This window comes from Diospyros lotus, chromosome 9 (genome assembly GCF_014633365.1).
Source record: "Diospyros lotus cultivar Yz01 chromosome 9, ASM1463336v1, whole genome shotgun sequence".
Classification (NCBI taxonomy): domain Eukaryota; kingdom Viridiplantae; phylum Streptophyta; class Magnoliopsida; order Ericales; family Ebenaceae; genus Diospyros; species Diospyros lotus.
In genome coordinates this window covers 305,674-567,780 of record NC_068346.1, presented here as the reverse complement: position 1 = coordinate 567,780, position 262,107 = coordinate 305,674, and the positions used below count along the sequence as shown (strand labels likewise).

At 36.9% G+C, this 262,107-nt stretch overlaps 15 protein-coding genes, 1 long non-coding RNA gene and 1 pseudogene across 36 annotated transcripts; 10 read left to right on the top strand and 7 right to left on the bottom strand.

Annotated features, from left to right (window-relative positions):
* Positions 1–6,400: 6,400 nt before the first annotated feature.
* Positions 6,401–8,238, bottom strand: LOC127810097 (cyclin-dependent kinase inhibitor 7-like). The gene is made up of 4 exons (XM_052349352.1): positions 7,613–8,238; positions 7,419–7,471; positions 6,980–7,159; positions 6,401–6,879 (listed from the first exon to the last, which is right to left on the bottom strand). The coding sequence occupies exons 1-4, from the start codon at positions 7,976–7,978 to the stop codon at positions 6,810–6,812; spliced, it is 669 nt and encodes a 222-aa protein (XP_052205312.1). The 5' UTR covers positions 7,979–8,238; the 3' UTR covers positions 6,401–6,809.
* Positions 8,239–16,086: 7,848 nt separating this feature from the next.
* LOC127810309 (methionine aminopeptidase 1D, chloroplastic/mitochondrial) lies at positions 16,087–25,536 on the top strand. The gene is made up of 10 exons (XM_052349702.1): positions 16,087–16,304; positions 17,756–17,825; positions 18,269–18,497; positions 19,082–19,243; positions 19,327–19,368; positions 20,078–20,149; positions 23,832–23,911; positions 24,362–24,459; positions 24,553–24,600; positions 25,046–25,536. Exons 1-10 carry the CDS (start codon positions 16,196–16,198, stop codon positions 25,189–25,191), a joined length of 1,056 nt encoding a protein of 351 aa, XP_052205662.1. The 5' UTR covers positions 16,087–16,195; the 3' UTR covers positions 25,192–25,536.
* Positions 25,537–25,684: 148 nt separating this feature from the next.
* Positions 25,685–28,038, top strand: LOC127810308 (pentatricopeptide repeat-containing protein At3g09040, mitochondrial-like). The gene has a single exon (XM_052349700.1). It carries the CDS (start codon positions 25,885–25,887, stop codon positions 27,805–27,807), a length of 1,923 nt encoding a protein of 640 aa, XP_052205660.1. The 5' UTR covers positions 25,685–25,884; the 3' UTR covers positions 27,808–28,038.
* Positions 28,039–35,330: 7,292 nt separating this feature from the next.
* On the top strand, positions 35,331–35,690 carry LOC127809976 (precursor of CEP6-like). Its single transcript, XM_052349186.1, has one exon. It carries the CDS (start codon positions 35,331–35,333, stop codon positions 35,688–35,690), a length of 360 nt encoding a protein of 119 aa, XP_052205146.1.
* Positions 35,691–67,975: 32,285 nt separating this feature from the next.
* On the top strand, positions 67,976–70,971 carry LOC127809617 (LOB domain-containing protein 36-like). 2 transcript variants are annotated; one of them, XR_008025156.1, is made up of 3 exons: positions 67,976–68,197; positions 68,790–69,651; positions 70,339–70,971. XR_008025156.1 is itself a non-coding variant. In XM_052348556.1 (2 exons), the coding sequence occupies exon 2, from the start codon at positions 68,806–68,808 to the stop codon at positions 69,565–69,567; it is 762 nt and encodes a 253-aa protein (XP_052204516.1). In that variant the 5' UTR covers positions 67,976–68,197; positions 68,790–68,805; the 3' UTR covers positions 69,568–69,910. The 2 variants fall into 2 exon arrangements, 1 of the variants encoding a protein (XP_052204516.1); XM_052348556.1 differs by lacking the exon at positions 70,339–70,971 and having other exon boundaries at positions 68,790–69,910.
* Positions 70,972–72,225: 1,254 nt separating this feature from the next.
* LOC127809616 (serine/threonine-protein kinase SRK2I-like) lies at positions 72,226–103,066 on the top strand. 4 transcript variants are annotated; one of them, XM_052348551.1, is made up of 9 exons: positions 72,228–72,676; positions 94,374–94,448; positions 94,543–94,644; positions 94,753–94,806; positions 94,912–95,004; positions 95,759–95,851; positions 100,168–100,272; positions 100,353–100,451; positions 102,431–103,066. In XM_052348551.1, the coding sequence occupies exons 1-9, from the start codon at positions 72,500–72,502 to the stop codon at positions 102,695–102,697; spliced, it is 1,065 nt and encodes a 354-aa protein (XP_052204511.1). In that variant the 5' UTR covers positions 72,228–72,499; the 3' UTR covers positions 102,698–103,066. The 4 variants fall into 4 exon arrangements, with proteins under 4 accessions (XP_052204512.1, XP_052204515.1, XP_052204511.1 ...); XM_052348552.1 differs by lacking the exon at positions 94,753–94,806 and having other exon boundaries at positions 72,226–72,676; XM_052348553.1 differs by lacking the exon at positions 94,374–94,448.
* A 377-nt stretch (positions 103,067–103,443) lies between these two features.
* Positions 103,444–157,443, bottom strand: LOC127809971 (probable disease resistance protein At5g66900). The gene is made up of 6 exons (XM_052349180.1): positions 156,668–157,443; positions 155,780–156,180; positions 154,827–155,188; positions 151,172–151,365; positions 150,773–150,903; positions 103,444–103,956 (listed from the first exon to the last, which is right to left on the bottom strand). The coding sequence occupies exons 1-6, from the start codon at positions 157,287–157,289 to the stop codon at positions 103,444–103,446; spliced, it is 2,223 nt and encodes a 740-aa protein (XP_052205140.1). The 5' UTR covers positions 157,290–157,443.
* Positions 104,548–183,675, bottom strand: LOC127809613 (probable disease resistance protein At5g66900). 13 transcript variants are annotated; one of them, XR_008025148.1, is made up of 4 exons: positions 182,877–183,673; positions 181,989–182,395; positions 181,027–181,389; positions 104,548–104,696 (listed from the first exon to the last, which is right to left on the bottom strand). XR_008025148.1 is itself a non-coding variant. In XM_052348548.1 (4 exons), the coding sequence occupies exons 1-4, from the start codon at positions 183,496–183,498 to the stop codon at positions 181,222–181,224; spliced, it is 1,113 nt and encodes a 370-aa protein (XP_052204508.1). In that variant the 5' UTR covers positions 183,499–183,675; the 3' UTR covers positions 180,655–181,221. The 13 variants fall into 13 exon arrangements, 3 of the variants coding, with proteins under 3 accessions (XP_052204508.1, XP_052204507.1, XP_052204509.1); XR_008025155.1 differs by having other exon boundaries at positions 104,566–104,691; XR_008025154.1 differs by lacking the exon at positions 104,548–104,696 and adding an exon at positions 151,213–151,360.
* On the bottom strand, positions 104,703–116,130 carry LOC127809615 (uncharacterized). The gene is made up of 2 exons (XM_052348550.1): positions 105,521–116,130; positions 104,703–105,488 (listed from the first exon to the last, which is right to left on the bottom strand). Exon 1 carries the CDS (start codon positions 112,056–112,058, stop codon positions 110,952–110,954), a length of 1,107 nt encoding a protein of 368 aa, XP_052204510.1. The 5' UTR covers positions 112,059–116,130; the 3' UTR covers positions 104,703–105,488; positions 105,521–110,951.
* A 10,470-nt stretch (positions 183,676–194,145) lies between the features above and the next one.
* On the bottom strand, positions 194,146–202,405 carry LOC127810589 (uncharacterized). 2 transcript variants are annotated; one of them, XR_008025498.1, is made up of 4 exons: positions 202,277–202,405; positions 201,957–202,146; positions 201,407–201,602; positions 194,146–194,689 (listed from the first exon to the last, which is right to left on the bottom strand). It is a non-coding gene; the product is annotated as an uncharacterized LOC127810589 (long non-coding RNA). The 2 variants fall into 2 exon arrangements; XR_008025497.1 differs by lacking the exon at positions 194,146–194,689 and adding an exon at positions 200,246–200,842.
* Positions 202,406–204,080: 1,675 nt separating this feature from the next.
* On the top strand, positions 204,081–208,858 carry LOC127810588 (L-ascorbate oxidase homolog). Of its 3 annotated transcripts, none has more exons than XM_052350133.1 (9): positions 204,081–204,355; positions 204,644–204,842; positions 204,984–205,093; positions 205,850–206,120; positions 206,543–206,639; positions 206,732–207,077; positions 207,684–208,049; positions 208,131–208,209; positions 208,354–208,858. In XM_052350133.1, the coding sequence occupies exons 2-9, from the start codon at positions 204,693–204,695 to the stop codon at positions 208,555–208,557; spliced, it is 1,623 nt and encodes a 540-aa protein (XP_052206093.1). In that variant the 5' UTR covers positions 204,081–204,355; positions 204,644–204,692; the 3' UTR covers positions 208,558–208,858. The 3 variants fall into 3 exon arrangements, with proteins under 3 accessions (XP_052206093.1, XP_052206094.1, XP_052206095.1); XM_052350134.1 differs by lacking the exon at positions 204,081–204,355 and adding an exon at positions 204,362–204,420; XM_052350135.1 differs by lacking the exon at positions 204,081–204,355 and adding an exon at positions 204,365–204,494.
* A 905-nt stretch (positions 208,859–209,763) lies between these two features.
* LOC127809966 (geraniol 8-hydroxylase-like) lies at positions 209,764–212,870 on the bottom strand (annotated as a pseudogene).
* Positions 212,871–230,072: 17,202 nt separating this feature from the next.
* On the bottom strand, positions 230,073–231,790 carry LOC127810112 (GDSL esterase/lipase At2g23540-like). Its single transcript, XM_052349378.1, has 5 exons — positions 231,443–231,790; positions 231,205–231,335; positions 230,842–231,090; positions 230,518–230,773; positions 230,073–230,395 (listed from the first exon to the last, which is right to left on the bottom strand). The coding sequence occupies exons 1-5, from the start codon at positions 231,711–231,713 to the stop codon at positions 230,172–230,174; spliced, it is 1,131 nt and encodes a 376-aa protein (XP_052205338.1). The 5' UTR covers positions 231,714–231,790; the 3' UTR covers positions 230,073–230,171.
* Positions 231,791–236,581: 4,791 nt separating this feature from the next.
* LOC127810072 (uncharacterized) lies at positions 236,582–240,949 on the top strand. Of its 2 annotated transcripts, XM_052349312.1 has the most exons (3): positions 236,582–236,916; positions 237,260–237,431; positions 237,590–240,949. In XM_052349312.1, exon 3 carries the CDS (start codon positions 237,600–237,602, stop codon positions 240,426–240,428), a length of 2,829 nt encoding a protein of 942 aa, XP_052205272.1. In that variant the 5' UTR covers positions 236,582–236,916; positions 237,260–237,431; positions 237,590–237,599; the 3' UTR covers positions 240,429–240,949. The 2 variants fall into 2 exon arrangements, with proteins under 2 accessions (XP_052205272.1, XP_052205271.1); XM_052349311.1 differs by lacking the exon at positions 237,260–237,431 and having other exon boundaries at positions 237,472–240,949.
* A 1,599-nt stretch (positions 240,950–242,548) lies between these two features.
* Positions 242,549–243,930, top strand: LOC127810663 (B3 domain-containing protein Os01g0723500-like). The gene is made up of 2 exons (XM_052350245.1): positions 242,549–242,701; positions 242,872–243,930. Exons 1-2 carry the CDS (start codon positions 242,636–242,638, stop codon positions 243,316–243,318), a joined length of 513 nt encoding a protein of 170 aa, XP_052206205.1. The 5' UTR covers positions 242,549–242,635; the 3' UTR covers positions 243,319–243,930.
* An 8,449-nt stretch (positions 243,931–252,379) lies between these two features.
* On the top strand, positions 252,380–254,191 carry LOC127809964 (putative B3 domain-containing protein At5g66980). The gene is made up of 2 exons (XM_052349169.1): positions 252,380–252,400; positions 253,649–254,191. Exons 1-2 carry the CDS (start codon positions 252,380–252,382, stop codon positions 254,189–254,191), a joined length of 564 nt encoding a protein of 187 aa, XP_052205129.1.
* Positions 254,192–256,023: 1,832 nt separating this feature from the next.
* On the top strand, positions 256,024–258,635 carry LOC127809963 (B3 domain-containing transcription factor VRN1-like; the record flags this gene model as incomplete). Its single annotated transcript, XM_052349168.1, has 4 exons — positions 256,024–256,363; positions 256,625–256,800; positions 256,935–257,221; positions 258,317–258,635. Coding segments are annotated over 4 exons (1,122 nt in total), but the record flags the coding sequence as incomplete, so codon positions are not given.
* Between the last annotated feature and the right edge of the window lie 3,472 nt (positions 258,636–262,107).

Below are 262,107 nucleotides of genomic sequence, written 5' to 3'. Positions count from 1 at the left end.
ATGGAATGGGTCGCGCGATTCGGCTCAGATCTTTCGGACTCCGTACAAGATTGTTGACTTGCCACGTGTCAGTCTCTCGGGCAATCCACGTGGCGAGCGATGCCACTAGCGCGTAGGGGTATTATTGTAATTTTAGGTAGGGGCACTTCACTTGCCCCCCACTCCTTGAGTTGAGCTGAGAATCACGCTAGGTCGAGGAGCAGCTTACTTTTTGAGGTTATCTGACTGTAGATTTTTCCCAAGGTGCATAAAAATATTTTTAACTTGGCAAATGATGATGATGATCTGTGAGACCAGCCACCATGCGCCGCCTCGACAAATGGACCTCGGGAGTGGAAGTTTCGGACTTAGGTATTCCTGGCCTCGGATCTATAGCCTGCACTTTGGACTTGGTTATACCTGGCGTTGTTTGTGGGGATGTAGCCTGTAAGACAATGGAGCAATAAGGCTAATCAGGTTGGGATTCCCTGGTTAGGTTGGTCTGGCTGGGATCCCCTGGTTAGACTGTGATTCCCTGGTCTGGTTGGGATTTCCCCTGGTCAGGTTGGGATCCCTTGATTTGGCTAATCAGGTTGGGATATACTCTAGTCAGGTTGGGATTTCCCCTAGTCAGGCTGGGATCCTTTAGTCTGGCTGATCAGGTTGAGATATCCTTTGGTCAGGTTGGGATTTCCCCTGGTCAGGCTGGGATCCTTTGGTTTGGCTGATCAGGTTGGGATATCCTCTAGTCATGTTGGGATTTCCCCTGATCAGGTTGGGATTTCCCTTGGTCAGGCTAGGATTTCTTGGTCTGGCTGATCAGGTTGGGATTTCTCCTGGTCAAGCTGGGATCCCTTGGTCTGGCTTATCAGGTTGGGATATCCTCTGGTCAGGTTAGGATTTCCCCTGGTCAGGCTGGGATTCTTTGGTCTGGCTGATCAGGTTGGGATTTCCCCTGATCAGGCTGGGATCCCTTGATCTGAGTGATCAAATTGGGATATCCTCTGGTTAGGTTGGGATTTTCCCTGGTCAAGCTTGTGGATAGCCTAGGGCATTTGACCCTTGAATTTTTGCCACTCCCACGGGAAGGAAAATGTTGGGCTCTAAATTTTTTCTGGCCGTTAGTCCACCCTCGACTTGTGGACGACCTAGGGCACTTGACCCTTGGATTGTTGCCACTCTCACGCGAAGGAGAGTGTTGAGTTTCTTCCGGCCATTAGTCTATCTTCGGCTTGTGGATGACCTAGAGCTCATGACCCTTGGATTTTAACCACTCCTTCACGGAAGAGGGTGTTGGGCTCTGAATTTTTTCTGGCCATTAGTCCACCTTCGGCTTGTGGACGGCCCAGGGCACTTAACCCTAGGATTTTTGTCACTACCACGCGAATGAGGGTGTTGAGTTTCTTCCGGCCATTAGTCCATCTTCGGTTTGTGGATGGCCTAAGGCTCGTGACCCTTGGATTTTAGCCACTCCCTCGCGGAGGAGGGTGTTGGGCTAGAGTTTTTCCTTGGCCATTAGTTCACTTTTGGGGACGGCTTAGGGCACTTGACCCTTGGATTGTTGTCACTCCCACGCGAATTAGAGTGTTGAGTTTCTTTTGGCCATTTGCCCATCTTCGACTTGTGGATAGCTTGGGGCTCGTGACCCTTGAATTTTAGCCACTTTCTCGTGGAGGAGAGTGTTGGGCTAAAGTTTTTACCTTAGCCATTAGTCTATCTTTGGGGATGGCCTAGGGCACTTGACCCTTGAATTGTTGTCACTCCCACGTTTCCATCTTCAGACTGTGGATGGCCTAGGGCATGTGACCCCACTACAAAAAAATCAGTATTTAGCGGCGATTTTTTTTGCATTTTGCGACGATTTTTTTGCATTTTGCGGCGGTTAACATAATTTAGCGGCGATTTTCAAAACTGCCGCTAAATCAAGCGTCGTGAAGCATTTAGCGACGATTTTCAGCAACCGCTGGAATAACCGCAGCTAAATGCTATTTTTTGAGGCGATTTTTTAAACAGCCGCAATCTAAGTATTTAGCGGCGGTTTCGAAACCGCTGCAAAAAAGTTGCAGAATATTGAATTTTCAAAAAAAATCAAAATATTTGAATTTTAGCGACGATTTTGGAACCAACACAAAAAATTCAAAAATTTTGAATTTAAAACCGTCGCTATTTACCGCACCAGTGCGGTAAAGCAAGGCTGGGTGCCCAGCTGCTCGCGGGCGCGGGCTCGCACGCCTGTGCCTGGCCCTCACCACGCGCACCACGTGGCCATGCTGAAAATTTAATTTCTAGCCTCTCATTTCCTTTTATTCGAACCCACAACCTCCCGTACGCGCGTGCGCACACGAGACCAACTTATCTATGAAGCCTCCTTAGTTATTATTCCCACATATAATTTATATACTAAATCAATCTCATTTTCTAAAATTATATTCTATATTTTTTTAAAATAAATTGAAAAACATAAATTGATGGATTATTTTTTAAAAGGATAATAGAATAAATTTTAAATAAATTAATTAGATTAAATTAAATAAATTAATTGATTAAAAAATAAAATAAAGATTTTATATATTTTTAAAATTATTAAAATTTTGCTGCATGTTTTTTTATTTTTTTAAATTAAAATTTTTAATTATTTTTATTTAATTATTTTTTAAATAAAAAATTTAATTTTTATTTATTTATTTAATATTTTTAAATATTTTCGATGGTTTTGAATTAAATTTTATTTAATTATTTTTATTTTTTAAATAAAAAAATTAATTTTAATATAATTATTTAATATTTTTAAATTATTTAATTATTTAATATTTTTTAAATATTTGTGGCGGTTTTGAATTTTATTTAATTATTTAATTTTATTTGAATTTAGTGGCGATTTTTGAAAAATCGTTACAAAATTTAATTTAATTTTTTAATTAATTAATTATTTTTTAAATTTAGCGGCGATTTTTTGAAAACCGCCACTAAATGTTAAAAAAATCATTGCAAAAAACGTATTTAACACCGTGTTTTGCGCTGGTTTTAGAAACCGCCGCAAAAAAAACAACCGCAAAAAATCAATTTTTTTGTAGTGCCCTTGGATGAGTTTTTCTGTGGCCATTATTCTACCTTTGGGGTTGCCCTAGGGCTCATGACTCCTGGATGAGTTTTTTCGTGACCATTAGTCCACCTTTGGGGATGGCTTAGGGATCGTGACCCTTGAATTTTTCTTTGGCGAAATATTGGCCTTTGTGAGATTACTATTAGATGGAGAGAATCTGAAGTCTTGCCATTAGTCGTAAAAAGAGTACAAAGAGGTTTGGGAAATTTCCATGCTCATTGATAAAACTTCTTTAAGTTTTGAACATTCTAGGTATGCTTCAAGGGCTTGTTTTCCATGTCTTCTAGTCGATATGCCCCCGATCTTAAGGATTCCACCACCTGGTACGGTCTTTCCCAATTTGGAGTTAGTTTATTCACGTCCTGAGGATGACTCACGTCGAACCGTCGCAGTACAAGATCTCCTAGCATGAAACTCCTAGCGTGGACTCGTCGATTGTAGTATCTAACAATGCACTGATTATACGCAGCTTGTCGAATTCGCACTAGGTCTCGGAGCTCATCCATCAAATCCAAGTTGCACCTTAATGCTTGCTCAGGGGTTGGTTAGAGCTGAGATGAGATAGCTCTTCCTTTCCCCTCTTGAGTTCTTGGACTTGCCTCTCCAGGAAACACAATCGCCTCTCCTACGAAGTCTCTTCTTCTCGTGAGGGGAAAGAAGTAGATCCTGCCACCTCAGAGGGATGGATTTCTTGGCCCGACTGGCTGGATTGACAAGGCTCCCGAGTAAGAGGAGGTGATTGGTGCTCCTCTCGCTAAGAGGGCACATGCGGACGATGTTGTTAATTCTGGTTTAGATAACTGGTCAACAACTCAGTTAACTATTGGACCTGATTTTCCATCCTGGTGAGTTGGTCCTCTAGCATTGGATTGGCCGGAGGTGGTGGATTCTCCCCCTGTGGCGGGGCTTCTAGATTGGCACTAGCTTGGCTACGAGTCACGTCTCTTCGGGGAACCATGTAATTAGTTATGACGAGGAGCGAAAGTCGTTTGACACTTGTGGAAAGACCGAGGTCCGAGGTGAGGAGTGGAAGTCCGAAGCGTGAGGTAGGGAAAGAAGAGGCTGGTGAGTTTGGACGTTGGTCTCACGGTGGGCGCCAAATGATGATGGTTTTAGGGACCGACCACCACGTGCCACCTCCCCCGCTGGACCTCGGGAATAGGATCTCGGACTTAATGATGTCGAACTTCTATAATAGAACCTGCAAGACAACGGAATGACGTGGCTAGGATCTCCCGGGGTGGATTTTGACGCTCAAATCAGTAAAATAAATGCAAGTCGTAATAAATGTAAGAGCTGTAGAGCGTTTTATACCTGATGAGGACCTCGATTAAGATGGAACGGGTCTCGCGATCCGACCCAAATCTTTCGAACTCCGCACTAGATTGTTGACTTGTTGTCTTTCAGGCAATTTATGTGACAAGCGAGGCTACTAACACGTAAGGATATTATTATAATTTTAGGTAAGGATATTATTATAATTTTAGGCAGTACCACGTCATTTTGCAACTCTCTTAGTCTCCGCATTACTTTTTCATATGCATTCGATAGAAACTATCTATCTTTTTACCAGTGTTGTTGTTACACACTTTGTCGTTTAGGAAAACTGCCCTTTTTGGTTGGTGCCACTAAGCTAAGCTATTATTGGCGGCAGTAAAAACTTGTTGCATTGGGAAATTCTCGCTTCTTAGGCAAAAGGCAAAGCAGGGAATTGGGCCGCCCAACCTCCTCCCCTTCCTCTGCACTGCAGTTTCCCAACTGATGCCCTTCGCCACAACCGTTGATCTGGAATCATTATATTTGTGGTGGGCCCCCACAAGATCGCTCAAATCTCTCCTTCACTGCCCTGCCCTGCCCTATCCTACCCTACTTAGAGTTTGAAAATTAGTAATGATAGGCAAACGATGATCTCCCTTCTCCTCCCGACGGATATCATTATCAATTTCTAAAATGAAATGCCACTTTTGTACTCTTTTTTTTTTTTGCAGTTTATTTTTGTTGTTATTCTAAGAATTAAATAGCCATTTTAGGGGCTAGAAATAAAGGTTTTTAACACCCGCGTGAATATTGTATTTTCTTCATTAATTAAATTTAGCCACACAAAAAGACTAATTATTGATCAGACAATGTAATAATTCTTATGACGTTCAAAGGCAAATTAAGTTTCATATTGCCTAAACGGTTAGTACGTTTAAAGGGTTCTTAATAGATTTTTTTTTCCCCTCAAATGTCTCGGATAAATACTATTCTATGTGTAGGGAATTAGAAACTTTGCAAGCGTACACTGTGGGGGGGCTGGGGCTTAATTAAATTAGTGAAATAGCAGTATATATATGAGGATATATAATGAAGGGAATAGAATCATGAAGCATCTTGGTTCGGGGGTGGTCGTGGAAGAATATTATTGACATCCATCCATCCATCCATCCATCCATCCAGACGGCCTAATTAAAGAGGAGTGCCGGAGATGGCGAATCAGCAGCTGTTGGAGCATGTGCATGTGCTTCTCCCCCCCCCCCCCCCCCCCCCCCCTTTGCCTCTCTTTCTGTTACGATTCTCTCCCATTTATCATTATATCATCAGGTGCCAACCTCCTCATCCCCTGGTGCTATATATTTCCAGACTAACCACTGACCGACTGTCAAGAGTAAAAAAAACTACTACAGCCGCCATGCAACATTAATTATTGCCTTTTTCTCGATCGGTAATAATTAATAATTCTTATTAACAGAAAAATCTATCAAAAATATGATGTGAGAGCTAGCTATCTAGCTTTTTCATGTGATTAATTAATATTCTATATATTCTTTTATGAGTTATATTGAACGGATGATTTTATATAAAAATTAGGGGGGAAAATGGGTTAATTACTTACCTTGTATTATATATATGTGGCACTGTCACAGTTTGGGCACTTACTTTCAACCGTTTGTGCTAAACCCGGAGGGAGCCAAATTCCGAGTTGTCGACGTACTTGACAGCCAGCTTGTGTTGTGTAAGCAAAAAGGAGGGCCTAACAATTGCTCTTCCACCATCATTCGCAAGTACCGGACTTCGTGTATTCCCCAAAAAATAAGAGACAGAAACCAAACGAAGAAGCTCTTTTTTTCCCAATCATATTCCGCAAAATTAATTTCACGCCAAGGCATATACGTACCCACGCAGATCTCGGAACAATCTCAGCCCTTCAGCATCAGAGGAAGATGAAGGGAACAAAATTCATAGATTATTATTATTTATTTATTAGGAAAAGGACTGGTATGGTAGCAACAAAAAGAGCTTTTCACTGATAAAATAATCATACAAATTAATTGGAAGAATATATATATATAATTAACTGCGAAACAAAAAGCTAAAATAGCTGACTCATGTGATGCATTTGGGATTCGTACAAGAGGAAGAACAAAGATGCAGCCATGGAATTTTTTGGGGATGAAGACTAATTAACTGGACTTCTTAATTATTTGGATTTTGCAGAAACTTCTCCGCATACTCATCGGAACGAGAGCCAACAGAGAGCTTCTTCTTCCGGAAAAAGAGAGAGACATCTCTGTACATTAATTACCCGAAAAACAAACGACGACCTACAGAAAAACAGCTTGAAGATTTACTTTAAGTGGGATCGAGTAGCAAGCAGTAGTAGTCTAGCTACTAGAAGATTTTCATTCGAGAGAAGAAGCCAATTGAGGTTGAGGCCTTCTTCAATACCCTTTGTGCTTCTCTCTTCTCATGGTTTTAGCCGAACCCACTCGTAACGACCTTCCAACGGCACGTCCTTCGCAATGTCATAGTTATACCTACAACAACGATCGAATTAATTTGGATCAATTCAATGTGGTATTACGTACGTACGGTGCGGTGCGGGCTGAATGAATGAGCTAAGTTTATGTGACTTACTTCTCTCTAAATCTTTTCTGGAGGTCTTTTTCTGCAGCAGCAAAGAATTCTTCAAGTTCGATTTCGGAAGGCATCTTCGCCGCCGACGATCTGCGGCGAGAATTAGCCTCCGATGGCCTAGCTGTTGACTCCAGGTCGCCTGATTCGACTTGAACCTCGCTCGAAGCCGTTGTTTCTCTCCTGAGAATGTTAACAACCAAGGATTAATCGTAACTTTAGAAGATAAATATATACAGGAGAGATAGAGAGAGAGTTACAGTAGGAAGGAGAGAGAAAAGGGAGAGTTACTGCAGGAATGAGAACTGAAGAGAGGGAATTTAATGTCCGGCCGTTCCGGATAACTAACTCCGTTTGAATTTCGAATTCAAGAGACGTCGGGTCGAGAATCGCATTAATACTAAAAGTAAATAAATAAATAAATTATATATATGTGAAATACCTCTCGTCGGAGTTGAAACTACACGTCGATGTTTGAATTGGAACATTTTCTTCCTGCAAAAAACGAGTTGAAATTTAAAAACTGAAATCCAAAGCATTTAAGGCACAGTAACCGGAAGTTATTTACTCAGAGAGAAAGGAAGTAAATTAAAATTCGGGAGACAAGTATGAATCGATCTCTGGACACTCAAATACCTCCAGATCTACTACATTAAACATGTTATTCGCGACGTCGCTTGACGCACTACTGGAGCAACACGAATGTGGAAGACCATCCGAGCCAGCGCTCGAGCAGTGGCTGTTGGAAATCGTCTGCCGTCGAGAATTTCCCGAGGCCGCCGGCGACACCGACGTTTTCTGAGGGGTAACCACCACTCGGCCTCGACTTCTCAGCTGAATGAGAGGGGAAGAGAAGTTCAATTCTCCACTACCGCCGACCTTTCTCCTCCTGGCAGCGCTGGTTCTCGCCGCCGCAGCCAAAACTCGAGCTCTTGTCCTGACGCCGACATGAGCCATCTTCGTCACCGCAGTCTCTCCGCCAATTCCCTTACACTTCCCCATCCCTCTCTCTCTCTGCACTAGCTAGCTAGCTAAGCCTACACACACGAGAATTCTTCCATGGAATTAAGCACCGGGAATCTGGTGTTATTCTCCTGCGTCGTTTTCACTGTTGTGGTTGGTTTTGTTTTAGAGAGAGAAAATGCGGAGACGATGATGATGAGGAGGAGGAGGATGACGACGCGGATGGCAGGGATTCCGTTGAACGGTTCGGATTGGGTTTTTATCAATTGGAGACCCGCACGTGCCACGAGTGTGCCGTCTGCCTGCAGGCGTAGAATAGAAGAGAGAGTATATATATATATATATATATATATAAATACCAGCAGCCCAGTCCGACGTCCAACTCCAGATCTGTTGTAATTGCCGAGAGATATATAATTAGAAATTAATTGATACCTATTTTTTTTTTCTCAATATATATATTAAATGGTTACGAAACTTATTAGACTAATGTATTGCATATATAGATTAATATTAATCATCGGTGGCTAGCTAGATCGATAGCTATTAATTACAACGTTACCATGATCATGACCATGTTGATCATATATATATATATATATAGTTTATTCACATATAAATTAATTATGATAGAATTGTACTTACCCTGATCAAAAGGGCAATTAATATTGAAGGAGTACTGATCATTGGGAAACCCAGGTACGTTTGTGTTGTTTTGTCTTTCATTAAGGTAAAGGATGGCCTGGCCTGGCCCGACCCGGCCCTATATATCGCCAGTGCATGCAATTTTCACGGAAACTTATATAATTCAATCATCCTTTTGATGAATTGAATTGAACTGTTAAAGAGAGAGAGAGAGAGAGAGAGCTGGGGCTAGCTGTGCCTTGGGATGTGCATGCAAATGCAATATTGGAACAATATGATTGATCGATCCATGCAAATTGGATTAATTAAAAAGTGATCAATCATTGCGCCATATATATATATATATATATTCACAGTTTTGGTTTGGAGGTCTTCTTCAGTACTACTCTTTTGCTTGCTTTTTTCCAAATCCCAGTTCCAAGTTGGAAGAATTTTCCCGCTTAATTTGGTTCCCTTCCATGCCCATATACATACATACATACATATACCCTATATATGTATATATATCTATATATCTTCTTCCTAGCTTGTCCTGAAATTAAGGAAACTGTACGTACGTACGATGCCCATCTTCCAGACACCATTTCCAAAAGATTTCCATCCTCTCTGCAGCATGCATTCTTATTAGTGACTTTGTACAGATCGATCGAAAGAAAACAATTATATATATATATATGTGTGAAAGTATGTATATATGATGACACTCTACTATTGCTGGAGGGGGGCTGTTATCTATCTATCTATCTACGTACCATTCACCGCTGGCCAGCTCCTTAAACGGAGAGCTGAGACGATGCCATATCTGACTGCCTCACCAAACCACCCCATATATAATATATATGATCATGAGAAGCTTTAAATAAATTAATGCCTCTTCCTTCCTTGGCAACAATATGTGCATGCATGCATGCAATGAGCATGCCAGTACTCTACCATCTCATGTATGTGTTCTAAGTAACGTTATGTTACCATCGATCGGATCAACCCCAATTATTGACACGGCTACATTATTATTATTGAACTACTATATTATATATGATTTCAATCTCTATATATCGATCTCTCTGATCTATATATTGCATATTCAACATCCTATATATATAATTAAATATAAATTTCTGTATAAGTTTTGAATTAATTTGAAAGGTTTGTCTGCCCAATTAAGTACATGTACTTCCACTCACCTTGACAGTGGTCTGTCTAATCCCTTCGCAACCCCCAAACTGATCATTAACACCAGTACGTACGTACGTACGTACGTACTAGCTAGTGGGATTTGTGACTCTACGTACATACATACATATATACAAATATGAATATGTTATTTAACTATGTATTCTCTGTTCCTGGCTTCATGATAAATATATAGTAAGTTTTTTTTTTTTTTTTTTCTGATAAATTAAAATTATGTAATCATCGGATCACTGTACAATGATAAAATACATAGTTGAAATGATTCAGATGATCAATCACCATCAATTGGGTATTTTTATAATTAAGGAGCTTAATTAATTAGAGTGCTGATGGATGCCCCCACGCACACAACTCATGATGATGCCTTCTTCCGACAATATTCTGATCAAGCTTTGTTTGCATTGTACATGGCGAAGAAGTTCACGCCAATTTTAGAACTAATCACAGGATTCATAATGCCTTGCATCATATACAGCAGGATGATGCCATAAAGTACATATATAAATTAAAAGTATATTGGGTTTTCACAGTTGTAATAGTATCCCAGTCACGGGTACCTTCATACTTTTGCAACATAGAATTAATTGCCCATTTAAAAAGAATAACGTCACACCTTAGGAACAAAAAAAAAAAAAAAAACAATATATATCACTATACCAAATACATTTTTTCCTTCCTTAGTTACATAATAATATACATGTCAGCTGCTTATCATTCTTATATTAAATAAATAAAAACACATCATTCTATATTTTATTTCAAAATTAATTAATAAGAATCTGGACCCTTGCACTTGTCTACCCCAAATTGCATTTCTATTTCACTTAACATATATATAGGCCAGGTTATTGCAAAAAAGAAAAAAAAAAAAAAAAAAGAGAGAGAGAGAGAGAGATAAATTTTCAAAAATATTATTAGATAACACGATATTTCATTGTAACTAGGCCAAATTAGATCGAGGGGATTGAGTGTAGTTTACCCTTCAAGGTTTTAAATTGCAAGCATCGCCGTCATTGTTATTATTGTTATAGTCTAGCAGGAGAAATCAAGTTGGAAAGTGAATTAAAAATCTAAAGTTCAAGTGTTATGATTTGTATGAGACTTAAATAGTCATATCCAATATCATATCTAACCAGATATAAGGACAAATGAATTAATAATATTCTATAACTAAAGACTCATTTAAGTTTATATCCTCAACTCATTCCGACATTACAAATAATAATAATAAATATAAACCTATAAAAGCCAGCCTTAGAGCACTAACCCTTTTTAACAAGCAGAAATAAAGGCATGCAAGAGGGAGTAGGGGTCTAAAATGTAGCCAAGTAGAAGTGAAACAAAAGACACTCAAATCAATTACCTTTAAGTACTATCAAAAGCAAGTAAAGAATGCTACACAAAAGTCTAAATTTAGGTGGTGGTTTCAAATTAAAGGGTATCCACCAACCATTGCCTCCAGGTCAAAGTATTGATAGATAGATAGGGGAGAATGAAATTAAAGCAAGATTCCTTTGAAAACATTCATATGATAGTTAATAGCAATTAAAAGTGAGACGGGGCAAAGGCACATGCCCCTTTGTGTAGGGTTGGGGCACAGAAAACTAGAGCACCTAATTAAATTGATAACTACAAAGGGTGGGTGATGCGCCCATGATTAAAGCTAATCATCAAGCCCCCTGCTTGCTTTATTCTATTAGTCACTCTTTCTCACAATCATTAATTAATTTGTTTAGTGTTTGTCAGGGCCTAATGATGATACTAATTAACTTGCATTGGGTCGACTTTGATGAAAACTCAGTTAGTTAGATAAAATTGAATTAGAGTTAAGTCAAGCTTGAACTTAAATTTCAAGCAGAACTGTGTAATCAGAGCCAATTAATTTTTAACTCTTGTATCACAAGATCATTATGTGAAATCATATGTGGCCACAAGGAATGGACAGCTTCATTATGACAATATCATACCAACCCAACATGATGATTGAAGGCCATCAATTTTATGAGCCCCCCATATAGAAGTCGAAGGGTAACAGTGACCCACTTGGGGTGTGTGGTTTCAAAATTAAAGGGTGGTGGTGGATCCAAGAGAGAGGGGGGGAAAGGATAAGAAAGACCATAATTGACATGCTTTAAGAGACCACGGATACAAGCCTATGGGCCAAAGAGGCTCAGGTTTTTTCATCTCTTTATACGACTTTAACAGTAGAAAGATGCAACCAAAAGAAAGAGAAAGGCTAGCTAAAGAAAGAAGTGGGAAAGAAAAGCAAAGATGATGAGGAATCTAAATGAATTCAGGCGCATAGGAAATGAGGCCGTGAAGAGCTTTAGGTTTTTATTTTTTTTCCTTAAATTTCTTTTCCTACCGAAATAGAAAGAGTAAATTTGAATTCTAAGAGACGTATGTGTGATGAATGAACTCAACCCGTTTAATCGGAGATAGTTGATAGAGGAAGACTACTGGAAGAGACATTCAATCTTTTTCGAATTACTTCAACTCTCGCGTTACTCGAACTACCATCTTAATGATAAAAAGCCCTTAATATCTCTCAATTTCAAAAGGCTTTTCCTCCTTTTTCTTTCTAAAGTCGCCCTTTGGGAGAGTCAATTTTGGACCCAGTTGTTTGATGAAAGGAAAAGGTGTCTTTCCTTCCTTCTGAAGCCATGGAAAATCAATTAGCTACGCTTCATGGCCCATTCTCTTCAGTCCAGTCCTTGTCATGCGTGCAATATGTTTGTGCCAACACATTAATTATTGGTTAAACCTCATATACGCACTGATCCAATTAAAGTACAAGTTAATATATATTGCCATACAAGTCTTCATTTCTGCAGGTTACAAAGGTACGTTTCCCAAATGCGTAGAAAGTGATGCTTCTGACTGGTACGTCGTCATTGCCTAACAAGACGACACTAGCCAGCTAAGTATAACTATAGTCTAGCTACCACCTAGCTGCATGCTAAGTTTAGAAGAAAGTTAAAAATTATTCACTAGGCTAAGACATTTCTACAAAATCATCAAGGCGTAGTTAGGTGCTTATGTTACTGGAGAAAGGGTTTTAAGTTTAAGTACTATTCGATCATCATATGAACAATAACTTACTGTTAAAGAGATCCCTAATAAGAATTTTATCCAATGTCCGTTGATAGTGTAGTGAATTGTCCCTAGCTAGGATCGAGCAGTTCATAGGCACAGACATTAAGAAAAGACTCAAATATAACGGGTGTTTTAAGTCCACTGATGTCTCGTTAGTTTACAAATGACTTTTTGATCCTTAACTCGAATATCAAAGCTGCTCTAGACCCAACTTTTCTTTTGCAAAATTTTGAACTGTTTGTATAAGAAAGGGCTCTACACAGAAAACCTTAATCCCATCAATTAAAGTGAAAATGGGGTTTGTAACTGTGCCGAACCAAAATGGCCCACAAGCCCTTAAATTGGACTTACGATATTATATAAAGTTTTGAACTTTTGTCTGTACAGAAACAGTAACACCGTGTGCGTTGATAACTCTCATCGTTCTAATCATATTTTGGTTATAAAAACTTGCATATGCATATTACATTAACTCATGAAAATGGGGCAAAAGAACATAGAGGGCTCGTGCCTTTGACCTGGGAAAGTGAAGGGCACATGTCTGCATAAATATAAATTTTGGAGGAGTGGTCCGTCCATGGACCCATATACATTAGGAGGTACAAAGGAACACCCATTTTGGCTGAAAATGGTGAAAGAGGCCACCACGCATTACCCTTATTAAGGGCCATGTGCCCCTCCCGCGGGCGGAGGGCTTTGCCTTGTTGTTTCTGCCGAAAAGGTAAGAGGCAAGCAGTGGTTCATTTTAGAACCATCTGGTCAGTAGCGTAAGGATGGGGGAAACATGGCTTTGTCCTTTTTTGCTGTCCATGGCTAATCCTCAGCAGTAGCACAACCACAAATGCAGTTTCAATCATTTTCTTCTCTTTCAGAAGAATATTTCTAGCTGAGTTGGTTTCGATTGGTCGGTTTAGTTTTGGGCTTATGGGCTTGTGTATATTTGGACCTGGCCTTCCACGGGGGCCTAAACTTCTAGGCTGGCCCACGTTTCCACAAGTTCTTTTATATACGCAGTGTTGTCTTTATTTTTATTTTGAAAACACACTGTGGTTCACTATATATAGTTGGAGTTGTGACATTTTTAAAATAAAAAGATAACCTTGCCTAAAATGAACCATTCAAAAGTAAATTATCCATTCATTGATCCCACAGACAAATGAATCCATTCAAAAGTAACATGTGGGCAAATCTCAAAAGGCTGAAGCAGAAGATATCCGAAAACATTCGGATCCACGATATGGCAGCATCCCATACTTTGACCCATCAAGGTGCATGACCTTTTAGGATGGCACAATAAGCTTGGGCACGAAACCATGTACGAATCCTATCTTGAGGTCACGTTTTAACAAGGTTCTTGATAGATAAGGTTTCAAATGACTCGAATCATTCGTGTGCGGTTTAGTATTCGGCTCGTTAAAAGTTTATTCGTTAAGATAAATAAATTAATTTTGAATCTAACGTTAAAACTCAATTTGTAAACGATTTGAGTTTTGAGTTTGAGTTGAGTAAAACTCATTTAATTAAAACTCAAGAGTTAATTTTAATAAAGTTTCACAAGTTGCTTCGATTATATGCTCGTAAATAAAAAATAGTTAAAAAATAAAATAAATAGAGATGTACGAGAAAAAACTGAAAGTGTAAGAGTTGGAATGAAATTAGTTTATTTGTTACCATATATAATAATATAATTTATATGATATAAATAGTCAACTTGTAAAATCTTAGTTCATTTGAATTTCAGTTGCATTCTTTATAGGAAAGAAACAAAGAGAAGACTAGAAACTCACTTGTTGTTACCCTTTATTGTCAAAAGTGTCCACTGCTTTCAGTGTTGTCTCACCACTCTCGTTGATTGCCGTTGCATCCTTTTTTTTCGTCGTAGCTGCACACTCTTCCTCTTACTGCCATTGCAATTGCATTCTCTCCGGACTTTTCTTCCTAGTGCCATTATAGTTGCATCCTCCCTTTTCGTTATCGCTGCACACCTTTCTCTTTATTGGTGCAGTAGCTGCATTCTTCTTTATTGTCATTGCCACTGCATTCTCCTTTTTTGTTGCCACTACATACCTTTTCCTCTGTCGTCGTCGTTGCTGTATCTTCTCTCTTTGCCACCTCTAACAGTCATTACACACCCTTCCTTTTGTTACTATCACTACTGCATTCTTCCTCTTCGCCACGCTTTGGTGAGCTTGAGTTCAAGTTTGCAAAGCTAAGCAGTGCTTAGTGAAGGTCAATTTGATTCAACCCTATTTACAGATTTGGACCATCCCTAATGAAATTTCTAGATGAAAGTAAGCATTTATTCCTTACCCTTTGCTTAACTTGCTCGTTCTCTTCTCACCATACACACTAAACTGAGTGTTGAAATTTACCTCAAGAATAAAAGTTTGGAGTTTACAGAAGTTTGATAGGTGGCCTATTGGATCTCAACTTCCTAACAACATTATTAATATATAATAGATTAGCATGCTTCTAACTAAAATTTGTCATGATATCTATTTTTTATTAAACTTTGTTATGATGTTACAAAAACATATTTAAAATTGAAATATCAAAAGACAAAAAAAAAAAAAAAAAAGGTTGACACTTCATGTGTAAAGAAAAGGATTAGGGAAAGTTATTTGAAAAATCTAAAAAAAATTCGACAAGTCTTAATTATGATTTTAGTAGTCTTAATAAAAATCGATCAAATATATATTTTTGTCTCTTTATTTTTATGTTTTTCTCATGTGATTATTTAAATTTTTCATTATTTTGATCAAGTTCTTATATTTGTATTTTTTAGTTAATTTAATCTTTGTATTTTGACATTTTTTTTTATGACAATATGAACTTTTCATTATTTCAATTATATTATTAGATTTATATTTTTGATTCAATTTAATTTTTATACTTTAATGTAAATAGAGTGTGACGTATATTTTTTTATTTTTTTTTCTTTTACACATGAAGGTAACAAAATTGAATTAAATTGACTCAAAAAATTTGAGTTATTATAAAAAAAAATTAAAGTATAAGAGTCAAATTAATTTAAAAATTAAATTTAAAATAATAATTAAATTAACACAAAAAATTGAATAAATGTGCAAATAAAAACTCAAAAGGGAGAGATAAAAATATGTATTTGGCGAATAATTTATGAGGAGAAGGGCGGAGGATGAACACAAGTTTTCATAATTAATCCACTCTATTAAGTTGGTAACCTTGGATTATCTCACTGATTTGCCCAGGAAAACTAAAATCGTCAGCTCAGCCTCGGGCAACGGATAAGGCAAGGGCGGGAGAGGGAGAGGTGAAGAAACAGAGATTGATTGCTCGATAATGGCGGCCGGTTCGTGTCTTCAGCCCCGCTTTGTGTCTTCGTTTGTCGCAAACAACCGGTTCAATTTAGCAGCGAGCCCTCTTCACCGCCTCTTCCGCTTGAATCCAGGTTCCTCCATCTCCTTCCTTCATTTCCTTTCCCGCAACAGCTGTCATCATTGTTGTTTCTAGTAGAGTTCCAAAAAATTTGTGCCGGATTTAGGTCTCTGGGATTTTTAGCATATGAATTGAACGAATTAAGAGCTGGATCTAGAAAATTTGAGTTTCTGAGAAACCATTAGGGTTTTGTTAAGAGTTGGTGGTGGTTGTAAGGGTTTTGCTTGCTAGTTTTGTTGGTTTCGATCAGCTTCAGGAAGAGTGAAGTTGTTACAGGAATGGATAGTTCAGTTTTTTGGATTTCCCCCTTCTTTTTTACTGGGGCGTTGACGACGCAATAACGACTAATCATCCGCTTTAATTAAGCGCACAAAAACTGTGTGGCTTGCCGAGGGAGGTTGGATCAGGCGATTATAACCCTTTAAAATGTCAGGGTTTTAATTTATTCTTTCTCCTTATGTACTTGAAAACCATTCCGGAAAACTGAAATCCTCTTTTTCGGTACAGGTGTGCCCCTTTTTAAGGCCATTTTTTTTTTTTTGGTTTGCTGCACGTTGTGATTATCCAAAAAAAAGAAAAATAACAAGAGAATAGAATCCTCTGCACAATGCACAATGTTACTTGCTACTCATTGGAGTGAGCAAACAGCCGAGTCGTTGGTCATAAACACATTTAGTCTTAGATATAGTTGGATGCGTTTTATTCTAAAGCATACACTAGTCAACAGACATTTTAACCATCAATTGAAGAGTTCAAAAAATTAGCTCAATCCTACATACTTAATAAGGAAGACTTTTTTTCTTTTTGAGATTGTGGCACTTAGGACCTTAAATTAGATATTTCCCAATAAGTTAAAATACGAGGCAATAATTTATCATTTGGCTCATCAAGCTTTGCTTTTTAGTTTTTTTTTTTTTTTTTTTTTGGGGGGGGGGGGGGGGGGGGGGGGGGTGTAGGGTTGGGGCTATAGAGCTAAGTCTAACAGAGTAAACCTAGAATTGCATTACTAAGTTTGTTTACTCTTTTGTACTTTCAGATAAAATTTGTAATATAGCAGGAGGGCAAGTACATTGATGCTAGATGACCTTACTATTAAGTTCCGCATGAGGTCTTTATCTCCTCATCATATGGAAATTTCTATGTACGAGCTTGGCAAAAGAGCACATACTATTGAGATCTATAAACTCTTTATGAGCTTAGAATCTTTGACATTATTGAGAGCAATTAATTTTTATGTGATTCTCATAGTCTAGTCTTTTCATAGAACTTGGAAGAATACGAAAATAAAATGAACTCATCTGTGGATTGTTGAGACATACATATCATCCTCTAGCTTATCCTTATGCATTATTATAGAGATGGCATTTGTAACTTAGAACCTCATTTCTTAATGAAATCTGTGTAGTACTTTTCTGATTTAGATGTTGATAATTTTATCTAATACTTTCTAACTTTTGCACGCAGGAAACAAACATGCATCAATGCAATTGTCAAGAACATTTTCTGGCTTGACCAATCTTTTATTCAATAGAAGGTAGGTAGTTAACCTCCTTGTGTGATTTGAGATGAAGTCTTCTTGTATTATGGATCATGCTTTTCTCAGTTATCTTATCGTGATTATGCTGTTTGCTACAAACTGTTAGTATTGCTTCATTCTTCTTGTACTGCTGAGCAACTTGAAATTGTTTGAAATTTATATAACTTCTGAAAATTTTGAACCACCATTTGGAGGAATTGCTGTAGTCTGAAAAAGAATTTTGCTGAATAACAGAAAGTTGGAATGCTGAGAGTGAATTAAAATTGTATGGAGGTATTCATATTTGTAAAGAATAATATACATCTATAATACAATATAATTAGTATAAATGGGAGTATCTTATTGGTTGATGTTTCTTTAGTTTTTGACTGGGTGCTTAATCAGCCTATTTCCAGGACTTTATGGACTTTGATTTTCTGGTTTTCAATTGAAATTAGCAGAAATCTTGATGAATTGCCAGGCAGCAATCGTAAATGTCTCAGACCAGGAAAAATTTCTCCTCGTCGACCTGTTCCAGATCACATACCAAGGCCTCCTTATGTCAAATCTCGGAAGCCACCTGGAATTGCCAGTGGACCTGAAGTGAATGATCAGAAGGGGATAGATTGCATGAGAGCTTCTGGGAAGCTTGCGGCACAAGTTCTTGAATATGCTGGGACATTAGTAAAGGTGACATTTTGATCTTTTTTCCTTTAAAAGATTGCTTTTTGTCAGTTACTCCTTTAAGATCATGGTATGGACATGGCTTGGTGCAACATTAAAAGCTTGTGCTGCCAAGCCTGAGAATGTGGTTTTAAGTTTGTTAACAACCTGATCATGTGAAATAGTTAAAATTTTAATCTAGCAAAAAAAAAAAAAAAAAAAAAGAAAAAGAAAAAGAAATAGTTTAGGTCTGTCTCTGGTCATAGGTGGCCATTCGTCTAGGCTTTGCATTTATTTGAACTTTTGGGGTTAGTGTCCTGGTCTTGAGTTAGTTGACTTCTTTTTTATTATTTTTATTTTGTGATCAGATCTGCCTACCTTTTTTTAGGTTCACAGCACTTGGGTCTGGTGAAAACTAAGGGCTATTCAGAAAATTGAACCAAACTATTCCTTGAATGTCTTCTTAGTTATCCTTCTGGGCCACCTGTCAAGTTGCTTTTAGGATACTACTATACCATTGCATTCTAGTATCAAGTTGGGCAGTGAAGGAATGAGAATTAGACTTACAGTCCATGCTCACCTGAAGATTTGATTATTTCTTCTATTGGCAGCCAGGCATAACGACAGACGAGATTGATCAAGCAGTGCACCAAATGATTATTGACAATGGAGCATATCCTTCACCCCTTGGCTATGGTGGATTTCCAAAGAGCGTTTGCACATCGGTGAATGAGTGCATTTGCCATGGAATTCCAGATTCTCGGGCGCTCGAGGTTTGTCTTAGTGAAATTTATCCTTTTATTTTGGGTTTTATCATATTTATATAAAAAATCTTACTTAGAGTTGTTGTTTGCAGGATGGTGATATTATCAATATTGATGTGACCGTTTTTTTAAATGTAAGCTGTTTTCTTCATCCTTCTACTGATGGGCTCATCTTGCTACCTGTCAAATTAGTTTTTCTAGCACAGTAGAATTTCTTTTGTGGGTTGGGAGAGGTTTCAATCCAGGGATCAAATTCTTCCCTTGATCTTATTGAAAACATGTAAGAGGTGATAATGTCACTTCCTGTACGTACAAATTGATAAGGGATTTCCCTCTGGCAGGGAGGGAGGGACTCTGACATTCCACTCCCCTAGAATTAGCAGTCGGAAAACAAAGAGCAACTAAACCCCAATGAGAAGAGAGGAGGATTCTGTGTCTGTCATTTTGTTGTGTGACTCTACCTTTTGGTCTGCTTTTGTAAACATTAACCTTGAGTGGCTTGTGACAGTTCTTATTTTTATTATTTTTTTGTCATAATTTTTGGATGACCCATGATGCTAATCCTAAGTAGCTGCTAACCTGTATTGAATCTCACATCATATTTGTATACTATCAATTATCCTTTAGATAACTTCTGAGTAATCTTAACCAGCTGCTAACCTGCTTCTTCTTTAATTTCCATTTTACATGAGAAATTTGGTGTTGTATGATGCCCTGAGCTCGTTGGAGTTTTTCTTGTATATATATATTTGTGTTCAGTTAGAAGTGTTAAATAAGTATCACACTTGGTTCCATGGCTAAGCTTTAGAGTGTCCATTCATGTCACCTCATTGTTATACACAGGGTTATCATGGTGATACATCAGCAACTTTCTTTTGTGGATGTATTGATGAGGAGGCCAAAAACTTGGTCCAGGTATGATCTTCTTGATTGATACCTGGCTTCCTACTTGTGGTGATTCTACTTGTCATTTTCTTCACCTTTTCATTTTTGACAGGACTGGGCTCTTTAGTCTTTCCACAGATAGATAAGCTAATGAGCTCATCAGGATTACTATAAGGATCAAGGGCCTATAAGAATAATTGATGATGTGTTGATGAAATCAAAATTGTCAACCTTGGTACAATAGACTAATAGAGAGAAATATTATTACCATCAGGAGTATTTTAAATAGGCCGAGTGATGTGGAACAACAAAAAGTTGCAGAAGATTGAAGAGAAAGAGGAGATTAAGAAGTTGAGAACAGGAGAATTAAAAAGCTGAGAGAGAGAGAGAGAAATTATGAGTCATTTGGATTCAATATCATCAAAAGGGGTTATTTTTTATTGCATCATAAGCCTATTTATAGGCTACAATCCAATCCTAACTAAAATATAATTAACCTAATCTACAATTATTTTCACGAAATAAATAAAAAATCAACCTAACTAAAAGATTAACAGTTTAACAATATAAGACCTAAAGAAAATATCACTGTAAAACCTAAACAAAATATGATAAATAACTAATATATAAATAAAAGTCATAAAAATCTCAAATCTAAATCTAAAATATAAAAGGGCTATTAGCACCAAAAAGCCAAACGATTTCGGGTTTTGACGATTTTATCCAATGCAAAATTTTTTGGCAAGAGCCTAATTTCTGAAATTAGTTACAATTTTAGCCAATGTCGAAATCAATTTTGACCGGCATGTGGCTTTGCTTAGGTGGCATGCCACTTGGCATTTAATTTATTTTTTAATTTTTTTATTATTTTTTGAAAAAAAATGCTCTCTCTTCTTTTCTCTGCCATGACCGCCTCCTCTCTCCTTTGCCATGACCACTTCTCGCCTTGCCTCATTGTCGCCCAGGGCCACTGCTTCTCGCTTTGCCTCGTTGCCGCCTAATTACCTCATCGTCTCCTCTTTACTTTGCACGAATTAGTTAACACACACACACATAACAACATATATTTATATACACACACACAACAACATATATATACACACACATACAAAAATGCTTACACATAGCAACATTTATATATATAAACGTATACACACACAACAACATATATGTACACACACAAACAACATATATATACACACATCAATATATATACACACACACAAAATATACAGTGGCCGACGATTGGAGGGGGGGGCGACGGACGATTGATTGAGCGGCAGCGGGGGGTGATTGCGGCGCTGGTGAGAGGGAGAGAGAGGGTGAAAGAGAGAGATCGATGATGAAGTCCGACAGCCTTTCATCGGAGAAGTCTGATCTTACTTCTCCAATCATGATCGAAACCAATCATTATCAGACTTTTCTGATCGAACTTCTACAGCCTTCATTATTGGACTTCTACGGCCTTCATTATCGGACTTCTCTGATCAAACTTCTACAACCTCATTATTGGACTTCTACGACCTTCATTATCAGTCTTCTTCGATTAGACTTCTACGGCCTTCATTATCGGATTTCTCCGATCAGACTTTTTCGATCGGACTTTTCTAGCCTTCATCAGTTTGATCTTCGATGAAGTCCAATCGGACTTTAGATCAAACTTCATTGTCTCTTTCATCCTCTCACACACTCTCTCTCTCTCTTGGCAACGTCCCCGTCACCCCCTACTGCCTCTCGATCTGCCGTCCGTCACCCCTTGTTACCGCCAACCACTGTATATTTTGCTGTGTGTGTGTGTATATATATATATATATATATTGCTCTGTGTGTGTATATGTTTCTATGTGTGTGTGCTCTATGTGTGTATATGTTTCTATGTGTGTGTATGTTGTTGTGTGTGTATTAACTAATTCGTGCAAAGTAGAGAAGAGGCGACGAGGTAAGGTGGCGCTGGGCGGCTACGAGGCAAGGCGAAAAACGGCCATGGTAGAGGAGAGAGGAGGCGACTATGGCAGAGGAGAGAAAAGAGAGCATTTTTCTTCAAAAAATAATCAAACAAAATTAAAAAATAAATTAAATGCCAAGTGGCATGCCACCTAGGCAAAGCCACATGCCAGTCAAAATTGATTTCAGCATTGACTAAAATTGTAACTAATTTCAGGAATTGAGCTATTCTTGCCAAAATTGAAAGTATTGGATAAAATTGTCAAAACTTAAAAGGTTTGGCTTTTTGGTGCTAATAGCCTAATAAAAAAATTCCAAAATTCAAATAAACCTAAATTCTTGCATCAAACATTAAAATTTAATGATTCTAATTCCATCATCGAGGGTGGTCTTTAATAAGCTTGGGTTGTCACAAGGCTTAGGCATAGACTTTGCAAGCACAAACTTGAGTGCACTTCTCATACAATCCGGCTCTGCTTCTGAAAATGCAGAAACCTGTCTAATGGTGACATCTGAGATGGTGTTATAAATACTTGAATTATATTCAGGATGCTAGTAAAGTTGTTTAAGATACTGCTGAAAGAAGTAAATAGATAAAAAATTGTCTTAGCAGCTTATTTTTCAGAGGCTGTTGTATCCCTCAAAATTATTAATTGTATTTTCATCTTAATTATGGTGTTTCTGATCGTATCTTGCTAAAGAATTATTTATGATTGGTAGTGTTTGCATTTGCAACTTTCAAGTAGCAAATGACTTTTGATCAAGGAGACAAACATGTGAATTTTTCCTGCAGAATTATGTGGAAAGTTGGAAGTGAGTAGGTTGTTGGGGAATTACCATAGACTGGTGGGTGAGAGTTAGGGCAGTTTGGGGAGAGGGAGAGATTGAGTCAACCAGTTGTGGAGGTCCATTGCAGAGCTACTTGTGTAATAACATTATGTGGAAGGTTGGAAGTGAGTAAGCTGGTGGGGGAATTACGAGAGAATGGTGGGCTGAGTTAAGGCAGTCTGGAGGGAGGGAGAGAGCCAATAGTTCTGGAGTCCAGACCTTCATATGTGCGATGTGCCAAAGTGTGGGGGCTAACTCGGGTTCACATGATCCTAGTGCCATCTTCATTGGAGGTTTCTTGGCCTTTGTTCTAGGCCTAGAAGGATGTTGGGGAACCTATGTATATCTTTGCCAATAATTCACTTGAGGGAAGATTTGCTTGGGCATATAATTCACTCACCAGACGGGAGCTAACTTGGACCTAATTCTGAAATGGAGATTGATGTTGCTCAGCTGGAGGCTGCATTTGGAGGACTGGGCACAACTAGTTGAGCCCTCATCAAGTTTTTCTGGTTTTTCCTCAGTTTAAGGCCAGAAGAGGAACATGCGTAAGTCTCATTCAACAAGTCTATTTACAGAGGGAGATCAAAATTTGTTGAATTCCCAATGGTCAAAATCTTATTTCACTAGGCTGATACATAGATCTGGAAGGAAGTGACGCAGGGCCAAGGTGCCCTGCCATTCAGTCAAGTGCAACCATCTGCTAACACATTACATCAATAAGAAGTGATTGGGCTTGCTTAGATATTGATGCTGAAGAGTTAGTCAAAATCTTAGTTGAGAACTGAACTCATTCTGTTAATCTTATAATCTGCTTCACTAGTTATATTATTATTGCCATATATGTATCACCTTTTCTTAGCCTTTGTTTCATTTGTCCTCTCGCTAATCATGCTTGTGTAACTTATTTATGCACCGTGTTTTGTTTTTAATTCTTTAGGTAACAAAAGAATCCTTATACAAGGCAATATCAATCTGTGCACCAGGAATGGAGTACAGGAAAATTGGCAAAACCATACAGTAAGGCATCAGCTGCATTCTTTTCATTTGTTCTGTACTACTTGTTTGTTCCATTTGTTGGCAGACAATGCTACCGCATTTATTACTCAAACCTAATGTTTTATGAATAAGAACTGTCCTTTATCAGGTAATCAATGACTAATGACCTTGAGTACTTTGTGAAGTGGGTTTCTAGTGCTAGTGAGTTTTAATCTTAGCCTTAAATACAATTGTTGTTCTGCTGTTTCAAAGTCAATGTGCTGCATATTGACTGTCGTATTTCTATCACAGTCTATGCACTTCTGACTGCTAAGAGATTGTGTCTCCGTGTTTGAATATCTTTGGTTGGTTCATTGCAGCATCTTAGTATTAGTTTTTTCTTTTTCTTTTTCTTCTCGATTTTTTGTTGGTTGTTAATTAACTTTCTAAATGTCGAATTATAATTGTTCTAATTAATTCTATCTTTCTTAGGGATCTTGCAGATAAGCATCAATATGGTGTTGTGCAACAGTTTGTTGGTCATGGAGTGGGACGTGTTTTCCATGCTGAGCCAGTTATCTTACACTACCGTAATTCTTTCTGAGCTACCAGCATTCTTCATAACCTCTGCGCTTGAAAGTTTAACTGCTTCTATTTGACCTTGCTTCTTTTGTGCTGTCCAGGAAACAATGACCGTGGTCGCATGATTTTGAATCAGACCTTCACAATTGGTAATATTATCTACATACTTACCAAATTACCTTACATGCATCACCAACTGCCATGCTAAATGTGTGCATTAGCTTAATACATAGGTGGGAGTAGTTACTGGGTGAGTCTCAGACTCTCACTCTCTCTATATGAAGTTGGGAACTTTCTTTACAGTCAAGTATGGTTTTTTTGCTTCCTCTTAACAAATTGCAAAACTATACAACATGCATGGGTCCGACAAATCCAGGAGGTACCCTTATGTCCCCTTTGATCGATGTAAAATTGCTTCACTGTCATCTCCACTCTCCCCTCCTGTCTTCTTGTGCAACTTTAGTCAATATCCCTTACTTAAATAAAGCAATTGTTTTTGTTTTTTTAATCCTTAAAACATAGGGAAACTGATTGTCAATTTTTGCTTTATGCTTTTTGGTTTTTTGTTTTCTGATGATGTTTGTACTTGTGCAGAGCCAATGCTGACAATAGGCAGCATAAATCCCATAATGTGGGATGATAATTGGACGGTTGTGACAGAGGATGGAAGCTTATCGGCACAATTTGAGCATACCATTTTAATCACAGAGAATGGGGCAGAAATTCTAACCCAGTGTTAAACATGCCAATACTAGTTAAGAAGAAGAGATTAGATTCTTGCAGATCCTCCATGCCCCCCCCACAATTCACAAATATTTTTTCTCCCCTCTGTTGTTTATTGTTATCATTATCATTAATTATTTTTTGGGGGTGGGGGGTTGTCGTTTTTATGCCCTTTGGACCTTGACTCTGTGCCTCTTTAATTTGGACGAGGCGGTGTATTTTTCATTACTGGTATAAAGTGCTCTTGCAATTAAGTTTGGTTCATGATGTTCTTCAGTAACTCACCTTCAGGCTTCTGCCGTTGCTATTATTGTCTCCATATTTTAGAGCTTGGAAATGGGAAAGTTTCATATTTTGCTTGATATGGGAATGTGAACAACATGCATGCAAGCTATATATGCATATACAGAGGCCAGATTTTTGTTTTCCACGAGTAGTTTGCCATTAATATCGGACAAGTAACCAGTTCTGGACGGGCCCAAAGTAATAGATTCTAAGCTTCGACCACAGATCCAACCGTTTCGGCTGACGGTTTGCCATGAGAGAGAACCGGCGCGGTTCAAATCGAAGAATATGCTTGGGTGCATGCATGAGCATGAGCAGCCTTTTATTTTAGTACTCTCGTCTTTTCTCGTCCCTCCAACGCCTGAAGGCCAAAAGTTCTCCATTCTCAATTCTTCGTCTGAATTTGTGGACGATTTTCAATTCGGATGAGAATATGGCAGCCTCACAGGGGAATCCCATCTTTGTCTGCCACCAGTTTGGCATTATCGTCTTCATTAGAACTCAACCATTTGCTTCAACTTTGCAGCAAGTCGAAAGCACTTGACCCAGGACGACAACTCCATCAGCAAATAATTATGTGTGGACTAGGGCATGATTCCTTCATGACCACCAAATTAGTCCAGATGTATGCAGATTGCAGGGATCTCGAATCTGCCCACCAACTGTTCGAGAGATTGTCCCAACCAAATGTTTTTGCTTGCACTTCTATCCTGTGGTTTTATTCGCAGAATGGGATGTCAAGTGAGTGCGTGGACTTCTATGGTGAAACGAAATTGAGAGGCGTTGTTCCTGATGGGTATGTTTTTCCCAAGGTCTTAAGGGCGTGTGCACAATCAGGGAACTTTCAAGTTGGTGTTTTGGTCCACAAAGATGTGATTACTTTTGGCGCTGAGTTGAACTTACAGGTTTGCAATTCTTTGATTGATATGTATTCAAAGTGTGGGGATGTTGAGAGTGCTAGGCGGGTTTTCGACCAAATGGTGGAAAGAGACTTGCTGTCATGGAATTCGATGATTTCAGGGTACGTGCATAATGAGTTCCTTAAATCAGCTGTGGATTTGTTGGATTCCATGAGGTTGAAGGGTTTTGTGCCCGATTTAGTCACTTGGAACACTGTGATGGATGCTTATTGTAGAATGGGGCAATGTGACGAGGCTTGGAAGATTTTTGAAGGGATTAAAGAGCCTAATGTCGTCTCATGGACCACTTTGATCTCAGGTTACTCGAGGATTGGGAAACACCAAGTGACACTGACAATCTTCCGGAATATGGTGAGTAAAGGTGAAGTTCTCTCTGATTTGGCTTGTATTTCCAATGTCATTGTCTCCTGCCGGCATCTGGGTGCGTTAACATGGGGACGAGAAATTCATGCGTATGGAACTAAAAGAGAAACTTGGTTTGCATTTTACAAGTCAGCTGGACCAGCTTTGCTGACTATGTATGCTAGGTGCAAGAGGTTACGAGATGCCACAAATGTATTCAACTTGATGGACAAATTTGATGTCGTTTCATGGAATGCCATGATTTCTAGTCTTTCTGATCTCAGAATGGAGAACAGGGCACTTGAGTGTTTCAGAAGAATGCAGAATATGGGACTGGGGAACAATGAAACCACCATATCTGCTGCTCTACCCGCGTGCGATCTGGAATCTGGGAAACAAATGCACGCCTACATTCTGAGAAGCAGTTTCAGTCCAGTCATTGCAGTTTGGAATGCTTTGATCCATATGTACTCCCGGTGTGGACACATCGAAGCTGCATATTCGGTGTTCTCAAACATGGCCAGTAGGGATTTTGTGTCGTGGAACACAATGATTGGAGGGTTTGGAATGCATGGGTCCGGCCGAGCTGCTCTTCAACTTCTGCAGCAGATGAGCCATTCTGGCCTTTGCCCCGATTCTACCACCTTCACTTCAGTGCTGTCGGCTTGTAGTCACTCGGGCCTTCTGCACGAGGGTCTTCAAGTCTTCCGCAGAATGACAAAGGAATTGGGCATCAATCCCGGGGCAGAGCATTATGCTTGCGTGGTTGATCTGTTGGCGCGGGCGGGTTGTCTCGAGGATGCTGTTGGGTTCATCAAGGCAATGCCTGTAGAGGCTGATGGGCGGGTTTGGGGTGCTGTGCTTGCTGCTGCTCAGGCCCACCAAAATGTTCGGGTTGCAATGCTAGCTTCACAGAGGTTAGTCCATCTGGAACCTGGACATGCTGGGCATTATGTGACATTGGCGAATATGTATGCTAGGGTGGGCAGATGGGACGATGCTGTTCGAGTGAGAAAGGGAATGGAGAGCAGGGGATTGGTGAAACCTTCAGGGTATAGCTGGGTTGAAACCGGCAATTTGCATTAATTTCCCCGTTAGTGGGCTTGGCATTTCCTTCTAGCCCAATATCAGTTTAGTTTCACACACTGGTCGTCAGCTCCTTACGGTCCAATAAATACTCATCCAGTATATGGCCTCTTCTTAAATAATGTTTCGTTGACAGACTAGAAAACTTGGATTCCAAAATGATTTGAAATATGTATATTCCCTATATATTTTAGAACTTAATTTGTAACTCATTATAACAATCTTTAACAAATTTAATAAAAAATATAAATAAATTGACACTTAACCCGTCTATCATTTTTGTGAGAAATACATGAGTGCCTTTTACCATAAACATTTTATAAATTAAAACTTTTTCATTTTTGTAAGATGAGCAATATATTAACTTAGACTAAGTGATGAAGGTTAGAGGGCTGATTATCTCCCAATCTGCGATATAATCATATTCTCTTTTAAGTATTCTATGATTATGAGGTTATTTAAATAATTCTTAGAATTAAGTGTGTTTTGAATTGACTCTTAGTATGAAAAAGAAGAGGGGGTCTCGTCTTCTAATAGATTTTTCGATGCTCAAATTAGTTATTCTACTTGAGAATGATATAGTAGTGATGTAATAAATGTTGTATTTGAACTTATAGACATTGTGCTTTTATATAAGTGAAGTATGCAGTCAATATGGCTAAGATGATATCAAGTGAACAATCAGAAGTGATCCTTTGGATGAATCAGTTATGGATGTAACCATAGGCCTTGGCTTGCCTTGATGCTAGTTGGGTTGTATGGTGGTGGGGCTTCTACTGTATGCCCAACCTTTTGGGCCTTCTAAATTTAACATGGGACGCAATCTCAAATTTGGAATTTTTTGAGTTTTTTTTTTGGAGTGTTCATTATCATTAAAGATATATTTTTAATATAAAATACAAGATAAAAAGCAATAATAAAAAGTTACCCCCAAATCATATTGGGCAAATTTCAAGAAAAAAAAGTCACTTGCCATTGAAGGGCGCCATGTAATATAGTCAAGCATGTAACATTGGGTAGGAGCATAACTTTCATTAATTAGATGATATTCTCATAAAATGCCATCATGATGATGTGGCATATGGCAACTGGACTCTTGCAAGAGCTGGATTGCTGCTTCTTTGGGCTCTTGATGGGGCCGGGCAACGATCCAAAAACTTGAATGAAAGAATGAATGAACTGTAAAACCTCCTTTAATTTAAGGCCAACTTCACAATCCCAAAATTCAGGGGCAATGCAAGTTTAACTTTTCAATTCAAGACAGCTGCTACATAAAATATACAATTTTTCAAGGGGGTATTTGTTAATCAAGATAAAGGGGAAAAAATATCAGATATAGGAAATATTTCGGATGTTTAGTTTTTCTAACGTGTTTGTTAAGTCATTTATAAAAAAGTCCTCACATGACCTCTTATCTTCTCATTTCAAGATAATATTTTAAAATAAAACTCAATTACTTATCTGTCCCTTGTAAGATAGTTAATGCCCTTTAATGCATTTTAAAGATTTAAATTTATTAAAAAAACTTATTTATTTAACTCTTATAATTAATATTATTTAATATATTTTTAAATTATTATATGTTTTGATAATTTTTAAAATTTAAATGACATTATTCATTTCATGGATTTTTAAAATTTAAATTTCTCTCTGTCTCTCTATATATTTTATTAACTAATATAATTCCTTTCATCAATTTTTAAATTATATTATTTAATTTTATATTTTATTATCTATTATGAAAATATGTTTTGGCCATTTTTAATTATCTAGTGGAATTATTGTAATTCTAACAATTATTATTTATACTTTTCAACTCTTTTTAAATTTATTTTTGAATATGAATTTAGAAAATAAAATATTATTTTTAATTTTAATCTTAATTTTTTGACAATTCATATTAATCACAAAATATTATTTTAATCATAAATTTGGTAATAGAGATATTTTGATAAAAAAAACCCTTATTTTGGTGCTTATCATATGTATTAACAAACATATAGAAAAAAAAAGTACAGTTATCAATGAATTCTAAAAAATTTAACAAACAGTCTATTAGAAATCTTGGAATGCTTTCTGGTCTTATCTTAATTATTTTATATCTTGATTTGAAAAACATCTCAATCTTATCTTAATATCACTTTATTTTATTTGTTTTAACAAACATATGGTAAAAGAAAAAAAAAAAAAAAAAGGAGTTAAAAGACAAACCCATGCCACAACTAAAGGTGAATTGACTTTTATAATTAGAAAAGGCGGCAGAAACACGAAGTGGAGTTAAACGGCAGACTCTCTGCTAGCTAGGCCGAAAGTACTTGTTGCACACAAGAATAATCAGGATTCATGGCTGGCTTATGAGCTCTTAGAATACAAAATTTTTCTACCTGGATACCTAATAGATTGCTCCATACAATGAAGATTCTAACAGCTTAATTTAGCACATCCGTATTAAAATATATCAACGATAAGGTTCCAACTACCCCTTGCTCCAATGCTAGAGCTACTTTCCTGCCTGCAATCTAACTGATATTCTAAACAGCATGAGCGGCTGTACTTGCAGATAGTGTGGCATTACATGTCTGTTTCTCACCAGAACTTTTGTACATAGTTTGTAGAGGGCCATAAGGAGAGGAAATGGCTGGATGGGGCATGATAAAAATAATTAAAAAAAAAAAAAAACTAAAAGGAACATATACAACATATTTATCAAGTCTTACTAGGTTAAATTAGGTCGAGTATATGAATTCTAACTCAATAGATTCAGCATATCAAGTCAAAAGAACTGGTAAATAATACTTACTAACCATTCCCATAGAGACTATATAAACTGCCCACAAGAAAGAATATTATTGGGAAACAGAAAGTACTTACACTATTCCAATATCTATGCAAATTAAATCAGAAGGAATCTCTAACTATGCTTTTTCAGATATATAAAAAGCTGAAGAGTTGGGAGAGTAAGACATGAAAGAAAAACAACTTGAATGTAGAATCTTTCTTAGATCGGAAGTTCAAGTTCTACAATGATTTAAATAGTAAAAGATAACAACTACTTCCTCCTAATCAGCAGAAAAATAGGAAGATAAAAAGCAACCAATCTGATCCCTAATATATCTCTAACTATGTAACAACCATAGCTAGACTTATTCAACAAGAGATAAAAACAAACTTTCTTAACAACTAGCCTTAATAATCTAACACTCCTCCTTAAGGTAGTTGTTGGTCACTCCCAGCTTCTTCCTCATATCTTCAAATTGATCACGTGAGAGTGCCTTTGTGAGAATATCAGCTAGTTGCTCTTCTGCTGGACAATATATCATTTCAATCTCCTCTGCCTTGACTGCCTCTCGAATGGCATGAAACTTGACAGAAATGTGTTTGGTTCTTCCATGCTGAACTGGATTCATTGTGATAGCAATAGCTGACTTGTTATCCACATGCATCCTAGTAGGAGAATTTTGAACCATTCCAAGGTCTGCAAGCATCTTCCTTAGCCATAAAGCATGATTGCTAGCTGATGCAGCTGAGATATATTCTGCTTCAGCTGTAGATTGAGCTACAACATCTTGTTTTTTTGAGTTCCAAGAAAACACTCCATTTCCAAAAGAAAAAACATATCCTGAGGTGCTTTTGAAATCATCCACACTACCAGCCCAGTCACTGTCACAGAAGCCTTCCAACTCTGGGTTTTCAAGCCTTGTGTATGTAATACCAAGGCTAGCAGTGCCTTTAATGTACCTTAGGACCCTTTTTGCTGCTGCAAGATGAGTTTTCCTTGGAGCATGCATAAATCTCGAGAGCAAACTAGCTGCAAACATTATTTCTGGCCTTGAGGCTGTTAAGTACAATAAAGAACCAACAATGCTCCTAAAAACTTTGGCATCAACATCCTCACTTTCATCCTCCTTAGATAGTTTAGCATTAACTACTAAGGGTGTAGGTACTTGCTTTGCTTCACTCACCTTGAACTTCTTCAATAGGTCCATGGCATACTTCTTTTGTGTTAAGAAGATGCCTTTTGATTCTTGATATACTTCTAGGCCTAGGAAATATTTCATCAGTCCCAAATCTGACATTTCAAATTCCTTGGCCATCATCAGCTTGAACTCTTTTGCAGCCCATACATCTCCTCCTGTAATCAACAAGTCATCTACATACAAAGACAGAATTAGTTGAACCTTGCCATCAACTATTTTGACATATAGTGTGGCTTCATTTTCACTCCTTTTGAATCCTTGTTGCATTAGAAAAGTATCTATTTTGCTGTACCAAGCACGTGGTGCTTGCTTCAATCCATAGAGTGCTTTATGCAATCTATAAACTTTATCCTCTTTTCCTGGAATACTAAAACCTTCTGGTTGATCTACATAAATGCATTCTTCCAGAACACCATTGAGGAACGCTGACTTTACATCCAAATGCCATATTTGCCAACCAAGTGCTGCTGCTAGTGCTATTAACATCCTGATAGTGTCATATCTTGCCACAGGAGCAAAAGTCTCATTAAAGTCTACTCCTGGCTGCTGAGAGTAGCCTTTAACCACCAATCTAGCTTTAAGTTTGTTCACAGAACCATCAGGATTTATTTTGGTTCTATAAACCCACTTAACTCCAATTACTTGTTTATCTGTTGGCCTTTCTATGAGTTCCCAGGTACTGTTTTTATAGATCATCCTTAGCTCTTCCTTCATTGCTTCAATCCATGCTAACTCAGCAGCTGCTTCTTCATAGGTTGTTGGATCTTTGATAGAGAGGCAGCACCTTTGATACACATCTTGCAAGGATCTAGTGCCTCTAACAGGAGCAACATCAAATTCAGCAACTTCTGATGCAGGCAACTCAGATAGATTAGGAAAGTTCTCCTCCTGAACAACAGGATCATTCCTCCATTCCCATTCTGCTCCTTCATCAAATGTCAAATCCCTACAGACAAAAAACCTATTTGCAGTAGGGTTATAAATCCTATACCCCTTAACATTGGAGGCATAACCAAGAAATATACATTTCTCAGCCCTATAGTCCAACTTATCCCTCAGCTGCTCATGCACATGGGTGTAACAAATACAACCAAACACCCTCAAATGATGAACTGAAGGTTTGAAGCCAAACCAGATTTCGGATGGTGTCTTTTCTGCCAGAACCCTTGTTGGCAATAAATTAAGCAAGTAGACTGCTGTATTGGCAGCTTCAGCCCAAAAGCTTTTTGGTAGATGCTTCTCAAACATTAAACACCTTGCCATTTCCATTACTGTCCTATTTTTCCTCTCACTGACCCCATTTTGTTGAGGAGACCTAGGAACAGTGAACTGTTGCAAAATTCCAGCTTGCTCACAGAAGCTCTTGAAGGGACTGGATGTAAATTCTCCTCCATTGTCAGTCCTCAGTACCTTAATTTTGTACCCTGACTGATTTTCCACTAGTTGCTTAAACTTAACAAAAGAGCCGAACACTTCAGACTTCTTCTTTAAAAAATAAATCCAGTTGTATCTTGAGTAGTCATCTATGAACAGCAGGAAGTATTTTCTGCCACTCAGTGATTCAGTGGACATTGGTCCACATAAATCAGAGTGCACAAGCTGTAACTTCTGAGTAGGCCTCCAGCTTCTTTCCCCAAAAGGCAACCTTGTTTGCTTCCCAAATTCACAAACAGCACAGATACCTGGGTTTGTTACAGTAATAGGGAAATCCTCAACTAGACAGTTTTCATGCATCCTTTTGAGTGTGCCATAACGGAAGTGTCCAAACCTTTTATGCCAAAGGTTAGACTGATTGATACTAGCAGCAAAAGACCTCAGTTTAGACTTCAACTCTATTGGAAAACACTTTTCTCTCATAGGTACTTCTAGAATCAAAAATCCACCAGCATCACTTACTAGGCATTTCTTATTCTCAAAATGCACAACATAATTTTGTTCAAGTAATTGTCCCAAACTAAGCAGATTTTGACAAATGTCCGGTACTAAAAGAACATCAGCAATAAACTTGGTACCTGAAGAGGTGTCTATTGCAACCAACCCTTTTCCTTTGGTTTTCAGAAAGCTTCCATCTCCGATCTTCACTTGGGTTGAATGTAACTCATCCAACTGAGTGAAAAGCTTCTCATTTGGAGTCATATGTTGAGAACAAGCACTGTCAATGAGCCAAATATTTGACTCAAAGTCAGTACCACTTTTTGTGGCAGAGAACAATCTCTCCTCTTGACAATGATTTGCCTCAGTCACCTGAGCCTGCTGGTTGGCTTCTCCCTTTCTCTTACAGAATTTCTCACTATGTCCAGGCAGGTTACAAAGAGAACATTTGTATCCTGGCCTAAACCAGCAAAATGCTTCTGCATGAGTGTTTTTACTGCAATGAGAGCAGGGAGGATATTCCTTCTTTTGCTTGTAACTTTTCTTTTTTAACTTGCCCTTCTTCTCTCCATCTCCTTTCGTATATTCCTTCTGCTTCCCCTTGCTTTTAAAGCTAGAGAAAAATGCACCTTCCACCTGTTCTTCATGTCTAATAGCCCTCCTTTGTTCCAGTGCTTGGAGTGAACTCACCAACTCATCAAGTTTGAGCGTGGTTAAGTCCTTTGAGTCCTCCAAAGAGGAGATTTTAGATTCAAATCTCTCTGGAACACTCACAAGGACTTTTTCCACTATTCTTCTATCAGGGAGATCCTCTTGAAGCAACCTAATCTGATTGACCACCTTCATAAGTCGATCAACATAGTCCTTGATGCTTTCAGAGTCCTTCATCCTTGACAAATCGAACTCTCTCCATAGATTGAGAAGCCTCATCCTCTTGTTTGCTTCACTGCCCTGGAACATTTCTTTGAGCCTATCCCATGCCTCTTTTCCAGTTTGACAAGTTAAGATTCTAGCCAAAATTCCTTCTGAGACTGATGCATGAATAGCTGACAAGGCCTTATACGGCTTGACAGATTCTTCACTTTGTTGCCTCAGCTGGTTGATGGTGGGATTAGCCGGTAATGCTCTCTGCACATAGCCTTCCTCTACACAAGACCATAAATCCTGTGACTGCAAAAAGACTTTCATTTTGACAGCCCAAATTTGGTAGTTTTCACCATTGAAGAGCTGTGGTGATGGGACGATGAAGCTACTGTTGAATGATGACATTTAGGTTGGCTTTTGAGGGTTATTTTTCTGAGGTTGAAAAGGTAGGCAGATGGCAAGAAAAATGGAGATTTGTTTTTTGTTGAAGTTTTCACAGACCCTTAAGATCAAAAAAGGGCTCTGATACCATGAAAGAAAAACAACTTGAATGTAGAATCTTTCTTAGATCGGAAGTTCAAGTTCTACAATGATTTAAATAGTAAAAGATAACAACTACTTCCTCCTAATCAGCAGAAAAATAGGAAGATAAAAAGCAACCAATCTGATCCCTAATATATCTCTAACTATGTAACAACCATAGCTAGACTTATTCAACAAGAGATAAAAACAAACTTTCTTAACAACTAGCCTTAATAATCTAACAAGACATCCCTATTCATCTCTCTCTCTCTCTCTCTCTCTCTCTCCATGGCCGAACTTAAGTTAGTATTTGCTTGTGTTTTACTTGCATTGTTTCTGTTCCAACGTATTCAATCTAGTGAAGGAAGGAACTTAGGAAGAACTGACTCCCCCAAGCTCAGTACATTTAGCAGTGCAATTGTCAAAAGAGGAATGCAAAAGATTGCAGACCAGAAAAGCAATCTGCATGGTGAGAGCACAAAGGAACTAGCATATATGAAAGAGTCCGTACCTGCAGCTCCAATGTCAGCTGTGGCACCAAGCCAAGTTTCAGAAGAATCTCGACCACCACCTCCAGCTCATGTTGACAACTTCAGGCCCACAAATCCAGGTCACAGCCCTGGTATAGGCCATTCTGTTAAGAACTAGGCAGCTGGGCTAGGCCTACTGTGTTTGTTACTCACGTGTATGAGTATGTCCTCTAGAGTGTGTGCGCGCGTGTTTTTTTTTTTTTTTTTAAATGGGAAATTGAGGGGTGCCACAATCAGCTTTTGGCTTTGAACGTCCCGCCCTCTATAAATTCATGGTTGGCTTGCTTCTCGGTTTGTGTGAACAAACAGGTTAGTCGTGGAACGCATCTTGAGCTTTGATCCTTGGATAGACACAATTAATGTATAATTTCACACAAAGATAGAATTAAACCCACAACCACACGTTTTCCCAAGCTCCCTAATTTATGTGGCGGACTAACTGAACTATTCCAAAGGGTTTATTGTGTGTTCATGGTAGAATGAAATGAAAGACGTGGGCAGAAACTCATTTTTTGTTCTTGAATTTATTTTTGTCCATTATACTGTGGCACATACTAGTTTCCTAGTTACACTTGCTTATAAGTAGGCATTATGGCAGATAAACGGCTCCAGTTAATCCTCAGTAATGAACATCTGAGGCCAGGTAGCATTCTGTATCAACCCCTAGATGTAACAAAATCTGTCACAAGCAGTAATGGAGACTGGTTTGAAAACCGACTTCCACTACCAACTACAACAACAATCACAACTTTTTATCCCACTAGATGGAGAAATTAACTCGATCCCCATTAGACTGCAAAAAAGGGAAGAGAGATTTAGAAATTACAACTCAGAATCTGAACTATTTTAGTGCAAATATGAAAGCCTAACTTCATGTTTAAAATAGAAAATCTTTATATGGTAATGAAGATATGAGCACTCTAAATTTGCGCAGCTATAGTGACATAGGTTTCAAAGATACTAAATTACCTTCAATTCAGGATTACAATTTTGAATGGTTTGGGAAGGACTGTTCTTTAGTTTTGAAAATGAAAATTATGGAACATTTTTGTTGGAATGAAATAAATGTATCCCCAACATTAACTCAAGCTAACATGAAATAGACCAAGGGCGGGCACAGGATGGAATGTTGGGGGTGTTGAAATATGGCTTAATCTCTAAATTTGATCAGTTTACTAGCTATTAGAATTTGATCTGACTTGAATAATTTGAATGGAAACCCAAATACAAATTTTTTTGAAGAGTTAATAATGATAGCGAAGGACTTGACTCCATGCCGCATGAGGTTTTTGTTTTGCATTCAATCACGATCATGTTAATTGGTCACCTCTAGTTATCTGGAGCTCCCCCCCCCCCCCCCCCCAATGATTCCATCTTTTCCACTACGAACCACACCATCTGGAGATTTTACATTGGTATGGCTCTAATTGCTCAAACTCCATATCCAACAGAATCATATATATTCCTATTGCTTAATGCAACACTAGAAGTCTATACTATAAACAACGAAACATAATTTCAAGTCTGAAAGCAACACTTCTTCTGCAAGTAGTGCCCAAGATCAACATGTATCGAATCTTTCAAATACCACACGGGTTGGGTTAACAAAATCATACCACTGTTACTGGGTAAACTGCATGAAGAATACGGGGAAATTTCAACACCAAATGCCCTTGAACACTGTGACAGTCAGACTAAACCTTCCTTCTTGTAGAGATCATGTGGTTAAACCATCTTTACCTATCCCGCTTATTATTAGGTACATGCCAAGCTTTGGACTTAAGAATTATAACTTCCAGTAAACTGATGTAAATTACCTGTGCACGTGAGGGCTATGGGTGACCTTAGCAGATGCTGGCTTGTGATGGTGAGCTTCTCATAACTTTTCCTATCGAACAGCAAGTCTGATCTGTAAATCCATACTTGAGACCACATCAACATTTTTTAAGTTTGTTTTATCAACCAAGAGCTCTAGCAGCCTAACCCTTGCCAATACAAAAATACAACGGAAGTTTTAGTTGGAAAGAAAACCGTCTTGAATAATGGAAAATATTACATCTTATACATGCGTGAAGATTCTCACCAGAGACTCAAAAAACCCTAGTTTTATTAACTCAAAACTCTGGATCTTAGAAAACCCAGTTTTTCTTCCCGCACACCTGATCTACTCCAACAGAGTAAGTTTTTTTCAGCTACAAAGCATCATATAGCATGACTTCATAAAAAATACTACTTGCACCATGTTCAAATGTTACAACTTTCCATGTTACAGCCTTCCTATCTAAAAGTCTTAACAGCTTGGAAGTGCAAGTGAACTAAAATGGCGTTGCCTCCGTTTCTTACTGCCCCTTTGCTATATGGTCTTATGGAAGCCAAAAACAAAGGAGCTGAAGCAATGGATGCGTAAGCAGGAGAAGAAACTATGTACAATTAATTACTGCAATCTTAGGCTCTTTATAAAATAGGCTAAATAGCATAAATAATTACTGAATTTTATACTAAAATACAAAATATTTACTAAACTTCAATTTATAACCAAAATGTCACTAAAATTCAATTTACTATATAGTTTCATAACTACGGTTAATTATCATTAAAAAAAAACTAATAAAATATTGATATTTTTATTCTTTAGTATTAAGTTTATTAATATTTTTTTACTTTAGTGTAAAGTTTAGTAATCTTCTTGTGCTTTTGTGCAAAGTTTAATGACTATTTATGTTGTTTAACCATCCAAATTGTTAGCTATGTTAACATTTTGTTAGTTTTTTTAACGGTAATTGACAGTAATTATGAAATTGTATACTAAATTAAAGTTTAATAACATTTTGACTATAAATTAAAGTTTAATAATCTTTTTGTATTTTGTATGTTAGTACAAATTTCAACAAACTTACAACATATATTATTGTACAAGACAGAAAGGTGTTGCACCGTCCTAATTTTTCTGTACTGTATCATAAAGAATGTCCAACTGGTGAGAGTTTAATGCCCCACACCACTCTTTCAGCTCTATAAATACTCAAAGAAATGGAGGTGTGGTGCATCCCTTTCTCTCTCTCTTTCTCTCCATGACTGAAATTAAATTGGTATTTGCTAGTATTTTACTAGCAGTAATTTTGTTCCATTGTATTCAGTCTACTGAAGGAAGGAAATTGAAAGTGTTAGGAGGCAACGCATTCACTGCCTTCTCATCTCATGATATAATCTTCAAAGAAAAAACTAAGAAGATTGCCGAACAGAATAGCAAATTGGGTGGAGCCATACGTAGAACAGTCTATACAAATGACTCTGCACCTAAGGATCCAGTGTCATCAACAACACCAACCCACAGTGTAGGTGAGTCACAGCCACCGCCCCCAGCTCAACCTGATGACTTCAGACCTACCGCCCCAGGTCACAGCCCTGGCATTGGCCATCAAACCTAGGGCTAGGGTAACTATCATGGTATTGATGCCTGAGTATGTAATCTGGTGTCCACTCATAATGGTAAGGTTAGCCTTCTTTGTGGTAGGAACAGTCTCTCTATCTAATTGTATTATCTGTCCTGATCTAAAAACAGCAGTCAACGTGGGCCTTTTTTTTTTTTTTTCTTAATTTGCCGAGTAATGTGGGTTCCAATTAATATGGAGTATGTAGCTTGCATGGATCAGCATGTAAAAGAAATACTGCAATTAATGAAACTGTGCATTTATCCTCCAATTTATTTCCTTTTTTCCGATACATATATATGTGCATGGCAAAGCAAGCACACGGACACACACCCAAATACTAAAGGTTGTACAGTATATAAAGAAATCTCTCCATGAAGTCTGAAAGCCCAGTAAATGTTTTCTCTTTGACCCTAAGATACCCTAACTCTGGGTAGAATAACGAAATGAGGAGAAGATGAACATGTTGGGCATTGGTTTAGAATCAATACAGTAGCACACCAATTGGGAAAAAGAACACATGGAAAATGGTGTTGATGCAGCAAGCAATTCAAGATCCCCATACTTATCTGCCTCATATAGAATTAAATTAATTATCTTTTTTACTAATTTTATTTTGAGAGACAAATCAAAATTAAATCCTAACGCAACTTATCTGCCTCATGTTGCTTATAAGGAATGCATCAACATAAACTTGATCAAACTTTGAAAAAACTTGGTTCCAAAGGAGTATAATCAATTCATAATTTCATATGGAGTGAAAACTGTCCCCCATGCCAGATAAAGATAAAAGTGAAACTTTAGGAAACTTAAGGAAAAATTGATTCTTACTGACTCTTTGATGTCAGTCAAACTTAAATTCCATTAATTTTAGCACGGTCCTAAGAGTCTAAACAGGTATTCTCTAGCCCAATTATGAATTAGCCTAATTGAAGTCCAATGTGAATTGTCTCTACTTCTCTATGGGCTTTGCCCAAGACAGACAATTACCAAGAATTCCCTTTTGCTGAAAGCTTTTGTTGGCCGTTCTTTGTGAATCAACAAGAAGTAGCCCTTATTTACCTAGAAAAAAAAAATATAGGCCTTATCTAGCATTTTGCATGTAAATCAACCACTTTGTGACAACCGACCCCAATTCCTTCAGCATTCTGCTGCATCAGTAGCTTTCAAAATTGTATTAGCTTGCTGTATCAAATGGCTAGACACATATATATAGTTTCATCCCTTTGGATCAACTTTTTATTCAGGCTAAAACTTTGTACACTTATCATGCCATTTCATCGTAATCAATTGCACTTTCTTCTAACTTTGATAAGATTGGCAACATGACATTTATAATGTCAATTAATTTTTAAAAGTCATATTGATAATACAAAAAATAATGTGAAAAAATGTTATGATAAATGCATTTCTTGATATAATCCTCTAGCAAAGGAAAGATGAGATAAAATTCTAACACCACCTTCCTATAAAACATGAGATAGGCCATGGATGAATAGTTGATATGGTCATGTATAAATATGATATGAAATCAACCTCTAAAACTCAGAAGCATGACAGATCATGAGAGTCTTTCCAAGCAAATCAAAGGAGATTTTACTACTATGCAAACCAGTTAGAGTTATTCCTTGTAACACTTGAAAACTATTTTACAGTCTCCATCACATCATTGTTCAAGATTCCTCATAGTATACAGAAGTCATCACTATACACTGAAATGAATCTAAAGCTTTAGTTACTAGACCACCAAAAATCTAGATATTTTCAAATACTAAAGTAAATAAGTACATCATTGAACAGCAGTTCAATTAATATCCTGTCATGCGCGCAGACAGAACCTTAATCACAGTGCACTTGGAAAGAATCAAGACAGTCAAAATAATAATAATCTTGAACCACTGAGATTCTAAAGCAGGGGAAGATCCTTTTTTTTTTTTCTGCACAGATCACTGTCACTAGAGTACTGGTTACATGTGGTGTTATTAGAATAACCATTAATAACTAACTGTGCTCCAATGGTTACGCACTACAGCCTAGCATAAAACAAAATCAGATACTCCCATGCCAATAATATTGGGTTTTTAATGTTTAGTGGGTGGAGGCTAGGCTCCTGAAGTCAGGGAGCTTAGCACACAAGTCGTTTTAGAAGAATCTAAACTTCCACTCTGGATGGTGGGAGTGGGAGCAGTTGAAGGCTGGGCTGCTGATCTCGGACTCTTGGCGCTTTCAAGCCCGTCATTTGCTTCAATTAATTTAATAGTAACTAGATTATTGACTTCATTTCTGTGACAAGGAGGAGTGGTAGGACCCCTCAGAGTGCGGTGGATTTGGCGTGCTTGACTTAAACTTTTTGACTCTGGCAAGAGGTTAACTGAAAAGATACGCAAATGATATGAGCTTCACATATCCAGTGATTGTGGTATTAGATCGGTTTATAAAAGCTAAACCTTTCAATTAGTCCAAATGTAAAGTGGAGTTCTGTATAATTGATGGAAGACCTAGAAATAAAGTACCAAAATAAGAAAAGGAACCGTGTCTGAATTAAATTTGTCCTGGGTTCAATGAGTACTAATTTAGAACTGATTGATGCCATGTACGCTGGATCACCAGACTCCACTTTGGTAATGCTGCCTTCAAATTTGTCAAAAGGTACTCTAACAAGTAATTAACAGCCAATGGTTATAAAGTTGTACGAGTAGGAGGTCTTTGAAATGACGAATGCCATTCGTGATATAGCAGGCAGAGAGTGTTGAACCAGAGGACCTGAATAGACGAAGGCACATGTGACTACTTACTTACTGATACTTGCAAGCCCTCCATTACTATCTAAACTTCTTTCACTGTGGTAGGTGATCTAATAACTAACAAAATTTTCCTTCAAGGCACATGTGCATTATGCCAATGTTGCTTTCGCATCACTTCATCATTCTGGGACACCTAGCTTGGATTTAAAACCAAAAAAAAAAAACATAAATATCATCTTAGGGCATCTTAGGAAATCTTCAATATTGAGATGCCTAAATCACGTCAGGAACAAAATCAACTGGAAGAGGCATCCGGATGCAGAAGAAATGAATTCATCAGGTATGTTTCTATATCCCAAACAAAGAGAAAGACAAACAGTATCAGGAAACAATAATATGGTCTAGAATGTGATTTTCAAAGTGCTGGATCGTGATGTTTTTCACAAGACTTGTAACAGCTAGCGCAAGATAGTTTGGGGTCCATAAAATGCACGAAAAACTAATTAAGACCATTGAAGAACTCAATATCTGTTATGGCAGACGTATCGCATAATATATATATTAGCCAATATATAATGTGGGCTACGGTTTAAGGTGGTTAGCAACAAACAATGTAGAATTTGCTTTATTCGCTATTTTACAAATATAATAGCTAGAGAAAAAGCAGGGACTGTATGTCATATTGCCGAAAGTGGTATCATGCGAATCACTAAATGGGCTGCAAATGGAACATCGACTAACACAAGGACAGATGTATTTTGCTTTAAATGGTGGACACAAGAGCATAAAGCACATAATACATTCACATAAAAAGTATAAATCTGTAAGTGGAAAGTGGAGTTAATCGGCAGTAGTAGTATGGCCAAATCAGCTCATACTTGTTATTTTGGTCTATTACACTTTGAGATCTTCATCTGACTTTTGTCAAAATCAATTCACTTGCAACATATAAACATTAAATCAACATTTTTGCACAATGAATGGTCATTACACAGTGAGGATCAAGCTTGTTAAACCTTCCACTGTTTTTAAAGGCTCTGAGCAGAAAGGTCTTCTAGAGCTTAATTAAGCGCAAAGTGCAAGCAACAAAAAATTAAATAATTATAAATTAACTGCAAATAAGTTACTAGAAAATATTGTCAAGACAAAAAGTCAAGCTAAAAGAGAATAAAAGAGTCTTTTTAAATTCATTTTCAGTGATTTAGTCGAGATTAAGAAAGTCATCTTCTTCATTAGAGTTTATTTCTTATCGTCTTCCTCATCAATGCCATCTAATTGACTTCTTCAACTAAAAACTGGTTGTGAACTATAGACTCTTCAACTCTAGCCATATAACAACAGCGCACCCATGTCAAAAAGTATGACCAAATACTAATGAATCATTCTCTTATATGTATAGCATTGCAAGATATTTATATAATAGATGAATGTGTATTGGTGTATTAAGGTACATAGTAACACCTCTTTTTTTTTTGTAAAATAATATAAACAAATCAATAATTAAGCTTGCACTGTAGCTCCATTTGAGCTTCCCTTGGACAAAAAAAAAAAAAAGCACTAGAACTGGGCCCATATCTTGGTGCCTGATATCCTATGTATTTCCAGGTTCCAAACAAGGTTGACTCCCTTTGATTATAAATACCAAGCGAAATGCCAGGTTGTGAATATAGTATTTCCATCTCTCTCTCTCTCTCCCTCTCTCTCTCGGAGAGTTCGGAACCATTCTGTTAATCTCAGTATATGCAATAACAGAATCAGCCAAACACACTCCTTCTCTAGTCATGGCCTCTATTCTCCAACCTATCTATACCCATGCCATCCTTCTCATGATAATCGCACACAATGAAATTTTATTTACAGAGGGAAGATGGCTAGGAGCAATGGAGAGGGATAGTCCGATGCAATACAAGAAGGAAACAAGAAGACTTGGAAGCCGAGCTGTGAACTTACACCAAAACCCTGGCGGACATGGTCATGCATATGATCTTCCAGTCCCACACACAAGACATGCTCCTATCGTTGACCATTCTGTCATGATCAGAAAGAAAGATATTCCTCCAACCGTCACACTTGGTCAAAATCATGGATTTCATGTTTCAGCTGCAGTATATAAGCATGATCTTACACCTACCACGACAGGCAACAGCCCCGGAAACAGCCCTGGTGTTGGTCATAGCTTGGTAGGTCAGAAAGATGATGTTGGAGGAAACCCGCAAAGTAACGGTACCACAGTACAAGGTCACAGCCCTGGAGTTGGTCATTCTTTTCATGATAACAACGGAGTGTGAAATCCTTATACACAAATAGGAGTTCCTATGCAGTAAATGACCTCTCTTTGTCTATCTGATTGTCTCCATGCATGTCCATTTTTATTAAATCTGTTGTGACCTGTCTGTCGCTGAATGCGGCATACACCAGGCATTGTATTTCAATCATCCATGCATAGCCTCTTGTTTAAAATCGCTGAATGCGGCATTCATCTGGCATTGTATTTCAATCATCCACGCATAGCCTCTTTAAAATAAAGCTCAGCAACTTTCTCTATCTCTCTCTCTCTCTCTCTCTACACACACACACACACACACACACTCACATATGTATACACACCCATACAGACACATGAGTGGCGTAACTACTGAAGCAAACAAAGAACATGCATAATGCAGGAGAGGAACGACCATATTAGATATGAAGACCAAGGAATGATTAATTCTTAAACATCCAACTGTGGAAGCACACAGCACTACATTGGCTGCCTCGATGGGAGTGTTAAAGTGCTACTTGATTTGTCTTCTCTTTTCAATATGAAGAATATGGACCGACATTAATATGGCTTGATGATCGCAACAAATTAAAAAGCTAGATTAATGATTTTGTTTGCCAAGAAAGGAGGAGTGCAAGGAGAAAATGGACCTAACGTTGTATAGAGGATTTTTGGCTCAATCTTAAGGTATGCCATAGAACAACCAATTTTAAAAAATTTAACCATACCTAGCTAGGACCATAAAGAAATGGAAAAGATCTCAATTCTGATTAAAGATTAAACGGTGCAAAAAGAACCATTAATTTCAGTTTTTAATATTTTTCATCAACCAAATGAAAAAAAAAAAGATTTTATAAAATAGGCTTCCTAAATGTCCTCATATATACACACCAATCCCATTATGAGAAAATTAATCATTTCTCTATATAACATCTGTTTGGCGGATATTCTCGGTTCTATCAATTCTACTATCTAATATAACACGAGGATGGTACTAAAACATATAGCATCATCACCAATACATTGAAACATTCAATATTTAATAACTAACACTAATCCCTTACTTGTAGTTCAACAAGAACAAATCAAGTTTTAATCCCACATTTCTTATACTGTAAAAAGAAGAAGAAGAAGAAGAAAGAAAGAGAAAAAGAAAGCTTAAAAGAACAGTTCCTGATACTTATATTTTCCTGTAAATTAATTGCTTAAGATCTTGACCTAGTTTAAGATGTGCCCAATTGTATTTTCTTTCGTTTTTGACTTTCCTTACGAAGAGAACGGAGGATAAGCCACTAGATCAATTCAAAGTGGAATAGCATGAAGCACTACTTGACAAGCAAACTGAATATATCAGCAGCAGGAGAAAAGGAAGCTCATTTAGGAGTTATTACTTTAAAAATTGGGTATGTTTTCAGTTGGAAAGGCGTGAGGATAAAAATCTTCTCTTGGAATGTTGTTCTTGATCATGAAACTGATTACAGTTGCAGGATCTACCCACATTTTTTTTTAAATTTTTTAAAAAGGAGAGCTTGATATATTGTTATATAGGTGCTTCTGTGGAAATTTAGGATGACTCATTAATGAAAGGAAAAAGAGGTGTAGGTTCTGTAGATGGCTCATAAAATCATGTACCAGATCACATAATGATTGATTACCAATTACAGCTTTAATTCCTCCTGGACCTTCTCCAAATCATAAAATTTTCTCAGAAATACCCATTTGAGAAATGCAAGAAAAATAGAAAATAAATGAAAAAATAAGAGAAAGATAAGAGCAATAGTCATACCGTGATCAAAGTCCCAAATTACAATTTTCAGTTACTATGAAATATCTTCAATAATTTCTACTTTACGGCATAAACTTTTAGGTGACACAGAGAATGTAATAAGCCGTAAAGTTGAAAAGGTCGAATCAAAAACAGAATCTCCCATGGCAGGTTAGCTGGTTGACTGAGATCCCTTGAAGAATATGCTTAAGCAATTTCCTTCCATTATGTCCTAAGACAAATTTTCTAGTTAGTATCATAGTTAAGCCCCACGTTAGTATACATTTCAATGCAAATTAATGGGATTAGTACTGAAAAGGTCATTGCGGCTGATTAAAGTTAGATCCATGCCATCATGTGCAACCCAGCCATTATTAACATTTTATGATTGTCAATGGGACACTCATGCTATCAACCGTTGGTATATCTTTTGTTTATTGCATAACGCTACTGGCAGTCAAGATTGGCAGCTAGACATAAAAATACATACTTTTAGTGAACTAAAGAAGACCGCTCAGTTAATATATTGTTTAAATTTGCCGGCTGGTGCTTCAGGAAGAAAGGCCCCCAGAAGGCCTGTCACCACATTAATTCTTGGGGCATGTGCAGAAGGCCTGTCAGCACATTAATTCTTGGGGCATGTGTGTGATTTGGGGCAAGAACCATCTTGCTCTTTAATTTTTAGACATTTAAAGTGAAAAGGCACTTCTCATTGTTCTAGGAAAACAACACTATGAAAATTGTTGGAAAACTTCAGATCTCTGATCAGCGTCAGTTGGCTTGAAATGCATGTCATGTGTACTTCAATTGGCAATTCCCAAGATTGAGCGTGCCTAGGTATGCTAGCACGTGAAGAGAACACACTGCAATAAAGTTACCATAACTACCAAAAAGGGGCCAAAAGCAAAAGATCATAAAACAATAACAAATGGTATTAGAGCAAAGCAAAAGGCATAATTAATGCAAGTAAAGAGAAAACACAACTATGAGTAAACCAAGATTAACAAACATAGAAGAGAAAGAAAACTTTAGTTTTTTTTTTTTTTTGTTGAGTCTACACAATTCATTCAATTTTATTTATCATTAGAATTCTCATCACTTGCTCAAAATTTGCAAGAGTAAGGGTGTACGTACTAGAATATTGCCTTCCTCTTTACTCTTTTTGTAAAAAGGTTGTTGTGGCTAGAATTTTCATAGTTCACTTAAATTTTGAAACATCCCCTAATTTACATTAATATATTTGGGAGAACAAACAGCATTATAATTTAATAATTTTTTTATTCTAGATTCTCTTTATTAGTTATAGTCATTAAAAACTAATGAAATCCACCACTTCCTTCCAAATATACTACTCATTAATTTAGATTCCAGTTTAAACCTAAATTTGGTCAATTAGATATCAGATAATACCTCTTTATTTCATCAATTTCAGATGTAATCTCTTCAAATAATTCCAAAGCCTTCATGTAAAAATAGCAACTAAGTACTACCAAGAGGGAATGGGGGAGAAAAAGAAATAAAAGAAACAGAAAAGGCAGCCCATTACACCTAGAATAATATATGATAATGATGGCAATGGCAGTACCGTTGTACCGAAAGAGGAGGAGACAATCATCTTAATAAGTAAACTAAAGAAAATAAAGATTCGTATATAAAACAAAAGGCTTTCCAAATGGGACAAGGTGCAAACCCCAACCTTACCTTTTAGTGAATAAAATTGAGAGCACTTACACATAAACCGCACTTCTAGGCTTAGACCCCCCATGAAGCAGTTCTTTTAACTTCCCAATTTAGAAAAAAAGTGCAAGATAAAGAGGAGGAGAACACTACTCAAACAAGTAGACTGAAGGCAACACCTCGTGACTATTTTTTTATTCTACTTCTTCAGCATTACACTTTGACACAAATTTTTGGCTAACAAATTAAATCTATTTGGTGTTAGAAACAATAACCCAAAAAGAGTTGAAATGGGGTTCAAATCAACCATAATCTGCCAATTAAGGTACCCAGCATAGCTGTTTGGCTGCTACTACTAGCTAGAAGATTAATGTGCAGAAGTGGTTGCCCTTTTGTTTTGTCCTAATTAAACATATTTCTAGCGAGTATCATAGTCAATCCATGTTTACTCCAGATGGTGAATTATTGGAAAGGTAATTGCGGGTGATTAAAGCCAGATCATTCCACGTGAAATCCCAGAAACTGAAACTTTGTGACAGTTATTGGGACACACATGCTAACAGCCATTATCATCATATTTTCTGTTCATTGCAATTGCAAAGAATCTAATAATGCTGTCCGCAGCCAGAATAAAATAGGTCACAGATGGTTAGTCACAGGATTATATATTTAACAGTACAAGTAGTTACAAGAAGGAAGAAGAAAATTGGAGAGTGTTCGAACCTATTGCTTGAATTGGCATCGTGTATTTTAGCATACCAAGAGGCCAGAGTGGGCGCGTGAGCCAAGATGCCTAGGATAAGGATATCCTGCTCATTTTATGGCCCTCTCCATCCTTAACTGATAGCAGTAGTACTTACCTTGGATTAACAATTTGATCTAGGCATATTAATTAAATGGGTCAAACAGATCGTTTAGATCTTGTTTAGTCTAACTCGACTCATTAGTGGAACGGGGGAAGCTTGGACCTAATCCATTAACCAAACTAAGCACCTAACTCGACCAATGAGCTTGCCTAGAGCTGGGATGGGCCTGAATTTGTTAGGTTTAACGGGCAAATTCAACAAAAACCCGTATTAAATTAAAGAATAATTTAGTTAATTAATATATAAGATTTAAAAAAATATTTTTAAGAATGCAAATACCACTTAGTTTGAAATTGAAATTTTTAATAGTTTCCATTTTAAATTTAAAAGCTGTATTAAAATTTATAAATATATTTAAAAATTATAAAAATTACTTGATATTTTGAATTTAAAATCTAACTTTCGTGTACGAGAGATATATATTTATTTATATATTTAAAATGTCTTTTAAAGTGATTATGACTTTTGTGTAAGTGATATTAGTTTTCTAATAAAAAGATTATTGTTTTTTGTTTCTCAACGAGGCCTAAGGGTATGACGAAGATTTGGGTTTATCTTCATAGGGTTCGGCCCAAGATTGAAGTATAGTCCAAATATACCATCGATTGACAGCCCATTAAAAAGTCAAGCCATAAGCCTTTAATTAAGTTTTTGGAGGAGAAATGAGCTGAGCCCATTTGCTCAAGGCTTAAGGAAGCCCAAGCCCAAGCCAAATGGCTCCCCAATCATGCCCTAGCACCGTCATATAAAAGGCAATTTTCTACTTTTTTTTGCCTTTATTTGACGGTCGAACTCTCTCTCTCTTTCTCTCTTTGCTCTCCCGATATTTTCCTTTTGATGTCCAATCTCCATGAATCGATTCTTCCCTTTTCAGCCATATCTCCTTTTCCATGGCAGTGGTATTCTTTTCCTTTGGAAGCCCTTGGTCGATCGGTGAGTAGCTATTATTTATTCGGTTCGGCAAATCCTTTAGAGGTAAGCTTTCTGGTACTGCTTTTCGTCCCATATCTTCGTGATTGTTCTTGTTCCTTTGTGGATCTTGCTGTGAACATAACCTGTGTGGTTTTTGGGGAGAAGATTTGGTTTTCTGGTCGAGAGGGTTTGGACTCCGATTTAGGGGTTTTCGTGGCTTGGTTCTTGTGTGCTTTCGTGAGGCTTGGTGTCCCTATTTTTTGGAGTTACCTGGATGGTACACACTGAACGGATCTAGATTTGAGCCTTGATGAGATATTGTTACAGGGAGTTCTCTTTTGTTTACTCTTTTGTGATCTTGGTTGTTTCGATATCTGTTTTGGTTTTACATATATTTTGTTCTAACCTTCTGTTTTGATAAGTTCTTCCGCAACAAAGATACAATTGATTATTTATAAAGTATTAGATATTACATTAAATATCAAATTTTAAATTCAAAATTTAACTGGGCCCGAGCACCCGAACCAGCCTGAAAATGTTAAGCTGAACTCTGTAAATAAAAAAGAATGCAAGTTAAGCCAATTTGAGCAGATTTGTAAGGTGACACTTTTATTGGACAGATTGTATGGCTGCTGGCAACATGGAGCCTGGGAGGCCCATTGCGCCTCTTAAATTGCTCTACATCCCTTAGTTTTTTGGATTTGAAATCACTCCTTCAGCGTTTCCAATTATATTCTACTCACTCACTCGTTCCACTACATTTTGTGATAGAAACACAGAGAGAGAGAGAGAGAGAAGAAAAGAAAAAGGAAAACCCAGTAAGTCCCTAAAGCTGAGGAAAAGCACGACCTTTTAAGTGCAAAGGAATATTTTGTACATTTGGAGGCTAACAAATGATCATATTGTATATTTTTTAATCCATGCTGCGACCATTGAGTTGTTTCAAGGTCAAAAGAGATCGACCATGAAGATCCACAAGTCACTTTGAAGAGATCTCTCATGGTATTTGTAATGGGTCTTGCAGGAATATCCGAAAAAAAAACAAAGAGAATAAAGAATTAGTAACCTAACAAGTAATCTGGACAGATCGATTGATGGCCAAGTATCCAACAGAACAGAATATAAAGCTAGGCCAACTAGTAATGGCTGAGATGTTTTGAAGCCTTTTATATTCATGGAAGGCCGGCCGAGGGGTTTAAACTGTTAGAAATAAATGGTTCTCTTAGTATATTAAATGCACATATCATATAAAATACTGACATTGTTTAACAGAAAAATAACTCTTATATCCATAAGTGATGATGAAAGAAACTTGATTGAAATGACAAGGACAAATATGACAAATGCACCGGACCAATTCTTTCTCTTCTTCTCTTCTATTATGCCTTAACCCTTTTTCTTAATGGGAAGAAAATGCTCTAATAGATTGTGTAAGAAAGAAGAGGGGACCAAGCCATATATATACAATATCAATAGGTTTTACCCATCACAAAATGTTATTAAGCCTACATTTATTTCACAAATCATATATATACAAATGGGCTTAAACCCATTAAAGTGCACCAAATCCAATATCCAATTATGATTACATCGCATTATTAATTTATAGTCCAACTGACTTTTATTAAAACAAGATCTAATTAAGATTGCACACATTAATAAAAAATTCTAACATAAATCCCTAAACATAGCCGTCCAATTCCACGTACCTTTTGCTTTCTTTTCTATATCTTCCACTCTCTCCCACGACTGAGGACCCCTCCTTGCATGGCTTTATGTGTGTGTGGGTAATGAATGCTACAGTGTAGTGTAGAAGAACAAGTACAATAGTTAACCTCTTTCTCTCTTAGCTTATGATATTGATCGATCATGGAAAAATCTAGAGTACTACCATGGTGTGGACTACTAGAGCTTTTCTTCTTATTGTTCTGGTTCTATGTGCCGAATTAGTTTTGTGTGCTGATGGCAGGCATTTGAAGCGGAGGCCATGCAGCAGGCAAAGTAGCTGGAGGGATCATGAAGAGAAGATGAATTTAAAGGAAATTAAAAGTGATAGAAAGCCATCTTCATCCACATCCAGTGGCAATTATAAGAAGGGCGGGCAAAGGCATGAGGAGGAAGATGAGAAGGGTCTTCGACCCACTCCACTAGGTCACAGTCCAGGCGTTGGCCACTCTCTTAACAACTAACTGATGGATCGATCTTCATTAATTAATGGGTGGTTGTTCTAATTAGGGGCGGATGTAGAGGGGGCTGACACCGTAAAAATATATATACTACAGTAATATATATATATATATATATATAAATATATAAAAGTCCAGGCACAGCCCAAGCCCAAGCCCCCTCTGCATCTGCCCCTGGTTCTAATAATTCATATTCCGCTGTGATGCATCCAAATAAATGCCATGTCTCAAACTGTACATATGAAGTTGTTGCTTTTGTTCTCTATTTCTATCTACTTCCCGTTTGATGAAAATAGATCTGAGCATCTTCAAGCCCTTTTTTTTTAACACATACAGGCAGCCCAACCAAGAACATCATAAGTCATAACAAATGGGTTGTGGGTCATTGGGATTGCAAACCCAAGACTTCCCATAAAAGAATCAAAATGACAACAAAAGATCAATTTGCTTTAATTCAAAAATATTAAATTTCTTGTCTTGTTTTCTCATTATAAAATTTCTAATTTAAGCTTCATACACAAAAGCAAATATCTTTAATAATACTATAGTTCTTTCATTTTTTTTGGGTTATCTACCAATGAGGATCTATTAAACTTTTCAAACTCCAAAGCCTTAGTCTTAACTACAAAAGAGTTAAACAAAATAATAATAATAATAATAATAATTATCAAGCTAAGTTGAAGTTAATAAAGTAAAATAACTCATAACAAAAATTACCAACAACTCTCCACTATATATATAATTAACAATTTCAGCACATAAATAATTTTTCATAACTTTCCATACACGGGTAACTTTTCACTTGCAAATAACTTGTCATACATAAAAACAAGAGTTTCTACCGTAACAATTAATTATAAAAATTTTTAACCAGGAAACTTCACGAGAACGCCTTAAAACACACTAGTGAACCAAGGGTGACTATTATATATAACAGTTTAATTCACGGTGATCACATTTTATTATTAATGTCAATTTGTCAGCCCTTAAGGTGTGTACAAGGGTAAGTGCATAGAAATCTGTTTGTGAACTCATCTTTGCAAATGTTCAAACCCTAATTATAGAGAAAAACAACTCTATATATGATACATAATTACCACCAATCCAACCCTTGAGGATTGCTAATAATTTTTTTTTTTTTTACCTATGCCTAATTGTTAGAAATTTCTTCAAATTTAATAAAACTTTAAATTAAAATATCACATAGTGAGGCATGGAATTTACTATATAGCAATCAACCTAGGATTTTTTTTTTTTTTTTTGTGGGTACATAATTAACCAACCTAGTTACTTTGACACTGTTCTTTCTAGGAAATGGAGAGTGTTTGCTAGTCTTTCCCATATACTTAACTGCTCAAATCTTAACGTGTATATCATTGACAGAGAAATAAGAAATTTCCAGTAAGAATCGAGGCAAATGGTGCATCCAACTTGGTGTAATACACACATAAATAAATGTTGATAGTGAAGCCCCAACTCAAGGCTGCTGGACGGAAGGCTAGTGGGCTTGACCCACTTAGCAACCTCCAGCAGTCTCTTAAAGGATGGATGGCAATTGGGCTTGGCCCATTCAGCAACCTCCTGCGATCCGTTAACTCGATGGCCCATCCAATGCTCTCCCATATATAAAGCTCGGTCTTCGTTTGTTACAACAGCATTCGTCCTTAGCCCTAAATCTGCTTATTTTCTCTCAGAACCGATCTTCTCTCTTGGCTATTTAAAACCCTAGCTGCGACTCATGGAGATACGCTGGCGCTCTCAGATCTCTTCCATCTACTGCTGTCAACCTTACCTTTGGTGTTGTTTGAGTCCTACAGATCTTGTGTGTTGGCTCGTTTATGGTTGTAAGCTATTTCTGTCACTGATTCACATATTTATCTTGCTGTATTTTGTATTGAGCGTTGAGGAGTTGAGGGTGTATATCTATCATCATTATTATAGTGCAGTGAGCTCCCTTAAACCGGAACTCAACGTGGATGTAGCCCTATTTTAGGGTGAACCACGGTAAAACCTTGTGCCTCTTCTTTTACTGTTTTTATGCTTGTGTAGCTTCGATTTATCTTGTGGGAACAAACTGTTATTTTTCTTCCTGTGTTAGAGGTGGTTGGGATATTTTGTATGTGTGCATGTGTACGCCCCAGCCCAACAGTGGTATCAGAGCCCTAAATCGATTACCTTGTTTATCTTGCTGTTTGTTTTCTGTTCGTGTTTGGGTAACTGTCCTCTAGGGTTTTTTATGAGAGATTCAGTCAGTGAGGGTTTACTGAGAAAATCTCTAGTAGTGACCAGGGGTTAGGGTATCCGATTGCAAGATGACTACCACTAGGTTTGATATTGGGGTTTTCGATGGTAAAGGGGATTTTGGGAGTAGGAAGAAAAAGATGAGGGTTCTGCTCTCACATCATAAACTGGTAATTGCCTTAGAACCAGATGATAGGAAATGGACTAGGGAACAATTAGCTCAGACAGCTGAGATTAGGGAAGAGGCTTATAACCTTATTTTTCTGCATCTAGGTGACACTGTCATTCGAAAAGTAGATGGAATAACCTCACCTCTTGACCTTTGGAATAAACTAGAATCTTTATATGCTGTTATGGCTGCCCCTAATTTAGTTTATCTCAAAGGTCTGTTATTTAATTTCAAAATGGACACCTCTAAGTCTATGGATGAAAACATAGATGAGTTTACTAGGTTGTCTCTTCTTCTAAGGGGAACTGATCAAGCATTAGGAGACACTAGTGAAGCAATGATCTTACTAAATTCTCTGCCTGATGATTATAATGTGGTAAAACATGCTCTCCAATACACTGGTATAGTCCCTACACTTGAATTAGTTATTTCAGGGCTAAAGGCTAGAGAACTAGAATTAAATGCCTCTAAGAAACATGGTAATGCCCTATTCACAAAAGGGAAATTTCATAAGAAGCAATTTAATTCTGAACCATCTAATGGATTTAACTCTAAGGGCAAGAAAAAGGATAACAAAGGAAAACAAAAACCTAAATGGAAATGTTATCATTGCGGTAAGGAAGGCCATATTAAAAAGTACTGCTATGACTTAAAGAGACAAAATCAAAAGGCAAACCCAACTGATCCTGTAGGAACCTCAAATTGTTTAGCAGAAGTCTTAACTGTTTCTGAAACTTCCTCTAGTGAATGGATTATGGATTCAGGATGTTCCTTTCATATGAGTCCTAACCTAGAATGGTTTCATAACTTTGATGATAATGAAAAGGGAACAGTTTATATGGGAAACAATCATTCATGCAAAGTAGAAGGCATAGGGGACATATCACTTAAACTTCATGACAACAACTTAAGAATTCTCACAGGGGTAAGATATGTGCCAAATTTAAAAAGAAACCTAATATCACTTGGTACTTTAGATGAACAAGGATTATCTTATAAAGCTGAAAGAGGTTCATTGTTTGTATTTAAGAATGATAAGTTAGTTCTTTCTGGTACCAAGAAAAATGGTTTATATGTTTTGAATGGTTGTTGTTCTTCATACTTGCCTGCTGCATGCACTGTTAAATCTGAGGGAACAGATCTATGGCACTTGAGACTTGGTCATATGAGCTTGAAAGGTATGCAGGCTTTATCAAGCCAAGGCTACCTAGGTTCTCTAACACCTGACTCTATAAATTTCTGCGAGTCATGTATCCTTGGCAAGCAACGCAGGTTGAGCTTCCCTAAAGGAACTCACCTTGCGAAGGCATGCCTAGAATACTTACATGCAGATCTTTGGGGTCCATCTCAAACACCTACTCAAGGTGGAAACAGGTATTTTCTCTCTATTATTGATGATTATACTAGGAAGGTCTGGGTTTTCTTACTTAAATCTAAAGATCAGACATTAGACAAATTTAAGTCATGGAAAACTCTAGTAGAAAATCAATTAGAAAGAAAAATTAAAATTTTAAGAACAGATAATGGGTTAGAGTTTTGCAGCAAAGAATTTAACGAATATTGTAGTTCCCAAGGCATACTTAGGCATAGAACAGTAAGATATACACCCCAACAAAATGGGGTAGCTGAGAGGATGAATAGAACTTTATTAGAAAAAGTCAGATGTTTATTACTTACTGCAAACTTGCCTAAATCTTTATGGGGGGAAGCACTAAACACAGCTGCATATATAGTAAATAGGAGTCCTTCAACCACATTAAAACTTGCTTGCCCAGAAGAAAAATGGACCAAGATAAAGCTAAACTACAATCACCTTAAAGTTTTTGGGTGTGAGGCCTTTGCTCACCAGTCTGAGGGTAAGTTGGACCCTAGATCTAAGAAGTGTATATTCTTAGGATACCAAGAAGGGACTAAGGGATACCGGCTATGGGATAGGACTTCAGGTGGAGTAAAAATTATAATAAGTAGGGATGTTGTATTCAATGAAGATAACTTCCCTTGCAAATCCTCAAATAAAATAGAAGAAACTTCAGAACATCATGAACATAGAGGTGGAAATTATATTGAGGTGGAGCACCGAGCTGGTACCCATGACCAGCTGACAGTACCTGATCCTCAGGAGTCTGATCCAGTATTAGACAGTAACTTAGGAGAAAATTTTGAGCACTTAGAAGAAAATCCTGAGCCTAACCATAGTGAAATTGAAGTTGAAGAGGTGGCTGAAGACACCCCTCAATCAGATCTCAGCAACTATCAGCTTGCTAGAGATAGAAGTCGTAGAGAAGTAAGACCACCTGCTAGGTTTGACTATGCTGATTTAATCTACTGTGCTCTTATAGCAGGAGCTGAAATGAAATCTACTGAACCCTCTTGTTATGAAGAGGCCATTAAATCACATGAACACCAAAAATGGAAACAAGCCATGGATGAGGAAATGGCATCTTTAAAATTAAATGGAACATGGAAGCTGGTTGCAAAGCCTAAAAACCATAAGTTGGTAAAGTGTAAGTGGTTATATAAACTGAAAGAGGGAATGAACAAATCTGATCCTATTAGGTATAAGGCTCACCTAGTTGCTAAGGGGTTTACCCAAAGGGAAGGGATAGATTATACTGAAATTTTTTCACCAGTTGTAAGGTTTAAAACAATTCGATTGATGCTAGCTATTGTTGCTCATTTTGACCTAGAACTAGAGCAATTAGATGTTAAAACAGCTTTCTTACATGGGGACCTAGAAGAACTTATATATATGGATCAACCTGTTGGATATGTAGACCCTTCTCATCCAGAACATGTTTGCTTACTTAAAAAATCTCTATATGGATTAAAACAATCCCTACGGCAATGGTATAAAAAGTTTGATGATTTTGCATTGAAAGCTGGTTTCATTAGGAGCAACTATGATGCCTGTTTTTACTTTATAATATCTGATGAATCTGTTTACTTGCTTCTTTATGTTGATGACATTCTATTGATTAGCAAATCTAAGGTTAAAATTAAAAACCTAAAGTCTCAATTGAATGACAATTTTGATATGAAAGACTTAGGTCCTGCAAATAAAATTCTTGGCATGAAAATTGAAAGGAATAGAAGCAAATATTTTATGAAAATTCATCAGCATGATTATTTGGAAAAAACAATAATCAAGTTTGGCATGGCTGGCTGTAAACCTGTAAACACCCCCCTAGCTGGACACTTTATTTTATCAAAATCTCAATGCCCTAAAACTGATGCTGAACATATTAAAATGGAAGATATTCCTTATGCTAATGTAATAGGGACTATCATGTATTCAATGATAAGCACTAGACCTGACCTTGCATATTCTATTTCATTGCTTAGCCGTTTTATGTCTAATCCGGGAAAATTACATTGGGATGCACTGAAATATGTTCTGAGATATATTAAAGGTACAACCGGAGTAGGGTTAAGTTATATGAAGAGAGGTGAAAATCTAGATCTTGTTGGGTATGTAGACTCTGATTTTGCAGGTGATCGTGACACTAGACAGCCTATATGTTTTCTCTTGGAGGTAATTGCATCAGCTAGAAAGCACAGCTGCAGCCATTGGTTGCACTGTCTTCCACTGAGGCTGAATACGTGGCTTTGACTGATGCATTCAAGGAAGCCATTTGGCTTCAAGGTATACTATCTGAAATCCACTTACTAGTAAGAAATGCTAACATATTTTGTGACAATCAGAGTGCTATACACTTGTGTAAAAATCCGGTGTACCATGAACGATCAAAACATATAGACATAAAATACCATTATGTCAGAGATCAGGTTGCAACAAGAAAGGTAAGCATTCAGAAAATTCCTACTGAAGAAAATCCAGCCGACATGGGGACTAAGGTGGTGTCAACAGCAAAATTCAAACACTGTTTGGATTTGCTGCATATTGATGTTGGTTGACCTAAAACCAACTAGAGTGATGAAGGTAAAAGGTTGAAGCATGCTGCACTATTAGACAGGTTTGTGTTGAGTCTTCAAGGTGGAGAATGTTGATAGTGAAGCCCCAACTCAAGGCTGCTGGACGGAAGGCTAGTGGGCTTGACCCACTTAGCAACCTCCAGCAGTCTCTTAAAGGATGGATGGCAATTGGGCTTGGCCCATTCAGCAACCTCCTGCGATCCGTTAACTCGATGGCCCATCCAATGCTCTCCCATATATAAAGCTCGGTCTTCGTTTGTTACAACAGCATTCGTCCTTAGCCCTAAATCTGCCGATTTTCTCTCAGAACCGATCTTCTCTCTTGGCTATTTAAAACCCTAGCTGCGACTCATGGAGATACGCTGGCGCTCTCAGATCTCTTCCATCTACTGCTGTCAACCTTACCTTTGGTGCTGTTTGAGTCCTACAGATCTTGTGTGTTGGCTCGTTTATGGTTGTAAGCTATTTCTGTCACTGATTCACATATTTATCTTGCTGTATTTTGTATTGAGCGTTGAGGAGTTGAGGGTGTATATCTATCATCATTATTATAGTGCAGTGAGCTCCCTTAAACCGGAACTCAACGTGGATGTAACCCTATTTTAGGGTGAACCACGGTAAAACCTTGTGCCTCTTCTTTTACTGTTTTTATGCTTGTGTAGCTTCGATTTATCTTGTGGAAACAAACTGTTATTTTTCTTCCTGTGTTAGAGGTGGTTGGGATATTTTGTATGTGTGCATGTGTACGCCCCAGCCCAACAATAAAAGTGATGACGGTGAAAGCAAGGGGCGTTAGGATGCTGAACTGGAAAGAGATCATGGCAATGCCTCAAGTTGCGTCACGAGAGTTGGAATGCCCGTAATCACAATAGAAACTTATTATAGAATGTCAAGAAAGACTAGCTGATACACAAGTGAAGTGAATGCCTAAACTGAATAAGAGAATACAAAATGAATATATAATGAGCGCGCATGAAGAAGAAAGAGAAAGGAAAAGGAGTGGGTTAATGAGACAGCCCCAAACCCTTTAGGATGAGGGCCACGAGGCCGACTTCTTCGAGGCTAAGGTGAACCCGTCACCATGTACTCTGGTCGCAATGTAGGGGGGAGTGTGTCTACACTTGTGATATGAACAAGGATATATGATTATCCACACATTTAATTAATTTAAGTGCAGTCAAAATAGATATATATATATATAGTGGACATAATACATCTGAGGGCCTGTTACTTATCAAGTGTCCAAAGCACTTATCTCTTTAGCATAAATATCACTGAGGGCTATCTCTTGTGGAGATGATGTCAAACTGTTTTGTTAAGAGTTAAAAAAAAAAAAAACAAAAGAATTAAGTGTTATCAACATCACTAATATATCCCCTCTTGTCCACTTGGCACTTCACCTTTGGACTTCATTTTTATCATGCCAAAAGATTACATTCTCAATGAGCAATAATACACTTTGCTTTGCAAGAAATAAGAAGAGTTCTACTACATCCAGTCTCCCATTTGCTTAAGATTTATTTATTCATTTGTTATAAAAAATCCTTCTTCCAATCATAACATAATACCACTTTCAAATTGAGATATGGAATCTTAAAAAGTATAGGACTGGACAAGACTGACTAAGTCGTTCCGAAAAGAGCATCAATACATTAAAAGTCGCTAAGCCCCCACATGCACTTAATTAGACATAGTGGCCGTTAAGTTAGTTTAAAGCTTAGCATGATCTGCATCGTACCCCACTTTGATGCTTTGTATTCGAATGCTTAATGAACGACAAATGAAAGATACCATTTGCGTAATCAAATCATTGAGCCCTTCAAAGCGGCCTTTTAATTAGTTTAGCTAACTTTTCTCTTTAGTTTAATTTGGGTGTGGTTTGGAGATGAAGATTCGTGGGGTCAAATATCAAACTTGCAAATTGGAGAATTCGATCTATGTGCCCTAGCCTATTCCTAAGTCCTAATGATTTGTTCCCATATTAAGCCAAATTATTTACATTATCTCTAATTATATGGAGGTCCCCACTTTGGCTCACAATTTGGACAAAACTTTCAATTATGCCCACCAAATAATTAAAAGGATCTTCTTGTAGAAAGCTTTATTTGGAAAGCTCATATTAATTAATTTATTATTATATTACTAAAATTAAAGGCGTCAAATGGCATGCCCGTTTTGGCCCCACTTTCTTAGTTGTTTTAGAATAATTACATGACACGTTGAATAAAATTTTGATCATCTTATTGAAAATCAAACCTACAATGATTAACACAAAAGATTATTACATTAAACAATTTCTTGTATTGAATAATATAGTGTCTGGATTAAATACCATTTTATATTTGGTATAATAAATTCTGAATGAGGCATAGATAACCTTTCATGGCAAAATGACTACTTGCGCCAAATCAATCCATAGCCACCGAACCATCACCATGGACAAGATACTGCTAGAATTGCCGCTTGCTAGCGACTTTGGTATTACTACCGAAAGGGTCATGAAGGCCATCATCTACTAAGAGAGATAGAGTTATAATTGAATCGAGGTGAGCTAAGTTTTACTGAGTTTAGACTCGGCTCGTGAGTCAGTTTCTAAAGTTCAGCTCGAACTCAAGGTTAGGCTCATTAGAACTTATTATTTTATTTAAACATAATTAATTTATTATTTTATTTTATTATATATACATATATTATATTATTATGTTAAATAACTAAATTAATATATATAATAATTTAAAGTTTAATAACTTTATATTAAATAATATATTTATAAAATTATAAATAAATGTATTAATGTATTTATAAATGAACTTGTTCATGAACTATTTACGAACTTTTAATCGAATATATTTACAAGTCTTTAATCGAGTTCATTAGTATTCATGAATTTCTAATCGGACATGTTCTTGAATTTTAACAAGTCAAATTTATTGAGTTCAAAATTAGACTCAAATTTAACTTGTTTAGTTTAACAAACAAAGTGAAATGAGTTTTTATCGAGTTTAACATTGAGTCAGAAGAATGATTGAGAAAGAAAGAGAAAGGGAAAGGAAAGGAAGCAAGAAGAAAATAAGAAAAAAAAAAGGCTTTCATATATATTAGGGCTAAAATGGTCTAAGATGTAAGTAATTAGTTCCACCAAAGTGGGATTAATTTAGTTCAAGGGAGAAAGGGGATTCTTTACCCACATCACATGGGAACTAGAAGAGGTATTACAAATGTCAGACAATAATAGTACTTCTCACTAATGTTGTAAGTAATATAAGCTATTTGGGGCTTTTAAGTGTCTATATTGTTCTTAATTTTATTTTTGTTGTTGCTGTACCTTTAGCTTTAGGAATATACTAACCGATAGAGTTCTCTACTTGCTTAAACTATTCCTTAAATAGCTCCGGGCAGGCGTCCCTCACTGGTTCCATTTGTTCACTCATCTAATTGAATTCACCTCATGAAACCCAACATACTACTAGCTCATTAACCTCATGAAACCGGAACATTAATTCTACACCATTTCAACCGAGTTTCCAGGCAGTTGGGTGCAGCAAGGAGCAGGGTATCGCACCAGCTTGCTGTCTCAACCCCTCTGAAAGGCGAAGTAGAAGAAATTAATACTCAATCCTTTAGCGGCTGTTATTTTCATATTTTAGTTTTTAATTTTGATTTTGAATTCATTTTTAATTTTGTGTTTTGAGTGTCTATTTTGAGATTGCTGACAATGCGTTCTTTTTGTGTGTAGCGTTTTTTGCGTTTTAAAAATTTTGAATGTATTTGTGATGAAAACAATCAAAATAATTTTTTGTTATTTGGAGTTTTCTTTATAAATTTTTTTTTTGTTTATAAAAATGCATTTTTAGAAATATGAAAGGAGATATCTTTTCATTGTTTTAGAAAACTAGAAACTGAAATGGCCTTAGTTTCTTTCACATTTCCACTACAAATGCAAGATTTATAAGAGTATTTTACAGTCCATAATTGCATCTATATAAGGAGAATATGCATTTCAGATTTTACTTTCAAAGCCTTCTAAAACAGTGTCTGAACATTGAACTTCTGAATACATTCAGGATAATATAAAACGGAGTGTAATTCTACTTACATGATCAATATCAAAGTCGCAACTAGCTAGGCCACGGCATTTTACATTTTCCTGGTTTCACACGACGGGCAATTTGATTATTTGTGTTTTCATTTAGTTTACCAGTCTAGTCCATAAATCACCAAATAGATGCACTCTACGCAAATTTGGGAATATGGAAAGACTGCAATCAACCAAAGCAAGAACAAGAACAGGGAGCCAATACTAAATGCCCTAATAGATTTTGTATATCCTATACACAATCCAATAACATGTCAATTCAAGGATGAGAACAGATGACAAAAACACAGATAATGGAATTATTATCTATACTAATGAACTCACGATGTTAACATTGTGATGATATGGAATAAAAAAAGAAAAAAACACACCTAAATCACCACTATAAACAAAAAGTTAGACAGAAACAGACTAGCGAATGACATCAAAAATAGAAATATATAAAAATTAGCTTGGTACCTACCTCCGGAGATTGAATGCCTGAGAATTGGTCTATATTCAGCACAGCGTACAATGTGCATGAGAATTGGGCTTAGGGTTTCGAGATTGAGAATTGGGGTTTATAGACTTGAGGTGAAAATTAGGTTTGGGCTTGGGCTTGGGTTTATGCAAATTTTTAACCCAGAAATTGGAAACGAGGCCCGGCCCGGGCATGGGCTCAACATTGATATTGTATGATTGGTTGCTCCACTTGGTCGTTTGGATTGGGAATAGTTAATCAGGAGGGAAATTTTCCTGGCATCATCATTTGGGTTCAACGTGGCCTCCTCCTGATCGATTATGCAAGCCAAGTATGAATAATGTATGATATTGACTCAAACAGAAACAAGCAGCAGCTGACAATGATATGATGTTAAAATAAAGTAATAAATAGCCTTTGTATGTGGCTTTATATGTGGCTTTGATGTAGATGCAGATGCGGTTGCTATTTCACGTGGGGATGGCCACTTTGTGGACATGTGGTTTTCATATCATCATCACTGGTTTCCACTAATGAATCGGAACTCACATTAGGCAGCTACTATTGCATAAGCTAGCATAATTTGATCCACTACTTGCTAGCTAGCTACTTCGACTGTGCATGGTGGTGGAAGTGATATATTGGAAAGATCTCCTCTCCAGTAGTTGTTGATGGCAACAGACACATGTATGCACGCACGCAGATATATAGCTAGCTAGCTCTTACATCATCAGAGATTCCATGTCCCTTCTGATCATCCTTAATTTGCCTCTTCTAATTTATACTCCACCAATCATTCATTCTTCATCCTTACTTTGTTTCTGCTCATTATTACTAGTACTGTAAATTGCCGACTTTTACCTAGCTAATTAATTGATTAATGGCTCCTTTGAAGATGCATGGTGACAGTGTGATGGAGCATCGATGGAGGTGGTGCTTGAGGCATTATTCCCGGCACCATTCTGGCCCATCTCGAATCGATCTAAGCTCCAGCTTAATTAAATATTCTTCTTTTCTTAATGAATGCTAATTATGAATTGTGCATGTTTAATTAACTACTATTTCCTATTCTTTCTTCTGCCGATCAACTTAATTATAGTACTTCATCCATCTGCGCGTTAATTTAATTATAACTAGGAGCTGGATGGGCCAGATGCAAGAATTTCAGACTTCTTCGATGTAATAGCCGGAAGCAGCACCGGCGGGCTGATGACCACCATGTTCGCAGGCCGCAGCTCCAAACAAGGAGAACTGTCCCATGTACGACGCCAAGGCTATCGTCGACTTCTACTTGGAGCATTGTCCCGAGATCTTCCCTGAGAGTAGGTTGGTATACGCACCCATTAATTAGCGCGCGGGTGGGGGGTGGGGGGGGGGGGGGGGGGGGGGGGGGGGAGGAGTTAACAATTTCTTTTCATTCTTCCAATAGTGAGGAATATATAGGAAAATGCAGAGGCAACAATGAAACGCAGAGTTATTAGGTAACCTAACTTCTCATGCACGGAACCTTAATTAGTCCCAGCCCAAAAACAGTAACTTCCCATGCATGGACTAACACTGACTTAAGTAATTTATTTACACTTGGGTAATTCTATAACAATAAAAAACCTTACTAAAATTATCTTACCTAACCCCACCTGGGTACCCAAGGTAAGCGTGTTGATGTGCCCGAAGTAAGAGTTCCAAATTCGAGTTCTCTTTAGTGTTCCAAACTCATCAGTGGCATATTGGCGTCATTCGTGCGTGGGTTTTCCTTTCTATATTAACAACTATCAAAATATAGATCATATATAATTGCATGCATGACACTGACTGACATATATAATTGGCGTCACGTGTGTGTGTGGCTTTGAAGACTGAATTAGCTGTAATGTAATGGGTGTTTGATTGTTTAGCCGGACGACGTTCACAAAGAAGGTGACAAGCTTGTTAGGAGCTTTCAAAGGGCCAAACTAAATAAGCACCGTGCAGAGGCAGCCTCCAAATGGGGTCTCCTCAGTTGGCTCTACGACAATGGCTCCACGCCGCTGAGGACGGACGTCTTCTCCGACGCAAGCTCCGATATATCTCCGCCATCTTCGAAGCCCTCCATTCCGAGAAAACTACGTACCTCCGCACTCGGGTAATTATTTAAAACGCTCCCATTAATTAGTTGCTGTTAATTAATAACTTCAACCGTGACGGTGGTGGGTTGTTGGGAACCGATAACACAAACCTTAGGGTTTTTTACAATTTTCAATCTCAGACTCTCGATAGACAAAATAGGAAGCAAAATATTCATACACAGAACTGAAACGAAAAACGAAAACTGAAAAGGGGCACAAAATTTTTACTGTGGTTCACCCAAATTAGGGCTACGTCCACGTTGAGCTCTGGTGAGAAAAAGCTTACTGAACTATGAATAGAATCAAAGATTACTGATAGTGTCTTTTATATACTTATTTTGGTTTATAAACTTAGCATTTATACATTTAATGAGCATGATTTCTACTTAATTTGATTCCATATATGGTTATGTAGATGTGGAGCATGTGTTGAAGACAATCGGAGCATAAAGTGATGATGATGTTGCATTTTTGGAGCTAAAATGGCAGTAAAGGAAAGATCAAAGGCCCATTCGGGGTCGAGGATGATGATGTCGCAAAGCGCCTGAAGAATGACGTCATTGGTGAAGTGTTGGAAATTAAAGAGAAACGGCTCATGGTGCTGTCACGCAAAGTATTGTGTGGTAGGATCGTGGTAACAATTATTTTCTGTGGCTCACGGCCTTATCGCGGAATGCATTCCGTGATAAAGCCGTGGTTGAAGAAGTATTATGTGGCTCACGACCTTACCGCGGAAAGCATTATGTGGTAAAACCATAACAAGATTTTCATTCTATGGCTCACGACCTTATCGCAGAAAGCATTCTATGGTAAGGCCGCGATAAGGCTTTAAGCTTCGTAAAAAGGCCATTTTGAGCCCGTTTCCTTTCAAATCAAGTGGAGATGGGCTCTCTCAAGGGGCACGACTTTGAAGACCTAAAAAGCATTATATAAAAAAGGATTTTTGAGAGATTTGGCAGCTTTTTGGAGGAGGAGAAGACGAAAGTCGAGGAAGAGGAAGGAGATTGTCTTCAAGATCTTCGGTTTTTGATTTTATTTTTCTGTTTTTTCTTCTCTCCAACATTATGAATTTTGTTTTTATTATTCTTTCATTGGTTGAAACTATGTTAGGCTAAGTATTTTGTGGCTAGGGTGATTGATGAAACCTAGTTCAATGATGGTTTAATATAAAAGTATTTGAGTTTTATTATATTCTTATCTTTCGGGTTGATCGTTTGTTATGCACTAATTCCATTTTGATGCTTGGCCGCCATTAGAACGTATTTGTGATCTATATTGCTTTCGAGAGATTTAATATAGATTAGCACTTGGTAATAAGTGACATAAGGTTCAATAATAGGTAGAGATACCGTTATGCTTTGTGAAATCTTATTTAGATGATCATTGTTGATAAATGCATGCTTGTATACTTGCAGATTAATTAGAGATAATTAATCTCATATGTAAGTATAGATTCGATTGACTATCGAGAGAGACTTTTGATTAACTTAGGATCATCGATTTTCAGCTAAAAGCAAAAATTATAAAATCCGATCATTGAAAGATTAAACCAATTAAAGAACTACGGTAGATTCATGAACCCTAGTGTATTAGATTTCTACATTCAAAAACCTAAAGAATTATTTTGTGTTTTCCATTTAATAAGTTAGTTTTAGTTAATATAAAACTTGCAGTGAGTATTATTTTAATTGTGTGTGGCTATTTAAAGTTAATAGTGGTTAAAGTAGGGATCAAAAGCTAATTCTCATGGGAACGATACTCTATTCATCATTATATTATTTGTTACGATTCCGTTCACTTGCGGGAAAGAATAAGCGAACAATTACACCCACATTCAACCCTCTCAATCACTCTGTACAAACGATGGTTCGAAAAACAAAAACTTGTCCTATATTCACTTAATACAGATTAAAGGTAACACTTATCGAACCATAGAACATAAACTATACAAAACATTTACAGAAAGAGAAATAGAGAGCAAACCAGAGAACCTTAGCCCGAAGATAGGAGCCTTCAACAAATCCCCAGATCTTTCTTTCTCTTTACTTTTCTTCTTCTCACCTTTTTTCGTCTTTCTTCGTCTAATCATTCACATCTCGAGGCGCGAGGTTAAAAGTGATGAGATGAATGGCTGGGATCGAGCGTCATAAAGCACAGATGGATGGCTGAGATCAAATCGTGCAAGCACGATTAATTATTCCAATAGAAATGGCAATAGAGAAGGCAACCAGGCTGGAGAGAAATCAACAAGGACAATCAAGCGCAATCAAGAGGCAGGGGATGGTTGCCACGTGCTGCCATCCGACAGCTACCAAATGGCAGTTGCAGCACGAGCCTTCCAATCTGCTACACCTTACGACGCAGTTTGCAGCTTCACAAACAACATGGGTGGTGGAGGATGACACTGACACGTTAACAGGAGATGCGTCCTGGTTGATACAGCAACGAAGGAGAATCAGCAGAAGCTTGTGGAGATCGGATAGAAGTTGCTTGAAGAGTCGGTTTCGTCCTGCGGAGGGAGAAGGTACTAACAAGGAAGCTCTCAAAGGCTTTGCCAAGCTGCTCTCTCAAGAAAAGAAGCGCCGCCAAACCAATCAATTGATGACATCCATCCCATTACAAATTAAAATTGAAATTAAGAGGCATATACATACACATATATATGTATGTATATACATGGCATCACCACATCCACTCTGCAACTCCTTGTCCCTGACGCCATGCATCTTAATTAACATTAATTATTGCTGGAAGAGGAACAATAATCTTAAATCATTCATAAGAACTTAAAACAAAACATGGATCATGCGAGAGAGAGAGAGAGAGATAAAATTTAAAATCTGTATGATTAATTTACCCTATATATATATTAATCATAATTTAGTAAATATCATTTTTTTACAAAAAATATAATGATCTAATTTCTTTTTTCTTTTCCATTTGTGTTCACCTATTACTTATAAAGTAAGATATTTATTTATAATTACAAACATATTAAAGGGTGTGTTTGATAGCATTTAGGTGGAAAGGAAAACATTCTCCAATTTATATGAAAACAAAAATCATCTCTCTCCTAAATAGAATTTTTTATAGAAAAGAAGTAAAAATATGTTTTAATGATTGTAACATGGAATTTAATTCCATGAAAAATATAATGTATCGAATATCAAAAATAAAATTTAATTATTTAAATATGACATTTTTTTTTATGTATTTTTCATGTTATAAACACACGCCCTAATATTTCTTTATTTACGTGGGTGGGTTAAAATTGGTTGGTTGTTGCTATCATTGAATGAGGGGGGCATATGGGTCAATAGAGGCGAGTAGGGGAGGACAAATGCGCAACTCAGGGCCAGGGATGCATTCCTTTCAATCAGAAGTCCACGGCTTTGATTTCGACAAAGTGCGATCCAACGGTCAACATGGCTCTGATTGTCTCCGCACATGCAACCAAATGACGTAAATGCCATCATCTTTTGCCTAATTGCTTCCCATCATTTTCCGTCCTCATAAATTCCAATTTCTCTCTTGTCTCTCTCTAAATATGTGAAAACAAACACGTACGTACATGGATGGGATAACTATTCCCTACTTTCTTCTTCGTTTCAGGGATGGATCTTGAGACTTGAAGATCGGATCCAGCACACTCCAACCCTAGACCCTCATCTCTCCCTCTCGATCGCTTCTTCGCTTTGTGTGATCATCTGGTTGCGGCGGAGTCATCGGGGATGATATAGACAGAAATAACCGTCGACGACGTCGGACTCGAATTAGGTGACATGCACTTCGATCGTCTGGCTTCTTCTTTTATTTTTTTTTTTTTGTTTTTATTTCCTTCTCTGAGTGGCTTTTGGCTTTTGGTTCCTTGATTTTGTTTTCTTGTTATTATCATCATGAATAATATGGGAGGAGTTTGGTACGAACAAGGAAACTTTTTTAATTTGACGCTTTGGGTCGCTCTGAAAAGAGAAGATTTTTATGATTTGATGCGTTTTCTTTTCTTTAAGATTATTTTGATTTCTTTCACTTGAAAGAGATTTTAATGCCAAACCAATCTGGAGAAATCGCTGTTTAATTAATTTTGCCAGGAGTTTCTTGCATCTCAAGTAGATGATGAAGTTGAGGGAGAGAGAGAGAGAGAGAGAGAGAGGGAGAGATCAGTTAAGTTATGCCTGGTAATTAACAAGAAATGATCTGAATCTGAATTACTAATTCGGATCATTTCTTGGAACCATTTATATATTACTTCGAAGGGTCGATTCTGCAGTTCCTTTTCGCCGTTGTTAAGCCTCCCATTTTTGTATCAGAAACCGCTAAATCTTTGGCGAACGCGTTCATCTCATTTGGCTTGACATTACATTCACAGAGCTGTAGAAACCAGGATGTCGTCGTCGAGCTCTCCGTGCGCCGCCTGCAAGTTGCTCCGGAGAAAATGCACGCAAGAATGCGTTTTAGCTCCCTATTTCCCGCCCGACGAGCCCCAAAAGTTCGCCAACGTCCACAAAGTATTCGGCGCCAGCAACGTAGGGAAGATCCTCAACGAGCTCAAAGCCAGCGACCGCGAAGACGCCGTCAATTCCCTGGCCTACGAAGCAAATGCCCGCATCGAAGACCCAGTCTACGGGTGCGTCGGTCTCATCTCCATCCTCCAGCACCGGCTGAGGCAAGTCCACAACGATCTCTACGCCGCCAAGAAAGAATTGGCCAATTACATCGGACCCTCGGCAATGTTGCCCATCTTCCAGCAGCCGGGCTTCGTTCCACATCATCCAAACAATCCCTCTTCCTCTTCATTTCTTCCTTACAACGTGCCGCCGCAGATGATGGGTCCGAGCACCCAGTTGGTGATCGCCGAGCCGCAGCAGCAAATGCTGGAGGCCCAGCAGCAACAGGAGATGTTGCGGGCTTATCAGCAGCAACAAGAGATTGTGAGATTTAACAGTGAGTATGAACCGGGGGTTTGTGGAAGTGGTGGCTTCAACCAGATGGGCGGTAGTTCATATGAAAACCCTTATCAGATTTCGGAGCAGCCACAGGAGCAAGGTCAGCATCATCTTCACCTTCAATTTCAGTCGCAGCTTGTACTTCAGCAGCATCAGAGGTCCGGGAGCGATGAGGATCGAGGCATTGGGCCTTCCTGTTGAAGTTATTGATTAATTTGGAGCTCTCTCGCGTCAAATGCCTCTGCTTAGCTGCTTAGTCATTCCTTGGACAAAATTCAATTCCGGGTAATTTTCCCTGTAGCCTTTTCTTCGTTTTGGTTTGAACGCTTGCTGCACAGAGAAAGGAAGTGAAGTGGAAGATAGCTGCTTTTGCATTATTTATTGGTATGTTTTAGAGGAAGTTGAAAGCCAAAAATACTCTTTAATACACACAGTAGCAGGAGAGGTTGGATAAGAGAATTATTGTCTTTTCACTGCCAAGAGATGTGACATTCTGTAATCATAACTGCTACCTACCTTCTACAATCCCAATTCAGATTTTTTCCTAGCCCTATTTAATTTGCTAGGCATTTCTGGAGTTCAAACTTTCTTCAGTAAGTGCATGTTCTATACACACACACACACACACACACACACATATATATATATATATATTCTGCCAGAATGATCAAGAGCAATGAATTTAGGGTTTCATTCATCGTGACCCATGAATCGTCCGGCTGACACAAACTTAGTTTAATCAGTACTGTGGCCTTCTCAGGGTGATAAAATCTGCTGTTGTTTTGATTATGGTTTACGTACGCATTCTTATGATGTCTGATCAGCAGCAAATTACAAGGCACGATTTGGGCTCCAATATCATTATTCTTTGCCTGCGCGCGATCGCGCACACACACACATTGGAATCTCACAATTTCCATAAGCACTCTTACTCTTCCACTACAGGTCTGTTAATTAATTTGCCGTGTGCAGCTTATTTGTACCTGCCTTCCACATAACGTACGAACAAAGCCAAGAACAGAGGTGTTCAGTGTTCTTATAATGGTGTAGTTGGAAATTTCCAAGCAATTTTATGTAAATTACATTTTGTTTTGGGGGGCTTGAAGAAGAGACTTAATTTGTCGATGGGGAGGCAGCAAAGATCTGTAGTCTACATCTACCGGACCCTCTTCTGTTCTACTTAATTAGAGATCTAAGCTTCGATGTAAATAAGCATTCAATTAATTATGGACTTTTATTTTAAATTTCCATGTGTGAGCAACCAGCAGCTTCTGTTGAAACATTGCCAGTGCTTCATTATTGCCGTCCCAAGTCACCTACATTTTATGCACCCCAAGGAAGGCCAATGGATCATCACTCTGGCTGTAGCGCACTTTGCCATTTTGGGTTAGGACTTGTTCATCCGTAGATGAAATGATTTATAATGTTGTCATTTTGGCAAAGGAACTGAGTCTTTGTTTTTCTTTTTTTCTAAAGAAGATGAGTAATCAATAAAGTAGTACTGTGGAGGGGGGCTTAGCAATTGCGACATAAAACTATTGATGACTTCACACTGCTCAGTGGTTTATCCTTGTTTGCCCGCAATAAACTGCATACTATTCATGAAAACCAATAATTTTGCACCCCACCTCGTCTAATAAGGATCGATCTTCACCGATCTGGCTTTTGGCCTCTTGCAAGGTTTGCTATTCACCTTTTGGAGTTTTGTCCCCAATCATATTCCAAGGGTCACAGGAAATGGCTTTGATGACCATGTGCATATTTCTAATTAATTTGTTGTACACTTGCTAGATCCTGCCGTCCACTTCCATTGTAAACTATGAGAGCCGGAGCTGGCACTAGAGACGTACTATTCTCATCTTTCGTACTAGCTTTGTCTACATCATCAAGCTTGTTTAAAGCTTTGACCTTTCCTTTCCTTCTTTTTGGTACAATTCAACTGGTCTAATCATATCCTTTTCTGCTCCATTACAAGTGTTATCTTGCAAGCAACTAAATATGACTCTCTTGATATATATACAGTCTAGAGATACAGATCGATTCATCAAGCCTGAGGGGGGCCGGGTTTCCATCTTGATTAATATGGTTAATAGGTAGCATAATTGATAATTTTCCTTCTTAAACTTGTATATCATATGCCTTCTTCCCTCAAATATTTGCTTCCGTATGCATATCCATGTCTTTTGACTTTGATGGTTAAAAAATGATACAGAGAACACACACACACACACACACATATCCTCTGAATTGGAGAGGGCATATATATTTGCAGCTTGTCTTTATTTTGTACCAGCCATGGTGACATGGTCCATGGATGGATGCAGAGTTTGAATGTAGCAGTTGTACCACTGCCCATTTACAGTGTGTACGACTCTTATTATGTATAAATAGTGATTGCCAGACAGCATCGATCCCCACTCCCAATATTTTCTGTTGATAAATTAATTGAACGGAACAGGACCCCACCCCACTATATATCCTATTCAGATAAAAAAAATGCATTTCTTTTTTAATAAGAAAAGAAAAGAACCAAGAAGGGTAACGTGTGATGACCAAGCAGGCCAGGTCCGGCCCACGACAACGAGGATGGCTTTCGGCCCAAAATTATTCAAAAAGGAGTCATAATAATAATAATAATAAACATTGCAGACAGCAGAACAGAAGAAGCCAACAAAAACTAAACCTGCAAGGCAGTGAGCGGTGTCTCTATCAACCGTACGAAGAACGTCGTCGTTTCATGTGGGCAGAGGTCATGAACGACGCCGTTCCGCCCGGCGCCTCATCCTGCTTTCGAACAAAACAACAAGCTGCTGCTGGCTGCTGCCTTGTCTAAATCGCCTTCCCCTCTTCTCTGCTCAGCCGCTTACCCAACCCCCAGGTTTCAACTTTCAAATCCGTTGCCGATAACAGAAATCTCTCTCTCTCTCTGTGGCTCCCAAAACTACAAATTCAGACGAATATTAAGGAAATCAAGCACAAGTACAACCGCCTTTCATCTCTATTCGGCTCTGATCGGGTCACCGCCGATTCAGCGGCGTCATATGATATGATCCGTTCCTACGACGACTGCCGCTGAGACGAGGTGGTTTGGCGAATTTGCTGTGATGTGAATTGACGCAGGAGAGCCGCCAGAATGGATCGATCGACGATTGCCGTTGGAACCAGCATGGAGATGCCGATCATGCACGACAGCGACCGCTACGACTTCGTCCGGGACATCGGCGCCGGAAACTTCGGCGTCGCCAGGCTCATGAGGGACAAGCACACCCAAGAGCTCGTCGCCGTCAAGTATATCGAGCGAGGCGACAAGGTGAGTCGCTTGTTTTGTCTGTGCTTCTTTATAGCTGCTTTTCACTGTCTTGCCCAACTTAGTGGTGGGTGATTTTGGGAATTTCTGCTTTCTTGGGTTGTTGCTTACATTCGATGCGGTTGTGAGTTCGAGGTGCCTTTGAAAATTTGGAAAGTTTGTGTCTTGGGGATTTTTGCCAGATATGGCAGCGCTTTTGACTTTTTTTTTAGATATTTTACTGAAATTACCGGTTTCCGCCCGTAATTTCCATGAGAATTTGATTTTTCCGCTGACGTAGGATGTTAGAAACTGAACTACTCTACTGTACTCTATTTGGTTGATGCATCGCATCAAAACTCAGAGTAAATAATAGGGGTGGCCTTGGACTCTCTCTCTGCTTGGTTGTGAGAAATACTTGATTTGAATTGACTATCCACAGAACAACTCGAAGTTTATTGGTTTTTCAGAATAAGAAACAAGTGGAAGACTGCGAGTTCCACTTTGCAGCACTCCAGCTTTTCCTTGTTGAAATATAAATACAATCACACACAACTTCTGGTTGAATCTTGTTCTTATATATTTCAAACATGATTACTCGGGATTAACTGTTTACTGATAATTTGGTACTAGATAAAATTTAATGCACACTTATTTTATCAAAGGGTCAGCTATATTTGCTAGCCTACAAGCAATTAAACTTCAGAGGAGAGTTGACACAATCAGACGTAGGATGACTATATTGGGCCTGTTTGTTGCAACTTAAAAGCTGTAACTTTTAACTTCTAGCTTCAAAAAAGTGGATATGTAGTGTTTGTTTTAACTTTTAGAATTCTAGCTTATAATTTTTACTAGTTTTTAGAAGGGGTAGAAGCTGGCTTTTTCAAAGCTGGGGTACCCCAACTTTTACAACTTCTAATTAAACAGTTATATTTTTTTGATAATTTTGCCCCTGTTTTTGATAAAGAATTACTCTTATGTCCACGCAATCAAGGGTCTCTCTTCTCTACCGCCATCTCTATTTTCAAATCTCTTATTCTCTCTCACCATCTCCCTTTCTCTCTATACACTAATTAATTTTTTTATAACACTTGGAACTTATATATATACACTAATTAATTTTTAAATTATCATTTTATAACTATTAAGGGTATTATAGACAATTATACAAAAATAAGTTATTTTACAGCTTATGATATCAAACACCACAACTGTTTAACTACAACTTCTGAAAAATTGTAACAAACAAGTTCACAACTTATTCTAAGTTTTAGAAACTATAATCTAAGAAGTTAGAAGTTATAAATTCTTTAATTAAGGTACAACAAACGGGGCCATTATGCATTCTTAGTATGTGTTTGAGTGTTTCAAGAAATTTGGCAACCTTATTAGTAATTCATCTAGCATTTTGAGTGGCAATGTAGTGTCTTTAGTAGAATATTGGTGTTAGTTTTCAAACATATGAATTAAAAGTCTATAATCTTATCATTTCAAGGAAACCTATACTACCGCATCCCAGTGGCTATCACAAGGAAACTGTAAAAATTGACTAAGAAATAAATGTCAGGCCGAGTGATAGTGAGATAATTAAGTTTTCCGACTAGCCTGCGGTATCTCCCATGATCTACAAGAGGCTCCCCCTGTCCTAGTAAGAGCTTTACATTAGGGTCCATAAGACAATCTATAGGTTTACAATTAAGCATCCCAGTTTCTTCCAGAATATCTAACACATGCTTTCGCTGAGAGATAATAACACCAGAACTGGACTGAGCAACTTTTATGCTAATAAAGTACTTAAGTAACTCCAAGTCCGTAGTCTGAAAATGATGGAAAAGATATTTCTTCAATTGAACAATACCATTCTGATCATCACCTGCAATAATAATATCATCCACATAGACAACCAAGTATATACATTTCTTCTGTGATGTGTGTTTGTAAAAAACCAAAGGATTAGACTCACTATGAGTTATACCAAAGTCCTGAATGACAGCATTAAAGCGACCAAACCAGACTCGAGGAGACTGTTTCAACCCATATAGTGAGCGACAGAGTTTGCAAACCAGTCTAGACTCCCTTTGAGCAACAAACCCGGGAGGTTGCTCCATATAAATCTCCTCCTGAAGCTCACCATGTAAGAAGACATTCTTAATGTCTAGCTGATACAACCGCCAGTGGCGCATAACTGCTATAGAGAGAAACAAACACATAGAGGACATCTTAGCAATAGGGGAAAAAGTGTCACCATAGTCAAGACCATAAACCTGAGCATACCCTTTGGCAACCAAATAGGCCTTAAGGCGACATATCCATCAGGACCCACCTTGACAGTATAGATCAACCGACATCCGACAAGAGATTTCCTTGGGGGTAAAGGAATCAAATCCCAAGCACCATTGGAATGCAAAGCAGTCATCTCATCGACCATTGCTTGTCGCCACGCCGGATCAGAAAATACCTCACTAACGGAATTCCAAGAATTCTTGTTATACGTTCGTTCCAACCCTCAACCCTCTTTTCTAGATTCATCGATATTGAATCAAGCAAATGCACTTCTAACACTTGTTCCACTTTTGGAAGACCTTACGTTATCACCAGATCTTGATTTTTCATATATAAATGTAACTAATGTATCTCCTTCGTAAAAGATTTCCTCATAATGACCATGAACGGTTGCTCCTGGAGTGGCTAAATAGGGCTTAGCTGATCTTATTACTACAGAGTCAACTTAAACAATTAGAACTTGACCCGATTTTAGATGGGGCCCGTTTTTGGCTATACATACATTTTCACAAATAAACTGTCCAAGACTTAGAGGATAAGGAAGATACAAAAGCACAAAAAGGAGACGAGAGACGGTGATAGCTAAGAAAATTATAAATGGAGTGAGGATTGCAAGAAGAACGGGTACCTTTCCGAAGGGCAATAGGAAGCGGATCCTCAGAAGGCAGGGTCGCAGCAGGTGGAGAGACTGTAGCAGGATGTGAGGCAGTAATAGGAGTCGCTGAAGTTGTAGGAGACACTGGAGAAGGCTCAATAGCAACATCTCCACCAGGATGAGATCGAGACTGATGATACCGATGATAAACCTACAATGGGGTAGGAGAAGTAACAGGGAGAATAGGAGTAGGAGGACTCGAGGGAATAGGGATTGCCTCAAAAATGGGTTCACACTCGGAATAAAGCAAAAAGTAGAAAGGATATGACTTAAAGAAGGTAACATCAGCCAAAAGAAAATAGCGGTGGGTGTCAAGAGAATAATACCGATAACCCTTCTTAAGGCGAGAGGAACCAAGAAAAATACACTTGATGGACTGAGCAAACAATTTATCTTGACCAGGAGACAGGTTATGGACAAAGCAGGTGCAACCAAAGACACGGGGAGGAAGAAGATATAATGGTTGATCATGAAACAAGAGAAAGTAAGGAATTTGGTGCTATAGAATCGAGGAGGGCATCCTATTAATGAGATAGCAAGCAGTGAGGACAACATTAGCCCAAAAACGAAAGGAGACATGATGATGTAGAAGAAGAGTGCAAGCAATTTCAATCAAATGTCTATTTTTACGCTCAGCAATCCCATTCTGTTATGGTGTATAGGCATAAGACAACTAATGCAAGATCCCCTGAGAAGGCATAAAGGTAGTAAAGGGAATAGAAAAATACTCAGGAGCATTATTACTGCGCAATACTTGAACAGATGTATGAAATTGCGTTTTAATTTCAATACAAAAGGATTCAAAAATTGAGAATAACTCAGAACGATTTTTTATTAAATATAACAATGTGAAATGAGAATAATCGTCGATGAACGTTACAAAATATTGAAAACTCAAAATAGACACAACACGACTAGGACCCTAGACTTCAGAATGAACTAAAGCAAATGGGGACACAGCCTGATTATTGACATGCTTTGGAAAAGAAGTGCGAGACTGTTTCCCAAGTTGACAAGATTCACAATGAAAAGACGACAAACTGGACAAACTGGGGACCATATTTTGAAACTTAGCCAAACTAGGATGTCCCAAACGATTGTGGAGAAGAGCAGGACACTCAGTCACTGAGCAAGCAACGGGAGATGCTGGAAGGTTGAGATGATAACGACCCTGTCACCCTACGACTCACATCCAACGGTAATCATCTATCCCATACCGCGATCCTGGATAGTAATAGAATGGTTATCAAAGGTGATAGAACAATTTAAGGCACGCATAAGTTTACTGATAGAGAAAAGATTAAAGGGACAATGAGGAAGATAAAGGACATAATCTAAAGGCAGAAAAGGTAAGGGTTTGGCAGTGCCAACAGCTTTAGCAACCGCTTTAGACCCATTGGCTAATGTTATAGAAGGTAAAGAAATAGAATTAGTAAAATGACAGAACAAATGGGGATTATCAGAGATATGGTTAGAAGCACCTGAGTCTAAGACCCACGGTCCTAAAGAGGATAACTGAACGAGACAGGCAGTGGAGTCACCAGAGTAGGCGATAGAAGCAACTGTGGATAAAGATTGCTGGGACGTCTTATACTTGAGATACTCATCATAGTCAGCCCTAGTGAGAAGGATAGATTGCGGTGGATGACCATCAAATAACTCAGATCGAGGACCATCAACATGAGCAACATTAACACGAGGAGGGTGGCCATGCAACTTATAACACTGTTCCTTAGTATGCCCCCACTTGTGACAGTAGTTACGCTTGGGGCGTTTGCCCCGATTACCACAATCTCCTCCCTGTTCTCCACTACTTTGAACCTGTGAAGCCATAACTGAATGATAACTTGTGGAAGAGGTAGGCTGTAACGCCCCACTTTCCGAGTGCGTTATAACTTAAGACAATTCTGGGATAATTTTTATTTTTTTATTTTTTTTATACTACTAAAATTAAGACTAAACCATATCATTGCTCTTATCCATCTCAAAATTTCCATTCATTTATCTCCAATGAGAATTATCATAAACATTAAATGCGGAAGCTAGAATCGAACCTAATATCATAACATTAATAAAAAATCAGCTCTTACATCACGGGAATATAAATTTCTCAACATGACTTAATACATAACATAAGTTGTCAACTAACATTAACCCTAAATAGGGTTTTACATCATCATTTCTCAAACGTTCAGAATTCGAAGTAGCAGAACTTAAATACATTAGCTACATAACATACATTCAACTGATCATACAACTCATCATGCACTTTGCTAAGTGCCATTACATGCCTCATTCATCCTCGTTTCTGCTACAATCTTCATTTGAAACGTTTGAATATTTCAGGGGCAAATGCCAAGTTAGATGATGAATCATCTAGGGGAACAAAACATTTAATGCTCATGTATGTATGCAATACACATAACATCATAACTCTTACGTTTGAGTCGACTGTACCTTAAGATTACCTACAATTTTTTCAGTCTCCTTGCTAGACCGGGGTGTATGGGTGCACCCTTGGCAAAGTAACGGAGCCAGTACCTAATCCCAAACCCATGCAACGTATGACCGTGAATCTCATCATGCTCATATGCATATTTCATAAATCAAACATATAAATGTAATCTACATGACATAGTCACATCAAGGCATGACAACATGATAAAATCATTTATGTAAAATTAGGTTTTGGATCAAACCACTTACAAACCAAGTATTTTTATAAAACTAAATTTAGTTGGGAAGTACCACTTAGCTTGTAAAAAGACAATTTTCCCCTAGCGTAATTTTGCTTCAAAATTCACGTCGGACTTCCAATTGTACTCAATTATGAACCTTGACATACCCTGATATCATAATTACTTAAGAAAATCAAATTTCTAATTTTTTTAATTTCTCCAATTTCCTCCTATTATTTCCTCAAGATTATGAAATAAATACTTTCTCATAAAATTTTCTCAATTTCTCTTTACAATAATTCCTAAAACAATATTCCTAAACCTCAGAAATTTTCTCATAATTTTCAGAATCCATGTTCTATTTATTTCTCATTTTCTCTTTGATTTTCAAATATCTATTGCCTCAAAAATCCATAATAAATACCAATCATGCATTTCTCTTCCAATTTCATCATCAAAAATCCTAAAATATCATTCTCATATTTCTAAAATTTTTTAAGAAATTTTTGAAGATAACTCACCTTCCCGCCGAGCGATTCGGTTTTCTTCAATATTGCAATGAAATCTTGATTTGCGTATCCAACAACGCCTTCTGCCACAAATTTTCACACAAACTACTAAACACAGCCTATAGAATTTTTCTAGAAATTTCTTGGTATTTTTCTCTCTATTTTTTTTTTTTTCTTTTTCAAATCTCTCTCTCACTCTCAAATCTTTTTTTTTTACAACCTTTCTCTTTTTAATTTAAGTTCTCAAACCTTTCAAGTTTTCTCTATTTATAGAAGGTTGAGTTAAGCTTAACATAATTGTAGTGACCCACTATCTTTAATTATTTTGTCACATTTCTTAATTATTTTTCACTAAATCTCACTCATAATCTTTAATTATTTATTTACACCCTACTTTGTCTCCCACATTTCTCAATTATTTCACCCATTATCTTTGATTATTTGTCTACACCTTACTTTGTCTCCCACATTTCTCAATTATTTCACCCATCATTTTTAATTATTTTGTCATCTTTCTTAATTATTTTCCACTAAATCTCACTCATAATCTTTAATTATTTATCCACACCCTACTTTGTCTCCCACATTTCTTAATTATTTCACCCATTATTTTTTATTATTTGTCCACACCCTATTTTGTTTCCCACATTTCTCAATTATTTCACCCATTATCCTTAATTATTTTGTTACATTTCTTAATTATTTCCTACTAAATCTCACCCATAATCTTTAATTATTTCTCCACACCCTACTTTGTCTCCCACATTTCTCAATCATTTCATCCACTATCTTTAATTATTTTGTCACCTTAATTATTTTTTCACTAAATCTTCTTTTAAATAGATTATTATTTAGTTCATTAATTTTAAGCCCACTTTCTTAGCCTACTAACTCTAAGCCCATTTACTTAGCCTAACCCATTAACTCTAAGCCCATTTACTTAGCCTTTATTTTTCAACTTAGCCCACTAACTCTTAACCCCATTAGTTTTCTCAATTATAATCTCTAATTGATGTCAAAAATATTTTAAATACAAAATTAATCATTATTATTCACAAAATCCTAGGATATTACATAGGCATTGTAGGAATAGATGAAACTCGAAGAATATGAGAATACACTTCATCCATAGTAGGTAATAATTCACAGCACGTGGTATGGTTAGTATAGATCAAATGAAGGGAATGATCAATTGACTGCCACAGGAGACTGCACAATAGAGCATCAACTCTCTGCCATTCAGTTTTGTTTGTGATCACATGTCTCAGCCTTGGTAGTTAGATGATCCTATAAATCTTGACTCATTCACCATAGTTCAACTGCCTTGGACCAGGAGATATAATTGGAACTGCCCATTAACTTCTTAGTAGCAATGGTTGGAGAAGGAGACTGGATACCAAAAAAGGAGCCAGATTTGCTTGTTCCAACCATGTTGGATGAAAGGGAGCCCTACAAGATCAACAGATCTGTGGCAAAAGAGATTAAATAAGCCAAAAAGAAAGGCTAGATGATCCAGAAATAGCATAGAGAATGAAGCGGTGGAGGCGCACTAGAGCGACGGCGAACAGCAGAGGCCGGCGATAGGCGAATGGCAGCGGATCGTGACGAAACCACCAGGACTAGGATAGACTGAAGGAGGCGAGTCCAGTAGTGAAGACGATGTTGCGATTGGAGCACTGGAGAGAGAGATTAGAGCAAAAACGTCTCCGTGAATAGTGTGAGAAAGGTGGCGCGTGGCGGTGGCAATGGCGACGGGCCTTCAGGGGTTGACAGATCAGAGGCCAGCGAACACAACGGCAGCAGTTGTGCGCATGATCGATGGCCAGACAGTGAAGAACTGCTACAAACCAGTAGCTCGAGCAGTGGGAACGCGGTGGGCAATGGGGCGGCGATGCGACCGACAATGGTCGTCTTGATGTGGGCAGCGGCGGCGGCGGCGGCTAGGGTTTGTATTTTGGCTCTGATATCATGTGAAACTTAGAGAGAAAGAGAACCCTAGCTGTGGGTATATTCAATTAATTAAAATTTAGACTATACTCCTACATATATACAAAATACTAAACGGGCCATATTAGTCCAGCATGTAACCATCTCAAAAAGGTATTTGAAATCCTTAAAAGCCATCAACTCTATGTGAAAAAGTTTAAGTGCACCTTTGCAGAGCCAAGAGTGGAATACTTAGGCTACATTATAATTGGTCAAGGAGTAAGTACAGACCCCCAGAAAGTGACAACTATGAAACACTAGCCTAAACCTAAAACATTAAAAGAGTTGCGGGGCCTTTTAGGTCTCACCGGCTACTACCGGTAGTTCATCAAAGGCTATGGTGTATTGGGCAAGCCTTTGACAACCTTGTTAAAAAATAATAACTTCCACTAGGGTATCGAGGCAGATAAAGCTTTTGAAGAAACGGACGCCCGTGATGTGGGAATAGGGGTTGTGTTAAGTCAGGAGGGCAGACCAGTGCCCTACTTGAGCCAAGCCCTAGCACCAAGGCACTTGGGCCTTAGCATATATGATAAGGAATTATTGGTTGTATTGGTGGCTGTGGACAAATGGAGGTATTACCTGGAAGGCAAGAGGTTCATCATACGCACAAACCATGAAAGCTTGAAGTTCTTATCCTAACAAAGGGCACACAAACAATTGCAACGGAAGGGGATTACCAAATTGATGGGGTATGACTATATCATTCAGTACAAAAGGGGTAAAGAAAACTTAGTGGTGGATGCACTATTAAGAAAGGAGGACACAGTTAGTTACCACGCCATCTCAGCCTTGGTATCGGATTGGGTACAGGAGATAACTAATAGCTACGAGCACACGGCATGGATCAAGGAGAGGATAACTAGGCTGACAGTACACCCTCAAGGGGAGGCTGGATATTCCTTCCAAGGTGGCTTGCTGAGATACCAGGGTTGGGTGGTTTTAGGGGAAGATGATCAACTGAGAGGAAGAATCCTGCAAGCACTACATGACTCGCCCACAGGGGGGGCACTCAGGGCTAAATGTAACATGTCACCGGGTAAGGTAGCTATTTTATTGGCCAGGCCTAAAGAAGGACATCACTAAATATGTGCTGCAATGCACCACTTGCCACAGATGCAAACATGAGCAGGTACCCTACCCCGGCCTACTACAACCACTGGAAATTCCCTCCCAAGCTTGGGAGCAGATCTCCATGGACTTCATTGAGGTCTTACCTAAGTCTGAGGGGTTTAACACCATCTTGGTGGTGGTAGATAGGCTGACCAAGTTTAGTCACTTCATTCTCCTTGTGCACCCCTTTACAGCCACAGAAGTAGCAGGGAAGCTTATGGATGGAGTTTTTAAGGTACATGGGCTATCGAAGGCTGTGGTTTCAGATCGGGATGAAATATTCACAAGCCAATTTTGGAAAACTTTGTGCCAAGGGTTGGGTATAGGACTGATCATCCTACCATTCGGAAACTGATGGACAGACCGTATGTAACACCCCGCCTCGCTAGGCGTGTCACTATAAGGGAATTCCCGAGAATCTTTTTTTTTTTCAAGTTCATCACGCGCGGTGTATCAAGAACAATCTTCACATGCACACAAGATCCCAAAAACCCCAGTCTTGCCTGTTTAACTAACAAGATCAATAGTCTTAAACTAAATGAGACATAATGTTACACAGTGGATATAATAACATCAAAATATTGTGGCCTACCACGAGGTTCATACATAGTGTTTCCATACCAAAATAAGTATTACAACGTTACAAAATGATAACAACACTATCACGCTAAACACCGTCGGCCCTCAACTGGCCACGTCCTCGCCTTCGCAGTAGTCCCTGGCTGGAACATTGAATGTTCCAGGGGCATAACCCTTATTGGATGATAAAACATCTAAGTGATGGCATGATATAGCTTACTGAATGCATGAAACACACACAAGCATGGCATATACAAACAACGGCAACATGCAACACGTCTAACTTGAGAAATTTCCCTAGCATACTCAAACCTCCCGTGGAAAATCCATTCCACACACATTTGGGGTTGACCTTGTCGCGACATATTTAATCCCGAGTGCCCTACCGTGTCACTCGATCACTAGGATTAACCTTACCCCATTCTCAAGAAGACCCCATCCCGTCCCCCACGGACATAACCATGACACGAAAATCAATATCCCGATTATATGAAAAACCACATGTTATGCACCGACTCTTTTACAAGTAAAAACAGTTGATGCAATATACCACATGCTCAATATGCATATGATGCCACAAGTACATAAGTAAAATGCCTACATGACATAACCCAAATTCTGGAGGGTATAACTGCTCGCGAGAACTTGTTCAAATACATGCAACCTAAGCTCGGGAGGGTAGAACCGCTCACCTAAACCCATTACACACACACCAAACCATATTCAAGACAAAGGGTAAGACTGGAATCGAATCACTCACCTTATTTGAGAAGTCGATTTGCACCTCATAATGCGTGCTAAGCCTCAAAATGCACGTCTAAATAATTTACTGGTTTTGGCATGCTCCTCTAGCCTCAAATTAATCCTCAGAATTTTCTGGGATTTTTCAGAAGCTTTCCCCTAATTTTTTCAATTTTCTTCCTATTTTCCTTTTTCTTTTTCCTTTTTTCTTTTTTTCTTCTTTCTTTCTTCTTCCTCCCCTGCTCTTCCTCTGCGCGCGAACCAGCCCCCTCGGTTGCCCCACCCGCGCGCCATCCACCAGTCGTTGCTGCCCTCGCCAGCTGCCGCCTCTTGCAGCCTGCTCCGGCCGCCTCTGGCCATCCTCGCGATTGCCTCCGATCTCTTGCATCACCTCCCAGCTACTCCCTTGACCTCTTTAAGCTTTCAGCCATTCTTTCTTGCTGCCTTCGCTGCCCCCGCTTGCATTCGGCTTCCATCTTTGTTCTCTTTCTTCCATTTTCCATTTTGCTCTCACTCTCCCTCTATTTATAGGCTACCCACCGACTTAAGCGCCTTGGCCACCACTCTTTCAGCAAGACTTGGCCACTACTCCAAGCAATTTCGGTCATGAAGCTTCTCAGAAGCGGCCAGCACACACGCACATATGCGTGTATATAAATATATATATAACTATATATTACACTATAATCTAAAGGAAATTGCACACTAAACCCCAATTTCCATCTTAATATCACTTGGGTAATTCCCTTAATGCAATTATAACCTTAAACATCAAATTAATTTGCATTTCAATGTCGAAAACGCAAAATTAATAACCCAAGATTACTCGATAAGGACAATTTCGCCCCAACGTCCTTGCCGGACTATTGATTCGTCCTGAAACCACCTTAGGGTTGATCCTTACGAAAAACCGGAGTCCCTTCAGGGTTCCGTCGATTTCTCGGAGGTTTCCTACAATAGTTCGATAATTTAGGCTGAATCGACGCTATACCAAAAACTGTCTCTGATTTGATTTCTTTCAATGTCATAAATCACACTTTGATATGCTTGATGACTTCATACCCTTTCTTTTAGACATCTAAGTCCCGAGGCATTCCCTGTTGCTGATTTGGCAACTTATTTTGCTATCACAACCATTTTTCAGTATCCCAGACTTATTCAAACAACATGGCAACCAAACGAAACATGGGATATTATATTCATCCACAGCATACTTTTTCTTCCAGAGATACTTATGTTTCGAGGCATTCCCTTCAATCGATTCGGTTGTTTATAACTTTAAGAAATTATACTTAAACCTCAAAACTTCTGATAATTTCATTTTTTGCCCCAAGATAAATTACTTTTGAGCCCTTTGAAAGATTCTGGGTATTACACCGTACGTGTCAATCAGTGCTTGGAGACATACCTCAGGTGCCTCTGCTTTACAAAACCCAGGAGCTGGAGCCGTTGGTTATCGTTAGCTCAATGGTGGTATAACACTTTCTTCCATACAACCCACAAAAGAACCCCATTTGAGGCCCTATTCAGCTACCCTCCCCCTATAATTCCCACAGTAATGCATTACACCCAGGCAGAAACTTTAGCTGACCACTACCTATAGGCAAGACAGGACGCTCTACAAATCATAAAGAAAGAGCTCAGCATGGCCCGACAGAGGATGAAATAGAGGGCAGACCAGCATCGCACTGGACCTTCGAGGAAGGGGAAGAGGTATATCTTAAGGTAAAATGGTTCCAACAACACTTATTTCACGAGGGACCTACCACGAAAATTAGCTTCAAATACTATGGTCCCTTCAGGATAATGGCCAAGGTGGGACCAGTAGCATGCTGGTTGCAACTACCTGAAGGTGTGGGCCTACATCTGGTTTTCCATGTATCTCTTCTAAAGAAGGCAGTGGGGACTACTAACGAAGCTAGCCGTGCGATACCAAAGTTAAAAGAAGATATGGTGATGGAAGTCAAACCTAAGGCAGTGATAGACCGACGAGTCATTTACAAGGATTCCCTGCTGTAGTTCTTAAGACCACCACACACTTACAGCAAACTACCCCTCAAGACTCACTGATTATATCCCCAAACAATATACACATAATCACTCGATAGAAAGAACAAAAATAGGAATAGAACACAGCAAGAAAACACAACAAGGGACACAAGATTTTATCCTGGTTCAGTCTCATAAAAGAGACCTACATCCAGACTACCTTAGGCCCATGAAATCTCCACTATCTTGACAATTTTACAGCAATTATATGAACTAGGAAACCCTCTCTTTTCCCTTAGTCTAAAACCCTAGACTACCAAGAGAAGAAATCCCAAGAGAAATGCAGAATCTCTTGACCTAGTTCACCCACACAATCCTTACAAGATAACCCTGAGATTTTCACCCCCACAACCGAGCCCTCCCAGCCCCTATTTATAAAGCATAGAGGCGGGCAAGGCAGTTACAACTAACTGCCCCTATCCTGACCGGATTTAACCATTTTCCGGGCAGCTTTGAAACAAACTAACTACTACAAATTACAGGATGAAAAATATGCTAACAGACTTCCCAAAGGGAATACTAAGAACAAAAACTAATCTAAAAAACAAATGACTTCACAATTCTCCACCCATTTGAATTAGATTCACTGCACTTTAGCTTCCTGCACACCTGCTTCATCTTCAATTCTGATCTGGAATAAAATTCAACTGCTTGATATGTTGCTGAAGCTTTGAAACTGGAACAGCTTTAGTAAATATATCTGCAGCATTATTTTCTCCTGCAACTTTGATTAGATCAACAAGATTATTTTCAATGATATCCCTAATGAAATGATACCTAATATCTATGTGTTTTGTCCTCTCATGGTGAGCCTGGTTCTTTGATAAGTGTATAGCACTTTGACTATCACACATCAAGGTGACTTTAACCTCTAAACCTAGAAGCTCTCCCACTAACCCCTTAAGCCATATAGCCTCTTTAATTGCATCAGCAACAGCTATATATTCTGCCTCGGTAGTGGATAAAGCTACCACATGTTGGAGGCTGGACTTCCAACTAATAGAGGAATTCCACAACTTAAAAATGTAACCGGTTGTGGACCTACGTTTATCAAGGTCTGCAGCGTAATCTGCATCTGAGAAGCCTAGAATACTAGGTTTTTCTCCTATTTTGGCTCCACCATAGGATAACACATTTTTGCTGGTGCCTCTTAGGTATCTAAGCATCCATTTTACTGCCATCCAATGGGATCTACCTGGGTTTGCCATGAAGCGGCTAACTACACTCATTGCATGAGCTAGGTCAGGCCGGGTGCAAACCATTCCATACATCAGGCTGCCTACAGCATTTGAGTATGGAATCTTCTCCATTTCTCTCCTTTCCTCCTCATTTTTAGGGGACTGTTTTGAGGTTAGTTTGAAATGAGGGGCAAATGGCACACTTACTGGTTTTGAAACAGCCATACCAAACCTAGATAGCAACTTTTCTATATATGATTTTTGAGATAGAAATAATTTTCGATGCTGCCTATCCCTAGAGATTTCCATCCCTAGAATCTTCCTAGCCTCACCTAGCTCCTTCATTTCAAATTCAGCCTTTAATTTCTGCTTTAGATGCTGGATTTCTTTGTGGGATTGACTTGCAATAAGCATGTCATCCACATAGAGTAGTAAGTATATTGAAATGCTAGGGGATATGTGCTTAAGATACACACAACAATCATAGGAACATCTTGAATATCCTTGGCTTATCATAACAGTATCAAATCGGCGATACCACTGTCTAGGAGATTGTTTGAGCCCATAGAGAGACTTTTTGAGCAAACAAACTTTCTCCACCTTATCCTTGACTTCAAAACCTCTAGGTTGGTTCATATATATCTTTTCTTCCAGCTCTCCATGTAGGAAAGCTGTGGTAACATCCATCTGCTCCAATTTCAAGTCTAATTGGGCAGTGATGGCCAGCAAAACCCTAATTGATGTATGCCTTACAACTGGGGAGAAAACTTCATTGTAATCAACCCCTTGGACTTGGGTAAATCCTCTAGCAACTAGCCTAGCTTTGAATCTAGGCTTAGAATTTGCATCCGCTCCTTCTTTTATTTTGTAAAGCCATTTGCAGCTTACAATCCTCTTCCCTTTCGGTTTTTCTACCAGTTCCCAGGTTTGGTTTTTCATAAGAGAAGATATTTCTGATTTCATGGCTTCTATCCATTTTTGGGAATGCTTAGAAGCTATAGCTTGGTCATAGGACTGGGGTTCTTCATCAGAAATTTTGGAGGCACTATATAAAGCATAGGCTACTAAATCTGAGTAACCAAACCTAAGAGGTGGCCTGCGGACTCTAGGTTGCCTATCTCTAGCCACACTATACCTATTTGGGTTTGGCTGATCACCAATGCTGGAATCAGCATCACTGTCAGCTTCTTCTTCCTCATATTGAGATGTTTCAGCACCCTGATCTTCCTCTTGGACCTGATCATTTAGATCCAGAACTGGTTCAGGTTCTGTGTCATTCATTTCAGGCTCTATACCTTGAATGTCTACCTTCATAGAGTCGATCTTCACATCTAGATGCTTCTGGGTTTCATTTGAGCTTAGACTTATGGTAGATGACTCATCAAAAGTTACATCCCTAGAGATTATTGTCCTAGGTCCTTCTTGTTCAAGGTTCCATAGTTTGTATCCCTTCACACCGGTTGGATAACCTATAAAGAGACATTTCCTAGCCCTAGGTTCAAGTTTGCCTTGCTTCACATGAGCATAGGCTAAACACCCAAACACCCTAAGGTGGGCAAGGTTTGGCTTATGGCCTGTCCATTTCTCATAGGGAGTTTGCAAGTCTATGGCTTTAGATGGGGTTCGGTTGAGTATATGGGCTGCAGTAGAAACTGCTTCCCCCCAGAAAGTTTTTGGAAGGAGTGCATGGAATAACATGCATCTTACCCTTTCTAATATTGTCCGATTCATCCTCTCAGCCACCCCGTTTTGCTGGGGGTTTCCAGGGGCTGTTAGGTGCCTAATTATGCCATTTTCTTTGCACATTTCATTAAATTCCTTATTGCAGAATTCCAATCCATTATCTGTCCTAATGGTTTTAATTTTCTTGCCCATTTGAGTTTCTACCATTGTCTTCCAGTTTCTAAAAATCCCATAAGTTTGATCTTTAGATTTTAGCACATAAACCCACAACATTCTAGAATAATCATCTATAATAGAAAGGAAGTATCTAGATCCTCCATGGGTTGAGGTTTGGGCTGGTCCCCACAGATCAGAGTGTATGTAATCTAAGGTGGACTTAGATGAGTGAATGGCAGTCTTATTAAACCTAAGTTTTGCTGCCTTTCCATAGATGCAAGACTCACATTTGGATAAAACTGAGACTTGGTTATTTTCTAAGATCCCTTGTTTAGCTAACTCCTTGAGCCCTTGCTCACTTATATGTGACATCCTTAGATGCCACAATTTAGCCAGATCTTGGGATTTGCTACTTGCTGCTGCAGCCTCACCACTTAAGGTGGAGGCTTGCAGGATATAAATGTCATTCTGCAATTTTGCTTTCATGCAGACCAGTGACCCTTTGGCCACTGTTATGGCTCCTGTCTCTCCTTTAAATTTTAGGCCATTTCTGTCTAATTCTCCAAGGGAAACCAAGTTCCTCTTGAGATCAGGCACATGCCTAACTGCTGAGAGAGTAAAAAACGAGCCATCATTCATCCTTAACCTCACATCTCCCACTCCTATAACCCTGCACTCATGGTCATTGCCCAGCAAGACCTTACCCCCATTAATTTCTCTATAATTTTGCAGCCAATGCCTCCTAGGGGTCATGTGAAATGAACAACCCGAATCCATCACCCAACTGTTACTTCCAGCTATTTCTGTGACAGTCAAGGCCTCTGAACTGTCATATCCAAGGTCAGCTAAATTTGCTCCACCATCGGATGTTTTCTTTTCAGCCATGTCTTTCTTTCTTTTAGGGCAGTATCTCTTGATATGCCCTTCCTCCTGACAGTAGTAACATTTAATAGGACCCTTTCCATTTCTAGACTTTGATCTAGACTTTCCCCTTTTTCCTTTTGAGTCCCTTTTGGTACTCCTAGACCTTACGGTTAGGGCATCACTGGGGGTGGGTTTTATTTCCATTTTTATTCTCAATTCCTTTGAGTTTAGGGATCCTATTACATCTTCTAACGATAGTTTGTCCCTACCGTGTTGCAGGATGTCTACAAAGTTTTCATAAGACTTACGCAGAGAATAAAGAAGAACTAGGGCTCTATCTTCGTCCTCATAGTTTACTCCTATATTCTCTAAGTCAAGACATAGCTTATTGAATTCATCTAGATGCTCTTGAAGTTTCTGATTTTCTTGCATCTTATATGTGAAGAATTTGGCCTTTAAATACAGCCTACTGGATAAAGTCTTCTTTAAATAAAGAGACTCCAATTTCTTCCAGATTTCAGTGGCTGTTTTTAATTTTGAAACTTCTCGGAGAACTTTGTCTCCAAGACTCAAGATAAGCATGCTGTATGCTTTCTTGTTTATTTCCTTATCCTCTAAAGATATGGTTTTAGGATCCTTACCTTCAGAGCTTCCCTCGGTAGTTACCTCTTGTTCGATTGCTTTTTCCAACCCTAGACTGCATAGCAGGGCTTCCATTTTGATCCGCCAGAGGCCAAAATCGTTGCTGCCGTCAAACTTCTCCACATCATATCGATTGGCCGATGAGGGTGCCATGGTCGCCTACCAGAGCTGATTCTGGTTTCTTGAGAATCTTGAAAAATCTTGATAGATTTGCTGAAGATTATCCCTGGAGCTCTGATACCAAATTGTAGTTCTTAAGACCACCACACACTTACAGCAAACTACCCCTCAAGACTCACTGATTATATCCCCAAACAATATACACATAATCACTTGATAGAAAGAACAAAAATAGGAATAGAACACAGCAAGAAAACACAACAAGGGACACAAGATTTTATCCTGGTTCAGTCTCATAAAAGAGACCTACATCCAGACTACCTTAGGCCCATGAAATCTCCACTATCTTGACAATTTTACAGCAATTATATGAACTAGGAAACCCTCTCTTTTCCCTTAGTCTAAAACCCTAGACTACCAAGAGAAGAAATCCCAAGAGAAATGCAGAATCTCTTGACCTAGTTCACCCGCACAATCCTTACAAGATAACCCTGAGATTTTCACCCCCACAACCGAGCCCTCCCAGCCCCTATTTATAAAGCATAGAGGCGGGCAAGGCAGTTACAACTAACTGCCCCTATCCTGACCGGATTTAACCATTTTCCGGGCAGCTTTGAAACAAACTAACTACTACAAATTACAGGATGAAAAATATGCTAACAGACTTCCCAAAGGGAATACTAAGAACAGAAACTAATCTAAAAAACAAATGACTTCACACCTGCCAATCACACAAGTTCTGGTTTAATGGACACACCTGCATCTTGATAACACCACCTGGGAATACTTACCGGAGCTTCTTCAGCGATACCCCAGGTGGCTAGCATTCTTTAATTTCTTGGGGACAAGAAATAATTAAAGGGGTGGGGAGTGTCATACCCCAAGGGCAAGTCTATAATTAGGGAAAGTATAATAGGGTATATGGGGAGAGTGGTGTAACTGTAATTAGCTCCAGTTGGCACATGGTCACTTGGAAGCTCTCGAGAAATAGTTAGAGGAAGTCTCTAGTTTGTAACCACCCCCTATAAATAAGAAACTACTAACGATGATGGAAATATGTGAAGATTATTCCACAAGTCATTTCCCTCCAATTTCCTCTCTCTCTCTCTCTCTCTCTCTCTTTCCCTCTGATTCTTATCTCTCTTCTTCCCGCCTATTCTCTCTTCTTCCTCAATTTTGGAAGAATTTCCTGGTCAGATCCCTTGATCTGACATAAAGTCAGAGAAATCCCTTGTAGCCAGCCATAAACCTTTGTATCTCAGCCTCTATGTGGTTCTTGATTACATTGAAGTCACCCCTTGAATGCCAAGATCTATTTTAACTAGCCTTTATGTTAGACAATTCTATCCAACATAACCTTCAATCATCATCATTATTGTGTCCATAGACTCCCAAAAATTTCAAGAGGAATCATCCTTCACATTACTAAATAATCACAGCACAGGAAAAACAATACAATAATGCCAAAGTTTTTTGAGTAATCTAGAATGCTTAAGTATGAGAAAGCCTCTTGTCAAAACCTAGCTTTGATGGAAGCCAAGTTATCCCTACAACCCAATGCTTTTTACTACTTCTAAGGAAATATTACCAATTTTTCTGAAGGGAAGTGCAGATCTATTTCCATTTTCTAACTAAATTCTTAACCAATATACTTTTACTAGGATCATTTAAACCCCTCACATATCAAGAAATTAGTTTGACCCTAATAAAAATAGAGATGAAGTACTCTTCACTTCCTCGAGCAGTAGTCTTAGCCTTTTCTTAGTTAACCAAAAATCTAAGGGCCTATTCTTTTTGTTGTTTTCAGACCGTTTTGAGCTATCAGTTTTCTTAAACACTGAAAACATATTCACTTTCCTATTTTCAAAAACAAATTTTCGAAAATAAGGAAAAATTTTGTAAAGAAAATTCAAAACAACAAAAAATTGTTTTGAGTGGTTCTAGCCAAAACACTCCCAAAATCTGAAAAGTGGAAAACAACTATCAAACACTCCTCTCCAACTCGAGCATCCTTCTCGCAACCTCTCCATGGCAGCAACCCACTTTTCTCTTCCTTCCCCTTCGTTCTCACACCAAGCCACTGATCGAAGCCCCGATTCCCTCCAAACCTACTTTTCTCTGTCACCGACTGCCACGAAGAAGAAGAAGAAGATGAAGCAAAAATAGAGAAAGAAGAAGACGAAGAAGTCGAAGCAGAAACAGATGAAAAGAAGACGAAGAAGAAGACAAAGCAGAAGGGGTAGAATCAGATCTGGTATCCGAGAATCCCAAATACGAGTCCGAACCGAAGGAGGGCAAGGGGAAGAGTCGTTGCTACCATGGAAGGAAAATGCGTGACTGTCAGAGTAAGAGTCGTTGCCACCATGGAGTTTGCAAAGAGGGGTAGAAAGCTTGGAGCCCTAGGGCTCTCTTTGTGTCACATTGGCTGGGCTCATCTTAGGCCTCTAAAGAGTAAGCATTACCATTGCCACACTCCCTTTGTATGCATTAATGAAATAAGCCACATTAATATACTGTATATTTTGTATTTATTTTTATTTTATTCTTGTAACGGAAAAAAATATTACAAGATTCACAAACTTTAAAATGTATATATTTCTTAATAATATATTAGCATTAAATAGTTCTAATTTACTGAATAATCAAATTCATTGAATAAAATGTTATAAAAAAATTATTCTCAAAATTCCAAACAGAATGCGTTTTCTAGTTTTCTACTTTAAGAAACAATTTTTCAGAATGACAAACCAAACGTGTTTTCAGTTTTTTAAAAACAAACTATCAAAACAAAAAACTAAAAATGAATTCAAAAGTCAAAATTGAAACATAAAGAGAACGGGCCCTAAGTTTTTTAAATTGCTCTTCGTTTCTTTTCATATTGTTTTACTCTCTATTTCTTGAAAATGCTTGAGAACATCCTGTACAAAACCCTCAGTTGACAATTCCAAATCCTTCCTAAATCCTTAGTAGTACTAATACCCTAATTAGAATTAACCGGGTACATCATAATTGCTCAAATCCAGTGGTACCCAAGACTCGCATTCCTACTATCTTCTGGTTCAGTAGTTGCTAGAGGTTTACATGGCAAAATTTCCTCCATACCACCCAGGTTACAGTCTAAATGAAGTTTCCAATAGGAGGATGACCCATAAAAGACCAAGAGATAGAAGGGAAATCCCATCCAAAGTGGCTTACCTGAACAACCTCCTCTGCTCCCACAGAAACTCTGATAATCTGAAGGATGCAGCACTCTTAACACTGTCAGGCTCCATCTGAGAGCACTCAGCCTCCGACTCCAGTTGAGAACTAACAATCTTTGCATTCTTCAAAGTTGTATACTCCTTACCTTGAGGAAGAAATACAAATGAATGCTTTGTTTGTCCTGAAAGAATCTTCCAGGGATAAATTGTTCGCACCAACAGGCTTAAAGGAATTTGGGCCACCATTTATTAGTGAAGATTGATTGAAGGCTGTATATAAGTCATATGTCAAACTCTAATTATTGGGTGTAGCTGTTAGTCAGCTGAAATATATGATGATCTCAAAGAGATTCAATTATTAGGCCCAGCAACCTTCTTGGATCCTTCCAACCCAAATTATAGGAATCAACCCAATTTCTAGTAATTGAGAATTTAAGACCCTATCCAACTCGTATATGAGCTCCCAAATCCTTTAAAAAGGAAGAACATGCCATAAGAAGTCATTGAGACATTAAAGTCTGCACCATGGCCCAAACAACAAAGATATGAATACTAGGTGTATTTGATTGTGTTTGCAAACTAGGGATGACTATACTCTGGAAAGTTTTAAAGTGTATAGTTCAACTTGCTTAACAACTAGAATGCAAATACTGGGACTACATCATCAGGTGTTGATGTAAACATCTAGTTTATACACTTCACAAGTGGCTTATTGGGTGGACACTTCAATGTTATGTCATGAGGCATACTTACCCAACTGCATGCACACACCCTCATGCACAGGGACCAGCAACCAGTACTTTGTCTCTGACATGTAATCTTAGGAAGTAATTTGAAAATAGATTTTGAATATTTGTGGGGGAAAATTTTCTGCTTTTCTCAGTCCTGTTCTTTTTTTTTTTTTTTTTGGTTGCAGATATACTCTGATGTATTTGATTGTGTTTGCAAACTAGGGATGACTATACTCTGGAAAGTTTTAAAGTGTATAGTTCAACTTGCTTAACAACTAGAATGCAAATACTGGGACTACATCATCAGGTGTTGATGTAAACATCTAGTTTATACACTTCACAAGTGGCTTATTGGGTGGACACTTCAATGTTATGTCATGAGGCATACTTACCCAACTGCATGCACACACCCTCATGCACAGGGACCAGCAACCAGTACTTTGTCTCTGACATGTAATCTTAGGAAGTAATTTGAAAATAGATTTTGAATATTTGTGGGGGAAAATTTTCTGCTTTTCTCAGTCCTGTTCTTTTTTTTTTTTTTTTGGTTGCAGATAGATGAAAATGTCCAAAGGGAAATCATAAATCATAGGTCTTTGAGACATCCCAACATTGTTCGGTTTAAGGAGGTTCACTACATTTTCCCCCATTTTCTTATGTGATGTCTGTCAGAGAATGTTTTGCCTTAATTTGATCATTCTTTTGTTAAAATCTCTACTCTAGGTCATACTGACACCAACCCATCTGGCCATTATAATGGAGTATGCAGCTGGAGGAGAGCTTTTTGATCGAATATGCAATGCTGGTCGATTCAATGAGGATGAGGTTATTTATTCACTATTCATACTTGGACATCCTTTTCCACTGACATGTGCATTGTTTGTATTGCCTCCTTTCTCTTAAAAAAAGAAAAAATCCTGGATTCTGCTGCAGGCTCGCTTTTTCTTTCAACAGCTAATATCTGGTGTCAGCTATTGCCATTCCATGGTATATAATGGTGTTTATATATGACAGTTCTATTTCATGTTTTAGATCCGGATATGCAAATGAGATTGTTTATTTTTTTTGGTTACTACTCTTTGGTTGATAAAGCAAGTGTGTCACCGGGATTTGAAGTTGGAAAACACTTTATTGGATGGCAGCCCTGCTCCTCGCCTTAAGATATGTGACTTTGGTTACTCAAAGGTACATTACAGGTTTTCTCATCTCTATTTCTTTTGAATCATGCTAGATGTATATCATTTTTGTACATCTTGGACTATACAAAGGGGTATTATGACCAAAATACCTCTCGCTTCTATGCACCTCACGCGCCTCTATGCACCTCATGAGGGAGTTTTTTTATCATTGGTACACCTTTGTGTAGTCCAAGGTGTACCAATAGCATTTTCCATTTCTTTTTGTTGTTTTTTATATACTTAATTTAAATAGTCCCCTGAATTTCAATCTTAATTGAATATCAATATTTTCTTGCGTCGATATTGAAACAATGAGTTTGTTATTTGGTCTGTGTATGGTTGAGAAGTGTGGACGCTACTGAAGTGATATGTTGTGTGAGATAAAGTTACTTGTTAGACACTTAAATATATTTATTGGGCATTTGTCCAAACATGCCTTATTATTTATTTATTTATTTTTTACCGGACATTTAGGACATATCCTTGTTCCTGATGGGATCTTGCATTGTCTGTCAGTTAAACAAATTAGAATCACATCTTAAGTTTACAAATATAAGTAAAAAAATACAACAACAACATATCTAGCCCCTTCCCCTTCTGTGGGTTTTGATAGTATTAATATCTTCTTGTATTATTTGTGAAGGACTTGTGACTTTTGGTTTCTTTTTGTGACCTCTGAATTTATAATCATGATTCTCTCTTTGTATGCAATCTGGACTAATTATTATATGCTTTTATCTGACTGGCTGGTGTTTTCTTAGAATTCTCTGTTGCACTCACAACCGAAATCGACAGTGGGGACTCCAGCATATATTGCTCCAGAAGTGTTACTAAGGCAGGAATATGATGGCAAGGTAAAATCAATACATTTTTGTATATCTCGATATGCAGATCCATTAAGATTTCTAGCAATGATTAACAAGATCATATTATCTTACTTACCAAAAAAAAGATCATGTCATGATGATAAAAATCAGTTTCTGTTCTCCAGCTAATTTAATAAATCATGTATTTGCTCTTATTTTTAGCTAAATATTTAGATCGTGTTTTCATAGGGAGGCTTATTAGCACAAATAAATAAATAATAAAAAATGGTTTATTTGCTCTTAGAAGCCAGGTTTTCTACTAGACTTAATAGGATGAAATGCTTTTTGTTTGGCTTCCCCCTGCCTGCACGCTGCAAGTCTCCAACTTTCCTGGTGTGCTTTCGCACAGAAATAGGAAGCCAGGCTGATGAACTAGGTACTTGCTGAAGTCACTTTGGCCATGTCTTCTAGCTGAAGGACCTAATTTGCTCGGTTGGACAGTCCAGGTGTTAAAAACCGAGACTATGATCTCTCAAGAATCACTCAAGAACCTCACCGAATTCAATCCAACATTGAATACTGAAAGTAGAAAATAAAAACAGAATTAAAAGTAGAGAAATCAAACCAGATTGCAGCACACAAGATATACCCTGGTTCATGCCATTTACATGGCACTACATCCAGCAATCCAAGAAGCAATCAATCCACTAGAAACAAATCAGAAACCAGTACAAGAATACCCCTCTTTCACTCCACCTTGCCTCTCGAATACAATACTCTAATGAAAACAACAAGAACTAGAAACACACAACTCTTACTCTCGCCTCTCACTGTATCCGAACCCAAGGAATGAAAGATATGAATGAATCATGAAAACTGGCCTCCGCACCCTTCTATTTATAGACTAGGGGGGGCGGAAATATCTAAGGGGAAATAACTAACTTTATAAAAGTCAAATCTACCCTTAATAAAACAATTAGTTACATTTATGTCCTATTAACTAACTGCTGCCAAATCATCTTTATTTCTTCCTGATTTCTTCAATAAATCCAGCATTCAATTACTTTAGGCAAAACAGTAACACCAGGATTACCAGGGACCTCTTATCCACTCATGTTAGCTAACTGACTAATTTATGAGATTTCTTCCTTTGAGAGATGCTTGACAGTGCGCTTGCACCTGTGCATGGGCAAACCTGCAATCTTCCATATTCTTGCAATACTCAAAGCTCTTCACTGGTCCGCCCCATCTCTGACCAGTATAATAGCAGGCTCATAGTCCAATTGCTCTTCTGGAATAGCGCTGCCTTAGAAATTCCATCTGTGTTTGCCAGCAACTTCATTGCTAAACCGATCCACTCACTTCTTTTACTTTGTGGTTTGTTGGCTGACTTTGTAACCTGCAGTGTTCCTCTCTATTGAAGGATTTGAGTCTTCCATTTGACCCAGATCATGGATGCTTCATTCTATGGGGCTCTGTCGAGAAACTAAAACTTGAACGGGCTTAGGACATCTCCTGAGTAGATGAGACATAGATAAGACATGCTTTCCATGCAGTATCTTTGTGGAGGATTGGTATTATCAGCATCTACTTCTTGCTGCCTTTTATAAGGTTACTTAGCAGGCTACCATGTTAAGTTTTGCATAGGAAGTCTATATGATATAGGTTAATATCCAATTTTTGACCCACCTCCAGTCTGTGTGGCCATCAACATGATGGGGTTAAAGTAGGCAAGTAACTTAGGCATTGATTACAAGTGAGGATCGAACTGTATTTGGCTCTCCAGGTTTGACAGATCAGCATGGGGTCTACATACAAGTGAAGTCATCTGGGCATGCAGTGTCCTGTGTATGAGCATTTTCATGATTTTGGGTCCTCATTAGAAAGGTATAGATAATGATAGATAAGTTATAATGCTTGAATCACCTTGTGGAACTATGAAGTCGGCAGTGCCTGGCAAATAATGGTTCATTGGTTAAAATTTGTTATGAAGATGACTTCACTGAAAAAAGAAAGAAAAAAAATAAAAAAAGTGTCGGTCTCTCTTTTTCTTAACTTTCTTTGAAGGCATTTTTTTTAGACGTAGAAACAGCTATTACAGTTCCACTGAAAATTTTTGGAAACTAATAGAAATCTTTATTCATTTGTTTTAGATGTTAGTTGAGATGGTTGTTAGTATCATTCTGTGTCTACCAGTTTGTACTGTGCCATACATCCAGTACAAAATCTGTCATGCTGTTTCATTCAAGATACCAAGCTGTATTAGTGTGGTACCCACATACTGCCAGCCCCATCACACCATTTTTTTTTTTTGGTAATTTTTTGCACCTAGAACAGAGAGAGAATAGAGAAGTCTTTTCTCTTTTGTGAAGAGAAAAAATACTTCTCAGTTTTCTCTCTTGAGCATATCAATTGTTTATCTGTGTATATAATATAATATAAAAGGGGTATCTTCAATGCACTTGATTCCTTGCTATGCAAGGGTTAAGGGAGAGTCATATTTGCATGCAATCTTTCCTTCCTCTGCCCCCCTTTTGGCTGCAAAGAGGCTCTTTCTGTGACCTTTTGTTCACAAAAGGAACAATCTTACTGTGTTACCAAGGTTCACTCTCATAAAAGTAATAGCATGTAGTGCCAAATAAGCTATTGTATTTTGTCCCTTGGGCCAATTTGGCCATTGTACTTCTTGGAGGGCCAAATAAACCATTATATTCCAAAAAGTACCAAATAAGTCATTGTACTTTTAGAGCCGGGGCCATGTTAACTATTATGGTAGATATTTTTTTCATTTTATTAATAGTGCCCACTCTATCCCCAATCAAAATAACCCCACACAATCACAAATGCCCAAACCGAACCTCAAATTCAAACTCGAAAACCCGACACAGTAGTAGTTTGTCTTTTTAAAGTACAATACCTTATTTGCCTATTTTTAAAGAACAGTGGTCAATTTGGCTTCCAAGCCGAAGTACAGTGGCTTATTTGACACCACCCAAAATAATATAATATAATATATATTGATATCAAAATTTACAGATCATGGACATTTTAATTTAGAATATGTTATTTTATGGACATGATAAATTATTTCATTATTTTTTTATATACCTTGGCATTTTTATATTCCTTTACTTATAACTCATTTTTTATTGATACTTTTTCTATAATTGAAATTTTTAGTTTTCCCAGTGTTTATTTTTTATTCACCTATTCATTGAATCATGCCAATGCCAATGAAAAAATTCTAGTTCTTATCTGGTATGGTATTGACAGCTACAATATATATTAATAATTTATTATAACAATACCTAGGATCATCCAGTTCTAAGTTTGTCAGTACTAGTATTATATCGTACTAATGACAAACTTAGTACCTTATTTGGTATGGTATTGAACTATTGATAGCTATGCTATTGAATGCGTCTTCTCTTCTCTTAAAAGCCTTCATGTGATTATATTTTTCACTTTGCTCATATCATTTGAACATTTAGTGATACCTTATCTTCCCAAACCCTCTCCTTCTCTAAAGTCTGAAACTTACCAGGTTATGCCACACGTTTTAGGTCTATAATTTTGGCTGTAATGAAATTAGGCTGCATGGACATCCCTTACTAATGCTTTTATTGTGTAGATATTTGCATGAAATTTTAAAGCAGTGGTGTACTTATTCCTTTAGCTTAATTATTGAATTGCAAGATTTTATTTGTGACATGTTTAGTCAGATGAAAAAATGAAACACTGGTGGGCAGATACAAGAAGTGGCACTGATAAGGTTTCGCTGGATAGCCTTATTACCCCATTTGACTAGTGACATATATAGATATATATGTGTCTATCTTTGTTTTTGTGTGTCTAAGGAGTTTGGTATATCTGTCTACAGGATGCATATAACCCAGGGTAGCACCTCCAAGCGGCTTAGCAAAATTGGTAGAGAGAATTCAGGGCTTATAATTTAGAAACCTTATTTACAGAAAAAAAAAAAAAATTAGAAAACCTTATCTTGCATCTTACTGAAGCAGGAGTGCAGAATTTTAGTTAGATTCTGAATTTGTAATATTTAGCTCAACATTGTTTTCAAAAACCGATAGGAGTTTCAACAAATTGAATATTCGAAGTCACTCATACAGATATAGCAAGGCTCTTTCCTCAATGTATGTTGGCCTCATTTTTCTTTCTTGTGACTAATTTCAATGTGGTACAGCTGATTCAGCTAGGGTGGCTGTACATATCCATATTAGGGAAGGGATTTTACATGTTTAAGTTGTGTGGTTTTGCTTTAAATTTTTTTTTTTTTTTTTTGATAAATGTCAAATTGTTTCGCTAATTCGTAAACATGTATCTAAAAATTCAGTCTGCATTTTCAGATCGCGGATGTGTGGTCATGTGGTGTGACATTGTATGTGATGCTGGTTGGTGCATATCCTTTTGAAGACCCTGATGAACCAAAGGACTTCCGAAAGACGATAAGCGTACTTCCTTATACCCTTTATGTCACGAGTACTTTTACATGTTTTACTGACAAGGAGAATCTCATTTTACTTTTGTACAGAGGATTCTGCAAGTCCAATATTCAATTCCTGACAATATTCAAATATCTCCTGCATGCCGCCATCTTATCTCAAGGATATTCGTTGCTGACCCTACACAGGTTAGACGAACTTAATTTGTTTCTTACTGGTTCAAATAAGATCCTTTGTTTAACAATACGGGGATTTGTTTAAATATGCAACCTTTTTCCCCAAGACAAAAAAAATTAAATGCAACCTTTTAAATAGTCATGATGTGCACCCCTTATATTGACTAAAAGTTTCAAGTTGATCACTCTATTGCACTCTTCCATTCAATATGAAGAATATTGTCTGATAACAACTCCTGTTGGGTGGACTTATGATGTGCACCCCTTATAGGGTGTTTTCATAGTTTAAAATGCTTGTCATATACCCCTAGGGCCTGGCCTCTGGTCAAGCGGGTGTGCTCCCCAAACTGGCTACCAAGGATCAAACCTCTTTGGGGGCATGTGCCTATCAACCCTTGGTTAGCTTACCTAGTATGCATGGTTTGTGCGCTATTGTGTGCACTCAGGGTTTACCTAGTATGCACCCAGAGGGTAGTGGCTGCAGGTTCCTCATCATCGGGGGCAAAAAATGGCTCTCATATGTGAGTCATCAGATTATCACAAGCCTAGTAGTGAGACTGCAATAAGTAGCAGTTAATGGGCCCCTTCTTGAAACTCTATGCCTGTATCCCCAATAAGGCAATGTCAACCCTGCTTCTGTAGCCCATCTCCAAACCTTATGTATGGGTGACGGTTCTTTTCTCTACCTCCTTTGTCTTTACAGAAGCCTCTAGCGGTTCATAACTGTTTTGGACAAGTAATGGGGGACTGGATAAATCATGAGTGAACAATTTCAAAAAGACTGCTGGGGGCGGGGGGAGTGGGGAGGATTTATTAAGAATGTAACTCACAAAAGCAAGTTGAGATAGTTATAAGTGGAGAAGGGCTTTCAGTATTTTTTTTATTTTCTGGCTGTAATATCTCTTTGAAGTTAACGTAAAATGACCAACAAAAATGTGAAACTTTGGCTTGTTTTGCAAATTAATTTTATTATGTCCTTCCATCAACATTCTGTTAAAAAAATTACAGAACCTTTAAATCTTGACTTAATTAATATTGTTGTTGGGTGTGGCGTTGACTATGGCTGAAGCTGGGTTTGAGTGGATGAGTGTTGGAGGGAAAATCAAATGGGGAAAGTAAGCCAAAACCCTAATTGTTGAGAAATAGAAGGAAAGAACTCTTCTACATTCAACCTGAGACCTCTAGACAAGACTGTTTTAACATTTACCCCAATCTACAATGCTCAATTCCTTGGCTACACTTTGTACCTTCTTTTGCTTCTCTTCTAATAGTTCAACTGTCTTTTATAGTAAATTGAAGAACTGGACAGTCTGATTTCTTCCCCTTATTTTGTAGGCATTCTTCTATTGTTTGATTAATGTATAGGCACCTCTGCCAATAGCTATTCTCAACATAAAAGTAGGTACTTAATATCTTCGTAGTTGAATTTTGGCTCTTTTTTTTTTTTACTTGAGTAGTGTTTATTAAAATGAGTAAGATAAGACTCTATCAAGATAATTTATCAATAAAGTTCAAAATAAGTTTTCCGAAAGGGAGGAAGAGACATTTATCTTGAAAGTTCAAAATAAGAAATCGTGTGACTTCTTTTTAGAAAATTTAACAAATACAATAGAAAATATTTTTGTCCGGTATGCTTTCTATATCTCATATTTTTCGATTTATTTCTTGGTTAACAAAAGCTACCTTGGAAAATTGATTATCTGGCAGCTACTAGACATGAATATCTGGTGTTCTAAAAGAAATGCATGATCAAGTTATGAGATGAAAATATCTGGGCAAAAATGTGCAAGAGTCGAGGTGTAATGTTACATTTTTTGAAATGTTTCTTTTAACTAGGGGAAAATGATTGGGCTCTGACCTGAATTGATTTGTTAAGCTAGCAAGTGGTGGAGGAACTGTAGGGTTTTTTCAGAAGCCCTTTGGGATTTGAGTAATCTTGTTGTCTATTTTAATATTGCACTTTGTCAGCCTCATGTCTCATCTTGTACCAGAGGATTACCATGCCCGAGATAAGGAACCACGAGTGGTTTCTAAAAAACCTCCCAGCTGAGCTCATGGATGAGAAGACGATGAGCAACCAGTATGAAGAGCCTGATCAACCCATGCAGAGCGTTGACACAATCATGCAAATAATTTCCGAGGCCACCGTTCCACCAGTTGGACTATATAACTTGGACATGGATGATGACATGGATGACTTGGAATCTGAATCTGATCTTGATGTTGACAGTAGTGGAGAGATCATCTATGCCGTCTGATTCCAATTCCTGTGTGAAAGGAACTCATGGTCTCTGGAGTTTGTAACGAGATAAAACTGTAATTTTGTACGAGGCAAAAATTTCTGCCAAGATCATCCATCACCACAGGAATCAAAGCTGTCACCTGGTCAAGATACCCAATTATTCAGCATAAGACAGTTGAGTTTATTGCTTGTAGCATACTTCTTGTGCCCCCTTTTCCTGCCCTCCCAAGACGGTTATTTTTGCGCACGGTCATTGCTTTTTGTTCTACCCACGGTCTTGTTTCCAACTTGTTTGCTTTTCTTTTCTTCTTTTTTCACCTCAAAAGTACCAAGTATTGTATAAATTTGTTGTTGTGATAACTGATATATTACATTACATTTTATCTGTTGAGTTGTCAAAACCTTTCTTCTTCCCTTTGCCTAGCGGTTGTGGTTGCAGTTGCGAACAAGATTAGTGGGGGATGAAGTGGGAACTCAATCTTCTGTTATTGTAATTAGTGCCATATTTGGAGCTTGAACTTGTGGAGGCGTAGGGCTATTAACGGAGCATGCTATATGATCTGTTGCATGGTGGAAAACGACGCAAACAATAACAATGTGAATAGGAACATCGTATCCATATTATTATGCCTCACCAACATGAGAAACTAGTTCCTCAATAACAAACATGCTCTGCCCACTTCCTCTTTATTTGTTCTTTTAACTGATTCTCACATTTCTTACGGATGAAAATCGCCTAGCCAGTTTAAGTTGGCATGCTCTTTAAGCACCTTTAACTCCAGATTGGTGATGCTCCCACAGGTAGGAGGTTTCTTCATCGCATATCAGATCCTTTAAGTGAGTAAGATCCTTTACGGACGGTGGCAACTCGGACAATCCCCGGCAACCTCTCATGTGGATCTTTCCTAGGCTGCATAATTCACCCACTCGTTCTGGCACTTCACACAAGCTCATGCAGTCGGTTAAATCAAGAAATTCTAACCTCTTCAGGCTTCCAATTGACTGAGGCAGCTTCATCAGTTTTGTACAGGCCTCAAGTCTCAATACTTCTAAATTTTCCAGCTTCCCTAACACTTCAGGAAGTGCGATAAGCTCATGACAGTTGGTGATACTGAGCTTCCGAAGACTGATGACATTGCAGAGCCATGCTGGAAATTCCACCAAATCACTGCAGTAGTCAATAATGATCTCAGCTAGATTTGGCCATGGATCAGGTATCTGGAAGCCGTAGCTTCGAAAAGCCTCATCAATCCTGCACATAACTAGGGATAATTTCTGCAAATTTTTCAGTTGTAGCACAGAATTACAAAGGGAAGAAAGTGATATATGCTCTAGTCTGATCCTTTTTAGACTAGACAGATGTCCTAGGACGGAGAAATTGCTTATTTCAGCAGAGCAAAAACCATAATTGGTGATTATTAGAACCTTTAGTTGACCCATTTTCTCCACGAACTGAGGCAAGGGGAACTGAGGCAAGGAACCCCTTGCATGGATGTTCAGCACTAACACTTCGGCCTTAGGTAGTTGCAAGTCATAGCAGTTTGAGAAATTTTCACCTGTAAGAATTTTCCATGTCACGGATTCAGTAAAAAGTGAATAAAGGGCATTGCTAGTGTATGAAGCTCCTCACTTTGTTAGGGTCAGGACAGGGATTGTATAGAGAACCTTCCCCTTGCTTTTTCTACAAGACTGTTTTGACAATTCAATCCCGTGACTTTATAGTAACAAAAGAGCAGCCTTAGCCACTGCTACTAAGACTTTGCCCTCTCAGTAAAAAATGCATGGAAAATTCATAATTGAAAGTTTTGCACAAGATATGCACACCTGTGGATATAGATACAAGGCGGGCATGGACAGGATGCTGTCTTTGTTCTATCCGTGAGGCAGGGAGATTGGTTCTCATATCCATTATTAATCTTTCGCTTTGTTCACTCACATAGATGGCTAGTTCTCTAAGGAGATCGTGCTGTGTGACAAAATGCTCATTGTAGTAGCCGGTGTCACTTGCATCTCTCCTTGAATCGGAATAAAGTGGGTTAGAGATGGAGAAAACTAATTTATATGCATACAGTAATAGTAAATTACTAATACTACAAATAGTCCATTAATGAGAAGAAATAAGAAGACAAAGCATTTAGGCATGCATTTGAAGGCAACGACACCAATAAGCCTTTAATCCCACTAGGTTGGATCACCTACATGAATTTTATACCTCAAGCCCTCTCTATTTGTGGCATCCACTGTAAGCCATCATATTCTCTGTCATGTTTAAGGATTACCCATTAAATTTCCTTTGGTTTTTCTCTCCCCCTTTTACTGCAAATTTCCTCCATTCACCTTACAAGTAAATCTATCAATTTTCTTCTTACAAACCCAAGCCATCTTAATTGCATCTTCTTCATCTCATCTTCAACGAGTTTCACTCAAACCTTATTAAATATGATCTCAATTATTACTTTTATTTTTTCTTGTATAACCATACATCTATTATAACATTTTCATCTCATTAAATACTTAATTTCCCAACATGTCGGGCCGTACAACAAAGAACTTCTATGAGTACATCCTTTATAACATCCATCAAAGCACTTCTTGCTGGAAGTCTGGGAGTGCATTCATCCCAAAGGCAAAGAGATAAGCGATCAATGTAGATTGTTGGCGCAATTGAACTGTAATTAGAAAAGCCTCGCTATCTCCTCCACAAAGTCTAACATGTCTTTGCTTGATAATACATAACCTCAATAACCCATATATAAGCAATCCAAACTCCTTTTTCTTAACATCTGCCACAAGACTCTTTTTAGAAACTTTGTCAGGTTTTTTATAAATATATAAGTACCATATGCAAATCTTTTTTGTTTCTCTTGCCATTAGACACCTTCATAAGTAGATAGCTTGCCGCCTTGTCCTATCAACAATAAAACCAAATTGGTTTCCAAAACCCTTGGTTTCTCTTCTTAACATTTTGTCAATTGTCCTTTCTCAAAGTTCTATGGTGTGGCTAACTAGCTTGATCCCCAAATAATTTTCACAATTTTGAACATTTCCTTTATTCTTATAAATAGACGTTGAAGCATTTGGTTTCCATTCATCTAACATTCTTTTCAATTTAAAGATCATAGTAAATAATTTCATTAGTCAATCGTCATTTTTGATTTGTTTCTATCCTTTTGTGGCAATATTATTCGGTCCAACTGCTTTACTATGTTTAGGGAAGATGCAATTTCTATCTTTTTACAGCTATTAAGATCCCCCAACATAACAATTGTTTCTCCACCTTCATTGAATAGCTTTCAAGAAAGACTCCTTTCACTTCTCCTTGATCACTTCTCATTTACTAGTATTCTTTGATTTTCATTTTTTATGCATTTCACTTGGCTCAGATTCCTTATTTTCTCCACTTTCCTTATTTTTCTCTCTTACTTTAGCTATACCTCATATATGTATATAATTCTCATCTTTCGTGTCAAGTCATTGGGACAAATTTTCAAAAACTTTTGATTTTGCTTTACCCACTATCTTTTTTGCATCCTTTTTCGACAAAATATACCTTTTGACTTTCTTCATTACGGCAAGTATGTGAAGTCTTGTAGCAAGCTCTCTTGGTTTTTGGTTTACAGCTTTTGCCTTGGACTCTTCCAGAATTGCTTTTGTTGTATTTCAAATAGTAGTAGCCACCTCAATCCACATCTGGTTAACATTTCCTTCTATAGTCCAATCTCTTTTACCACATGTTTTCCTTGAAAATGGTTTGTTTCCACCTTTCAAATCCCATCATTTCATTCTTGAGCTTTGTTATATATCATTCATCCTCTATTTTTTGATATGGATGTCAAATGCCATAAGCCTGTATTGAGTAGTTAAGTATTCTCTCAATATAACTTTCTGATCCTTACAACATAAGCAGTGTTATCGTTTAACAAAAAGGTAGCCTATTCAGGAGTTGATAAGTCATTGTTATATGTGACCAAGAATTCATCCTGCTTCATGACTTCTTGAACATATTCTATGATGAGCTCATATATCATGACAAAATCCAAAATAGGCAATGAATTTCTTTGTCCAAATCCATAACCTCTATGTAAATGTTTGTACTCATTCACTTCTCTATCTACATGACCATTTAAGTCACCTTTGATAATGAACTTCTCTCCTCTAGGTATTCTTTGTACCAACCCCTCTAAATCCTTCAAAAAAAATTTCTTTATCTTTTCTTCTAACCCAACTTATGGTGCATGTGTACTAACAATGTTTATAACCTTTTCTCCTAGAACAATTTTAGCTATAATAATCATGTCTCCTATTATCTTCACATTAATTACCCATCATCTAAACCCATAATAACACCAACTTCATGCCTTACACAGTCCTTCCTAGAGTACCAAAGTTTTTATCCAGACAATATTAATATTTTAGCCTTCTCTCCAACCCATCTCATCTCTTGGAAGCACAAAATTATCAAATCTTGTTCCCACCACTTCCATCCATTTTGCTGTCAAAGCTCCGACATTTCATGATCTAATCCATAATCTATGTTCTTGAACTAACTTCTTTAGCCACATTCATCCATTATACTGCAACAACCCTTGCAGATTTAACACTACATCTGGGCATCGATGCAACAACCCTAGTTCACAGTTACACTACACTTTAGCAATACAAACATAGCTAAAAAGATTACTTACCAATGATTTTATCATCTGTTCATGTCAAGTCCCTAGAGTTGGGCTTGGACAATTATGGAATTCTGGACATAGAATATAATAGGAAGAGAGAGAGACAAGAGAGGGAGAGAGGCAAAATATTATTTCTGTTATTCCATGCCCTTCTCCTATCACTTTAGGTTACATATATAGCCTCTCATTAACTGTCTAACTGTTATAATAACCGAGTATTACAACAACATAAAACTGACTATTACAATAATTACCATCTAACTAACTGTTACAAATATAACGAACTAATAAATATAATTATTATAACTGTAATTTATTGATATTCCCTTCCTATCCCTAAAATCGTGACAATTCCCCCTCTCCTTAAGAGAGTTCTTATCTCCAAGAACTTGCAACTATTGACCCTGTTCTTCATCCAATTCCAATCAGTGCTCCTTCATTTTCTTCCTTTGTACCTCCCATGTTGAGTAACTGTTTTTGACATCGGTGGCCAGGGCTGAATTTGGCGCCACACTTATAACATGATCCTAACTTCCCTCACTGCTCCATAGTACTTGATTTAGCTACAATAGGGTTAGGGAAATCCTTAGAATGCATGTTCACTTGATCCCCTTCCAAAGGTTGATAGAATGAAGGCTGAATTTCTATTGCCATTGTGTATTTATTGTAGATTGCTTCCAACGTGAGCTCCTGCAATCTTGCCTTCTCAGTCGCTTGCCTCACGGATATCAACATCATCATCTTCACCATTTATCTAAGTTCCTCCCTCAACTTGCTAATGAAACTAGACACCAAATATTGTTCTATCAATCCCAGTTACACAGTATACACAATAGATCTCAATTCTTCAAACTTCACTCGGTACTCCACCACCGTTGCTTCAATTTACTAAATTCCTCAATCACATCAGCCATGCTTCTTTCACCAAATCCCTTACATATAACCCTTACGCAAATTCTGCCCAACTTCCCTGATTTCCTTCATCTTGGATCCAGCCTTGATACCAAGAATCGACTAGATTGTTCAAGTAAGCAGCAGCCATATTGATTTTCTACTCTTCTGGGATCCTATAGAACTGAAAAATTCTTTCACGTCTCTGTTAGGACTCCCATTAAACAAACTTATCAGAAGAGAAAGGAGGGGAAAGGGGTGGGGGACCACAGGGGGCAACCAAGTAAAATGACCCAAGGCTAAAAAAGGCACAAGTTAGTTAGAAGAGAATAATCTAGCATGTGGCTGGAATAAGTGGGAGGAGTAGGTATATAAGGGAGGAAAGAAAGGGAGAGAAGGGTGGAAAAATTCTGTTGGAGAAGTCGTGGGAGAGAGAGGCCCTCTCGAATAAGCCTATTTTGTTTTCTTTCATTGTTTTCGCTACATCCATTGTTGAAGCTACTATAATTGAGCAATTCCTACTGTTTTTGAGTTAAAATTAAATCAATTGAGAAAGAGTTCTATCAGTCTCCTTGTCCACCACCTTGGTTTCATCTCCTCAAACATTGGGATCTCCAATCTTGGCATCGAAGGATGAGTATGAGTCAAAGGCTGGATATTCCTCACCTGTGTCTCTTGATTCGTAGGCTAGTCCTCTACTTCAAGAACCCCCCAGCATTCTTGGACAATTACCCTAGTGTGGCAAGATCGAATCAAAGGTCTGCATGGGCAAAAATTCCGGCAACAACCGGAATAGGGGCAGGGAGGATAGCATGTAGTTAATCCTCTGCCCTTGCTGCTCCATCGTTTCTTAGCACCTCTCAATTGCTTCTTGGTGTTTATCTGACCCTTCACACAGCTTCCCTTAATTCCACCATGTCCTCCCTACTTTGGGTCATCGCTTCCTAGGCTTGTGACAACCCATGCTCCAAAGTGATGTGCCCAAAATAAAAAAGAAATACTAGCACCCCTTGTTTGATAAGAAAATTCACCACAAAAAAGAAAATACTAGTTTCGATTCGCAGTGATAAGAATCAAGTAAATTCGCCACTAAACAAATGAATTGTTTAGATAAGAATTAGGATAAAAATGTTCTCTGCACTTATTTCATAAAAATGTTCATGCCAAAACATTACAAGATCACACATATAAATACTAGTCTTAAAGACAAACCTAATAATTAAAGACAGACAACATCATTGTCTCTTTTGACAAAAGAGGTCTAATGATGATAAAAGACAAACCAAAAGCATAAAGTAAAACATCATCATGCCACTTTTGACAAAGCGAATCATAATTGCCTCTTTTGATAAAATGGGGCTAATGATGATAAAAGACAAACCAAAAACATAAAGAAAAATATCATCATGCCACTTTTGACAAATGGAGTCGTGATGATAAAACACAATGATACAAACAAGACAAAACACTCTCAAACATAAAGGAAAAATAAAGGGTGACATCATTCATAACATCAATTATGAGACTTGGGCTTGTTGGAAAGACTTGGGCCTGGCAAATGAGCTAATTGCTTGGACTTGATCATGGAGTGCCTAGGTTGCATTCTGGTTCTGAGCTTCCAAGCAAACAAGCAATGTGATTAATTTGGGTTTTAACTCCTTCACTTTGAATTCTAACTCTTCCAAATGGGCTGGAGTCTTCCCAATGAATAAATCAAGTCCCGTTTGAAATTCTTTAGCCCTTGAACGAGTAATTGATCTAAGACTTACATGCTCTTGGACAACCCTTGCCTTCGCTTCTTTACTGTTCACATCACAAAGTCTCCATCTGCCCTTCCAATTGCTTCAATCTGGTACCTTCTGCCATCACAATTCACCACTGTTGTCAGTGTACTTCTCTAATCACCAACACAGCCTTCACCAATCACTTCAAAGCCTACCCTTCACTGAGAGACTGCTTGCCGATCACCCCACAACTAGTTAACCTGACTCTGATACAACAATGTCAAGTCCCTAGAGTTGGGCTAGGACAATTATGGAATTCTAGACATAGAATAGAATAGGCAAAAGATTATTTATGTTATTCCATGCTCATATAGTCTCTCCTTAACTGTCTAACTGTTACGATAACTGACTATATAACTACCATATAACTAACTGTTACAAATGTAACTAACTAATAAATATAATTATCACAACTATAATTTATTATTACAAGTGTAATTTATTAATATTTCCTTCATACCCCTAAGATCGTGACAGTTCAAAATCCATAATATTCAATCTAATGAGTTTTATGCCAACTATTTGACTACTTAATGCAGATCTCTTTCTTTATTTAGGCTTGAGACTAGCTGTAAACAGGAGAAAAACATTCAACACTAGAAGTTTTTGTTGAATCAGAGAACTTGAGAGAGAGAAACCCTAGTTGGAGGAAATAAATTCCTCCCTCAAACATATAGATTATACATCTATTTATACTAATACTAAATAAGTCATAACATAAGCATAACATAAATATAAATTTCATTCTCCCCCTCAAGCTGGAACATATATTATATGTTTCAAGCTTGTTACAAATGTAATTTATCCGAGGGCACGTGGAGATATTGCTGTAGATGACGACCGCTTTGGGTAGGCTGCAAACGAGTAACAAAGGTAGCTGACGATTGGAGGTTGCAGAGGTGATGACTAGAGGTAGATCTTAGCGACAGCAACAATGATGGCAGATTGGCGATGCAACGACAACGCGAGATCTATGCGATGCACAAGATTCGGAAAAGAGGCCACGAGATCTGAGAGATGCACTGGAAGGAGAAACATGCACGAGATCTGAAGAACGATGGCCGGATTTGAGTGATTGACGGCCGAATTTGAAGGATTGACAATCAGATCTGAAGGATTGACAGATCTGGCGAGGGATCGGAGAGACAGATCCGACAAGAGACTGGCAAGATAATGATGAGGAAAATCCAGCGAGATCTGAAACGGCAGATCGACGGCGGCAGCAGTTACCTGGGAAACTCAACAGCAGCTCGCAATCATCGACAACAGAAGAGAAGGTGGCGACAGTGAGCAAGAGCCACAGTGAGGGCCGAAAGAAGACAACGATGGAGCTAGCATCGAACGTCGGCGATGTGGAGAAGTAACGGTGGCTAACAATGGCGATCGGATCTAAGCAAGGCACGGGTAGATCTAGGCGAGGCACGACCGGATCTAAGCGATGGTGGCCGGATCTGAAGGTTGCGATAGTTGAAGGCAGATCCAAGGCCGCGAATTGCAGGTAACGACAAATTCGAGGCTGGGAGCCGCTGAATCTGGGTGAGTTAGGGCCGTCGATCGAGAAGGCAAAGGTGACCAAACGACGAAGATGACCAGAGCACAGTGGTCGATGTAGATGAAAGGCTGATCTGAGGCCATCGACCAGGAAGAAGATGAACCAAGAAGAAGAAGAAGATCTGGTGACGACGACAACTGAGATCTGAGAAGGTGTGGTTGTATCTAAGGTCGCAGAAGACAAATGATCGCGAGAGGCCAGCCGACGGCGGAAGGCGATGGCAGTGAAGTGGTTGCCGCTGAAAACCCATTGGAGGTCGGCGATGACAGTAGTGACAAAAGGCAACAGCAGAAGATGCGGAAGCAAGTGGCAGCAGCAGAAGTCGCAAACGCAAGTGACGATGAATGGCGGTAGCTGCAGATCTGGTGGCCAAAGAGGGTGACGTGAGACGACAAATGACAGCAACTGGAGGCGATGACCGTGGTTGGTGGTGGCAATGGCTGCAGCTGCAGCTGGTGACGCGAGAGATGGCATAGCTGGTGGAACAGTCGGGAGATGTTGCTGGAGATGGAAGAGACAACTAGGGCTTGTATGGTGGCTCTGATTCCATGTTGAATCAAAGAACTTGAGAGAGAAACCATAGTTGGAGGAAATAAATTCCTCCCTCAAACATATAGATTACACACCTATTTATACTAATACTAATTAGATAATGACATAAGCATGACATAAATATAAATCTCACAATGTTGAAAGGATTCCTCATTGTATAGCAAGAACCACAAATAGCAGTAGGTTAAGTATACCACCATTCCAAGGTCCTAGGTACTTAACATCTTTTCTACTTCAATTCCTTTCTCTAAGATACTTCAACATTTTTGTTTGAAAATTTACAAAAATGAGCAAGGCTACTCGCATTTGCTTGAATGGATGCGAGTAAAGAAGCTAGTCCAAAATCAAAACCAAAATCAAATTCAAAGTCAAAGCCAAAATCAAAATCATAGATTAAGGATTGGGTCATGGAACATAGAAACATTAACAGGCAAAGCTATGGAAGTGGTAGATGTCATGATTAGGAGAAAGATTAATATTATGTGTCTTCAAGAGACGAGATTGGTAGGGAAAAAAGCAAAAACTTTATCAGAAACTGGATATAAAATATGGTATATAGGAAATAATCGAAGGAAAAATGGAGTGGAGATTATTATGGATAAAAACTTAGTAGATGAGGTAGTGGATGTAAAGAGAATAGGGGATAGGATTATTATGGAAAAGGTTGGTGATTATGAATATCTTTAGTACATATGCACCACAAGCAGAGTTAGGTGAGGAGATAAAAACAAAATTCTGGGAAGACCTAGAGGGACTCATACAAATGATACCAAGAGAAGATAAAGTGACTATAGGATGTGACTTAAATGGTCACGTGGGTAGAGATGGAAACAGCTATAAAGATGTACATAGAGGGTATGGATTCAAGGAAATTAATAATGAGGGTAAGTCTATTTTAGATTTTGTTATGACATATGAGCTCATCATAACTAATATTAGGTTCAAAAAACGAGACGAACACTTAATCATATATAAAAATGGCACATCGAGCACCCAAATGGACAGGGGAGAAGCAATTAATCTTCAAGGAAAAATTAAGGGGTATAAGGGAATGGAATGGAGATGGACAGGAAAACCAAATGTGGAGGGAAATAGCTACTGCCCTGAGAAGCACAGCAAATGTAGTCTTTGGAGAGACAAATGGTAGAATCTCAAACCTTAAGGAGTCTTGGTGGTAGAATGAAGAGATATAATTGAAAATTAGAAATAAAAAAACTTGCTATAAGGCTGTATATTAGTGTAGCAATGAAGAAAACCTAAAAAATTATAAATAAGCGAAAAAGGCAGCAAAAAAAGCTGTTAGTGAAGCAAGGTCAAAAGCATATGAGAATCTATATAAACGACTTGATATAAAAGATGAAGAAAGGGATATATATAATTAGCTAAAGCAAGAGAAAGAAAAACAAAAGATCTAAACCAAGTGAAAAGCATAAAAGATGAAAACCAAAATATATTAGTGAATGAGAGAGTGATTAAGGAGAGATGGAATGAGTATTTCACAAAATTATTCAATGATGGCGGGGATACAAGAGTTAGGTTGGGACATCTTAATAACTCCAAAGGGAACGTGAGTTATACATTTCACCAACATATAAGTTTAAAAGAAATAAGGCAAGCATTAAAAAAGATGAAAAATCATAAGGCGGTGGGATCGGATAATATACCAATAGAAGCATGGAAATGCATGGGAGAAGAGGGCACCTCTTGGCTAACGAAATTATTTAACGCGATCCTTAAATCAAAAAATATGTCAAATGAGTGGAGGAAGAGTAGTTTGGTTCCTATATACAAGAACAAAGGAAATGTTTAAAACTGTGAAAATTATAAAGGAATTAAGTTCATGAGTCATACCACGAAACTCTGAGAGAGAGTAATAGAGTAGAGGCTCAAAAAATAAACAGACGTCTCGGAAAATCAATTTGGTTTCATGCCTGGTAGGTCAACAATGGAAGCTATATATCTACTTAGGCACCTAATAGAAAGGTATTGGGATCATCAGAAGGACCTACATATGGTGTTTATAGATCTAAAAAATGCCTATGATAGGGTCCCTAGAAAAGTATTATGGAGGGTTTTAGAGAAGAAAGGATATACAAACCCTTAAGAACATGTATCATGGTGCAGAAACAAAGGTCAGAATATGCGGAGGGGATACTGAAACGTTTAAAATTACAATGGGACTACATTAAGGTTATGCACTAAGTCCATACTTATTTGCTTTAGTAATGGATGAACTCATTAAACACATTCAAACAGAAGTGTCATGGTGTATGCTATTTGCAGATGACATAGTGTTGGTGGATGAAACAAAAGAAAGAGTGAACACTAAGCTTGAGTTGTGGAAAAACAATTTAGAATCTAAGGGATTTAAATTAAGTAGAAGGAAAACAGAATATATGAAATATAAATTTAGTAAGAATGCAAGAGTGGAGGATGTTATAATAAAATTGGAAGACTAAATCATACAAAGAAAATACCATTTTCGATATTTTGGATCAGTGATTCAAAAAGATGGAGAAATTCACGAGAATGTCATGCATAGAATTAAGGCAAGTTGGCTAAAATAGAGAAATGCATCAAGGGTGTTATGTGATGGTAAAATCCCATTAAAACTGAAAGAAAAATTCTATAGGACAGCTATAAGACCAGTTTTGTTGTATGGCTCAAAATGTTGGGCAGTTAAATACCAGCATGAGCAAAAGACGAGCGTAACGGAGATGAAGATGCTAAGATAGATGTGCGGCCATACAAGAAAAGATAAAATTATAAATGAGGTTATTTGTAATAAGGTATGAGTAGTGCCAATCGAGGAGAAGATGAGAGAGACTAGACTAAGATGGTTTGATCATGTGAGAAGAAGACCAAGAGACGCTCCTGTGAGGAGAGTTGATAAAATTGAACAATTAGTCAAAAAAAGAGATAGAGGCAGACCCAAGAAGACTTTGATAGAGACATTAAAGTTTGTGTTGGCAGATGGATTTATTAGTTGATTTATTTCATTAATGTTTTTGAGTTGTTATAATCTAGTAGGAGTCCTAATTTATAGGAGAGTAATCAACTCCTATACATTAGGAGAATTGTTAGGAGGTTGAATAGTCTTAGAATTATTCAAGGATTAGGAGTGTGTGCTATAAGTAAGATTGTATTCATTAGTTTTTGAGATATGAAAGATTAATTCTTATTCTTTCACATGGTATCAAAACCAGTTGTCTAGGGTTTTATTTTTTACCTTGTTTGGCCTTCATCGTTGTTTGGCCTTCAGCAGCCCAGCCATAGCCGCCTCTTCCCATCATTGCTGATCGGTTGCCGTGCGCCGCCCAGTGCTATCACGTCTCCTGCCACATTTTTCTCCTCTCTCTGTTTCCATCTTCAGCCTTGATTGCTATGCCGTTCTCTTCCACTGCCACCAGATCTGAAGCAGCAACTGCTGCCTCCAGCAATCCTATCTTCAGCCTTGATTTTTTGCTTCTTTGTTCATGCACTCGGCCTTAATTGCCGCCCCTATCTTCAGCCTGGATCGTTGCAAGTTGTCTCTAGCAAAGGAATGGCAGAAAACTCAAATTCCAGCAAGAACGGTGGAGAAGCAGCCACTGAAAATTATGTAGCAGGTGTTAGTTCGAATGCTGGTACCGGTTTTGGGGCAGGAGTAAGTGAGCTTCCTGGAATGCTACTACCCTATCGATTGAATGGTAAAAACTACCTCCAATGGGCGCAGCTGGTTCAAACTTTTCTTAAAGGTAGAGGAAAACTCAGCCATCTTACTTCTCTTCCTCCGGCAGCAACTGATCCCAATTTCCAGGTATGGGATATAGAGGATTCTCTTATTATGCCGTGGCTATGGAATGCCATGCAACCTGATGTAAGTAGGAATTATATGTTTCTAAGTACTGCTAGGGAAATCTGGGAAGTAGCTAAACAAACCTACTCTAAAGTGCAAGATGCATCAGTTATATATGAAGTTAAAACCAAGACAAGTAGTACTAAACAAGGGGGGATGACTGTTACGGAGTACTACAATAGCATGAATGGCTTGTGGTTAGAATTGGATCGATACCAAAAGATTAAGATGGTGTGCAGTGCTGATGCTGCAACCCTCAATAAGATCATGGAAAGGGATAGAATTGTTGAATTTTTGGCTGGCCTTAACTCAGTTTTTGATCAAGTAAGGGTGCAGATTCTTGGCCGAGAGAAATTGCCCTCACTCAATGAGGTATTTGCAATGGTAAGAAGTGAGGAAAACAGGCAGGCAGTGATGCTGCAAGGGGCATTCACTGATGGATCAGCTTTAGTGTCAAACAAAGGAGAAGGATCAAGACAAAGAGGTGGAAAATCAGGGGCACAAGGGCGGCCTAACAACAGAAAGGGACTTTGGTGTACATATTGCAAAAAACCTCGGCATACCCGAGATAATTGCTTCAAGCTCCACGGAAAGGAAGCAGTCCTAAGCAAAATGAGAGGATTCCCAAGCACAGCTACTTGGCCTAACACTCAATCTTATCTATCACACAAGGGACAAGAAGAGGATGGAACTATGGAAAAGCTGGAGGAAAATTTTAGTTCAAATCTCACTCTTCTCGATAGTGAGGAAATCAACAAACTAAAATCTTTTTTGAAGACCATACAAGATGATGGCAGCTGCTCCTTGGCTCATCAAGACTCTTCCGGTAAGCCCTCAAGTAAGTTTGCTTATTCTATAATTTTTCCAGCATCAAACACTGATAAGAATGATACTTAGATCTTGGATTCCGGAACTACAGACCATAAGACACCTAACTCCCATGTGTTTACTACCTATCAACCCCTTAAGACCACAAAACAAATCTGCATTGCTGATGGCAAAACAGTCCCTATAATTGGACATGGCAGTGTTTATCTAAGCCCAAACATAACCTTTAATCATGTTCTTCATGTGCCCCAATTATGAGCCAACCTCCTCTCTATCTCTCAACTTACAAGAAACCTACATTGCTATGCTGTTTTTTCTACTAATGTGTGAGTTTCAGGCAATGAAAACTGGGAGGAGGATTGGGGCTGCTAGGGAAACAAATGGGCTGTATTGCTTGACAAGGAAAGCAACAAGAAACCAACAACCAGTGGCCTGCTCCTCTCAAATTACAGCCAACTATCACCAAATCTGGCTGCATCACTACCAGTTGGGTCACCCACCATTTTTTTTATTGAAATCTATGTTTCCTACTTTATTTCTTTCTTTAGATCCTAGTACTCTTCATTGTGATGTATGTGTTATATCCAAACAACATCGTGTGTCTTACCCAATTAGCAATAAACTCCATTTTATTCCATTTGCATTAATTCATTCTAATGTATGGGGTCCTTGCAAAATTCCTACCTATAATGGGGCACGTTGGTTTATCTCATTTATTAATTATTGTACTCGGATGACGTGGGTTTTTTTGCTAAAAGACAAAGCAGCTATCCAAACAGTCTTACCAAGCTTCTGTAAAATGATAATGACTCAATTTGGAACTCCCATAAAGAAATTTCGAACCGACAATGCTCGAGATTATTTTAACTCTTATATGAACCACTTTTTCCTACAAGAAGGGATTGTCTGTAACATCCCGCATCGAGCGATAGGAAGGACCGGAACAACTTACCCTGATGGGCCTACACGAACTTCCCAGGGGGGTCACCCATCCCTGGATTACCCCAGGTCAAGCACGCTTAACTTGGGAGTTCTTTGCCAACATTCAGCCCAAAAGGTATCCAGCTGGTGTTGTTTCCTTTCTTACACTATCCTCGATATATACTAACTTCTCTGGGCTCTCGGGGTATTACATTGTCCATGAATCTTCCTGTGTGGATATTCCACAACAAAATGGAGTAGCTAAAAGGAAGATGAGACATCTTCTTAATGTAGCTCGAGCATTGCTTCACCATCATACCGTTCCTAAAATCTTTTGGGGGGAGGCTGTCCTTACGGCCACATTTCTTATTAACTGCATGCCTATCAAAGTTCTAAACCAACAAAGTCCTCTTTCTTGCCTCACCACTCACTTTCCTGACTCTAATTTCCACACCACTCTTCCTCTTAGAGTATTTGGGTGTGTTTCCTTCGTTCATACTTCCAAATCCTCTCGGGATAAGCTTGATCCAAGAGCTATGAAGTGTGTCTTTCTTGGATATTCCCCCACACAAAAAGGATATAAATGCTATCATCCTCCCACTCGAAAGCTCTATGTCTCTAAGGATATCACATTTGTCGAGACTACTCCATTCTTTGGCTCTACCCAAGCTGGTCACCAGGGGGAGACTTCCTATGGTGACCCGAGTGACATGTTCTTGCATCTACCATCTTCCCAATCCACTCTTCAACTTAATGTTGATCCTCATTTGGTCTCTAGTCAACCTAGTCATGCCTCTAATCTTGACCCTACAGCCAGTCCATCTCCCCAGCACTCAAACAGCCTTAACCATGGTGATGATCAGGCCAAATTTGATGAGCAAGAAGCCTGTCAGCAGCTGCAAGGAAGATACAAGGGGTCTCCCTATGTATATAAACGAAAACAGCCAAGCCTAGAAGACCAGCAAGCTCCAAACTCCTCTCCCATTCAAAGCCAGGATCACATGCAGACAATACCTCCAGCCTCTATCAACCAAATCCTTGATGATATCGACCTTCCCATAGCTCTTAGGAAGGGAGTTAGAAGCTACACCACCCAACACCCAATAGCCAATTACCTATCCTATCATCGCCTCTCCCAAAACCATAAAAGCTTCCTAACATCTCTAGATTCAATTATCATTCCAAAATCAATAACTGAGGCTCTGAAAAATCAGAATTGGAAGCTTGCTATGCTTGAGGAAAAGAGGGCTTTAAAAAGAAACCATACATGGGATATTGTGGACAGACCTAAAGGGGTTAATCCAGTGGGGTGTAGATGGATTTTTAATGTCAAGTATAAGGCCGATGGGACACTTGAAAGATATAAGGCAAGGCTAGTAGCTAAAGGCTACACTCAATCATATGGGATTGACTACCTAGAGACGTTTGCACCAGTGGCAAAGATGACCACAGTTCGTATTCTCCTATCATTGGCAGCCTCATTTAGGTGGAATCTACAATAACTAGATGTTAAAAATGCGTTTCTCCATGGAGAGTTAGAAGAGGAAGTGTTTATGGATTTACCACCAGGATTTCATGAGAGACTCAGTGGGAAGGTATGTCGACTAAATAAGGCTTTATATGGGCTCAAACAATCCCCTAGGACTTGGTTTGGGCGGTTATCTAAAGCAATGCACACTATCGGTTACAGTCAAAGCAGGGGGGACCATACCTTATTCATCAAACACTCGACAGGAGAAAAGGTCACTGTACTTCTAGTATATGTGGATGACATGATAGTAACTAGCAATAATGAAGGAGAACAAACAAAACTTAAAGAAATGCTAGCTAAGGAATTTGAAATCAAAGACCTAGGTGTGCTCAAGTATTTTTTGGGAATTGAAGTAGCTTATTCTAAGGCAGGTATTTTTCTCTCTCAAAGGAAATATGTGCTTGATTTATTGGCTGAAACAGGATTGATTGGAGAAAAAGGGGCAAAAATTCCTATTGAACCTAACTGCAAGCTATGGAACAACCCTACTAGCAAGTCTATAGACAAATGAAGGTATCAGCGACTAGTTGGAAGATTGATATACCTCTCTCACACAAGACCAGATATTGCCTTTCCTGTCAGCTTAGTAAGTCAATTCATGCACAACCCAACTAAGGAGCATATGCTAGCGGTTAGAAAAATCTTGTGTTATCTCAAGGCTACTCCAGGTAAAGGGATCCTATTCAAAGCAGGAAATAAATTGAACATTCAAGGTTTTTCAGATGCAGATTATGCAGGGTCCATGACTAATAGAAGATCTACAAGTGGCTATTGTGTATTCTTAGGAGGGAATCTGGTATCCTGGAGAAGCAAGAAGCAAAGTGTTGTGGCAAGATCAAGTGTAGAGGCAGAATTTAGAGCTATGTCCCTTGCTCTATGTGAAATTCTATGGCTACGAATTGTTCTTGATGATCTAAGAATTTCAGTCCAAGACACAGTTAAGTTGTGGTGTGATAACCAGTCAGCAATCAGTATAGCACATAATCCGATCCAACATGACCGAATTGAGCATGTTGAGATAGACAGGCACTTCATAAAAGAGAAGTTAGAAGCTGGACTCATTCACCTACCATATGTTCCATCAGAGGAACAAGTTGCTGATATATTAACAAAAGGGTTGCCAGTAAAAAGATTTGAAAATCTAATAAGCAAGCTAGGAATATGGGACATCCATTCTCCAGCTTGAATAGGAGAGTAATCAACTCCTATACATTAGGAGAATTGTTAGGAGGTTGAATAGTCTTAGAATTCTTCAAGGATTAGGAGTGTGTGTTATAAGTAAGATTGTATTCATTAGTTTTTGAGATATGAAAGATTAATTCTTATTCTTTCACAATTTGATATAAAGTGTATGGGCCTAAATGAAGATATGACAAAAGACAGAAATACATAAAAATCTAGAATTCATGTAACCAACCCCAAATAGTGGGATAAATGCTCGATATGTTGTTGTTGTTGTTGTTTAGGTGATAGGTCACAACCCTAATTCATTTTACACAATTCACACTAAAATCTTAATACAACAATTGGATTGTATTTAGACTTGGATCATGCTCATCCCCCCAACAGGATAGTAGATATTCTCCTCTCCACATGAAAATCCATCTTTGGCAATTTCTTATCATCTTGGTGACTTGGTCTGAGGAGGGACCTTATATGTCTCAGATATGCATAAAATTATTCACCCTAGCACTAAGGACATGCATGACTTAACATGAAAGACATCTCCTAAAAAATAGTATTTGTTCAGTAAGCAGAATCTAGAATACCTTGGAAATAAAAGATTCACCATACTCCGATTTGACAGTTCATGGAGGTTGGCCATGGCATTCCGATTTGACAGTTCATAGAGTTCCACCCACATATCTATAAGAGCTGCGACAGAGATTCTCTGATCCTCAGGAAAGGAAGCCAAGTCCTGGTAACAATCCTTTATCTTATACACATTATCCAAGGCATCAAAGCTGGTTTTGAGACGCTTAAGCAGTGTTTCATCAGGATGGAGAGCTGGTTTTTCCTCGGACCACTCCTTCAGTTTACACTCCCAGATCACCTCTGGTTGTTCACAGAGTGATCCGCCAAACACTTCAAGTGCCAAAGGTAAACCCCCACAGCCTCTCACAATCTGCAATTCAATGCAGGCATTCAAATCAGTTTTAGCTTAAGGCAAAGCAATAACAAAATCTGGAAATAACTAGTGTAAAATTGCATATATCTACTTACTGGTGAATTCTTAATAAAATAAAGTTTGACATCTGAGTTTAAATGGCGTAAAAGCTAATCAAAGTTCCAATCATCATCAGACTATTGAAAAAGTCCTGAATTGTTCTAAATTAAGTTTCACACTAGACTTTGAAAATGGATAATTTAGAATTCAGCAACATACATGTAGTAGCTACTTGGTAAATTTTTCAGAACAAATGGCGACTTGATGGTAAGACATCCAAGTGTAATTGCATGAGTGTGAATCATAATATAAACAATAGATGCCAACTGATATCATGCTACGCAATAAGAAACAAAACTATGGGTTGTGTAATCAAGAAAAGACAGCTGGCATATGGTTAAATCAATATTATTGTTTTTCCAGATTTTTTATTTTTTCTGAGTAATCAATATTATAGAATTTGATCAAGTATAATGGCAGATTGATTCTAAACAGTTTGGACAAGTCTTTGAGAACTTGAATAGGCTGGCTAAAGCTCAACAAATTTTTCTTACCTTGTTCACAAGATAATCTGGTATGGAGGAGTTCCCATTTGGAAAGGCAAAGCGATGGAAAAGATCCCAGGCATCTTTATGTTTTAACAATTCCAATCTATACGTAGAAGTAGAAAATACTGGAATTACCGATCTTGAAGTAACCAAAATCTGGTAATTTGGTATTCGGAATTTGAATCTCTTAATATGGTCTTCGGACCCTGGCCACACATCATCCAAGACCAACAGTATGGGATCAGATCCTTTTTCCGTCAGCATGTATTCCAATTGGTTAAAGGCATCTTCCTCAGTTGGAAAGTTGGGCACTTGACCTTCCATGTGTTGAAACAGCTTCCCAACTATAACCTCGAGGTTTGGTTCCTTCGTAAAGGGGAAGAAGAAGATATTGCTCTTGAATTTTTCTGTCGAAAGCCAATTTTGTCAAAAGCAACTTAAGGAACTCAGTAGGCTCCGCTAAAGATTTAAAAGAAGCTTATAGGTAAGAATTCAACATCTAAGTTCTTTGAGAGATCAATTTCATTCATAATCAACACATGACACCATCATGTTGTCACGAATAACACGAAAATCTGTTCCACCTAGACAAAATAATCAACCTAGTACACATAATATAAGATGAATCATGGGGATGTAACCTAGTTCGGCCATAGGGTACAGTCAAAACTTGATAACTTAAAAGGCTTCAAAATTCTTTTCAAACTTTGCTTTTTTTGTAAGAAATGATCATCAAAGCAAGCCATAAGTACGGTTACACACAAACACACACAGTGCTAGGTCACAAAATGAGCAGAATTAATGAGCTTCGCTGTGCGTTCAAACTGCGCACTCTGTTGCATTCACATTAACATCAATGCATTTACTAAAATAATTCCCGAATTATACAAGGTACCTTTACTTTCATCATCGTGGCAGAGCAATTTCGCCAAGGTAGTCTTCCCGCACCCTCCAGGAGCCGAAAGCACCACCAACTGTTCTTCGTCCTTTAGAAGCCGCGCTTTTAACGCCTGAAGTGGCTCTTCGAACCCCACAACAAAATCGGGACCTTGGGGAACCCCACACCTACCGAGAATCGTTCTTGTCCGATCCAATTTCGAGCTTATCTCGCGCAACATCACCAAACTCCTCTTGCCGTCTCTCCACATATCGCCTTGAGCTTCGATCTGAAAGAACTTCACGAGCGAATCTTGCAATTCCATCAGCTTCTGCGTATAGTAAGGCCTCATGCAAAAGTTCCACCACTGTACCTTGCGACATTTACGCACAACCTTTCGGGCTTTAATTAACCGAGAGGTGAACATTTCCGTCTTCTCTTTCGATATGTCCAGTTTTCTGCTCAGGTTCTCGATGTCTTCGATCAATGGGGCTATACGATTCAAGGTTGATTCAAAATTCTTGAGGATGGACTTGAATTTCGCGGCCCTTAGGCAGACATCCGCAACAGTTGTGACGAGTTCTTGAAACGCAACTCCAAGAGCTGCGCCGTCCATTGAAGTGTTTCCGAAACCCTAATTGAACTGACAAACTCCGTGACGGTGACGCAGGGAAGTGAGGAGGTTAGCGAGGAAATATATCGGAGTGGAGGAGTGAGTGATGCCGCGAAGTTGAGTGGATTCCTTCACGGGAACTCCAGTCCAGTCCAATAGGGTAATTAAGCATCGGATTCCTACTACTTTTGCCCAAAGGCTGAAACTTCGCAGTTGGTGCGCCCATTGACTTGACGTTGACGTTGACTGATGTAGTAAAGTAATTAGCTCGGGTTAGAACTGATACTGATAATGTATTTATTTAATCAACCTATTAACTATACAAATAACATTTATGGTAAATAAATTTAGGAAAATGCTATTAATAAATTATTGTATATATTTTAGGCTGTACAATGATATTGTACATAATGATATACTAATATCTAAAATGACTTCACCCAAGGCGGTGAAACATAATGAGTCGAGAGGTATTCATGTCATTTATGTGTATTATGTAGTTTAAAATATACATAAATGATATATAAACAGTATGACCCATAAATTTATTTTTGAAAAACAATTAATAGTAACTTATTTTATGTATGAAAAATGCTATTGGTTTATCATTATATACACCTTGATCTACATAATAATGTATCAATATTTTATACAATGATATAATAATGTCTAAAATGTCATCACCCAAGGTGGTGAGACGCGGTGAGATGGAGAATTTTTGTGTCATTTATATGCATTATGTAACTCAAAATATACATAGATAATGTATAAATAGCATGACATTTTATATATATATTTTTTTTTTATTTATGAACGGGCCATCATCGACGAGACCATTACAGTAATAGAAATGAAAGTCAGCTTAGTAAGGCAGTTTCTATTTTGATTTTTATTATATTATAAATAATTTCTTTTTATTTTAATTTTATGTTAAGAAATTATATTTATTATAACCACACTATTTATTTTATTTTATTTATTTATTAATAAATTTTAATTCTATTTATTTTATTTTATCTATAATTTTTATTACTATAAAAATTTATTATTTATTTTATAATTTAATAATAAATATTATGATATTAAATTTTAATAATATTTAATATATTTTTAAATCAATTTATTAATATTTTTTAAATACAATTATTTAACAAAATTGTTTGAAATAATTTCATAATAATAAATTAAAAATTTTATTATATTAAAATTAAAACTTCAACAATAGTCATATTCTAACGAAGTTATATTTTAATGACTATATTCCAACTTTCATATTCTAATAGTTTATAAATAAATAATCCATTTAATTAAAAAATTATAACCCACAAATCTAAAATATCAACTGACATCACCAATATTTACTAATTTCACATTAGCCACCACTCTCAACAACATCTGTACGTTCCTTTGAATGATCTATGAAAAAATTGGAAATGACAAAAATGAAAAGGTTATTATTACAATTTTAGTTAATCACTATATTCAGTTTACAAATCATAACTCTATTGCGTCATAGTGGATCCATGATGAACTATCATGTTATCAATCGCAATAGAGTTTGTAATGTCCCGCTCTTTTTAAGGGCGTTAAATAATTTAGGAATTTTGAAAATATTTTTTTTTAATATAAATCATTTCTCGATTATTCCGTTGTACCTTCCCAGCATACTAAATAAGAATTAATAAGCTAAGACAAGTAATCATCAAAATTGCGAAAGTTTGAAATCAAAACCTGATATGGTACATAATCAATTTACTTTAGTATAAGAATCCGTATCATTACATCATATCTTCATAAATCTTAACACATAAATACATGGAGACTCATTTCCTGAGATATTAACTAAACACCTCAGGTACAATCTAATGATAGCTCAATCATACATTGTCATTTCTCATCTCATCTGATACATATCCGGATCTTCCTAAACAAACAAAATACCAGATCAACCTGCTAAATCATCGGACACGTCACCTCGTGCTGCAATACCTCAATCACGTTCTTGCTTAACCTGCAAGTTTAAACTGAAACGTTGAATGTTTCAAGAGCATAACCCATTAGAAGATGAAACTTCTAGTGAGGGTCCAAAAACACATATATGGATGCATAATGCAATAACGTGAACAAACATTCACCTTAGTGTAACTTCCCTGGCCTACAAGCCTGGTACGGAATCCTAGAAAGAATCTTGGCACCTCCAGCAAAATAATCCTAACGTTATTCCATTAATTGCCTTTGGGGAATTACGGCTACACTTTTAGGGTAACATCCAATTCCCATGCACAAATATTAATATGACAATAATATCGTGCCATGCAAATATCATGACTTTTCATGTAATATGACAAAATGAATCATATCTTTCATAAATATCATGCATATATAAGCAATCATATATTTCATAAATATCATGCATAATAAATAATCATATCATATAGGATATGGCAACTCACTTTTCGAGATAAACTTGATTTTTCTCGAAAAGCGTGCATCACCTCGATATGCGTGCCAGATCTCGATTTCTGTGCCAATTCTCGAAAATTGCACTAATCATTTTTTCCTCGAGCACATAAATCATAAAAAATATATTTCATCACTAAATATCTCAATATTCTAATTTTTTTCATTTTTCCTGTATTTTCTTCTATTTTTCCTTATAAAAATCCTAATAAATACTCTCGAGACTATTTTCTCAAATTTATTTTCACAACAATTCATAATATCCAATGAACTTCAAAGGAAAATTACTGAACTTACTCAGATCTTGCATTTTCACTCAAAATGAGGCTATTTAGTGCAAAAATCGAGACATTAGAAAACCGAAATTCAAATCTTTTTGCATGGACATCGAGAATATATTTTTCTAGATTTTTGGACATTTTCCCAAAATTTTTGAAGACCACACGCGCCCTCACGCACTAGCGGGTGGTCTGCGCATGATGATCAGCGCGTGCAGGCCACGCACTAGTCATCTTCCCAAGCCATGGCACACTGGAGATTGGAGATCCCTATGCCATCTTGTAGGCCTCTTTGAGTCGATCCAGATGGCTAAGTTTGAGCCCGAAAGAAGCACCGAAGAGCCTCCGACCAGTCGCTTAAAGTCTTGGCCTAGGCAGATTGCCTCTTTCTCTGGCGAAGCTCGAAACCCTACTAAACCTCAACCAAAACTCTTAAAACTTTCCAAAATGGATCTACACCTCATGGGCAACAAAAGCCCCATGGTTTTGACTCTCAATTTATTCAAAAAGGGACTCAATTTGGAGCTTCAATTTGCTCCAGAATCGGTCACCAAGGACGCTTATTTATAGGCGAAATCAAGCATCCAAAAGCCCTTGCTCGGCCAACCCAAGGCCTTAGGAGCATTTACCTACCCTAGATTGACCTCGAGGCAGCGTCACCTGACCACAAAACCATGTTGCAGGTAAGCGACCCTCCAACCGAACTTTCAGTTGCTTTTCTGACCAACCCATTGGCCGTTGTCGGCCAAGCCCTTTACAAAAAATCCTTCCTCGACCATTCCTCGTGCAACCCCATGGTCCATTTCGACGGTGCCCGACCGGCAAGATGCGGGTTGGTTTCCCATTACTGCCATTTTTTGAGCTTTTGCACTTTTAACCCCTCAACTTTCGATTATTACCACTTTGGCCCTTTCCACTTAGCCCCTTAACTTTTCACTATTGCATTTAAGACCCTCAAGTCCTAAAACATCCATTTGACCCCCTAAAGATTCTGAAAAAATATCGTTTTGACATCTCTTTATCAATTTTAGAAAATTACACTTCAGCTCAAATCTTCGTTTTGGCCCTAAACCCTTTCGTTTCTTCTTGAAACCGTTAAAGGGTTGTTTCTTAAGAAAAATTGAAACCCCATCAAGCTTCTGTTGACTTCCTGGAAGTCGCCTTCAATGATTCGATTTTGCAATCTAAATGACAGCTGCATTTTAACTGTACCAAAAATCATTCTCGATCCAATTTCTTTTGGTACCATAAATCATGTGTTGAGATGCTCATTAATGTCACATCAGTTTCCTTTGGCATCTTGGCTTCAGCGCACTCCATGCAGTCGATTTGGTTATTCATACGGTAATAAATTACTCTTATACCCTCAATTTATCTGAAATTTCACTTTTACCCCAAGATAATTTACTCTTGAGCCCTTTTGAAATTCTCAAGTATTACATTCACCCCTTCTTAAACAAATTTGTCTTCAAAATTTTCATCCGATCGTTCAGGTAACTAAGACATTGTTGGGATACTTAGATCTTATCATATGCGCAGCGGAATTAAAATTTAGTTTGTAGGTATCCCGTTTATCAGAAATTATAGTTTAACAAAATTGAAGGCAAAAACAAAAAGGTTACCTCTTAGATGAAATCCGATTTCACCGTTAGGTTTCCCACCGTATAATCCTCCAAGTATAGGATGTCGAGTCGATCCACTCGAAATCATTTCTATCCAAGAATTTCAAAGAGAATGATAAGTAAATAAATTTTTCACAAAAATTTCTAACTTACCTCTTTGGATTCAAGAACACTTCTTCAAAACTCTCTCAACCTTCAAGTGATTCAAGAAGACATCAAGTGAAGTAAATGAAGAGATGGAGAGCTTATATATACATTAAATGGGTTGGGCTTCTCAAGGCTATTTCATTTAATGTAATTGGGCCAACCCCAATCCAATAGTGTTAAATTAAATCCAATAGTGCCATTGGGCTAAGTCTAATGTGCTAGCAAAAGGCCCAACCTAATTAATGATTAAATAATTATATTCAAAATATAATTATTTAATTATTCTTATTTATCCAATAAATAAATGCACTATCATTAGTAATTATAAAATTACTAATTTATCTATTTTCTCTTTGAAAGTAATTTCTTTTGGGTGGGACTTTCTAGGTTCATAAATAAATTGGCAACAAGAATAATCAACAATTAATTCTCGTAAATCACGAGTGACATATAGTAATATGTCATGATTACCCAATTTATTGTGAAGCAGGTATTGTGAATCTTTTACTACGTTACCATGTAATACGGTTCTTTTATCATCTTATATCCCGACAAGATATGAGATCATGATCAGTAGGTCGAATATCTTAATCTCGTCATATGACCAAATCTAAAATCAAACTTAACTAATTATGACATAATCTTTATGGAACAAATTCCATTATCATATTACCTCGGCCAAGGATTTATCGTCAAGTGATTACTAGATCGCATATGATATCTTCCTCATAAATCTCGAGGTGATAGATTCCATGTTTGATGCACACATACCTCATGTATCACTGAATCAGGCACATAAATACGTACGATTATCATTGATTAGAACAACCGCATAATATCGTTGATATCCTAATCCACCAATACACAGATATCTATGTCATCTCAGGTCTAAAGACTAGTTGCAAAATCACAGCTAACATTAAATCATTGACCCGTGAGAAATAACCCATGTGATTTAATGTTAACAGTCCCGTTCAGTGAACTCGTTCTTACAATGAGCACCCACTCATCTTCCTTCTATATCTCATACAGAATGGCACGGGACTCACCAACTTTATCTTTTAGTATCTTATACTGAATAAAGAAGAAGACGATGTATTGGCCTTTACGACTTACTATTATCCATATTAGGAATTCTTCGGCCAGGAACATGTTTATAGTATAACGAATTGTGAATTATCCGTAACTCGTATTCTTAACTCTTAAGAATGGTATCCACTCCTTATTATACTAAAGAATATATGTTTTATAATTTAAATCATATTACAATTTAAATAAAAATATAAACTTGCCATTTAAATAATATTTAAAGAATTACAAGATCGAGTCCTTTTGTGTCACTAGAATTGGTCTTTAGGGCTCATATCTAACAGACATAACATAGCTTGTTACTTGAACACCTCAAATCAAATATCTATTTGATCTGTGACAAACATCTCGGTTTGCATTTCTTACATGTCTAATGCTTACAAGCATGCCGTGTTATTCACAGAATTTCCTATTGTGTCTCTTTTATAAACGACCACACATCTTCCAACATTTTAAGTTCGCATCCTTCTACCCCGAAATTTTTGAGAATGCCTTCTTGCATCTCGAAAATCATAACCCTTGGGCTGACCACAATCATCAATCATAGACAAGTACACTTGTCAACCACGCATGCCTTCTATATCTCGTTCATCAGATCCCACTAAACAACCAGGCTAACGATAAAAATAGACGATCCATTCAGCACTACACTCATAGTCAGCAGGCCAACAAGCCTCCAACATCATCTGACACTCACAACTATCCACCTAGGTCATGCGTCAGCACCTCACGGCCACACCCCGGGTGATACGAAGTAGTGCAGTCATAGTCCTCTAGGAACTCCATCCATAGTCGCTACCTTTCGTTCAGCTCCTTCTGTGAGAACCCATACCTCAGGCTCTTCGTGGTTTGTGAGCACATCAAATGTCCCATTATTTTTGTAGTGTCTCTAGAACCTTAAGAACACATACCCTAGCTGCTAGCTCCAAGTCATATATCGGGTATTTCTCTTTGTGTCTTGGTGTAATCCACACGTAATCATTCGATCTTGTTGCACTAACATGCAACCCAATCCTTTGAGCTATCACAAACTCTCACTGCACCCGGCAGATCATTCTCATTAGACTCTTGTCACGAGTCCTATTATAGACATAACTATTCCAAAGTGTCTCATCACGACCTTCTGACAACAGCTTGCCAAAACATCTTAGCATTCTATTTCAAAACTTGATTCGCAAAAATTTCATCTCAAACCCTACGTTGCTCCATGTTTCGAAATATAGGGTCAGGACTATAAATACTCGAAAAGCCCCGAACTCGACTTTCGAGTGTCCGGATAAATTTTTTTCTTCTTGTCAAAATCTCTGGAATAATAAAACCATTTTTCCATAAAAGAAAAATTCTACACTTCTTTTTTTTTTTGTTTCTCTTTCATTTCTTTTCTTTTTCTTTTTTTTCTTTTTCTTTCTCATTCTTCTTCTTCTTTTTCTTCTTCCTTCCTTCCAGTGTAGACCCTATGCTTGAACAGCCACCGACTACCGTTGCCTTCCAACGTCGCCACCACCTCCGACGCCCACCACCGCCCCCTTTACAACTGCCTCCAATGCATGCTCCGCAATCGATCGTGAGCCACATCGTGGCTTCCCCACGCCCCAGCCACCGATCACACCTCCTCCCAACCATCATCACTGGCCCAATCGGCACTTGCGTCAGCCAAATCCGATCATATCACCATCGCTGCCTGCTCCCTCACGTAGCCATCGGCTACCACCTGGCTTCCCTCGGCCGCCACCGCGACCATCGTCGCCTCTATTGCTACTGCCAAATCTGGGTTGATCCAACCCAATCGACTCGACTTGACCCGCTTTCCGTTCGACTCATCCCTGATTCGACCCATTAGATTTGACCCATATCTAATTTGCTTAGATTTAGCCAGAACCTAGATCTACCATGCTAAGAGTTTGGTCTCGTTATGGGGCCTGCTTAGTCTTAAATAGAGGATGCTCCCCATTATGCATATTTGCCCCTTACTTTCGTCGTAAGGATGGTACTACTCGTTTTGCCACCATCTGTGACGTTTTCGGTGTCAGAAATGCCCTCAACCTCCTAATTCAGCTTCTGGTAAGTGACCGATTTTGGGTTGCCGATACACTCTTCTTTGAAACTCAAGCCCGACTTCAGGATCCTGTCTATGGATGTGTATCTCACATTCTTGCCTTTCAATAGCAGATTAGTGATCTGCGAGCTTATTGAGCTCTATTGCAGGATTTACTCCTTGCAACCTATCCTGCATATTTCCAACCTATCCCAGATTAGTCTCTCCTACAACTTGATCAAAATCCAAACTGGAGCTCCGATCTTCCCATCATCCCAAAGAACATCTCACTCCCTAGTTTCCCCGAGCCTACTTCTCTACCTTACCCTAATGACACTAGTAGTAGCCAGATGCCACTCCCAGATGATATCGATGAGACGGGACCCATCGTGTTTGGCAACCATCGTCATCATTGAGCATCGACATTATTATCAGTTCTATGGTTTGCCTTTTTCTTTTGAGTAATTGTATAGCTTTATCTCCTATAATTGTATTGAACATATGGAATGAATATTATGTTTTGGTACTTTTAACGTCTCATTCCCTTATCTTTCCCTCGATTGCATATTGATCATAAAATATCTCAACCTCTTGCAACTGTTTAATAATTTATCAAATCGAGGTAAAATATAAGCTCTTAATTATCACCTGATAATTCACGTCCTTAATCAAGTCACACATAGCTGAACATCCAAGCTATCATTTCATCATTAAGAAATAATCCCGTTAATTTTTTCAAGAATATATCCTGGTATTCTCTATTTTTCTTACAGCTTTTCACTAACCGCAAGTGCTTATACCTCATCTCAATAAGCTCCTTATTTTTATAACTTGCTGACATCATTTTAATGATTGTCCAACTATACATCTCTCAATTTGCCTACCAGGGCTACCTAGACTAACTGTCTAGCCATATGAGAGTTTCATTCTTCAAAATTGAAAATCTCGGATCTTTAATCGATTTGGGTCTGCAGCTTCTCCTTCTACGACCCGTCATCCTAGCACATCTACCATTACCCGGTTCTCTTAATCACGCTAAAGATTTGCACAATTTTCAAGATGGAAATCCATAACTATACTACCAGCTAGAGCCTGTAGGTACTTACGTCACCTACGGTACTCTAATCCTCGTTGGATTTCTTCCTGAAAATTCTAAAGTTTCATCACGAAACCCTAGATCCTTAATCAATACCTTCAAGAAATTCCTCAACAATCTTGAACTGATTTATCTCCGAAAGTCCAGAATCAGATTACGATATTTGGTTCCAATCATCTTTCGTGAACTCGATTTTTTTGCAACTATGGCTCTCAATCCACCATGTATTTAACCTACCTATTAACTATGACTGTCAATCTATCTATCTACCTACCTACCTCAGGTGAGAACTGATAATGTATTTAACCTACCTATTAACTATGCAAATAGCATGTATAGTAAATTTGTGAAGAACTAGGAACTTATTTTATTTATTTATTTTTTACAGACGGGGCCACTCTCCCTCCAATAATACAGAATACAAGACCACCATCAACTCAGAGAGAAAAACACGAGATCACAACAGTAGTAGAAATGAAAAGTAGTTTAGGTTGACAAAGTAGTTTCCATTTTAGTCTTTATTATGTTATAAATAATTTATTTTTTATTTTAATTTTATGTTAAAAATTATGTTTATTCTAACCACACTTTCTATTTTATTCTCTATTTTGTATTTTATTTATTTTATCTTATCTATAATTTTTACTATTATAAAAATTTATTATTTGTTTTATAATTTAATAATAAATATTATGATATTAAATTTTAATTTATTTTTAAATTAATTTACTATTTTTTTTAAATACAATTCCTTAACAAAATGGTTTGAAATAATTTCATAATAATAAATTAAAAATTTTAATATAATTAAAATTCCAACAGTTATATTCCAACAATCATATTCTAACAATCATATTCCAACAATTTTATAAATAAATGCTCTATTTAGTCAAAAAAAAATTACAACCCATAAATCTAGAACACCAACTGTCATCACCAATCTTTACTAATTTCACATTAGCCACAATGTCCAACAACATCTGTATATTCCTCCGATTGATCCATAAAAATTTGAAGATGAAGAAGTTATTACTACAACATTAGTTGAACTATATTCTGTCTACGAATCATGGCACTGTATCACATTGCAATGGATCTATGATAAACCGCCTTGTCATTAATTGCAATAGAGTTCAAGGTTATCGGAGGCTTTATCATTATTATTTTGCTAATTCCCTAACATATCCACCACATTTATTTCATAAAAGATTTCATATGTGTCGAGTATTATATATTTTTACGAATTCAAGCAGCAATTGAATTACATGATCAATATGCTTTATTCAAAGATTTGATGCCGTAGGAGTTCCTGGATTATCTCCACTCCAACAAATTACAGCTATGGATCACTTGTAGATGTTATGGATAAATATGTTAATATTGGCAAAAGTACAACAATAAAGAGTTTGAAGAGGTTTATGAAAGCAATAGTTAAAATATTTGACAAACAATATTTGAGGTGGCTAAATAGTATTGATATTGCAAGATTGATAACTATGGCTGAGTAGCATGGATTTTTAGGAATGTTGGGTAGCATTGATTGTATGCATTAAAAGTAAAAAAAAATGCAGTTACATGGCATGGAATGTATAGAAGTCATGCCTATAAACCAATCATAATTTTGGAAGCAATAGTTTCTTATGATATGTAGATGTGGCATGTCTTTTTTGGATTACTGAGATCATTAAACGATATTAATGTGTTAAATAGATCTTATGCATTCTTAGAATTGACAGAAGGTCACGGTCCTGAAGTATAATATATTATTAATGGATATAAATATACCATGCGATATTATCTTACACATGGTATATATCTCTTGTGGCCTATTTTTATTAAAACCATTCCATCTCCTTAAGGTAAAGATTGGACAGCTAAATGCTTTGTTTGGCTTGAAAGAATCTATCAGGAAGAAATTGTTCGCACCAACAGAAGGAATTTGGGCCACCGTTTAATGCTATTTAGAGTGAAGATTGATTGAAGAATGTATGTAAGTCAAATGTTAAACTCTAATTATTGGTGTAGCTGTTAAATGATGATCGCAAAGAGATTCAATTATTAGGCCCAACAACCTTCTTGGATCCTTCCAACCCAAATTATAGGAATCAACCCAATTTCTAGTAATTGAGAATTTAAGACCCTGTCCAATGTCCAACTCGTATATGAACTCCCAAATCCTTTAAAAAGGCAGAACATGCCATCAGAAGTCAATGAGACATAAAAGTCTGCACCATAGCCCAAATAACAAAGTTATGAATACTAGGTGCATTTGATTGTGTTTGCAAACTAGGGATGAATATATTCTGGAAAGTTTCAAAGTATATAGTTCAACTTGCTTAATATCTAGAATGCAAATACTAGGACGACATCATCAGGTGTTGATGTGAAGGATGCTTACACCCTGTAAACATCTAGTTTATACACTTCACAAGTGGCTTATTGGGTGGACACTTAAATGTTATGCTATGAGGCATACTTGCACACTTACCCAACTGCACGCACACACCTTCATGCACAGGGACCAGCAACCAGTACTTTGTCTTTGACACATAATCTTGGAAGTGATTTGAAAATAGATTTTGAATATTTGTGAGGGAAATTTTTCTGCTTTTCTCAGTCCTTTTTTTTTTTGGTTGCAGATGGATGAAAATGTTGAAAGAGAAATGATAAATCATATGTATTTGAGACATCCCAACATTATTCGATTTAAGGAGGTTTACTACATTATCCCCCATTTTATTGTGTGATGTTTGTCAGATAATGTTTTGCCTTAATTTGATCATTCTTTTGTTAAAATCTCTACTCTTGGTCATACTGACACCAACCCATCTGGCCTTGTAATGGATTACGTAGCAAGATGAGAGCTTTTTGATTTAATATGCAATGCTGGTCGATTCAATGAGGGACTTTTAAGATGTATTAAGCCTAACTTTTATGGTAGATATTTTTTTAATTTTATTTACTGCGTCAACTCTATCCCCAATCAAAATAATCTCATATAATTATAAATACCTAAATCAAACCTCAAATTCTAATTTCAAAACCCCTCACAAAGTTACAGTTTGTCTTTTTGAAGTACAGTAGCTTATTTGCCTATTTTTAAATAATAGTGGTCAATTTGGCTCTGGAGTCGAAATACAATGACTTCCCAAAATAATATAATATAATATATGTTAGTATCAAAATCTATAAATCATGTATATTTTAATTTAGATTATGTTATTTTATTGACATAATAAATTATTTCATTATTTTTTTCATATAACTTGATATTTTTATATACCTTAGCTTATAACTCATTTTTTATTGATATTTTTTCCATAATAGAAATTTTTAGTTTTCCCAATATTTATTTTTTGTTCACCTATTCATTGAATCATGCTAATGAAAAAAATTCTAATTCTTATCTACTATGGTATTAACAGTTACAATATATATTAATAATTTATTATAACAATACCTAAGATCACACTACAGGAAAAAGGGTTATTGGCGGCGAAGTTTTCCCGGCGGTTTTAATAATCGTCGGGAAAACACCACAATTACCGGCGATTTTTAGAACCGCCGGTGATGGGTTAAAATGACCGGCGGTTTCAAAACCGCCGGTAATGGAATACACATCTCCGGCGGTTTTTAAAAACTGCCGGTGATTTTCGAAGCATAACCAACCTTAAATCAAAACGTCGGTTGTGTTTACCCATTCTCGGCGGTTTTAAAACCGCCGGGGATAGGATTATATAAAGCCCCGCACGCATCCAGCCCCATTCTCCCCCGCGCGCACCCGCCCAATTCTTCCCCTCACCCCCTTCGATCTCTTCCAAAATCCCCTCTTGCAAACCCTAACATTCTCTAGCTCGCGCCTCGCTGCCTCCCTCGATCACCCACGCTCGCTCGCTCACCTCGCCTCGCCCTCCCTCGCTCACTCTCAGTCGCTCTCGCCTTCGGCCTCGCCCTCTCTCGCTCACTCTCAGTCGCTCTCGCCCTCCCTCGCTCACTGATCAGTCGCACATGCAACCAGAGAAGTGTTGATTGGAATTGGGGTAAATTACAGTTCGATTGCTCCGCGATAGTTGTTCTTCCTTGATCAGGTTTGTCTCCAGTTGTTCTATCGTTTATTTATCTGTCTATACGTATGAATCTTGCGTGTTATCCCAGATCCTCTGTTTATCGGTTGAGATTTAGATGATAATTCATTCTATTAGATCATAATTATTGATCAACATTGTTGTTTTTGTGTTGTTTGGTTGGTTGGAAATTGAATTACCCATCCATGTATATAATAAATTAAGCAAATGCAATTGAAGTGTTAAAATGGATTCAACATTAAATCTGATATAACTAATAACAGATTTAAAAAAGAAGTCACGTAATTTTAACCCTCTCTGGTCTGTTTTTTTTTAACTTCGGATGCTTGGATTGGATTTCGCTTTCGTTTGGTTTGGATGGAGGGGCTGAAGAACAAGGAGACTTAAAGAGGCTTTAGGACACAAATTTCTAGCCCTTTTTCCTCAAATTCTTTGAAATGCTCTTTTGGAGTCCCACCTTTTGATGTCTCTTTCTTTTGCAGCTTCTCCCTCAAAAAACATGCTCTTTATTATTGGACAAGGCATGACATCTTTTCTTTCCTTCCTTTTATATATCCAAGGCACATGTATATCATTGAGAAGTGCAAGTAACTAAAGGATAACAGAGGTACAATCGAGAGTCCCAAGTGAAATTAGGTTTTTCTGTGTCCAACATGAATTTCAGACTTTCAGTTATATTGTAACTTAAAGTCTGAAATTCAAACACCAAAAGCAATGGAAATACAAGTGAAATGCTAAACTGTTTGTACCTTTTAGTTATATTGTAACTGAAAGGAGAGAATTTCATATAAATAAGCTAAGAGCAGGTAGAGAATGCATGTTGTGGAATGATATTTGAATTTCAGACTTTCTCTCTCATCAATTGTCCCTCAATTTCCCTCTCTTTCTCTCAGTTCTCCCTAATCTCTCTCTCTGTTTCTGTTCTTCTTGAATTCCTTCCCCAATTCTTCTGATCTGTTTTTCCAGACTCAAGAGTTTCCTTATTAATTCACATTGGCCATGCCAGGTCATAATGTGACTGATACATTAGCTGGGATGATGGCCCCTTTTTATGCACTCTGTGTACATCTTCATAAAGGAAGATTTTGTTTACATGAATTTCTGGAGTATGCAGTTGGAAGGCAAGGAGGAATAAAACCTTTTAGGCACAGGAGGTGTGAGTTTTAAATTGAAATGGAATCTTTTTGAGATCTTTGCTTAATTGTCTGTTGAGAGGAAGTTTACTTTTAAACTTAATAGGAATAGGATTTGCTAGTTTGTCAATTTGTTCATTTTACTTTCCTTTGTACAGGTTATCAATTAATTCTTTTAGCTTTCCCTTGTGTTGAGATTGTCTTGAATTCAGATTTGGACAAACCAACCCACAGTCTGATAGAGATAGGATTTGTATACCAATTTAAATGAATTTTGGATTTAGGACCTTTCTTCTTTTGTCTATAAAAAGAGTTGCATATCTGATTATCAGATTGCTGGGGGGGGGGGCGCACCAATTAGGGTGCAAGTGAGAGTTGTAAGCTTGGATGTATTGTGCTATGGGGTTGAGTGTGAGAGTTTCTCACTTTTGTAACATTGCATGGGTGTGTGACGGAATTTAATTCTGTGTTTAGTTTTTTTCCTAACACCTTGTATTGTGTTGTTCACTTGGGGTTTTCTCCACTTTGGCACTTTGTGAATTTTTTATTTTTCCTGCCTTTTTATACTAATTATTACTGAAAGTTCCTTTAATGGGGTATCATAATGTATTCGGCTTTTTAGCTGGACTTGCTTGTGAGAGAAGGAAGTATTAGGCTGTTTAGTAACAAATATAACCATGAGGTTGGAAAATAGTTTGATTAGTGGACTTTATTATGAAATACTTGCATGTATATCAGAGACCAAGTCATGAGTAGCATGACCTGGCTTGCCAAGGTGGCCAGTCTAGGATTTCAGAGCAATCTTCATGAGAAAAGGGAACAAAGGATGATCAGTGCGATCACATGAAAATCAATTTGAGGATTTTTTGTGGGAAGCATAATTTGAACTGTGTAATTTGATTTAAAACATTTTTAAGAATTCAAAGAATTAACTTTTGACCTGTTTATCAAAAATTGGATGCTTTGGAAGATTTGCTTGAATAATTTTTGTCAAACAAATTTTGTTTACTGCTGTTCTGAGAATAAACAGTTAGCTAAACACAGCTAACTGTTCTGCAGCATGGTCTCTTTGGAGAAGTTTAGACACCCAATGAAAATGTGGTTTTCTATTTGAGTCAATTACTCATCTGTATTTCCACATGAAATAGGTACTAAGGATTTGATGTCTCTTTGTGGCAATTGTGATGCTAGACTTCTTTTATTTGTGATGAAAATTCTTTTTGCTCAGATGATTTATGTTTTATATAATTTGTTATAGATAATGATAAAAGTCATCACCCTCAACTGCACCTTATCCTAACCAAGTTAGGATTGGTGACAATGATGAAGTCAAAGCAACCTTTTTTATTTTCTTTTTGTTCTTTTGGATTTAGCATTGTTTAAATTAGAAGGTGACTGGTAGTGAAGTAAAAGACTATTTAATTACACACTTATGTTCTGCTGGAGCTCTGTTAATTAATAAGGGTTTGTTGTCCCTTATGTTCTGCTGGAGCTCTGGAGCTCTGTCTTTTATGTGGGGTTTGATTGCATTGCATTTGATTAAGCTTATGCAGGCGCATAAGCTGTAAAAATTGTTTTTTAGTATTATCGGCGGTTTAAAACCGCCGGCAAAGGAAAAACTTTGCCGGTAAAATATAATTGCCGGCGGTTTAAAAACCGCCGGTAAAGTAAAAACTTTGTCGGCAGTTTACTAAAACTGCCGGGAATTCTTATTTTTATCGGCGGTTTACTAAAACCGTCGGTAAATTATTTTTCCGGGCGGTTAAAAACCGCCGGTAATATTTTCCGATGGAGGTATTTCCGGCAGAAAAATTACCGCCGGTAAAACTTTTACCGACGGTTTTTTTACTTTTTTCGACAGTTTTTTAACCGCCGGAAAAAATCAAATCTCTTGTTGTGTCATCTAGTACTAAATTTAAGTTTCTCAGTACTAGTATTGTATCGTACTAATGACAAATTTAGTACCTTATTTGGTATGGTATTGAACTATTGAATGTGTCTTTTCTTCTCATAAAAGAACCTTCATGTGATTATATTTTTCACTTTGCTCATATCATTTGAACATTTAGTGATACCTTATCTTCCCAAACCCTCTCATTCTCTAAAGTCACGACTTACCAGGTTATGCCACACGTTTTAGGTCTATAATTTTGGCCGTAATGAAATGAAGCTGCATGGACATCCCTTGCTAATGAACCAAATTGCGGATGTGTGGTCATGTGATTAAAAATTTAGTATGGTATTTTTGGATCTCACACACTATTGCATTTTCAGATTGCGGATGTGTGGTCATGTGGTGTGACATTGTCTGTGATGCTGGTTGGTGCATATCCTTTTGAAGACCTTGATGAACCAAAGGACTTTCGAAAGACGATAAGTGTACTTCCTTATGAGTGTGATTCTGTACATCCTAGGTGACTTTATCTTGCGGGTAAAAATATTATTTTAGTCTCTCTCTCTACCCAGCATCTCGTTTCTCTCTCATTCTTCCTGTCACTAACTTGATGACTATCACCGACTCATCGCCTTCTCGACTCGCCACTCTGCCTCTTCGCCTTGCCATCACCGCCTGATTGACCCACTGCATCGTCGCTATGTAGCGGGTCGGCGAGGCAATAGTTCGGTGATTGCAGGAGAAAAGAAAGAGATGAGAGAGAAATGAGTAGGTAGAGAGGGCAAGGCAATGACGAGGCAATGTAGTGGGTCGGTGGCAGAAGGAAAGAGAGCGATGAAAAAATAATAAAGAAATGTATTGCGAAAATAATAATAAAGTCTCAATGTTATGTTAAACGGAGAAACAAAAAAAAAAAAAAAGAAAATGTGAGAAGAGGAAAACTAGAACTTGAAGAAAGATAACTTCTTATTGAAATTGAAAACTTGCGTTGAAACTCACACTTACACAAAAAACAGAAATGAAATTTTATTTATACAGGATTTAAATACATAACATCCACCAAATAAAACTGAAAAACTATAAATAATACTTTAAATATAGGATGTTTTGCATTCCAAATTTTAATGTCAAACTTCAGTTATAAATGGAGAATATAACAGTGAAGACATAAATAAAAAAAAATTAAATTAACTTTAATTAAAAAAAAATATCACAAATCTCAACATAGAGAGAGAGTGAGAGACGGTGAAGCAACGAGGCAATGGTCAGTGAGTCGACGGCGGGAGGAAAGAGAGTCGATGGCGGGAGGAAATAGAGAAGAGAGAGAAACGAAGTGGTGAATAAAGAAGAAGACCAAAATAACATTTTTACCCCGAGTGAAGTCATCCCAGGTGAAGAAAATCGCACTCCTCCCTTAAACCCTTCGGGGGTGTTTGATATGAGAGAAGTTTTAAATTCTTGCGATTCATGATTCCTAGGAATACTTTTGAAAATCTTTGATTCCCAGGATTTATGCAATTCTATGTTTGGTTAGATTTAAACATTCTGAGAAATGTTGAGTATTCTTTTATGAGAATCTTAGGTGGTGTTCTCTTCGTGTTTCAGTTTTCAATTTTGAGTTTTGAATTCATTTTTAGTTTTGTGTTTTGAGTGTCCATTTTAAAATTTTTGAAAACGTGTTCTTTTTGTTATTTTGAAAAACTATTTCTTAAAACAAAAAACTAGAAAATGCGTTTGCTTTGAAATTTTGAAAAACATCATTTTATAATATTTTATTCAATAAATTTAATTTAAAATAAATTATAAACAATTATTAATAAATTATAAATTAATAAAAAAATTATATTACATATCATATTACATATTCCTATTCAAATAAAACAAAACAAAAAAAAAATCAAATCAAAAAAGAATTCAAAACAAAGAAGACAGAATGGATGGGGTCTCGCACGGAAGGGAGGCGATGATGGTGGACGCAATGCAAGGGGAGCGACGGTGGGCAATAGACGGCGGCTCGCACGGCCGGTGGCGGGCACGGTCGACGGTGGTGGTCGCGGTAGCAGTGGCTGATGCGGTCGACAGCGGTGGCAGAGGCGGTGCTGTGTGTTTTGGGTTTGTGATTTTTGGGTGTTTTGGAAAGAAAATGGGAGAGAAAGAGAATGGATGGGGTATGCCCGATTTGGGGAGAGAGGGGTGGGTCGATGGCGACTTTCGGCGGTGGCGGGCGAGGTCAACGGTGGCTCTAGTAGCGACGGAGATGGCGCGCAAGGTCAACGGCAACTCTGGCAGCAACGGAGATGGCGATGGCGATGTTTAGCCGAGGAGAGAGAGAGAGAGAGAGAGAGAGAGAGAGAGAGAGAGAGAGAAAAGAGAGGAGAGAGAGAGGGGATTCGAGAATGGAGGCTGAAGCTGGGGCCGGGGCTAGGGGGGAGCGTCTGCACTGCGTGAGAAGAAACGCAGTTGTTTTCCGTGTTTTGATCTTTTACGCGTGTTTTGGCTGAAAACAGCCAAAACGAGTTTTTGTTGTTTTGGATTTTCTGTACAAGATTTTTACTTATTTTTAAAAATGCGTTTTTGAAAATAACAAAGAGAACACGTTTTGAGTATTTTGAAAAACTGAAAATAGAAAACGGCCCGAAAACGGGAAAGAGAACAGGCCCTTACATTCCTGTGTTTGATTTAAATGTAACATTCTTGAAAATTTATGTTCTTTTTTTAAAATTATCATTATTTAATTTTTTATTTAAAAATAATAAATTTCTTCTACTATATAAAATATTGGGACCTATAACATCTTTAGAAAGTCAAAAAAATATTATTTTTTTACACATTATGTATATATATGCATGTGTGTATATATATATAATATATATATTTGTATAAATATCCACTTTAATATATATATATATAATATTTTATAATAAATAATATAAATATATTATAATATATATTCTTATATTTAATATATAATATATATATATAATATGTTTGTATAGGATTATAAAAGGATAAGGGGTATTTTAATCTTTTTCTTTGTTAAAAACATTCCCAAATTCATAGAAAACTTTGATTCCCAACCCTCTATAAAAAAAATTTTGTGGAAAAATTACTTAAAAATCATTCTCGGAAATCTTATTTTTCAAAAATTTTTTTATAAAAAAATTATACCAAATATAAATATACAGATTTTCAATTAAATATTTTTAAAATCTTAAAATTTCTCCCCTATCAAACGCACCTATATACAAGTATCTACTTAACCATATTTTACTGACAAGGAGAATCTCATTTTAGTTCTATACAGAGGACTCTGCAAATTCAATATTCAATTCCTGACAATATTCAAATATCTCTTGCATGCCGCCATCTTATCTCGAGGATATTTGTTGCTAACGCTGCACAAGTTAGTAGAAAAACTCAATTTGTTTCTTATTGGTTCAAATAAGATCCTCTGTTTTAACAATATGGAGATTTGTTTAAATATGCAACCATTTTTCCCAACAAAATAAATAAATGCAACCTTTTAAATAGTCCTGATGTGCACCCCTTTTATTGACTAAAAGTTTTAAGTTGATCAATGTATTGCACTCTTCCATTCAATATGAAGAACATTGTCTGATAACAACTCCTGTTGGGTGGAGTCATGATGTGCACCCCTTGTAGAGTGTTTTCACAGTTTAAAATGTTTGTCATATACCCCTAGGGCCTGGCCTCTGGTCAGGCTGGTGTGCTCCCCAAACTGGCTACCAAGATCAAACCTATTTGGGGGGCATGTGCCTATCACCTACCTAGTATACATTTAGAGGGTAGTGGTTGCGGTTCCTCATCATTGAAAAAAAAAAAATGGCTCTCATAGGGGAGTTATCAGATTATCACAAGCCTTCTAGTGAGACTGAAATAAGTAGCAGTTAATGGGTCCCCTCTTGAAGCTCTATGCCTGTATCCCCAATAAGGCAATGTGAACCCTGCTTCTGTAGCCCATCTCCAAACCTGATGCATGGGCGACGGTTCTTTTCTCCACCTCCTTTGTCTTTACAGAAGCCTCTGATGGGTTCAAAACTGTTTTGGACAAGTAATGGCGACTGGATAAATCATGAGAGTGAAGAGTTTCAAAAAGACTGCTGGGGGCGGGGGGGAGTGGGGAGGATTTATGAAGAATGTAACTCACAAAAGTAAGTTAAGATAGTTATAAGCGGAGAAGGGCTTTCAGTATTTTTTTTATTTTCTAGCTGTAATATCTCTTTGAAGTTAAGGTACGTAAAATGACCAACAAAAATGTGAAACTTTGGCTTGTTTTGCAAATTAATTTTATTATATCCTGCCATCAGCATTCTGATAAAAAAATTACGGAACCATTAAATCTTGACTTAATATTGCTGGGTGTGGCGTTGACTATGGCTGAAGCTGAGTTTGAGCGGATGAGCGTTGGAGGGAAAATCAAATGGGGAAAGTAAGCCAAAACCCTAGTTGTTGAGAAATAGAGGGAAAGAACTCTTCACCTAGAGACCTTGGCTACACTTCCTTGGCTACACTTACCACAATCTGCAATGCTCAATTCCTTGGCTACACTTCGTACCCTCTTTTGATGCTCTTCTAATTGTTCCACTGTCTTTTATAGTAAATAGTAAATTGAAGAACTGGACAGTCAGATTTCTTCCCCTTATTTTGTGGGCATTCTTCTATTGTTTGATTAATTTATAAGCACCTCTGCCAACAGCTATTCAACATAAGGGAAATTCTATTCAGAACTCGAAAATTTACTCTTCAAAACCAACATCCCATCAAAATTTTCAATAATTTTAATATACCTCTTTTACCCCCACAATCCATAGCAAACTCTCTCCTCCGATCACCTCTCATCCCCATCCATCACCTAAATATATAAATACGCACTTACACACACTTATATATATATATATATACACACAGCATGGCCACGGCCATGGCAACCGCGATCATACAACCCAGCACACACACACATATACACTCACACACACTTATATATATATATATATATACAAGTTCCATGGCCATGGCCGCCATGGAAACCCCCGCACCTCGAGGTGCAGGGGTTTTTACAATCCCCGCACTGCGAGGTGCAGGAGTTTTTGAAATCCCCAAACCTCGCGGCGCGGGGGTTTCAACAACCCCCGCACCGCGAGGTGCAGGGATTTCTAAAATCTCCGCACCTCGCGGTGTGAGGAATCAAGCCTTCCCCGATTGCTGGGAAGGCTTGATTAAATTTGTTTTATTGTAATTAAATTTATTTTATTATATTAAAATAAAATAAAAAATAATATAAATAAATAAATTCTAAATATCTGTATTTTAAGTAATTATAAATTAACTAATTTTAAATTTTAAATCATTGTAATTAAGTGTTGAATTTTTAATATTTAAAAAAATTTAAAATTTATTTTATTGAATTACCTAAAAATACGCATATCTAAAAATCCTATCATCATTTAAAATAATTTTTTTTAAATATATATATCTTTACCTAATTCAATAAGATAAATTTAAAAATCCTATCATCATTTAAAATATATTCTTTTTAAATATATGTAATTATAAAAAAAATATATTTAAATGATGATAGAATTTTTAGATATGTATATCTTCAAGTAATTTAATAAGATAAATTAATTAATTTTAAATTTTTTTAAGTATTAAAAATTCAACACCATGATTTAAAATTTAAAATTAGTTAAATTATAATTACTTAAAATGCAGAAATTTAAAAATTATTTATTTGTATTATTTTTTAATTTTATTTTATTATAATAAAAATTTTAATTAAAATAAAAATATAAAAAGTCTTCCCGACTGCTGGTAGTCGGGGAAACCTGGCTTTCCCAACTGCTGGCAGTCGGGGATTTCAACAATCCCCACACCTCGCGGTGTGGGGGTTGCTAAAACTCCCGCACCGCGAGGTGCGGGGATTGGCGGTGCGGGAGTTGCTGAAATCCCCGCAAAGCAACCCCCGCACCTCGCGGTGCCGGGGTTGCTGAAAACCTCCGCACTGTGAGGTGCGGAGGTTTTCATGGCCGCGACCATGCTTTTGTGTGTGTGTATATATATATATATGTGTGTGTGTGTTGGATGTATATATATATATGTGTGTGTGTGCTGGGTTGCTGTGTGTATATATATATATATATATATGCGTGTGTGTGTGCGCTTGCTAGTTGCATGGTCGCGGCTACCATGGCCGCGGCCATGCTTTGCGTGTGTGTGTGCGCTTGCTAGTTGCATGGTCGCGGCTACCATGGCTGCGGCCATGCTTTGTGTATATATATATATATATATATGTATGTGTTTGTGTGTGTATATGATGGAGGAGGGAAAAAGAGATGCGAGATGATGGTCGGCGATGAGAGGTGATCGGAGAAGAGGGTTGGCTGTGGGTTGTTGACTGCACTCTCACCCTGCAATTAAAACACAATAAAAACAAATCATAATAAAACTTTTATATTTTTTTTTATTTTAGTGAGAGGTTTATACTCGCCAGTGTACGAGTGCAGTTGTAGTCCAAATTTAAATTTATATTTTCTGGATGAATCCAGGTCGTCCACTGAGAGATTTATTTATGGCAAAAGAAAAAGAATGTCACACACACGCACACGCATTTGGACAAACTGACAACAAGATTTTTTATGGTTTTGTTTTTAGACAACAGATACTAGAAAATAAAATAAGGCAAAAATTGAAATAAACATTAAACGTAAAAATATGAATTTGGATAGTGCTTGAGTTAAGACAATTTCAGTACCAACCCGTTGATTCCCAAATTTTAGCATATAAGATTAGCAACATTAATTTAATTTCAGATATGAGGGTTTGTTATTAAATGCAATTAGAGATGATGATAGTTCTAGGTTAAGCAATCCCCATACATGATATGCGGGATTCTAATTTAAGCAACTACCATAAATCCAATTACAATTAATATACAAAACAACTAAATTAATCATCCGGGTTTGGGTATGATAGCGTTTCCAGTTCTAGTAACTCTCATACATGGCATGAAAGCTCTAAGTTAGGCTTACGCTCCAATCCAAACCTAGTGATTTTTTAATAATTAATACACACTCATACTAAAATTTAAATTAATGTTACTTATTTAAAGCGCAGCTTTCTTTGGGAATCATTGGCATTGGACACTGTCCTTGCCTTAACCCAAGATTAGATTTAACTACTCATTTTTATTTGAAAGTTAATTGACAGAAATTTAAATGACGTAATTTAAATAACAGAATTTAAATGACAAGAAATTTAAAAGCATAAACTAACCGGCCATTTAGGCGGTGGATAATTAAATGACAAGAATTAAAATTGCAGAAATTTAAAGGCATAAACTAACCGGCCATTTAGGCGGTGAATAATTAAATGACAAGAATTAAAATTATAGAAATTTAAAGGCACAAATTAACCGGCCATTTAGGCGGTGAATAATAAAGTAATAATAAATGACATAAGAATTTAAAAGAAGAAAGAAAAAAAAGTAAGATTATAAGAGAAAGTACTAAAGAAAATGAGAAAGAACAAGAACAATTCTCAAAGAGAGAATTATAAGGAAACAACTAAACTTTTATTCAAGAATAATAATCACACTTACAAATGCAATCAAGTGAGCTATTTATAGGCCACAAGATGCAATACAAACCACACAATTTCAATTATTCAATTAGACATAATTATATCTAATGGGCACTCACACACTTAAAGTTAAATGGATTTTATCTATAATACACACCTAATATTAAATGGATTTTAGCTAAAATACATACCTAATAAAGCACTCATAAAGTTAAATGGATTTTAGCTATAATATCCACCTAATAGTTAAATGGATTTTAGCTAAAAAACACACCTAATAAAGCTCTCACATAAAAAATAAAAATAGATTTCTATAAATTGGTTTTTAATCTTCATTAGGATTAAAAATAATCCTTGGGCCTTCTCCAAATAATATTTTCCATGGGTTGCTCAAATTGGGCCTTAATTCTTCATGGACTTGAATTCTTCATGGACTTTAATTTTTCATGGGTTTGATTTCTTCATGGACTTGATTTCTCCATGGCTTTGATTTCTTCATGGACTTGAATTCTTCATGGACTTTAAGTCTTCATGGGCTTGAATTCTTCATGCCTAAAAAAAATAAAAATAATTTAATGTTATTAATAAATTATATATTATATATATGTATTACACATGGCACATATATATATTAGATTATATTATATATATATTACATGCATGCATATAATGATATATATGTATTATATATAATTTTATATATTATTATTATTTACTTTAGAACTTCATTTCATTCATCTTTCAATTTAAATTTACATATAACCATAAAATATATATTAATATCTAATTTAAACCATATTTAAGATCGAAAGAAGGGTATAATTATAACAAAATTTTTACAAAATTAACCACTAATCAGTTGTGGGGGGATAAAATAGGTATTTTAAAATTATTAGAAATTTTGATCGGACGTGGGTTATGAAGAGTAATTTTTTGGGTTCGCGATAGAATTTCCCTCAAGATAAAAGTAGGTACTTAATATGGTCGTAGTTGAATTTTGGCTCTTTCTTTTTCTACTTGTGGGTGTTTGTTAATCAGGATAAGAATGAGAAAATATCATATATGAAAAGCATTTCGGATATTTGGTTTTTCCAACGTGTTTGTTAAATTTATTTGATCATTTCTGAAAAAATCTCTCGTGATCTCTTATCTCCTCCTTTCAAGATAAATTTATCCGATCTCCCCCATGAATAAATTTATTTGACTCTTTCAAGATAAGATTCAATTACTTATGTGTCCCTTGTAGGATAGTTAATGCCATTTAATACATTTTAAAGATTTATATTTATTAAAAAAACTTATTTATTTAAGTCTTATAATTAATATTATTTAATATATTTTTAAATTGTTATATGTTTTGACAATTTTTAAAATTTAAATGACATTATTCATTTCATTGATTTTTAAAATTTAAATTTATCTATCTATATATATTTTATTAACTAATATAATTCATTTCATCAATTTTTAAATTATTTTATTTAATTTTATATTTTATTATCATTTCACCAATTTGTAATTCTAATAATAATTATTACTACTTTTCAACTCCTTTTAAAATTATTTTTGAACATGAATTTAGAAAATAAAATATTATTTTTAATTTAAATTTTTATCTTTTAACAATTCATATTAATCATATATAAAATAGTATTTTAATCATAAATTTAATAATAGGGATATTTTGATAAAAAAAAACTCTTATCTTGGTACTTATCATATGCATTAACAAACACATAAAAAGAAAAAAATACAATTATCAATGGATTTCAAAAAATTTAACAAACACTCTAATAGAAATTTTGAAATGTTTTTCAGTTTTATCTTGATCATTCCATATCTTGATCCAGAATACATTTCAAATTTATCTTAATACTTCTTATCTTGTTCATTTTAACAAATGTCCCTCGAAGAATTGATTATCTGGCAGGTACAAGACATGAATATCTGGTGTTTTAGAAGAAATGCATGATGATGTTATGAGATGAAAATATCTGGGAAATAATGTGCAAGAGTCGGTGTAATGTCACATTTTTTGAAATGTTTCTTTTAACTATGGGAAAATGATTGGGCTCTGACCTGAATTGATTTGTTAAGCTAGCAAGTGGTGGAGGAACTGTAGGGTTTTTTCAGAAGCCCTTTGGGATTTGAGTAATCTTGTTGTCTATTTTAATATTGCACTTTGTCAGCCTCATGTCTCATCTTGTACGAGAGGATTACCATGCCCGAGATAAGGAACCACGAGTGGTTTCTAAAAATCCTCCCAGCTGAGCTCATGGATGAGAGGACGATGAGCAACCAGTATGAAGAGCCTGATCAACCCATGCAGAGCCTTGACACAATCATGCAAATAATTTCCGAGGCCACCGTTCCACCAATTGGACTGTATAACTTGGACATGGATGATGACATGGACGACTTGGAATCTGAATCTGATCTTGATGTTGACAGCAGTGGAGAGATCATCTATGCCGTCTGATTCCAATTCCTGTGTGGCATTCCAAACTCAAAAGGAACTCATGGTCTCTGGAGCTTGTAACGAGATAAAACTGTAATTTCTGCCAAGATCATCCATCACCACAGGAATCAAAGCACTAGTCACCTGGTCAAGATACCCAATTATTCATCATAAGACAGTCGAGTTTATTGCTTGTAGAATACTTCTTGTGCCCCCTTTTCCTGCCCTCCCAAGACGGTTATTTTTGCGCACGGTCATTGCTTTTTTCCAACTTGTTTGCTTTTCTTTTCTTTTCTTTTTTTTCACCTCAAAAGTACCGAGTGTTGTATAAATTTGTTGTTGTGTTAACTGATATATTACATTACATTTTATATCTGAGTTGACAAATCCTTTCTTCTTCCCTTTGCCTAGTGGTTGTGGTTGCGGTTGCGGTTGCGAACAAGATTAGTGGGGGATGAAGTGGGAACTCAATCTTCTGTTATTGTAATTAGTGTAATATTAGCGGAGAATGCTATCCGATCTGTTTGCATGGTGGAAAACGGCGCAAACAATAACAATAACAATAACAATGTGAGTAGGAACATGTATCCATATTATTATGCCACACCAACATAAGAAACTAGTTCCTCAATAACAAACATGCTCTGCCCACTTCCTCTTTATTTGTTCTTGTAACTGATTCTCACATTTCTGACGGATGAAAATCGCCTAGCCAGTCTAAGTTGGCATCTTCTTTAAGCACCTTTAACTCCAGATTGGTCAGGCTACTCATGTGATGCTCCCACAGGTAGGAGGTTTCTTCATCGCATATCAAATCCTTTAATTGAGTAAGAACCTTTACGGACGGTGGCAACTCGGACAATCCCCGGCAACCTCTCATGTGGATCTTTCTTAGGCTGCATAATTCACCCACTCGTTCTGGCACTTCACACAAGCTCATACAGTCGGTTAAATCAAGAAATTCTAACCTCTTCAGGCTTCCAACTGACTGAGGCAGCTTCATTAGTTTTGTACAGGCCCCAAGTCTCAATACTTTTAAATTTTCCAGCTTCCCTAACACTTCAGGAAGTGCGATGAGCTCATGACAGTTGGTGATACTGAGCTTCCGAAGACTGATGACATTGCAGAGCCATGCTGGAAATTCCACCAAGTCACTGCAGTAGTCAATAATGATCTCAGCTAGATTTGGCCATAGATCAGGTATCTGGAACTGGAAGCCGTAGCTTCGAAAAGCCTCATCAATCCTGCACATAACTAGGGATAATTTCCGCAAATTTTTCAGTTGTAGCACAGAATTACAAAGGGAAGAAAGTGATATATGTTCTAGTCTGATCCTTTTTAGACTAGACAGATGTCCTAGGACGGAGAAATTGCTTATTTCAGCAGAGCAAAAACCATAATTGGTGATTATTAGAACCTTTAGTTGATCCATTTTCTCCACGAACGGAGGCAAGGGGAACTGAGGCAAGGAACCCCTTGCATGGATGTTCAGCACTAACACTTCGGCCTTAGGTAGTTGCAAGTCATAGCAGTTTGAGAAATTTTCACCTGCAAGAATTTTCAATGTCACGGATTCAGTAAAAAGTGAATGAAGGGCATTCCAAGTGTACGAAGCTCCGCACTTTGTCAGGGTCAGCACAGGGATTGTATAGACAACCTTCCCCTTGCTTTTTCTACAAGACTGTTTTGACAATTCAATCCCGTGACTTTACAGTGACAAAATAGCAGACTTATCCACTGCTACCAAGACTTTGCCCTCTGAGTAAAAAATGAATAGAAAATTCATAATTGAAAGTTTTGCACAAGATATGCACACCTGTGGATATAGATACAAGGCGGGCATGGACAGGATGCTGTCTTTGTTCTATCCATGAGGCAGGGAGATCATCGGATCTCATGTCCATTATTAATCTTTCGCTTTGTTCATTCACATACATGGCTAGCTCTCTAAGGAGATCATGCTGTGTGACAAAATGCTCATTGTAGTAGCCGGTGTCACTTGCATCTTTCCTTGAATTGGAATAAAGTGGGTTAGAGATGGAGAAAACTAATTTATATGCATACAGTAATAGTAAATTACTAATACTATAAATAGTCCATTAATGAGAAGAAACAAGAAGACAAAAGATTTAGGCATGCATTTGAAGGCAATGACACCAATAAGCATTTAATCCCACTAGGTGGGGACCGTGGGGTCACCTACATGAATTTTATACCTCAAGCACTCTCTATTTGTGACCTCCACTGTAAGCCATCATATTCTCTGTCATGTTTAAGGGTTACCCATTAAGTTTTCTTTGGTCTTTCTCTCCTCCTTTTACTGCAAATTTGCTCCATTCACATTGCAAGTAAATCTATCAATTTCCTCCTCACATACCCAAGCCATCTTAATTGCATCTTCTTCATCTCATCTTCAATGAGTTCCACTCAAACCTTATAAAATATGATCTCAATTATTACTTTCATTTTTTCTTTTATAACCATACACCCATCATAACATTTTCATCTCATTAAATACTTAATTTCCCAACATGCTGGGCCAAACAACAAATGAGGTCTTATAACCATCTGATAAAATTTCCCCTTTAGATTAATAGATATTTTACAATCATATAAAATGTTATACGCACTTCTCTACTTTACCATCCTATCTTGATTCTATGAATACATCCTTTATAACATCCATTAAAGCACTTCTTGCTGGAGGTTTGGGAGTGCATCCATCCCTAAGGGAAAGAGAGGCGATCAATGTAGATCCTTGGCGCAATTGAACTGTAATTAGAAAAGCCTCACTATCTCCTCCACAAAGACTAACACGTCTTTGCTTGATAATACATGGGCTCAATAACCTGTATATAAGCAATCCAAACTCCTTTTTTCTCAACATCTGCCACAATACTCTTTTTAGAAACTTCATCAGGTTTTTGATAAATCTATAAATACCATATGCAAATTTTTTTGTTTATCTCTTGCCATTAGACACCTTATAAGTAGATAGCTTGCCTTCTTGTCCTATAAACAATAAAACCAAATTGGTTTTCAAAAACCTTGGTTCTCGTCTTAACATTTTGTCAATTGTCCTTTCTCAAAGTTTTATGGTGTTGGCTAACTAGCTTGATCCCTAAATAATTTTCGCAACTTTGAACATTTCTTTTATTCTTATAAATAGACACTAAAGTATTTGTTTTCCACTCATCTAACATTCTTTTCGATTTCAATTTCATAGTAAATAATTTCATTAACCAAAAAAGTCCTCTTTGATTCCTTTCTGTCCTTCTGTGGCAATATTATTCAGTCCAACTGCCTAACTATGTTTAGAGAAGAAGCAATTTCTATCTTTTTACAGCTATTAAGATCCCCCAACATAACAGTTGTTTCTCCACCTTCATTGAGTAGCTTCAAGAAAGATTCCTTTCACTTCTCCTTGATCACTTCTCATTTACTATTATCCTTTGATTTTCATCTTTTATGCATTTCACTTGGCTCATGTTCCTTATTTTCTGGTTAGGAAAACAAAAATCCTTATTTTTCTCTCTTACTTTAGCTACCTTATATATGTATATAATTCTCATCTTTTGTGTCAAGTCATTGGGACAAATTTTCAGAATTGCTTTACCCACTATCTTTTTTGCATCCTTTTTTGACAAAGTATACCTTTTGACTTTCTTCGTTACAGCATGCATGTGAAGTCTTGTAGCAAGCTCTCTTGGTTTTTCTTTTCTCTTGCACTTCTTCATTCCACCACCACAACTCTTTTTGGTTTCCAGCTTTTTCCTTGGACTCTTCCAGAATTGCTTCTGTTTTATTTCGAATAGTAGTAGCCACCTCAATCCACATCCAGTTAACAATTCCTTCTATCGTCCAATCTCTTTTACCACATGTTTTCCTTGAAAATGTTTTGTTTTTCACCTTTCAAATCACATCATTTCATTCTTTGTTTTTCACCTTTCAAGTATTCTCTCAATATAACTTTCTGATCCTTACAACATAAGCAGTGTTATCATTTAACAAAAAGGTAGTCTATTTTGGGGTTGATAAGTCATTGTATATATGTGATCAAGTATTCATCCTGCTTCATGACTTCTTGAACATATTCTATGATGAGCTCATATATCATGACAAAATCCAAAATAGGCAACGAATTTCTTTGTCCAAATCCATAACATCTATGTACATGTCTGTGCTCATTCACCTCTCTATCTACATGACCATTTAAGTCACCTTCGATAATGAACTTCTCTCCTCTAGGTATTCTTTGTACCAACCCCTCTAAATCCTTCCAAAATTTTGCCTTTATCTTTTCTTCTAACCCAACTTATGGTACATGTGTACTATAAATATTTATAACCTTTTCTCCTAGAACAATTTTAGCTATAATAATCATGTCTCCTATTATCTTCACATTAATTACCCATCCTCTAAACCCGTAATAACACCCACTTCATGCCTTACACAGTCCTTCCTTGAGTACCAAAGTTTTTATCCAGACTCTTATCAATATTTTATCCTTCTCTCCAACCCATCTCATCTCTTGGAAGCACATAATTATTAAGTCTTGTTCTCATTTATCGCGTCTACCACTTCCATCCATTTTGCTGTCAAAGTTCCAACATTTCATGATCTAATCCATAATCTATGTTCTTGAACTAACTTCTTTAGCCACATTCATCCATTATACTGCAACAATTCTTTAGCAATATAAACGTCGCTAAAAAGGTCACTTACCAATTATTTTCTCATCTGTTCAGAATCCATAATATTCAATCTTAATGAATCTTATGCCGACTGTTGACTACTTAACACAAATCTCTATATTTGTTTAGGCTTGAGATTACCTGTAAATAGGAGGAACACATTCAACACTAGAAGTGTTGAAAGGATTACTCATTGTATAGCAAGAACCACAAATAGCAGTAGGTCAAGTATATCACCATTCCAAAGTCCTAGTTACTTAACATGATTCCTACTTCAATTCCTTTCTCTAAGATATATCACCATTTTTGCTTGAAAATTTACAAATTTACCAAAACTATGATATTTCGGCTATCAACATGTTAGATGAAGTAATAAAACAGAAAACACAAGGATAATAGCTGGTCAAGTCATATTTTTCCATTCATCATTATCTAAGGCCATTTTTTGTTTTTTTTTTTTTAGAAACTAGGTAATAGAGTTCACACAGCCCTAATTCATGTTACACAATTTACACTAAAATCTTAATATAGCAATTGGATTGTATTTAGACATGAATCATGCTCATCCCCCCAATAGGATAGTTGATATTCTCCTCTCCACAAGAAAATCCATCTTTGCCAATTTCTTATCATCTTGGTGACTTGGTCTGAGGAGGGACCTTATATGTCTCAGAAATGCATAAAATTATTCACCCTAGCAGTAAGGACATGCACGACTTAACACGAAAGACATCTCCTGAAAAATAGTATTTGTTTAGTAAGCAGAATCTAGAATACCTTGGAAATAAAAGATTCACCATATTCCGATTTGACAGTTCATGGAGGTTGGCCATGGCATCCTCACCATCTTCTTTTAGGTTATAGAGTTCCACCCACATATCTATAAGAGCTGCAACAGAGATTCTCTGATCCTCAGGAAAGGAAGCCAAGTCCTGGTAACAATCCTTTATCTTATACAAATTATCCAAGGCATCAAAGCTAGTTTTGAGAAGATTAAGCAGTTTCTCATAAGGAGGGAGAGCTGATTTTTCCTTAGACCACTGCTCCACTGTACGCTTCCAGGTCACCTCTGGTTGTCCACAGAGTGATCCGCCAAACACTTCAAGTGCCAAAGGTAAACCCCCACAGCCTCTCACAATCTGCAATTCAATGCTGTCATTCAAATCAGTTATCGCTTAAGGCAAAGCAATAACAAAATCTGGAAATAACTTGTGTAAAATTGCATACATTCACTTACTGGTGAACTCTTAATAAAATAAAGTTTGAAATCTGAGTTTAAATGGCGTAAATGCTAATCAAGGTTCCAATCATCATCAGACTATTGAAAAAGTCCTGATTATTCTACATCAACTTTCACACTAGACTTTGAAAATGGAGGATTTAGAATTCAGCAACATACATGTATTGGTAAATGTTTTAGAACAATTGGTGATTTGATGGTAAGACATCCAAGTGTAATTGCATGAGTGTGTGAATCATAATATATACAATAGATAACAACTAATATCATTCTAGGCGATAAGAAACAAAACTATGGGTTGTGTAATCAAGAAAAGACAGCTGGCATATGGTTAAATCAATATTATGGTTTTTTTCATATTTTTTATTTTTTTCTGAGCAATCAAAATTATAGATTTTGATCAAGTATAATGGCATATTGATTCTAAACAGTTTGGACAAGGCTTTGAGAACTTGAATAGGCTGGCTAAAGCTCAACAAATTTTTCTTACCTTGTTCACAAGATCAATTGGTATGGAGGAGTCCCCATTTGGAAAGGCCCAACGATGGAAAAGATCCCGGGCATCTTTATGTTTTAACAATTCCAATCTATACGTAGAAGTAGAAAATACTGGAAATACCGATCGTGAAGTAACCAAAATCTGGTAATTTGGTATTCGGAATTTGAATCTCTCAATATGGTCTTCGGACCCTGGCCACACATCATCCAAGACCAACAGTATGGGATCAGATCCTTTTTCCACCAGCATGTATTCCAATTGGTTAAAAGCATCTTCCTCAGTTGGAAAGTTGGGCACTTGACCATCCATGTGTTGAAGCAGCTTCCCAACTATATCCTCAGGGTTTGGTTTCTTCGAAAAGGGGAAGAAGAACATATTGTCCTTGAATTTGTCTGTTGAAAGCCAATTTTGTCAAAAGCAGCTTAAAGAAATCAGTAGGCTCCGCTAAAGATTTAAAAGAAGCTTATAGGTAAGAATTCAACATCTAAGTTCTCTGAGAGATCAATTTCATTCATAATCAACACATGACGCCATCATGCTGCCCCGAATAACACAGAAAATCTGTTCCACCTAGACAAACTAATCAACCTAGTACACATACTATAAGATGAATCATGGGGATGTAACCTAGTTCAGCCATAGGGTGCTGTCAAAAATTGATAACTTAAAAGCCTTTAAAATTCTTTTCAAACATTGCTTGTTTGTAAGAAATGATCATCAAAGCAAGCCACAAGTACGGTAACACACAAACGCACACAGAGCTAGGTCACAAAATGGGCAAAATTAATGAACTTCGCGTGCGTTCAAACTGAGCACTATGTTGCATTCACATTAACATCAATGCATTTACTAAAATAATTCCCGAATTATACAAGGTACCTTTAATTTCATCATCTTGGCAGAGCAATTTCGCCAAGGTAGTCTTCCCGCACCCTCCAGGGCCCGAAAGCACCACCAACTGTTCTTCATCCTTGAGAAGCCGCGCCTTTAACACCTGAAGTGGCTCTTTGAACCCGAAAACAAAACCGCGAGCTCCGGGAACCCCACACCTACCAGGAAATCGATTCGCTCCACCCATCCCTCCCATCGTCCCTGTCCGATCCAATTTCGAGCTTATCTCGTGCAAAATCACCAAACTCTTCTTGCTGTCTCTCCACATATCGCCTTGAGCTTCGATCTGAAAGAACTTCAAGAGCGAATCTTGCAATTCCATCAGCTTCTGCGCATAGTAAGGCCTCGCGCAAAAGTGCCACCACTGTACCTTGCGACATTTAACCACAACCTCTCGGGCTTCAATTAACCGAGAGGTGAACATTTCCATATCCTCTTGCGATATGTCCAGTTTTCTGCTCAGCTGCTCAATGTCTTCGATCATTGGGGTTATACGATTCAAGGTGAATTCAATTTCCTTGAGGATGGACTTGAATTTCGCGGCCCTTACGACGACAAACTTAACAGCTGTGAAGAGTTCTTGAAACGCAACTCCAAGAGCTGCGTCCATTGAACTGTTTCCGAAACCCTAATTGAACTAACAAACTCCGTGACGGTGATGCCGGGAAGTGAGGAGGTTAACGAGGAAATAGGAATGGAGAAGGAGTGGGTGATGCCGGGAAGTTGAGTGGATTCCTTGACGGGAATAATAATAGGGTAATTAAGCATGTAGGCTGAAACTTCGCGGTTGGTGCGCCGATTGACTTTGAGTTGACTGATGTAGTAATTACTATAAATAAAAAAAAAACAGCAGAGGATCATCACCGTCCACTCCCAGGAGAAAAGGACAAGCTTGGAAACTTTCAAGGAAAGAACCAACGTAGGGTTTCCATTTCCAGCCTTCAAAAGCGATCTTTACATCTATCTATCTATCTATCAATCTACCACAATCTTGCTATTTATACATCATTTTTATATATTTTAAGTTACATAAAAAACTATTATGATTAAAATACTCTTTATCTTTATGTGTCTCAATACATCTTATGAGAAATTTTTTTATTATTGACACATCTTTATGTAACAAAGATGTATACAAAAATATACTAATAATATTTTTCCAACCTACCTTAGTGCGTCCATTGACTTTACTTTACTAACATTGTAATTACTACCCAAAAAATAAAAAAAAATGCAATCCACCTCCTCCACTCCTAGAAAAACACAAGCTTGGGGAACTTTCAAAGAAATGAAGAACGTAGGTTTCCACTTTCTAGCCCATGAAGCAGCCTTTAGGCCCTGTTTAATAGCTATTTTTTTTTAAGAAAAATATCTTTTTTTTACTCAATTTTTTTATTTGTATAGTATTTGACAGCTAATTTTTTTCAGTCAATTCATTTTTTCATTTATGGTTATGTGATTGGTTTTTCCATCAAATCAAGAAAATGAAATTCTTTGGAAGGACCTACAATTTTCTTGGCAATTGAAGTAGTCAACCCATCGAGAGATCAAAGAAGCAGCAAGCGAGAGACCAAGAAGAGAGATCAGAGAAGTAGCAAGCGAGAGACCGAGGGGAGAGTTAGAGAGGTAACAAGCAAGAGATCGAGGGGAAAGCCGACAGCCAGCAAGGGCGAGCGACAACTAAGGGTGAGAGGGGCGACTGGCTAGGCAGCAAGAACTAGAGTAAGGCCGAGGCCGAGGACAAGATAGCAACGGAGCTAGACAGAGACAAAAACGACTAAGCAAGGAGGGCGAGCAAGTCAGCGACAATCCAACTTGTTTGACAAAGACAAGGAGGCCGGAGCAAGTGAGAGCGAGAGACAAGCAGGCGGGTAGACAGCCCGCAACTAACAACAAACGAAGCAAGAGAGGGAGAAGGGCAAAGGATGGGTGGCAGAACGAGCATTTGAGCGAGAGAGGGTTGTACTTGATTTTTGTGTTGGGAAATAAAATTGATAAATACAAACATATAGAAATAAAACATGAAAAATCACGTACAAATTAATAAGTTTGGAAAATAATTTTTTTTTAATTTTGCGGCTTCATTTCTTTGGAGAAATGATTTAGTTAACCTAAAATACGTTATTATTTTGATTTTTTTGTATAGGATTAGTATTTTTCAATACATTTCACAATAAAATTCTAGATAAAATGTGTTATTTTTCAAGAAAAATAATCCCTATCAAACACTAAAATGTCAAGAAAATGACTAAATTTTATAGAAAATATTATCAATCAAATACTAAAAGATGAAAAATAATATTATTTTTTAAATAAAAAATTATATCAATCAAACAGTTTAAATTTTTAATTTTCAAATTTTCAAAAATTTATTTTTCTTGTAATTTAATTTTCTAAAATTTATTTTCTTTTCAGCTAAATTTCACCTTTACAATAAAACTCACTCTTAATATTTATCTATTTATCTATCTATCTATCTGCCTACCTACCCACCACAGGTGAGAACTAATAATGTATTTAACCTACCTATTAACTATGCAAATAGCATGTATAGTAAATTTGTGAAGAACTAGGAACTTATTTTATTTATTTATTTATTTTTTATTTACAGACGAGGCCACCCTCCCTCTAATAGTATAGAACACAAGCCCATCATCAACTCAAAGACAAGAACACCAGTATAGTACTAGGCTGACAACGCAGTTCCTATTTTGGTCTTTATTATGTTATAAATAATTTATTTTTTATTTTAATTTTATGTTACAAATTATGTTTATTCTAATTATACTTTCTATTTTCTTCTCTATTTTCTATTTTATTTATTTATTAATAAATTTTAATTTTATTTATTTTATTATAAAATTAAAGTTATTATATACTTGTTCACATTTTAAAATAAAAAAATTATTAAATCTATATAATAAAGTATATCAATAAATGCTCTACAGTCTGGATAAATTAAATTAAAAATTAAATATCAAACAATATATACTAGTCGCCGCCAGTCGCCATGGCCGCAGAACCTTAGATTCTTGACTGTGGGTGGTCGAGATCTCTTGTGTTCCCGAACCTTGGGTTTCCCGACATGCGTGGTCAAAAATTCTTTGAATTAAAAAAAAATTGATTAATAATACGAATAAATGGATTCTTTTTGAATATCTGCATATTTAATAATGATATCAAAGCTTCCTCCTTTGATATCATTATATTAAATGCTATAGAGCCCATGTCCAAATATATAAGAAAAAAAGAGGAAAGCATCAGAATGACATTTGAATGTGTTTCATGCCCTATTCGAATGTTAAACAAAAAGGGTGAGAAACCCATGTGAGTGGTATCCGAATGTGTGACCTCTTCATCTGAATGCTTTCCCAAGCCATCCAAATACATCATACATCATTCGAATATAGCCAAGCATCCAACACATTTGAATGGCTCAAGTCTCATTCGAATGCCTTAGGTTAAACACTACTATTTTTTTTCTTCTACACTTGATCACACCTGCACCATTTGCACATAAGTCACAAGCAACTTACACCTAACATTAACATTCCAATCCATTAAATCCCACAACATTACATTATAATCAGATTAACATCAAGGCATGCAAAATCATTCCCAAGTCCCAACATCGTGTCACTAAATAAATTTATTAATTTTTTTTCAAATATCACAAATTAAACAAATATTTGCATATAAATAAATATATAATTAAATATATAATTAATCAAATATGCGCATACGAACAAATGTATAATTAAATATTCACATATACTCAAATGCACAAATTAATCAAATATTTACATACAAATAAATGTATAATTAAATATATAAATTAATCAAAATATAATTAAAATCCAATACTTCAATATATACAAAATTTATATAAAATACATAAATAAAAATTACAAACCCATATTTCACAAACCTAGAGGCAGTCGCTGCATGCTGGAGAAGGAGCCGCCGCCGCTGCCGTTGCTGGAGCTGCCACCGCCGCTGCTGGTACCCGAAGCTGGCGCGGCCGTGCTGCTTCTTCTCGCCAGATCTGGTGCTTCTTCCTCGCCGTGGTCGCGCTGCTTCTCCTCACCGATTCTGGTTTTTCTTCCTTGCTGCGCGGCGGCTCTGCTTCTGCTTCTCATATTTTTCATCTTCCTTTTTCTTCTATGGCAAGTTGGCCAGCTGTGCTCAAAGCTGCTATTTCACTTCAAAGTACATCATAAAAGCCCAAATTGCAGCAAACTAATGCCTTTATGAAGATCAAAATGAAAATTAACAAATAGAAAAAAAAATAGTATACTGTCATGAATTTGAAAATAGGATAGTTTCAGTTTCTTGCTTGCCAAGAAATAGTAAAGTGAAGATAAATACAACATAACACAGATAGAAAGAGAGAGGGGCAGTGAGCGAGGGCGAGTGTATATGCGTATGTTTAGTGTATATATATATATATATATGTGTGTGCCTGTGTGTGTATATATATGTATGCGTATGTGTGTGTATATGTATGTGTGTGTTTGGGGGCGATAGGGGGGCCGGTGATGGCGTGGGTGAGGGTTTGTGAGGGAGAGAGAGGGACAGTGAGTCAGGGAAGGAGTGGGTGGGTGAGTTTGTGAGAGAGAGAGAAAGAGAGAGGCAGATGGGATGGTCTTGAAGGGAAAATAGGTTGGCTATTTGTTCTTAGTCATTGACCAACATTCAAAATTAATTTCAATCATAAGATAAAAATATATGTTATATATTTTTAAAAATCGTTTTATTTTATTATATAAATGTTTATTATTATAAAAATTTATTATTTATTTTATAATTTAATAATAAATATTATGATATTAAATTTTAATATATTTTTAAATCAATTTACTAATTTTTTTAAATACAATTCCAGAATAAAATTGTTTGAAATAATTTCATAATAATAAATTAAAATTTTTAATATAATTAAAATTTCAACAGATATATTTCAACGGCTATATTTCAACAATCATATTCTAACAGTTATATTTCAATAATTTTATAAATAAATGATCTATTTAGTCAAAAAAATTACAATTCATAAATCTAAAACACCAACTGTCATCACCAATCTTACTAATTTCACATAAGCCACCATGTCCAACAACATCTATATATTCCTCCAACTGATCCATCCAAAATTTGAAGATGATGAAGACAAAGAGGTTATTACTACAAATTTAGTTGAACACTATATTCTTTCTATGAATCATGACTCTGTAACAGTGGATTCGTGATAAACTGTCTTGTCATCAATTGCAATAAAGTTCAAGGTCATCAGAAGTTTCATCATGATTATTTTGTTAATTCCCCAACAAATCCACCACATTTATTTCATAGAAAATTTCATATGTGTCGATCATTAAATATTTTTACGAATTCAAGCAGCAATTGAATCACATGATCAATGCTTTATTCAAATATTTGATGTTGTAGGAGTTCCTAGATTATCTTCACTCCAACAAATTACAGTTATGGATCACTTGTAGATGTTTATGAATGAATATGTTAAGATTGGTAAAAGTATAAAAGAGTTTGAAAAGGTTCATGAAAGTAATAGCTAAATTATTTGGCAAACAATATTTAAAACGGCTAAATAGTATTAATATTTCAAGATTGATGACCATGAGCATTGATTGTATGCATTAAAAGTGAAAAAAATGCATTTACATGGCATGGAATGTATACAAGTCATAAACCAACCATAATTTTGGAAACAATAGCTTCCTATGATATGTAGATATGACATGTCTTTTTTGGATTATTGAGATCATTAAACGATATTAATGTGTTAAATAGATATTCTTAAAATTGACAGAAGGTCGCGATCCTGAAATATAATATATTATTAATGGATATGAATATACCATGCGATATTATCTTGTACATATATTGTATATATCTCTTGTGGTCTATTTTTATTAAAACCATTCCATCTCCTTAACGTAAAGGTTGGACAACTAAATGCTTTGTTTGGCCTAAAAGAATCTATTAGGGATAAATTGTTGGCACCAACAAAGGAATTTGGGCCACCATTTAATGTTATTTGGAGTGAAGATTGATTGAAGGCTGTATATAAGTCGGATGTTAAACTCTAATTATTGGTGTAGCTATTAGTCCACTGAAATATATGATGATCTCAAAGAGATTCGATTATTAAGCCCAGCAACCTTATTGGAACCTTCCAACCCAAATTATAGGAATCAACCCAATTTCTAGTAATTGAGAATTTAAGACCCTGTCCAATGTCCAACTCGTATATGAACTCCCAAATCCTTTAAAAAGGCAGAACATGCCATCAGAAGTCAATGAGACATAAAAGTCTGCACCATGGCCCAAATAACAAAGTTATGAATACTAGGTGCATTTGATTGTGTTTGCAAACTAGGGATGAATATATTCTGGAAAGTTTCAAAGTATATAGTTCAACTTGCTTAATATCTAGAATGCAAATACTAGGACGACATCATCAGGTGTTGATGTGAAGGATGCTTACACCCTGTAAACATCTAGTTTATACACTTCACAAGTGGCTTATTGGGTGGACACTTAAAATGTTATGCTATGAGGCATACTTACCCAACTCCACACATCCACCCTCATGCACAGGGACCAGCAACCAGTACTTTGTCTCTGACACATAATCTTAGGAAGTAATTTGAAAATAGATTTTGAATATTTGTGGGGAAAACTTTTCTGTTTTTCTCAGTCCTTTTTTTTTTTGGTTGCAGATAGATGAAAATGTCCAAAGGGAAATGATATATCATAGGTCTTTGAGACATCCCAACATTATTCGGTTTAAGGAGGTTTACTACATTTGCCCCCATTTTCTTGTGTGATGTCTGTTAGAGAATGTTTTTCCTTAATTTGATCATTCTTTTGTTAAAATCTCTACTCTAGGTCATATTGACACCAACCCATCTGACCTTGTAATGGAGTATGTAGCTAGAGGAGAGCTTTTGATTGAATATGCAATGCTGGTCGATTCAATGAGGATGATGTTATTTATTCACTATTCATACTTGGACATCCTTTTCTACTTACATGTGCATTGTTTGTATGAAAAATACCACATTGCCCAATTACATGATGGAGAATATGATAGAATACACTATTTTGACAATCAAATTATGAAAATATCCCTCTTTGCTCTCTCTTCTTCCCTTTCCATAGCCTTTGCTCGCCGCCTTCCTCGTCGCTGCCTCACCTTGCGCCAACCGCAACTGCATCATCTCTTTAGAGGATGCAAAGGTGGTCGGCGTGAGGAGAGGTAGCGACGAGAAAGGCGACGAGCGACAACTATGGTAAGGGGAGCAGAGAGGAGGCGGCCAAGGGTGAGCGATATTCTCATCATTGCACGTGTGTATGTGAAGTTGAATATTAACCTCTCAGACATCGTAGTAAGGTCTTTGTTTGTATTGCCTCTTTTCTCTTAAAAAGGAAAAATCTTAAATTTTACTGTAGGCTCATTTTTTCTTTCAACAACTAATATCTGGAGTCAGCTATTGTCATTCAATGGTATATAACAGTGTTTATATATGAGAGTTCTATTTCATGTTTTAAATCCATATGCAAATGAGATTGTTTATTTATTTATTTATTTATTTTTGATTGATAAAGCAAGTGTGTCACCGGGATTTGAAGTTGGAGAACACTTTATTGGATGGCAGCCCTGCTCCTCATCTTAAGATACGTGACTTTGGTTACTCAAAGGTACATTATGGGTTTTCTCATCTCTATTTCTTTTTGTTGCTTTTTATATACTTAATTTAAGTAGTCACTTACATTTGAATCTTAATGAATATCAATATTTTTCTGCCTCAATATTGAAACAATGAGTTTGTTATTTGGTGTGTGTACAGTTGAGAAGTGTGGACGCCACTGAAGTGAAATTTTGTGTGAGATAAAGTTGCTTGTTAGACACTTCAATATATTTGTTGGGCATTTGTCCAAACATGTCTTAATATTTATTTATTTTTTTTTATTGGACATTTAGGACATGTCCTTGTTCCTGATGGGATCTTGCATTGTCTGTCAGTTAAACAAATTAGAGTCACATCTTAAGTTTACAAATATAAGTAAAAAAATAAATAAACTGATAAAATTCAAAATATATGCACTTGACTTTTTAATTTTAGGAGCTAGGTGTAAAATTCTATAACAGTTTAGACAAAGGGTTTCTAGTTTTCTAGAATATATATCAATATATTTTGATTGCACTTGTTTCTGTTATGTAGGAAATGAATTATTTTTACATGTACAAACAAAATATGCCCATGAGATCTGATGCCTAAATTTGTGAAAATTACTCTATCAGCATCCTATGATCCTTGCTTAGTGTAGAGCTAGGCTACTTGTTTAGGAATATCTTTATCACGCTTCCCCTACCAGTCTTCCCCTTCTGTGGTTTTTGATAGTATTTATATCTTCTTGTATTATTTGTGACTTTTGGTTTCTTTTTGTGAACTCTGAATTTATAATCATGATTTTGTCTGTGTAATGCAATCTGGACTAATTATTATATATATGATTTTATCTGACTGGCTGATGTTTTCTCAGAATTCTCTGTTGCATTCACAACCGAAATATATCGACTGTGGGGACTCCAGCTTATATTCCTCCAGAAGTGTTACTAAGGCAGGAATATGATGGCAAGGTAAAATCAATACATATTTGTATGTCTAGATATGCTGATTCATTAAGTTTTATAGCAATGATTAACAAGATCATATTATCTTACTTACCAAAAAAAAAAAACGATCGTGTCATGATGTCAGGCAACTTTAACTTCATTGTGATAAAAATCAGTTTCTGTTCTCCAACTAATTTAATAAATCATGTATATTGCTCTTATTTTCAGCTAAATAATATTTAGATCGTGTTTTCATAGTTAGGCTCCTTAGCGCAAATAAATAAATAATAAAAAATGGTTTATTTGCTCTTAGAAGTCAGGTTTTCTACTAGACTTGATAGGATCAGGTTTTCTGCCTGCACGCTGCAAGTCTCCAACTTTCTTGGTGAGCTTTCGCACAGAAATAAAAAAACCAAACTGGTAAACTGGGCACTCGCTGAAGCCACTTTGACCATGTCTTCTAGCTGAAGGACTTAATTTGCTCGGTTGGATGGCCCAGGATTACCAGGGGGACCTCTTATCCACTCATGTTAACTAACTGACTAATTTATGGGATTTCTTCCTTTGAGAGATGCTTGACAGTGCGCTTGCACCTGTGCATGGGCAAACCTGCAATCTTCCATCTTCCAATACTCACAGCTCTTTATTGGTCCGGTCCATCTCTGACCAGTATAATAATAGCAGGCTCATAGTCCAATTGCTCTTCTGGAATAGCGCTGCCTTAGAAATTCCATCTGTGTTTGCCAGCAACTTCATTGCTAAACCGATCCACTCAGTACTTCTTGGCTGACTTCGTAACCTACAGTGTTCCTCTCTTTTGAAGGATTCGAGTCTTCCATTTGACCCAGATCAAGGATGCTTTATTCTTTGGGGCTCTGTAAAGAAATTAAAACTTGAATGGGCTTAGGACATCTCTTGAGTAAATGAGACATAGATAAGACATGCTTTCCATGCACTATCTTTGTGGAGGATTGGTATTATCAGCATTTACCTCTCTGGCAAAATTGTGGGATCAAGCAGCGAGACCTCGCGAGGGTGGGTATCTCAAGGGAAAGTCATATTTGCATATAATATTTTCTTCCTCTGCCCCCTTTTGCCCCTTTTGGCTGCAATGAGGCTCTTTTTGTGACCTTTTGTTCACAAAGGAACAATTTTACTGTGTTACCAAGGTTCACTCTCATAAAAGTAATAGCATGATCTGTCAAATAAGCTATTATATTTTGTCCCTTAGGCCAACCATTGTAATTTATAGAGGCCCAAATAAACTATTTTACTCCAAAAAGTACCAAATAAGTCATTTGTATTTTTAGACTGGGACCGCATTAACTTTTATGATAGATAATTTTTAATTTTATTTATCGTGCCAACTCTATCCCCAATCAAAATAATCTCATATAATTCATAAATGCCTAAATCAAACCTCAAATTTAAATTTCAAAACCCCTCACAAAGTTACAGTTTGTCTTTTTGCCTATTTTCAAAGAACAGTGATCAATTTGGCTCTAGAGTCGAAATACAATGACTTCCCAAAATAATATAATATAATATATGTTAGTATCAAAATCTATAAATCATGTATATTTTAATTTAGATTATGTTATTTTATTGACATAATGAATTATTTCATTATTTTTTTTCATATAACTTGATATTTTTTTATACCTTAACTTATAACTCATTTTTTATTGATATTTTTTCCATAATTGAAATTTTTAGTTTTGCCAGTATTTATTTTTTGTTCACCTGTTCATTAAATCATGCTAATGAAAAATTTCTAATTCTTATCTACTATAATATTAACAGCTACAATATGTATTAATAATTTATTATAACAATACCTAAGATCATCTAGTACTAAGTTTAAGTTTGTCAATACTAATATTGTATCGTACTAATGACAAACCTAGTGCCTTATTTGGTATGGTATTGAATTATTGATAGCTATCCTATTGAATGTGTCTTCTCTTCTCTTAAAGAACCTTCATGTGATTATATTTTTCACTTTGCTCATATCATTTGAACATTTAGTGATGCCTTATCTTCCCAAACCCTCTCATTCTCTAAAGTCACGACTTACCTGGTTATACCACACGTTTTAGGTCTATAATTTTGGCTGTAATGAAATTAAGCTGCATGGGCATCCCTTACTACTGCTTTTATTGTGTAGATATTTGCATGAAATTTTAAAGCAGTGGTGTACTTATTCCTTTAGCTTAATTATTGAATTGCAAGATTTTACTTGTGACATGTTTTGTCAGATGAAAAAATGAAACAGTGGTGGGCAGATACAAGAAGTGGCACTGATAATGTTTCGCTGGATAGCCTTTTATTACCCTATTTGACAAGTGACATATATAAGTATACATGTGTGTATCTTTGTTTTTGTGTGTCTAAGGAGTTTGGTCTATCTGGTTACAAGATGCATATAACCCAGGGTAGCACCTCCAAGTGGCTTAGCTTAGCAAAATTGGCTACAGGATGCATGCATCTAAAAATTCAGTCTGGTATTTTTGGATTTCACACTATGGCATTTTCAGATTGTGGATGTGTGGTCATGTGCTATGACATTGTATGTGATGCTGGTTGGTGCATATCCTTTTGAAGACCCTGATGAACCAACAAAATTCCGAAAGACGATAAGTGTACTTCTTTATGAGTGCGATTTTGTTCATCCTAGATGACTTTACCTTCAGCATAAAAATGTTATTTTGGCCTCTCTTTCCATCAACCACCTCATTTCTTTCTCTTCTCTCTCCTTCCTCTTGTCACTGACTCGCCGACCATTGCCACCTTGACTCGCCGCTCTGCCTAGTTGTCTCGCCATCACCACCTTGTTGCATCATTGCTACGCAGTGGGTCGGCGAGGCAACGGTTTGACGACTACGGGAGGAAAGAAAGAGACGAGAGAGAAATGGGGGCGGGTAGAAAGGGCAAGGTAGCGACGAGGCGATGCAACAGGTCAACGCGACAGTGGCAACGAGACAACGATGCAGTGGATCAGTGGCGGGAGGAGAGAGAGAGGACAAGGCAACGGTTAGCAAGTCGACGACGAGAGAAAGGAGAGATGAGAGAGAAACGAAGTGGTGGATAAGGAAGGAGACCAAAATGACATTTTTACCGAGTAAAGTCACCCCAGGTGAACAAAATTGCACTCCTTCCTTGTACCCTTTATGTCACGAGTATCTACTTTACCATGTTTTAGTGACAAGGAGAATCTCATTTTACTTCTGTACAGAGGATTCTGCAAGTTCAATATTCAATTCCTGACAATATTCAAATATCGCCTGCATGCTGCCATCTTATCACGTGGATATTCGTTGCTGACCCTCCACAGGTTAGTAGAAAAAGTCAATTTGTTTCTTATTGGTTCAAATAAGATCCTCTGTTTAACAATATGGAGATTGTTTAAATATGCAACCTTTTTCCCCAGCAAAATAAATAAATGCAACTTTTTTAATAGTCATGATGTGCATCCCTTTTATTGACTAAAAGTTTCAAATTGATCAATCTATTGCACTCTTCCATTCAATATGAAGAACATTGTCTCATAACAACTCATGTTGGGTGGAGTCATGATGTGCACCCCTTGTAGAGTGTTTTCACAGTTTAAAATGCTTGTCATATACCCCTAGGGCCGAGCCTCTGGTCAAGCGGGTGTGCTCCCCAAATTGGCTACCAAGATCAAAACTCTTTGGGGACATGTGCCTATCAACCCTTGGTTGGCTTACCGAGGGTGCATGGTTTGTGCACTATTGTGCGCACTCAGGGTTTACCTAGTACGCACTTAGAGGGCAGTGGCTGCGGGTTCCTCATCATTTGATTTGAAAAAAAAAAAGAAAGTGGCTCTCATATGTGAGTTATCAGATTATCACAAGCCTAGTAGTGAGACTACAATAAGTCGCAGTTAATGGGTTCCCTCTTGAAGCTCTATGCCTGTATCCCCAATAAGGCAATGTCAACCCTGCTTCTGTAGCCCATCTCCAAACCTTATGTATGGGCGACGGTTCTTTTCTCCACCTCCTTTATCTTTACAGAAGCCTCTAACGGTTCAAACCTGTTTTGGACAAGTAATGGCGACTGGATAAATCATGAGTGAAGAATTTCAAAAAGACTGCTGGGGGCCCCGGGGGCCGGGTGGGGTGGGGGGGGGGGGGGGGGGGGGAGTGGGGAGGATTTATTAAGAATGTAACTCACAAAAGCAAGTTAAGATAGTTATAAGTGGAGACGGGCTTTTAGTATTTTTTTTCATTTTCTGGCTGTAATATCTCTTTAAATTTAAGGTCAAATGACCAACAAAAATGTGAAACTTTGGCTTGTTTTGCAAATTAATTTTATTATGTCCTGCCATCAACATTCTGATAAAAAAATTATGGAACCATTAAATCTTGACTTAATATTGTTGGGTGTGGCGTTGACTATGGCTGAAGCTGAGTTTGAGTGGATGAGCGTTGGAGGCAAAATCAAATAGGGAAAGAGCCGAAACCCTAATTGTTGAGAAATAGAGGGAAAGAACTCTTCTACATTCAACCTCAGACCTCTAGACATGACTGTTTTATCATTTACCACAATCTGCAATGCTGAATTCCTTGGCTACACTTTGTACCCTCTTTTGCTGCTCTTCTAATTGTTCGACCGTCTTTTATAGTAAATAGTAAATTGAAGAACTGGACAGTCGGATTTCTTCCCCTTATTTTGTAGGCATTCTTCTATTGTTTGATTAATTTATAAGCACCTCTACCAACAGCTATTCCCAACGTAAAAGTAGGTACTTAATATCTTCGTAGTTGAATTTTGGCTCTTTCTTTTTTACTTGGGAAATTGATTATCTGGCAGCTACTAGACATGAATATCTGGTGTTCTAGAAGAAATGCATGATGAAGTTATGAGATGAAAATAGATGAGAAATGATGTGCAACAGTCGAGGTGTAATGTCACATATTTGGAAATGTTTCTTTAACTATGGGAAAATGATTAGGCCCTGACCTATATGAATTTTATACCTTTAATCCCACTAGGTGAAGGCGATGACACCAATAAGCCTTCAATCCCACTAGGTGGGGTCACCTACATGAATTTTATACCTCAAGCACTCTCTATTTGTGGCCTCCACTGTAAGCCATCATATTCTCTGTCATGTTTAAGGGTTACCCATTAAGTTTTCTTCGGTCTTTCTCTCCCCCTTTGACTGCAAATTTACTCCATTCACCTTACAAGTAAATCTATCAATTTTCTTTTCACATACCCAAGCCATCTTAATTGCATCTTCTTCATCTCATCTTCAACGAGTTCCACTCAAACCTTATTAAATATGATCTCAATTATTACTTTTATTTTTTCTTGTATAACCATACCTCCATCATAACATTTTCATCTCATTAAATACTTAATTTCCCAACATGCTGGGCCATACAACAAATGAGGTCTTATAACCATCCAATAAAATTTCCCCTTTAGTTTAATAGAAATTTTACAATCATATAAAATATTACACATTTCTCTACTTTACCATCATGTCTTGATTCTGAGTACATCCTTTATAACATCCATTAAAGCACTTCTTGCTGGAAGTTTGGAAGTGCATCCATCCCTAAGGCAAAGAGACAGGCGATCAATGTAGATCCTTCGCGAAATTGAATTGTAATTAGAAAAGCCTTACTATCTTCTCCACAAAGCCTAACACGTCTTTGCATGATAATGCATGGCCTCAATAATCCAAATTCATTTTTTCTCAAGCTCTGCCACAATACTCTTTTTACAAACTTCATCAGGTTTTTTATTATACAAATCTTTTTTGTTTAACTCTTGCCATTAGACACCTTCATAACTAGATAGCTTGCCTTCGTGTCCTATCAACAATAAAACCAAATTGGTTTTCAAAAACCTTGGTGTCTCTTCTTAACATTTTGTCAATTGTCCTTTCTCAAAGTTATATGGTGTGGCTAACTAGCTTTATCCCCAAATAATTTTCACAACTTTGAACATTTCCTTTATTCTTATAAATAGACACTAAAGTATTTGTTTTCCACTCTGTAATGACCATATGAGCAATAAAAGGGTATTATTATAATAGGGTATAATAGTTTGTTAGGGATATTTTAGCAAGTGGTTAGAAGCACATGGGAGCATGTGGTATGTTGTTAGAGGGCAAATATGTCTATATAAAGTTATTGTAATGGATTTGTTTCTTTATTCAGAAATTAATGAATTAAAATCTAATTTCTCCTCCTATGAATTCTCTCCCTTTTCTTGATCTTCATCTCCTTTTCTGTTCTTCTAATCCCCCCTAACACTTCATCTAATCTCTCCCTCATTCTTTCAAATTCCCCCTTAATTTCCTTCAGTTCTTGGCATTAGCTGAATCGGATTCTTCCGATTTCCAAACTGATCATAGGTTAAACCCTAGGTTCATGACAAATTGGTATCAGAGCATTGTTCCTCGACTGTGATTCCATCGATTCTTGTAGTGATTTATGTTCAATCACGTATTGGAGGCAAATCCGAGCCATCAAGATCCTAACGATCGTGATTGAATAGGTGAATTGCAGTACCCCCTGTGATTGGCTAGGAATTATGGACTGCCGATCCACAGCAGATAATGCAATCAGAGCCAACCCATTCAAGAGGCGGGGCTGGAGGGGCTTCCTAAAAGCAACTCTGACCATCGATTCAACAGAAATTATCAAGCGGCGTGTGAAGGTGAAGCAGATTCCAGTGCTCTTGGGTGTTAGTTCCGTTTAACATCCAAACAAATTTCCAACGATTTTGGGTCAGAATTGAGGACGAAACTGGTCAGAAGTGATAGATGTGAAGTGGACCAAGTCTGAGGCAATGTGGGCATACCCAAAGCGAACACAATTGTCCAAGATTAAGCAATCTTGGTTGAAGATTCAAAGCCGGTGATTCTAGGCAGTTCCCAGGAATGATTCAGCAAGAACCCACAGTTGCACTGGCCGATTGGCTTTGATGGTGATCAAAGCCAATTTGGCGAAACTTCGACAATCCTGGTTCGTCGCTTGAAGGCGATTCAAGAAGCAACAACTTTCAGTGAAGACGCAAAGAAGAAGTAAGAGGATTGGCTCGTGGCCAAGACTCCAATAATCTTGACCAGATTTGAAGACAAGCAAGCCAAGAGGATTCGTGAACTGGAGTAGACGACGGGTGCAAGAATTCCATCCAAGTTGACGACACTAATAGGCGAATTTGTTGCGGAACGGAACGGATCGCAAGAAGCAATTCGAGACACAACAAAGAGTGGATTAAATAACAGAGTTGATTCATTCTGATGGTGCGATTGGAGTCTATCCATTCGGGAGATTGTGCTAGGGGCGACTTGGCCAATTGATTCCGACAATTAGATTCGGATCTCCGCAGGCGCAACAAGAGGTGACTCTCGGTTGGGATTACAACACTCCTCGGACGGTAATTGGGTGAGTGATTTTTCTAGGCTAATGTGAGGCAATTGTTGCCTAGGAATTTTGTGCACTCCTATCTAAGTTTTGAAGAGGAAGACGACCATTGATTCTCCGGGTTAGATTCCGATGCATGAAGGTGATTGACGGTGGATAGGCAGTTGCTTTCAATCTGATTTTAAGGGTTATTGCTGGTCGACTCTTTGCAGATTTAATAGAGCCGTTGCTGCTCGAAGTGGAAGGGTGAAGTGAATTCGGCGAATTCGATGTGTGGGAAGTGGATTCTTCCAACTTAGCCAGCTCGTTGATTGTTGGTGTTTGAGGCTGTGAATAAAGGGAACAAGAGGTTGCTTTAGGCTTTGAAATTTGGTTAACTTTGTTTGAAGAAGGGAGGCGAAGTAGAGCGGGTGTTCTTTGGTTATTGAATTGTATTTGAGGCAAGTAAAGGAACGATTACAGAGGGCAAAACAGAAAAAAATGTACAGAACTCCTGCTCTTTGGTCTTTGCAATGTTCTGTTTGTGAGAAGTCGACCATGGAGAGCAGTTCATGCATGAGACAAATGGAGTCTCAAGGGCAGCAAAAGAAGACTACATTTTCAGCTGGGAACAACAAGAAACATAAGGAATTCGGCCAAATGTTACATGAGCAACTGCAAGAGTTTGCGATAATACTAACTAAGAAGTATCATTACAGCTTTCCCGTGGAATTTTTTGAGAATTATCGCGAAAGTTTTAATAAGGAGGACTTTCTTAAAATGGAGCAGCCGAAGGAGAAGACAAGATTAAGAAAGAGCAATTCAGTGCTTACCTCCAATGCATAGTGGAAGAAGGATATCGGTTTTCGCAGAACTATCAAGGAGGAATGCAACATCAGTGATGAAATTGGTGGTGAATAGCATTATTCAAAAGGAATCTATGATGACCAGATTGATAAGGCAGTAAAGGCAAAGGGACAATCTGAAATTATTGAAAAAGAAGTTCACATAGAGGGAAATTCCAGCAAACACAAGGAAGGAGGAGTTGCTGAATTATTTTCATGTAATCAGGAGATTCCGACTGAAACTGCAGCCTATAATAAGGAAGTTGGCATTGTAAATGAAGCGAACAAATCAATGGAAACTCAGGATTCCAAAGATGAAAGAAAATTGGATGAGGAGATTGGGGTAGACCACACTCTACAAGAGCAAGAAGCTGATCCTGGTGATGCATAGCCTAATCTAGATGTAAGTCATGATAGGGAAGAAATCGAGATGGAAGCCAAGTGTCAGTCATTGAGAAATCGTTGGCTGGAATTGAAGTTGCAGCAACTCCTAATATTAATGATCACAAACAACCTTGGTATGAGTATTCAAGGAAAGTCTACAATCCTCCATTGTTGCATTTCGAGGCTGTTGTTGATATTTTTGCAACAAAGCATGGATGTGGGTTGAATGGGGATACAATAATAGCAACTATAGCAGTACATCTGTCCTTTTTACTTGTATTGGACGATAATGAAGTATTAACGGAAGTCACAAACATGGATAGTCCTTCCATTGGACTCCAAGGTTCAACTACTAACTATGTCAGTCCGAAAGTGGCTGATCATGTCCATAGATTGAAGACCAAGTTTGATTGGATAGCTATTACCGAGGGTGGTTGTATTGGGCTGGAACTTAATGAAGTTTTCCCTATTGATATTCTAGGCCAATTTATACTTGAAATTGATCTTGAAAGCCTAAGAATGAAGAAGAAGAGACTTAGAAGTAGAAAGAAAGAAAGGAGGATGATCCACATAGAGAATGTTGGAATTGGATAAAGAGCAATGGTCACTTGCGACAAGTTTTTGGGGACAAAAACTCTCTCAAGGAGGAGGGAATTGTCATGATCCTATGAGCAATAAATAGGTATTATTGTAATAGGGTATAATAGTTTATTAGGGATACTTTAGCAAGTGGTTAGAAGCACATGGGAGCATGTGCTAAGCTGTTAGAAGGCAAATATGCCTATATAAGGTTGTTGTAATGGGTTTGTTTCTTTTTCTAAAATTGAAATCTGATTTCTCCTCCTCTGAATTCTCTCCCCTTTCTTGGTTTTCATCTCCTTCTTCTCTATTCTTTTAATCCCCCCTAACACTTCTTCTAATCTCTCCCTCATTTTTTCAAATTCCCCCTTAATTTCTTTCAGTTCTTGGCCTTAGTTGAATTGGATTTTTTCGATTCTCAAACTAATTCTAAGTTAAGCCCTAGGTTCATGACACACTCGTCTAACATTCTTCTAGATTTAAAGATCATAGTAAATAATTTCATTAATAAAAAAAGTCCTCCTCTTTGATTCATTTCTATCCTTCCGTGGCAATATTATTCGGTCCAACTGCTTAGTTTAGAGAATATGCAATTTCTATCTTTTTATAGCTATTAAGATCCCCCAACATAACAGTTGTTTCTCCACCTTCATTGAATAGATTCAAGAAAGACTCATTTCACTTCTCCTTGATCACTTCTCATTTACTAGTATCATTTGATTTTCATCTTTTATGCATTTCACTTGACTCAATTCCTTATTTTTTGACTAGGAAAACAAAAATCCTTATTTTTCTCTCTCTTACTTTAGCTACCTTATATTTGTATATAATTCTCATCTTTTGTGTCAAGTCATTGGGACAATTTTCAAAGACTTCTGATTTTGCTTTACCCATTATCTTTTTTGCATTCTTTTTCAACAAAATATACCTTTTGACTTTCTTCATTACGGCATGCATGTGAAGTTTTGTAGCAAACTCTCTTGGTTTTTCTTTTCTCTTGCACTTCTTAATTCCACCACCACAACTCTTTTTGGTTTACAGCTTTTTCCTTGGAACTCTTCCAGAATTACTTTTGTTGTATTTCAAATAGTAGTAGCCACCTCAATCCACATCTAGTTAACATTTCCTTCTATAGTCCAATCTTTTTTACCACATGTTTTCCTTAAAAATGGTTTGTTTTTCACCTTTCAAATCCCATCATTTCATTCTTGATCTTTGTTATATATCTGTCAAGCCCTCAGATATGTGCTAGACAATTAAGGGAATTTTGATTGAACTTCAAGAAAGAAATGAATGTAGGATGATAGATAGCATAAGGGAAGGAGAAAAAGAGAATGAGAGGGAATGAAAGAGAGAACGAGAGAGAGAGAGAGAAAGAGAGAGAGAGACAAAAATGAGAGACTTTTGTAGGTCTCTTATAGAGCCTCCAGCAACCATAACAACATTTTAATAATATAACAGCTAACTAACATAACAACCAAAACAGTAAGCTACTTCCCTAACCACTTAACCCCCATCTAGTTAGCAACTAACGATACATACAAGTAGTTATTAACGACCATGTACTAATTCACCCCTAAGGTCGTGACAATCCCTACCCTTTCAAACAATTATTGTCCCCCAAAAATTGACAGCGAAGGTTATGGTTCAACCAATCCCTACCTTCAATATTCACTGTCGCCTCCTCTTTTGCTTACTGTTTTGCTCTTCCCCTTCGAGTAGTATAAATGTAGCAGCGTTCACAGGCTCTGGCTGTTCCATCGCTGCCTCAATCATTCCTTCAAATACTTTAGTCGGTATAGAATGTGACTGTGATTCCTCTCCAATGATCACCTTGCACTCACTAGTTTCTTCATGGGAAACCTCTTCTTATTCTTCCTTTTCCCCATCATAACCTCCATATTCATCAGTTGCCTCTTACATTGATGGCCAGGCTAAATTTGTCTCCACACCTAAAACATAGCCCTAGTTGTCTCTTTTGCTCTATCAAATTACCCTCCGTGCCATTATTATAGGACTATGCTTTGGCTATCTCTTAATTAGGCCCTACAAGCAAAAGCCTAGAGTCACCACCTCCGTACCGCCCGACCAATAAACTCGGCTCGTAGGGAACATTATACTTCTTGAAAATGGCCTTTAAGGTCATTTCTTGCAGCCTAGCATTTTCTGCAACTTGCCTCACAAACGAGGGTGTCATCATTTTCACCATGGGCCGCAACTCCTCCTTCAATCCACTAATAAAATTGGATTCCAAGTATTGTTCAGTAAACCCTGGCTGCATAGTACATACCATGGATCTCAGCTCCTTGAATCGAGGTTGGTACTCCAATATAGTCCCTTCTTGCTAAATTCTTCTACAACATCTTCCATATTCTTCTCCCCAAAGCGCTCACATAACCCTTCTGAGAAATCTGTCCAATCCTCTTGCAGCCCTTCATCTTGGACCCACCCTTGGTACCAAGAATTTGCCACTTCATTCAAAAAGGCCGCCGCTAGGGTAATCTTCTGATCTTTGGGAATCCGATAGAATTGAAAGAACCTTTCGTACCTCCTTATCCACCATCGTTGTTTCTTCCCCTCGAACATGGGAATCCCCAACCTTGGCATAGGTACATGGGCATGTGTCAATTGTTGCAGATTTCTTCCCTAGTTTTCTTGGACTATATGTTGATCCATTTCTTCCAAAATTCATGGAGTTCCTGACCGATTGCCCTGATGCAGCAAGATCAATTCCAACGCCTGCTTTGGCAGCAACAACTGAAATTGGGGCAAAAAGGCCAACATGTTTAACATGTTGTTGATCCTCTGCCCCTGCTGCTCTACCGTTTCTTGGCACACTTCAATCGCTTCTTGACACCTTTCGATAGCTTCTTACTGCTTCTCTATTGCAGCTTGCATGGCTTCCTTCCAATTCGCTAATTCTTCCCACGTTTGGCGCATGGCATCTTGGGTATGGGACATCCCAACTTCCATTGTCTCCAATCTAGTCTCCAATTACTTCAATATTATACCTTCTGCCATCTACCTAGACTTCAATTCATCACTTCATGCCTTTCAATCCTAATTCTAATCAAACAACAGTCGAGAACCACCTCCTATTTCACTTAGGGTGCGTTTGATTGCAAGTATAGAATTTGCATGGAAAGAAAATATTTTCTAGGCAACTGAATTGTCTAGAATTAAATTTCAGAGAAAATGTTAATTGAAGGTATTTGATTAGCTTAATTTTTTACATAGAAATTGTAATATTTTTTCAACTTTTGGTGTTTGATTGTCATTATTTTTCATAAAAATAATCACATACACACATGCTGATAATCAATAACCAAATACACAAATTAATAATCAATTATAAAATAGCCAAATATACGCATATTTAAAAAATAAATCAAAACAACATACACAAAATATTCAAAAAAATAAATCAAGTATACATACACAAAATATTCAAAAAAATAAATCAAGTATACATACACAAATATACATACAGCTAGATACACCCAACAAGAGGATGAAGGAGCCATTGTCACCCTTCTGTTGTTGCCATCGCCACTGTCATTAGTCATCGCTATCATTGCCGTCGTCACTGACCGTAGCTGTCGCCATCGCTGTTCCATCATTATTCAACCCTCGGTCGTTGCCTCTCGTTCGATCGCCCTCTCTCACGCTCAAATCACCAGCCGAGCTTCCCCTCATCCTCGCTACTGCCAACCTCACTTCTCCTCTTCCTCGCGACCGTCGGCCATTCTTCTTCTCCTCTACCAGATCGAGGCTTCAAATGATTTACAGAGAAGCGATGGAGACTTGGGTTGATTTTCCATTTCCCTGGAAAATTTATTCCAACCCCCCTATGAGAAAATATTTTCCAGCAAAAGTAAAAAATAGGCATCACGTGACTCAAAATGAGAAAATAATTTACCTAAAAAATTTGGCTAATCAAATACCTCAAAAGTTAGAATTTGGATGAAAATTGGTCACACGCACCCTTACAGAATTTGATCCGCAAGTGAAATGATCCTCAAATCCGAACCACTTCTAGGCTCTAAATCTTTTAGCAAGATCGCTTCTTGAATCCATAAATCTAAACCAAGATGCCAAAATCCGACAGAAATTAACAAAGGTGGGAGAAGGCAAAAGCCCAGAATTGCTTTGCCACCCTCCTATGACCCAATTAATCTTGGGTCGATCTCGATCAGACAGCCAAAAAACAACGAAACTCATAGCCGCATATTACCTCTTGTTTCGTCTTCAAGATTAGATAGTGCACTTTTCCGATCACACCCTCACAACCTTCATTAGCCAATTCCGACGCCCAATCACCGGTCCAATGGCCACCTCCTGCTTCGCCTTCCACTTTTGCTGAAATCCTAATGCACCCGTTGGGGTCCACTGTCGTCAAAGCGTCGCTCAAATAAGCTTCCAACTCCCAAATCGATGAACCCCACAACCACAACTTATCTCTTCGTCGTCGATTCCTGCAGTCCGACTATGCCTACTCCGTCGACTCCTTATGGACTCACTTCACCGATGGCCAAGATCGATGACTCAATACCACTTTGTCAAGCCCTCAGATTATGGGCTGGGCTATTGAGGGAATTCCAATTGAATTTCAAAAAAGAAATGAATGTAGGAAGACAGATAGAATGAGGGAGGGCAAAAGAGAGAACGAGAGAGACACACACACAAAAATGAGAGAAAGACTTTTGTATTATTCTCCAATGATACTTCCTCATACTGCTGTAGGTCTCTTATAAAGTCTCCAACGACCATAATAGCATTCTAACAATATAACAGCTAACTAACATAACAATCAAAACAATAAGCTACTTCCCGAACCATTTAACCCCATCTAGTTAGTAACTAACAACACATACAAGTAGCTATTAACGATCATTTTTTATATGCATGTCAAATGCCATAAGCCTGTATTGATTAGTTAAGTATTCTCTCAACACAACTTTTTGATCCTTACAACATAAGCAGTGTTATCATTTAACAAAAAGGTAGTCTATTTAGGAGTTGACAAGTCATTGTTACATGTGACCAAGTATTCATCCCGCTTCATGACTTCTTGAACATATTCTATGATGAGCTCATATATCGTGACAAAATCCAAAATAGGCAATAAATTTCTTTGTCCAAATCCATAACCTCTATGTTCATGTCTACACTCATTCACTTCTCTATCTACATGACAATTTAAGACACCTTCGATAATGAACTTCTCTCCTCTAGGTATTCTTTGTACCAACCCCTCTAAATCCTTGCAAAATTTTGTCTTTTTCTTTTCTCCTAACCCAACTTATGGTGCATATGGACTAACAATATTTATAACCTTTTCTCCTAGAACAATTTTAGCTATAATAATCAAGTCTCCTATTATCTTCACATTAATTAACCATCATCTAAACCCATAACAACACCCACTTCATGCCTTACACAGTCCTTGAGTACCAAAGTTTTTATCCAAACTCTTAACAATATTTTAGCCTTCTCTCTTACCCATCTCATCTCTTGGAAACACATAATTATTAAATTTTGTTCCGATTTATTGTGTCCACCAATTCCATCCATTTTGCTGTCAAAGTTTCGAAATTTCATGATCTAATCCATAATCTATGTTCTTGAACTAACTTCTTTAGCCACATTCATCCTTTATACTGCAACAACCCTGGCAGATTTAACACTACATCTCGGCATCGATGCAACAACCCTAGTTGGCTGTTCACTAAACTTTAGCAATATAAACGTTGCTAAAAAGGCTACTTACCAATGATTTTCTCATCTGTTCCATAATATTCAATCTAATGAGTCTTATGCCGACTATTGACTACTTAAACACAAATCTCTTTCTTTATTTAGGCTTGAGACTAGCTGTAAATAGGAGGAACAAATTCAACACTAGAAGTGTTGAAAGGATTACTCATTGTATAGCAAGAACCACAAATAGCAGTAGGTCAAGTATACCACCATTCCAAGGTCCTGGTTACTTAACATCATTCCTACTTCAATTCCTTTCTCTAAGATATTTCAACATTTTTGTTTGAAAATTTACAAATTTACCAAAACTATGATATTTCGGCTATCAACATGTCAGATGAAGTAATAAAACAGAAAACACAAGGATAATAGCTGGTCTTATACACAAGTCATATTTTTCCATTCATCATTATCGAAGGCCACTTTCTTTTTTTAGAAACTAGGTGATAGAGTTCACACAACCCTAATTCACGTTACACAATTTACACTAAAATCTTAATACAACAATTGGATTGTATTTAGACTTGAATCATGCTCATCCCCCCAACAGGATAGTTAATATTCTCCTCTCCACATGAAAATCCATCTTTGCCAATTTCTTATCATCTTGGTGACTTGGTCTGAGGAGGGACCTTATATGTCTCAGAAATGCATAAAATTATTCACCCTAGCAGTAAGGACATGCACGACTTAACATGAAAGACATCTCCTGAAAAATAGTATTTGTTCAGTAAGCAGAATCTAGAATACCTTGGAAATAAAAGATTCACCATATTCCGATTTGACAGTTCATGGAGGTTGGCCATGACATCCTCACCATCTTCTTTTAGGCTATAGAGTTCCACCCACATATCTATAAGAGCTGCAACACAGATTCTCTGATCCTCAGGAAAGGAAGCCAAGTCCTGGTAACGATCCTTTATCTTATACACATTATCCAATGCATCAAAAGCTGGTTATGAGACGCTTAAGCAGTTTTTCATTAGGATGGAGGGCTGGTTTTTCCTCAGACCACTGCTTCAGTGTACGGTTCCAGATCACCACTGGTTGTTCACAGAGCGATCTGCCAAACACTTCAAGGAACAAAGGTAAACCCCCACAGCCTCTCACAATCTGCAATTCAATGCTGCCATTCAAATCAGTTATAGCTTAAGGGCAAAGCAATAACAAAATCTGGAAATAACTAGTGTAAAATTGCATATATTTACTTACTGGTGAATTCTTAATAAAATAAAGTCTGAAATCTGAGTTTAAGTGGTGTAAAAGCTAATCAAGGTTCCAATCATCATCAGATTATTGAAAAAGTCCCGAATTGTTCTACGTCAAGTTTCACACTAGACTTTGAAAATGGAGAATTTAGAATTCAGCAACATACATGTAGTAGCCATTTGGTAAATTTTTCAGAACAATTGGTGATTTGATGGTAAGACATCCAAGTGTAATTGCATGAGTGTGTAAATCATAATATATACAATAGATGCCAACTGATATCATGCTAGGCAATAAGAAACAAAACTATGGGTTGTGTAATCAAAAAAAGACAGATGGCATATGGTTAAATCAATATTATGGTTTTTTCAGATTTTTTTTTTTTTCTGAGCAATCAATATTATAGATATTGATCAAGTATAATGGCAGATTGATTCTAAACAGTTTGGACAAGGCTTTGAGAACTTGAATAGGCTGGCTAAAGCTCAACAAATTTTTCTTACCTTGTTCACAACATAATCTGGTATGGAGGAGTTCCCATTTGGGAAGGCCCAATGATGGAAAAGATCCCAGGCATCTTTATCTTTTAACGATTCCAATCTATACGTAGAAGTAGAAAATTCTGGAAATACCAATCTTGAAGTAACCAAAATCTGGGAATTTGGTATTCGGAATTTGAATCTCATAATATGGTCTTCGGACCCTGACCACACATCATCCAAGACCAATAGTATGGGATCAGATCCTGTTTCCTTCAGCATGCGTTCCAATTGGTTAAAGGCATCTTCCTCAGTTGGAAAGTCGGACTCAGCAACTGTATAACCCCTGCGTTGAAACAGCTTCCCAACTATAACCTCGAGGTTTGGTTCGTTCGAAAAGGTGAAGAAGAAGATATTGCTCTTAAATTTTTCTGTTGAAAGCCAATTTTGTCAAAAGCAGCTTAAGGAACTCAGTAGGCTCCGCTAAAGATTTAAAGAAGCTTATAGGTAAGAATTCAACATCTAAGTTCTCTGAGAGATGAATTTCATTCATAATCAACACATGAAACCATCATGTTGTCACGAATAATGCAAAAATCTGTTCCACCTAGACAAACTAATCAACCTAGTACACATAATATAAGATGAATCATGGGGATGTAACCTAGTTCAGCCATAGGGTGCTGTCAAAAATTGATAACTTAAAAGGCTTTAAAATTCTTTTCAAACTTTGCTTTTTTGTAAGAAATGATCATCAAAGCAAGCCATAAGTACGGTTACACAAGCACACAGAGCTAGGTCACAAAATGAGCAAAATTAATGAGCTTCGCGTGCGTTCAAACTGAGCACTCTGTTTCATTCACATTAACATCAATGCATTTACTAAAATAATTCCCGAATTATATAAGGTACCTTTACTTTCATGATCGTGGCAGAGCAATTTCGCCAAGGTAGTCTTCCCCCACCCTCCAGGGGCAGAAAGCACCACCAACTGTTCTTTATCCTTGAGAAGCCGCGCTTTTAACATCTGAAGTGGCTCTTTGAACCCCACAACAAAATCGGGAGCTTTGGGAACCCCACACCTACGAAGGAATCCACTCGCTTCACCCATCCCTCCCATCGTCCCTGTCCGACCCATTCTCGAGTTTATCTCGTTCAACATCGCCAAACTCCTCCTGCTGTTTCTCCACGTATCGACTGGAGCATAGATCTGAGCGAACTCCAAGAGAGAATCATGCAATTCCATCAGCTTCTGCGCATAGTAAAACCTCATGCAAAAGTTCCACCACTGTACCTTGCGACATTTAAGCACAACCTTTCGGGCTTCAGTGAACCGAGAGATGAACATTTCCGTCTCCCCTTGCGATATGTCCAGGTTTCTGCCCAGGTTCTCGTTCTCTTCGATCATTGGGGTTACCCGATTCAAGGTGGATTCGATTTTCTTGAGGATGGACTTGAATTTCGCGGCCCTTCGGCCGACATACATAACAGCTGTGAAGAGTTCTTGAAACGCAACTCCAATAGCTGCGTCCATTGAAGTGTTTCCGAAACCCTAATTGAACTGGCAAACTCCGTGACGGTGATGCCGGGAAGTGAGGAGGTTAGCGAGGAAATAGGAATGGAGAAGGAGTGAGTGATAGCGAGGAAATAGGAATGGAGAAGTTGAGCGGATTCCTGCACGGGAACTCCAGTCCAATAGGGTAATTAAGCATCGGCTGAAACTTCGCAGTTGGTGCGTCGATTGACTTGACTTGACTGACGTAGTAATTACTAATTACTACCAAAAAAAAAAAAAAAAAACAACAACAAATGGTCATCACGTTATGTTGCACAGTCCAACGCCTTCACTCCTAGCTTGAGGTGGGAAATGGCCGGCCCGTCTCCCGCTTGGCCCACCTATTTGGTGGGCGGGGCCGAATTTGGCCCGTAAGGGAGATGGGTCGGGCTGGGTGAGCTGGGGAAATAAAAATTGGGGCCGGCACAGCCCGTGACCCTTAATAAATGGGTAGAAGCGGGTCGGGCCGAGCCATGGGCCTATTGGGTTGGGCGGGCCCGTGGGTCTCCTAGGCAGGGCCCGCCTCTGGGCCTGGTTGTTTGGGCCGGCCCGTGGGCCTACCAGCTCGTGGGCTTTTTTTAATTTTTTAAATATAATTTTTTTTCTAAAATATAACAAATATTTTTTAAAATATATTTATAAGTAATTACAAGCAAATAGTTTTACCCTATTATTTAAAAAAATTTATTCGTCTTTTCTATAAATTATGTCCATTATATATTATTTTATCTATATATCTTATAGTCTTATACTTGTTTCATTATATACAGAAAGAATTATGCTAGATGTGCCGGTAACTTGAGTTGTACAGGAAACAGCCCCCCCCCCCCCCACAGTCACTGAAATCCGCCCCCCATTTAATAATATTATTTGTATATTATAATTAACAAATAATATTATTATAAGAATTTAATATTTAAAATAATAAGACTATCAAACACACAAATAAATAAATAAAATTATATAAAAATTTAAATAAAAAAATTACAGATAAAATATTATTATAATAATTTTAGAGTATTAATTACTGATTTATAAATTTATAACTTAACTATAGATATATATATATAAAAATAATTAATATAAATTTATATTCTTATGAGAAGATAGATTATGAAGAAAATAAATTTTTAACTGTAAATATGTTTCAATCTCAATTAAATTTAAATTTTAAGTTATAATTATTACAATTATCTATTACTTTTAACTTGTTTTGAGTATTGAAAGAATTTTAAATTGTCTAAAACTTATTATTGAATCCGATAAATAAACTGAAGATTTGGATCAAGTTCTCAATTTGAATTGAAATTTAAACACTTGTACAAACATATTTACAGTTAAAATTTTATTTTCTTCATAATCTATCTTCTTTGATAAGAATATAAATTTATATTAATTATTTTATATATATATATCTATAGTTAAGTTATAAATTTATAAATAAGTAATTAATACTTTAAAATTATCATAATAATATTTTACCTGCAATTTTTTTATTTAAATTTTTATATAAATTTTTTTATTTATTTGAGTGTTTGATAGTCTGTTTATTTTAAATATTAAATTCTTATAATAATATTATTTGTTAATTATAATATACAAATAATATTATTAAATTGGGGGGGGGGGGGGGTTGGGGTTTCCTGTAAAACTCTCTGTAGGAGTTTCCGGGACATCTAGCATAATCCATACACAAAATATGAAATAAATTCAAATTATAGATAGGTTCCATTAATTTATTTATTTTATTTCTTCTATTTTGTTTCTCAGCCTTCCCTACATTCTTTTATTTTCTTGCCATCACTTGAATTCAAAATTAATCTTAATCCTTGATTCTTTCAAACGGTATAAACTCATATTTAAGTGTTGTCCAATCTCCTTAATTTCTTCAAACCATATAAGTACCTGCAAAAAATTGCCCTCGGGATTGCTCACGAGGGCACTCCGATGCTTAAGTTGGTATAGTTTAAAGAAAAAATAATAAAATTTAAGTACAAAAAAATAATTAACTATTAAAATGCATAAAAAGTTCAAACTAATAATTACAAGGCGTATTCCCTTTAAGAGGAAATATCACTGTGCTGTGGATGGCCCCGCACTGTCATTATGTTCTAATTCGCTAGATTCATCGTACAAATCTATCCCTTGTTTGTCAAATTCAGCATCCAACCAATCCTTAAAACATGTACACATTTCCAGTGTCGTATGTTGCAACCTCGATCTCTTTGGGTTGAGCACCTTTTTTCCTGCAAAAAAGCTAACTTCGATGGCACTGTGGACACCGGGAGGGTTAGTAGATCTCGGGCTATGGTGGCCAACACCGGATACGTGTGTTGATTTTGACGCCACCATGACAAAATATCAAATGTGTTAATTTGGTCATCAGAAAATGAAGATCTCCTATTTAAATAGAATTCAAGTTCGTTAAACCCACTAGATATTTGTGGACCGCCCTTTGGTTTTTTTGATTTGAAATATATGGACCACCCCCATTTTAAGAATCCCTTAGATTTCCTTTGTGAAGAATAATTTTCACTGCTTGGTTTATTACTAAAACGGGACTCATATAAATTATACATTTCAAAAGTTAAATTTCAAACTTTTGTTTTTATTTCTTGTATGTCAACCCCCATAGTTGTTTCGTAAAACTCTAAAAAATATTCAACACCTTCCCACTTTTGTGTGGGATCTAATACAGCTGCCATAAGATATAATAATGGTATATTAGTCCAATATTTTCTAAAAATTTTTTCCATGGGAGCTATAAATTGTCCATATATATTTGAATCCCTATGTTCTACAAAACAACTAGCAATAGGAAATATTTCACGAATAAAAATATGTGTGATAGGATATTTACAACCAGAAAATGATTTTGTTGCACTATAAAATGTTTCTAATATATATATAATAACATCTAGTTATTCTCAATCACTATCCCTTAGTTGATATACTTCTACCATTTCCCTATTCCAAAATAATTCAAGTTGTTATCTATATGGTTTAGTTTTTTGTAACAACAAATAAGTTGAATTCCACCTGGTTTGAACATCTGTTGGAAATCTTCTATATGATAATCCAAATCCATTAACAAGTTATTTTCACTCTCGAGAATGGGATTCACTACTTCGAATTAAAGTCAAAACACTCTTTATTTTAGCTAATGCCTCATTATATATTTGAAGACCATCTTGTACACATAAGTTTAAAATATGGCATGCGCATCTATTGTGAAACAATTGTCCATCTGAAATTAATGGAAGTTCATGTTTTAGTCGTTCAATGGCAGAGCCATTGTTACTCGTATTATCAAATGAGATTGTCATTATTTTATCACTAATATTGTAATTATAACTAGTCTCTCGAATTTTACTTGCAATTAAATTACCTCTATGTTGTTCTACTAATTCTATGAATCCAATTATTCTTTTTTGAATTTTCCATTCTTCATCAATCCAATGTATAGTGACACATATATAGTGGTTATTTGTCATAACATCATACCAAATATTTGATGTTAATGACACCCTTCCATTAAATGCATTAAATGTATTTCTTAATTGTTCTAAATATTCTAAATATAATCTCATCGCTTCATTTTTTATAGTCTTTCGTGAAAAACCCCTAGCTGCAGGTTGTAATGCATTTTTACAATACCATTTAAACATTACATCCTCCCCAAACAAAAAAAGAAGATTCAGTTTTAATTATTAGTTTTGCTAAGCTAGATTTATCAAGTTCTCTATTATATCGAAAAATCAAACCCTTACCTTGTTGCAATTGTGTTTACGTTGCATCCAAGCAGCCATCATCATGTTTCAAGGCATGTCTCATCAAGTGTCCAGTCCCACCCCTTGGTTAGCATGAGTAGTCTTTTTTGCAAAATTTGCATAGAGCTCTTTGACCCTTCCCTACTATATTAATAATCTCAAACACCTGCCAGACATTACTAGTTCTTTGTCGCTTGGAGTTGCGTTGTGAGCTGGACGGCTCCTCATTTGGTTGTTTTGAGGATGTCTGACCTTCATTTGGTGAGGGTTGCTCAGTTGGTAGAGGTGGGGGGTTACCAAACATTTGCATATCAGGATTTTGTGATTCAGGAGGTTGTGTATCTGATTCAGTAAATGATGGGTGTTCCCATGCCCATTGACTTCCACTCCAATCGTTAAAAAAATCATGGGGGAAGTGGTCTCATTGGGAATGGAATAGAAGGTTGTTGGGGGTTTGCAGAAGATGTACTGGCTCGAGGGGGCTCCATGGAAGAAGCATTGCGATGATCATTTATGCGAGTAATGAGAGAGCAACGAAGGGAAGATATGATTGTAAATGTAGAGTAATAAAACCAATTAAAGATATTATAACACTAGAAAATATAGTAATTAGCAAGATAGTAACAGGACATGACAACTTGTAAAATAGTGTATCAACGAGAGAGTAAGATAGCAAAAGCAAATTTTGTGATTGAACAACTTCAACAATCACTTATTTATAGACGCAAACATTTGAACGTTCCCACAAGTTGCAATGAAAATTCAAAATTTGAATTTCAAATGATCAAAATCATGGGAGCCTAGCCTGCCATATTCTCTGAATCTCTATCATATTCTCTTTCATCAACAATAATGGGTGCATAATATGGCAACAATAATGGGTGCATAGTAATTTCTAGGTTGCCAAATCTGCCATATTCTCTGAAAAGTTTAAACGCACTAAATAAGTTTTTATTATTTGCAAATTATGTATTCTTATTTGCACATGACACTATATATATATATATATATCCCGGTGAATAAGACAAAATATGGTATGAATAATAATCTCATGATGTTAATTAATAAACATTATAGAATTTGAAAGTTTTAATAAAAATATATAGGTTAAAAATTAAATATATAAAATGTAAATTTATATTTGTGAATACTTTTATAGTTTTATTATTAGATCAAATCATGTCAAGAATAATTAATTTAAAAATCTTGAACTAATTATTTAAATTAATAGATTGAGAGATTAATAATATAAATTAATATTGCTACTCCTAAAATTAAAAGAATGATTTAAATAAATTATTTTTTTATAGTCTGAATCAGGAGCCTGCAGTAGGGAAAGGCCTAGAAATTGTTATGAAAATTTAAACTTTAAATTTTATAGTGATCAAAATCGTGGAAGTATAGTATGGCAACAATAATGGATGGATAGTATAGCAATAATAATTTCTAGACTACCATATTTTCTGAAAAGTTTAAATGTACTTCTATAATTGTATCTATTTTTTTTTTAAATTCATATGATTTTGACATAATTTGTTTATTTATTTATTTAATTTTATAGCTATGAGCAAGTTAATAAGCTTTTATACTAAATAATTTAATACACGTTTTTTTCTATAATAGTTTTTATACAGTTTATTATGGCACCTAACTTGGTATAATAATTCCTAAAATAAAAATATACTAAATATATTTTATTTAAAAAATATGTATTAGTTATAATTTATTAATATAAAAAAATATTATTTAAAAATTAATTCATATTTCCTACAAAAGCCCATGATTATCTGCAAGTGGGTTAAATTATGGAAGTCTAGAAATTGTTATGAAAATTTAAACTTTAAATTTTATAGTAATAAGAATCGTGGGAACATAATATGACAACAATAATGGGTGCATAGCAATTTCTAAACTACCATATTCTCTAAAAAGTTTAAATGTATTTCTATTATTGTATCTATTTTTTTTAAATTTATATGATTTTGATATAATTTATTTATTTATTTAATTTTATAGCTATGAGCAAGTTAATAAGCTTTTATACTAAATAATTTAATACACATTTTTTTCTATAATAACTTTTTTACAGTTTATTATGGCACCTAATTTGGTATAATAATTCCTAAAATAAAAATATACTAAATATATTTTATTTAAAAAATATGTATTAGTTACAATTTATTAATATGGAAAAATATCATTTAAAAATTAATTAATATTTCCTACAAAAGCCCATGATTCCCTGCCATCAAATGCAAGTGGGTTGAATCATGGGAGCCTAGAAATTACACTAAAAATTCAAATTTTAAATTTTATAATGATCAGAATTGTGAGAGGATAGCATGGCAACAATAATGGATGCATAGTATGGCAACAATAATGGGTGCATATCAATTTCTAGGCTGCCATATTCTCTGAAAAGTTTAAATGTACTTATATCATTGTATTTATTTTTTTAAATTCATATAATTTTGACATAATTTATTTATTTATTTAGTTTTATAGCTATGAGCAAGTTAATAACCTTTTATACTAAATAATTTAATACACATTTTTTTCTATAATAATTTTTGTACAGTTTATTATGGCATCTAATTTGGTATAATAATTCCTAAAATAAAAATATACTAAATATATTTTATTTAAAAAATATGTATTAGTTACAATTTATCAATATGAAAAATATTATTTAAAAATTAATCTATATTTCCTGCAAAAGTCCATGGTTCCCTGCCATCAAATGCAAGTGGGTTGAATCATGAGAGCCTAGAAATTGTTATGAAATTTCAAATTTTAAATTTTATAATGATCAGAATCGTGGGAGTATAGCATGACAATATTAATGGGTGCATAGTATGGCAATAATAATGGGTATATAATATGACAACAATACTATAAAATTAGAAGATGGTTGAGCCTATAAAAGCCTAGAATTCATTTATTTGTTCCTACCATCAAAAGTCTAGAAAAGTCTATAAAATTATTCTTTCCATATACTTGAAATTATTTCTCCCACATGCTTGAATAGTTTAAAATTATTCTTGTCATGTACTGGCAATTGTAATTATTATGAAATTGACTTTTAAATTATTCTCTGACATTTTAATTTTAATGTTTGCAAGTTAAATTTTAAGAAATTATATTTTTTACATAATTATATTATTATAAATATAATTATTGTTTGACTAATAATATAATTATTTTATTATAATTGAATAACAATCTTAAATTAGAGAATGAAAGATTAAGAGTACCAATACGTTGAAAAAAAAATTATTATATTTTGCTAACAGTTCATTCATTTATTAGCAAACTTATAATATTAGTATTTGTTTACTTAATATCTGTTTCTTACTTAATATTTGTTTTTTTTTTATTCCATTCAATTACAATTACTAACCACTCTTCCAAACACCACACCACACATGGATGACGCTAATAACTCTGATAGACAGCCCTAGTACCATAAATTCAATTGAAAAATTAAACACATTTGTGTTGAGTTTGAATTTAACTATTCATAAAAATATTAAAGATGAGATAAATATCATTAAGTATATATATATTTATATTATTATAATTAATAATATATAATGTAACCAATAACAAAAACGGGCTTTTACGATTATACAGAAACTACCCTAATAAACTGCTTGTTTTCTACTAATGAATAATTGGATTTGAACCCCCATCACTACTACTTATCCAGAACCAACCCCACCCTAATTTTCACTAATTTTGACAGCCAAACCAACAGAACAACAAACAAACTGATGAAACTCTATGGATATTTGATATTTGGACGGCATTTGGCTGCTGGTGCTGGGCTAGGCTTGTTGAACTTTTATTTAAAATTAATTATTGAACTTTTAAATTATTCCTTACTGGGCTGGGCTTGTTGGACCATTTTGACGAGCCGGGCTAGTTGATGGGCCGGCCCATGGGCCATTTTGGTGGGCCGGGTTGGGCCATTTTAGCTGGCTAATTAGTGGGCCGGCCCACGGGCTGTTTTGGTGGCCCGTCACGGCCCACATTTTGCTGGGCGGGCCGGCCTGGCCCGTCTGCTACAGTAACGAGCCGGGCCGGCCCATTTCCCATCTCTACTCCTAGCCTAGAGCACGAGCAGATGAGTAAGAGAGATGGGGCAGAGAGCGAGAGGCAGTGAGAATGAGAGAGAGCGAGAGCGAGGTCGAGAGAGAAAGGAGAAGAGAAAGGTTTGCAAATGGGCTGGAGTGGGTTCGCAAGTGGGCTAGGCTGGGATAGGTTTGCAAGCAAGTGGGTTGGGTTTTCCAGCCGCCACTATTATATATAATAATATATATATTATATATGTAGTATTTCAGTTCGGTTACCCACAACGGTTCGGTTTCAATTTGAGTTTTGGTTTAGATTAAGTGAAAACCATAATCAAACCATACTCATTGAAATAGTGTTCGATTTTTTCCCAAATCAAACCATTACCCAGTTAAACGATTTTTAACCACGTTGACTGATTTGGTTTCGGTTCGGTTCCCCATAGTTTCGGTCGCAATTACCATCCCTATTCCTAGGAGAAATACAAGTGCGATTTTGTGCATCCCATTTACAAGTTGTTTGGCTTAGCGATTTGACCACTTATAAGTTGTATAAGTAGCTTTAAAGTTATATAGTTTTTTATAATTAAATATTTGGCAATAATTAGCAGCTTTGAAGCTACTATAATAGCGTTTGGCAGAAGCTGGTGCCTCCCAACTTTGACAAAAAAAGCTAGAGAGTTAACCAAGAAAAATACCATTTTACCCTAAAAAAAAATTCATATTTGCACGTATGTCCCCACCATTACCATTACATATTCTTCCCTAGCTCTTTTCTTCCATTATCTTCTCCAAAAGCTCTCTTTTACCGTTATCGTTGTTGTCGCCGTCACCCCTCAACCATTATTGCCACTGCCACTGTCGCCTCTCCTCCATAACTACCGTCATCGTCGTTCGTGTTGGTGGGTCGTGCCATCGTCGCATCTATTCTGCCATTATCATCACAAGTCGCCATCACCCCTCCTTCATAACTGCCATCGTCATCGCCCTCATTGGTCGTCCCCACCCTCATCTCATCTGTCCCCATCGCCCATTACGTGTATATATATATATATTATATATATATAACAACAATTATATGTATATATATAATAATATTGTATTAATATATTTTTAATATTTATATATAATTTATCAATATTTAATGATAAATTTTTATATCATTTAATACTATGTATATTTTAGTCTTTTTATCAAGTTTTAATAACTTATCAACTTTTTCAAATCAAATAAATAACTAATAATTAATAGTTTAAAAGCACATCTATCTAAACACATTATCAACTTAAATACTATCTAATTTTTAATTTAAAAGCAAAATAACTTAGAAGCTATTGAAAAAAAAGTTAAGCCAAACAACCTCTTAACAGGGGGACCCCCCCTTCTCTCATCTCCTCTCTTCCCTTCTTCTCCAACAAGTCGCTCGCCACCGTCGCCACTGCCTTGCCTCAGGCTGTCGCTGCCTTCTTTCTCTTCTTTTCTCACTGCCACACCGCCTCTCGCACGTCGGTTGTCGCTGCACACAACCCTTATTTCTTTTCCTCTCCTTTCTCCTCTTCTCTCTTCTTCTCCAATAACCCTCTCACCGCTGCCTCGCCTCACCAACCACTTTGGAGAGGAAAGATGTAGCAACAAGGTGGTGAGAATGCAGCAACAGCGACAAGGTAATAAGACGGCAAGGATGCAGTGGCAGCAACGACAATAAGGGAAGAAAAGAGAGTGAAGAAAGGCGAGAGAGAAAAAAGAGAGAGGGCATGGGTCGAGAGACCCCCAAAATGACTTTTTTATCCCTCCCCAACTAACGGGAAAAACCCAAGCTTGGGGTTCATGGAAAGGACCAACTTGGTTTCCACTTTCTAGCCCAAGCAACGACATTTACATTGATCTATCTATCTACCTATCTCAGGTGAGAACCGATAATGTATTTGTTCTAAACATACATAGAGCGGTCAGATGAATAATATATCGATATTAATTTGGTGGGTTACGAGTTCGATTTTTATCTTGTGCAAAGGGCAAAGATCCAACCTGCGATTTATCTTTTTTAATGTAATTGAAAACATAAAACCGTACAAGAACAATCATCTCAAAAAATACTAATGTATTTAATCTACCTACTAACTATGCAAATAACATGTATGGTAAATTTGTGGAAGGACTAAGAACTTATTTTATTTTATTTACAAACAAGGTCACCCTCCCTCTAAGGGTACAGAATACAAGCTCATCGTCAACTTAGAGAGAACAACACGAGATCACAATAGTAGTAAAAATGAAATGTAGTTAATGGAAAGATTGATCTTATGCGAAATTTGGATAAAAATAAATCACAATAAAATTATTAACCAGACAAATAAATGCATAACTTAACATGAAAAACTTAAATTGTGAAAAAATATAAGCAAAAAAAATAAAATATCTCTAATTAGATATTAATACAATAATAGTGATATAGTTACATTAATTCTATAATACTGAATATTTATTTATAGATTTAAAATTATCTATAAATATATATAAGAAATCATATCTTAATTAGAAAATAATTTAAGAAGATATTTCTCTAAATATGATAAATACTAATAAAAATTAAATTTGATAATATTTTAATAATAACTAAATTTAAAATTCTAATCACGTTCAAAACCTGGTGAGACCCAAATTTAAATTCTGAATTATAATTATACCAAAAGAAATTAAAATGAAAACAAAGGACAGAGGACAGATGATGCATGAAGGTAAACAAGTGATCTACTACTAATATTACTATTACTACTACTGCAACTAGTCGGCCTTCTTCTCCGTCCTCCCTGCTTCAACCTTTCTGCTCTTCAGTACTATTCTTTTAAACAACTTGTCATCAGTCATGCGGTAAAAGTTTTGGCACTTCATCTTCAATACTTCCCCATACCCTTTTATCTTATCTTATTGTCATTCTTCACATAGATAACCGGCGGCGTAGACTGGTGAAGCATATGCTTAGGATCCCAACTCTCAAGTTTAATAAATAATTATTTTAATTTTATTATTAAAATAAAATTAATAAATTTTTAATTTTTTATTAAAGGGTTGGGGCCTCTAAATTAATAATTGCCTAGAACCTCCCAACCCCTTGAGCTGGTCCTGTTAATAGAAAAAGTCATACCCGTCACTATCCCTAAAATAAGATATATATATATATATATCATTTAAATAAATAAGCTTAGCTTAGCTACCAACTAAGAAGGAGTACTCCTTCCGGCCCAAAGGGGGTTGGCTGTTGGATGTGAGTTTTGAGACGTCGAATGATCTAGTTCCGGTAATTACATGGTGTGGGGTGGCTGACACCTGCAAAAATTCCAATGTTTAAATAAAAATGAGAATTTGCAATATAACAATAGAGTTAAAAAAGAACATAACTTGGTCTGTAATTAAGCTAGTTTATATAAAAGAGAAAAATGCAGAGTCCTTGTATGCATGCTTATCTTGGGTGTCACAAGGTGATGTGTAATACCCGAGAATGATTTGAGGTCATAAATAATATTTGATGAAGGGCATAAATGGACTTTGTGGAAAATAAGACTATAGGGTACACTAACGCAACTTTGGACGATCGAATTAGTTAGAGGGAGTACCCTGGACCCTAGATAGCCAAGGAAAATGGTATAATATCTACAAGTAAGACAAGTTATGATTTTAGGCATCAGAAGAAGTTGGATCGGGAACGGTTCCCGGTACAGCTAAAAAAAAAAGACAATTGTAATTTATGCTGAAATACCGAATTATTGTATGGGGCATCCGGGAAGTCAATAGAACCCCAAGGAAGTTTATATTTGGCATATAGAGTAATCCTTCAGTAGTTTTGGGAAGAAACAAAAAGGTTTGTAGCTAAAACGAAGATTCGGGCCTAAGTGCAGTTTTTTTCGAAATTGACAGAGGGAGATCGAAACGATATTTTTTTCGGAATTTTAAAGAGAGTGTTTTGGGATATTTCAAAGTGTTATAAAGGTCTTTAAAGATAAGTTCAGTTTTTGAGCCGGGGGCAAAATCGTAATTTTTGAGGTTGGGGTAAAAGTGTAATTTACCTAAAAATTAGGGGCATTAGCGCAATTAGTCCATTTTTCAGGGACTAAAATGCAATTAAAAATTAGCCCGGGGACCATGTTGAAAAGGGTCTAAGTGCAATTATCCAAAAGTTCGGGTCAAAGTGTAATTCTTGAAATCTTTTTACTAGGGGCATTTGGGAGATTCAGGAAAAAAGCTTCATAAATGACTTTAGAGATAAGGATGAAGTCTCATGATGACGTTAGAGATAAGATGGAGGCTCATGATGACTTTAAGGATAAGATTTGTATAAGATTTGATTGGATAAGAAAAGATTTGATTTGGATAACAATGATTGCAGAAGATCTTAGAAGATTTTGGAATGATTACAAAAGATATTAGAAGATTTGGAATGATTATAGAAGATTTACAATGATTGCAGAGAATCTTAGAAGATTTTGGAATGATTACAAAAGATATTAGAAGATTTGGAATGATTATAGAAGATTTACAATGATTGCAGAGAATCTTAGAAGATTTTGGAATGATTACAAAAGATATTAAAAGATTTGGAATGATTATAGAAAATATTAGAAGATTTGGAATGATTGGAAAAGATTTTGAAAGATTTGAAATGATTGCAGAATATATATTTCTTGGTGGTTAAGTTTCCTAAACATATAAATAGGGGCTCAAGGCTAAGGATTCTCTCATTCGAAGTTGTGATACATTTGTGCTAGACGAGAGTGCTTCGGGTTTAGTGGATAGAGGGTTTTTAAAGCATACGCGAGGCATCACACGCGTAGAGCACTTAGGTAACGCGTGAGGACCTGTAAGGAGGTGGCTTGGTTAAAAGACTCGAGGAGTTGCACGAAAATTGAGATTGGGCACAAGATTCGAGGTGTTCTGAGTTTCGTTCAAGGTGAGTTGTTCGCTACCAAAATTTGGCTTTCTTGTGAGTGGTTTTCCTCCAAAACTTGATTTATTGTGCTTGTTCTATCTGAACATATGGTGATTTCATGCAAAATGGTTTTGTGCATTAAAATGGTAACCGGTGACGGTTGGATTTATGAGGGAGGTTTGTCCCTAAACGTTTTGAACTGTGCATTGCATTTTATAAATGTTGTTTATACGATGAATTGAATTGTGAATTGTTGCATTGTCTTAAGTTTTATGTGTACGTATGGAATGTCAGCCTCGGATGTTGTCTGGATAGTGTAGCCATAATTCTCCAAGGGCGTGACGGAATAATAGGGGTATCTGATGCTGGTGTGCATGTCAGAATAGCCGCCTTGGTTTCCGTGCCAGACCATTTGGTCAGGGAAGTTGCACTAGGACGACTAGGTGGTCCATACTGTGTTGTTCATGTGGGATGTCAGCCTAGGATGTTGTCTGGATAGTGTAGCCGTAATTCTCCAAGGGCGTGACGGAATAATAGGGGTATCTGATGCTAGGTGTGCATGTCAGGATAGCCGCCTTGATTTCCGTGCCAGGCCATTTGGCCAGGGAAGTTGCACTAGGACGACTAAGTGGTCCATGTGAAATTTTGGAGTTGGGATTGTATGGTGGTTCCTGGATGCTTAAGGTGGGAACGTATTCTGGTGAGATGCGTTGGCAGCCCCATTTAAGCTAGAATCGCGTCGCGTCGTCGTGTCGTCGAGTCGGTGTGGTGGCATAGCTTTTAGAGAGATTGCTCTTTCCCCATGGTAGGGTTAAGCGCGTGGGAATTCTCTTGAGCTAGGGCTTACCGGGTATATTGGTTTATTTCATGTCTTGCATTATTCATGAAAAATGTGTTTTGAACTCTCACTTAGATGATTCATCATCTAATTTGGACTTTGTCCCTGGAATATTCAAACGTTCCAGGTGAAGGCAGCGGTGCAAAAGGGAAAGGAATCGTCAAGGAGTGACGGCGATTAGCGGATAGTTTACATTATGTCTTTTCAATTATGTTATTTACTTTTGAAAACGTCATGTAAACGTTGGTGCAACTTTATATATAAATAAAGTGGTTTTGGTTATGACCTGTTGAGGTTTCGATCTAGCTTCCGCATTTGTGTTGGTGAACCTGTCTTGGTTTATTAATGGTTCATAGTTGATATACTGAGAAGGTGTAACGGGATCTTCGGGGAATGGTTTGTGTGATGGGTTTTTGTTTGAAAAAAAAAAAATTTATCCCCGGAATCTTACGTTACGTTAACGCTCCCAGGAATTGGGGTGTTACATGATGGGATTGTGGTATCCAACACTAGCGAGACTCCCTGATAGAGATGTGGTGTTGACAGGATCGATAGTAAATATAGATATAACTTACAATAAATACGGATGGAATTTATAATTGGCACAAGAGTGCCAATACGCAAAAGAGATGATGATCACTACTAAGAGGTGTAGAGCCAAGAATAGGCCGACAGGCCACTGTAAGTCTTGTACGATTATTGGGGGAGACCCGATAGGGCCAATACGGTCTACTTACCCATGTAGAGAAAAGCAGGGAAGTCAAAGAAGCTTCCCACTTTGGAAGCAAGTGGGAAGCAATCTACAAGGTAACAACCATTGCCGCAAGACAAACAAGTCTCCCTTTGCCTCTGGCTCAGCTCCCATAATGTGATTTTGTTCACCACCTTTAACAAGGGTCAACGTAGCACCCGTTAAGTTAAAGGGAGTGAATGTCAAGCGAAGTGTTTTCAAATGATTTTAAAATATTTATTTTAATTTTCTTTATGTGGCCGAATGTTTTGTTTACCCGCCTAAAGAGCTTCTTCCACATTCACTCTCTCTCTCTAGCATGTTGTTCCACTCCGGCGTCGATGCTTCATGCATCTCCTCCTACCATCGTTGGTCCTCACCGCGTCTCTTTCACCTTTGGCAACGTTTCTCTGTTCTCTTTCTTCTTCAGTAAATGCTGATTTAGTTTTTTGTTTTGAAATGCTCCAACAACCCCAGTCTGATGCTTCTGCTTGTGCTTTTTATTTGTCTTCAATTTTGTTCGTCGGTGTCTCTATGTTATTGGTCGGAATGTGAGTGTATTAACGATTTGCTTATGTGCATCTTTGAACAATTTTTTTTTACATTGTTTCACTTGATTTTTGTTAGTAAATGGTTAAGATCTGTGTTGGGTTTCTTTGATTGTTGGTGTTTATATTGTCTTTGATTGTCGGTGTTTTGATTGGTATGTATTTGGTAATACTCAGCTTGTCTTGACAATACAGTATAGAAGCTGCTTTCGAAAAAAGGATGGATGAAGAAAGTGAATTCTTTGCTTGAATTTGTTGCACCTCTTTGTTTGATCTGTATTTCATTGTTGTTAATTGTTTCTTTTTGTCCAACTCCAGGCGGCACCAACCTACCATCCTCCGGTGACCCCAATAAATTATGTACATCCAAAATTGTTTCTTTTTGCTTGATCAATTTTGTTCATTGCTATTAATTGTTTCTTTTTTGAACAGGAAATTATGTACAAGAAACTACTCTGTGCCACAAGTGAGGGACAGGGATATTTGGACTTGTCATAGGGTTTCCAAAGCTAACCAATCAATTTGTGTATATTTTTATGGAAGAGATTTTGAGTTCTTTTTTCTTTTTAATTTTTTTGTTGGGTTTTTAAATTGAGAGAAAATGGTGTTTTAGAGGGAGCTTTTAGTTAATGTATGATGAAATAACAGCACCTTGCTTTGATAGGTTGCCGCTACTGCTGCATTTGTGGTTAGATTTTATCTATGCATACATTTAAATCTTGGTGCAAGATGGCTAGCCTGAGATGGTTTTCCAGGACATCTGTTAGTTGGTAGTGCTTTCTTTGACACGTGTAGTTTGCAGATTCTTTAAATCTTTTATTGTAATGAAGCTGACTTAGAAAAGTTGTGATAGAGTGGTCGATAACTGTGCGGAAATGTTGGTTCTTTTTGGCTTGTCATTTGTCTCGTAATCTAGAAAATGATAATAATAGTAACAAGAGTGTTATGTTATAAAAGGAATTGTACAAAAATGTGGGATGCCCAAATTTCCAGAAAGAAAATGACTTTACCATGGTTTGATTAGTTCTTTCCAGAAAGTAAATGTGAGATACCCAGATGATGAATGAATATAAGCAAAGCAAACATATGCGATATTCAAAACAATGTTTAGAGACTTGAACATGAAAATACTACATGATCTAGTTCCAAGAGAGAAGTGTCTAAAAGGGAACAAAAGGCAATTGAATTTCAGAGAGTATGATGATCAGCCAGACCTTGGGACTGCCAACAATGTAATGGTAATGGCGCAAATATACAAGGATAGAAAAAGATAGATTTGTTGTAGTAAACAAACAGCGAGAGAGCAATGCGGGTCAAAAGGGAATGAGTTAGACTTTGCTGTCACAGTGCTCACACTTGCAGTTAATCTGATTGTATGAAATTTTTATCTAACTGTTTTATGGGTTATAATACCCTAAACTTGCCAAGCTGTAATACACATGTTAGGTGTGCACATTTGTCTCTAGAGCATAAATATTCTGCCATATGATTTTATGAATATCAAATTAAACTTTGCTGGGTAACTTCTGCCTTAAATATTCATTTAAATGACATGTCGAGTCCTTGTCATGAATAAGAGTTACGAATTCAACTACTAGTCAAAGAATTATTTATGGATGTAGATACGAATTCAGATGCTTTAGTTGTCTTGCCTACTTTCTGCTTTTTATATATAACGTGTACTAATCAATATCATTTAAATCCATGGTGAAATCATAAACCCCCACTCCCTCAAAAGCCAGCCGCTAAGGCTGGCTGCAAACATACCAATAAGCACAGCATATCAAAAGTGGAATTTTAACACTCAACAAACATTTCCAAAGCAGCTTAACTGATTTCATGGGCGTAGATCAATAACCTAATAAGGATAGCTTTAAATACATAAAAAAAAATCTCATAATTTAATTCAAACAAACACTCATAATTTAGTTCAAACGTGATCAGTGACCAATAGTAACTCCAATTGCTCGTTTGTGTCTCAACAAAAGTAATAATAAAAATGTAAATGATTATTTTCCTCACACAACATATTATTTTACGTAAACTCATGAAGATATTTAATAGATTGTTCATTTCACAATATCTTGTCTAGCTAAAAGAACCTCTTTATTGATAACCTGAAAATATATAACATGTGTGAGATGAATAAAAGTAATAGGTAAAAGAATAAAATAAACTAAAGATAAAATTAATTAGTAACTTATACTCAGTTAACCATTACTTAAAAGTTATATCATCATTCATTACCTAAAAGTTGCCTCTAAAAACCATTTTCTCCCAATTTAAAAACCCAACAAAAAAATTCAAAAGAAAAAAGAACTCAAAATCTCTTCAATAAAAATATACACAAATTGATTGGTTAGCTTTGGAAACCCTATGACAAGTCCAAATATTCCTGTCTCTCACTTATGGCATAGAGTAGTTTCTTGTATATAATTTCCTGTTCAGAAAAAAAAAACAATTAACAGCAATTAACAGTAATGAACAAAATTGATCAAGCAAAAAGAAACAATTTTGGACACACATAATTTCTTGGGTCACTAGAGGATGGTAGGTTGGTGCTGCCTGGAGTTGGACAAAAAGAAATAATTAACATTAATGAAATACAAATCAAGCAAAGCGATGAAACAAATTCAAGCAAAGAATTCACTTTCTTCATCCATCCTTTTTTCGGAAGCAGCTTCCATATTGTATTGTTCAGGACAAGTTGAGTATTGCCAAATACATACCAATCAAAACACCGACAATCAAAGACAATATAAACACCAACAATCAAAGAAATCCAACACAGATCTCGGGCATTTACTAACAAAAATCAAGTGAAACAATGTAAAAAATTTCTGTTCAAAGATGCATGCAAGTAAATCATTAATACACTCACATTTTGACAAATAACAGAGAGACACCAACGAACAAAATTGCAAACAAATAAGAAGCACAAGCAGAAGTAGCAGAGTGTTGCTGTCAGAGCATTTCCAAACAAAAAAACTAAATCAACATTTACCTGAAGAAGAAAGAGAACAAAGAGATGTCGCTAGAGGTGAAGGAGACATGGAGAGGACCAACGACGGCAGGAGGAGACACACGGAGGACCAACGCCGGAGCTGGATGACACGCTGGAGGTGGAGGAGATGCACGTCGGAGAGAGAGAGAGAGTGAACGAGGAAGAAGCTCTTTGGACTGGTAAACAAAATATTCGGCTGCGCAAAGAAAATTAAAATAAATATTTTAAAATCGTCCGAAAACACTCGGCTTGACGTTCACCCCTTTAACTTGACAGGGGTTTAAGTTCAACCCCCGTTAAAGGGGTGAACAAAATCGCACTCCATCTCCCACCCTAAGCGTCCACCTAACAATTTCTTCCATCCATGACCTCACTATAATTGGGTAGCCTCCACAGCTGACTGCTCCCTAATTTCCAACCCTGACAAGAATTCTGGGGGCTCTCTGAAAAACCAAACATCATCAACCAATTTGACCACTTCTGCTGCTCGTCCTCATCATCATCATCAGCTAATTATTAATTAAATCCAGGAATATATATAATTACTTACTTGTTCAAGAGCCTGAGAATGTTGCCCCACAAGAAGGCTGCGATAACAAGAAGCATGGCCAGCCAAGAAGCAACGGTGAGGATGTTCAGCTGATAAACTTCCAGTACTACCCACATCCCCGTTGCCACGCAGAGAACAATTACGCTCAGCTTCTTCCTCCTCCAGAGAATCACATCTCTCACTAATATATCTGCATGCGCCAATAATTAATTATTAATATTAATAGTAGTAGAAGCAATTGGGTGAGAAAATCTAGAGAGGACGAGAGGGCACCTTTCCCACCGGCCAGAGATACACATACACGCAAGTAACAAACTAACCTGCAAGCGGCGGGGATTCCGATTGTGGTGTGGTGTCCATATATACTCGATCGAGGATCTGGATTATTATTATTATTATTAATGATGATGATGATGATATGTAGGACGAAGAAAGGAATCGAAGAGAAGATGAAATTAAAAGCGGGAGAGAGAGCACGGGGGGGGGGGGGGGGGGGTGTTTGGTAATTGAATTGGTATTTCTATGGATGGATCGGCAACAGATTTAGAGGATGAGCTATAATTAACATAGAGGGTATTTGTTAATCAAGGTAGAAAGGATAAAAGTTCAGATATAGAAAATATTTCGGATGTTTGATCTTTTTAAGGTGTTTGTTAAATTTATCTAATTATTTTTTAAAAATCTCACGTGATCTTTTATTTATCACTTTCAAGATAAATTTATCCGATCTCCTCATCGGATAAATTTATCTGGCTCTTTCAAGATAAGAATCAATTACTTATATGCTCCTTGTAGGATAGTTAATATCATTTAATATATTTTAAAGATTTAAATTTATTAAAAATACTTACTTTTTAAAGTCTTATAATTAATATTATTTAATACATTTTTAAATTGTTATATGTTTTGACAATTTTTAAAATTTAAGTGACATTATTCATTTTATTGATTTTTAAAATTTAAATTTTTCTCTCTCTATATATATTTTATTAACTAATATAATTCATTTCACCAATTTTTAAATTATTTTATTTAATTTTATATTTTATTATCTATTATGAAAATATCTTTTGGCCATTTTTAATTATCTAGGTGGAATTATTGTAATTCTAATAATAATTATTTCTACTTTTCAACTCCTTTTAAATTTATTTTTGAATATGAATTTAGAAAATAAAATATTATTTTTAATTTTATTTTTTTGATAATTCATATTAATCATAAAATAATATTTTAATCATAAATTTAATAATAAATATATTTTGGTAAAAAATCTCTTATCTTGGTACTTATCATATGCATTAACAAATACATAAAAAAAAAAAATACAATTATCAATGAATTTCAAAAAATTTAATAAATACTCTGATAAAAATCTTGTAATGCTTTTCAGTCTTATCTTGATTCGAAATGCATTTTAAACTTATTTTAATACCTTTTATCTTGTTATTTTAACAAATGTCCCCCTAGGAGGAAATGGCAATTTGAGGAACAAACCAGTCCAAGGCTCACGCTCGTGGAAGCCATGTTAATGAGATTTCTTTTTTCCTCCCAACTAATTAATGAGATTTTTTTTAAAAATTCATTTTACAGATGAGATGACGACGTTTATGATAATTTTCTTGAATTAAAAATACCCTCCTTTTTCATCAATAACAATAGTGCTAAAATATACTACATGGGTTCCAGTTACAAAGAAAGGACTGATAGAATTCCTAATCGGAAACCAAAACAATTGCTTTTATACACAAAATCTGATTAATTTGAATAAACAGCACGGGCTGCTGCTGCTGCTAGTGCTAGCGGCGCAGGCGCTTCTTGTCCCCCTCCTTGTGCTTGTGGTTGTGGAGGACTGGCCCTGTCTGGCTCCCTCTCGTTTATTTTATTGATGATTCCCTCACCGACTCTTTCTTTTCTGTTCTTTTTTTAAATCCATGTTATTTTCTTTTCTTTTTCTGAATTTTGTCGGCTGTTAGCAGAACATACAGGGTCGGTGAGAAGTTGCTGTGGGCTGTGGGCTGTGGGCCGTGGGCCGGGCCATGCATTTAAACCGCCTCCCTCCTCTTCTGTCGTTTCGTCGGCATGGATGATGGATCCCACCCATAATAAATTCATTTTCATACCGAAAAGACAGAAAGCCAACGAGAGAGATGAAGGGCAAAAAGGTTAGAAAGAAAGTCTGAAAGTGAGACTCTCAATGGGAGAACATCAAGCGCTAGCCTGGAAGCAATTATTATTATTGATGTTCTACGCGAAAACGCGTGAATCCACCTAATTATTATGAGTTATGAATTACGAACGAGCTCATTGCTTGCCACCCACCCCAGCCCCTGCTCCTTTCAAATGCATTCACGCTGCTGCGTCTCTCTCTCTCTAGTCACTCACTATATTAAACTTGGGTAAGTTCTCTTTTTTTGGGTCTCCTCTTGTGTCCTTTTCTTTATTTCTTCCAGATCTGTTGATGGTAATGTAACTTTCCTCGAAACCAATCCAAGAATGCTGGATTTTGTATGTCATCCTGTTTGTTGACAGTGACTGGTAGTAGATAAATCATACATGTAGTTTATTCCATCTCTCTACCCATGTCTCCAGATTTCACATACTCTTCTGCCAGATTTGCCTGCTTATGTGTGTGGATTTGCAAATGTGAAATGTCTTACTCGGGAACGCTCTCATTTGATTTGTAGATAAAAAAACACAGTCAAGGAAGATTTGATTGTTGTCTCTGCCTCTACAATGCGAGGAGCAACTGCATTATCCCATTCATGTGTTGCTGTCCTGGCTTTCTTGACTACTGTTTCTCTGGTGAAAGCAGAGGACGCTTATAGATACTACACATGGACTGTTACTTACGGAACAGCTTCTCCCCTGGGTGTTCCACAACAGGTTTGCCTTTCCTTTCTTTTTCTTTTGACTTTTTTTCTTCTTGAGTAAACGGTAAATTCTTGTGCTCTTTGTATTATTTGCATCAAGTGGTTCTTGCATTTCTCATGTCTTGATTTTTTTTTTTCTTTTCATATTTCAAAGGTTATCCTTATCAATGGACAATTTCCTGGTCCTAGACTTGACCTTGTCACCAATGACAACATAATCCTCAACGTCATCAACAAACTGGATGCCCCTTTTCTCTTGACATGGTAAGCCTCTCTGCTCTACAACTGAGTCAATCGCTATTTGAACTTGAAGCTGCAGGAGAACTCAGCGTGAGAGTTTGGGTGATCTTACATATCTGATGCTTGGAAATATTTGGGCTAATTTAATATGCACATCCAAGAACACTTCCATCACATGGGCAAGCTTATTTTAGCTCTATTACTTCCCAGCTGTTTGATTCACGTTTAAACTATATTCTCTATTGAATATGTGCATTTTGCTCGCTGGATAACCAAGCAATGACACAAAAACAGCAGCAAGATTTAGAATGTGTTTACATATACAGTCTCCTCTTCGGGCTTGCCATATTGGTTATCATGTGACGTGAACGTTCTTTTATAAGTTGTATTTCAGAATATAAGAGTGAAAGAAACTGCAGATAAATGGAACTTCTCTCTCGTTTTCTCATCAGTTTTCATTAACACAAAGCTCCTTGTATAGGCGACACGTTACAAAAAAAGAGTAAATGAATCATTACCTACTACAAACTACTTTTAAGCATGGAATTATGGATTGCCATTCTTTTCCGCTTAACATCTTACTAACTAAAGTTAACATACAAAAAATATTTTTTGACTATAAATCTCAAACTCTTATGACATCAACACTTTCTGTATTTGTAATGTCATGTAAAGGTTGACAAATAGAGTTGTTGGTAGCCTATACACCACATTCGATTTTTTTGTTCATTTTAAGTGGTATTTAAGCATGATCTGATGGCAGCAGTTTCTAACTTGCAGGAACGGTATTAAGCAGAGGAAGAACTCTTGGCAAGATGGGGTGTTGGGGACTAATTGCCCCATTCCCCCTAACACGAATTTCACTTACAAGTTCCAAACCAAAGATCAAATTGGAACTTACTCTTACTTCCCATCAACTCTATGGCATAGAGCTGCTGGAGGATTCGGAGGACTAAATGTCTATGCAAGATCCGTCATCCCTGTACCGTATCCTAAACCTGCAGAGGATTTCACTTTACTAATTGGTGATTGGTACAAGACCAGCCATAAGGTGAGCAGCAATATCCCCAATTAACATATTATCACGAGGTACACATACTTGTATGAGTTCATGTTCTTGCCTTAAAGTTCATGTTTCCCATATCCACCTATCTGAATTTGTTCTTCGCATCTAAAAGAATTCTCTAAACTAGTGGCATTTGCAGTGAACATTCATTAGAAAATGTGTTGTAGTAATTCACTTAACATTTCATCAGGTGTACATTCGATCCTTTATGAAGATGTCCAGTTAAAATTGTTATTTAAGTATGGAATTTAGTTGGAATCTGTAAACAAGCACAATGCCAACGAGCCTTGTTTAATTCTAAATGTGACTGGCAGAAGGGTGCCGGCAATAGATTTACATGCCTTCATGCTCTAGTACATATCTTTAAATATGCATCATTTTTGAATAACATGTCCTGCTGTTCGCAGACTTTGCAGCAATATTTGGATTTGGGGAAATCTCTTCCTATTCCTGATGGCATACTAATAAATGGGAAGACACAATCTACCTTTAGTGGTGATCAAGGTAAGCTCCATCACTCGACTTTTAATTATGTATTTTCAACCCTCAAAGTGGATTTCACCAACCGTTAGTTGTTTTACCTTTCTGGTTTTCAGGAAAAACCTATATGTTCAGGGTTTCAAATGTGGGCTTGTCGACTTCCTTCAACTTCAGAATTCAGGGGCATCGACTGAAGCTAGTTGAGGTTGAGGGATCGCACGTTGTCCAGAACATGTATGATTCTCTAGATGTCCATGTTGGACAATCTTTGTCTGCGCTAGTTACCTTGGATCAGCCTCCCAAGGACTACTACATCGTGGCATCTACACGTTTTACAAAGGCTGTTCTTACAGCTGCAGCAGTGCTACATTACACTAGCTCTCACAACCCAGTTTCTGGACCTTTTCCTGCTGCTCCAGCCGATGAAATTTCATGGTCTATGAATCAAGCCAGAACCCTCAGGTGTACATATACGTATATTCAATAACTATTCTTTCAAGTGCACAGGCCAGAAGTATTCAGATTGCAACATCTATTGCACCTGATATAAATTAGGATCTGCTTAACTAAAACATAGCAAGAGTGGAGTAAGTGCATATTTGGGTCCTTAATTGGGATTATATAGGCCTCCTAGTGTTCTACATGGCATTTGAATTTAAGAACACAAATTAATATCATTAGTTAACTGACTCGAAAAATTATTAGCAAGGAAAACTGAAGTTTTGGGGTCAGCATAAACCTTCCCTGGGATACGGAACTGTTAATTTGACAAGGCTGCTTCTCTTCAAAGATGAGATAAGCCTTTGCTTAATTATCCCATGCTTGAAGTCAGAATTATTTCTTTCCACTAATCTTCATACCAGAGAAGAGCAAGCATATTGATATACAATTGCTGGTTCTATTTTTATTAGAACGAATGTACTCTTAGCCCTAGGGTCTTTAGTTTTCATACATACTGGAGTAAGTGTATATTTAAAACCTCTATATTTTTCTACAGGTTTTTTAAGCAGCTAATTAATATATATTGATTTTTTTTAAAATTTGTTTTTCCCCTTGTATTTATTGAAGGTGGAACCTGACAGCAAATGCAGCGAGGCCCAACCCTCAGGGATCATTCCATTACGGGAAGATTACAACGACGAGAACATTTGTGTTTGCCAACTCGGCACCTCTAGTCAATGGGAAACAACGATATACCGTTAACAGGGTCTCCTACATTAATGCTGATACTCCTCCAAAACTTGCCGATTATTTTAATATCCCCGGAGTGTTTAGCACAGATTCTATCCAAAACTCCCCCTCCGAAGGACCTGCAATCCTAGCCACGGCTGTTGTGCCGGTCTCTCTCCACGAATTCATTGAAGTTGTTTTCCAGAACAATGAGAACACCTTGCAATCTTGGCATCTTGATGGCTATGATTTTTGGGTAGTTGGGTAAGATGACGGTGTGTATTCTTTTGCTCTTCCTCCACTCCATGCCTTAACTGAAGCATTTTGTCATTTTAAAATTTACAGATACGGTTCGGGACAGTGGACAAGTGCCAGTAAGAAAACGTACAATCTAGACGATGCTCTTACTAGGCACACTGCACAGGTAACCTTCACGAATCAATTGTCTAAATCATGCACGTTCATTTTGACAACAATCTATCCGTCTAATATATACAAGTTAATAACCACGCGACTTTTATGCTCGTTATATATATCTTGGAACAATTATTTATTTTTTGTCTTGTAGGTATATCCCAACTCTTGGACAGCCATATTGATCTCCTTGGACAACCAGGGGATGTGGAACATGAGGTCTGCAATATGGGAAAGACAGTACCTCGGGCAGCAGTTTTATCTTCGAGTTTTCAACCCAATCCGCAGCCTTGCTAACGAGTATGACATTCCCTCCAATGTTCTTCTCTGTGGCAAAGCCGTCGGGCGGCACCCTTGATATGTGTTTGTTTAGTTATTTATCTGTTCACCGGCCTTCGATTTTTTCGGTCACGAGGGTTTGACTGCAAGAGATCTGTTGCTGCTGGCTAGCTTGGCTTATCAAGTAGTATACTGCAAGATCTATAGCTTAAAATTTTCAGTGAATCATTGTGGTGTTAGCGCCAGTTATCCATACTAATAGTAGTTAGCTAGAGAAACAAGCCAAGCCTTCTCAATGCTGATTATGGAAATCGGAGATGAATGGAGTGACAATCAGATATATATATATATATATCTCCATTTTCCAATATATTCATGCCTGCTCAGTGTCCATTTTCCAAGAAATACAAGACTTGAATACTCCACAAATGATAAATTGAGATCTGATCGAAGAGCTCAGCTCACTGCATGTGTATTGGGGGTTTGACTACCCACCTAAAATACGAGCTCCCCAGGTTCATTCAGATTCACCGACAGGAAGTCTTGGTCCTCCATATATAAAATTAGGAAAAAAAACTTTGGAGAATCCAACAGATTCTTCCAGCTCGCCTAAGGTTTTGAAAACTTTTTAAATTTTCATAAATTTTAACATTTAATATGTGATGTTTAGGTGTATCAATCAACCTGCACATCTCACCTCTATTTAAAAATTCTCCTATAATTACTGTATCAGGTCCTAGATTGATTAATGACTCTTAGGATATGACCAGTAGCAGTGGTACGTCACGGAAAACCCTAAATAAATTGAAAGAAATTAACTTGCACTTGACCGAAATTGATCTTGTAAATGGAGATCTCTGACTGATTAGTTCAGAATCATACAACCATGCATGCATCCAGCAGCTTAATTTATTAAAAAGGAAATTAAAGAAGATACTTGCATGCATATAGATAAATGGAATGAGATTATTCTATTTTGTCCGAATTAATTGACGTACGAGATGACTAAAGATATCAAATGACAAAAATATCTTCATTTTGAAATTGTTGCCTCCCCTCGAATACACCATGCACGTGTTTAAATAAAGTCCATGAAATTTGCCTGAACTGAACGGGCGAACTTCATCTGAGCACAGTGCTGGGCGGATTTCATCATCTGCCCACTGTACAGTGGGCGAACTTCAACATCCGCCCATTGTTGAAGTTCGTCCAACAATTTTTTGGTAAACTCGTGCGTCAACCTCTTTTGAGTATTGTAGCACAACTCGATGGAAAGATAGATAGTTTACACGCGGATCGGAATAGCGAGCAGAGGCTGAGCCTTGGCTAAAGGGATGCCAAACTTCTTCTTCATGTCCAAATACTTTGGCTTATTCCCACCCTCAAGATGCCAATCAAACATGTTTATCAGTGACCCCAACATTAGGGGAACCATCCTCATTGTCGCCAATGGCAATCCCGGACAAATTCTTCTTCCGGCCCCAAACGGGATTAACTCAAAATCATGACCTCAAACGTCCATGTCCAAGTCTAAGAACCTCTCCGGCATAAACGAGGTTGGGTTCGCCCAAACATTTGGATCGCGGCCTATAGCCCACACATTAACTAGCACTTGGGCCCCATCGGGGACCTTGTAGCTGACCACATCTATGTCTGCTTCCGTTCTGTGTGGAAATAGTAGGGGAACTGATGGGTGCATTCTAAAGGTTTCCTTCATTGCTGCCCTCGGGTAAGGCAGCCTCGCAATGTCTGATTCTTCTATTTGTTTCCCTTTGTCGATGATTTGTCGGAGCTCAGCCTTTGCTTTGCTTAGAACCTCTGGCTTGTGCAGCAGCTCCGTCATGGCCCACTCCAATGTGCTTGAGGCTGTGTTTGTGCCCACCACGAATAAATCATGTGTCACAAGTAATTAATTAGACTCTTTAGTAGAATTTTTGCGGCCAAATGTCTCAAAGAGACAGAAAGATGATATGCAAACCAAGCAGAGTCGCTCAATGTGGATTCTATCAATCTCTCGGTTATTATTCTTTTTTTATTATTATTATTATCATAATGTAAAAATTTATAGATAAAAAAATGTACAAAAAAACACTGGACATATCCAGGAAAAACATGAGAGACCACATCTAATGCCCCATAGGTAGAGACTCATACTGGACTAAAACATAAAGATACAAGAAAAACACAATCTTATATACAGAGGTTTTAATCCTATTAATAATAAACTCAACTTGGGGCTCCAAACTTTCAAACACCATTTGATTCCTGGCAGTCCAAATATGGTAGACAGAGGCAAACAAACGAATCTGCTTCACTGCACTTTGCCATGCCTTACCTCTAGCTTCCTTTTTAATCCATTTGAGGGCGCTGAAAATAGAAGACATAGAATGAGAAATTCCTAGCCAAGCTTGAATATGGCTTCATATTGTAGAGCTCATCGAGCATTGAAAGAAAAGATGGGCAAGAGTCTACTCTACTGCACTGCAAAGCGGACAACAATGAAGCATAAAATCATAAGCTACATTAGAGCATAAAATGCTACCTTTAGCCCAGTCAGATAACATGACATAAGCATTAGCTAAAGAACCCCCAACATTGTAAATGGCATCCCTAATGCCCAACAGCTTCTTAAAAAGAGGGGAATAATCCTTCTTTACCCTTCCCTTCGCCTTGGCATCCCTCTTGGCTATTATTCTCTTCACTGATGATATTGAGCAGCACGTCTATCACATCGTGTTCTTCAACAACATCAATCTTGCGCAATCTCCTCCCTTCCAACCTCTCGCCGATTAGTTGACTAAGAATTGAAAGTGCTTTCCCAAAGTGAGCCTCTATCCACCGCCTTATTCCCTGCGGATCAATGATCGAAAGCAAGGGGAAGTAATCCGACTAATTGGTTTTATTAGCCTCCAACATCAAATTTCGGACCAATTCCTTGAACTCACTCCCGATATCCTCACTCGGGTCGAACAAATCCATGGAAAAGATCGCGTTGGACAAACATTCATGTTAGTCCTAAAGGTAGCTTTGTCGATTTCCATGGCAACTCCTTCCCTACAACACTTGTGGGCGTAGGCCATCAGCTTCGCCATCGGAAGGTGGTTCAAGTGTTGGCTGACGTCCAATCTAGTTGAAGAAAAAAAGTTGGAATTGAGAATTCTCTAGAGGTTGCGCCACCGGTGAGAAATTGGGAGCCAAATAACGGAGTATTGGTAGTAGTCCAAGGCATGGAGGACGTTGGGAATGCATTTGTTAGCGAAGGCCATGTCTTGCTTTTGGAGGATTTCTTTGGCTAAGGTTGGTGATGATATCACTACTAAAGTTGTTTGGCCTAATTTCAATCTCATGATTAGGCCGTAGGTTTTTGCTAGCTTGGCCAGGAAGTGATGGGGCTTGTCCCCCAATTTCAGAAGGCTACTCACCATAAGCAATGATGCCAGCCCTAGGGGCAGTTTTTGATTGGTTCCAAAGAGGGAAAGTAAGGCTTTAAGGGTAGTGAACGAAAGTAATATATATCAATTACAATTCAATGCTAAAGAAATGCATTGTTTCGAAAGGCCAAGCTAGTGGAGTTGGAGCTTAGCTAGGGTAATGCCTCCCCTGATTTACTAGCGAAGAACACCCCTTCCAAATTTGATCATTTGCCCACCATCTTTACCTCTCTTATAAATCTTCATGATTTCTCATGAATTGACCAGGGTTACAAGCACTTCTTAGCCTACCTCTTTTGTATAATTGTAATGGAGCATATTTGATTCAAACTTGGATGCTCCAATCCTCAAGGCTATTATCCCAGCCATTCAAACTTAGCTAAAGATAAGAATGGTTGTATTTTAAATTCAAACTTCCAAATGTACTTTTGCTTGTGTATATATTTACCTGTATCCCATATATCATCGATGGGTTGAATAGAATCAAAACAAAAACTTGTTGGCAATTCTATATGGTATCAAAGTATTACCTCTCCAACGAGTATCGATCCAGGCCTCCTTCCCTTCCAACTCTACTACAACCCCTGATACTTAGTCCATTACTATTTCCCAAGCCAAACCTATTCAATTCTTCCAATCGAGTGCTCAGATCTCCATCAAACTTTCTACCACCAATTTCTTTGCATGGCATCATCAGGTGAGATCTCTTCTTCATGGTATGAAGCTCTTTAGCTATGTTGATGGGACTTGCCTAGCCCCACCCATGCAGTTCCCCAGTCCAGATGGCACTGGTACTCCAAACCCAACCTATGATGACTAGCTCTATCAAGATTAACTCATTGTAAGTTTACATCTTGTGTCGATGAATGAATGTGACAGCATTACCTTATTTACCTGTAACACGACTCACCAACTTTGGAAGGCTCTTGAATCCAAATATGTGAATCCCTCGCACTCTCATGTCATGTCCTTGAAGAACAAACTTCAACGAAGCAAGAAAGGCTCTCTCTCTATCACTGAACTCCTATTTTCTGTTAAACAAACTGTGGATGAACTTAGTCTTCTTGATAATACTATCAGATGACATGACTCTTTATGTCCTAAATGTGTTAGGGCCGGAATACCACGACATTACAGCTTCTATTCGCACCAAAGATCATCTTTTCACTTTTGAAGAACTACACAATCATTTGGTCGCTTATGAAGAATACCTCAAACGTGATAAGGTGTCATCTAAGGTCTATATTCCTACTACAAACTTCCATCAAAGGTCAGGCCAAATTCTTAATCGTGGTTCTTATCATAGTGGCTCTTTTCACAAGTCCAACAGTGGTGGTTTTCAATCCAATTCTCGCTCACCTTACCCCACTAGCAATAAAGGCTTCCCAAGTCGTCCACAAAGTAACTCCAACAAAAAAATTAGTGGGTTCCCACCACACAACAACAATCGCCCACCACCAAGATGCAAGTATTGTGATCTTCTTAGCCATATTGCAAAATTTTGCCCCCAACTGATGCATTTGAATGCAGCACTAATGGCCCACTAGGCCTCTACCTCTCCTATACCTCCTTCAAACTAGATTTTCAATACAAGAGCAAGCCATCATGTCACTACTATAACATCCGGCATTGAGCGATAGGAAGGACCATATTAACTTGTTAGGAACCGCGACCGTGTAGCCTTCGATTCCGTCCGATTTCGATCTGCAAAGACGCAAGCGCGATCTCCTCCAAGTCAGTTCACACGATCGATCCTTCCACAACGTCCTTGGTCGTGCTAGCAACCCTAGACGTATTAAGAGAAAATCAAAAAAATTTCACACGTTTTTAGCTTCTTAAGTGGCATATAAATAGAGTTCAAAAACCTTAATCACGCCATAGAAAACCCTAAACACTTTAGGCCTGACCCTTAATCACATTGGATCGGCTTTCTCTCTTCTTTTAATTGTGGAATGGACTCGATCTAAGTGTGTGACCCTTTAGATTCACCATTAGACTAGATGTAGGGGCCAATCTTATTGGGTTATATCAGGGCCCAACTTATTGGATTAATTAAACACATCTCATGGGCTTTCAATTAAACTCCTTAATTAATAGTTTTAGAATTAATCAAATTAATTCTAAAATCCTACATATCATGGTTAACGTCTAGCAACATGCCATGAATACCTAGCTAATGATGAAATAAGTGCAGACTTTTTCAATTACAATTACCGTGCAGTGAAATCCTTTCATCGATCTATGTTCCGATTGAATTTAGGGTATAATTTTATCACAAAACCCTAATCATTCAATAACTATGTATTCATTCTAGATTTATGACTTGATAGGTGAAATCAAAACACCTTTTGATTTCTATCTCACCTTGGCCAATGATTTCTATAGTCATGAAATCATCGGAATACATAGGACATTCTCTCATCTTAACAATAAGTGATGAATTGCATTTCGACATTCATAAGCCTTCATACGTAACAAGGCCATACCCAGTGACAGTTTGTCAATGACTCTTTTAGAATCCAAAAAGCAACAAGGCATAACCAGTCAAATATAAGATTACCATGATGTCTCAAGTCTACGGATCAATCTGCACAATTACAACACAAGAATTTCAATTCGACATTAAACAATAATCATTAGGAATTCTATAGCGGGTCAGTTCAGTGTACTTATTCTTATAATAAGCACCCACATATATGCACTAGTGTCCTCATACCAATGTCCATGAAACAAGATATTCTCCTGATTGAGCATGCATCATATGTGCTAGTCTATCCGAGTTATTAGTGTCCATTCTTAATAACTCCATGACTAGGAATATTTAAGATCAAAGCTTATAAGGAATATGCTTCATGATCATCATCTCTATGCACAACCATATTCTATGAACCTATTTGATCTATGGACTTTGTCAAGTATAGATCACAATAAATAATGACGACATCCATCAATGACAAATAAAATATAATACCTTGCAATAACAATTGATTGAAAATAAAGAGTCTGAATGTAAAGTATAATTGGCTTGTGGGGCATAACTCTAACAATCTCCCATTTGCCCTAAAGCCAATTTCACATGTATCTTAAGTCCATCTTCTCAAAATGGCGTTCAAACACTTGTTGTGACAATGGCTTTGTGAGGGGATCTGCTACATTCTTTGCTGATGCAATCTTCTCCATTTTGATATCACCTTGACCAATTATCTCGGGGATTAAATGGTATCTCCGCAATATGTGTTTGGAGGTTTAAAAGGACCTCGATTCCTTCGCTTGAGCAATTGCATCATTGTTATCACAGTACACTAGAACTGGATCAACAATAGTAGGAACCATTCCCAATGCTGAGACAAAATTTCTCATCCAAACCGCTTTCTTTGCAGCATCTGATGCTGCAATATATTTAGTTTCAGTGGTAGAATCTACAATTATTTCTTGTTTGGAACTCTTCCAACAAACTGCTCCACCATTAAGGGTGAATAAATAACCAAACACAGATTTTGAGTCATCTACATCAGACTGAAAACTAAAATCTATAAAACATTCTAGTTTCAGTTCTTCTCCTTCATAAATCATGAAAGTGTCATTCATCCTTCTCAAGTACTTAAGAACCCTTTTCACAACTTTCCAGTGCTCCTCACCTAGATTAGACTGATATCTGCTCTTGACACTCAGAGCATGTGTGACATCAGGTCTTGTACATAGCATAACATACATTATGCTACCTATGGCAAAAGCATAGGATATAGATGTCATTCTTTTCCTATCCTCTGGAGTCTTTGGAGACATTGACTTAGAGAGAGAAATCCCATGGCGCATTGGAAGAAATCCTCTTTTAGATCTTTCCATGTTAAACCTCTTTAACATTTTATTTATATATATTGATTGGGACAAACCAAACATCTTTTTTGATCTATCTCTATAGATCTTAATCCCCAAAATATAAGATGTTTTACCCATATCTTTCATGGAGAAATTAGTAGATAACCAAGCTTTTGTTGTTTGCAACATACCTCCATCATTCCCAATGAGTAGTATGTCATCAACATATAGCACCAAAAAGATGAATGCACTCCCACTGACCTTTTTGTACACACATGGTTCATCCAAGTTCCTGATGAAATCAAACAATTTAATTGTCTCATCAAAACTTATGTTCCAACTCCGAGAAGCTTGTTTTAGTCCATAAGTGGATCTTTGAAGCTTGCAGACTTTTTGCTAATTTCCATTGGATATGAATCCCTTTGGTTGTTCCATATAAATATCCTCCTTAATGTCACCATTAAAGAAGGTTGTTTTCACATCTATTTTTCATATCTCATAGTCATAATATGTAGCTATGGCAAGTAAGATCCGAATGGACTTAAGCATCGCTACTGGTGAGAAGGTTTCCTCAAAATCAATACCTTGAGTTTGAGTGTAACAATTTGCCACCAAACGAGCTTTATAAGTATCTATCTTTCCATCAACTCCAAGCTTTCGCTTGTAGATCCATTTATAGCCAATAAGTACAATACCTTCAATAGGATCCACCAAAGTCCACACTTTGTTAGAGTACATGAAATCCATTTCGGATTTCATAGCTTCTTTCCATTTTTTTGAGTTGATATCAGATATCGCCTTCTTGTAGGTTCTTGGATCTTCATCCAATAGAAGGTTATCTTCATCACTCTCAACTAAGAAACCATACCTATCATGAGGTCTTGAGATCCTTTGGGATCTATGTGGAGATTGTGTACTTTGAGGTTCAAAGATATCTTCTACTTCCACTTGTTGTGAGATAATAGTTTGTGATTCTTGAATTTCTTCAAAATCTATCATATTGCCATTATTCCCATCCAATAGGAATTCATTTTCTAGAAAAGTGGCATTCCTTGAAACAAACACTTTTTGTTCAAGGGGATGATAAAAATAATATCGAATTGATTTTTTTGGATGTCCCACAACCGTACATTTGATGGATCTACTATCCAACTTATCTCCCACTGTTTTCTTGACATAGGTAGGACACCCCTATAATCTTAAATATTTGTAACTGGGTGTCTTACCAAACCACATCTCATATGGTGTTTTGGACACTGATTTAGAGGGAACTTTATTTAGTAAATGGGCAGCTGTCTCAAGAGCATAGCCCCAAAAGGATAGAAGAAGATCAGCGAAACTCATCATAGATCTAACCATATCCAATAAGATTCGATTCCTTCGTTCAGAAACACCATTAAGTTATGGTGTTCCTGGTGGAGTCCACTAGGAGATAATCTCATTCTCTTTAAGATGATTAATGAATGATGTACTCAATTATTCTCCCCCTCGATCAGATTGAAGGACCTTAATACTTTTTCCTGTTTGTTTTTCTACTTCACTCCTGAATTCTTTGAACTTTTCAAAGGTTTCTGACTTGTGCTTCATAAGGTACACATAGCCATACCGTGATAAATCATCGATGAAGGTAATGAAGTATGAAAAATCACCTCTTGCACAAACATTTAGCAGTCCATAAACATCTGAATGGATCAAATCCAATAGATTAGATGCACGTTCCACTTGTCCAACAAATGGTGATTTTGTCATCTTTCCTTTAAAACATGATTCACAAGTTGGAAGTGACTGTAAGTCAAATAAGTTCAACAACTCATTTTTAACCAACTCATTTATCCTGTCCTTGGATATATGACCTAATCTTAGATGCCACATATAAGCATAATTTTGATCATCAACATTTCATTTGTTACTTTGTTGTAAAAATATCATGGAATCATTAGTTTAAACAGTATACAAATTATTTGACAATGCACTAGTACCATATAAAAGATTATTTTTGAAAATAGAACAAATTTCATTAAAAATTGTAAAGTTAAAACCTTCTTTATCTAAAATAGGAATAGAAATAATGTTCTTGATAATGTCTGACACATAAAAACAATCATTCAAAACTAACTTTATTCCAGATTATAAAACTAAATAAACTGTCCCTATGGCTATTATAGCAACCCTTGCTCCATTCCCAAGCGGTAGAGATACCTCATCTTTATTTAGTCTCCTGTTTGTTGTCATCAACTGCAAATCATTGCAAATATGATTACCACATCCAGTATCTAATACCCAAGAAGTATCATTAACTGAAAGGTTAATTTCAACAAAGTATATACCTGAATTAGAACGTTTCTACTTTAGTTCTGCAAGATAAGTCTTGCCATTCCTTTTCTAGTGCCCAATCTTTCCACAATGGAAACAATTTCCTTTCTCTGCTAGACTTGGCTCTAACTTCTTGACTCCACCTTTAGGCTTCACCTTCCCTTTCTAAGAACTTTTATCTTTGCCTTGCTTAGACCAATTTTTCTTTGGTTTTCAGGAATGAGAGGAACCAATAAGCATGACAGGTATCTCCTTCTTTGTAATATCCCGCATCGAGCGATAAGAAGGACCGGAACAACTTACCCTGATAGGCTTACGCGAACTTCCCAGTGGGTCACCCATCCCTGAGCTTCCCCAACTCAAGCACGCTTAACCTCGGAGTTCCTTGCCTACATTTAGCTTAAAAGATATCCATCTGGTGTTATTTCATTTCTCACACTATCCTCGATATATATTAACTTCTATAGGCTCTCGGCGTATTACATTCTCCCCCGTTAAGTACATGACGTCCTCATCATGCGACCTTACAACCGGTGCCAGATCTCCCCCATTTGCATGATCGATGTGGGATTTGCCTGAGATGCCTACACGCACCCCCCTTAGGGACTCAACGTCCTCGCTGAGGTTTGCCCCACCACCGTGCTCAGAGGCTCGGGAGTAGGCTCTGATACCACCTATAACATCCTGCATCGAGTGATAGGAATGACTGAAACAACTTACCCTGATGGGCCTACGCGAACTTCCCAAGGGGTTATCTATCCCTGAGCTTCCCCAGCTTAAGCACGCTTAACCCCGGAGTTTCTTGCCTACATTCAGCCCAAAAGGTATCTAGCTAGTGTTGCTTTCTTTCTTACACTATCGTCGATATATACTAACTTCTATGGGCTCTCGGGGTATTACATTCTTCATTGTCATCTTAGCAGCTTTCAACATGTTAAGAAGCTCAAGAAGAGTAGTCTTAAGCTTATGCATATTGAAATTCATGACAAAATGATCAAATGAATCAGGAAGAGATTGTAGGATAAGATCTACATATGAATCATTATCCATAACATCCAAGGACTCAAGCTTTTCTATCAGGTTTTATCATTTTCAATACATGATTATTGACTGATTCATCTTCCGTCATACGGGCCCTAAAAAGCTCCTTTGAGATCTGATATCTCACTTGTCTGGTTTGTTCACCATACAACTCTTGTAGGTGCAAATGGATCTTTATTGCATGCTTCATATTCTCGTGCTGCTTTTGCAGCTCATTAGACATCAATGCCATCATATAGCAACGAGTATGTAGATCATCTTTCCACTTCTGCCAAGTGGTTAGTTTCTCTGGGGTGGATGCCTCGAAAACTTTTTCAGGTGGGGACTTATCCAGCACATATGTTATTTTCTAAGAATCCAAAATAATTTTGAGATTTCTCAGCCAATTTAGATAATTGGGACCAATCAATTTGTTAGTGTCTAGCAAACCTGCAATTGGATTCTTGGCCATTTTTTATTTCACAAATCTACAAAAATAAACATGATCATATAGCTAAATATTCAATCAATTTTATTCACATATGATTAAGGACTTTTGTCATAAGTGATACTCCCACTATTTTAGTCAAATCTTAGCACCCTCAAGATAACATTCGGAAAGCTTAATTACATAAGCTTTCTAGTGGGTATGAGATCCAATTAAATTTACCATAAACCTGAATAATATCGTAGCTCTTATAATAATTTTAAAATGTAGGTAACTCTTACCAATTACATCTTATGTAATCCTCAAACTATTTTATCTCATATTTGCATAAACTCAAATATTATTGACGCTCTTATGCAAAATATGTTAAGTCAAACCATCATTAACCATAAGTGTGACAAATAGAGATACCCCTAAATAATATTGACGATAGTATTTCTACATATCACCTAATGAACATCAACATGCATAACATATAATATAGATTTCCATACTTAGTATGCCCCAAATATTATTGGCGATGCATATCAAACAAGGTAACTCCTCATATTATATGCTAATGATGGAATGCCACAGTGAAATTAAACTTTTTTGATTTGCCCGCTTGTGACTTAATATTTTATACTTAAAACAATTTTAAGTAAGAGGTTTTTTAATCCTTCATTTAGATCACGAGACATGCATTTAACACATTGCATAAATTAATTTATCATAAGCATGCATCTCATACATAATGATACTAACATGTTATTGGCATGCATCTTAGAAATCATAAGACCATCTCATACAATATTCATAACATTTGAATACAACATAAATAGACATGTATACAAACAGATTACAGCCTTTACAATTATATTGCGCATAACATATTATGTACCGTATAATACGGGGGTTTGGGGGTAGCACCCCCGATGGGGTCAAGACTTATAAGAAATATGTTTCATGATCGTCATCTCTATGCACGACCATATTCCATGAGCCTATTTGATCTATGAACTTTGTCAAGTATAGATCACAATAAATAATGACGACACCTATCAATGACAAATAAAACATAATGCCTTGTAATAACAATTGATTGAAGATAAAGAGTCCCAATATAAAGTATGATCAATTACATAAAATATAATTGGCTTGTCGGGTATAACTCTAACACAACTTACTCTTATGGGCCTGCGTGAACTTCTCAGGGGTCGCCCATCCTTGAGTTACCATAGCTCAAGCACGCTTAATCCGAGAGTTCTTTATCCACAATCAACTCAAAAGGTATCCAGCTGGTGTTATTTCCTTCCTTACTATTCTCGATATATATATTAGCTTCTCTAGAGTCTCTTCTTAGACTTGACCTTGGACTCTCGAAGTATTACTCTCCCCCTCTTGAGCACATGACGTCCTCGTCTATGACCTTACAACTAGTCTTAGATCTTCTCATTTTTGGGGACTACCATCCTAGAAGCCTGCCAGGAGCCGCTCCTTATTCAGGCTCTCGCGCCCCGACGCCACTCCCCGCCCTCATCGGACCGCCTTCTCCAAGGGTCAGCTCTGATACCACATATAACATCTAGCATCGAGTGATAGGAAGGACCGATTCAACTTACTCTGATGGGCCTATTCGAACTTCTCAGTGGTCACCCATTCTTGAGCTACTCTAACTCAAACACTCTTAACCCGAGAGTTTTTTATCAACAGTCAGTCCAAAAGTATCCAACTAATATTGTTTTCTTCCTTACTATCCTCGATATATATATTAGTTTCTCTAGAGTCCCTTCTTAGACCTGACATTGGGCTTTTGGGGTATTACAACCACCAACCTCCATACTCTTACACTTCATTCTAAATATGGTGTATCTGATGATGTCACAACCCAAAATTCGGGGCCATGACCAGCACTATCCCCTAAGAAGCCACAACTCCAATAGGGAATAGTAAGCCTTATAATACACATAATCCTTCAAACATTTAAACACCTCATATACATTACAAAATAATTCCATTGCCTTTAATTGATATTGAAGTGCCCACTAGGCTATAAATTCATTATATGCTTACAGTTTTCAAAAAAAATTCAATTCATATACAAAAGGAACATTAAACCTCCCTATACTCAACTCGTGAGATGAAATGTATGTGTTGTAGCCGGAGCGTGACTAGAGTAAATGAAGTAAAATCATTTACCACAATTCCTACTGTCAAAATGATGTCAACCTACAAAATTTGAAATATTAAGGGGTAAACCTGACATTGACTTAGTGAGGGGTCAAAAGCATTATAATAAGGGAAATATAGAATTAATGCATCCAAGAATAATCATCATATCATGCTATGTCCAATGGTACTTATAACAATACAAGAGATGATGAATAAACATACACATATATGAGTTAACCATTTAAAACCAAAGTTCACATATTCCATTTTCTTGGGGCGGAATGACTCTCACCCACAAGATTCACTTCGGTGGAACCACTCTCGCCAAGTAAAGGCGGACCCACTCTTACCCTAATGTATAAATGGTGCAACAACGACTAACATTTATTGTAGTTAGCATACAGGGTTCTAGCTGTTACTCCATTTAACACACTTTTCATACCATCATTTAATATTATCAAATGCCACATGCAATATATCACGTATAAGTATTACCATCCACAGTCCACACAACATGAATCGTATCTTTCCATATGCACATTAACAAAGATGCAATTTAACCACAAGTGTTAATATGCACAAAACATGCAATATGGATTCCAATTTCCTGTATGCAACTAAAGAACAAGATTATGAATAGTATATATAGAATATCCAAATAATAAGAGATATGAATGCAACAATTATTACCATAATATAATTTACCCACTCACAGTGTTATAGAAAATGGGGAATTCCCTCAAACGTCTTTCTATTGGGGCACGTCAAAATCACCTAACAAAATTATCAAATTACATAAGAATTAAATAAATATAAAAATTTAAATCACCTAGGATTTGGATCAACCCAAGTGCTACAATAGCCCAAAACCCCAAAATAAAACAACCTAGGCCAGCCACACTACCACTGTCGCCGGTCGAATATTTCGACGATCAAAATCTCCCATTAGAAACGCCTAGCCAAGAGGGTTAATATATCCAAAAATGGGTTAAATCTATTAGCTAGATTTTTGTAGATCTAATTTTTAATTTTCGGCCAGATTTACAAAGCACACTGTCAGTCGCCGCCGGCCACTGCGACCAACATTTTTCGGAGATTCGAGGCAACCACCCAACACCGTTAACCCCATTGACAACATACCCAAAAATCAGCAACATCTAATGGCTAGATCTTTGTAGATCTAAGTTTAAAGTCTTAGCCAACCCAACCCACATGTATATACATACATATATCACGATTTTATGCTAAAAATAGGGCTGATAAAGCTAAAGGACTTACCTTCTTGTAGATCGGGGTTGCTTTCACAGTGAAAATGTGGTCGGATCTAAGATCGGACGATTGGTTTGCACAAAATTGGTTGGAAGAGAAAATGAGAGAGAGGAAGAGAGCTGGAACGGGAGGCACAATAAAAGAAAAGGGAAATGAGTTGGGAGCCCTAAAGCTTTTATATGGCCATATGGGCTTAGTTTTCTCTTCTTGGTCCTTCTCAAAATAAGGCCCAACTTTTGGGCCTTACAGATGAAGTGCAAATTGGTGATGGTATAGGTTTGACGATTTCTCATATTGGCTCCACAAAACTCCTTACTCCCACTACCACATTTTCTTTTAATAATGTCTTATGTGTTCCTGATACCCGTCATAATTTGATTTCAGTTTCCAAATTTTGCAGAACTAATAATGTCTATTTTGAGTTTCATCTATTTTTTCTTTTTTTTTGTGAAAGATCAAGCAACGGGGGCGACCTTGATGCACAAACCAAGTAGCGGTGATCTCTACTCTCTTCCACCTTGCGCCATCCATTCTTCGACTACCCACTCCGCCATTTGTCTCTGTAACAGCCCGCCTTCTGGGGTGTGTTATGTCTTAGGAAATTTGGTCTATATATTTTTTTTATTACATTATCCTGAAATTCCCTAAGACCGTATCTAGTGCTAGACGAGATATCTATACTAGAAAATAAATACAAAGCGGAAGCTGAATCAAACCTGCTCATGGCAATGCATATAATAATAACTGGACATGGTATTCATTACAAAGTTAATACATAAGCTTCTGACGATAAATACAATGTATACAATTCTTAAACTATCCATATTACAACATAACATGGTACATTTACTCGCATCTTGATGCCTCGCGTCACTACTCATCACCAATCTCGAAATCATCTCTGCAAGTCCCGACTGGAACGTTGAATGTTCCAGAGGCGAAAACCCAAATTAGATGATAAATCATCTAAGTAAGGGTACATAATGCAATGTCATGCGTGCATGCAATGTCTTACCTCGTAGGTGTCAACTGCACCCTCATGCTGCCTACCATTTTAGCGGCCACCTTTATCAAAGCCAGGGTGTATGAGTGCACCCTTGGTAAGGCAGCAGTGCCAGTTCGTACTCCTTACGACCTCATATGCGTGTGATCAACAATATCGACGTGAATTTATGCATTTCATAATCATGTCATTGATGCAGTCTACGTGTGGGGTTCATATCATAGCATGCCGATATGATAAAAGCATTCTCGAAATTAAACACTTATAACTGTACTAAGTTCAAAGCAGTACACTTACAGTTAAGTTGTCTCGAAAGACGTGTCAGTCTCAAAAATCGTGTCGAGCGGCTATTTCTCGCCGTCAAAGACTCCTAGACATTAAACTTATTTTTAGAATAACATTTTACTTTTTTTTTTTTCATAATTTCCACAATTTCTCTTTATTTTTAAATCTTATCTCTTCAAGAATTGCATAAAAATTATCTAGTATTTCATAAAATCTAATTTATCTTTACTAATATCCCTTATATAATATTTCTATCATTCTGGAATTTTTTTGGAATTTTCCAACTTACATTCCTATTTTTTCCCTTATTTCCTAATAGCTAAATATATAATTATTACATAATAATTATCTAATTTTTCATTTTATTCAATTTCTCTTCACTAATATTTCTTAATTAATGCTTCTATCATTTTGAAATTTTTCTTGGAATTTTCAATTTAAAATCCTATTTTTTCTTTATTTCCATAACAGAAAATTCACTTAAATAATTAATAAAATTAGCATTTTCCAAAACAAATTTCACAAAATAAGTCATAAACAACATTCCAAATTTAATAAAATTTTTGCAAAATTTTATTTTTTTTTCTCTTATTTCTTTTCTTTTCTTTTTTCTTGTGGGCGCGTGCAACCATGCGCCCGATTGCAGTCATATTCTCCGGCGGCCATTTTGCCGCCGGCGACGCCTCGGCCGCTCCAAGCTTCGAAAGAAGCTTCCCTCCTCCTCAATTTCGACCTCCCGAACCCGCTTATGGCCTTAAATTTTAGAAAAAAACACAATAGTTACCTCGATTTTTCGTTTGAAGGCTCGGCTCCGACGAAGTCGCGATTTTCCGGCAACACTTGGATCTCCCTCTTCATTGCTCCATTGGCCACCCAATGCTCTAGAAACGTTGCCCACGAAGCAAGAACTAAAACCCTGCTCTCAAACCTCTCTAACACTGCCTCGAAAGCCCGATTTAAGCTTTGAAACTTTTGGATGATTTGCTTCACTCGAACATAGCTATTTATAGCCCAAATCTGACGCGACTCATCCTATCATGGACGGCCACACGTCCTAGAGGCTACTCTGGCGTCACTTCGGCCATTAATTCCCCCCTACCCTGAGAATCAATTGCAGGCGCGACCATGCTCCGGCCGAGCGCTGCTCTGCAAAAATTCGGATTTTCTAGATTTTTTTTATATATATATATTATATACATATATACATACATACTAAATTATACACATACATATATAACTATATATGTACATACATATATATACCAAATTGTATACATAGCAAGCTATATACCTATGTACATACTAAATTATATATATATATACACATACAAAAATCCTATTTAACCACTAAATAAAAATAATTATTTATCTTAAAATTCTATAATTTCTTTAGGGTCACATACTTATATTATTTCTGGTATTATCTTACCTTAATTAAGCCAAATTACATATCATATAAACATAATTTAATTAAACCAAATATACTATTTATTTATAATGACTTAGGGTATTACAGTCTCTCTCCACTGGTCTGGCATGCCCGACTCAAACATCCATCCTTCAAAGTTCTTCGTCAAGTCCTGCAACATAATGGCATCTCTACCGCTTCAATAACATATTCTCATTATTCCTCTTGTAAGCTTAATAAAAGTCATAAGCTCTCGTTCCATGCATTCTCCATAGCCACCACTTCTCATTTAAAGCTCATTTTTTTCAATGTATAGGGTCATTCCCCAATTACTTCCATCAACGGTCTAGATCCATATGTGGGAAGTCGAGAAAGACAACCATTGTCGCCATCGTTACCCAACGGGGGCGACCTTAATGCATGGACCAGCTGATGCAGTGACGGTCGGTGAGGCGAGGCGACGATGGCAGCGAGGCGACAGAGGTGAGGCGACATGGCAGCGAGATGCGGCGGCCATGGGAAGGGAGGCGAGAGAGCAGGGCAATGGCCCACTTTGCAAATTTGCAAAGTGGGCAGGGGCAATTTTGTTATTTTACTCCCTTTCGATAACTGCGTTGGTAAGCATGTCTGGCTCTCAAGACTTTTCCCTTCAGAAGACTCTCAGGGGGTCTTTTTCTTAATGCTGATATTTACTATCCGATAAGGATAATGCTACACGACCAATTTTATCATGTTGTTAATAATTTAATTTATCGTGATATTTTGACATTAAAATATCATGATAAATTAAACGCAAAAAATCAATCATTTGAATCCCGCGCCTTCTTTCTCATGCTATTTCTCATTCTCTTTCTCTCTCCTCTATAGTGGGATCTCCTCCACTCGTTGCTATTACCAGCTTCTCCTCCACCCATCCCTCGCCTACTCTTTATCTCTCGCTCTCATCGTCGATCTTTTGCTCTCGCTCCCATTCTCTCTCTCTCTCTCTCTCTCCCTCTCCTTTTCCTCTTTCTTTTTTCTCGTTCTCGTCATCATTGTAGTTGCAGTTGCCTCCGTCGCTATTGAAGTCGTTGTCATCAACGCTTCTGATCGCCACCGTCGTTCGCTTCCACCGCCACCGCTGACGCCTCCATCTCCTTTTCTTTTTCTCTCTCTTTCTCTGGGTCTTCACTTTCTCTTTGTCGTCACCTCCATCTCCAGCCATCGTCGACGCCTTCATATTACAGAAGCATTGATCATTTTGTTATCGCCGTTCACATCTATTCAGCAACCAGTTGATCATTTTGCTTCTAATTTTAAAAAAGTTAAACTAACACATATATAAATATATAGTATATTTACTGAAAATATATTTGAATATAACTTTGGGTTAAATACACATTTTTTTAAATAAAAGTATAAACTAAACAAAGATACAAATAAATAACATATTTTGGGTTAAAAATATTTTTATGTTATTATTTATTTATACTATTTGCATAACATGAAATATAATACTATGATTTTGTATCACTTTACATATAATTTTTTACTTTTGTAAAATGTGATATTATGATTTTGTATAATTTTACATACAAATTTTAACCTTTAATTCTAACAATATAAATAAGTAATAACATCAAAATATATATAATTATTTATACATAAGATAATTATAAAATATATCAAATTTCTTATTTTGTATGAATGATAAAGAGAAGAAATATAATTGCATTGTGATTGATATATTTGAGTATATTTTTTTATTAAAAATAAATATTATAATATTATAGTTTATAGTTTGATTTTATTTTATAACTTAAAAAATGAAACAAAACTACAAAATAATTTTTTAAAAATAGCAAGTCAAACTATGCTCTTAAAGGTTCAACATATTACAAGCTATGCTCTTAAAATTTTTAAAAGTTTCAAAATAAATTTAATTTGGTCCAAATAATTTTGTATAATATATTTTTAGTTTATAATTATATTTAAAAAATATATTTTATAGAATATACTAAAATGGCGACGAATGACAAATGGTGGCGGAGGCGGTTGTGTCGGTGGTGAACGGTGGTGGGTGCAGCAACAATGAGGACGATAACAGAGAGACATAGGAGATGAAGGTGAACTCTTGACAAACAGATCAACAGCGAGATGAGTATTGGACGGATAGTGAGAACGACAGACTGACGGTGAGAGCGAGAGCGTGAGATCGACTACTGGTCACGCACTGTCGATAGGTCACACATTGCACGATGAAGAACCAGACGGTCGTGGGCAAGAACGAGAGAGAGAAAGAAAGAGTACGCCGGAGACGGCAGATCCAAACCAAGCGCCACTGGAATCTGGCAGAAGATACGATGTTGCACCCACCCAGATATAGTTGGTGTCGACGTTCGGAGTTGGTCGATCGTGATTCATAGGCCCGCAATGAGAAAATGAGTGCAAATGAAAAGATGAGGAACAAATAAAACAAACGATAAATCATACACACGGAAGTTTTTACGTGGTTCGACCAGAATGATGCCTAGCCCACGACTGTTTTCTTGTTATTCTGGCAGAGTAACAGTATATCATTGTTGTTCTCTCCCTTTACAATGGTTTTTAATCCCTATTTATAGTGTGGAGTGTTTATAATTTTTATAAAATTTAAAAGTGGAAGGATAATATTATACGGGACAACGTGTCATTATCAACTCCATAAAATCGGGAGTGGATTGGGCATTACTAGGGATTTAATTTTCCTCAGATAAGGTAGGTGGGTCCCGCCTCCGTTTATTTCGCGGCCTTGTTGTTATGCGAACTGAGTGATTTGGTCAGCGAGCTGACAGCATCGCTGGGAGCTCGCTTTGGTTGCGCAATTTGAGCTTGGGTTTCGGCGATGTGCAACCTTACTTTGACGACCTAGATCTTGGCTTATTGGCGTTCGGGAGGTTGGGCCGGCCTGTTGGGTCGAGTATAGCCTATAAAAAATGTGGTTCGAAAAATACCCATAACAATTGGAGATGACACAATGAGAGAGAAAAAGAGAACGAGAGAGCTACGCACGCACACAAAGTGGACCAGATACGCACGAAGGAGACACATGCAACTTGCAGAAGCTGGCAACAATGGTAGAGAGAAAGAAGTAGGCAGCAATGGTGGAGAGAGAGAGAGAGGGCGAGGAAGAAGGCGTGGGCGGGCTTTCAAAATATTGGTAGGGGTAAATTTGTAATTGTGATAAAAATATATGTGTAATTTCAATTTGAGTTGCCCACCAAATTGTCATCTAGATTGAGCATGTATCATTATCCATCCAATAAACTTTCATGGATTGTACCTTTATCTTTCGTTCATTTAGTGGCTGTGATTTTTCTAAGGTTTTGACGGTCTAGATTATTGCTTCCACTTTCGCTTCGTCTTCCCAAGTCTTCCTTGGTCCCTACCAAGGCCCAATCCACCCACTCCTTGAAACCCAAACCCACTTCCTTGGGGGTGACATGGGAGCGTGCCGTTGGTCCAGTAACGGCAGCAGGACTTGCAGAAGTGGCGGGGCTGAGAGAAGTTGTAGTTGTTGTAGTAACAAAACTTGGTGTTGGTGGAGTCGCAACGTGGGCAAGGGAGGTGGCCGGGCTCCGGAGCCGGAGCACCCACCTGGATTTCTATTGGTTGAAGATAGAGAAAATGGCGCTGATCTTGGTGCGTGCTTGGTGCCGTTGATAAGTATGGGAAAGATTAGGATGAGCTAGGGTCCAGTAATGCATTTCCATTCCATTACAGCTTCTGATTCTGATGGTTAATTAACAGCTTTAGTAGAGTTTCTGTCGGCTCGGCGACAATTGGTAATGGTATAATGGTAATATGAACATGTGAATAATAACACATCTTAACGCTCTGGTCTCTTATGTAGAAAGTCTTAAGATGTTAATTACACATCTTAACGCTCTAATCCATTTCCATTCCATTAACAGCTTCTGATTCTGATGGTTAATTAATAGCTTTAGCAGAGTTTCTGTTGGGCGACAGTTTCTGTCGGCTCGACGACAGTCTCTAGTCTTTTATGTAGAAAGTCTTTTAAAGGCCCTTCCCACCTTTTATTTATTTTGTTCCGAGTGTCAAGTTTGTCCATCTACTTTGATTTGGAGGCCAAATTAATCTTCTTACTTGAAAAATGCTCAAATAATTTATCATGCTTCTGAGCTCAGAAACCCTTTTTGCTTGATTCAAAGAATCATTGATTTTCTCACTCCCCTTCTCTCTTTCTTTATTCTCTTCTTGAGATGATTGTCCTTGCACGACTCCCATCGTTTGTGCCCTCAATTACGGTAGATAAGATAAATTGTAAATGTAAGATTTTACCTCATTTCGCAGAATAAAAATCAAATTCATGATCTACAGGTATAAACTCGACATATCGCTTATCCGATCGTTTTATTTATGACTTAGAGACTTCTTGTATAATAATTAGCGATAATGATAACAAAGGTAAAGCAATACAAAAGAAGAAATTAATGGAGTAACAATGGTAACACACGGAAACAGTCATCCTCAGCAACAAGTTAATTATAATATTATAATTAATTAATCAAAGATCCCTAAGCTGGCGAAGGGTGATGGGAGATACATATTTTGGGTCACCTTGGAGCAGCTGCCGGGCAATGATAACGTTAGCCGCCTCGCTGGGGTGATAAGGATCCCAGAATACGTGCTTGTCTCGCTCCGAGCACATACTGGATGTTGGCCCGCATGGAATTATCCCTGCAAACTGCCCCCCGTTTCCGCAGCATGCCTTGCTTGCTGTTGTAAACCCTGCAGTTGGCAGTTGGCAGTTGTAGTTAGCAGTTAACAGTTGGCAACGTATATATGTATATATATAATCATCTTCTGTTTGGTCTGGTACTACATGTAATTAATTAGAACTTATTAATTACCATATTTAGCATAGTTTTGGATGAGTTCCATGACAAGATCATAGACGTTGGCATGAACGAAGGTGGCTCCGGCGAGGTTTTGGTTGAGCTGGGCCAGCAGGTCCTTGAGCCGAGCGTTGTACTGAAGGGCCAACTTGTTTGGCAATGCCACACACTCGTCTTCACTTAACCGATTGATGGTCTTCTGATATGGGATGCACCCGATTGGCCCTACATTTCCCACTATAAACTTCCTCGCATCCAGTTTATAAAGTCTCTGCCATCCCCATATAACAGTTAATATATAATATATATTATATGTTGTTGTTTAATTACGGTACGTACAGTAAGTTGGGCACTGAGATGGCTGATAAGATCGTCGATGAAGGCGTCTGGAGTTTGGGAAACCCTTTGGCCGATGGAGAGGACTGGAAGCAGATAATTGTTGAGAAAATCATTTGAGCCTATTGTGACTGAGAAAATGGATTTCTTCATCACGTAGACTCTTGCCTGGGTGGCACCCATCAATTTGTCGATTTCTTTTCTGGTGATGTTGAAGTAATCAACTTGAATGTCCATCGATAGCCTATTAACCTGCATATATATATATATATATATTTAGAAGCCAACCAAATTAAGAATCATAATCGAAATGAATCGATCTTCACATCCTAAAGAATCATGACCATAATCACAATCACACTTAACGAATATTCTTCCGGTGGCGTTCATAATTCCACCGCCACCAGACGCATAATTCACTCCATGCAATATAGTTTTCCCGGTGGCAGTTGGGGCCAGAAACGGCACCGCGTAGTTGGGTTGCCCCAATTCCTCCCCTGAGAAAGAAGAATCGATCAATTAATCAAAAACCACCAAAATTTGTATATATATGTATGTATGTATGTATTTGTATAGAGCTAGCTAACTGTAATTACGTCCGTACCAATAATGTCTCCAATGGTTCTGCCGTTGGTGTAGCGGCCAGTGGGATTTCCATTGGAAGGTTTAAAATCAATGCCATTTGGGCGGATGTTAGCTCTGGACAGAGTCTGTAGGTAGTTGTTATTCCCGGCATCCACCAGAGAATCCCCAAAGACAAAGGAAGCCCCTAGACCCAAATCATGATCTTTACCTCTTGCAAACACGATCAAGCACTCGACCCAGAAAATAATAAGCAACAGAGCCACCTTGAAAACATTATTACTATAATTCATGGCCGCCGCCTTGTCTACGGTTGAAGGACTCAAGCTACCTACCACTACAATACATATGTTTAATTATATGGGCTGATGTCCCATATAAATATATATATATATATATATACATTTACACACGAGTAGAGGAGAAAAGGGAAGCCTACTTGGCATGGGGTGCATGGAAGGACACTTGTAGGCTACCTACTTGGCATGGTTTTGGTTGAGTCCATGCAGTTGGTTTGACTCTTGTTCATTTAGTTGAGAAGAGAATCGATGGATGGATCCGGGGTGATGAATTTCAAAAGGTTGTTCATCAACATTTGCTTATTTTGCTTCATGTTTTAATTATTACTTGTGGCCAGTTGATACATTAATTAAATGTTGTCAAGCTAATTAATCAATTTAATTAAAATATTAATTCTTTGTAGTAACAAGGAATTGGGTAACTGGGGGTGGGGGTGGCGTAACGTAGCAGAACAAGATGACCTAATGGGTGCGTGGCGGCCAGTTTTCAAATCAACCTTGGGCTGAATGAGCCCATAGCCCGGTATATATATATATATATATAGGAATTAAGATCACTGCAGCATCTATCAAGAAATTATAAACGCAAAGCTTTGACGTAATTTGATCACCCCATGCATGGTTGACCGCTCAATTATTACTATCTAATCTATTCCTCGTTGACTCAAAACAATTTTTAAACTTCACTTAATAATATATAATTAATAATTAATAATACAGAAGTACCCATGCATAATGCACCAATATCGCTAGCTAGGAATCGCAACAAGAACACGTTTCGGTTGGATGAGTCCAATTTTGAGTGTTTCTCAATTAGTACTATTCCAATCTTACATTTTCAATATCAAGACTTGGACTTGTCCTTTTTTTAACAAATGAAAACGGAAATTGATGATGATTTTTGTCATGCCATGAAGATGGGTGCCCTTCAGATCGATCAGAGCAGATCTGTATATCTGTATTGTCAATTAATTATATATATATATATGTTAATGTAATTAATAATTAGTCCAAGAAGCAGCAAATTAACCACAAGGCGCATTAACGATAATTAAATATTATTAATGAATTAGATATGCAGTGGGCGACAAAGAGAGGTGTATGTACGTATGTTGGAGATGGCATTGATCTGTTTTGTTTTCAGAAAGGGAACTTTTGGTTAAATCTTTTTGATAATGTCAAGGTATATAGTGTGATTCACACTTGTCAACCTAAGCTAGCTAGCTAGCTAGTGTGATTCAAACTTTTTATAAATTAACTAATCAACTGCCTGCTTGAAAAACTAATTAAATAAAATTTTATTATATATTATTGTTTGTTTGGTAGGTAGACTACCACCATTACCAATATGCAATCAAATATAAATATAAATATATATATATATATATACACACACACACACACACGACACGATTAGATATATATATCTGAAAGATTCATTGCATTAGTAAGTGCTTGCATAGATGCCATTGCCAAGTGCCAACCCTTTTGATAGTTTTGACTTCAAATCAATCTTCTTAAACTAATTAATTGCTTAACATATATATATATATATATAGATGCTGTATCGCTTTCTATCTTTAGCTGTTGTGTGCCAAATCCAACACGGGCACTACCCTTCCAATAATTTAACTAACAGAAATTTCAAAAAATAGGACTTTCCGTACTAAATTTTTGTAAAATATGACACTATACAAATCTTTACAAAATTAGGATTTTTGAATATATATTGGATAAAAATATTCATGCTTTTCAATTAACTCTCTCCTTATTATTCTTTTTCAACAGCGATTCTCCTTCTTTGCTAACACATGTATGTAATATGTTATAAATTTGCCAACACGTGATGAGTCGAGTATTTTTCAATTATCATTCTTTCACACCACCATTATTCATCATCGTATATGATGGAAGGCGTCATTAGAGTTAACTTCTCCCAGAGACACGTGAATACTTACTGAACCCAAACAGCTTCCACCGTTGCAAGATCTTAGTTCAAAACACAAACTTTTACGTAGGTAGAGATGTTTGTTGTTAATATTTTTGATCCATACATAACACTTAAATAGAGTGTCCCATAAAAGTGAAGAATAAGTTGCAGAAAATTAATGTTATTTTGTATGTTTCATCCACTTTGTAACAGAAACTATTTTCATATTTTTGTGCAATTTTTATTATTATTGATATATATTTAATCAAATGATACATTTGAACCGATATCTATTAATAATTGATATATTTGCATCGATATCTTTTAACAGATATCTTTACATCTATATTTATCAACAATCGATATCTTTGAATAGGTATCTTTGCGTCGATATCTTTGAATTGATATCTATCAACAATCGATATTTTTTAATCAATATCTACAACAGATATCTAAAACTTTGAACAACTTTTGTGCTTGTTTAATAGAAAACTTGCAAAAGGTGAAGAAATAAAAAAAATATAATTAGAATAACAATTTAAGAGGAAAAAGCAAGATATACAATCGTTGTATGTAACGAACTTTGAAAATATTTTCTGCAAATTAATCAGTGAGGAAGAAGAAGCGCCATTGAAAAAGAATAAAAAAAATAAAATAGAATAGCAATTTAGGCGAAAAAAGCAAAATGCATAGTCGTTGTGTGGCAGATTTTGAAAATATTTTTAGCAAATTAATCAACGATAAAGAATAAGTGCCAATAAAAAAAAAAGAATAAGGAGATAGCTTATTAAAATATGAAGATTTTTTTTTGTCTAATACACACTCAAAATCTTAATTTTGCAAAGATTTAGGTTGAGTTCTCTTTATTGTTTTTAAGTCATTTTCAGTTTTTAATTTTCTAAAATAATGAAAACGTGTTCTCTTTACTGTTTTTAAAAATGTATTTTTGAAAACAAAAAAAAAATTGAAAAGAAAACTCAAAACAACAAAAAGTTGTTTTGAGTGTTTTCATCTAAAACAAACTCAAAACTCAAAACATATTTATTTATTCATATTTTATTATTGTAATGGGAAAAAATATTATAAAATTCATTAATTTTAAAATGTATATATATTTTTTAATAATATATTAACATTAAATATTTATAATTTACTTAATAATCAAATTTATTGAATAAAATATCATTACAAAAATATTTTCAAAATTTCAAAGAGAACACATTTTCTAATTTTCTGTTTTGAAAAATAGTTTTTCAAAATAACAAAGAGAACGCATTTTTAATTTTCTAAAAACATACTACCAAAACAGAAAACTGAAAATGAATTCAAAATTCAAAACTAAAAATTAAAAAGTAAAGAGAACGCACCCTATAAACTGTCCTATTTTTCAAAAGTTTAGTACCGAAAGTCCTATTTTTGCAAATTTCCCTTTAACTAAAGGGCATGCAAGTCCATATATATATATATATATATATTCAGCAGATTAATGATTGATGCATAGACATTCATTTGTATATTTATATATTGATATATTATATTGTATATCATATTAGCATATAAATAACATAAAAATGGTACTAAGAGATTAATAACATTGAAATTCTGCCAAAACAAAAAGTTTAGTCTGGAGAGTTGTGCTTCAGGATGACCATTCAAATTCAGCCAAAACAATGAGAGAGAGAGAGAGAGAGAGAGAGAGAGAGAGAGAGAGAGAGAGGTGGAAGGCTCCCAAAATAAGAAAAAAGTGCCTGCCTGCCTGCCTTAATATAACCAACCATTCACTTTTACGTGTGTTTAATCAACCCTAACATTGCTCTTTTGCTTTATAAATAAATAAAAGTTAACATGGTATTTTCAAAGCAGTGGGAAAGCAAATATCTACATTTTGCACAAAATTCATCATCATGCATGCATATATAAATGGCTGATCTTCAAAGTATCATTAGAAATATATATGTGTAACCCAAAAGAGAAAATATTTCAATTAGATATACGCTAATTAATGTTAATATATTCATAAACGACCACCTTATTTATTTCAAAAAATAGGAATAGTGGTATGGTAGTATAATAAAATAACATCATTAATTATGAGAGAGAGAGAGAGAGAGAGAGAGAGAGAGAGAGAGAGAGACGATCTTACAAATTCAAAACATAAATGTACCTATTGAATCAAATTAACATAGAAAAGGAACATGTTTTGCTTAGATTTGAATCTTTTAAAAGAGAGAAAAAGATAATACCATCTAAAGCCTCCCCATTAATTCCTATTGTTTAATCAACAAGAAAGAACCATTTTTTTTTCTTTTAGATATAGTTTGACCCAATTAATAATAATTGGATAATACAACTTTAAATACACAAATTAAAACCATACAACTTAATTACACTATTCTAGTTAACATGGCATCCTCTTATATAGACTACTACTTATTGAATTGTGATGTACACTTGATTAAAATAATTTTTTTTTTAAAACCAATAAAAATAAAAAAACGAGAAACTATAACACAAGCAGGTGAAGCAATCAACCTTCTGTAAACCTGTTATCTTTTTAGGGTTTTTATTAGTAAAAACAAATAATCCTACATATTGCTATAATGATTTACATTAAAGCATGAAATAATAACCTATATTCAATTCAAAAAGCATAGAAATGATTTAAAATACAACGCACAGGGTTACTTTTATATGCATGTATGTATGTGGCCCTGAAGCTGGAGACACACAACAGCTTTTACTTGCCTGATTTTTTGACCTTCAGCCGTCACTGTTCAACAAGGAGCAGAACTTTATGGTGGGCCTTGCAAGTCACAGTGGAAGTGGAACACAACACAATTTTATTGAATGAATTAAACTATAAAATTTTCTCCTCTTTTACTACCGCCAATATAAAACTAAATTGCGCTTCTTGGTTTGTGGAAGTCAATGTCGTTTCTCACAGTTTGTTAAGGCAGGCCAAGGTTACTACTGTAGATTGTGGGTATGTTATCATCTTAACCAGTGGGTTGGGTCAAACTCAATCTCATCTGTGAGAAGAGGAGAGAGAAACTAAGACAGTCAATCAGTCGGGAGAGAGAGAGAGACAGAGAGAGGATTTGCTTTGGACACACACAAGCGAGTAAATGAGCGTTTGATGAGGGGAGCGTCTGCTTTTAATGGGGTTGCAGAGAAAGATTTAAAAGACGGGAGAAACAAGTAAAGAGAGAGCTTGAAAGTTGGAGCTCTTATTAATGGTGTTTTTCAGAACGAAGGGCTTTCTTCAAGGTGGGTCTTCTTGTCTTTGATGACCATTTTTCTTCTGCTACATTTTACTGATTGAGTCTTTCTCGTGCTGCCTCTTCTTGCCAATTTTTCTGGGATCTAATCTGGTTTCTGGGCTCTCTGGTTTGAGTCTTTCATATTCTCTTCCTATTGTATTTCTTCCAGTCTGATGGGTAGGGTTTTATAGTCTCCTAATTGTTTGAATTTCTGTCTCGTCCTTTGTTTTTTTGGGTCGCTCGAACAAAATGATTGAAGTTGTCTGTCTACTAATTCGAAGGATCTCACCGATTGAACCCTAAAATCGGGGGTCCTTTTGGCCTATTTTTCTTTCCCTATTGAGTTTCAGGACTCTGCTGGTGTGAGCCAAAGATGGTCAAATCTAGGGTTTCTGGAACTGAGAACGTTTTGACCAATTCCTAATTCCGTGCCTTTCAATGCATTCTTAAAGCAAAGAAAGTCCTTGGCTTTCCCTCCTTAAGACGGGGTTTTGATTTTTGAAAGAAAAGCTCTGCTTCTGGGTAAGCTTTTGGATTGATTCCTCTTGCTTTTTTGAATTAGGTTTTCAAACTGGACCCGCTTTTTGGAGGCCGTTGTTAGATGGGCTGAACGGACCCTTCTGTTCTTTTGGAGCTTGAGCTGGTTTTCTTTCTGGGTTTCTCCCAAATTGGTTATACAGATAAGCTTCAATGCATCTTTCACTATGGAAGCCAATATCTCACTGTGCTGCTCTGATTATGGACAAGAAGAGCCGAAGAAAAGATGGGTCGAGCCATTCAACGGAAGAAATCAAGAGAAACCCATCGTTTCTCAGGAAATTGCAAGAGCACAAGCTCAGGGAGGCTCTTGAGGAAGCATCCGAAGATGGGTCACTCGTCAAATCCCAATATATGGACTCCGAGTCGCCTGCAAGTCCTGATGACGGGTTGGGGAGATCACGATCGCTCGCGAGGCTCCACGCTCAGAAGGAATTCCTAAGAGCCACTGCTCTTGCCGCTGACCGGATTTTTGAGTCCGAAGACTCGATTCCTGATCTTCATCAATCCTTCTCCAAGTTCCTCACAATGTACCCCAAGTACCAAGCTTCCGAGAAGATTGATCATCTAAGGCTGGATGAGTATTCACACTTGTCAGGTTCGGTCCCTAAGGTATGTCTCGACTACTGTGGATTTGGGTTGTTTTCTTTTCTTCAGACTGTTCATTATTGGGAATCCTCCACATTTAGTTTGTCTGAGATTACTGCCAATTTGAGCAATCATGCTTTGTATGGAGGTGCTGGAAAAGGCACCGTGGAACATGATATTAAGACTAGGATAATGGATTATTTAAACATCCCGGAGAATGAATATGGCCTTGTTTTCACTGTGAGTCGAGGGTCAGCATTTAAGTTGTTAGCCGAATCTTACCCTTTTCATACAAACAAGAAGTTGTTGACTATGTTCGATCACGAGAGCCAGTCTGTGAATTGGATGGCTCGGGCTGCAAGAGAGAAGGGGGCGAAAGTTTATAGTGCATGGTTTAAATGGCCAACCCTCAAATTATGCTCAACAGATCTTAGAAAGCAGATTTCAAACAAGAAAAAGAGGAAAAAGGATTCAGCGGTTGGTCTTTTTGTGTTTCCAGTTCAGTCTAGAGTCACCGGTGCTAAGTATTCCTACCAGTGGATGGCACTGGCGCAGCAAAACAATTGGCATGTCTGTCTTGATGCTGGGTCATTGGGGCCCAAGGACATGGATTCTCTTGGATTGTCCCTGTTCAGACCGGATTTCATTATTACCTCATTTTACAGGGTATTTGGGTATGACCCAACTGGATTTGGATGCCTTCTCATTAAGAAGTCAGTGATGGGAAGCCTTCAAAGTCAGTCTGGGCATGCTGGTTCAGGAATAGTGAAAATCACCCCTGTTTTCCCTCTGTATTTGAGTGATTCCATTGATGGTATACCTGGATTGGCTGCAATTGAAGATGAAGAAGGTGATGCAAATGGTGAATTATCCTCTGAAACCCACCAAGGAGCCCAGTTGCCTGCCTTTTCTGGTGCATTCACATCTGCTCAGGTGAGGGATGTATTCGAGACAGAGATGGATCCGGATAACAGCTCTGACAGAGATGGTGCAAGCACCATCTTTGAAGAAACTGAGAGTTTTTCCGTAGGGGAGGTGATGAAGAGTCCAGTTTTCAGTGAAGATGAGTCATCTGACAACTCATTGTGGATTGATTTAGGTCAGAGTCCTTTGGGGTCAGACAACAATGGCCACTTGAACAAACAGAAGGTAGCCTCCCCTTTGCCACCATTTTGGTTTGCTGGCAAGAAGAACAAGCGGCTTTCTCCAAAACCATCTTCCAAGATATACAATGGCCCAATGTATGACAAAGAGATGCATGCAGCTTTTCGTGAGGAACACCATGTGCTATCATTTGATGCTGCTGTTCTTTCGGTTTCACAGGATCTGGACCATCTTAAGGACGTTCCTGAAGAAGAACAATTAACAGAAACAAAACCCTCGTCACAAAATGGTGGAAAGGGTTCAGCTTATCAGCATGATCTGGAAATTCTGGAGGAACCTCAAAGCAGCGGATACTCGGGGGTGAATGGCTCCGGCTTCAACAACCCAACTCATGTCTCGTGGCCTTGCGGTCTCGCAAATGGCTCAACCTCTGAAATCTGCCGGGAGCCAAAAGACAGTGCAATTAGGAGAGAGACAGAAGGGGAGTATAGGTTGTTGGGAAGGAGGGAGGGGGGTAGATATGCTGGTAGTAGGTTTTTTGGTATAGAAGAGCTTGAACAACCTGGTAGTAAGGGAATAAGGGTATCATTCAGTGTGGAAGATCACTCTAAAGAACGTGTAGGACATACTTTAGAGCCTGTGGACCTATCTGTCACAAGCTTGGATGATGAGTACTTCAGCGATGGAGAATATGTTGATCGGCAGGAATCTGACAGAAGGGAACCTGAGTTGGTGTGCAGGTATATTGATCATGTAAATATGTTGGGTCTCAACAAAACCACTCTTAGGCTGCGGTTCTTGATCAACTGGCTTGTGACCTCATTGCTGCAATTAAGGATATCTGCTTCGGATGGACACAAACCCGCACCACTTGTTCACATTTATGGCCCAAAGATCAAATATGAGAGGGGTGCTTCTGTCGCCTTCAATGTTAGAGACAGAAACCGGGGACTAATCAATCCAGAACTTGTTCAGAAGCTGGCTGAGACAAATGGCATCTCTCTTGGAATTGGTATCCTTAGTCACATACGCATTGTAGATAACCCAAAACAGCAACGTGGTTCTTTCAATCTTGAAGATACTGCCTTGTGCAAGCCAATGGAAAATGACCGGCATGATGGGAAAACTGGTTTTGTCCGAGTTGAGGTTGTAACAGCTTCTCTTGGCTTTCTGACTAATTTCGACGATGTCTACAAGTTGTGGGCATTTGTAGCAAAGTTTCTTAATCCAACTTTTATTAAAGAGGGTAAACTTCAAGCTCCTGCTCTAGGTTCAGAGACACAGGACTAGGAAAAAAAAATGGCTGTGCTTAGTTCTACTTGGGAGAAAAGATGGATCTTTGCAGGAAAATTGTAGTGGGGATAGATCTTGGAGTTGAAATGGAATATTAGATACATAGAAAAAGAAGTGCTATTTTGATAATGCAGTAGTCTTTTGGTCTTTCCTGGAGACTTCCCTGGAAATGGGTGAATTTATTCCTGGGTGTTTTTCTGTGCTTGGATTTGTTTCTTTCACCTTCTGGGATTCTTGTAGAATTATTCAGATGGTTTTAGGAAATTGTATCCGTTAGGAAGCCATGAACTCGTACTAGAGTTGAATGGCGCACAACTGTTGTCTCATTTTGAAATCCGGTAAATGCTCTTCAGGCCAATTTGTATTGCTTGTATGAAATATTCTGCCAATTTTACGGGGTTTTGGGTATATTGTAAAATTGAGTGAGATGTGCACTAGAATCATATTGTTGCGGAATTCTTCTGAAGTCTCAATTGTTGACAATCACCACCTTTTATATATATATATATGTATGTATATATGTATGTCTGTATTGTCTTCCAACTGGAAGTTTGTTGGATTTATGTATCTCTGCAATGTGGATAGCTCATTCTTCAACCAGATTGAAGTATGTACAAATTGGCTGGGACCTGTAGCTTTATGCCATGGAAATTATTACTATTATGGGGCCATACCCATCGACCTTTGTTTGCCATGGAGAGTATGGTGAAAGGTTGAATCATCCTTGCTATCCTCTTTTCCCTTTTGTTTTTGTGGATTCTGTATCGTTGGGGTTGGAATGGAACCTTTCTATAAAGCTAGCAGAGAATAGAGATGGCACTAATGCTATTCTTTTGAGGAAATGATAATGATGATTGATGATGATGCTTTTTCCTGTATATATATGTATATGTAACTCGCAACAAAACAAGAAACTTACAATCTGCATGATTTGTTGAGTCCCTTCGTATCTCACATGCAAGCATAAATCTTTCCACCTCAAAAAGACAGCAAAAAGCAAGGGCAACAATGGAGCTATGCGGCTGAGCTGTCGTCGAATTGAACTTCAGTGGTGGTTGGTGACAGTGATCTGTTGATCATAAGCTAATTGGTAGATTTTTAAGACCTGTTTATCATTAATAATGCCAGAAGAGAATGAAAGAAAAGAACAGGCATTGGATGATGAAGAGAGAATAAAATAAGCTACTGTGATTTTCAGAAGATAAAGGCACATGAAGGCCCGAGAAAACTTGTATTGTATGCCATGACGAATTGAACGTTATGATGTGTACAGATAACAAACCTGTGCAGATTTTTAACCTCGGACAAAACTGAAGTCTCTTTCAAGCAATCCACATGGAAGAGAACATGATCTTGATTTGATTTGATTTGTCTGCTAAAGCAAGCATGATTTTCCATTGAACAAGTCTATTTTATCAAACCCCTCCCCGGTCTCCTACTAGAGAAGATTGATCGTACCCAATTGGGTTGATGCGAGTTTTGGATATATAGTGAGATTGATGATTAGAAATTAGCCCTTCTAGATGTATATTTCTGGTTGGCCATCTATCTATCTATGTCCCGATGAAATCAATAATCAATAATAATAATAATAATAATAATACTAAAGGGGTAAAACTTGTGGAGATTTCATTCATAAAAAAAAAAAAGGTTAAAAGGCGGGCAGGCAGGCAGTCAGGGTGGGCCAGAGCCGCCATTTGAAAATCTGGCACAGGCCGTTGCCCGTGGGCATGCAGGCCAGGCTTCGTCTCTAGCCCAGCACAGGCAGCAGCTTTTCCACATACGTTTGGGCCAGCAAGAGCATGTGACAGATTGATAGAATAGAACCCCAACCAAACCCAAAGCAAGGAGTGCAATTTTGTTCACCCCTTTAACGGGGTGAACAAAATCGCACTCCAAAGGAAGGCGCCATTCCTTAATTCATTCAGTATTGCACTGCACGAGGCAGGCAGGAAGGCAGCTTCCCTTCCCCAAGATTGATTGATGGGACGCGACGGGAGGAACGGAAGACTTAAAGCCTTCCCTTTCTCAGCAAGGCATTCAATTCAACTTGTTTCTTTATTTTAGTAAATAATAATACTGTCTCTTTGTGTATTTTGTTAAGACCATTCCTTTGCTCCTCTGGTTTCTTTAACCGTCGCAGCGAAGGAAGCCAACTCACTCGCTGAAGCCGTCGGCTACATTCGTTTCCTCATCATCGTCCAATGGGCATAAAACCAAAACGTAACAGCTTCTTCAAGGTCCTGATCGGCGACTTTGCCACCAGGCTTGTAAGCTCTCTCCCTCTCTCTCGTAAATGAACTGAGATTCGTTAAAAGAGGAGGAGGCTCATCGTTCGTTCATGGTTATTGGATGTGATGTAACACCCGTGTTTCTACGCCCTGATTTGTTATAAATTCATTGGCGCCCTTTTAATGCCTCCACTTGGTTTAATTGGCAGCGAATACCGCCGGCTTTTGTGGCCAAATTCCAAGGGACATTCCCTGGAGACGTGTTGATCAAAGCCAAAGAAGGGGGTTCATCTTCGTCATGGCCCGTTAAAATACACAAAACTAGTGCAGGCTGCTTCATGCACCACCACGGCTGGGAAAAGTTCGTTCAGGATAACCATTTACAATCTTGCGACTCCTTGGTCTTCAATCTGACCTACGCCTCCTCTTGGGTGTTCAGCGTTGTGGCTTATGGTCCAACTTGCTGCCAAAAGAAGCTCATGATGATGAACTCACAAATCATTGAAGAGAACACCGAGGAAGCTGTCCCAGTTCTGTATCCACCACCAAAATTCGAGATTGAGGTGACGGCGGATGCGAGTGATCAAAATGGGCAACCCTATTTTTGCATTGTTTTTAAAAAATACCTCACGCGCTCCGTGATGAGTAGTGACTAAAGAGTATTGTATCATCATTATTATCCATATACATACGTGACTGGAGAGTATTGTATCATCATCATCATCTATATCTGTACGTACGTCCCTTGGTTTAATCTTCTGTCTCTTTTTTCAGATCGTTTTGAAGTGGTTTATGAAGAAGGTTGGGCTATTGCTAAAGAAATGAATGGTGCTGAGGAACGAGCAAGGGAAGGTGTGGGCCGTTAAGCTGACGGCAAGATCATATGATAGTGGTTGGAGGAATAGGACTGATATGATTTGTGAGTGGTTTGAGTTCCGAGTGAACAACAACATCCAAAATAGAGACACTTGTTTGTTCAAGTTTCTTCAAACTAATGAAAATCTAATCCATGTCCAGATTTGTAAGGCACGTCAGTCGAACAGCAATAAAGGAGAAGAACACTAGAAGAAACCACGACCTTCTCGACCTCCACCTCCACAACACCAGCCACCAAAGTATGTCGCCTATCATTGGTGGTTTTGCTTAAAGAAGTTGGCTTTTGGCTAACGATGCTTAAAGAAGTTGGCTTTTGGCTAATGAATGCATCGGATATCTATCTATCTATCCATATGTAAGATGATTTTGTTGGTGTAAAATGCGACTTCTAATGTGTTGGATTGTGATATCTAATTAATATTTTGAATGAAAGGGTAATGTTGTGAGCTCTATTATTAATAGTAATAGGATATTACGTCTTCTTTTTGAATAAAATTAGATTTAAAGTGATAAGTAATGAGATTAGAATAATCTGACTAATATTTAGTCATCATATTACTAATATTGATTATAAATTATAAGTTTTCTATAATTTTGAAATTTAAAATACTAATATTGTTTTAAACTTATTATAATTTGTCAATATTTTTACTATCTACGCTACCATATTTTAATAATATTGCTAGTGCTATAACATTATTGATGATTGTTTAATTTAGAATATCGATTTTATATTATTTTATTAATATATTAAAGTAACATAGTCTGTCAAACTATGCATTAATGAAAAATTATTTTCTCTCCAAAATTTATATTAAATTAATGTAGTGATTAATTAATTATATTAAAGTAAATTTATTTATTATATTATATTTTTAATATTAATTAAAATTTAAGATATTACATTTTCAAAACTAATTTATGATTTTTTCGATGTTAATTAAGATTTAAGATATTATATTTTCAAAATTATGGAATAAAATTAATGCATGATAAAAAAAATAAGTCAAAATTTATATTTTTAAAATTTTGTTACAAAAATTAAATTTTAATATTAGAAAAAAATTTAATTTGCATTGGAAAACCCATGTTGTTAACAATTTTAATTTATATTTATATTTATAATTTATAAATAAATATATAATATAATAATTTATTTTACTTTAATAATTCATTGACTTTTAATTTAATGCAAGACTAATACATAAGTTTTTCAATACTAATTAAGATTTAAGATATTATATTTTCAAAACTAATGTATGAATTTTTCAATACTAATTAAAATTTAATATATCATATTTTCAAGACTATGGAAGAAAATTAATGCATCGTGAAAAAAATAGAGTTAAAATTCATATTTTCAATGTTTTATTATCATTGTAGAAATTAAAATTTTTAAAAGAATTTTTAATTTGCATTAAAAAACCCATGCATTGGAATACATGATTTTATTTTAATAATTAATTAATAACTACCTTTTATTTAATATTAATATTTAATAATTTATTGTTCCAATGTAATAACTTTTGTGTATAAATAAGAAACTCATGTTAAGATTTTTCATTTTATATAATGCTCTGTAATTTAATAATTTTTTTTAAATTAACTTTTTAAAATATAAATGAAAGAGTTAATTTTGTTAATCTAATCAATGCTAGCAAGACGGAATAGACGTTTTCATGAAGGTTCGACTTGTGAGGTTTTGGGAGATTCCATGTTTGAAGATAAGTCAAACTTATAGCATTGAGATAATTTTCATGAATGAATATATATTTTTTTCTTATAAATTTATTGTTAATTATTTATATAGATTTTGCCATCAAATATATAGGGTGAAAGAATTCATGCAACAATTAAGCATTGGTTGGTTCGGTGTTTCAAAACATTCATTTATGAAGAATAATTATATTTTATACTCAAATTTGTAATTGAATATAATAATATGAAATACAAGACTATATATAAGTCACAAATACAAACTAAATCTTATGCCAAATACTATTGTTGTAGATATTATGGATGAAAGTTTTTTAATACAAAAATGTATATTCAGAGATCATTAAGTTGCAAATATTTTGAGTGCAATTGAATTTGAAAAAAATGAATTATTTGTAAGTATAAAGTTGATTATGTAATTATTTATGTTTTTATAAGTAATATTTTTTAAAAAATTTATTAAAGATATAATTAGAGAGGTCGTTGGCAAAAACAATGTTAAGTGTCAATAATTTTGTAAAAGGACAACTAAGAAAATTTGTGTAGCAAAAAAAATATTAATTATTTTTTTAAAAAATTTAACATGATATCTGTTGGTAATTCATATAGGATGACTTCATATTTATTATCTGTCACTTTAACTGCACTATCACTTTAATTTCATCAGACCTAATGTTACCTTTGATGTTTCAATTTATTTTTGGTTTGATAAAATATGGTTAATGATTTATTGTTCTAAAATTAAATTGTATAATAGCTTTTATTTTTATTATAATATTTATATATTATAAATTATATAACATATTAGCAAAAGTGAAATTATGATATTAGAATTACATATCATGAACTTATTATAATTTTAATATTTATATATTCATAATTACATAACATATTAACAAATTAGTATTACCATATAATCATAAATACAATAATTGTTTTGTTATACATTGAACTTATATAAATATTATCGCATTTAGTTTAAATTATTATTTTTATTAAATATTTAAGAAACTACTCTCAAGAAAATATTTAAGAAATCAAATTAAGATTTAAATATTTATTTGAATCAGTTTCGTATTCAATTATTTGAATCACTTTCATATTCAATATGATAGTTAATTGCTAAAAGACGTGACAATTTAGTTAATGTGTTAATTCTTTTTAACATATTGAATGGCAGTATATTGAATTAATGATGTTCTTTTTTAACACATTAAATGATGAACAATTAATTAAACTTAAATTTTAGTGAAAGACTAAGTATTAAAAGGAAAAAAAAATTTGTGATTCGATCCTATTAAAATTATTTAAAATACTAAGTTTAATTTTTTATTTTTAAATTTATAAATTTATTGTGATTACACCTCTAGCATGGGTTTAGCACTAGTTATAACATATAATATGATTGTCAACATTCAATTTTAGTAGACCGTGCTTCGTTAGGCACCCAGTGAATGATAAGTGCCAGATACAAGGAAGAAGAACAAAATAGAAAGAACACAAAGAATTTTCACGTGGTTCGCCCAGAACGATGCCTACTCCACGACTGCCCTCTGATTATTCTTTTAGAGTGGCAGTATCTTCTTATTCCTCTCTTTATCGATATTTCTACCTCCTATTTATAGCGATGAGCTTTTACAATTTGCATAAGATATAAAATCATAAAGATGATATAATGGGGGATAAACAGTCCTTATCATCTGCATAAAATCGTGAGTGAGATACTCATTACGAGGGATATGGCTTGCCTCAAATAAAGTGAGTAGGTCCTATGCATCCAGTTGTCCAGCAACTTTGTTGTCTATACAAGGATTTTGGACCAGCGAGCTAGACGATTAGGCTAGCAAACTAGGGGTATCGTTGGAAGTTCGTTGGGTATATCTTTGGGAGCTCTTTAGAAGCGTTGCTGGGAGCTCGCTTGGAGCTCATTTGGACCTTCTAAGTTTTAGGCGATTGGGCCGACCTTCTAGACTGGGCCCAACTCATAAGAAATAGTGCGAAAAATACGTATAATAATAATATTTTTTTTATTTTATTTTAGAAGCTTATTTATTGTACTTGTTAAAAAAAAATGACATGACTCAGATGATTGCTTCTTTAAAACAAACAAAGTTCTCTTTCTCTAACAGTATTCTTGGGATCAGAAGTCCATTGGAATTAATTCCAATGGAATTAGAATTCCATAAATAAGCAGTCAAAATTTCATTTAATTTATATATTATTTTTATTCCAAAAATCATTTACACTCTTGAATTGGCCAAACTTACAAATTCACCTCTCAACTTTTATCTTTATTTATTGTAACACCATTAATTTTATTTGTTTTTAATTTCACTCTTGAATTAATTAATATGATAAAAATACATCTCTCAACTTTTTATTTTTTTTTTATTGTGACACCTTAACTTTAATTGATCCTAATTATGTTCTTAAACTAAGTCAATTTCACATCATATGAACACTTAACTTGAGTGACTCATAACACAACACAACACGTGATATGCACTTAGTTAGGTAAGAGTGATGAAATTTAAAATTCCTTTTGCAAAATCCGCAATTCCTTTTAGTAATAAACTAAGTCGTGGTTTAAAAATTGAGGACTATAAAAGGTAGTCCTACCTTTCTCCCCCCTTTCATTTTGCCGAATACTTCAAGTTGTCTGAGTTTACTGTTCTCACTCAGCCAGTCCCGACTTAGCTATAAAAAGATTAAGGTAAATGTTATTACTTATTTTTGAGGTTGGTTTTACTCGCGCTAGCTTTTCATGGAATTGTGTTTTCTTTTTTTTTTTCTTTTTTAGGATGGAAATGTTTATTTAAATGTTCTATAAACTGAAGCAATTTGGGATACAGCAACCCTCTGATGCACGGAAAAGGCACGGATCTGATGCATTGAGAGTACGTGGAGACATTATTTTGATACTTTTGAACCTTTTTTCGTTTTAAAAATAATTTTAGAAATAACAAAGATGGCATGAAATAATTTTTGAGCTATTTTTATAATTTACGAAACATTTCGAATCTGATGTATGAAATGGCCACGGAGACGTAGTTTTGACATTTTCAAACCATTTTTCATTTCAAAATAGTTTTAAAAATAGCAAAGATGGCATGAAATAATTTTTGGATTGTTTTTATAATTTAGGAAATATTTTGGATCTTATACACGAAATGGCCACGAGAACGTTGTTTTGACATTTTCAAACCATTTTCTGTTTCAAAAACAGCTTTGGAAACAACAAAGATGGCTTGAAATATTTTTTGAGCTGTTTTATAATTTACGAAACGTTTCGGATCTGATGCACGAAAATGCCACGGAGATGACGTTTTAACATTTTCAAACCATTTTCCATTTCAAAAACAGTTTTGGAAATAACAAAGATGATCTAAAATATTTTTTGAGCTGTTCTATAATTTACAAAACGTTTCGGATTTGATGCACGAAAAGGACGCGAAACATCATTTTAACATTTTTGAATCATTTTTTGTTTCAAAAACAGTTTTGGAAACAGTAAAGATGGTCTGAAAAATTTTTCGAGCTTTGTTTATAATTTTCAAAACGTTTTGAGAATATTTTATAAATTATAAAAAATTATCAAAAATGCCGATTATGTTAGTGATGGCAAGAGCCACTATATATATATATATATATAACCAAGATCTTGCTCTCTATATCCGTGCAACTTGGCTGAAAGCCAAGCCAATTCTGGGGAATTAGACGGAACCTGGTTATGTTGGCCGTCTAATTTAATTTGGAGACGGAAGACTAAAGGCATGTTTTCTTTGTTATTTTTAACCTGTCTTGAATTTTTAATTTTTCAAAATACTGAAAATATATTTTTTTTTATTTTTAAAAATGTACTTTCAAAAATAAAAAAAAATTATAAAGAAACCCAAAACAAATTTATTATTTTAGTTGTTTTCAGTGAAAACACAGCCAAATTACCAAAACACGAAAAACGCTCCCCTCCCCCCGGTGCACATACCCACATCTCTATCTCTTTTGGCCTTTCCCCTCTCTTCTCACTACACACACCCTGATCTCTCCTCTCTTCTCTTCTGGCCGTCGACCGCCATTACCATCACCATCGTTAATTGCTTCCGCCACCGCAACCATCGCCATCGATCGCCCCCATCTCTTAAACCCTAAAATCTAGAAGAGCGAAAGCTGTTGGAGCTAAAGAATTAGCTGGAGAAACTAACCTCGGACGATCAATCGAGACGCGAAACGCAAACCAAGAGATGAAGTCTCAATCTGGAAACGATTTTTTATGGTTTATGTGGAGTATTATAATTTGTAGAAGTTGTGATGGGATTATATGTATGTATAGGCGAGCGCAGGGGAAGATAGTGGATTCTAGAAAGAACGGAAAAAATGGCAGAATGAGATGAGACCCGGCAAACTGCAACTATCTTCTGTTTTGGTTTTGTTTTCCACTCCCCAACATCGCCCACCACCGAACAACCCCAGCATCTGCCACTGCCCACCGCCAAACGACCGAGCATCGTCTCCTCTTCACCAATGGGTTCTTCCTGATTGCTGCGGCTATCCTCCCTTTCTGCGATTTGATTTTTTTTTTGTTTTATTTTATTTGAATATTAAACTAAATATGTAATGTAATTTTTTTGTATTAATTTTGTTAAAGATATTTTTAAGATTTTGGATTATACCTATGATAAATTAAATATTCTGTTATTTTGTAATTTATAATTTATTAATAAATATTTAAAGTTTGTTATCAGATTTTAATGTTTAAAGTATGATATTTCTAAGATTTTGAATTTTTTTTGTTATTGAATAAATTATTATAAAATATTTATTTTTTAAAATTTCAAAATATACATTTTCTCTAATTTTCTATTTTAAGAAATAATTTTTAAAAATGACAAAAAAAAACGTATTTTTAAAAATTTTAAAAGAGACACTCAAAATATAAAATTAAAAATAAATTCAAAACTCAAAACTTAAAATTGAAACACAAAGAGAACACTACCTAAAACACCGACCACACCAACCATATCTCTGTATTTCATTAAATGTCTTATTTTTTAATTTAATTCATTAATTAATTTCTTTAAGCATTATTACATTGTAGAGACGATAAGTTGTGCAAAAGGTTGGTCAAATGGATAGAAGACCAAACCGTAGAAGCTTCTTCAAAGTCCTGTCGGGTGACTTTGCCCACAAGATCGTAAGTAAAATCCCGAGCCCCCGCCTCTCTCTCTCCTCTCTCTCTCTCTCTCTCTCTGAAGTTTTGTAAATTAACTGAGATTCATTGATTAGGAAGCTATGGTTATGGGGTCTGATATAATATTCTTGTTACACTACAAGAGGATTGATTTTTTCCGGCGGTTAAAACATCGTCGGAAAAAGTAAAAAAACTGTCGGAAAAAATTTTACCGACGGTAATTTATTTTGCTGGAAATACGTCCGTCGGAAAATATTACCGGCGATTTTCAACCGTCGGGAAAAAAAATTTACCGACAGTTTTGTTGAACCGCCGGTAAAAATAAGAATTCCCGGCGGTTACTCAATCCGCCGGTAAAGCGAAAAAATTTCCGACGGTTTTAAAACCGCTGGAAATAAGATTATTACCGGCGGTTTCAAAACCGCCGGTAAAGGTGATCCGCCACAGAAAGCCAAAACACATCAGCTAAAAAAATTTTTTTTACAACCTATACTTGTATAACATTAATCAAATGCAATCAAAATCGGTATAACAAAAAACTACCAACAATTTTAAAAGATTCATCCATTTGTTCCTCAAGAAACATTTCACAAGTTAATTACATAAATCGACAAGTAAAAGAAATAAAATATATCTACAACTTTCAAATTTTAGAAATACATACGATTATATATGAAGATGTAGAGTCTACTATCTCTCCGCTCTTTTTGGTGTGTGTCTGTTTAAAAATCTTGATTCTATCTGGCTCATCTCCACTTTCAATAGTCATCTAAAAACATATATAAGATATGAAATATATTAAATGTTTAAAGTTTAGGCATTACTAATTAAATTATCAATAAATATATATAACTAATATCCATTCTATTCTTACCTGGTTTCTAACCTGAGGATGTGATCGCCTACCACTGGTGTGACCCATCTTTTGCTTATCTCGATTGGCACGATTTGTCGCACTACGTTCCTACTTGTAATATGATATTAGAACTAGGTATAGAGAATCCATTTGATATATCTACCATACATAAATCATACATACCTGTGCTTGCTCACATCCCCAATACTCCACAAGAACCTTCCATTGTTCCGGGTCCACCCCAGGCGGTATTTTTGATAGACGAGCCGCATCTGTCTCATGGCAATCATAATGCCTCTTCAAGGTGGCTTTGTACTCTCTCCACTTCTTGGAAGCATGTTGCAAGCAAATTGATCTCCATGTTGTGGGCACATCAGTGTTATCCTGCAATGATACACTTATTAGAGTATAAAAGTTTAGGGTCAAATAGATAAGAATCGGAGACGTTATTTACTCACCAAGACCTCTTTCCAGATACGCTCCTTATATGGTTCCATCCCTGGTGATCTCCAATCAGTAAATGTAAGGGGAGCAATACTCCTTACCATCACACCTAATTGGGTTTCCAACTTAATTGCCATCTCCCCAATTGGTTGTCCTTCAGCATCAAATTCAATATGAATCTTTTCCTTTCCCCACTTTGAAATTTGTCTTGATATTCCTCTTCCTTTCTTGGCAGTAGATGACATGGAGCTTGTACTTGCTAAAACATAATAACACAATAAATTCACATTGAATTAGAAAATAATAATAATTTATGCATATTGAATAAATTTTTGGTATTTACCTTGCTGATTATGTGAGTCTTGGGGGTTGGATTGTGAGTGGATCAAGTCCTTTTCAGGATGCTGGGGATGTGACGGGACTGGGTTTGGGGTTGGATGATGGGATGAAACTGATTGTGAATCATTGTGGTGTGAATCTGTACTACGTGACATGGATCCAATTGGCCAACGAGTCTGCCTCTTAGGTGCCATCTGTTAGCATATCAATTTAGGTTAAACAAAAATAACAAATCAAAACATAAAATTACAGTTTTGAAACAACAATGTATTGACTTCATTGTTAATAAATACAATGGATGGGCTGGAAACCTTTCAAGGTAAGTTTTTCTGTTCACATAAATAGCATATCATGTTGGGTGGCACATTTGATACGTATTCTATTTTTATAGATAACTTATACAAGCGATTATTTCCAACACCTTTATGAACTTGCTGTGGAGCTAATACGAAGGGGCCATGCATATGTTGACCACCAGGTTTATGACTTGACACCATATAAAGATAAACTGTTAGAACATTCCAGTTCACCCATTATTTTAATACCATGTTCATCCTTCTGTCTTAATATGCCATGTCTCTTTTACGACCCTTCCTTGCTTTACATTTTGAGCCCAGGCTAACAGTTTCAACATGATAAATTGATTGACATTCAATGTGTAGGGTTGGCCATTTTGGTGCTTTTACAGATTCTTATGAATTAGGTGAATAATAATAATAACTAATTCAACGGCCCATCAACAGTTTAATTAATTATTTGTTTGATTATAAGGTAATTTGATGATGTAATCGACTTTGTATGCATAAAATAGAATTTAATTGGATTGAAATTTTAAAAATTTGATTCAAAGAGGGCGAGAGAGACAGAAACTTACCTGATGATTCAAAGAGGGCGAGGGCGAGAGTGACACAGAGGCAGTATGCAGGCAGCGACGCCGACCGCGACTGAGCGAGCAGCGAGGGCGAGAACGAGCGAGCGAGACTGAGAGTGACTGAGCGTGAGCGATGGCGAGAGCCACTGAGTGTGAGTGATGGCGAGAGCGACTGAGTGTGAGCGATGGCGAGGCGAGCGAGCGAGGGAGGGCGAGGCCGAGGGCGAGAGCGACTGAAAGTGAGCGAGGGAGGGCGAGGCGAGCGAGCGAGAGTGATCGAGGGAGGCAGCGAGGCGCGAGCTAGAGAATGTTAGGGTTTGCAGCGGGGGATTTTGGAAGAGATCGAAGGGGGTGAGGGGAAGAATTGGGCCAGGTGCGCGCGGGGGAGAATGGGGTTTGGTGCGCGCGGGCCTTATATAATCCTATTAAAACCGCCGAGGATAGGTAAACACAACCGGCGGTTTTATTAAACTGCTGGTTATGCTTCGAAAAACACCAGCGGTTGTTAAACCGCCGGTAATTTTGATCATCACCGACGGTTATAAAAACCGCCAGTAATTGTGGTGTTTTCCCGACGATTATTAAAATTGCCGGGAAAACTTCGCCGCCAATGCCCCTTTTTCCTGTTGTGTTAGTTACTACAGTATTAATTTATAATTAATACATTAATAATCTCAATGTTGCTAATGCTTCCAGTTAATACCGCCTGCTTTTGTGGCCAAATTCGGAGGGTTAATCTCGGAAAGATCCTTGATTAAGGATGATGAAGGGCGTTCATGGCCCGTTAAAATAGAGAAAACTGTTGACGGGGTTAACCGCATCCGCCGCTGCTTCATTCACCACGACGGTTGGCAAACGTTCGTGAAGGACAACCATTTACAACATGGCGACTTCTTGGTGTTCCGTTTGGCTTCCAAGTCGGTGTTCAAGGTTGTGGCGTATGATCCTACTTGTTGTGAAAAGAAGCTCATGGTTAACCCACAAATCAGGGGTGGTAGTAGTAGTGATGAAGGCGAAGCTAGGCGGAGCATAAGATCAGGACAAAGAGTGGATGAAGGAGCAACAGCAGCTGCAGCAGCAGGAGGAGGTAGATCTTCTCCAGAAGAAGGAACATCAGGTAACCCAATTATTATTTCTCCACAACAACAAGAAGTCTCTTCTCCAGAATCTACACCCAAAAGGTCAAGATCTTTAGCGGAGATATATGAGACATGCAATCCCGCCATACTTGAAAGTTGAGACCCAAAAACAGTTTTGAAGCTGCAACAAAACAGCAAGTGTAAGGCAAGGCTTGTGGCAAAGTGCTACTCACAAACAACATTTGCCCTTGTTGCTCGCCTAGACACATGAAAAAATTAAGAGCTTTGATTGCTCTTGCTGCTCAAAAGAAGTGATGATGGTAATCTAATTGATGTTGAGCTAATTGAGAACGGACGGAAGGCAGGGGCAGGAAAGTAACAGGACTAGAAGAGACTTCGAACTGGCAGAAGCAGCTATCAAAATCTATTAATGCCACCGCTACCGATCCAGCTGATTGCTTGTTGGCGTGGGTACAGACGTCTTGGGTTTTGTTTCACTTTAAAGTTCTTCTTCTTGGGAAATATAAATATTGGTGGTGTTGGAAATAACCCTGAGTTTATTTATGTAACCTCTAAAACATTATTTATATATTATGAATAATTTCATGTGTTGGTTGAATCATCCTCCTGCTTCAAGGATTTGAATATGTTACAGCTCTACTGGATATTATTATATTATCTTTAACTATTGAATAAATTAGATTGAGTATATTGTAAAATTTATAATTTAGATCATTAATAATATCTTTTTATATATTTCTTTACAATTCTAGAAATTTCATAACGTAGATACTGTTATTAACTTATTATTTTAATTTTCACTATTTATTGTTAGTCAAACCAGAAAAATAGTTTCCTGTTCCTTATTTAAAAACCAGGGCCTGTCTTGCATTTCTCAAGGAGGAGAAGCGTCTTGTCTGTCTGTCTGTCTGTCTGTGGAGGGTGGAGGAGCAGAAAAGAGATTGGGAATATATTTTCCAGTTTGAAACAGTTTCTGAACACATTTTTATTTCTTTTAGCCGCATGCGGTCGGTTGCAGCTGCAATATATAGTGGTAATGACTACTGTGTGCAACTGGGTTTCTCATCTCATCACTTTTGGTGAGGTGTATTTTTAGACATTTTAGCATAGCTCAAAGTATACACAATGATGTAGTAATAGCATTTTTCTACAATTATACGTACGGATAGCTTTGTTGCCGCTTTAACTTCCAACTAAACGTTTGAGATCTGTTTTATCGGTCAAGCTTAAGAGGTGGAGACGAAGAAAGCACTCCACTTGCTCTCTCTCTCTCTCTCTCCATCTACATTACCAAATTATCAATGGATATGGCTAGCAGTAGCTGCCGGCGGTCGACCTCTCCGATGAAGGCACCCCAGTTTTTCAAGATAATAAACTCTTCGGTTGTTCATCATCAGAAGCTGGTATTGCATTAATAACCCTAATGCATATACATATAAATATGGATAATTAGATAATATATATGCATTGTTTATGTTAGTTTTGGAGCATTCAAGATATTATTTTATGCTTTAAATATCACGAAATGTATATATTTTATTTATAAGACGTGTGTTTCCCTGCTTTAGTTTACTTCCAGTACTTCCCTTTTTTGTAGTTGAAGGATTTTCAGGAGAAACCGTTTCCTGCTTAGTGCTTAGGATAAGCTAGAATTTGTACATTTTGTGCATAGACACTGTCAAGTGTATTGATAAGCTGTGTTGCAGTGTAGCACCTCTTTGTTTCTGTTTAGATATTACTCATTCCGTGCCAATATTGACGTTCCGAGCTGGCTGTAACTTCAAGCTCTTCTGTATGCATATGGCTCTTAGTTGCTAATTCTACTTGGATAGGCCATTGACGACTTTAATATGATAATCCCGGCAGATAATTCCTGGAAAGTTTGTGAGAAAATATGCAAAGAATCTGGCAAGCCACGTATTTCTCAAGGTTCCAGATGGTGTTATATGGGAAGTCGAATCCAGAATTTTGAATGGGGATGTTTGGCTTTGCGAGGGCTGGAAAGGCTTCGCCCAGTATTACTCCATACGATATGGCCACCTCTTGTTATTCAGATATGATGGGAATTCCCATTTCCATGTCCTTATATTTGATATGAGTGCTTCAGAGATTGAATATCCTCCATTCGATATGCAAATACAGAAAAGAGAAGATGCTGGAACAGACGATTCTGTGGATAATCTGGAGGACTTTCCATCAGGTAGGAGATCAAGGAAGGGCAAAGAAACTGTTGAACATGTTTCAACCGCAAATTTCGATGCCTGCCCAAGAAGCCAGACAAGGAAGCCAGCCTCCTATCCAACAGATAAAGGTACAGGAAGACCCTGTTACTTTTAAAGCAAATCCACATCCACACCACCATTTGGGAACAGAAATTAACAGTAAGAAGAAGGAACTGGTCATCTTGTGGTGTTTATTTGTTGAATTGATATGTTATATTTGGAGAGAATTTGTTCCATTAATGTGCTCAAAGAAATAAGAAATAGGAATTATATATCATCTTGCCTTAAGTATGGATTTTGCACGAGCACCATAACTCATCATGGTTCCACGCACGTTTGATTTCCTGCAGAAGAATGGATTAATGGAGACACTGCCCAGAGAAGCCAGCAATCTCAAATTTCTCACAAGCCACTGGAAACTCGCAGTATGAAACTCACGGCACTCCAAAGAGTCACAAATTTTCAGTCTTCAAATCCTTTCTTCGAGGTTTATATGCGACCTTCTTACGTTAACGAAGGTCGTCTGGTAAGTTCCATCTCTCGGAAGTTACGCGAGTTCTTGTTACTGGAGTATTTGCATGCTGAAAGTGAAAGTGAAAGTGAAAGCGAAAGCTGGCTCAACTCTATTATTAACCTTAGTTTTTGTCTAATTTGTTGCAGTCTATACCAACTGATTTTTCCAGGAAATATTTGAGCGGGAAAGAGAAGAGTGTCCTATTACAGGTTTCGGATGGGAGAGCGTGGTCTGCGAAGTGTAGTTGGAGAAAAATCAGTGGGCCGTCCTTTGTGCGGGACAACAATTTACAGGTAGGTGATGTTTGTATCTTCGAGTTGGTCGTCCGAGGATTGGAACCTCGGTTTAATGTCATAGTATCTCGACGAGGTGAATCTCAGAGTCCTCTGCCTCTGCCTCTGCCACTGATGAAAGGAAAAGCTCTTGGTGTGAAGTCAGAACTCGTATGATAGATCCATCAATCTTCTTCATGTGTTTACTACAAACTATTCTTTTGCTGATGTTTTGATGAACTTGTCCTTCGCAATGGCCTTGAACTACTCTGCTTGTGATTGGTGAATTGCTGATGGCCTACACCTACTAGGCTACTACTATTCTATGTATACCATGCTCCTTTTGCTTTTGTTGTTCCATATGCCAAGTAGCATTCTATATGATAAATGTTATATTTTTCTATGAAACATCAAATGTGGTCCATAGGATTGGGGGGGGGGGGGGGGGGGGGGGGGGGGGGGGGGGGGGGAATTTGGCAACTGTGGGCTCCATAAAACGGGGGGGGGGGGGGGGGGGGAAATTGGCAACCGTGGGCTCCATAAAACAGGCCCTAAGACAATGGTACAAAAAATTTGATAATTTTGTTCTAGGGACTGATTTTGTTAGAAGTCAATATGACAACTGCTTCTATTTCATGCTCACTGATATTCTTGTTTATCTACCGTTATATGTAGATGATATTCTTGTTTTCTTAGGTCATGCTAAGAAAATATTAGGAATGAAAATTGAGAGAAATAGAAGCAACAATAGCCTTAAGATACATCAGCATGATTATTTGGTAAAAGCTGTTCATAAATTTGGAATGCAAAACTGTAAAACTGTTATAGTTTCATTGGCTGGATACTTTATTCTATCTAAATTACAGTGTCCAAGATCTAATTCTGAAATAATAGAAATGAAAAATGTCCCTTATGCAAATGTAATTGGAACAATTATGTATTCAATGATAAGTATTAGGTCAGACCTTGCATATTCAATTTTATTACTTAGTCGATACATGTCTAAAACCCTGGAAAAATTCATTGGGATGCCTTAAAACATTTGCTTAGGTACATAAATGGCACTGTTTGCATTGGTTTAAATTTTAAGAAAAGATTTGATACACTTGATCTTGTTGGGTATGTTGACTATGATTTTGCAGGAGATAGAGACTCCAGAAAATCCACCATTGCCTACTATTTTACCTTGGGTGGAAACTGCATTAACTAGAAGTCTTAGTTGCAGCCACTTGTAGCTCTGTCCTCTACTGAGGCAGAGTATGTGGCGGTACAGATGCCTTCAAGGAAGCCATATGGCTCCAAGGTATTCTCAAGGAAATACATTTGCTTCAAAGCAAAGTGGTGGTTTTCTCGGATAGCCAAAGTGCCATCCACTTGTCCAAAAATCCAGTGTATCATGATCGAACCAAACATGTGGATGTGAAGTATCATTATGTAAGGGAAATGATAGCCAACGGAACTGTGGGCATCCAGAAAGTTTCTACAGCTAACAATCCTGCCGACATGGGCACAAAGGTATTGACTGCAACTAAACTCAAGCATTGTTTGAATTTGTTGCATATTGATGATGGCTAAAGTATTTTAGTCATCTAGAGCTGTGAATGTGAGAATTATAGCATGCTGCACTTTTATTTTTCTGTCTGATTACTTAGTCATTTGATGTTTCAAGGTGGAGTTTGTTATATTTTTCTATGAAACATCAAATGTGGCCCATAGGATTTGGGGAGGGGGGCAATTTGGCAACCGTGGGCTGCCCTTTGGGCACCCACTGGAGGGCCAATTTTGCAGCCACCTTTGGGCCAGCCCAAGCCCTTGGCTTTTGGCTTTTGTCGTATTGCCTGCAGCCGTCCCTTTTGCACGATCTCATCTAGGCCGTTTGTGCTGCTTTATTGTGTGCAATCACAACCATTGAATCACCTTATTTATCGCGCCTTGAGATTGATAATTCGGAGAAGGAAAAGACGAAAGAACATAGGAGTGCTGAGGTAGTCGTCATTTAAGGTTTCTTCATTTTCTCTCTCCATCTGTTCTCTCTTTGTAAATGGTGTACAATTCGTCTTCCTTTTCGTGTTCTCTGGTTTTTTGTCTTGATTGAATGTAAGCTCTTAATCTGTTAGTGATTCTGAGCGTTTTTGTATAGAAAACCAGGGTTGTTTTTTGGGTTTCGATTTCATTGTAATCGGATTGAATATATTAGTGGAGTGAGCTCTTCTCACTGGAGCTCAAGTGGACATAGCCCTTGTTTTGGAGTGAACCACTATAAATCTTCTGCCTCTTGTTTCGTTTATGTCTTTATTTCATCAAAGTCAATTTTGACAGTGTGTGTGTGTGTGGAGATTTGCTATCTCTGTTTGTTTATAACAATAAAGATGATCGATGTGGCAGCAGACCGTACTTAAGGTTTACTTTTTCAGAAGAACAATAATTTTGGTACCAACCCAATCGCCAAACGAGTGCGATTTTATTCACCCCCTTTAAGGGGGTGACCATCACCCTCACTGCTTCTGTGAGGGTGAAAAATAACGGAACGACAATCAAATATTACCCCATGTCGTTCTGTTATTTTTCACCCTCACAGAAGCAGTGAGGGTGATGGTCATCCCTGTTAAAAGGGGTGAACAAAATCGCATTCTCGGCAAACCGAGTCAACCGACAAAGACAAAATTATAATTTTTTGTTCTGTTAAACGGGTGCAGCCCACTTTTTAGAAACGCAAGTGCTTCTTGCACATCTCTTGAGTCAAATTAAAAATTTGTTGTGAATCCCCTTGGAAAACCTTGATTTAGATGGGAGCTAAGGGAATTTTTGGAGGCTTTTAGAGTTCATGATGGTGACATAGAATGAGGTGCTTAGATCATCCTCTCTTTTTTTTTTTTTTGGGATCAATGATTCTTGGATTAGGGTGACTAATTTTGGCATCACGATGGCCCGACAAAATAAAAATAATTAAGATAAAAGATTAAGAAATATTCTTAGGAAATTGAAAAGTCGCCCATTATAGGCCATCTCTAACCTATTTCTTTGTCTCACTTCTTATTATATTATAAATAAATCACTCTCTATTTTTAATTTATCTCGAAAAGTGTGCATGATTCTCCTTTTTATTTCACTTCCTATTTCATTTATTTATTTTTATAAATTTTAATTCTATTTATTTTACTTTATTTATAATTTTAACACATATACAAAATTAATAATTAAATACATAAATTAATAACTAAATATACAAAATAATCATATACACATATAAATAAAATTAATAATTAATTAAAGACACAAAATAATCAAATATACACATACACAAAATCAATAATTAAATACACAAAGAAATTCCCCAAACAATTTCACAAAATTCACCCAATCCTTCATACATACAAAATGTATACAAAATACTATATGTATACATCACAAATCACAAGTATTTAAAGGAGGGAGTCGTCGCTGCTGTTGGAGGAAGGAGTTGTTACCACTGCTTGTCGGATTTGGTGTTTGCAAGTCGGAGAAGATGATGTTTTGCTCATTGCTGACATCAAATCTGGTCGTTGTTCTACTCTTCGTCACTACTGGTTGCTGTCGCTACTACTCTTTGCCTTCGTTGCCATTACTGCTCGTCGTTAGCAACTTCTTCAAATTTTAGATCTGGTACAAAGAAGAGTTGGGACAAAATGTAATAGGGAGCAAATTTCAACTCCTCATCTCTAGTGAGCCATTTGAAGTTCAGCCAAATTTTGGTGAGTGACAAGACAAATAGAGAGGTGCGTTGGAGATGAATTTTAGCAATTTCCTCCTCAAAATTTGGCTTGGCAAGAATTTAGGCCCTGCGTTGGAGATGGCCTTACTAGTTGTTTCTTGCTTCTTTGCCCTTTCAGCATTTACTACCATTGCCATCCCAACTTTTAATTAGATGTTGAGGAGAAATTCCTAGTGAAAGTTGGAAGACGAAGACATCGTAGCTTAAGAAGTGGAGACGAAGAAGCACTCCTCGAACTTGTTGTCCCCCACTTTCTGGATTACTAACCAATAATGGATATGGCTAATAGTAACCACGACGGTCAACCTTTTCAATGAAAGCTTATTTACTTGGTTTTGGATCCTTGTAACGAAATCAATTACCTTCACTTCCAATACTGCAAATTCACCCCTCAGAGCGCCTTGTTCCTCTTTGATAACATCAAGTTGTTCCAAGGCATGAGACTCTAAGGTTGAGAGTGAATTCTCCACCGTTTTTATGCATTCCCCCATGCTAAGGAAAACCCCCTCAAGAGTCTCTAGTGCAGCAGCCCACAGTAGCTTTTGTTGCGTTCACGCTTAGAGTTTTTCTTGCCCTCAACCTCTCACCTATGTTCCACCTCGATAGTGTCGGAACCCTTCCCCTCGATTGCCATCATAGCAAGCTAAATCCAAGAGTTGAACCTAAGCTCTGATACCAACTATCATGGACTTAGAGATTTTCAAGCACCGTGCAACCTTAGCGTCTCCCAACTTTTGCCCCTTATAGTTTTCACGCTAAGTCAACCTTCGATTTGGCCTTGAGGCTAAGACTTAGGCACAAGAAAGAAGACAAGAACACAAGAGTTTGAGAGAATGCTTTATATTATACAAAAAAACTTTACAATACTTTGTATCTCACTTTACACTTACTTCACTCTATCTCTGTACAAATGAGCCTTCTACTAGGCAAAGCCTCCTCAAATGGATGGCTAGAATCAAGTTGATCCGATGGCCAATATTTAGTCTCTAGATAATTCTTACAACATATCTATAATAAACAATTTCATGGTCTAACCTAACTTTCTCTAGATTATTTTGCCAAGTCATGGAGAAAGCTAGTCTCTAGAATTCTCAAAATATCCATACAAATATTTTATATATTATTCATACAAAATCTACTATTATCTAGAATATTCAAAATATTTGTATCTAAATTTCTCCCATGTTTGACAAGCCATAAATTCATCCCTCTTTTGAACATGGCAACTCGTTTTGTACTGTAAACTTATGGGGCGTGATACTTAGCTCTATAGATAGCATCAAGTTGTGTTACTAA

Coding starts and splice junctions, on each gene's coding strand:
- LOC127810097 (XM_052349352.1), bottom strand. CDS start 7,978: ATGGGGAAGTGTAAGGGAATTGGCGGAGAGACTGCGGTGACGAAGATG. Junction 7,472..7,612: donor TTAATGTAGTAGATCTGGAG/GTATTTGAGTGT, acceptor CGTTTTTTGCAG/GAAGAAAATGTTCCAATTCA. Junction 7,160..7,418: donor AGTTTCAACTCCGACGAGAG/GTATTTCACATA, acceptor TAACATTCTCAG/GAGAGAAACAACGGCTTCGA.
- LOC127810309 (XM_052349702.1), top strand. CDS start 16,196: ATGGCGGCCGGTTCGTGTCTTCAGCCCCGCTTTGTGTCTTCGTTTGTC. Junction 19,369..20,077: donor ATGTGACCGTTTTTTTAAAT/GTAAGCTGTTTT, acceptor TGTTATACACAG/GGTTATCATGGTGATACATC. Junction 23,912..24,361: donor AAAATTGGCAAAACCATACA/GTAAGGCATCAG, acceptor TATCTTTCTTAG/GGATCTTGCAGATAAGCATC.
- LOC127810308 (XM_052349700.1), top strand. CDS start 25,885: ATGAGAATATGGCAGCCTCACAGGGGAATCCCATCTTTGTCTGCCACC.
- LOC127809976 (XM_052349186.1), top strand. CDS start 35,331: ATGGCCGAACTTAAGTTAGTATTTGCTTGTGTTTTACTTGCATTGTTT.
- LOC127809617 (XM_052348556.1), top strand. CDS start 68,806: ATGTCGTCGTCGAGCTCTCCGTGCGCCGCCTGCAAGTTGCTCCGGAGA.
- LOC127809616 (XM_052348551.1), top strand. CDS start 72,500: ATGGATCGATCGACGATTGCCGTTGGAACCAGCATGGAGATGCCGATC. Junction 94,807..94,911: donor TCAGCTATTGCCATTCCATG/GTATATAATGGT, acceptor TGGTTGATAAAG/CAAGTGTGTCACCGGGATTT. Junction 100,452..102,430: donor TCGTTGCTGACCCTACACAG/GTTAGACGAACT, acceptor ATCTTGTACCAG/AGGATTACCATGCCCGAGAT.
- LOC127809615 (XM_052348550.1), bottom strand. CDS start 112,058: ATGCCATCTCTCGCGTCACCAGCTGCAGCTGCAGCCATTGCCACCACC.
- LOC127809971 (XM_052349180.1), bottom strand. CDS start 157,289: ATGGACGCAGCTCTTGGAGTTGCGTTTCAAGAACTCTTCACAGCTGTT. Junction 151,366..154,826: donor GTGAATCTTTTATTTCCAAG/GTATTCTAGATT, acceptor TTCCAATTCAAG/GAAAGATGCAAGTGACACCG. Junction 103,957..150,772: donor AGAAAATGGATCAACTAAAG/GTTCTAATAATC, acceptor AAAAATTTGCAG/AAATTATCCCTAGTTATGTG.
- LOC127809613 (XM_052348547.1), bottom strand. CDS start 183,498: ATGGACGCAGCTATTGGAGTTGCGTTTCAAGAACTCTTCACAGCTGTT. Junction 182,396..182,876: donor CCACGATCATGAAAGTAAAG/GTACCTTATATA, acceptor GGCTTTCAACAG/AAAAATTTAAGAGCAATATC. Junction 181,390..181,988: donor CAGATTATGTTGTGAACAAG/GTAAGAAAAATT, acceptor ATTGAATTGCAG/ATTGTGAGAGGCTGTGGGGG.
- LOC127810588 (XM_052350133.1), top strand. CDS start 204,693: ATGCGAGGAGCAACTGCATTATCCCATTCATGTGTTGCTGTCCTGGCT. Junction 205,094..205,849: donor GCCCCTTTTCTCTTGACATG/GTAAGCCTCTCT, acceptor TCTAACTTGCAG/GAACGGTATTAAGCAGAGGA. Junction 207,078..207,683: donor AATCAAGCCAGAACCCTCAG/GTGTACATATAC, acceptor TATTTATTGAAG/GTGGAACCTGACAGCAAATG.
- LOC127810112 (XM_052349378.1), bottom strand. CDS start 231,713: ATGAATTATAGTAATAATGTTTTCAAGGTGGCTCTGTTGCTTATTATT. Junction 231,091..231,204: donor ACGCCACCGGAAGAATATTC/GTTAAGTGTGAT, acceptor ATATATATGCAG/GTTAATAGGCTATCGATGGA. Junction 230,774..230,841: donor ATCTCAGTGCCCAACTTACT/GTACGTACCGTA, acceptor TGGGGATGGCAG/AGACTTTATAAACTGGATGC.
- LOC127810072 (XM_052349311.1), top strand. CDS start 237,600: ATGCATCTTTCACTATGGAAGCCAATATCTCACTGTGCTGCTCTGATT.
- LOC127810663 (XM_052350245.1), top strand. CDS start 242,636: ATGGGCATAAAACCAAAACGTAACAGCTTCTTCAAGGTCCTGATCGGC. Junction 242,702..242,871: donor GCGACTTTGCCACCAGGCTT/GTAAGCTCTCTC, acceptor TTTAATTGGCAG/CGAATACCGCCGGCTTTTGT.
- LOC127809964 (XM_052349169.1), top strand. CDS start 252,380: ATGGGCTGGAAACCTTTCAAG. Junction 252,401..253,648: donor TGGGCTGGAAACCTTTCAAG/GTAAGTTTTTCT, acceptor TAATGCTTCCAG/TTAATACCGCCTGCTTTTGT.